Genomic DNA, 288,358 nt, shown 5'->3' on the forward strand with positions numbered 1-288,358 from the left:
GAATCAGCCTATAAAGTGGACTATTGAGGGCTACCATGGTTGTATAGCTGCTTAAAAATGAAAGCTGTCTACCATAGATGGTTTGACTATTGATGATCCTGCTTGAGTAGCTGATAAACTGAATGAGTATTTTGCATCTACATTCACATGAGGAGTTATTCAAGGAGGGGAATGCCAGAAGTTTATCAAACTCTAAGGGAGCTAAGTGATTTTGTAATGAGAACAAAGTGGAGGAGAAATTGTTGAAGTTAAACAAAAAAGGCACCTGGGGCAGACGGAATCTATCCAGTTATATTGAAGGAGGCAGCAAGGGAAGTAAGCAAACCCTTAAGCATAATTATGAGCGTATCCTTAGAATCAGGAGAGGTCTCCATGGACTGGAGATGTGCAAATGTATCCCCAATTCACAAAGGGAGTGCAGAGGGTGACAAATAATTATAGACCTGTTAGTTTAACTTCTGTTCCGGGGAAAATAATGAGTCGCTGGTTAAAGAGGTGATACAGGATCACCTAGACAAGACTGCAGTAATAGTTCAGACAGAGCATGGGTTTGTTAAGGGGAAGTCTTGTCTAACCAATTTGATTGGATACTACGATGTGGTCACAAAGGAACTGGATGCAAAAAATAATTTTGATATCATATACAGTACTTGGATTTCAAGAAAGCTTTTTATACTGTTGCATGGAAGACTGCTGTACAAATTGGAGTGGTATGGCATTAAGGGCAAGTTGCTGCAATGGATAAAGGGATGGTTGAGTGGGAGATGGCAGTGTGGTAATAAATGGACACTGCTCTATGTGAACTAATGTTGTTAGTGGAGGCCCAGGGTTCAGTGCTGGGCCCATTGTTGTTTTGTGTATTTATCAATGATATCAATGAAAGTATATCAGGCTTAATGTTTACGTTTGCAGATGATACAAAGATTGGCAGAGTTGTTAATGACAGTAAAGACTATGCTACTACAACAGGATCTAGAAAAATTAGGCAGAAGGGCTGACAAGTGGCAACTGAAGTTTAACATTGACAAATGCAAAGTACTCCATATGGGTAGCAGTAACCCAAGTCAGATATGAAGTTCTCTGAGCAGTGCAGACGGGCTGCCAGAGCAGGTCATGGAGTTTTGTCAATGATATATAGCAATTTTGCTAGCAGAGACAAGGAAGTGATTATCCCTTTGTATAAGGCAATGGTCAGGCTACACCTTGGTTGGTTACTGCGTACAAGTCTGGAAGCCTCATTTTAGGAAGGATGTAGAGTTGCTAGAACATGTACAGAGAAGGGCAACAAGATTGGTGAGAAGAACAAAGGGGTGTGCTGCTTAAGTTCTGCAAGTTGCAGCATCTGGAGACTAGGTACCTGCGAGGTGATCTGATTGAGGTGTACAAGGCCTTGTATGGTTTGAGCAGACTCAATGCTAAGGGGATACTTCCACTTGCTCAGATTAAGAACCTGAGGGGGCATAAATTCAAATTGAGGAAAGGCAGTTGTAGAATAGATGTGCAGAAGTTTGCCTTTAGCCAGTGGGTAGTTGATTGCTTTAACAGACTTCTGTTGTGGAAGTTGATAGCTTAAATAAATTTAAGGCTAACTAGACAAACATTTGGAGTGACCGGATGGGTGAAATGGGAAGTTTTTTTTCTTTCTTTTTTTTTGGCTGATGCTGTATAAGCTTGCTTTCATATGCCTATGCTAATGAGTAGGTAAATGAAGTTGGCTAGGGAAGATGGTCCATTATAATGTTGAGACCAAAGGGGGAGGGAACTGGGTTTGGGCAGGTGCTCAGGAAAATGTCAGAGGGAACAGGGGCCTCTGTGTTTGCCATGAGGCAACCATGCAAAAAGGATTCTACACTAATTAATTGCTGGAACAAACTTCCATCTGTCGTTGTGGAAGTTGATAGGTTGAATAAATTTAAGGAGGAACTGGACAGGCATTTGGAGGGAATGGTGTGATTTTTTTTTTTTTTGGCTGATGCTGCATAAGCTCATACATTTGCTTTCTTGCATCACATGCCACTACTACTACCTGTGTAGTGTCATCAGTTCATCATACTTGGACAGATCAAGGTAGAGTTGTCATTCTAATTATTCAAGTCCAGTAGTATCAAATTTCTTGGTCAATAGAAGCAACAGACCGAGTCTCTCAATTCTGTCTGCAAGTCAGCAAGATTGTGAAGTTGTCGAGAAGTTGTTTATAGAGTGAATGCAGAGATGATTTATTGGCAGTGGAAAGCAGCAAGTAATTCCTTGTAAAACTAAGCATTTTCAGCCATCCCTATATTGTTTCTGTGAGCTCGTCTATATAGGAACACATCTTTGGCGAATTTACTGAAGGTATTATTATTATTAGCTGTATGGTGCAAGGAAGCCTGAGGCTTATGCTACACCAGCCAAAAAAAAAAAAAAAAATTCCCGAGTTACCCTAAGAGAGAGAGAGAGAGAGAGAGAGAGAAGGGACTCGCCAAGAAAGAGAAGAATGATGATATCCAGCTCAGGACTCTGGGTGTGCCAAGCCCATACTCACCAGATGTGAGCCCCTGGGGTAAAATATAATGGAGTTTGTCCTGTAAGCAGAGGTACTCATGATGTTAGGGGTAATTCTGTGTTTTTGTTATCATTCTGAGTCAAAATTCCTCAAAGTCAGGGCAGGAATACGTGATAGGGTCCCAGCTTTCTGATTCACCACATACACAGAGTGGATTTTGCTCAAAATCCAAAGATGTTAATTTTTGCAAGAAGAGAACATGTCCTGAAGTGACATGAAGTCTGGTAAAAACCATGGGGAGGCTTAAGACTCCCCATGGTTTTCATATGCAACTGCCGGTATGCATTTTTTGGTGATTTCACCTTTAGTTGTTTAGTTCCACAATTTTTGCCAGTTATCTCAGAGCCTCTCAGCTATCCTTCTTTTTTCCCTCTTTAAGTCATTTACCATGTCTTGGATTCCCAAGACTTCAGTTTGGATTCCTTTTTTTAAGACAATGGTGTAGTCCTCGTTTGACGATACAAATATTTCAAGATGTAATGGCACAAAGACTGCTGATAATACTTAGAGGGTAAGCATGCTTATGGTGTGGCAAGCTCTTGTTACAGTAAGCAGCATTGTCCTCTGTGTTGAGCTTATTTCAGCTTATTTCTAACTAGGACAGCTTTGGTATGCCACTCAGCTGCACCATACATACTATAGGTAGAAAAATGGCTTTGTATATTAGAGGCAGTGTCCTCCCCTGGTCCCAGTCTACTCAACTTATCCTGACTACCATCATAATATATATTTTGATCTTAGTAGCCAAATGAAATAAATGTTGTAAAAGGTTTGTTTCGCATCAATAGTTATATCAAGAAATTTGATTTCCTGATATAACCTGACAGGCATGTTGGCAATCTTGATGGTTGGTGATCTAACTATCTGGGAAGGACCCTTTGAGGAGGATTGATTTTGTCTTTCCTCCTGAAATCAGGAGCCTTTTCATGGTGGCCCAGCTCTGGAGTGTACTGAGTGCTTAATTAGCATGGATTTCAAGTTGCCTTTTGGCGTCAGTAGATGCAACCAAAAGCAGGTCATCCACAAAAGCAAGGGACTTTGCACACTCAAGGTCCATCCCAAGAAACTGTCCAAGACAGTGGATCAGAAAGAGGTTCCAAGGATAAGGACAGAGCTTTGAGGGCAACTATAAGTGACCAGCCTAGTGACTTGCTGGTACATGGCCATAGACCAATGTGATTTACCCCTTTTCTCTACTGTTTACATAAGTAAATAAGGCTTTGCTGCTTTTCTGTGCCAAAGACTTCTCACAATCTGCCTTAGCTTGCCTAACCTCCTTTGAGACCTGATTGCAGTTAATACCTACTATAGGTGTCTATATCATGATAATTTATATGCATCCTGTGTATTTTTCTCCTCTGCCATGGGTCTCATCAGTTCATCTAGCATCCATTTGAGTACTATCTCAAATACTGGTTTAAGCCTAGACCAGTATTTGAGGTAGTACTTTTTTGTACTATCTCTTAATTAGCACAAAAAGCCTAGTAGCTTCTATGATTGCTACCCTGAATACTTCCCGTTTACAATTCACCACTGGTAACTTCATCCCACTGCACAGATTTAAAAACTCTGAGACCACTGTAGTCAACTTTCTGAAAGCTAAAGCTCTTCCCTTTGCCCTTAACAGTAGTTACATCTTTAAATAAATCCCATGTAAATACATGCACACTGTGATCAATGATACCTAGTAGTTCTCTTATCTGCAGATTCTTAATGCATGAAGAGTCACTGCTGATAATCACATCAAGAAAACTGATGTGATTATCAGCAGTGACTACAGTCATTATCCAGAAAGTTAAAATCCCACATTACAAGACAATTTGATTTACTGGCCTACTCTACTTGTATGTATGGTTGTTCATTATACTCTTTGGTCATTTATTCCTACACTCATTTTTGTTTTCCCAGTGCTTATGTCACACCAAACTGACTCAACACTGTATTGACTACTCATGTGAACTGGATTCATTTTTTTAATTAAGAAACACATTTTATGTTTCTTAATTAAAAAAAAAAGTGTGTACTTCACATAGGCTTACTTTTTGTGTTCTTTCTGACTCATCCCAAACTTAAACATATTAGTACACCTGTGCTATCGGAAAAATTAAATATGACTCTTGTATAGGATAACAGACATGTTTTTAAATCATACTAAAAATCACAGAAGCCCATATATAACTGCAGCAGTGTTTAAAAATGCATCAGGAAGAAGAAAGGAAAAACCGTATGATAAAGCAGTAAGTTTTACTTCATTTACAATTTCCATTTTATTATTACTTTCACGTGACTTTTTAACAGCTTATACACTTTAAAACAGTTACATTTAATACTGTCTTTATTAGTAGTAGTTGTTGACTTAGATCAGTCAGGCCTAAGTCAACAACCTCATTTAGTATTGATCCATTATACATATGTACATACTATAAGCATAGGTCCTCAGTCTTTGGTTTAATTACAACAGTCTTTTATACACTTGTGAATAAAGCTCCTTGCTATTTACATTGGTCTTACAGATATGGTTACAGAATCAGAATTAAGTTTCTCTAAACTCCATCTTCTCTGAAGTAGCCTACTTATCAAATATACTGTTATCCTAATATTTCTCTACTTTGAGGCAACCTGTTACGTGAGTGATTATACAAAAGTTACATTTAATATAGATATACATGTGCAAAATAAATCAAGCTTATTTACAGTATGCAAGATGATGTAGAATTTTATTTTTAAATGTATATGCAGGTAACTACTATATAATGAGCAGGTATGGATATATCACTCAAGAGTTGGAGGGGGGGGGATCCAAAATCAGAGACCACACACCAGGCTAAAGTTTACACTTTCCTTTTGAACTGTCATACATTGGTTATGTTTTTTTTAAACATTTTTTAAATTTTTTTAGGTCTCACATATTAAAAAGGTTGGTAAATCCTAGCACTTTACAATTTTTATAATGCCTTTGTCCATTTTTTTTCATTGTGCTTTTCTTTCAGACATTGTAGTCCCCATAAAACTGTAAAGATAAAATATGTAGTACGTAAAACCCTTAGAATGTATGAAACTATGTTTGTTAAAATCCCATATTCACTAAACTGAACAGCTGAAATAAAGTAATAATCTAAAACAAGGTAGAGAAAGCAGCGAACAAATTCCAGATTTTGTGCATACCATCTGAAAAAAATAAAAAGAAAAAAATTAATCAAAATAAATATATGCTCACATGTATATACACAAAAAAGCAAGATTAATAAAGTATCAAGGAATGAAAGGCATTTAAAAAAATTCATACGCATTGATATATAGGGTAATTGAAAAGTAGTTTCACAATTTATCAGCCTATAACTTTGTATATTTTGCACTTCCTAAAACATACATTGGTGACTAGTACATTTCAATGTGACTACCAACATCATGTGCCATAATGTTCTAACCACAGTCATTATCCTGCTACAACTAATCTTAACAAGTCAAATGTTAAGTGATAGTAGCAACTTTGATTCTGTTTTTCAATTCATGTATATTTGCTTACAAGATAAATGGTTGATAAAAGATTCTTTTTGTTCGTTTGCATTATTGCATTAATACACTAATGCAGAAGTTAATATTTCCTCAATGGATTTTAGTGTATTTTAGCATTTATATTATGTATAATTTTAAACTCAACCATTTTCTCAAAATTCTTAATACAATAGGTTTTGATATCACAAGTTGAAGACTTGAATACAACTTGATACATTTTTCTTTTCTTTTTTTTTTTAATGACTTCAATGAACAAAACTTTCTTTAAATTTCCACAATTTTGTCACTTACACATGGTCTTTCAGTTTCTTTTTGGCAAGTAAGAAATAATCAATTAATTAAAACTTCCTAATTATTGTTTGCTAATACTACTGTATTATTATAAGGAAGCTCCATATTACAGTATAACCTTGTTGACTGAAAAAACATAATTATAATATTGATGGGATAAAGAAACAACATTAGTTTCCATGAATTTAACAGCAAAATTATTGTCAGTTAGAAATGGATTAATTACTAAGAGTAATTTTCCATACTGTGTGTAAAACTTGTACTTTGTAAACTTTCATTGTTCGAAGAGAAAAATGCATTGTGCTTATTCTACTCACAATGAAAGTTTTGTTGCTTACATCCCAACTACTAGTCACCAATAAAAACTAGTACAAAAACAACTTGCATTCCTAGTGTTTCCACAGTACAAAATATACAGGACTGTAAGCTACAGGACTTCAACTGTTATCAAGGTGGTAGATGTATTTTTGAACTGTAAGCTCTTGCTCTTTGAAGAATAATTATCGACATTACAAGGATCTGTTTATAAGATTAAATTATTTGCATATCAGTTATAATGCATAAATTTAACCAGAGATAAGACACAAATTAAACAATTAAATACAGGACATTTTATCCCTGAGCTGGTCGAATGGGGTCAATGAGACCCCAGACAATATTTCAGCAATTCATGCTCTTCATCTGAACAGATGAAGAGCATGAATTGCTGAATCTCCATTTGAACAGATGAAATACCTAATCTGTTTTTAAAAACGATTTCTTTGATTTCTCCACTTAAAATTCCAGGAATCTCTGTTAATTATTGCACAATTAGGAAAAATTTATGGATTATGTTAAACCTAATTATATGCATATTTTGACTAACATCTGTCATGTACAGCTATTCACAGCAAGCTTACTTTACTGCTACATACTTTCCTCCAATCAGTAATGTTCTTTGGTTTTGTGACATCGAAGCACAATCCGGAATCAAACTGTTGGTGCATGTATTTTAGGTTTCATACACCAGGCTCTCCTGTTACTGACAGGCTAACATCTAATTGCATGTTTGTTGAAGTGCATGAGTTTTTCAGTTTGCATTTTGCTCACCGACAGGTCTGTAAGGGAGTTTTAATTTCAAAAAATAAACATATGTTTTTAAAATAAAAAATGAACATTTCACAGTTGTGTTCAGGAAATATTGAAAATAAAGGTGACATCAAGAAAGTGAACAATTTACAAATATTTTTTGCTGATTTTCCAAATGTAGGTAGATGGGGTCAAAGTGACCCCCCATTTGCTTAGAAAAAGAACAGTCCTCTTGCAACTGTCAATGAGTTAATAGACTTGCCACATAAGAAGAAATTAACTTTTCTCAAATGCACACTTCATTAATAGCAGCATAGAGATTTATCTAATCCATTTTCATCTCTTTTCTTGTATATTATATATTCTACCTTATTTGCATTGTACTGCATAACTTTTTTTAGCTGTGGGACATTTATAGATATGATGGCTCATATCTGAGAATCAGTCATATTTAAAATGATAAAAGATAAAGTTACATTACTGTCTATACTGGGGATGCTAATTAAGAAAGCAGCTGGTAGCATGGGAAATGCCCTGCTTTAACTCAAGGAAGTTTGGCAGCTGTTTTCTCGTTCTGTTGGATTCATTTCTAGTGTGCAGTTTGATTGTTATTTCTGAGTAATATAGGCAGTCTGATTTCTGTGATTAGCTCTTTTTTCACATCTGTTAGTTAACAAGAGCAGTCTGCTAATGTATATGTTGTGTGATAATTTCATTCATTTTAAGTTCCTAGCAGTTATGAAAATTTCATAACTTCTAGGAACTTATGAAAATTTCAAAAAACTAACAGAAAACCTTTGTCAAGCATGTGACAGCTCCAATGCCATCAACTAGAATTTTATGTGCCCATTATGTTACATGAGTTAGATATGTAAATATGAAACAACATTCTTAGAAACATTCTTTTTTGAAAATTGGAGGCATGACAAGATAATATGAATCTGTCAACAACCTGTTACCAGAACTTATTTTAAAGGAAATTTTAGAACTGCAAACTATACCCATATTTTCTGATATTAAATATGTGTAACTGCATGTTAAAAAATCCTATCTTTGTGTGGTTAGCATATGACCAATTTAATGTTCCTAGGGTAGAGAGCATCTGACAATGTTATTTATTTTTAATTTGTGTTCCACTGCTTATATTAATAACTGATTGGATATTAATTAATAATTAATATCCAATAACAATTGTTGCGAGCTTTGGTGTAGGCAGAAAATGAAACTGGAGAATTAAAAACAAGCCAATTACGATATGCAACATTCTTCTCTTGAACAGCCTTAGCACATTTATTGGAAAACAAAGGTTTAGATAAAGGACGAGAATTTAAAGTGGAGTGTTGGATAAAGGATTCCATTCCTGCAAGAATAATTTCACTGACACGATCTGAGCAAACGTTGACATCAGAAGTTTTGAAACAGTAATCCGACCAAGAAACAGAAGAAAATAAGTCTCGCAAGTAATCCCATTTTGCATTCTTGTAATGCCAAACAACACGAGGTTCGGAATGGCCATGAGATAAAGGTTCCATTGGCAAACAGACTATCACCAAGTTGTGATCTGAAGTGCCTAAAGGACCTCTCACTTCGACCATGTACTTAGAAAGGTTGTTTGTGAGAAAAAGATCAAGCATATTGGCTTTATGATTAGGATTGTCCGGTATTCTTGTAGGTAAATGAACAATCTGTGCAACGTCATTAGTAATTGCAAAAGCCTCAGCATCTTGACCAGCTGGGTCGGTGTGACTAGAAAACGGAAGCCAGCTGGAGTTGTGAACATTAAAATCACCAAGGAAAATTACTTCACTGTTAGGAAAGTTGGACTGGAGAAAGTCAAGTTGCAAAGAGAGTAAGTCAAATAGCTCCAAGTGATTAGTGGAATTGGGAGAACGGTAGAGAGACAACAGATGAATTTGACACAATGAGATAGAGAGATTTTAAGCCAGAGAAGATCAAAGAGAGGAGATTCCAAATTGCCAAGTCTCTGACAGGGAATATCAGAACAGACATATGCACAAGTACCACCTTTAAGGCGAAAGGAATCATACAGCGAATAATTTGGGCATCTGAGATGAGCATTAGTTGAATCAACCGATAACTGAGATTCTGTCAGAAAAAGTACATGGGGTTTGGCAGACTGCAAGTGGAAATGGACATCGTTAAGATTCGAATTGAGACCACGTATATTTGTGAAATGAATTAGGAAGTGCTTGGTAGGTTTAGATCTTTTCACAGATAAGCTTGCTCTATAAGTTTGACAATTCATGGTGTATTCAATAGTAAGAAAAAGTGGGTGGGACATGCTGTATGAAGTAATGAAATTTTTGGATATGGCGTACACATGGTAAGAATATACCCAGATCCTTGACATAACGTGGCCTCGACAATGCTCCCCGCATACACACTACTCGGACTCCCTCCAGTCACTATCTAGCACAGTAGAGGTAGCAAGATTATACACTAGTTGATCCAGAAGCCTCCCAGAGAGTTACCAATAGGTTCGGTCTGGCGTACTAACTAGCAGCCGGCCTGCGAACACCGTTTTAGAGCTGTACCCTCGAAATGTAAAGGATAATGGATCTCGCCACGATGTTCATCATAACCTCAAAAGTCATCAATCATACTGCATGATGGAAGAGATACGGAAGGGTTGACCGGAACTTAGCTCTATAGACTAAACGTGGGTTCCACCACTTCAAGCCTCCAATAAGCAAAGTGGTGGTATTGCACCGGTTGATGAGAGTTATCTACCACCTAGTACTGCCTGTTAACATAGAGGGGCAGCATTCCTCAATGCCGCCCCTCTATGTTAACAGGCAGTACTAACATAGAGGGGCGGCATTCCTCAATGTGGTGTGGGGGCCACATCTCGACCCCTGCTTACGTTGGTTCACACCTGGGTGGTCACCCACCATGTAGTTGTGCATGGAGGTTATACCCAGGATTACTAACAGTCCCACCATCGTGAAGGTGCGAGCAGAGGATTTGGCTGTCACAGACCGTCCGGACTTCGCCGAAATTGGGTCCACTTGCCTTGAGTGTCACCCGAATATCAGTTCCATCAGCGTTTTAGACTCCCAGGTAGCAAGTACAGCTTGTCTGGCATATCTGAGAGAATGTCTGTAACAGCCTCAAGGATCACATTAATTGTATAATCACAGCTTTGTCATCTTACTTTTTTGCAAGAGAAAAGTCTGGTCTCATCTAGTTGTGTAATCTGTAACACAATGAGAAGCATCATGGTACATCATTTAAAAAGAATTGTGTTGTGCATTAGCCATTGTTACATTGAGAAATGAAAGGTCCCCACAAGAAAAATAAAGAAGTTCTAACTCAGAGTTTTTATTTTCTCACTCATAATTGCTCACTCTTAATGCATTTTCTCCAATGAAGATTAAAAAAAAAAAAAAAAAAAAATTTCTGACAAGCTGTTTCTTTTGGCTTTTTATTATTTCAAAATTTATAGTGATATGGAATGTTACAATTAATATAAACTCTTCCTCATTTATTCCTTCTACTTCTGTTTTTTAATTTTACTTCCCTTCACATGTATTTCCTGAAATTACAATCTATAGAAATTGAAGTCTAATGTTAATGAGTGTCTTCTGAGCTTGCACACTACTAAGTACTATGGGTTCTAATAGTTTTTTTTTTTTTTTGTGATGGGATTTTGATATTTAAAAAAAACTGCCAACGTCAGAGTTTTTTAAACAAAAAGAGTGAAATTATCGTAAAAAAATCAAATGAAAATAAATTCAAAAATCCATAATGTTTTATGCAGTAACATTCTCTACATCTATTTATGATCACTTGATTAAATTTCACCAATTTCTGGATCTGAATTCCAGATAATTTTCTTTTTCTAAAATTTTTAAATTTTAAGAAATTTTAGAATATCTTAAATTTTTCCAAATTATACAATTTAAGCTAACTAGGTTCAATCCTATCTGATTTTTAAAGCAATTTTCGCTCTACCATCTTATTAAAACTGCTCCTACTATTATTGGAAACTGATAAGAGATAGCAACATGTACTAGAAAAATATTTTGAGAATTCTTACATTAATGGACACTGAAACAACTTGAAAATGAAATTTCTATGTATGTATTCCAAGGAACTATCCTTGAAAAATGTTGAGCTATGTACATATTCACAAAAGGGATAAACTAGAGAATTTTGCTATTAACTATGGAACGTAATGCGGTTTCATAATACTTAAAGTAAGAATATTTACCTGTTATCCAGCAATGCTCCATAGGCCATTAGTGAATATACAAAATACAGTTTAATGCATAATGAAGATAACTGTGAAAATCTCTGAAAAATAAAATTAAAAAGATATTAAAGATGCATTTACTTTTAATACAAGCCACTGAAACCAGTTTTTTTTTTGTAAATCTAAATTTTTGGAAAACATGTTATATCTGGTACAGATACTGATAAGGATATGGTGATTGTAAGATGTCTTACAGCACTGAAGGGTTCACTATATCTTAAAAAACATTGACCTAAAAAATTAAACCAATCTTTATCTTTCTGAATTTTTTAAAAGTATTTGGTGTCATTTAGTTTTATGGATTGACACATCCTCGATAATTTTATTTAATTTTACCATTATAGATTATTTTTTAATTTAAATTAAGCTATTATTCTTGATAAATCATCCAAAATTTGCAAAAAGTAGTCACACTCCAGTTCTAAGACAATCAATGATGCTGATGGAAGGTTAAATTTAAAAAAATTAGCAATATTAAAATTAATGTCAATATTGTGACATAAGTTTTCTAAGTGAAATAATTTAGGATTCTAAATTATACTTGTTGCATGGAATAGGGTAAGAAGCTGAACATTACTGCATATATAGTAGTTAATTGGAATATTAAGTAATCATATTTTATATGATTGTTTAATAGTTTCAAAACTACTCTAAACTGAATCAAGTGGTACAAATTGACATGGACACAAGTTTTGCATAAATTTTCCAAAATAAAAAAGCTTAAATTAAAGGAAAACACAAATTTAATTTTGAAATTATAAATATAAATAATCACAAATACCACTGCTGGAAATTATCTAATCATGTTTTTGGGAGTTGAAATAAATGGTAGTCAACAGCCATGAAATATACGCAGCATGCATGATTTACAAGACATGATCAAAAAGATCAAAGACTGAACTGAAATTTGGGAAGTGACGAAGCTTACTGCTATTCATATGAATCTCCTTCAAAGTAGTTCTGTGACACTGCATACTCCAATTCTAATGCTTCTGCAACTTCTAGCAGCATTTCTGATAGGCTTCTTTTTGAATTACTAATATTTCTTATTGCCTGTGTTGTGTACTAAATAATTTTCTCAGTCACTGTAAATTTCTGACCTTTCAAGATTTTAAGAATGAGAAAAAAAATGGAGGGCTAAATCCAGTGGGCACAGTGATGAAATGTTTTGCAAGAAATTCTTGAATGGGAAGGGCCAAGTGTGCAGGGCTACTCCATGGTACAAGCACAAATTTCCTGAAGGCCGCTTTCTCTGAGCAGCATCATGCATTCACCGTGAAACTGGTTTGTACTATTCTTGGTTCAGTGTTTGACCATGCAGGAAAAATTCATAATGAACAAGCCAGTGGGTCAAAAAATACAATAAGCATGATCTTCCATTTGATCAAGATTGTCTTGATCAAACAAAGGATTAATAGTAAATATTTTATACTGAGAATTTTTAAATCTTCCACTTCCATTCTGGAAGTTGATTACCATAGCAGACTAAACTAGTAGCATGATTTGAACTTAGTCATGGGCATTTATGCTGCCAAGGTCATGGAGAATCTAAAACAATGAGAAGATTCTGTTCTTTTGTTCAGTGAGGAAGTACTTTATTGCTGTATGTAGCTGTTTCAGTGGACACTGAAAAATGATGTTCTTATAAAGCTGAGGTAGCACGAATTTCACTGGTAGTGCATTATTTTCAAATTTGAATTTTTTGTGAAGTTGCCAGTACTTCTTGGTGTCATTAAAGAAAAAAACATAGATGAAGCAACAGATGTTTTGCAGCATCAGTTCTGTCAGTTTCAATGAGATAACTCAGTAGATTCTATTATGAAAGAAGAAAGAACTGATGTACAGTGTTCCTTGGTCAGTGAACTGACACATGCACAAGGAAACATGAAATATAAAAAATAATTTCAAGCCATTCTTGGCATTTTAATAATTCCCTATTGAAATACTGAGTGTTGGAGAATATTTAAATAGGTGACAAAAAAAAAAACAATTCATTCTTTTTCTGATGAAACTTTGGAAATGCTCTTGATAGCTGATGGCAGTGTCATTGTTCTAAACAAAACTTTGACTCATAATTTATGATGCGATGCATCATAAATTATGAGTCAAAGATAATTATGAGAAATTATCTTCCTTGAAGCAATCATAATCATTTGATGTCTTCTAACAGACAGAAAAACGCTATGTAAATTAACATTTTGCATTAACTTCTCCTAGGGTTTTAATGTAAAATGTGTATTTTTTTGTGAAAACTTTAATTTCTAGTGGAGTGTGGATTTTACAAAAAATTCCTGTTTTTCTCCTATTTTTTTGTGACAAACTCTCTTTTTTTTTTTTTGCAAAGAACATGTCTTTCCACATGTTCTAACCAAATAATTTCCTGTTTTCCTCTTGCTTACAATTGCCTAATATCCAGCTTTTTGAAAGTCAAAAATTGGTGGCTCAATAAATTAGAAATATTTGGAACTTTTTTTATTATTATTGTTTTTTAAAAAACTTTAAATATTTCTTTTTTGATAATATGACTATTCTACCTTCATAATATGACTATTACATAGACAGCATATAATGAAATGCAAGAATATGGCATCGAAATGAAAATAAGAAACAATTTAATATTAAATGTAATATTTATTAGAAATTTCAAACAAATCTTTCAAACCAGCGCCTTTGCTAACTAAAAAACTTATCCCGCCAGTGCTATCACCAGTTTCGCTAAAGTGCTGATAAAGGAGTTTTGCCTGTTCACGGATGATGAGTGAACTTAACGGAATTTTATTTTGAGTTCGGTCTTCTATCCACAGATTTAAAGCTTTTTCCATTTTTTCTAATTTAACTTCACGAGTTACAGAGCAGATTTTTGAAGCAATTAGCACGTTTTCACGGATACTACGGCGGATTTTTTCTTCCGATTTTACTCATTGATTTTATAATGTTTTGCCACTGAGGAGACTCTTTCACCAATTTTGTCTAATAACTCAATTTTATTCGCTAATGTCATGACCTTCTTTGATATTTTCACGTTTCCCTTGTTATTCGTAGCTATATTTTGTACGGGTTAGAAAGAACTTGTCCACAATAAAGTCACTTTCTTCTATTAACACACTAGAAAAAGTCTGTTCTACACTGCAAAACGGTAGATTTATCACTTTTGTAAGCATGTCAATTTATAAATTGATAAATTTATTCGATTTATAAGCATATAAATTAAAAGCAAACGACCAAACCTTCCATGACAAGCACATAATACATACTGAACAAGGATTAGCGAGAAACATCCATGCTCACGATTTTGTGACCCCTCTCCCCCACCCACTGAGCGCTGTTTTGACCGGGAAAGATAATTTTAGCCACGCCCATGTATTTATGGCGGAAAATATTCACAGCGCTTTAAAATTCACATTTTTTTAGGTTTCATTTTATATTAAATCAGCGATCGCGAATACAGATACCGCGAATAGCAGGGGTTTACTGTATTTAATATTTTGCGAAAAGTGTCTTTTGGAATTAAAAAAATTTCACATTTCTCAATGTGAAATTTCAAACAATTCAGTCATCACGACAGTTTCTACGAAATGACAATACTAATCAACTATCTTTCACACTCTTGCTAGTTTAAACCTTACACTTACCTTGGCATCTGAAAGATGTTACTTTTTAATTTTTTTTTTTTAAATTTGTAAATACAATCAAAGCATCCCTTGTATCTTTACCCATAAGTATTCCCTAACTGATTATACAGTATTTTCTATTTTTATTTCAACATGCACTGATGAGAAATAAATTTTTGTTCTGAGTTTTAACAGATGCCAGGCAAGGCAAGGAACAGCATCTATCTTTCTTAGAGGCAAATCCCATTCCCATGTAGCATCTGTGAGACACCAATGAAGTTGTCTAATCTTTCTACAGAGCTTTGGTTTTGCCAGTTAAATGTAACCAACTAAAGACAATGTTCATGTTGATCTGTGTTTTGATTTGGGGAATTGGTCACCCTTGAAAATTCTTAAAAATATGATAAAAATTTTCTTATTGTTATTGGTTTCTCTCATTTATTTTGATTCATCATTTTATAATTGAGTTTAGAAAATTGTAATTAATGGAACAACATTTTCAGTTTGCGAAAAAGGCTAAAAGCTAATACAGTTGACTGTTGAAATAACGGCACCCCAAATAATGGAACATTCGAGCTAACGGCACATTGTGATCGGATGTTTACATACAGCCCATGTCTTGCAGTGCCAAAAAAAGAGAACGGCAAGTCATGTGATTACTGTATTCGTTTATGTTCACCATTTTGAAAGCGAATTCTGTACTATCATGGATTATACTGCTGTTTTACATTTATTTTAAAGTAAAAACCCCTCACTATGGCTCCTAAAGTTACTAAATCTCATACAGAGAAGAAAAGAAGAATAACATTAAATATTAGTGACAAACTTGATATAATTGAAACTATTACATTAGGGTCACCTGGAAAGTTAATTCATATACCCATGTGTATTGTGTCTGTAAATTACATGTGTTCTCTGGTCGATTTGATGGACAAAAAACCCCAGTTTCTGGGGAAAAAACCTTGCTATCTATGCCTGAGACTGACTAACTCAGCCATAGAGTAAAAAAAGCCCATAATAGTTCCTTGAATCATTGATAGGATTCAAACCCGGGCCTTTTCCACCCAGTGGGGATGGTGACGATACCACTGTGCTACCCACACAGACTAAACTTGATATAATAAAGAAAATAGAATGAGGTTTAAGCAGGAGTGTATTAATGGCAGAATATAACATTGGATTGTCAACATGTTTGTTTTTTATGTGCAGTTAATAAAATTGTGTTCTTAATCTCTCTATTTCTTACTTAGCCTCATTACACCCCGTATAACACAGTACTTCTACAACACAGCGGGAAATCTCACAGAGCACGGTATTTTTGAGCTTTTGTGCTGGGAAAACACTGCTATTATGTTAGATGTAATTTTCAACGTTTCCATTCCTTTTTGTGAATCCCTGCTGTTGACTCAGCAGAGAGGGTAATACTCTTGATCTGGTTATCAGCAGTGATCATTTGTGTATTAAGAATTTGCAGATAAAGGAACCACTAGGTGGCAGTAATCACAATGTACTGATGTGGGATTTACTTAAAAATATAATTACCATCAGGGGTAAAGGAAAGGGTTTTTGCTTCCATAAAGGTGACTACAGTGGTCTTAGGCAGTTTTTAAATTCTGTACAATGGGAGCAACTGATCATGTTACCAACAGCAAATTCTAAGTGGGAAGCATTCAAGGAATTAATCGTGGAAGCTACTAGATGTTTCATACCTATTAAGAAATATTGTTCAAGGTTTAGGCCTAAATGGTTGTCAAATGAACTAATGAGACTCGTGGCAGAGAAGAAAATTGCATGGGATGCATATAAATTATCAGGCGACACAGAAGCCTATGGCAGATATAAGCTAGTCTGTAACCAAGTTACAAAGGAGGTTAAGCAGGCGAAGGCAGATTATGAGAAATCTTTGGCAAAGGATGCTAAGAAAAACAGCAAGCATTTCTTTACTTATATACACTAAAACAAAGGGGATGAATCAGATTGGTCTACTTGATATCGATGGTTCGACTGTTGATGATCCTGCACAGATAGCAAACAAACCGAATGAGTATTTTGCATCAACATTCACACATGAGGAGTTATTACGGAAGGAAAATTCCAGAAGGTTATCAAATTGTAGCACGTTGCTTAATGATTTTATAATAACTGAGAGCAAAGTGGAGGAGAAATTGTTGAAGTTAAATGTAAGAAAGGCACCTGGGTGGATGGGATCTCCAGTTAAATTAAAGGAGGTGGCAAAGGCACTAAGCAAACCCTTAACCATAATTATGAGAGAATCCTTGGACTCAGGGGAGGTCCCCACGGAGTGGAGATGTGAAAATGTATACCCAATTCACAAAGGGGGATCGCAGAGTGACACGAGTAATTATAGACCAGTTAGTTTAACTTCTGTTCCTGGTAAAATAATGAAGTCACTGGTTAAAGATGCATTGGAGGATCATCTAGACAAGACTGCAGCAATAATTCAGACACAGCATGGGTTTGTTAAGGGAAAATCCTGTCTGACAAATCTGATTGGATACTGTGAGGTGGTTACAAAGGAACTGGAGGGAAAAAAAAAAATTTTGATATCATATACTTGGATTTCAGGAAAGCTTTTCACACTGTTGTGCATGGAAGACTACTGTACAAATTGGAGCAGAATGGTATTAAGGGTAAGATATTAAATGTTGACAAAAGTTAAATTATGATAAAATAAATAAATAAGCTATTCCTTCTTTTCATTCGATTGTTTATTTGGGTTATTTTTATGTTAATTTTCGCTCTACAGTTACTACTGGCTTATGTTTTATTTTATTTTATTTATTAGCATTAGCATTAGTAGAGGCATTTGATGCAAGAAAGCAAGCTTATGCAGCATCAGCCAAAAAAAAACAGAAAAAAAAAAAAAAAAAACCACTTCCACTTCACCCCTCTGTTCGTTCAAAATACCTGTCCAGCTGAGCCTTAAACTTATTTAGGCTATCAACCTCCACCACAAGGGATGGAAGTCTGTTCCACCAACCAACCACCCGCTGGCTAAAGGCAAATTTCCGCACGTCTATCCTACATCCGTCTTTCCTCAATTTGAATTTATGCCCTTCAGGTGATTTTTCTGAGCTAGAGGAAGAATCCCATCAGCATTGAGCATGCTTAAACCATTCAAGGCTTTATACACCTCTATCAGATCACCTCGCTGGTGCCTAGTCTCCAGACACTGTAATTTGCAAAACTTAAGCCTTTCTTCGTAAGAGCACCCCTTTGTTCCATTCACTAATCTTGTTGCCCTTCTCTGTACTCGTTCCAGCAGCTCTACATTCTTCTTGAAATGAGGCCTCCAGACCTGTATACAGTACTCTAGGTGTGGCCTGACCATCGCCTTATACAATGGAATAATCACCTTCTTATCCCTGCTGGAAAAATTCCTGTATATCATTGACAATACTCCATGAGCTACTCTTGCAGCCCGTCTGCACTGCTCAGAGAACTTCATATCTGCCTGCACAACCACCCCGCAAGTCCCTTTCATTCTCTACCACTGTCAGTGTAGTACCACAGAGTTGATACGTTGCTCTGGGGTTGCTGTTTCCCCATGTGTAGTACTTTACATTTGTCAATGTTAAACTTCATTTGCCACCTCTCAGCCCATCTGCTCAACCTTTCCAGATCCTGTTGCAGCAGCATAGTGTCAGTAGTGTCCTTGACAACCCTGCCAACCTTTGTATCGTCTGCAAACTTAGACATTAAGCCCAATATACCATCATCAATATCATTTATAAATACAGAAAACAATAATGGACCCAACACTGAGCCCTGAGGGACTCCACTAATAACATCAGTCCACGATGAGCAGTGTCCATTGATTACCACTCTCTGTCTTCTCCCCCTCAACCACCCCTTTATCCATAGCAGCAATTTGCCTCCAATGTCACACTGCTCCAATTTGTGTAGCAGTCTTCCATGTGCAACAGTATCAAAAGCCTTTCTAAGATCCAAGTATATAATATCCATCCCTTGTTTTGGAAGTTGATAGCCTAAATAAATTTAAGGCTCAGCTGGACAGGTATTTTGAACGAACGAAGGGGTGAAGCAGAAGTTTTTTTTTTTTTCTGGCTGATGCTGCATAAGCTTGCTTTCTTGCATCATATGCCTCTACTAATGCTAATGCTAATGCTAATATCAAAGTTATTCCCTGCATCCAGTTCTTTTGTGACTGCATCATAGTATCCAATCAAGTTGGTCAGGCAAGACTTCCCCTTAACAAAACCATGCTGTGTCTGAGCTATAACTGAAGTCTTGTCTAAATGATCCTGCAGCGCTTCTTTAACCAGTGCCTCCATTAATTTTCCTGGAACAGAAGTTAAGCTCACAGGTCTATAATTACTTGTGTCAGCCTTTGATCCTCCTTTGTGAATTGGGGTCACATTTGCACATTTCCAGTCTATGGGTACCTACCCTGAGTCCAAGGAAGCTCTCATAATTATGGCTAAGGGTTTGCTTACTTCCTTTGCTGCCTCCTTTAATATAACTGGATAGATCCCATCCACCCGGGTGCCTTTCTTGTGTTTATCTTCAACAGTTTCTCCTCCACTTTACTCCCAGTTATTTCAAGATTCTGAAGCTTACTGCTAGAGTTGAATACACCTCTGGCATTCCCCTCGCTGAATAACTCCTCATGTGTGAATGTCGATGCAAAATATTCATTTAGTTTGTTAGCTACCTGAGCAGGATCATCAACACTTGACCCATCAATATCAAGTGGACCAATCTGATTCATCCCCTTCCTTCTAGAGTTTACATAAGTAAAGAACTCTTTGCTGTTTTTCTTTGCATCCCTTGCCAAGGATTTCTCGTAATCTGCCTTCGCCTGCCTAACCTCCTTTGTAACTTGGTTGCATATCAACCAAGTTACAAAGTTGGTTGTATCTATCATAGGCTTCTGTGTCATGTGTTAATTTGTATGTATCCCATGCATTTTTCTTCTCTGCCATATGCCTCATTAGTTCATCTGACATCCATTTTGGCCTAAACCTTGAACAATATTTCTTAGTTGGTATGTAAAGCCTAGTAGCTTCCAAGATAAGTTCTTTGAATGCTTCCCATTTTGAATTTGCTGTTGGTAACATCATCAGTTGGTCCCACTTATTGGATGTATTTCAGCTTCATTTAATTTATGTATTTAATTTAAGATGTATTTAATTTAACATATTGGATGTATTTCAGCTTCATATGGAGGTATTGCATGTCGCTGCCTCTAATGAATGCTTAATTATTTATTTCTTTATTTCATTATAATTTAACTTTATTTAATATAATTCAATGATAGTATGTATTTCGGCTTCATATGGAGGAATTGCAAGATGCTGCCTCTAATGAATGCTTATTTATTTATTTTATCATAATTTAACTTTTGTCAACATTTAATATAATTCAACAGTAATGGGTCGATATGCTAATATAGCAACGCCTGTGCAGCCATCTATTTTCCTTTTTTCTTCTATGTAAGCTGATTCAGCTTACAGTACGTCAGTGGTGTGGCTCTGCTCTAGAGTGCTGTCTGTTCTATATTTTCTTTTTCGCTGCATAAGGACCACCGCCGTACAAATCCTCTGCATTGGTGGATCGATCGGAGGAGGGAGGGTGAATTGGTATTCACCCTCCCTCGGATTGCCTTCTGCAAGATATAGGACATTCTCCTCATTGTCTGGTGTCCTCATTTGTTCACTCTTGATTCATGGTACCTCTCGTGAAACAACCAGTCTCACATAACCTGCACACACATGTGAAAATCATATGATGAGGAGCACGCCTGTGTGGGAAACGTTCCTGGTACAAGTGCAGAGCGGCGTGTCCGTAACAGTCCGCAGCTCCATGCACTAGGTGCATGTCGTCCAGTTCAACGTTTGAATACTCGTCCATCCTACTGCCTCGGGAACCGGTTCGCAAATGCCGACTTCCAGCAGGATTGCTGTTCATGCGACCTCCAGTTCACCGTCCTCTACCGCATGACGAAGGCATTTCGGACCCTGCAATGCTATGTGATTCCAATTCGTCTTTGTGCCCCCTACACCTCCTGCAAGTTTGTCGCACTGGTAGTGAATCACCCTGTATAAGCGATATTTTTAGTTTAATTAAGCTTTTAATTTTGCTTTAGATACGTATAATGATTTTAGGTTTAATTTAAGAATCGTTTTATAGTTTTTGGTTTGAATTTAAATTTTAAATTTTGTAAGCAACCGTAGCAGCAAACTGGGATAGGGGACACAAAGCCCAACGGGTATGTATCTGAATAAATGAGAAGGTTCTTACTTACTGCAACTTGTCCTGTGGTGGTCGTCGGTCAGAAAGTGGTAAGTTCCCGCCCTTCTTTTTGTTTTATATGTAGTAAAATTATTTCTGCACAGTCGCGCTAATTGTATATAGTGGTGTGATGTTAAATTAGCTTCAGGGCCTGATATCCTATGTTTAGGCGTGTGTGTGTGGGGGGGGGTTGGAGTCGGGAGAAACCTTCCAAAAAGAAACAGTGGTAGAAGTGATGTTTAATATACATGAAATATGTTTATGAAAATGGAAGAAAATTACTTTTACAAGTGTTTTTACAAATGTTATGCCATTCCTTGGACTGGGCTGGCTTTTTTTTTTTTTTTTTTTGATTTGGTAGTTGTTGGCGCATCGGCTTCTGTGGTCATATTGCACCTCCCAAGGTTTTTGCAGTACTTTGATTCAAGCCCGAGGCGGGAATCGAACCCACGACCTTTGGGTTGCCGGGCAGGTACTTTACCTACTCGGCTAGCCCGGTCGGCTCGACTAGGCTGGTATAGCTTTTCTAAAGTATAACAACCCATTATGATCATCCACGACAATGTCTACACGCAACACTATGATAAGAGAGACTATTTCAACTTCACAGCAATAAAACTTACCCAATGGGAGAGCAACATAGCTAAACACATCCATTGAAACACCATCAGAAATCAAACAAACAGGTTGATACACATATGCAATAATATAAAAAGTACCACGGAAGCTATTCAAAAACTCATAAAAACTGTCATCAAAAATAAAATACCCACCAACTACAGCAGGCATCATATAAAAGCGGCCATACATTCGAATCTCAAAACACACCACCCTAACGTCGACCCCTATACATTCATTGAAAACGCTATGAAACATTTTTAAGCTAAGTTGTCTAAAAATACCAATGCAATAAGTTAATTAATGCCCAGGTTTGTTACATGGGTTTACTGCGCTCAGACGAAGCTCGTCTTCTGACCGCACTACAAGCTGACTTCAAAAAAAACCCCCCTCCAGACTAAATCAAAAAATTTTGAAATTTTAAAACTGACAAACTTAGTAATGAAAAATATCACCGGAAGCTTACTCCCACAAAACAACATGACAATATCACAGTGACACGGGGTAAATATTCACTTAGAAGGAGGCTGTAAGTATGTAAATAGCCATTCTTTTGGACATATACGGGTCGTTATGCCTTAGAAAAGCTATACCAGCCCAGTCCAAGGAATGGCATAACATTTGTAAAAACACTTGTAAAAGTAATTTTCTTCCATTTTCATAAACATATTTCATGTATATTAAACATCACTTCTACCACTGTTTCTTTTCGGAAGGTTTCTCCCGATTCCAACCCCCCGCCCACACGCCTTGACATAGGATATCGGGCCCTGAAGCTAATTTAACATCACACCACTATATACAATTAGTGCGACTGCGCAGTAATAACTTTACTACATATAAAACAAAAAGAAGGGCGGGAACTTACCGCTTTCTGACCGACGACCACCACAAGACAAGTTGCAGTAAGTAAGAACCTTCTCATTTATTCAGATACATACCCGTTGGGCTTTGTGTCACCTATCCCAGTTTGCTGCTACGGTTGCTTACAAAATTTAAAATTTAAATTCAAACCAAAAGCTATAAAACGATTCTTAAATTAAACCTAAAATCATTATACGTATCTAAAGCAAAATTAAAAGCCTACTTAAACTAAAAATATTGTTTATATATATTTTAGCAAAATAATGAATGGCAAAACTGGAATGAAGACAACAGAAATGGGTAGATATGGGACACTCCTTCAGACAGGCTATCGATCTGCTCAAAGCCTCCGATGAAGTAGTGGATCGATGGCCATGTGATGGAATGTTTTTTTCAAAAATTGCAGCACATTATCATTTAGTATTGATATTTTCATAATCACTTAGTATTGATATTTTCATTATCAGTTAGTAATGACATTTTCATTATCATTTTGTATTGATTGCTTCATAGTAATTTTAATATGTTTAATTTAACGTTTATAGACCAAACAGACTTAAGATAGCCCATATATGCTAACTTGATTACCTGATCCGTATAAAGACTAATACCTATAGTAAAATACCACTTAATTGAATTAATCGACCAATATTTAATCATATACGTATCAAAATACCACTTTATTGAATTTATCAACCTATATTAAATCATGCACGTATAATGTCGAATTGCCCTATGTACAATGGCATTAACGTTGCATATATGACAAATACTATAATATACAATTCTATCATTATAAACTTTAAACATTACATATGCACTATGATATATATATATATATACTTAACTTATTTATACATTATTACTTATTAAATTATGGTACTACTTGAGAGCATCAGGTTTGTAGTGACCCCAACCAACCCACTAGTTATATATAAATCTAGCCCTAGTATGCATAGCCTTATATATAACATAGACACATAACAAATTAATTTAAATTTAAAGATGATTAGAGAAAGCTGGAAAAATTGGATAAAATCAGCAAAAATTAGTAAAAATTAACATTCTCCCTCATGGCCATACCTCTGCTACTTCGAGCAGACATATAGCCATACTTAGAGGGGCTTAGAGGGGAACAGGTATCCTGTGTGTTATCAGACACAGTCTAAAACACTGATGGATCCAATATCTTTCTATTACAGAAGATTTATTAGAAGTCCGGTTGGCCTGCCTCCCTAAAATCCACTCGTGCACACCTTCTCAATGGTAAGCCCCGTTACATCACTTAGGTGGCAACGAACGTGTAGAGTGGTTCTCTTCAAGACGCCTGGTCAGCATGAAGAGGAAAAGACCAAACCCTCCAGCATATGGCAGCACGACAAAACAAATGGCCCTCAGTCCCCAGTGGCTTTCACTCCCCCTCTTACAGCAGCGAGAGGATGCTAAGAATCTCTGGGTACGACCAGGCTGCCATGCACGGAAACTGAACTTGGCCTGTTACAAACATACATTCAAAGTACATACATTCAAAAAGATTACTCTCACTATTCCAAATTATCCACCAAGTAATTACCTAAAGTTAACCTAGCAAATCTGGTATAGAGATTACAGAAACAGGTATGTATAATACATTCCTCTACTATGGCTATCATCATCATCATCAGCCATTTTCAATCCACTGCAGGATGAAGGCCTCTCCAGCAACTTTCCAGTTCCTTCTGTTTTGAGCGCTGGCCATCCATTTACTACCCACAAACTCATGAATTTCATCTATCCATCTCCGCCTTTGTCTTCCAGGTTTTCTTCTAGCTCCTCTTCGGTACCATTCTGTTATTTTCTTAGTCCATCTATCATCATGTCTTCGAGCTATGTGTCCTGGCCAGGACCATTTTAGTTCTTTAGTTTTAATAAGAATGTCCTTTACTTTAGTTTGTTTCCTAATCCATGTGTTTCTCTTCTTATCTAACAGTCTGATTCCCAATATAATTCGTTCCAGTCTTTGCTGGGTAGTTCTCAACTTCTCTTCCGTTCTTTTGGTGAGTGCCCAAATTTCACTTCCATTAGTCATGGTGGGGAGTATACATTGGTTCATTATTTTACGTTTCAGACAAATTGGGATATTGCCCTTCAGTATGTGACTATATTTCCTGAATGCTATCCATCCAAAATTTATTCTTCTCTTGACTTCCAGCCATTTATCATTATTACAGCTAATAACTTGTCCCAGATAAGTATATGATTCCACCTTTTCAATTACTGCTCCTTCAATCATTATGTCCCTTTCTGTGGCATGTTCATCATTACTTTTGTTTTAGCCATATTCATCTTTAGTCCAAAATTAAGATTTTGGACTAAATCTTAATTTTGATTAAGATTTTCCTCTATTTTTTGGGATCGTGGCTTATGATCACAATGTCATCTGCAAATCATAAATGGTTTAGGTACTCTCCGTTCACACTGACTCCTTTCTGCGACCAGTCTAATCTTCTGAAAGCTTCCTCAAGGGCAGCAGTAAACAGTTTCGGAGATATTGTGTCTTCTTGTTGAACTCCTTTCTCAATTTTAAATTTCCTACTGTCTCTGTCTAGTCTAATAAAGGAGGTAGCATTCTCATATATTTTCTTCAAAATCATAATATATGGGGTATCTATGCCTTGTCTTTCCAGTGCCCGAAACATTGCCTTCTGCTGTATGGAGTCAAATGCCTTTTCATAATCCACAAATGCCAGGCATAATGGTGTTTTGTATTCATTTGCTTTCTCCATTAGCTGTGATATTACGTGAAGGTGATCCATAGTTGAGAATCCTGTCCTAAAGCCAGCTTGCTCTTTCGGTTGATTCTCATCAAGTATTCTTTCTAATCTGTTAGTAATGACCCTTGTGAACAACTTGTAGATGTGGGATAACAAGCTAATTGGTCTATAATTTCCAATTTCTGATTTATCTCCTTTCTTATGCAGCAAAACTATGATTGCATTATTCCACTGCTTAGGTGTCACACCTTTTCTAATGCACTTTGTGAAGAGCCTTGCCAGTTTTTGTGTTATGTCTCTTCCTCCCAATTTTAACAACTCTACAGTAACTTCAACTTCCCCTGGGGCTTTCTGATTCTTCATTTTCTTCAATGCATGTTCTACCTCATCAGGAAGAATATCGAGTATGTCATATGTGCTGCTACTTTGCAATCCATCTTCCCCACTGCTGGCATCATCCCCTCTCTCCTTGTATAATTCTCTATAGTAGTCTTCTGCTATTTGAATTATGCCTTCTCTGCTGTTTATAAGTACACCATCGCTATTCTTCAGTTTCAGCATCATTTGTCTTTCTGTATTACTGCTCATGGCTGCTGATTTAAATCCTTTGTTTTCCCTTAATGCTTGTTCTACTTTTCTTGTGTTAAATCTTCTTATGTCCTCTCTGAGTCTCTTCCTAATGGCTTTGCATCACTCAGTATACTCAATTTTTTCCTTGTCAGTATTTATCTTGCTCTTCATTTTTCGCCTTCGGTACATCATAAGTGTTTCTTGACTGATTTTTTCTTCTTTGGATTTCTTTTTCCCTATAGGTTTCTTGGGCTTTATCACTTTCAGAAAGTTGTAATATTCCTCGTCGATATTTTGGTCCTGAGCAGTCTGCAGAAGCTCAAACTTGTTCTTAAGTTCCAGTACATACTGCTTTTTCTCCTCTTCTGTTATCTCAAAGACCTTTGTATTATTTACTCAAGTCAGTTTTTTCCTTTCCTACATCTATATCAAGTGTACATCTTACCATTTTGTGATCATTTCCAACATTTACCTTATTCAGGATGGTAACACCATTCACAATATATCTTCTGTTAGTGAGGATGAAGTCGATTTCATTAGTTGTTAATCCATTTGGACTCTTCCATTCACCCTTTTCTTGAAAAAAGTGTTCATTACTGACAATCCTTGAGATTCTGCAAATTCCACAAGTCTTTCGCCTCTTTCATTTCTTTCACCAATTCCAAATTTCCTATAGTTCCCCTTTCTGCACTGTTTTGTCTTTTTCCAACCTTAGCATTGAAGTCCCCCATAATAATAGTGTACAGTAAACCCCCGCTATTCGCGGTTTCGCGATCGCCGATTTAATATAAAATGAAACCTAAAAAATGTAAATTTTAAAGCGCCGTGAATATTTTCCGCCATAAAAAACATGGGGCTGGCTAAAATTTTCTTTCCCGGTCAAAACAGCGCTCAGTGGGTGGGGGGAGAGGGGTGACAAAATCGCGAGCGTGGATGTTTCTCGCTAATCCTTGTTCGGTATGTGTTATGCGCTTGGCATGGAAGGTTTTGTCATTTGTTTTTAATTTATATGCTTTTAAAATTGAATAAATTTATAAATTGATATGCTTACAAAAATGATAAGTCTACAGTTTTGCAGTGTAAAACATACTTTTTCAAGTGTTTTAATGGAAGAAAGTGACTTTATTGTGGACAAGTTCTTTCTAACGGGTGGTTGAGGGGGAGAAGACAGAGAGTGGTAATCAATGGACACTGCTCATCGTGGACTGATGTTATTAGTGGAGTCCCTCAGGGCTCAGTGTTGGGTCCATTATTGTTTTCTGTATTTATAAATGATATTGATGATGTTATATCGGGCTTAATGTCCAAGTTTGCAGACGATACAAAGGTTGGCAGGGTTGTCAAGGACACTACTGACACTATGCTGCTGCAACAGGATCTGGAAAGGTTGAGCAGATGGGCTGAGAGGTGGCAAATGAAGTTTAACATTGACAAATGTAAAGTACTACACATGGGGAAACAGCAACCCCAGAGCAACGTATCAACTCTGTGGTACTACACTGACAGTGGTAGAGAATGAAAGGGACTTGGGGGTGGTTGTGCAGGCAGATATGAAGTTCTCTGAGCAGTGCAGACGGGCTGCAAGAGTAGCTCATGGAGTATTGTCAATGATATACAGGAATTTTTCCAGCAGGGATAAGGAGGTGATTATTCCATTGTATAAGGCGATGGTCAGGCCACACCTACAGTACTGTATACAGGTCTGGAGGCCTCATTTCAAGAAGGATGTAGAGCTGCTGGAACAAGTACAGAGAAGGGCAACAAGATTAGTGAATGGAACAAAGGGGTGCTCTTATGAAGAAAGGCTTAAGTTTTGCAAATTACAGTGTCTGGAGACTAGGCACCAGCGAGGTGATCTGATAGAGGTGTATAAAGCCTTGAACGGTTTAAGCATGCTCAATGCTGATGGGATTCTTCCTCTAGCTCAGAAAAATCACCTGAGAGGGCATAAATTCAAATTGAGGAAAGACAGATGTAGGATAGACGTGTGGAAATTTGCCTTTAGCCAGCGGGTGGTTGGTTGGTGGAACAGACTTCCATCCCTTGTGGTGGAGGTTGATAGCCTAAATAAGTTTAAGGCTCAGCTGGACAGGTATTTTGAACGAACAGAGGGGTGAAGTGGAAGTGGGTTTTTTTTGGCTGATGCTGCATAAGCTTGCTTTCTTGCATCAAATGCCTCTACTAATGCTAATGCTAATGCTAAAATATGGCTACGAATAAAAAGAGAAGTGTGAAAAAATATCAAAGAAGATGATGACATTAGCGAATAAAATTGAGTTATTAGACAAAATTTCTAATGGTGAAAGTGTCTTCTCAGTGGCAAAACATTATAAAATCAATGAGTCAACGGTACGATCAATCAAGAAATCGGAAGAAAAAATCAGCCGTAGTGTCCGTGAAAATGCGCTAATTGCTTCAAAAATTTGCTCTGTAACGTGATGTTAAATTAGAAAAAATGGAAAAAGCTTTAAATCTGTGGATAGAAGACCGAACTCAAAATAAAATTCCGTTAAGTTCACTCATCATTCGTGAACAGGCAAAACTCCTTTATCAGCACTTTAGCGAAACTGGTGATAGCACTGGCGGGATAAGTTTTTTAGCTAGCAAAGACGCTGGTTTGAAAGATTTGTTTGAAATTTCTAATAAATATTACATTTAATATTAAATTGTTTCTTATTTTCATTTCGTATATATGTAATATATGTAAACCACCCTGTTTATTTTAAATAAACAGGGTGGTTTACATATATGACAGCAAACTGTGATAGGAGATTCAAAGTCCGACGGATATGTATCGGATTGAAAGATCCGATACATACCTCACCTCCATATCCTGTGGTGGTCAGTCTGAAAATGTTAAATTTTCCCGCCTTCATTACATAAAACCTAATGAAGGCGGGAAAATTTAACATTCTCAGACTGAACATCACAGGATATGGAGGTGAGGTACTATGATATTTCAATCTGATACATACCCGTAGGACTTTGAATCTCCTATCAGAGTTTGCTTTCATATACCTAAACCACATTGTTTATTTAAAATTAAGTACAGTCAGTCCTCGTATAGCACGATAGTTGTGTTCCTTGAAACCCTCGTGCAATGCAAAATCGTGCAATATAAACAACAAGCCTATGGGAAAAATAGGGTTAGGTGCCGACCACCCAAGATTGAACACACATTTGTAACCAAACACAATAAATAATCGTAATAAAATACTTATGTATTTTATTACGACTATTATGTAATAAAATATTGCTAATGCTTTTGCTTCTATCACAAGCAAACTTGTTTTTTGTTTGATTTTCTATCCAAACAGATGACAACCGTTCCACCTCTTCCAATTCTTTGTGTCTTAATCTAATGGATTTTAATTACACTTTGAGTTGTTCCTGCTATGAAAGTTGTTTTTATTTTCTCTGCATTCTTTTAATTCCCGGTGTTACCTCATTTAGGTCTGTAGCACGTGCAATATCACATGGTCTTTCATTTCGCTCAAAGCATTTCACAATTTCATATTTTTTTTTCTATCAACAGAGGTGGACTGGCCATAAACCTTACCGGGTGAAACCCCAGTGGGCCGGAGGCTGGTGTGATTTTGGCCATAAACCATAGTATGAGACCACTATAAATTTTCCCGGGTAAGAATTTTTGACCCAATCCGCCTCTGTTTATCGATATTGCTTTTCTTTTTCTCTCTGAATCTGCAGTGTCGTCACCAGGACGCTTCCTTTTCACACCTTTTAAGTATTTTACTCATTTTTAGGGAATAAAGCACAATTAAAAAACGAGGAGGCACGCTTGATACACATAAACAAAGCTGCGCACTTGTAGCAACTGAATAAACAGCACCGTAAAGGCAGAGATACACTATTAACACCTCACATTTTACTAAAGCACATTTCTAGGGGTTACTACCATAAAACAATAAAAACAATTTCCAGTTGAGTTTCTGCTAGTGGAATCTGTTATAAACTGGTAGTAAACTCGATCTAATTGCATTTGTGATTATACCGATAGCTGGAATTGTGTTGGTTTTTACGTTAATAGGGTGAAATGTGTTTCCCCTTCACTGATATAAAACACACAAATACATTTTCAGAATCTTCTCTTCATTCCTATCGTGTTGCGTTCGGTTGGGGTAATTCTGCGTTCGACTGCCATTTCTTGTAAACACAAAGGCAAATCGTGCATAAGCGAATTCGGTTCGCGTTATATAAGATATCGTTCCCCTATTTATAAATTGTGTATGATCGAATTTGTGTAGTGTAAACACGTATTATACGAGGACTGACTGTACATACATTCAAAACGATTACTCTCATTATTCCAAATTATCCACCAAGTAATTACCTAAAGTTAACCTAGCAAAACTGGTATAGAGATTACAGAAACGGGTATGTATAATACATTCCTCTTGCATGGCTATATGTCTGCTCAAAGTCCCTGAGGAAGTAGCAGAGGTATAGCCATGAGGGAGAATGCTAATTTTCACTAACTTTTGCGGGTGCACCTCAGTAGCCAGGTGGGAAGGAGCAGCAATGTGTAGCACACGCTTCTTGATTAGACCGGGGTTCGAGCCCGTCACCACCAAATACGGAGGATGCGGAAAGGTCAGGGAATGACCACCACATATTCCTGGAGCAATATGGCCTTAGTTGCTAATGCTCCTAAAAACCAAATAACAAACTAACTTTTGCTAATTTTCTCCAATTTCTCCAGCTTTCTCTAATTTTTCTTAAATTTACATTAATTTGTTGTTTTTATATGTATCTATGCTATATATAAGGCTATCCATACCAGGGATAGTTTTATATATAACTAGCAGGTTGGTTGGGGTCACTACAAACCTGATGCTCCCAAGTAGTTTAATTTAATAAGTAATAACGTATAAATAACTTAAGTACATATATAACCCATGCATGTATAATGTATAATTTTCACAGGACAATAGCATTAATGTAGGAGCCAGTACCCTCATTTACGCTATTTAATATTTAAATCTAAATGTCATTAGATAGACATGATTCCAATATATATGTATGGAAAGAATGTAGTTAATAAACCTTGAATTCTCCCTTCCCACTCCTCCATCAAGCATACCAACTGATCTCTGTTTGTCATGGCTGCACATTTTATTGATACATTTTTAAATATAACTTTTTTTTAATTATAAAATACAATTCATAATAGTTTTTAATTATGAATATAAATAATCATACTCACAGCAGGGTTTGACACAAATACAAGGTAACCAATCAGCATAAGAAAAAAATTAACTAGGGCATAGATATTGTAGAATACAGAAACCTTAGGATGGTATTTCACTGCAGGAGCATGAACCTAAAAAAAAAAAAAATTCAATATACACAGTTATTAAAATTAAAATTGGCCTAATGATGTATATCTCATATAACCTTATTAATAATGTGGGCATTACAGTTAATATGGAAAGGGAATTTGCCATGAGAAAAAAAAAAAAAAAACATGGGCTCATCATGCACACAACCAGGAAGGAGGTGGAAAATCATTTCTTACTTAAAAGCACTAGAATATTCCTAACAAAGGGGATGGGGTATCACTTTAATGGAATTTCCTTTTCTGAAACTGGCTTTCTACTAAAATGGTAAAAACCAAGAAACAGGATGAAGTTCGTCCATATGCTCTTTAATTACAAGTTTGTGATTTTTTTTTTTTTTGCACAGCAATTACTTTGTCTGAAAGGATGGAATTGTACTTGAGATCAGCGTACAAAAGTAGATGATGTTGTAGAGCAGACATCATCTTTTAACGGCACATTGTATATTATATTATATGTGATATTGTTGTACATGTTGGCACTAATGATTTAAAGAGTAGGAGATCTGATGACTTACTTAACAAGTATATGGTAAAGTTGGCAAAAAGTTGTGAGTTAGGATTGAATTTGAATAGTCTGCACTTCTGCCCAGGCAAGATAGGTGGGAGTACCTGTTTACAGCCTTGTCAATCGATTTGGCCCTGGACAGAATGTGTGCAAGGCTAATGGAGTAAAATATTTCACAGCATGGTCTGTGCTTGCTAACAGGAGAGACTGCTTTCACACGGATGGGATACACTTCAATATAAGGGTTGCAAGAATATTTGCTGATGCTATCGAGGCAGTGATAAGTGGGTTGAAAAACTGCTAGCCTGGGGGGGGGATAGACTAATAGTTTAATTACAGGTAGAGGTGAAAGTGATTCTTGCATTGCTACTACTTGCTTTCCATGCAGCAGCCTGGAAAGCAAGGTGTCTGGGATTTTAGGTTCTGCTATGGATCATCATGGAACAAATGAATACATGGGCTGTGTTAGGGTAATTAAGGGTAAGAACACATCCATGTATACTTGCATGTACACTAATGCTAGGAGCATTGTAAATAAATTTGATGAATTTGCAGTACTAATTAAGTCATCATATGCAAACATTGCAGGAACAGTGAAGACATGGTGTCACTCAGACATAAGTGATGCTGAATTTCAATATGGCGAGTACAATGTATACAGGAAGGACAAACAACAGGAGAGGTGGATGGTTTATGCTCTTATTTAAGAATATTAAATCCAAGGCAGTGCATCCAGTTGAATTGGATTACAGGTGTAATACTGTGTCATTTTGGTGTGATAGCACTGGGAAAACAAAATTGAGAGCAGGGGGATGTTATAGGCCAAGTGACGGTGATGAGTATACTAAACAGCTATACAGGGAAATAGAGTGGGCCAGCAAATCAGAATGTCTCAAAATGGGGGATTTTAACTTTCCAGATGTTAACTGCAATTTGTGGGTTGTTCACTCACACACTAGCAAGACTTGTGAATTTCTTGGATGACTGTTTTCTACAGCAGCATGTTAGAGAGGCAACAAGAGAAAGCAGTATGCTTGATCTGGTTATCAGCAGTGATTCTTCATGCATTAAGAATCTGCAGGGGTAAAAGATAAACTGGGTGGCAGTGATCATAGTGTACTCATTTGTAGTGATGTAATTGCCCTTCCCTCTTCTCCCATTGGCTCGAATAGGTGACGTAACTGCCCCGTCCTCTTCTCCCATTGCTCAAATAAATATCACTAGGAGGAAAACTTTTTTAATGTATAAATAGATATGAAATCTGCTATGTATTCGATTATTTTATTTCCTTTGTATCATATTATCTGCCCCTAGCCATGTGCTGTGATGGGCCTTGTACAGGAGCATATGATTTAACATCTATAACTATATGTTGCATGTAAATAAACAATGGACAGACACAATTTGGCATCAGTAGCCCTTGTGTCATTAAGCCCAATATCAACAACAACAACAGCTGTGATGAGCTTGCACTGTATTTGCAATAAATGAATATTTATTTATTAATGTGGAATTTAATTAAAGACATAACTACTGTCAAGAGTAAAGGGAAAAGCTTTTGCTTTCGTAAGGGTGACTACAGAGGTCTCAGACAGTTTTTAAATTGTGTGCAATGGGACCAACTGATGATGTTACCAACAGCAAATTCTAAATGGGAAGTATTCAGGGAAGTAATCAAAGCAGCTACTAGGCTTTTCATACCAACAAAGAAATACTGTTCAAGGCCTAGACCTAAATGGATGTCAGATGAACTATTGAGACAAATGGCAGAGAAGAAAAGTGCATGGGATGTATATAAATTATCAGGTGAAATAATAAGCCTATGGGAGATATAAATTAGTCTGTAATTAAGTCACAAAGGAGGTTAGGCAAGCTAGGGCAGATTATGAGAAGTCACTGGAAAAGAATGTAAAGAAGAACAGCAAAGACTTCTATGCTTATATTAACAGTAGGAGAAAGGGATTGAATCACATTGGGCCATTTGATATATATGGATTAACTGTTGATGACCCTGCTCAGGTTGCCAATAAATTGAATAGGTATCTTGCATCTACATTCACACATGAGGAATTCTTTTGGGAAGGCGATGCCAGAAGTTTATCAAACTCTAACGAGAAGATAAATGACTTTGTGATAACTGAAAGGAAAAGTAGAAGAGAAATTGTTGAGGATGGACATATAAAAGGCACCTGGGGTGGATGGAATCTATCCAATTATCATTATTATCATCGTCATTAGCTATATGGTTCAAGGAAGCCTGAGGCTTCTGCTGCACCAGCCAAAAAAAAATCCCGAGAGAGAGAGAGAGCGAGAGCAAGAGTCAGAAATAGAAGGAAATCACCAAGAAAGAGAAGAATATTTATTTATTTATTTATTATTATTTTTTTTTTTTGTTAGTTGTTGGCGCATTGGCTTCTGTGGCCATAATGCACCTCCCAAAGTTTTAGCATTTTCTACTCTGATCCAAGCCCGAGGCGGGATTCAAAACCGCAACCTTTGGGTTGCCAGGCAGGCACTTTACTCACCCAGCTAGCCCGGTCGGTGAGAAGAATAATGATATCCAGTTCAGGACCCTGGGTATGCCAAGCCCATACTCACCAGATGTGAGCCCCTTGGATTCAGAGGAGGTCCCTATAGACTGGAGATGTGCGAAAATATCCCTAATTCATAAATTACAGACCTGTTTGCTTAACATCTGTTCCAGGGAAAATAATGGAATCACTAATTAAAGAAGTAACGCAGGATCATTTGGACAAGCATGCAATTATACTGCAATCATAGCATGGATTTGTCAGGAGCAATCTTGTCTAACCAATCTGATAGGTTACTATGATGCAGTGACCAAGAAACTGGATGCAAAAATTAATTTCACATCATATACTTAGATTTCAAGAAGGCTTTTGATACCGTTGCACATAAAAGACTGCTGTATAAATTGGAGCAATGTGTCATTAAGGGCAAGTTTCTGCTATGGATAACGGGATGCTTAAGTGGAAAAAGACAGAGTGGTTATCAGTGGGCACTGCTCTTCATGGACTGATGCTATTAGTAGAGTTTCCCCAGGTTTCAAATATTGATGAAGGTATACGAAGCTTAATGTCTAAGTTTGCAGATGATACAAAAGTTGGAAGGGTAGTTAATGACAGTCGTCAGGGTGAGCTACTGCAGCTAGATCTGGGAAAATTGGGTTGATGGGCTGAGAAATGGCAGGTGAAGTTTAACATTGACAAATGCAAGGTACTACACATGTGTAGCAGCACCCTAGATTAACTACACTAAAGGTAGTGGAGAATGAAAAGACCTGGGAGTAACTGTGCAGTCTCGCATGAAATTCTTTGAGCAGTGCAGACATGCTGTCAGCACAGCTTATGGGATTTTGTCAATGATATACAGAAACTTTACTAGGAGAGATAAGGAGTTGATTATCCCTTTGTATTAGGCCATATTTTAGGCTCATCTTGAGTAATGTATACAGGTCTGGAGGCCTCACTTTAGGAAGCATGTAAATCTGCTGGAATGGGTGCAGAGAAGGGCAACCAGATTGGTGAAGGGAACACAAGGGTGCTCTTACCCAGAAAGGCTTCAGTTCTGCAAATTGCAGCTTCTTGAGACTAGGCACCTGTGGGGAGATCCGATTGAGGTGTTTAAAGTCTTGAATGGATTGAGGAAGCTAAATGTTAATGGTATTCTTCCACTTGCTGAGACTACACATATAAGGGGACATAAATTTAAGTTTACAAAGGATTGTTCCAGGACAGATGTGCAGAAGTTTGCCTTCAGCCAGCAGGTGGTTGATTGTTGGAACAGGCTTCCATCTGTTCTTGTGAAAGTGGATGGGTTGAATAAATTCAAGGCATAGATAACTAGGTAAATTCTTGGAGGGAATGGATGGGTGAACTGTTTTTTTTTTTTTTTTTTTTTTTTGGCTTATGCTATATAAGCTTGCTTTCTTGCATCATTTGTCATTGCTACTACTACTGTATGTTAGGAGAATAGTAAGCAAAGCATGGCATGCTGCTACTCTCAGAAAATATGTTAATAAAGTTATTTAAAATCTTAGATCCCAAATAGTGAATTGTATTATATTCTTTGTATTTTTGTTGATATTTCAATCTAAAAGAAAACATAGACATTTCCTTTTTTTTTTAAATAAAATGTGTTTTTATTAACATTATTAATGAAAACCTTAAAAGGGTGACTTAGGCACCTGGATTTTTTTTTGATAAAAGGGAAACGTAATAATAAAACAAATAAGTATAACTGGGACTGATTAATAGTTGCAAATACCTTTTTCTTATTTTTAGACTTAAAAGAAGTGCAGGACAAGGAACGCTATTCTGACTGTATTGACGACTGACTGGTTTGTATGTAGTAAATGTTATTTTAAGTATGTCAATCCTATAATCATAAATAGAAAAGAGATATAATAAACTAAATAAGTAATACTGATATCATACCAGCACATACACACACTAATTCACTAACAGTAAAAATATCCATTATTTGTGCAACCACCAAAATGACATGTTGTATTTGCCAATTATCATTTGGTTTTTTGTTGCCATGAGTTTACTGACTGTAACCTGGTAGTGATATGGTTAAGAAATCCTACATAACTGGAATTATTTGATCAATTATTATTTTCTGTTTCATAAACAGTTTCATAAAAAGAAATTTTATAATCAAATAACTTCAGAGCCAAACAGCTGCATAACTTCACGTCACTGGACTGAAGCTGGAAATGGAAAAAAAATAATAATAATAAATAACAGCACTGTGTGAAGGTAACAAGTCTCTAATCCAACAAATTTCAGTTCTGATAAAACTTATCAAGGATTTTATGCATAAGGACAGAATTACATCAAACTTGGAAAAAATATTTTATAATCTTTGACTAAACTATTAGATGAAAAGATCAAAGAATATCACTAACAGTGCTCCCCGTCCCTCCAACAGCATTATAAATCTGATAACAGAAACAAATAAAATCTTTATTTTTTATTTTATTTTATTTATTTATTTATTTGGTATAATGCACAAATCATGATGACAAACACAAATTTGTGTATAGGTAGAAATATTACAAAAATTAAATAACTTAATATGAATTAAGTGAAAATTCAGCATTATGACTGGCAAATTTAAGTGCTTGAAGAAAAGGGATGATATACTCAAATGAATAGAAACAGGAGATGAAATATATCGGGGAACACATACTCCCATGGAAAAGACAGCACAGCAGGATTACCAAAGTCAGAAGGTACTGGTCCCAAAGGAAGTTAGCTTTGTTAGGGACTCTATTGTTAGTAAAACAGGAAATATAATTTGCAAAAAGGACAGGCAGAATAAGACCATGTCATAACAGCCAGAGGTAAAAGTTAATGACACTGAAATATAGTTATCATTTAGTAAGTAATATAGTTATCATCCTGTACAAGATGTTACCAATGATATTAAGACTAGGCAATATGAGGATTTTCTTAACAGATACAGAGCAATGGTGAAAAAAGCTGCAAGTTAGAATCAAATTTGAAATTATCTGGAATTTTTCCTAGACAAGGCAGCAGGAAGAAGTATATGACTACTTTTTTCTTTCTCTCTCTCTCAGGGTAACTCGGGAATTTTTTTTTTTTTTTTTTTGGCTGGTGCAGCATAAGCCTCAGGCTTTCTTGCACCCTACAGCTAATAATAATAATAATAATGAGAGACTTGTCAATCAATTTGACAAGAGGGACATTGTGCAAGGCTCATAGGGTAGAATTTTTTTTTAGCTTTTTGATGTAGTCAGAAAGGAGCTAGGTGCAAAGTAAGTTTGATATCAGCTCTTCCAATTTCAGGAAGGTTTTTGAACTGTTCCATATGAATGATTGCTGTGCAAACTAGACCAGTGTGGCACTGGGGGGAAGTCAATGCTATGAATAATGATATGCCTAAGTGACAGAAAGATAATGGTTATAAATGAGCATTACTCTTCTTGGACTAATGTTATCAGTAGAGTTCCTCTGGGTTTAGTGCTGGGCCCCTTACTGTGTTCAATATTTATTAACAATACTGATGAAGGCATATCAAACATATTGTATAATTTTACCAATGACACAAAAGTTGGCAGGATGGTTAATAACAGGTATCAGAGTATACTACTGCAAGAAGACCTAGAGAAATTAGGCAGATAGGGTGAGAAGTGGTTTAATAATGATAAATACAAAATAATGTTTATGGGTAGCATTAATTCCAAATTAACATACCAGTTGGCTCATACCACCCTGAAGATCTGGAGAATGAAAAAGACCTAAAGGTAATTGTACAATCCAACATGAAGTTCTCTGAGCAGTGCAGACAGGCTGCTAGGACAGCTCATGGGGTTCTGTTAATAATATACAGGAATTTTGTCAGCAAAGAGAAAGGAGATGATTATCCTATTATATAAGGCAAAGGTCAGGCTGAAGCTTGATTACTGCATACTGGTTCTGAAGCCTCATTTTAGAAAATAAGTGGAGCTGTTAGAATGAGTATAGGGAAGAAAAACACAAAAGGTTACTCTCCCCAAGAAAGACTTCAGTTTTGAAAATTGCATTATCTGAAATTAGGCATCTGTAAAGAAACCTGATTGAAGTGTTTAAATATTTAAATGGACTGAGTAAACTAAATGCCAATGGCAACCTTATTCTTTCTTGGGTTTTTCTTATAGCTGTTTAATATGCTGTTAACATAAGCTGTATGATCTATGTGCGCCTCCATATGGAATATTAATTAGAAGTGGTTACAAGCTTGTTTTCTATTTTAAAAAGAACAAATTGCCAAAAAACAAAATAAAAAAGGCAAGTCATTTTCAAATATGGTATTTTGAAAAGCTTCCATTCATGCTGAAGCCTGAAAATACTTACATCAGGAATATCATCCAAACTTCCATGCCAAGGTTTTCCCTCCTCCCAGCCTGGTCCTTTAAACAGTACAGAGAGTTTACTTTTTATTCCTTTAGTCTCACAAAATTGTTTCCAAATATTAGCATAATGAAAGAACTGAAACAAACAAAACACAAATTCAGTTTGCTTATTTTTATATGCACAGATTACACACTGATATAAAATATTCCTAGTCTATGGATATGTAGTCTTCGTAATATGTATACCTAATAACCAGTGCTGAGGATTCTTCCTCTTGCTCAGACTATGCACATGAGAGGGCATAAATTCAAAGTGAGAAAGGATTGTTACAGAATAGATGTGTGGAAGTTTGCCTTTAGCAAGCGGCGGTTGATTTTTGGAACAAACTTCCATCTGCTGAGTGAGAAAGAATTGTTGCAGAATAGTTGTTGTTGTTTGTTATTTGGTTTTTAGGAGCATTAGCAACTAAAGCCATATTGCTCCAGGGATATGCGGTGGTCATTCCCTGATCTTTCCGCATCCTCTGTATTTGGTGGTCAAGGGCTCGAGCCCCAGTCTAATCAAGAAGCGTGTGCTATGCACTGCTGCTCCTGCCCACCTGGCTACGGAGGCACCATTGCAGAATAGATGTGTGGAAGTTTGTCTTTAGCTAGCAGGTGGTTGATTGTTGGAACAAACTTCTGTCTGCTGTTCTGTAAATGGATAGCTTGAATAAATTCAAGGAAGAACTACACAAACTATTGGAGGGAATGGATAGGTCAAATGGAATATATATATATATATATATATATACATACACATAAGTTAACAGTCGTGAAGGGCAATGTGCTAATGTTACGGTACTAGTAACGCTAGTTATGGAGTACAAAGGGCAAACGGAACTGAAATTGCTATCACGGTGAACAAAGAAGGGAGCTAAAATAAAGGAGAAGTAATAAATTTTATTTCTCCACAGCAGTACAGATCGCTACGACCCCACGTAAGTTATCCCATTTTTTGCTTTTTATTCTTGTTATTCTTTTTATTCTTTTAATCTTTACTTCCAGCCTCTGTCGGGTCAACCATGAAATATACACGCCACATTATCAAAATTAATATTAAATTTAAACAAATTTTTTAACTGACTTTACCTACCTTAAACAAACTTTACCTACTTTTCACGCATACTAAGTGGGGTGAGTATTTCATGTCAGAAACAGAGGCTGTACCCACTTATTGCTGTTTCCTTCTTTGATTTCGGCGGCTGGCCCTTGAAAAAGGTGCTGAAATCACAGGACGAACAGCACTAAGTTATTCTTATTATTCCTTATTACTTCTCCTTTATCTTAGCTCCCTTCTCTGTTCACTGTGGTAGCGATTTCAGTTCCGTTCGCCCTTTGTTCTGCATAACTAGCATTACTAGTACTGTAACGTTAGCACATTGCCCTTCACGACTACTAACTTATGTAGAAATTATGGTCGTTGGGTACTTTCTGCATATAGCAGTGTCCCAGGTCCATAATCCATTATTATTATTATTTTTATTATTAATAATATCTTAAACTGTTGCTTCCTTTAAAACACACACATATATATATATATATATATATATATATTTATTTTTTTTTTTTTTTTTTTTTTTGGCTGATGTTGTATAAGCTTGCTTTCTTGCATCATTTGCCACTAATAACACTATAACTGATTCAGTGTTCACTATAACCGATCTAGTGTTCACAGTATTGTTTAAAGATATCAAAAAGAAGCACATCCTTATGGTCCTAAATCACTGTTACCATGATCTTCTTTGCTGATGGCATTGCTTTGAATTTTTTTTACAAAGGAATATTATGATTTTTATTGAAATGCTATATTTTGATCCTGGTAACAATGCACTGTTGGAATAGAACCTCCTTATACTGGTAATGCATTGAATGAGAGAGAGAGAGAGAGAGAGATATGGGGGGGAGAGAGAGATATGGGGGGAGGAAGTCCAATTCAAAGAATATTGTGATTATTTGTGAATTGCTTTCGCTCCTGGTAGAAACTTTTATGTAATACAGTAGGTCTTGAATGATGCTGTGCATATTACTCTGTGAGATGTTAGCTCTTTGTCAGTATCACTTAGTTTAATGCAGCTATCCTCTATGATGAAAGTGTCTGCACATCAAATACTGCTATTTATGATGGGGTGTGCTTGGGCACCCAGATCATTGTGCATCTTGAATGTCAGTCCTGACATTAGCAAAAGCATTGCTAAAGTCAAAGGCATTGCTAATAAACTAAAACTGTTTTCTGTAACACAATGTAGGCCTGTAACCATCCACCAGGTGGTACAAATTTCAACTAGTCTGTTAAAGCTGGGATGTTGGATCATGCTGCATAACTCTACATTTAATCATGATTCAAGCAGAACTACTACTAGAAATGTGGTTAATTCCACTGGTGTTCTTCCTTCTGCATGGAAATTTGCTTGCACCCAGCCAGTTCCTCAAAAAAATAACAAATCCCTCCCTTCCAATTACCACTCTATTTCATTTTCCTCTACTCTTTCTAAAGTAATAGAGAAATCCCCAATCACTCTTACACTGTCTTGAAACCTTCTCATCTGATGAATGATTGCCAATGTGAATTCCATTTGTGTTTATTCACTGGTGATATATTGGCCTATGTTACTCCTCTTTGGACAAATTCAAAGAAAAGTTTGGGAAAACACAAGAAGGTGCTCTTAACATTTCCAAGGCATTTGAATGTATTTGGCAAAAATGTCTTCTAAACAATCATTAGCATTAGCATTAGTAGAGGCATATGATGCAAGAAAGCAAGCTTATTCAGCATCAGCCAAAAAAAAAAAAAAAAAAAAAAAAAACAACCACTACTCCCATTTCACCCCTCAATTCGTTCGAATTACCTGTCCAGCTGAGCCTTAAATTTGTTTAGGCTATCAACTTCAACAACAAGCGATGGAAGTCTATTCCACAAACCAACTGCCCGCTGGCTAAAGGCGAATTTCCGCACATCTATCCGACATCCGTCCTTCCTCAATTTGAATTTATGCCCTCTCAGGTGATTATTCTGAGCAAGAGGAAGAATCCCATCGGCATTGAGCATGCTCAAGCCATTCAAAGCCTTGTACACCTCTATCAGATCACCTCGGCGATGCCTAGTCTCCAGGCTCTGTAATTTGCAAAACTTAAGCCTTTCTTCGTAAGAGCAACCCTTTGTTCCATTCACTAATCTTGTTGCCCTTCTCTGTACTCGTTCCAGCAGCTCTACATCCTTCTTGAAATGAGGCCTCCAGACCTGTATACAGTACTCAAGGTGTGGCCTGACCAATGCCTTATACAAGGGAATAATCACATCCCTGTCCCTGCTAGAAAAATTCCTGTATATCATTGACAAGACACCATGAGCTACTCTTGCAGCTCGTCTGCACTGCTCAGAGAACTTCATATCTGCCTGCACAATTACCCCCAGGTCCTTTTCATTCTCTACCACTGTCAGCGTAGTACCACAGAGTTGATACGTTGATCTGGGGTTACTGTTTCCCATATGTAGTACTTTACATTTGTCAATGTTAAACTTCATTTGCCACCTCTCAGCCCATCTGCTCAACCTTTCCAGATCCTGTTGCAGCAGCATAGTATCAGTAGTGTCCTTAACAACCCTGCCAACCTTTGTATCGTCTGCAAACTTGGACATTAAGCCTGATACACCATCATCAATATCATTTATAAATACAGAAAACAACAATGGACCCAACACTGAACCCTGAGGAACTACACTAATAACATTAGTCCACGTTGAGCAGTGTCCATTGATTACCACTCTCTGTCTTCTGCCACTCAACCATCCCTTTATCCATAGCAGCAATTTGCCTCGAATGCCACACTTCTCCAATTTGTGCAGCAGTCTTCCATGCGCAACAGTATCAAAAGCCTTTCTAAGATCCAAATATATAATATCAAAGTTATTCCCTGCATCCAGTTCTTTTGTGACTACATCATAGTATCCAATCAAATTGGTCAGACAAGACCTGCCCTTAACAAACCCATGCTGTGTCTGAGCTATAACTGAATTCTTGTCCAGATGATCCTGTAGTGCTTCTTTAACCAGTGCCTCCATTAATTTTCCTGGAACCGAAGTTAAACTAACAGGTCTATAATTACTTGTGTCAGCCTTTGATCCTCCTTTGTGTATTGGGGTTACATTTGCACATCTCCAGTCCATGGGTACCTCCCCTGAGTCCAAAGAAGCTCTCATAATTATGGCTAGGGGTTTGCTTACTTCCTTTGCTGCCTCCTTTAATATAACTGGATAGATCCCATCCACCCCGGGTGCCTTTTTTATGTTTATCCTCAACAATTTCTCCTCCACTTTCCTCTCAGTTATTAGAAAATCATCTAGCTCACTGCCAATGTTTACTTCACCTACGACATTCCCCTTCCTGAATAACTCCTCATGTGTGAATGTAGATGCAAAATACTCGTTTAGATTGTTAGCCACCTGAGCTGGATCCTCAACTGTTGAACCATCAACATCCAGTGGACCAATCTGATTCATCCCTTTCCTTCTTGAGTTTAAATAGGTAAAGAACTCTTTTCTGTTTTTCTTTGCATCCTTTGCCAAGGATTTCTCATAATCTGCCTTTGCCTGCCTAATCTCCTTTGTGACTTGGTTACAGACCAACTTATATCTATTATAGGCTTCCACGTCACCCATTAATTTGTATGTATCCCATGCATTTTTCTTCTCTGCCATATGTCTCATTAGTTCATCTGACAACCATTTAGGCCTGAACCTTGAACAATATTTCTTGGTTGGTATGTAAAGCCTGGTAGCTTCCAAGATTAGTTCCTTGAATGCTTCCCATTTTGAATTTGCTGTTGGTAACATCATCAGTTGGTCCCACTGTATAGAATTTAAATACTGTCTCAGACCAGCATAGTCGCCTTTACGAAAGCAAAAACCCTTCCCTTTACCTCTGATGGTAGTTACCTCCTTGAGTAAATCCCACTTCAGCACACTGTGATCACTGCCACCCAGTGGTTCATTTATCTGCAGATTCCTAATGCATGAAGAATCACTACTGATAATCAGATCAAGAGTATTACTCCCTCTAGTTGCCTCCCGAACATGCTGGTGTAGAAAACAATCATCCAATAAATCCACAAAAGCCTTGCTAGTGTGTGAGTGACCAACCCACAAATTCCAGTCAATATCTGGGAAATTAAAATCCCCCATTATAAGACTCTCTGATTTACTGGCCCATTCTATTTCCCTGTACAGTATCTTATTATACTCATCAGAGTCATTAGGCCTATAGCACACTCCTACTCTCAATTTTGATTTACCTATGCTTATGTCACACCAAACTGACTCAACACTGCACTGTCCAGCGATGTCAACTGGCTTCACTTCCTTGGATTTTATGTGTTTTTTAACTAATAGCATAACCCCTCCTCCCTTCCTATCCTGTCTATCCTTTCTGTAGACGTTGTACTCCCAAATTCCAGTTCTGCATTCCTTATATCTGTGTGACACCACGTCTCTGATATCCCAACAATATCTGCCTTTGATGTTTTGAGTAATACCTCAAATTCATCAAATTTATTTACTAAACTCCTAGCATTAGTGTACACGCAAGTATACATGCACCTGTTTCTATTCTTAGCTACCCTAACACAACCCATGTGTTTACTTGTACCGCAATGACTTCCAGCAGTCTCTGAAATATCCTGCATCTTGTTTTTCAGGCTTCTGCTCATTCCAATAGAAGCAGTGCAAGAATCTCTTTCACCTCTGCCCGTGGCTACTGTTAATCCATTAGTCTTTGTCTCCCCCCAAGCTAGCAGTTTTCCGACCCACCTAACACTGCCTCGATAGCATCAGCAAATATTCTTGCACCCTTTCTATTTAAGTGTATCCCATCCCTGTAGAAGCAATCTCTCCTGTTAACAAGTACAGTCCAGGCTGAAAAAAATTCTACCCCTTCAGCCTTGCACAATCTTTCCAGGGCCGATCTTTCATCTTATGGAATACCATCTGTGTTTTTCAGTTGGGTAGTCAGTTTTCTTGCTGACTGCTTGCCATGGTAATGGTAGGTGATGTATTCTAACTTCTCAACCAATGCTGTTGTTCCCCAAAGTAGATGACTTTCATCAACCGGTGAAATACCACCACTTTGCTTATTGGAGGCTTGAAGTGGTGAAACTCATGTTTAGTCTCTAGAGCAAAGTTTCCGGCATCCCCCTCCCCCCATACTTCTCCTTCAACCCATGCACGGTACTAAGTACTATAGGTTTTGATACCTTTCGTGTTTGGGGTTTTCATATAAAAAAAAAAAAGTTCTGTTCTCTCTCACACTCTTTTTCTTTTATATATTAATAACCTTTTACACTGATTGGAAATCCAATTCATAGTTTGCTGATAATATGTACATTCTGCCTTCCAGTATGAGAAACCTTGTCCTGCACAACAGCTTCAACTTCTCGAATATCCACCCATCAATTCTTTAAATGCCTATCTCCAGATAATTTTCCAATGGGGTGAAGAAAATTTAGTTAACTTCAATCCATCTAAAACTCAGTCCTATATTATTTCTCACAAATTGTGTCAATTTCTCCTGTACTCATCTTTGACGACACTCAGATATCTAGATAAGATCACATATCTCTATTGGGAATCACCATGACTTCTAATCTCTTTGGCATAAGCAAATCACAAATAGTCTTCCTATACATAAAAAAAAAAAAAAAACAACTGAGTTTTGTTTTTTGCTTTCAGCATTACTTTTCTTCTAAACAGCTGCTGACTCTGTACAAATTCTGAATTTGCCCTACCATGGAACATTGTTCCCAAAAGCTCTCTCAAGCTCTTTGAGATTGATTTTTTTTTATTTTGATTTTAATGACCTATTTCTTACGAAGTCTCTTCATTCTCTGTCTAATAGGCATTTAGTTTCTGCTGCAATGCCTTTTCTATGGATACCTTCATGGAAACTGTTCTTCTTATTTGACATCTGTTATTTCACCACTCTCTTCAAAATCAGTTCAAACACATGCCTCAACCAGTCAATGTCCGACTCCAAACTCACAGAACAATAATTGAAAAACATTTACCTCTTTCACATTTATCCTTTCTGCTTCTGTTTTCTGGAACAAAATTCCTTCATATGTATTTCTCAGAAATTCAATTATGTCAACAAATATCTTCAACTTTCTCAATATTATCCATGCACAGCATATTAGGTTTGTTTGTTTGTTATTTGGTTTTTAGGAGCATTAGCAACTAAGGCCATATTGCTCCGGGATATGCGGTGGTCATTCCCTGACCTTTCCGCATCCTCCGTATTTGGTGGTAACGGGCTCGAACCCTGGTCTAATCAAGAAGCATGTGCTACACACTGCTGCTCCTTCCCACCTGGCTACGGAGGCGCCACATATTAGGTATAGCATCAGGCATAGGTATTAGAACCTATACTGCATAGTATAGGTTCTAATACCTTTTATATGTGGGGTTTTCATTTAAAAAAAAAAAACACTTCCTAATGCTGTACAAGCATTGTTTCCTTGCATCATGTTACCAATACTAATACTAATACCAGTAAAACATACATACATATATCATAGAATTTCAAACATACATATATCATAGAATTTGATGGGTATATCATAGAATTTCAAACATATATATATCGTAGAATTTGATGGATATATCTTGATAAAAATTTAGGTGAACTATCAATCCACATATTCACACAAATTCTGAAAATTATTGCTACTAAAGTTGTCAACAATAAAAGCACACAAATAGAATTAACAAGAATAAAACAATGTTTACTTGAATATAAAAAGAGCTGAAGGAATTCACAGGATGTGTCAATCCATACACAACTTCTTCACTTTCAGCTTCAAATGTTCCAAACATCCGATCCCAAATAATAAGTACTCCTGCATAGTTTTTGTCAATGCAGTATCTGTTTCTTCCTGAAATTAGACGGAAAATAGATATAATTGAAAAACATAACTATACCATTTTGAACTCTGAGGAAGTTCAAATTTTCATACACCATAGTATAAACCTAATGTTTAAGCTAAATACCAGATACAGCCTTTTGCTGTATGATTTGGGGAGGGATAGGGGGCTGAAATAAGCACAGATACAGCTGCTCATTGTTAATTATTACCAACTGCTTAACATAATCAAATATGGAACTCCATAACTAAATATGGTACCATTTACAACATGCACTTCATGTGATCATGTCTACCATCTATTATAATCAGAAGTCTATCGTACCTAATGATAAATCCAGAAAAGCAATAAGCCATTCTTTGAAAAGTATTTAATTCCTTAACTTGGTTTAATCCATGCATTCAAGTTCAATTCTTTTTTTCAAGCTTCAGTCATGCAGCAGACATAGCTGAGTCATCAAGTGTGAGAGTAAAAAGTGCACATGCTTTGAGTGACCGAGATGCAAGCCTCGTGACTACTAAACCCTCTATAATGTTCATGCTCTCTCTCTCTTATTAACTGCTCTGACTTTACATAGTTTTCCCAGAATAGAAAAAGAGAATTTATCTTTAAGGCCACCGTAGCCTACTCAGGTGTGAGTGTGCATAAGTACACAGGCTTTGAGTGACACCGGAGTAACTGCGCTTTTTATGTACAATATGATGGGCCCAGCAAAAAAATGATTTGTAAAAAGTAAAATTCCATGCTGTTTTTGAGGTAACAAAAACCTTCTTATTGAATACAAAAAACATATAAAGGCAAGAATTCAGAAATTATTCAAAATCTTCACATAGACTAGGATAAAGAAATCATAAGCAAAAAATAGCACTCATTAATACAACTGTAATTAGCATTAGTAGAGGCATATGATGCAAGAAAGCAAGCTTATGAAGCATCAGCCAAAAAGAAAAAAAAAACACACTCCCATTTCACCCCTCCGTTCGTTCCAAGTACCTGTCCAGCTCAGCCTTAAATTTATTTAGGCTATCAACTTCCACAACAAAGGATGGAAGTCTGTTCCACCAACCAATCACCCACTGGCTAAAAGCAAACTTCTGCACATCTATCCTACATCCGTCTTTCCTCAATTTGAATTTATGCCCTCTCAAATGATTATTCTGAGCAAGAGGAAAAATTCCATTAGCATTGAGCAAGCTCAAACCATTCAAACCTTTATACACCTCAATCAGATCACCTCACAGGTGTCTAGTCTCCAGACACTGTAATTTGCAAAATTTAAGCCTTTCTTCGTAAGAGCAACCCTTTGTTCCATTCACTAATCTTGTTGCCCTTCTCTGTACTCATTCCAACAGCTCTACATCCTTCTTAAAATGAGGCCTCCAGACCTGTATACAGTACTCTAGGTGTGGCCTGACCATTTCCTTATATAAGGGGATAATCACCTTATCCCTGCTAGAAAAATTCCTGTATATATCATTGACAAGACACTATGAGCTACTCTTGCAGACCATCTGCACTGCTCAGAAAACTTCATATCTGCCTGAACAATTACCCCCAGATCCTTTTCATTCTCTACCACTGTCAGTGTAGTACCAACAGTTGATACATCACTCTAGGGTCACTGCTTCCCATATGTAGTATTTTACATTTATCAATGTTAAACTTCATTTGCCACCTCTCAGCCCATCTGCTCAACTTTTCTAGATCCTGTCGCAGCAGTGTACTGTCATTAGTGTCCTTAACAACCCTGCCAACCTTTGTATCGTCTGCAAACTTGGACATTAAGCTTGATATACCAACATCAATATCATTTATAAATACAGAAAACAACAATGGACCCAATACTGAACCCAGAGGGACTCCACTAATAACATTAGTCCACGATGAGCCATCAACCATCCCTTTATCCATAGTAGCAATTTTCCTCCAATGCCACTCTGCTCCAATTTGTGCAGCAGTTTTCCATGTGCAACAGTATCAAAAGCCTTTCTAAGATCCAAATATATGATATCAAAGTTATTCCCTGCATCCAGTTCCTTTGTGACCACATCATAGTATCCAATCAAATTGGTCAGGCAAGACTTTCCCTTAACAAAACCATGCTGTGTCTGAGCTATAACTGAAGTCTTGTCTAGATGATCCTGCAGTGCTTCTTTAACCAGTGCTTCCATTAATTTTCCTGGAACAGAAGTTAAACTCACAGGTCTACAATTACTTGTGTCAGCCTTTGATCCTCCTTGGTGAATTGGGGTCACATTTGCACATCTCCAGTCCATGGGTACCTCCCCTGAGTCCAAAGAAGCTCTCATAATTATGGCTAAGGGTTTGCTTACTTCCTTTGCTGCCTCCTTTAATATAACTGGATAGATCCCATCCACCCCGGGTGCCTTTTTTATGTTTATCTTCAACAATTTCTCCTCCACTTTTCTCTCGGTTATTACAAAATCATCCAGCTCACTGCCAGAGTTTAACTCATGTCTGGCATTCCCCTCCCTGAATAACTCGTCATGGGTGAATGTAGATGCAAAATACTTATTAGTTTGTTAGCCACCTGAGCAGGATCACCAACAGTTGAACAATCAATATCCAGTGGACCAATCTGAATCATCCCTTTCCTTCTAGATTTGCATAGGTAAAGAACTCCTTTGTTGTTTTTCTTTGCCTATTTTGCCAAAGATTTCTTATAATCTGTCTTTGCCTGCCTAATCTCCTTTGTGACTTGGTTACAGTCCAGCTTATATCTATCATAGGCTTCCATGTCGCCCATTAATTTATATGTATCTCAAGCATTTTTCTCCTCTGCCACATGTCTCATTAGTTCATCTGACATCCATTTAGGCCTAAACCTTGAACAATATTTCTTAGTTGGTATATGTAAAGCCTAGTAGCTTCCAAGATAATTTCTTTGAATGCTTCCCATTTTGAATTTGCTGTTAGTAACATCATCAGCTGGTCCCACCATATAGAATTTAAATACTGTCTGAGACCACCGTAGTCACCTTTACAAAAGCAAAAACCCTTCCCTTTTCCCCTGATGGTAGTTACCTCTTTGAGTAAATCCCACTTCAGCACACTATGATCACTGCCACCTATTGGTTCCTTTATCTGCAGATTCTTAATGCATGAAGAATCACTACTGATAATCAGATCAAGAGTATTACTCCCTCTAGTTGCCTCCCAAACATGCTGATGTAGAAAACAATCATCCAATAAATCCACAAAAGCCTTGCTAGTGTGTGAGTGACCAGCCCCCAAATTCCAGTCAATATCTGGGAAATTAAAATCCCCCATTATAAGACTCTCTGATTTACTGGCCCACTCTATTTCTCTGTACAGTTCCTTATTATACTCATCAGAGTCATTAGGCCTATAACACACTCCTACTCTCAATTTTGATCTCCCAATGCTTATGTCACACTAAACTGACTCGACACTGCACTGTCCAGCAATGTCGACTGGCTTCCCTTCCTTGGATTTTATGTGTTTCTTAACTAATAGTATAACTCCTCCTCCCTTCCTATCTTGTCTATTCTTCCTGTACACATTGTACTCCCCAGATTCCAGTTCTGCATTCCTTATATCTGTGTGACATCACGTCTCTGATATCCCAACAATATCTGCCTTTGATGTTCTGAGCAATACCTCAAATTCATCAAATCGTTCCTATTCTTAGCTACCCTAACACAACCCATGTGTTTACTTGTACTGCAATGACTCCCAGCAGTCTTTGAAATACCCTGCATCTTGTTTTCCAGGCTGCTAATCATTCCAATAGAGTAGCAGCCTGGAAATGCTGTAATCAAGTCAAAATGCTGTAATTATACAGCATTTTGACTGGAGCATTGCAAAAATCTTTAATATATCATACAGGGATGCAGTGTTACACAAAATCAATTGTACAGATTGATAATGTAAAAGTTGCACTATGACATTGCTAAAAATAATTCTCTGATTAGATGCAGTACATATGATTAATGCCTGGAATTCAGTATCTTCCTTTCAGTGTATTTTCTTCAATGAGTGAACTAATAAATTTTTTTTTTCTCAAATAAAAATGAAATCAATAAATATTTTCACAAAGCAGATTAAAATATATATATATTGCATTTAAAATTCAGGAAGGACTTACAGACGGGCTATTAGATGCGGTATATACTGCTATGTGTTGATAACGCTTAATGATTCCCCAGAATACTGTTTTTATCCCCTCCCCATTTAGAAAATTCTGGAATCACCCCTGACCCAAATGGTACATTATTTTAGGATTACTGCTACCTAAATGTGTATGGTGTTGCATTTATCAACATTAAACTTCATTTTCCACTTTTCAGCCCACTGCTTAGTTTACCTAGATTTTGGTGAAGAAGCCTATCCCAACTACTGTCATTAACCACTGTGCTTACCTTTGTATCACCAGTACACAGAGACATCAAAGCTGAAATACATATATCAATATAATTAATAAATATTAAAACCAGTAAGGAGGCCAACACTGACCCCTGCTGTATCCCACTTATCACATTAGTCCATGAAGAGCAGTGGCCATTTATAATCAGTCATTGTCTTCTAACCACTCAACCATCTCTTTATAAATTGTAACTTTCCCCGATAGTAATACTACTCCAATTTATGCAACAAACACACATGTGGTACAGTACCAAAGGCTTTAATGAAATCTAAGTATAAGATATCAATATATTCTTTTCATCCAGTTCTATTGTAACGACCTCATAGAGTGGTTAGGCATGACTTACCTTTAACAAATCCATGCACAATTGCCTTATGGCTTTACTCCTATCAAGATGATCTTGCATTACTTCTTTTCACTATTGACTCTTGTCATTTTTCCTTACACAGAAATCAAACTTACAGATCCGTAATTATCCATTTGACTTTGAACCACCCTTGTGAATAAAAGATAAATTTGTGCATTTACAAACCCCTAGGGATTTCTGCTAAATCTAATTATACTCTCATTATTATGGCCAATGATTTCACTACCTCATTTGTAGCTCCTTTTAACATAATTGGGTAGATTCCATTGGCCATACGTGCTTTCTTCACTTTTAGCTGCACAAGTTTCTTTTCTACCTTCTTTTCCATTATTGTTGTAAAAAAAACAGTAATTATTATAAAATCATTTAACTCCCAATCCACATTAGACAGACTTCTGCTAACCCTCTCATCCTTGACATTGGCCATACTAATCTTCTCTGTATCATTCCAATTTTAGTATATGTACTGCCAAAATAATTATTCAGTTTATCAGCAACCTATATAGGATTATCAGTAGTTATGCCATTTATGTCCAGTGGGCAATGTGATTCAACCCTTACCTTCTAGTGTGCAAAGAACTTTCCTATTTTATTTGCATCCCTAGCCAAAGACTTCTCATAATTTTCTTTACCTTGCCTAATGTCATGAGTAACTTGATTATAAACTAGTTAATACTTACTGTACAACTCTATATTCCCATGCAATTTATAATCATCTCATTTATTTTTCTTCTCTGTCAACTAAACGCATCAGTTCATTTAACATCTATTTTGGTCTAAACCTCAAATAATATCTCTTAGTTGGTATAAAATGCTTAGTGGAAATTCTGAAATAATCTGCAGTCCATATTTGAGAATATGGACTGCACAAGAATCATTTCAGCTTGGGAATTCTAAGTCTAAGCAAGCATGTGTGTGTGCATTCTACGGTGACAGTTAATCTTAAACAGTAATATAGCAGATTATATCAAATTAAAAGAAACAGCAGTTGAGGATAATGAATATTCTAATAGCAAAGCAACAGTATGTTCAAAGTATGTTCAAAGATCAAGTGAAATAAGAGATTCCCATCGAACACTTCAGATTACATCAGAATTTGGGAATAGCATTGGCAAGGACCACACAATTGTTTATAATTTTAAGAATCATGTAGAAAACCATATTATGGCAGATTTGATTCAGCAAAAAGCAAACACTTTTTAATCTAGCTGAATTTCTTTCAACTGCTGCAACAGGCATGCAGCTGATTCGACTTCAACAAAAAAAAATTAAATTTAAAAATGAAAATCTACACTACCTTTCAAAAAAAAAAAATATCTGCACACCCTGTTTTCACAGTCCATTGAGCCACCCTGGATAAACAAGTGATTCAGACCAATATATATAAGGTGTATAAGTCACACAAGTTAGTTGTTCTCATCAAGGCATGTAGAGTCAAACTGACTGATTTTGAGGGGATGTTATTGTTGGATGTCACATTGCTGGCTGGTCACAATTCATCAATTTGCTGATAGCCTACACCATCCAAAATCGATCATCAGTGATATTATCATGAAATGTAAGCATTATGGTACCACAGTTGTCCAGCAATGCACAGCATGACTACAGAAGCTCACTTCGCATGACAAGATAGTACTTAGAAGTGTGGTATAACAATCTCATCAGACATCCATGCAATACATCAACCACCTTAAGGCATCAACAGGAGTTGAGGTTTACATGAATACACTACACACAGACATCCACAGCTCCAGTTATCATAGGAGAGTGGGGATATGTAAGTCAAACATCACGAACTACAAGCAGCAGTCTCACTTTGATTGGTACAATGAACACTGTAACAGAAAAGTGTAAATTAATTCTATGGAGTGACGAATGAATCTTGCTATACCCTATTCTAATCATATCAGATAAAAGTCTGCTTCTACAGCACATTGTGCCAGCAACAAAATTTTTAGGCAGTGAGTTATGGTGTGCAACATCCAGCCTGTGACGATGTTGAATCTGGGCCCCCTCCATAAATGCATAAATATAGAAAATCCATACCTGACTACACTCACTGTAAACCGTAAAGTTAGGCTTAATTCGGTTCAGTCGGGAATCGTGGCCAGTGCAGCGTACAGCAGTAAGCAGTGCGCAGTTAACCAGGTGATTCTACGCAGCGTCAAAGAGTATTATTTCCTAATTATTATTGTAGCATCGATCAAACGAAGTTCCTTTGGGTTTGACTTCTTATTGAAAAAAATAATATTGGCACAAGATATTTTATAAATCAGTTTATGCCTTTTCTAATTATTACAATTTTTAATTTAATATAATTTATAGCCCATAAAATGAGCCAATTAAAAAAAAGAAATATTGATGCCAAATGCCGTATTTTCAATGATAATTGGACATTCAAATATTTAATTGCAAATATAGATGATAAAGCTGTTTGTTTGGTTTGTAACGAAAGTATTTCCGTTTTTAAAGAATATAATCTAAAAAGGCATTTTTCAACAAAACAATTCGTAAAATATAAGCTATTTTCACTGGAACAAATGAAAATCGAAGCAAAAAATTTAAAATATGGTTTACATAAGCAACAAAATACTTTGAAAATTTTGTCAATTACAGATAGAGCTCTGACAAAAAGCTAATTACATTGTTGCACATAAGGTTGCAAAACAATGTAAATCATTTTCTGACGGGGAATTTGTGAAGGAATGTTTGATAGATATTGCTGAATTATTATGCCCTGATAAAATACTGACGTTTGAAAAAATTTCTCTGTCACGAAGAACCCTTGTGAGATGAATTGATAATATTTCAAGTAATTTATGTGATCAATTAAAATTAAAATTGTAAGATTGTACTTACAATGCACTGGCTTTAGATGAGTCATGTGACATTACCGATACGAGTCAACTTTTAATCTTTATTCAAGGTATAAATCATAGATTTGAAATTACGGAGGAATTACTTTCTGCATATCCTATGAAAGACACAACGACTGGCGAAGATTTTTTTATAGCTCTTCAAGAAGCTTTGCAAAAACATAATATAAAGTAGGACAAAATTGTCAACATCACAACCGATGGGTGTCCTAGTTTGACAGGAAAAAACATTGGATTATTAAAAAGAATAAGCGACGAAATAAAGCGTATTCCAGGAAAAGAAATCATTTTCTTACATTGTATAATTCATCAAGAAACCCTTTGCAAAAGAGTTCTAAAACTGAAGCATGTTATATCGGTTGTAACGAAAGTAGTTAATTTTATTTGTGGAAGAGCTTTAAACCATTGGCAATTCATAACATTTTTGAAAGAAATTGATTGTGATTTTACTGATATTCCTTACCATACGGACATAAGATGGCTTAGCCTTGCAAAAAGTGTTAAAACAATTTCATGATTTGTTGGATGAAATTGTAAACTTCTTAAATGCTAAGGACAAGCTGAATGAATTTTGTGAATTAAAAGATGACCAATGGCTGAACGACTTTTTCTTCTCCGTTGATATGTTTTCGCATCAAAATGAATTAAATTTATTATTACAAGGGAAAGGACTATTTATTTTTGATATGTATACAAATGTCACATCGTTTATGAGAAAAGTCAAGTTATTTTCGCAACAATTCCAAAATAAACAGTTAACTCACTTTCCAATTTTACAAAAAAGAGAAAAAACTTGAAATGTGCTGATTTTAAGAAATATGAGGCTATAATAAGTGACTTATTTAATGAATTTACAAGATTTGATGATTTTCAGAAAATTTCTAAAGATCTATCTTTAGTAAGCCTACCATTTAATTTTAACATCAATGATGCACCACCTTGTATCCAGTTGGAACCGATAAATTTACAATCAAATTTAATATTAAAGAATCAATTTGCTGAAAAAACAATAACGGACTTTTATGCCTCTTTAAATCCAGAAATGTTTAAAAATATTCTGGATAATGCACAGAAATATTTGGCATTCTTTGGATCGACATACCTATGCAAAACTATTTCTTTAATGAAAAATACAAAAAGCAAAATTAGATATAGAATAATGGATGAAAATTTAGGAGCAGTTCTACGAATAGCCGCTAGTGAATTGAATCCCAATTTTGATGAAATCATAAATCAGGAACATTCCAAATGTAATCACTCACATTAAAGTTTTTGTTTTCTGCATTTACTTTGTTATCATAACAATAAAAATGTTTATTCCAAATTGTAGTTCTTATCTGTACCTATCTATAATCGACTCCTATTTAAATATTGTATTTACTTTTTTTAAAAATACATTAATAATTTGGTAATTCAAGTAATATAACATTTTTTAGGCTCTGATTTTTTTTGTTAAATCGTTTAATCTATTCCGGCCCACATCATGATAAGAAAATTTCATTTGGCCCGATGACGAAAAAAGTTGCCCACCCCTGGACTAGGACCATTGGTTGTTGTGAAGGTAACCATAAATGCTGATACCTTGGACAATTTCATGCTCCCTACATTTAGTAGTTCTTCAGTACAGAGCCATGTTTTTTCCAACAAGATAATGATCCATACCATATTGCCAGTGTGTTTGCAGACACAAATGTACAAAGGTTGATATGGCCAGTGCAAAATTCCACTTTGAACCTATGAAATACCTATGGGATGAAGTAGAATATCAGGTGAAGGCCAGATCGAGGCATGCCACATTAGTAGATCAACTAGTCACTGTTATCTAGAAGGAATGTAGGACTATACCTGCTACAGTCTATCATTCATTCATTTGTGGAAAGCTTACCCAGGAGGATGAAGTTTATCATAGCAGTAAAGGGGGGGACTGACACAACTGAAGTGACTGGCAGTAATGCCAAATGTGAAACCAACATGTGTCTAGATATTTTTTGAAGGGCAATGTATATCAGAATTAAATCAGTGTGACCTTTAGTATTCCTTCAATATGGTCTTGATTTTCATCTACATTGCTTATTATTTTAGACTTGAAATATTGCCATAAATGTTTTTCAATATTAGTTGCAGCAACTGTTGGGAATATAACAACAGCCCTTCTGTTCTCCACACTTTTATTTACAGTATTACAAAACTTTGTGGCGCCTCCATAGCCAGGTGGGCAGGAGCAGCAGTGCCTAGCACACGCTTCTTGATCAGACCGGGGTTCGAGCCCGTGACCACCAAATACAGAGGATGAAGAAAGGTCAAATGACCACCACATATCCCCAGAGCAATATGGCCCTAGTTGCTAATGCTCCTAAAAACTAAATAACAACAACAAAACATTGCCTTCCAAAATCTCAAAAAAGGAAATAGGACATACACTACTAATATATCAATCAAGCAAAACACAATAAATTACAGCAAATAACATCCATTTAATCAGAAAACAATTAAGTGACCTATATATATTTTTGTTCAGCATCTATTTGTTCATCATACATATAAATTTTTCTATTGTTTTTAAATGCTTTGAGGATTTACTGGAAAATCAATATACTAGTTCAAAAGCACACAAGGAGAAAAATAGGCAATATAATTAGCATTAGCATTAGTAGAGGCATTTGATGCAAGAAAGCAAGCTTATGCAGCATCAGCTAAAAAAAAATAAATAAATAATAAAAATAAAAAAATTAAAAATTAAAAAAAAAACAGGAACCACTTCCACTTCACCCCTCTGTTCGTTCAAAATACCTGTCCAGCTGAGCCTTAAACTTATTTAGGCTATCAACTTCCACGACAAGGGATAGAAGTCTGTTCCACCAACCAACCACCCGCTGGCTAAAGGCAAATTTCCACACGTCTACCCTACATCTTTCTTTCCTCAATTTGAATTTATGCCCTCTCAGGTGATTATTCTGAGCGAGATGAAGAATCCCATCAGCATTGAGCATGCTCAAACCATTCAAGGCTTTATACACCTCTATCAGATCACCTCGCTGGTGCCTAGTCTCCAGACACTGTAATTTGCAAAACTTAAGCCTTTCTTCGTAAGAGCACCCCTTTGTTCCATTCACTAATCTTGTTGCCCTTCTCTGTACTCGTTCCAGCAGCACTACATTCTTCTTGAAATGAGGCCTCCAGACCTGTATACAGTACTCTAGGTGTGGCCTGCCCATTGCCTTATACAAGGGAATAATCACCTCCTTATCCCTGCTAGAAAAATTCCTATATATCATTGACAATACACCATGAGCTACTCTTGCAGCCCGTCTGCACTGCTCAGAGAACTTCATATCTGCCTGCACAACCACCCCCAGGTCCCTTTCATTCTCTACTACACTGACAGTGTAGTACTTTACATTTGTCAATGTGAAACTTCATTTGCCACCTCTCAGCCCATCTGCTCAACCTTTCCAGATCCTGTTCCAGCAGCATAGTGTCAATAGTGTCTTTGACAACCCTGCCTACCTTTGTATCGTCTGCAAACTTTGACATTAAGCTTGATATACCATCATCAATATCATTTATGAATACAGAAAACAATAATGGACCCAACACTGAGCCCTGAGGGACTCCACTAATAACATTAGTCCACGACGAGCAGTGTCCATTGATTACCACTCTGTCTTCTCCCCCTCAGCCACCCCTTTATCCACACCAGCAATTTGCCTCCAATGTCACACTGCTCCAATTTGTGCAGCAGTCTTCCATGTGCAACAGTATCAAAAGCCTTTCTAAGATCCAAGTATATAATATCAAAGTTATTCCCTGCATCCAGTTCCTTTGTGACTGCATCATAGTATCCAATCAAATTGGTCAGGCAAGACTTCCCCTTAACAAAACCATGCTGTGTCCGAGCTATAACTGAAGTCTTGTCTAAATGATCCTGCAGTGCTTCTTTAACTAGTGCCTCCATTAATTTTCCTGGAAGAGAAGTTAAACTCACAGGTCTATAATTACTTGTGTCAGCCTTTGATCCTCCTTTGTGAATTGGGGTCACATTTGCACATCTCCAGTCTGTGGGTACCTCCCCTGAGTCCAAGGAAGCTCTCATAATTATGGCTAATGGTTTGCTTACTTCCTCTGCTGCCTCCTTTAATATAACTGGATAGATCCCATCCACCCCGGGTGCCTTTCTTGTGTTTATCTTCAACAATTTCTCCTCCACTTTACTCTCAGTTATTACAAGATTCCCTAGCTTACTGCTAGAGTTGAATACACCTCTTGCTTTCCCCTCGCTAAATAACTCCTCATGTGTGAATGTCGATGCAAAATATTCATTTAGTTTGTTAGCTACCTGAGCAGGATCATCAACAGTTGACCCATCGATATCAAGTGGTCCAATCTGATTCATCCCTTTCCTTCTAGAGTTTACATAAGTAAAGAACTCTTTGCTGTTTTTCTTTGCATCCCTTGCCAAAGATTTCTCGTAATCTGCCTTCACCTGCCTAACCTCCTTTGTAACTTGGTTACAGATCAACTTGTATCTATCATAGGCTTCTGTGTCATGTGTTAATTTGTATGTATCCCATGCATGTTTCTTCTCTGCCATATGCCTCATCAGTTCATCTGACATCCATTTAGGCCTAAACCTTGAACAATATTTCTTGGTTGGTATGTAAAGCCTAGTAGCTTCCAAGATAAGTTCTTTGAATGCTTCCCATTTTGCATTTGCTGTTGGTAACATCATCAGTTGACCCCACTGTATAGAATTTAAATACTGTCTCAGTCCATCGTAGTCGCCTTTACGAAAGCAATAACCCTTCCCTTTAACCCTAATGGTAGTTACCTCTTTGAGTAAATCCCACTTCAGCACACTGTGATCACTGCCATTTATCTGCAGTGGTTCATTTATCTTCACATTCTTAATGCATGAAGAATCACTGCTGATAATCAAATCAAGAGTATTCCTCCCTCTAGTTGCCTCCCGAACATGCTGATGTAGAAAACAATCATCCAATAAATCCACAAAAGCCTTGCTAGTGTGTGAGTGACCAGCCCCCAAATTCCAGTCAATATCTGGGAAATTAAAATCTCCCATTATAAGACTCTCTGATTTACTGGCCCACTCTATTTCCCTGTACAGTATCTTATTATACTCATCAGAGTCATTAGGCCTATAGCACACTCCTACTCTCAATTTTGATCTCCCAATGCTTAGGTCACACCAAACTGACTCGACACTGCACTGTCCAGCGATGTCCACTGGATTCACTTCCTTGGATTTTATGTATTTCTTAACTAATAGCATAACCCCTCCTCCCTTCCTATCCAGTCTATCCTTTCTGTAGACGTTGTTGTGCTCCCCAAATTCCAGTTCTGCATTCCTTATATCTGTGTGACACCACGTCTCTGATATCCCAACAATATCTGCCTTTGATGTTTTGAGCAATACCTCAAATTCATCAAATTTATTTACTAAACTCCTAGCATTGGTGTACACCCAAGTATACATGCACCTATTTCTATTCTTAGCTACCCTAACACAACTCATGTGTTTACTTGTACCGCAATGACTCCCAGCAGTCTCTGAAATATCCTGCATCTTGTTTTTCAGGCTTCTGCTCATTCCAATAGAAGCAAATAGAATAATGAAATAATGGAAGATAAAAGAACTTTAAAAAATATAGGCATAATTTTTGTGGCTATCTATGGTTTAAAGGTTATTTGGCTTAAATGGTTATTTTAGTATTTTTCAGAAAAATATTAAATTAACTATTTATGGAATTCTGTCTGAATATCCAGACTTTATCTGTCACCTATAACTAGTATGATAAATTAATTAAATTTAATTAATTTTTTGCCTACTCCTTCCACACAGTTATGCAGATATATAAAAACAGTGTTTCATTAATACTGTACTTTGAAATTCATAGAATGTTTATAATGAGAGAGAGAGAGAGAGAGAGAGAGAGAGAGAGAGAGAGAGAGAGAGAGAGAGAGAGAGAGAGAAGAAAGTGAGTTGGCAATAGACCTCTCTGATGGGTTCAAGCATCTATGTTTTGGCTCCATGTTTCATTGTAATTTCTCTAGGTGGTAGAAATCTGTTCACATAAATGAGAATGACAGCATAAATGAGGACAATTAGAATGACAGCGAAAAAAATAAAATTTCCATTCTATTTTAAGGCAAATATGATATTATTGTATGTTTTATGTTATTATATGTTTTTTAGAATGTATATTAACTTACAAAACTATTTAATACCTGTTCATATACTGTAATGTTTTAAACCAAGGGCTAACACCCTTTTCCATTCTATGAACTGCTTTAAAAATAAACAAGATCATGAGACCAGCCTGTCACAATTTTTTAGACATGTATCTCTATTTTAAATAAAATAATAACATATGCTAGTCTATAGAATTATTATAATTTTTTTATTATAAAAAATATATTAGATGAGTATGTACAAAAATTTCCAAAATAATCAGGCACATAATTAATGAGATTTCTGGCATTAGTGTTTCCAGAAATTTATATCTTTATTCCTGTGCCCCTTTATCAAACACTTGCAAACCCCTATTTTATATTATGGCATTGAAATGGTCTTGAACTGAAATTAGAAATCTGTTCACATAAAAGTTATCACTAAGGTCCATATAGTAATTTTTTGCTTAATAAATAACATTTAACAAAATAATTGTTAAGTTGGTAAGTGAAAAAAAAAAAAAAAAAAGGATTGGTTTTCCCCCCTCCCCTCCCCTTTAAATCATTTACAGGTCAGACATTTTGAAAAGGGTAGCAACTCTAGCTGGTAAAGCAACAGAGTTCACCTATTAAGCATTTCTTTCGACCCACAGAACTGCACTGATATATATAAATAATTAAATGATGACGGAAATATAACACAAAATGAATCACAAATTTAACAATAAAAAAGAGAATTACTTTATTATTTACCATGGTGAACACGATGGTGACTTGGAGTATTTAAAATATACTCAAGTGGACCAATACTTTTTATTACCTGAAAATTAATTTTGTATTAGAAAATATACAAAGAATAATCAAAATATATTGAAAAGCAACAATTTTAATAGTTTATTGATTTACAATTATAATTTTTTTTTCTTTGAAATACTGGTAAACTCCAAGCAGAATTTTAAAAAACCCAAAAACTCTTTTTCATAAATTAAAAACAAAGTTTATCCCTGCCGGGTGTTGAGTACCACTATTTTTGTATCTATTATATCCACTTCACCAACAATGCACAGTTAATGAAGAAGATGTTACAATTTTATTAATTTATAGATTTACAATAATAATTTTTTTCCTTTGAAATACTGCTAAACTCCAAGCAGACTGTCATTATTAGGTGTGTTCGCATATATGTTAAGCGCCTATTGTCTTCACCATGTATATCTCTGTATGTGACAGAACGACTCCCAGTGAATGGATTTTTATGATTTGTATTTGGGCTTCTTAAAAATATCTGTCAAGTTAACCCAAATTTGAATCAAATATAAATGCGGTAATTATTATTTTTGTCCATGCAATTTGTTTGGAAAAAAAAAGAAATAGTTTTAATGCATTATTGTTAGCATTAGACTGTCCATGCATACACACTTTGTGTGCATTAGTATTAGCCATATAGTGCAAGGAAGCCAGGCTTTTTCTGTGCAGCCAAAAAAAAAAAAAAAAAAAAGTGTAAAAAGTAAATAAGCAAATAGACAAATTATGCACTTCCCTTCTCATGTAGGTAACCATCCAGTTGACTTTTGAATTTCTTCAAACTGTCAGCTTCAACTACCTGAGGAGGCAGCTTATTCCAATAATCGACAACCCACTGGCTAAAAGAAAATATTCTATAATCAAACCTAAACCCTTTTATTTACAGAAGAAAAGCCCTTTACGTCAATGAGAAATTATGGGATTGAGGTTGAAAGAAATGTAATTCATGATGTTGAAATTTTACATGTTTATTCAATGAAAAAACTTTCGAGCCTACAGGCCAGTAAGGCTCCTGGGGTTGATGGCATATACCCTATAATCTTAAGGGAGGCGGCAAGTGACTGCATTGAACCATTGAGGCTAATTATGCAAGCATCACTAGACTCGGGAGTGATTCCATTGGATTGGAAAAGTGCCAGTGTGTCTCCATTACATAAGGGTGGTTCTAAGAGTGAAGTGGGAAATTACTGGCTTCAGTAGTAGAGAAAATCATGGAGACAATGATCAAAGTCGTAATTCAGGATCATTTAGATAGAAATGGAATTCTGAAGGATATTCAGCATGGTTTTGTAAAGGGAAAATCATGTTTAACTAATTTGGTTAGCTATTTTGACAGGGTCACTCAAGAGCTGGACTTTGGGAATAATTCTGACATTCTTTACTTGGATTTCAGCAAAGCATTTAACTCAGTCCCACATGACCGGTTACTTTATAAGCTGGAACAGGTTGGAACCAAAGGGAAAATCCTTAGATGGAGAGCTGGATAGCTTCAGGGCAGGAGGCAGAGGGTTGTGATAAATGGCTATTCCTAAGATTCGGTTGATGTTAGGAGTGGTGTTTCCCAAGGATCAGTATTAAGAGATCAGTATTACGGGCAAAACGAGAACGAGTGTAGCCTGTGCAGACGTTAATTTTTGCCGCTCCTGGAACAGAGAAGTTTTTTCTGATTTATTTTCTGTTTTATTAGCTTAAATTGGCATATTAACTTATTTTCTAGAGTAGCTTTATATTCCTATTTACGATACTTAGATTAAAGTAACTTAGATAGAGATTTTGTAGGTATTACTTAGTATCGGAAAGAGTATCAAATCCACATGTTTACCGTTCGTAAGTAGCCGCCATTGTTACGCGATACATAATATTAGCATTAGCATTAGTAGAGGCATATGATGCAAGAAAGCAAGCTTATTCAGCATCAGCCAAAAAAAAAAAAAAAACACAACCACTACTCCCATTTCACCCCTCCGTTCGTTCGAAATACCTGTCCAGCTGGGCCTTAAATTTGTTTAGGCTATCAACTTCAACAACAAGTGATGGAAGTCTATTCAACAAACCAACTGCCCGCTGGCTAAAGGCAAATTTCCACACATCTATCCGACATCCGTCCTTCCTCAATTTGAATTTATGCCCTCTGAGGTGATTATTCTGAGCAAGATGAAGAATCCCATTGGCACTGAGCATGCTCAAACCATTCAAAGCCTTATACACCTCTATCAGATCACCTCGCCGATGCCTAGTCTCCAGACTCTGTAATTTGCAAAACTTAAGCCTTTCTTCGTAAGAGCAACTCTTTGTTCCAGTCACTAATCTTTTTGCCCTTCTCTGTACTCGTTCCAGCAGCTCTACATCCTTCTCGAAATGAGGCCTCCAGACCTGTATACTGTACTCAAGGTGTGGCCTAACCAATGCCTTATACAAAGAAAATAATCACATCCCTATCCCTGCTAGAAAAATTCCTGTATATCATTGACAAGACACCATGAGCTACTCTTGCAGCTTGTCTGCACTGCTCCGAGAACTTCATATCTGCCTACACAATTACCCCCAGGTCCTTTTCATTCGCTACCACTGTCAGCGTAGTACCACAGAGTTGATACGTTGATCTGGGGTTACTCTTTCCCATATGTAGTACTTTACATTTGTCAATGTTAAACTTCATTTGCCACCTCTCAGCCCATCTGCTCAACCTTTCCAGATCCTGTTGCAGCAGCATAGCATCAGTAGTGTCCTTAACAACCCTGCCAACCTTTGTATCATCTGCAAACTTGGGCATTAAGCTTGATATACCATCATCAATATCATTTATAAATACAGAAAACAACAATGGACCCAACACTGAACCCTGAGGAACTCCACTAATAACATTAGCATTAGCATTAGTAGAGGCATATGATGCAAGAAAGCAAGCTTATTCAGCATCAGCCAAAAAAAAAAAAAAAAAACACACACCACTCCCATTTCACCCCTCCGTTCGTTCGAAATACCTTTCCAGTTGAGCTTTAAATTTGTTTAGGCTATCAACTTCAACAATAAGTGATGGAAGTCAGTTCCACCAACCAACCACCCACTGGCCAAAGGTAAATTTCCGCACATCTATCCGACATCCGTCCTTCCTCAATTTGAATTTATGCCCTCTGAGCAAGATGAAGAATCCCATTGGCACTGAGCATGCTCAAACCATTCAAAGCCTTATACACGTCTATCAGATCACCTCACCGGTGCCTAGTCTCCAGACTCTGTAATTTGCAAAACTTAAGCCTTTCTTCGTAAGAGCAACCCTTTATTCCATTCACTAATCTTGTTGCCCTTCTCTGTACCCGTTCCAGCAGCTCTACATCCTTCTTGAAATGAGGCCTCCAGACCTGTATATAGTACTCAAGATGTGGCCTAACCATTGCCTTAAACAAGGGAATAATCACCTCCTTATCCCTGCTAGAAAAATTCCTGTATAGGTATATGTAACATTATTCCTGTATATGTAACAATTAGTCCACGTTGAGCAGTGTCCATTGATTGCCACTCTGTCTTCTGCCACTCAACCATCCCTTTATCCATAGCAGCAATTTGCCTCCAATGCCACATTGCTCCAATTTGTGCAGCAGTCTTCCATGCACAACAGTATCAAAAGCCTTTCTAAGATCCAAATATATAATATCAAAGTTATTCCCTGCATCCAGTTCTTTTGTGACTGCATCATAGTAACCAATCAAATTGGTCAGACAAGACCTGCCCTTAACAAAACCATGCTGTGTCTGAGCTATAACTGAATTCTTTCCAGATGATCCTGCAGTGCTTCTTTAACCAGTGCCTCCATTAATTTTCCTGGAACCGAAGTTAAACTAACAGGTCTATAATTACTTGTGTCAGCCTTTGATCCTCCTTTGTGAATTGGGGTTACATTTGCACATCTCCAGTCTATGGGTACCTCCCCTGAGTCCAAAGAAGCTCTCATAATTATGGATAGGGGTTTGCTTACTTCCTTTGCTGCCTCCTTTAATATAACTGGATAGATCCCATCCCCCCCGGGTGCCTTTCTTATGTTTATCCTCAACAATTTCTCCTCCACTTTCCTCTCAGTTATTAGAAAATCATCTAGCTAACTGCCAATGTTTACATCACCTACGACATTCCCCTTCCTGAATAACTCCTCATGTGTGAATGTAGATGCAAAATACTTGTTTAGATTGTTAGCCACCTGAGCAGGATCCTCAACTGTGGAACCATCAACATCCAGCGGACCAATCTGATTCATCCTTTTCTTTCCTTCTTGAGTTTAAATAGGTAAAGAACTCTTTTCTGTTTTTCTTTGCATCCTTTGCCAAGGATTTCTCATAATCTCTCTGATTTACTGGCCCACTCTATTTCCCTGTACAGTTTCTTATTATACTCGTCAGAGCCATTAGGCCTATACCAACTCCTACTCTCAATTTTGATCTCCAAATGCTTAGGCCACACCAAACTGACTTGACACTGCACTGTCCAGCGATATCGTCTGGCTTCACTTCCTTGGATTTTGTGTGTTTCTTAACTAGTAGCATAACCCCTCCTACCTTCTTATCCTGTCTATCCTTTCTGTACACATTGCACTCTCCAAATTCCAGTTCTGCATTCCTTATATCTGTGTGACACGACGTCTCTGATATCCCAACAATATCTTTCTTTGATGTTTTGAGGAATACCTCAAATTCATCAAATTTATTTACCAAACTCCTAGTATACATGCGCCTGTTCCTATTCTTAGCTACCCTAACACAACCCATGTGTTTACTTGTACCGCAATGACTCCCAGCAGTCTCTGAAATACCCTGCATTTTGTTTTCCAGGCTGCTGCTCATTCCAATAGAAGCAGTGCAAGAATCACTTTCACCTCTGCCAGTGGCTATTGTTAATCACAGTTTAGTTAGTTATTTTATGATATAGTATAGTGGTAGTAGTTCATGGATTTTCTATATTTGTAACCTAAACAAAAATTATTTTAGAGAGTCCTATTTCAATGAAAAATATAAATGTGGTCAAACTTTTGGAACAAAAAAATTACTTTCAATAAAGAAACAACATAAAAATAAAAAGTTCAAGTAACAGAATTCTATGAATAAAAGCCAATGTACACTATGCTCTACAAATATGAGATAAATAAATTTATATAAACTATTGTATAACTACCATACAGGTAGTGCAATAGCACCTCCTTGAATATAGCAATAAATAAAACAAAGTTTGTATAAAAAAGCATCATAATACAAAATTTCATGTGAATCCCTCCACAATGAGTTTTCCTAACTATGCAACTTCAAATAAATAGCCTTTCTCAAGAAGAAATTACAGTCAGTCCTCGTATAGCATGATAGTTGTGTTTCTAGAAACCCTTGTGCAATGCAAAATCGTGCAATATAAACAACAGGCCCTATGGGAAAAATAGGGTTAGGTGCCGACCACGCAAGACTGAACACACATTTGTAACCAAAAGATTACCAAACACAATAAATTATCATAATAAAATACATAAGTATTTTATTACGACTATTACGTAATAAAATATTGCTAATGCTTTTGCTTCTATCATAAGCAAACTTGTTTTTGTTTGATTTTCTATCGAACCAGATGACAGCCATTCCATCTCTTCCAATTCTTTGTGTCTTAATCTAATGGATTTTAATTACACTTTGAGTTGTTCCTGCTATAAAAGTTGTTTTTATTTTCTTTGCATTCTTTGTAATTCTCGGCATTGCCTTATTTAGGCCTGTAGCATGTGCAATATTACATGGTCTTTCATTTCGCTCAAAGCGTTTCACAATTTCATTTTTTTTTTTTCTATCGACAGAGACGGACTGCCATAAGCCTTACCAGGGAAACCATGGTGGGTCGGAGGCATGTGTGATTTTGGCCATAAATGCTAGAATGAGGCCACTAAAAATTTTCCCGGGTAAAAATTTTTGACCCAGTCTGCCTCTGTTTATTGATATTGCTTTTCTTTTCTCTCTGAATCTGTAGTGTCTTCACCAGGATTCTTCCTTTTCACACCTTTTAAGTATTTTATTCATTTTTAGGGTATAAAGCACAATTACAAAATGAGGAGGCACGTTTGATACACATAAAGTTGCTACACACGCACAAAGCTGAGTGCGTGTAGCAACTGAATAAACAACATCGTAAAGGCAGAGACAACTCTACCTCACTAGCTCACATTTTACTAAAGCACATTTCTGGGGGTTACTACCATAAAATAATAAAAACAATTTCCAGTTGCGTTCCTGCTAATGGAATCTGTTATAAACTGGTAGTAAACTCGATCTAATTGCATTTGCGATAATACCGATAGCTGGAATTTTAGGTTATTATGGTGAAATGTGTTTCCCCTTCACTGATATAAAAAACATAAATACATTAGTATTAGTAATGGCCGCATGGTGCAAGAAAGCCTATGGCTTATGCTGCACCAGCCAAAAAAAAAAAAAAATCCGAACAAAACAATGATAAAACAAAAAAATAAAAAATAAATAATAATAATTAATTAAAAAAAAGGAAATTAAACCTATCATCCTATGCGCTTCCCTTACCCGAAAGTACTATCCAGATGACCTTTGAATTTCCCCAAACTGTCGCCTCGGCTCTACCACCCATGAAGGCAACTTATTCCAGTAATTTATAACTCGCTGGCTAAAATAAAACTTCCTGCAGTCCAATCTAAACATTTCCCCCCGTAACTTGAAGTGAATTGCCAGTGACATCATTCATGACATCCTGTGACATGTTATCTATACCTTTTCCAGTTGAAACCATAATTATCTTTAAGTAAAGCTTTAATGAAAATATCAAAATAAACTCTGATGAATTACCTTTAAAAATGTCCCACTTAAAAATTAAATTAAAATTACAAAAATTATCACAATATACTATGTATGGTTAATCTTTAGTTCTGATTAAGTTCTAACTAATTAGTTTTAACTTCAGAAAGTAACTGATGGTTGAAAGAAACTTCCACCTAGTGTTGCAAAAAGTGAGTGGGTAGTCTAAATAAATTTAAAGGATTGAACAAATTATTAGAAGAGGAGATAGACAAACAAAGTGTGACATTTTTTATTTATTTTTTTTAATGACTGATGCTTGCTTCCTTGCATTATTTTACCACTACTAATAGTAATTCAGTTCAGGCACTTTTGATACAATGATCCCACTGATAGAGTTTAAGTGATCTTATTAACAAGGTCATTCAAACGCACAAGAAACTGTAAATCAAAAATATAAAAAAATTTTAAAAATAAAAAAACAGAGTAGAAAGCATTTTAGTTCCATTTATTTTTTTCATGGAAAAAATTCTTTATATTATTCTATGGAATAATACAGATGACTGAGAGGTCAAGAAATGTACTGTGTGTAAGATTTTCACACTGACAGCAAAGCTGTTTGTTTGTTTGTTATTTGGTTTTTAGGAGCATTAGCAACTAAAGCCATATTGCTCCGAGATATGCGGTGGTCATTCCCTGACCTTTCCGCATCCTCCGTATTTGGTGGTGACGGGCTCGAACCCCGGTCTAATCAGGAAGTGTCTGCTACGCACTACTGCTCCTTCCCACCTGGCTATGGAGGCGCCTTCTGACAGCAAAGCAAAACATTACTTGAAAATTTTATAATACACAAATAAATATTATACAAGAGGGAAAATCCAAATAAGTGATGCCACCAAACATATTGGCGAGTTAGTTTTCTGTTATTTGCTCACTGGAGAGAGTTACTAGTGTTGCTATGGCCACTCATTGATAAAATCATAGTTGACTAGCAAACAATAATTTTTTCATGTGATTTTATAGGCTGATATGCTTATTCCATAAATGATGCTTCTTTTTATTTAATAAAGAATTGCTATATTCAGCAAATGTGAAAATTTCAAAAAGGAACAGAGGTTTACTGCCATTGGAACTCATTCTCCCACTGCACTGCTACGGCCGTATTTCCCTCGCTTACCTCTAGTAGAATACTGCTAGAGCTTATTGTGCAAATTCCTGTCATCAGAGCTGATTATTCTCTTCTTCTGAAAGTGTTTATGGCTGAATTTCATGGATTGTTTTTGTAGTCTGCATTGCAATAAAAAGCTATGTATCAATTTTTTACCAACAGCATAAGAGGACTTAGCTTTTTTGTTTCTGTGTAGGGGATCATTGTTAAAAAAATTTCCATGTAGCATGTGGCTTTTTCTTTTCAATCAGAGCTATTTTACATGTGAAAGTCAGGTACACTTCTTTTTTAATACTGAAGCTGATGTTTCCTCCTTACATTAGCATTAGCATTAGTAGAGGCATATGATGCAAGAAAGCAAGCTTATTCAGCATCAGCCAATAAAAAAACAAAAAAAAAAAAAAAACAACCACTACTCCCATTTCACCCCTCAATTCGTTCGAAATACCTGTCCAGCTGAGCCTTAAATTTGTTTAGGCTATCAACTTCAACAACAAGCGATGGAAGTCTATTCCACAAACCAACTGCCCGCTGGCTAAAGGCGAATTTCCGCACATCTATCCGACCTCCGTCCTTCCTCAATTTGAATTTATGCCCTCTCAGGTGATTATTCTGAGCAAGAGGAAGAATCCCATCGGCATTGAGCATGCTCAAGCCATTCAAAGCCTTGTACACCTCTATCAGATCACCTCGGCGATGCCTAGTCTCCAGGCTCTGTAATTTGCAAAACTTAAGCCTTTCTTCGTAAGAGCAACCCTTTGTTCCATTCACTAATCTTGTTGCCCTTCTCTGTACTCGTTCCAGCAGCTCTACATCCTTCTTGAAATGAGGCCTCCAGACCTGTATACAGTACTCAAGGTGTGGCCTGACCAATGCCTTATACAAGGGAATAATCACATCCCTGTCCCTGCTAGAAAAATTCCTGTATATCATTGACAAGACACCATGAGCTACTCTTGCAGCTCGTCTGCACTGCTCAGAGAACTTCATATCTGCCTGCACAATGCCTCAGGGCATGTATATTTTGGGGAACTGACATCAGCAGTAACCAAGTTATGTACCTATTTTTCACTAATAGTAAAAGAGGATACCTAGATATAACATTTCTTTCAGCATGCAGGGTTACCACCATGTTTCGCACAGCATTTTTCTGGAAACTCACATCAGCATGACCAAGTGGTGTTTCTGTTTTTACTAACAGCATAAAAGGACTAGCTTTTAACATTTGTTTCTGTATGCAGGGTCATTGTTAAAAAACTTCCAAGCAGTACATCACTTTTTATTTTCAACAGGAGCTGCTGTATGTATGAAAGTAAGACAAGCTTCTTTTTTGCTACTGGAGCTGGCTTTTCATCTGCATCTTGTTTTACAGGCTATGACTCTCAATGGTAATGGAAAACTAATGCCCATTTTTAAAATTGTGCCCATGTTTATTAAAAATGAGCACCATGTTTATTTATTAAAAATCCACACACAAGAAGTAAGTGACTTTCTAATTTCGATCAGAGCTGTTCTACATGAGAAAGTCAGGCTGATTCCCCTTCTTCACAAGCAAAGATTTTGAGCCCACTACATTTTTCAGCAATGGCAAAGTGATCACAATTACTTTGCCAGTGTCAAATTTTTACATACCATATAAGAGAAAACCTACTTTTAAACTTTTGTTCCTCTGTGTGAGATATTCCCTTGGATCGCTGTAAAAAAAGAGCTAAGTATACCCTTATGTCACTGGTAAAAATTTGAAGCTAAGGTAAAGAAAGCCAACATGAGAACCATGGAAAACTTACCAGACAAACTAGTTTGCTGCTACTGCACATTAGTGCTGCTCACTCAGTAAACAGATGGTGCATGTTGTTGGTCTGCAGGAGAAGTGGAGAAAGACGTAATGATTGACACGTAGGTATGACAGACAATGTAATGATTGGTGCATTAACATAACAGATGATAACATCATATGATCAAAATTACTGGTTTGCATGAGTTGAAATGTAAGCATGACAGGTGAGGTAATGATTGGTGTGTGAGCGTGATAGACGATAACATGAAATGAACATCACCGATGAGCCAAAACATTATGATCAGTGAGTCATTATGCAAATTGAAGCAACTGCAGGTGAACTACGGTGTGTCTGCAGGTCGGGGACATGGTATAAAAAACACCTGATACTGAGCTCCATTAATCAGTGTAACTCTTGTTCTTCAGATAGAAAAGGCAGCAGACTTAAGCGAGTTTGACAAAGGCAAAATTGTAATGGCCAGACAACTGGGTCGGATCATATCCAAATCAGCATGGCTGGTGAGATGCTCACAGTCAGCTATGGTTAGTACCTACCGAAAGTGGTCCAAGGAGGGAAACCCCAGGAACCGCCGGAGAGGTGTTGGATGACCATGGCTCATCGATGCTCGAGTTGAGCGAAGGCTCTCCCAGATGGTACGTGGCAACAGAAGGGCGACTTTAGTGCAACTCCATCGGTAATTGGAATGCTGGTGATGGGAGTAATGTGCCACAACCACAGTACATTGAACCCTGCTGAAAATGGGGCTGAGTAGCCACAGGCCGCTCTAAGTGCCCATGCTAAACACGGTTCACCGGCAACAGTGCCTACAATGGGCATGCAAGCATCAAAACTGAATCTTGAGTGACTGGAAGAAGGTCGTCTGGTCTGATGAATCACGTTTCCTGTTGCATCATGTGGATGGCCAGCTACGTGTGTGCCGTTTACCTGGAGAAGTGATGGTGCCTGGGATGCACTGTGGGATGAAAGCAAGTTGGTGGCGGTAGTGTCATGCTTTGGGCGATGTTTTGCTTGGATACTTTGGGTCCAGTCATCCATGTGCTGGGCACTCTAACGTCTACCACCTACCTAAACATCATTGCTGACCAGGTACATCCTTTCATGGCAACGGTCTTCCCCTCTGGCAGTGCCATCTTTCAGCAGGATAATGCATCATGCCACACTGCCTGGATTGTTTGAGATTGGTTCATGGAACATGAGGAAGGCTTCCAGGTATTACCCTGGCCTCCAAATTCCACAGACATCAATTCCATCGAGCATCTGTGGTTTGTGTTGGAACAGCAACTCTGATCTGCAGCATCTTAACCATGGACCTTAGAAGAGTTAAAGGATCTGCTGGTTACGTGTTGGTACCAGATACCACAAGACATATTTAGAAATCTTGTAGCGTCCATGCCTCACAGGGTACGAGCTGTTTTGGCTGCATGTGAAGGACCAACATCATATTAGGTAGGTGGTCATAATGTTTTGGTTCATTGGTGTATGCGGCAACACATTTATGAGAAAAATCACGAACATACTTTTCAGAATATTATTGGTCAAATTGCAAACAGATATTGAGTTGCAAATAGATGATTTGTATTCGTGAAATTAATTTTCTTTTTCGGAAAACGTGCTGCTCCATTCATTTTTATTTTCTTTATTATGTTTTAAGGTTAGGTTAGGAAACCTAATTGTAAAAGTTTCCTAATCTTAAAGGTTAAGTTAGCAAACCTTGTTTCTTAACCATAGAACATGAGGAAGACTTCCAGGAATTACCCTGGCCTAAGGTTAGATTAGGAAAAAAAGGAAAAGTTTTTTTTTTTATTTTTTGTTATATTTCCTAACTTTAATAAATGTTAAATGAATTGAATTTGTCCATAAATGTTACCCATTTATGGCTTTCTGTCTTCTAACTTCTCTACTAATGCTGGTGTCCCCCAAGGTTCAGTTCTTTCCCTCACTCTTTTCCTCTTGTATATTAATGACCTTCTTCCATTTACTGGAAATCCTATCCATAGTTTTGCCGATGATAGCACATTGCATTCCACTTTCTATTTTGAGAAATCTTGCCCTGCTCAATCAGCTTCTACTTCTCGAACATCCACTACCAATTCCTTAAATGTCGATCTCCAGGTAATTCTCCAGTAGGACAAAGACAACTTAGTTGATTTCAATCCTTCTAAAACTCAGTCTTGTCTTATATCTTGCAAAAAGGATTCTTCTGCTCCTATGCTTATCTTTGGTGACACTCTGATTTTTAGGCAAAATGATATATCTCTTTTGGGGATTACCCTGACTTCTAATCTCTCTTGGCACAAGCACATTACAAATATTGCTTCCTCTGCATCTAAAAAACTTGGTTTTCTCTTTCGCTCTCGGTGTTACTTTTCTTCCAAACAGCTGTTCACTCTGTATAAATCGTAAATCAGCCCTACCATGGGCAGTGCCCCCAAAATCTCTCTCAGGCTTCTAGATTCCATTCAGAAGAGGACAGTTAGGTTATTTAATGACTCCTCTCTAACAGAGTCTCTCCACTCGCTGTCTCGTAGATGTACTGTTTCTGCTGCATGTCTTTTCTACAGATACTTCCATGGGCAGTCTTCTTCTGAATTGGCTTCTTTAATTCCCACTCTCTCTTTCAAAACAGTCCGAACACGTGCCGCCACCAGCCACCATCCATTTACTGTCCAACTTCAAACTCACAGAACCAACTTTTCATTTTCCTCGTTTATTCATTCAACTGCCGTTTTCTGGAACAACCTTCCTTCATACGTATTTCCTGAAAATTACAGTCAACAGAAGTTCAAGTCTAATATCAAAAAATATCTTCTTTTGTCTTCTCAACCTCCAACCCAAGCACAGTACTAAGTACTACAGGTTCTAATACCTCTCATGTTTGGGGTTTTCATAAAAAAAATAAATAAATAAAAAAATAAAATAAATAACCCGACCTTAAATTAAATGTTAGGTTAGGAAATAATAGTAATGGTTTCCTTATCTAACTTTAAAGGCTAAGTTAGGAAATAATAGGAAAAGAAAGAAAGATTCTTTATATATACACATATCATAATGTCAATCACTTAACGCTATGATGTTATCGTCTGTTGTGTTAATGCACCAATCAGTACATTGTCTGTCATGTCTACGTGTCAATCAATATATCGTTCTCGACTTCTGCTCCAGACCAATAGCACACATCACCTGTTTACTGAGCCTGCAGCACAAAGCTGTGGTCCATGCATTGCTGCTACTGATAACATGCACTGTCTGTATACAGGGCGAGCAGCACTAAAGTGCAGTAGCAGCAAACCAGTTTGTCCAGTAAGTTCTTCATAATTTGTGGTGGTTCTCATGTTGGCATTCTTTACCTTAGCCAAATTTTACATGTCAGTTTGCCATTACCATTAAGTGCAGTGAGCTGCAAAAAATTTTGAGAAAGCTCTGCATGTGTTAATATGCAGAGCCAGCACCAACAGTATGAATGAAGTACACCTGACTTTTATATGTAAAGCAAGTTCCATTTGAAAATAAAAAGTCACATGCTGTTTGAAAAATTTTTAAAAACAATCCTGCATATAGAAACAAATATTAAAAGTTAGGTATCCTCTTATGCTGTTGGTAAAAACGTTGCTAAATTGATAAAGTAAAGTGAACAGTGAAAACAAAATGCTGACTAATAAAAGTAATGGGTAGCTGGGTGTAACAATTAAAGTTGCTGTGATAGACAAGTAGGCATAGTAGTGCTAACTAACCTTCCAATGTGTTTAAGCAGTATCACTTATTCAAATTTTACCTCTAAAAGTTGCACTTATTATATATATATATATAGTTTTCAAAAATTTACCTCAGTATGAATCCAAAATTGATACAGAAGATTGAGCTGGACATGGACCAGAAATACAGGTGGTGGGATTGCAAATGCTAGTGGCAAATTGAACATCTAATTCAAAAAAATAAAATTTTAAATTATAAAAATATTTGTAATACATATAACATTTTGGTATTGAATGTTTGACTATGCTGCTGTAAATTACATATTTCTTGATAATTATTTTTACACAGAAAAGAATACAGTCTCTCAGTGACACAAAGAATAGTATAAGTAAGTGTACTTTAGGATTTATGACAAAACTAATTACACAAAACTATTAATATTAAAAAATGATGTTTAGTTCTTTCAAATGAAGAACTCATTTTTTATGTTAGGTAAATTTTAATTGTACTTTATTTATTACTAAATATACTTTATTAGCATTTATACAAACCTGGGTTAGATCCAGACTATTTTTCAGGATTTTCTGACTATTTTATCACCCAGAAAAGGGTGAAGTGGGGATATAATGATGATGACAATATGGGATTTAGAGCCATTGAAGAAATATCATAAAAGAGAGTATTTGTTACAATTTTCTTATCTACTTGGGTTTTTTTTTTTTTTTTTTTTTGCCAATGCAGCAAAAGCCTGTGGCTTCCTTGCACTATATGGCAAATACTATTATTATTACTATAATCTGTCTTGGCATGCCTAACTTGTTTTGTAACTTGATTGCAGACTAATTTATGTCTCCCATAGGCTTCTGTATCACCTGATAATTTGTATGCATCCTGTGCACTTTTCTTCTCTGACACACATCTCATCAGTTCATCTTACATCCATTTAGGTCTAAACTTGGAACGGTATTTCTTAGTTAACATGAAAAGCCCCATAACTTCTATGATTGCTGTTGGAAACATCATCAGATGATCCTACTCTATAAAATTTAAAAACTGTCTGAGACCATTGTAGTTGCCCTTACAGAAGCAAAAGTCCTTCTCTTTATCGTTGACTATAGTTATGTCTTTAACTACAGTCACAGTGTGTTGATGTGGAACTTTAAGTAAGTTCCACATTAACACGCTGTGATCACTGCCATACAGAGGGTCTTTTTAGCTGAAGGTACTTAATGCATGATGTATCACTGCTGATAATATTTTTTTATGTTTTTTTTTTTTATGTAAACCCCAAACACGAGAGATATTAGAACCTATAGTACTTAGTACCGTGCTTGGGTTGGAGGTTGAGAAGACAAAAGAAGATATTTGTTGACATTGGACTTGAACATCTGTAGACTGTAATTTTCAGGAAATATGTATGAAGGAAGGTTGTTCCAGAAAACGGCAGTTGAATGAATAAACGAGGAAGATGAAAAGTTGGTTCTGTGAGTTTGAAGTTGGACAGTAAATGGATATTGGCTGGTGGTGGCACGTGTTCGGACTGTTTTGAATGAGACAGCGGGAATTATAGAAGCCAATTCAGAAGAACAGTGCCTATGGAAGTATCTGTAGAAGAGGCATGCAGCAGAAACAGTATGTCTATGAGACAGCGAGTGGAGAGACTCTGTTAGAGATGAATCATTAATTAACCTGACTGCCCTCTTCTGAATGGAATCAAGAAACCTGAGAGAGATTTTGGGGGCACCACCCCAGATGTGGGAACAATATTCCATGGCAGGGCAGATTTGCGATTTATGCAGAGTGAGCAGCTGTTTGAAAGAAAAGTAATACCGAGAGCAAAAGAGGAAACCAAGTTTTTTAGATGCAGAGGAAGCAATATTTGTAATGTGCTTGTGCCAAGAGAGATTAGAAGTCAGGGTAATCCCCAAAAGAGATATATCATTTTGCCTAGAAATCGGAGTGTCACTAGAGGTAAGCATAGGAGCAGAAGAATCCGTTTTGCGAGATATAAGACAAGACTGAGTTTTAGAAGGGTCGAAATCAACTAAGGTGTCTTTGCCCCACTAGAGAATTACCCGAAGATCGGCATTTAAGGAATTGGTAGCAGATTTTCAAGAAGTTGAAGCTGATTGAGCAGGCAAGGTTTCTCAAAGTGGAAAGTGGAATGCAATGTGCTATCATCGGCAAAACTATGGATAGGATTTCCAGTCAATGGAAGAAGGTCATTAACATACAAGAGGAAAAGAGTGGGGGAAAGAACTGAACCTTGGGGGACACCGGCATTAGTGGAGAAGTTAGAAGAGAGATAGCCATGTACCATCACCCTGGCGCCTCCTTAGCCAGGTGGGCAGGAGCAGCAGTGCATAGCACACGCTTCTTGATTAGACCAGGGTTCAAGCCCGTGCCCACCAAATTCGGAGGATGCGGAAAGGTCAGGGAATGACCACCGCATATCCCTAGAGCAATATGGCCTTAGTTGCTAATGCTCCTAAAAACCAAATAACAACAATGACAACAACCATCACCCTCAGTGAGTGATCAGAGAGAAAACTGGATAATCAATTACTAAAAACAGTTGGCAAACCATAAGATGGAAGCTTGTTTAGAAGACCTTTATGCCAAACATGATCGAAAGCATTTGAGATGTCAAGAGCAACTACTTGTGTTTCACTGAACCTTTCCATTGAATTAGTCCATAAATGGGTAACATTAGCCAGAACATCACCAGTGGATAAACACTGACGGAATCCATACTGGCGATCGTTGATCAGATAGAAGGTTTCTAGGTAGTTTTAAGAGTTGGGGGTTAATTGATTTTTCCATTACTTTAAAAAGAGTAGAAGTAGTTGCAATGGAACGATAATTGGATGGGAGGGATTTGCAACCCTTTTTAGGAAATGGCAGGATGTGAGCAAATATCCAAGCAGAAGGAAAAACACCTTTGGAATAAGAAAGTGAAAACAGGCGGCAAAGAATAGGAGTAAGTTCAGGAGCACAGGTTTTGAGAATAAGTGGAGAAATACCATCGGGACCTGGAGCTTTCTTAGCATCAAGATTCGTCAAAATGCTTATGACATCCTTTTGACGGAAGACCACAGGAGGCATTGAATGGAGCGTGTTGGGAATGGTGGGAGGCGTTTTACCAAGATCATTAACATATGAGTTGGAAGAAAAATGGGATGCTAGCAGGTCAGCTTTATCCATGGCTGAAGTGACAACAGAACCATCTGGTTTGGACAGAGGTGGGAGCAGAGATGGGCAAAAGTTGAGGCCAATAGCTTTGGCAAGAGACCAGAATGCTCAGCTACCATTAGGGCAAGAAGCAAGTTTTCTACTCTTAGCCTGTTCAAACTCTAGTTTGGACTGATTAATAACTGCTTTACAATTGTTGCGAGCTTTGGCGTAAGCAGAAAATGAAACTGAAGAATTAGAAACAAGCCAATTACGATATGCAGCATTCTTCTCTTGAACAGCCTTAGCAATTTTATTGGAAAACCAAGGTTTAGATAAAGGATGAGATTTTATAGTGGAGTGTGGGATAAAGGATTCCATTCCTGCAAAAATAATTTCACTGACACGATCTGAGCAAACGTAGGCATCAGAAGTTTTGAAACAATAATCCAACCAAGGAAAAGAAGAAAAGAAATCTCGCAGGTCATCCCATTTTGCATTCTTGTAATGCCAAACAACACGAGGTTGGGAACAGCCATGAGATAGAGCTCAATTGGAGAAGAGACAATCACCAAGTTGTGATCTAACGTGCCTAAAGGACCTCTCACTTCGACCGCGTACTTAGAAAGGTTGTTTGTGAGAAAAAGATCAAGCATGTTGGCTGTATGATTAGGATTGTCCGGCATTCTTGTAGGTAAATGAACAATCTGTGTGAGGTCATTAGTAATTGCAAAAGCCTCAGCATCTCGACCAGCTGGGTTGGTGTGACTAGAAAACGGAAGCCAGCTGGAGTTGTGAACATTAAAATCCCCAAGGAAAATTACCTCACTGTTAGGAAAGTTGGACTGGAGAAAGTCAAATTGCAAAGAGAGTAAGTCAAATAGCTCCAAGTGATTAGTAGAGTTGGGAGAACGGTAGAGACAACAGATGAATTTTACACAATTTTAAGCCAGAGAAGATCAAAGAGAGTAGATTCCAAATTGCCAAGTCTCTGACAGGGAATATCAGAATGGACATATGCACAAGTACCACCTTTAAGGAGAAAGGAATCATACAGCGAATAATTTGGGCATCTGAGATGAGCAGTAGTTGAATCAATCGATAACTGAGATTCTGTCAGAAAAAGTACATGGGGTTTGGCGGACTGCAAGTGGAAATGGACATCATTAAGATTAGAATTGAGACCACATATATTTGTGAAATGAATTAGGAAGCGCTTGGGAGGTTTAGATCTTTTCACAGATAAGCTTGCTCTATTTGTTTGACAATTCATGGTGTATTCACGGTAGTAAGAAAAAGTGGGTGGGACATGCTGTATGAAGTAATGAAATTTTTGGATATGGCATACACGGGGTAAGAATATACCCAGATCCTTGACATAACGTGTCCTTGACAATGCTCCCCGCATACACACTACTCGGACTCCCTCAAGTCACTATCTGGCAGACTAGAGGTAGCAAGATTATACACTAGCTGATCCGCAATCCCCCTAGAGAGTTACCAATAGGTTCGGTCCGGTGTGCTAACTAACGGCCGGCCTGCGAACACCGTTTTAGAGCTGTGCCCTCGAAATGTAAGGAATATTGGATCTCGCCACGATGTTCATCATAACCTCAAAAGTCATCGATCATACTGCATGATGGAAGAGATAGGGAAGGCTTGACCGGAACTTAGCTCTAGAGACTAACCATGGGTTCCACCACTTCAAGCCTCCAATAAACAAAGTGGTGGTATTGCACCAGTTGATGAGAGTTATCTACCATCTAGTACTGCCTGGTAACACAGAGGGGCTCCATGTAGTGTGGGCGCCACACCTCGACCCCTGCTTACGTTGGTTCACACCTGGGTGGTCACCCACCATGTGCTTGAGCATGGAGGTTATACCCAGGATTACTAACAGTCCCACCATCGTGAAGGTGCAAGCAGAGGATTTGGCTGTCACAGACCCTCCGGACTTCGCCGAAATTGGGTTCACTTGACTTGAGTGTCACCCGAATATCAGGTCCATCAGCGTTTTAGACTACCAGGTAGCAAGTGCAGCTTGTCTGGCATATTTGAGAGAATGTCTGTGACAACCTCAAGGACCAAATCTGATCTGATAATCTGATTAAGAGTAGTGCTTCCTTTTGTTGCTTATCTAACATGCTGTAGAAAACAGTCATACAATATGAAAAGTTTGTTTATGCATGGTTACTGCACTTGCATCATTTCTATTACCAGGTAGAATAAGGTAGTATGCCGACAGGGCTAGCCAGGTGGGTAATGTGCCTGCCTGGCAACCCAAAGGTCGCAGGTTCGAATCCCGCCTGTTGCTTGGATCACAGTAAAATGCAAAAACCTTGGGAGGTGCATTATGGCCACAGAAGCTGATGCACCAACAACTAATAAAAAAAATAATAATAATAAATTATTGTGAATCAGCCTTCACAATGAGTTGCCGAGATATTGCACTGATTTGAATAAGTAACACTTCACCAGTGGAGAAGGCAAATGTGACTTATTCTCAGGGGATACCACCACTCAGACGGCACCGTTTTGAAGCTTGTTGGCTTACTCACCAGTGGGTGGGCAAGTACCCTGTTTTGCAATAGTGGCAACCCAATTATGAAGTATAACTCCACAATATGAGAGATGCTTGATGGCATGCGTGGTTTAATCTAAAAATATTTCTTGGCTAAGAGTATGAAAGATTTGTTTATGCATAGTTACTGCACTTGCTTCATTTCTACTACCCAGGCAGTATGAATGCACTGTTTAATTATATCTCATATTATGAATCAACTGATGAGCAAGCCAACAAGCTTCAAAACAGTGCCATCTGGGTGATGGTATCCGCTGAGAATAAGTAACATTAGTCTTCTCCATTGGTGAAGCATTACTTATTCAAAGCAGTGCAATACCTCAGCAACTCTTTACTAGGTGGTAGATGACTCTCATCAACCGGTGCAATACCACCACTTTGCTTATTGAAGTGGTGGAACCCATGTTTAGTCTTCAGAGCTAAGCTCCGGTCAACCCTTCCCCATCTTGAAACTAAGAAAGCTCCAGGTCCTGATGGTATTTCTCCACTTGTTCTCAAAACCTGTGTTCCTGAACTTACTCCTGTTCTTGGCTGCCTTTTTTCAGTTTCTTATTCCAAAGGTGTTTATCCTTCTGTATGGGAATTTGCTCATATCCAGCCAGTTCCTAAAAAGGGTGACAAATCCCTCTCATCCAATTATCGTTCCATTGCAATTACTTCTACTTTTTCTAAAGCAATGGAGAAATCAATTAACTGCCAACTCTTAAACTACCTAGAAACCTTCCGTCTGAGCAACAATCGCTAGTATGGATTCCTTCAGTGTCAATCCACTGGTGATATTCTGGCTTATGTCACTCATTTATGGATAAATTCAATGGAAAAGTTCGGTGAAACACAAGCAGTTGCTCTTGACATCTCAAAGGCTTTTGATTGTGTTTGGCATAAAGGTTTTCTAAACAAGCTTCCATCTTATGGTTTGCCAACTGTTTTTTGTAATTGGTTATCCAGTTTTCTCTCTGATCATTCGCTGAGGGTAGATGGCTCTCTGTCTTCTAACTTCTCCACTAATGCTAGTGTCCCCCAAGGTTCGGTTCTTTCCCCCACTCTTTTCCTCTTGTATATTAATGACCTTCTTCCACTGACTGGAAATCCTATTCATAGTTTTGCCGATGATAGCACATTGCATTCCACTTTCCATTTTGAGAAACCTTGCCCTGCTCAATCAGCTTCAACTTCTTGAATATCCACTACTAATTCCTTAAATGTCGATCTCCAGGTAATTCCTCAGTGGGGCAAAGACAACTTAGTTTATTTCAATCCTTCTAAAACTCAGTCTTGTCTTATATCTCACAAAAAGGATTCTTCTGCTCCTATGCTTATCCTTGGTTTCCAGGCAAAATGATACACCTCTTTTGGGGATTACTGTGACTTCTAATCTCTCTTGGCACAAGCACATTAAAAATATTGCTTCCTCTGCATCTAAAAAACTTGGTTTTCTCTTTCACTCTTGGCGTTACTTTTTTTCCAAACAGCTGTTCACTTTGTACAAATTGCAAATCTGCCCTACCATGGAATATTGTTCCCACATCTGGGATGGGGCCCCCAAAACCTCTCTCAGGCTTCTAGATTCCATTCAGAAGAGGGCAGTTAGATTAATTAATGACTCCTCTCTAATGGTCTCTCCATTCGCTGTCTCATAGATGTACTGTCTCTCCTGCATGCCTTTTCTACAGATACTTCCACAGGCAGTCTTCTTCTGAATTGGCTTCTATAATTCCCGCTCTCTCTTTCAAAACAGTCCGAACACATGCCGCTAAGAGCCAACATCCATTTACTGTCTAACTTCAAACTCACAGAACCAACTTTTCATCATCCTTGTTTATTCATTCAACTGCCATTTTCTGGAACAACCTTCCTTCATACTGAAATACGTTAAGGCCTTTAGCCTCAGGCTGCAAGAGATTTAGACAACATACAAGTTAGTGCAAATGCATCATATTAGTACACAGCTAAACTCTGAATTAGCAAAAAATATAACTTAGTGATGCCGCCTTTGCATATCTTTTGCTAATCGGGAGTTTAGCTGCATACTAATATGATGTGTTTGCACTAACTTGTACGTTGCCTTCCTTCATACGTATTTCCTGAAAATTACAGTCTACAGAAGTTCAAGTCTAATGTCAACAAATATCTTCTTTCATCTTCTCAACCTCCAACCCAAGCATGGTACTAAGTACTATAGGTTCTAATACCTCTTGTGTTTGGGGGTTTTCCTCTTGTGAAGGTTGATTCAAAATATGAGATATAATTAAACGATACATTCATACTACCTGGGTAGTAGAAATGATGCAAGTGCAAAAACCATGAATAAACAAATCTTTTACACTCTTAAGCATTTAGCCAAGAAATATTTTTAGAGTCATACAATCAATTCAAAAAAGTTCTTGTAAGTGTATGAATGACCAACCCACAAGTTCCAGTCAATATCTGGATAGTCAAAATTTCCCATTATAATCTATTCTGATTTACTGTCCCACTCTATTACTTTATATAGTTATTTGTTATACTCATCATAGTCATTTGGCCTATAACACAGTTTTACTCTCATTTTTGTTTACCTGGTGCATATACCACACCAAACTCACTCAACATTGCACTGGCAACCCATGTCGACTGGATGCATTGTCCAAGATTTAATATGCTTTTAACTAATAGCATAATCCCTGTCCTGTTTAAATATTTAAATTTTGCATCACATATGTCTGAGTGACACCATGTCTCCAATATCCCTGCAATATCTGCAATTAATGACTTAATCACCACTTTAAGTTCATTGAATTTATTTACTATACTCCTAGTATTAGTGTACATGCAGGTAATACATACACCTGTTCTTTCTCTTATTTAACCTAATGCAACCCATATAGCATTGTGAAAGTGATTCTTTCACATGCAGAGAGAATCACTTTCTGTATGTGACTAGTTAATCTATTAGCCTGTGTATCCCCACAAGCTATCAGTTTTCCAACCCACTAACACTGCCTCACAATGAATATTTTTGCACCCCTTCTATTTAAGTGTATCCCATCCCTGAAAAAACAGTTTCTCCTGTTAACAAGCACAGACCACACTGAGAAAAATTCTACTCCATGAGCTACTACTACAGTCTCTCCAAGGTCGAATTGATTGACAAGATAAATTTCCCGTTTCCAATAGTAGTCACCAATAATTACTACCTCTTTTGGGACCAGTGCATTCTGCCTTGGGGATTGTTGCTGTATTGCCTAATGCATAAGTGAGGATTCTGGCATTGAGCTGGGTCATGGAAAGCTTGATGGGACCCCATTTTAATTCCTTTGAGGGCATCCCCCCCTGTTCTTCAAGCTCTCATAGATGCCCATCAGAACACTGACTTCACACCTAATTTCCTTATACTGTTTGCACCAAATACACACAAAGACAACCCGTCTCAGCTCCATCATGCCATTCCACAAACATCGCATAAGTAGTATATTTCATTAGGACATGATACATAGAAAAACTGCCCCTTGAGTTCTCCCACATGGCAGAGCACTCCCGCTACTTTGAGCCTGTTGCTTTGCTGTTTTATTCTGAGGTATGATTATCATTTAAATTCAATTTAACCTGAGAATAATATATTAACTGATAGATACCTAAATTATGGTAGTAGGCATGCATATTTGAGATGTTGAAAAATCCATAACTGATGGAGGTAGAGCCAATGTACTTTACTGGGCAACCTTCTTGACAATTTATGAAATAAATTATATTGTTGAGATATTGTATGTTATGTGTGCATCTACTTGGATTTTTGAAAAGGAACCTTTTTTGAATAAGATGAGAATACAACTTTAACATCCATATCTCAAAAATATTTGTTAAACTTTTTCCTGCTTAGATGGTACAGAATGGAAATGTATATGCTGGAAGGACTGAAGGGAATGTTTTGTGCAACATCGGAAAATAAATTTCTAACCTATGTTATGGTGCTATTAATCTGTTAATTAGAGTTAATATTATAAACACTTTCCTATAACAATAACTTTAAAAAAAAAATGAGCAGCACATAAACAACTCTGATGAAAGGAAATTAATCTCTGCTATTAGCAAAATTTAGTATTTTGCAGCCTTACAAAACATGAAACCTTTGTGGTTTATGTATTCCTCATCTCCTGAAGTACCCATTACTGCAGAAACCAGTTAGCATCACTGGCACAAAAAAATTATGCAGTGCTGAAAGTATAGCTAAGCCTTTACACAAAACATTACACCACTGTGGATGTATATTTTGATGGAAAGGGGTGTAGAGCTACTCAGAATTTCCTTAAAAAGTCACAGAGAGTATAGCAATACCTGAATCTTTTTATATGAAATAGATTTTTAGGAGAGCAGTAGAGAAATTCCTGGTGTGGCATGGTTTCTGATCTATAATATATTATAGACCAGAAACTAGCATTAGGCTTTTAATGACCTTATAGTTACAACTACCAGAAATATAATACTAATAGTTCATAATAAAAATGGATGATACTTTAGCTTTTAGCAGCCAGTGAAGCAACTAACTATAACAGCTGAGCATCACTGATCTGTTGTAATCAAAGTTATGCCATTATTGTTTTACTATTTACAAATATTACAGATAAATTAGTATAAATATACTTACAAAAGTTGAGCATGACTGTAGAATTGATTGCCTCAGTGCTGTTGACAGGTTATAGTCTTCCGAACTATGATGTACTTGATGAGCTGCCCACATTATGTTTATTTCTAAAATTACAATTTTAAAAATATAACTTAACAGACAGCAAAAGATAATTAGAGATTAACTTACAATTATCATATAAGGTCATTCAAAAATGTTAGCATTTGGCTACTGAGGAATTCAGATAATGGCTTTAAATTTTATATGCAATTAATATGAATCATATTACTATGTGGCAGTTTTATGTATTACCTAATATTCCTTTCTTTTATTTGTGCAAAGTAGATCAACAGAAGATTAAAAACCAAAGAAAACTAAACTATCGCAAATGGTGTAAACTCAGAAACCACTTCACTGTGGCAGTCATGTTGTCCTGGTGGAAGCAGATGCATTCCATCACAACTTGACCCATTTTATTTTTCTTTGGAAGCCTAATACAATTTTATAAATTTCCTTCAAGAAAACTGTTGCCATAACTTTAACTCCAGAAGAATGGCATAAAATTTCTTTGGAGGTGAAGAGTAGGATTAGTAAAGGCCAAAAGACCTTAACCATCTAAGAAGACTTATTCTAGTGGTCAAGAAGATGCTGACCAAAGATAAACTTCCTGAGATCTAATCTGTTGCTTTTCTCTAATAGTTTATACTTAATATTTATGTTCTTCAGTTTTCTGTATCCAGTTTCACTGTGAAAATTCCACTTTCATTCAATGTGTACTTACTCCTCCATCCCCAGAATTTTGCCAAGACATGATAGGAGGGAGTTCAGGTTGAGAAACTTATCAATCAAGTTGACCCTGTAGAAATCCTGACTATAAGGTTCATAGATGAGAATGACCCTGACTACAAGGCTCATGGATGGAATTTTTAACAGCATGGCTAATGGTTCTTAACAGAAGGGGCTGTTTTTATAGAGATGAGATAAACTTGAATAGAAGAGGTGCAAGGATATTTCTGATACTATTGAGGCAGGGTTAGATGAGCTGGAAAACTGTTTGTTTTGTGTGTGTGGGAGGGACAGGAAACATAAGTTATAATTTAATGACAGCCATAAGCAGATGTGAAATTGATTCTTGCATTGTTGCTCCCCCCTCCTGCTTTTCAAGCTCTATGTGTCACGAATAGTAACAATGCAAGAATCAGTTCCACATCTGCTTATTCCCCCCATCCTGTACATATTATGATTGCCATATTCAAATTCTGCATCTCCAGTATCACAGCGACGCTATGTTTGGCATTTGATGACTTGAAACAATACTTCAAAGTCATTAAATTTATGTGTCATTCTCCTAGCATTAGTGTATGAGCAAGTAAATATGTGCCTGTCTATGTTTTTAGTAACTTTTATACAGGTTATGTAATTACAAGTCCTGCTGGGAGTTTACAAAGGTTTTGGTTTTTTTTTTAGGAGCATTAGCAACTAAGGCCATATTGCTCCGGGGATATGTGGTGGTCCTTCTCTGACCTTGCCGTATCCTCCGTATTTTGGTGGTCATGGGCTCGAACCCCAGTCTAATCAAGAAGCGTGTGCTACGCACTGCTGCTCCTGCCCACCTGGCTATGGAGGCGCCGTTTACAAGGGACTGGTAATTACATAACCTGTATAAAAGTTACTAAAAATATAGACAGGCACATATTTACTTGCTCATACACTAATGCTAGGAGAATGACACATAAATTTAATGACTTTGAAGTATTATTTCAAGTCATCAAATGCCAAACATAGAGTCGCTCTGATACTGGAGATGCAGAATTTGAATATGGCAATCATAATATGTACAGGAAGGAGAAACACAACAGGAAGGGGGGTTATGCTTTTGGTTAAGGAGCATATAGATTCTAAAATAGTATGAGGGCTGTTCAATAAAAACTGATCATAATTTTTTTCACAACATATCTTTATTAATATCCATATTTTGATGGTTCTTTTCAAAGTAGACCCCATTTGATGAAATGCACTTACTGCAACTTTTCTTCCATTTTTCAAAAACATGGTGGAAACCATTTTTTGACATTTATTTGAGAATTGCCTCCTATGTCTTTACAACTTCTTCTGACAACTGGAAACGTTTTATTCACAGCTCCTTCTTTAAATTGGAAATAAAAAAATATATTTTTTAAATAGCAGGGTGCAAGATCAGATGTGTTCCTCATCCACCTTACAACCAGGTGAAGAACACATCTGACATTAATGCTGGCTAAGTACTTGATGACAATATGAGCAATGTGAGGTCTCACATTGTTGTGATGCAGCATCCACCCATCTGCATGCAGTTGTGGTTGTTTGCAATGAATGTGATCCCACAAAGTGTACAGTACAATTCTGTAATGAGGCTCCATAACAGTCGTAGAATGTGGCACAACATACTGGTAAACCATTCCTTGAATTTCAAAAAAAAAAAAAAAAAAAAGAGAGAGAGATGACCAAGGGCGGCTCGTTAGTAGGCACTGCAGAATTGCAGCAGCCCAGCTTTTTAAATCTAAATATATAGTCAACAGAGTTATATGAAATTTTGTGAAGAACAATGCAACACAATGAATATTGTTATTAACTGGTCCCACATATAGTATTCTCATCCTCTATTTCCAATAATCATTTCAATAATAAACAAATAAAAACACAAAATCATTTTCAACTTTGAAGTATAACCGTAGGCGGAACTGTACGTTACACAGTTCCACACATTTTGGTTGCAGTGGTTCAGTCAATGCCTAGTTGGCAGGTTGCCAATATGCATTTCTTAGAGGTGACAAAACGAGGCAAAGGAACTGCAGAGTGAGCAATGCCGATTTGAACAGTGCACCAAACTTGAATGATAAAGTTATTAATCTATTTTCAAAAAAAAAAAAAAAAAAAACGAAGAATGCATTTTATTTTTAAATAAAATTTCAAGATTACCCAAGTCTGTTAATTGTAAATGTCCAGTTAACGTTTTGTAGTATTTTTAACTTGCTTATTATTATTACTATCTATGTTTACATGTCTTATAACCAAGGCAATTTAATGTAACTTTAAGAAGCAGCACCCCAATACATCAGAGTCACGAGCCACCATTGGTGATGTTACCCATAACCTTTCCTAAAGAAGCCACAACTTTTGCTTTTTTTGGTGTTGGTGATGACATAGGCTTTCAAACTAAGCTTTGCTGCTTACTCTCTGAGTCGAAATGATGAAGCCATCATTTTCACCTGTCGTTCAGACAGGTGAAAATGATGGCTTCATCATTTCGTTTCATCATCCATTCATTTATCAAACAAATGTGTTTTCTTGAGATGGAAACAAAATCTGAGAGCAGCATACTGTTCCTCGCATGTCATGTCCACTACATAATGTAGGTGAAACTGAACAGGCATAAAACTTGGCCAAGTGCCAAGGTGACACTGTGCACATGAGTCAACTGTGCAGTTGCTATGTGATGCAGCTTGGATTGGTCTTAAATTTTGCAGCTCAGATAGAAATAGTAAAGCAGTATATGGTTGTTCATGAAAAATTATGATCATTCTTTATTGAACAGCCCTCATACAACCATTAAGCAGAGACCAGTATAATGTTTAATCAGTCTGCTGTAACCACTCTGCCAACCTTAGTGTCATCTGCAAACTTAAACATTGAGCCTGATATGTCTTTGTCAATAAAACAATAGGTCCAGCACTGAACCCTGGGGAGCTCCGCTGATAACATTTATTCAAGAACAGCTGTGCTCACTGTTAACCATTCTCTGTCTTCTCCCACTCAACCATCTCTTTATATATACAGTAGTAACTTGCTCCTGTCACATTGCTCTAATTTTTAAAGAAGTCTTTTATGTGAAACAGTATCAAAATCTTTTCTGAAATCTAAGTATATGATATCAAAATTATATTTTGCATCCGGTCCCTTTATTACTGCATTGTAATAACCAATCAGCTTGTTCGGATAGGATTGCTCCTTAAAAATTCATGCTGTGATTGCCATCCATCAGCATTCCTTTCTAGATGGTCCTGCATTTCTCCTTAAATGATGAAAATGAAAGTAAATTATCTTATTCTTAAAATATTTAAGAATGAAATATTTAGCTTATTTAACAATATTTAACATTATTAAGCTTAATATTTAACAATATTAAGTATATTTAACAATTCAGCATATATTGTACATGCAGTTATGTACAGCACACTATTTAAAATATATTTTTAGTGAAATATTCTATCAAACATACTTGATGAAGGTGCAAATTACCAATATTATCTCCTGTTAGATAAAAGTTATTTCTGTTTAGAATAATTTAATTAATTTACTACTAGAGAGAAACTGTCTACTATTCTAATCAAAGTCATTTCATTTTCTCAGCAATACATAAGCAGCTTTTGATAATTTCATTGCAGCTATAGAAGGTGCAAAGAATTTTCATTAAGTTAGTCACATCGCAATCACATTTGAAGAAGAGTCAAAGGTTAAGCAATTTTAAACTTGGGCAGAAAAAGTATTACTTCTATGATTTTTTTTATTTTATTTAAATTATCAGTAATAACCATTTCTTCTTCTTATTATTATTATTATTATTAGCTACATGGTGCAAAGAAGCCTGAGGCTAATGCTGCACCAGCCAAAAAAAAAAAAAAAAAAAAAAAATTCCCGTGTTGCTCTGAAACAGACAGAGAGAGAGAAGTAGAAGGGAATCACCAAGAAAGAGAAGAATGATGATATCCAGCTCAGGACCCTGGGTGTGCCAAGTCCATACTCACCTGATGTGAGCCCCTAAAGCTGTTGTCCTAAACTGCAGTGCTATAGTGATTTTTCATAGCAAAAGCATTCTTCTGTAATAAAAATTGTATTTATTACCTTTTAAAGTATGTCTCCTCAAAATGCAATCCACCTTTACTGCATATTGCAGTAAAGTTTTTTTTTAAAATCTTATTCTTAAAGAAAGTTTTAAATTTTTTTTGTTAGGACACATAAATTATTATCATCATTAGTAGTAGTAGTGGAAAATGATGAAAGAAAGCAAGCTTATAGAGCATCTGCAAAATAAAATTCCCTTTTCACCTATCCATCGCCTCCAATAAGTTTGTCTAGTTCTTCCTTGAATTTATTCAAATTATCCACAACAACGGATGGAGGTTTGTTCCGTTGTTGTGGATAATTTTAATAAATTCAAACCCCTGCTAGCTAAAAACGAACTCCGGCACAGCTATTCTACAACCATTCTTTTTCAATTTTAATTTATGCCTCTTGTGTACATGTTTTGAGTAAGAGGAAGAATCCCATCAACACTGAGTTTGCTCAAGCATTCAAAGCCTTAAACACCTCAATCAGATCACCTGGCAGGTGCCTAGTCTCCACATACTGCAATTTGCCTTTCTTTGTAATGGCATCCCTTTGTTCCCATTACTAATGTTGTTGTCCTTCTCTGTACCCATTCCAGCATCTCTACATCCTTTCTAAAATGAAGCCTCCAGACCTGTATGCAGTACAGGTAACCAAACTACTGTGTATAACAAAGTAGTTTGGTTCCTACAAAATCTGGTACAAGTAACTCACAAAGAATACTTGTACCCATTCCAGCATCTCTACATCCTTTCTAAAATGAAGCCTCCAGACCTGTATGCAGTACAGGTAACCAAACTACTGTGTATAACAAAGTAGTTTGGTTCCTACAAAATCTCGTGTAATGTGAACTATGTTATACGGGACTGAGCACCAGTACAAAAAAGGGGGTTATGTTCCAAAAGCTAACAAAAGTACACTTTTTTTTATAACTATCGGAAACTTAATTTTTATAATAGTAGTAACTTAAATAATAATAACTGAACAAACATCTTACCTTACAAACTGTGATACTTATATGTTAGATAATGTACGTTCATATAATTTTCTTCCTCTTCATCGCTGCTAAGCACAATCTCTTCTGCGGCATCTAGATTTTGTGTACCTTCTGCTCTCTTTAAAAGTCACGAACTGCACACATCAAAGTCACAATTTTTTATGGTCTCAAACAAGCACAAGTTCAATAGCACAGAACCTAACCCAGAGATCTCCCAACAAAATACAGTGGACTCCCGCTTTAAAGATATAAAGCACAAATTTAACTTTATTATCTTACCAATTAACAAAGTTAAATGATACATGAAAATCAGAAGAATATTTTCCAGTTAGCAAAATAAAAATAAATTTACGCTTACGTAAATAGTAGCTTAATTAATACGTACTGTAATATGTACATACTAACTGATATTTCTGTTCACTGATTTTTTTCTTTTGGTTGTAAAATTTAAAACAGTAAAAATGATAAGCAATTAAAAACAAAAAACATGACATTCACAAGTTGCACCGAACACGATACGCACAAGTGAGATATGGAGTAATAAGTTTCTGAACTTTTATTTATGTTTTTTATATGACTGAATATTTTATAGAAGGAGAAACCGATTTCACCATAATAACGTGAAAACCCAGAGAATTCTAGCTATCGGTACTATAGAAAATGCAAGAAGATCTTCAGAGTTTACTACCCATTTTTATAATTGATTGCACTAACAGAAAAGACTAATAAACCAGAAACTGTAAATTGTTTTTATTGTTTTAGCATTAGCATTAGTAGAGGCATATGTTGCAAGAAAGCAAGCTTATTCAGCATCAGCCAAAAAAAAAACCACTACTCCCATTTCACCCCTCCGTTCGTTCAAAATACCTGTCCAGCTGAGCCTTAAATTTAGGCTATCAACTTCAACAACAAATGATGGAAGTCAATTCCACAAACCAACTGCCTGCTGGCTAAAGGCAAATTTCCACACATCTATCCGACATCCGTCCTTCCTCAATTTGAATTTATGCCCTCTCATGTGATTATTCTGAGCAAGAGGAAGAATCCCATCGGCATTGAGCATGCTCAAGCCATTCAAAGCCTTATACACCTGTATCAGATCACCTCGTCGATGCCTAGTCGCCAGACTCTGTAATTTGCAAAACTTAAGCCTTTCTTCGTAAGAGCAACCCTTTGTTCCATTCACTAATCTTGTTGCCCTTCTCTGTACTCATTCCAGCAGCTCTACATCCTTCCTGAAATGAGGCCACCAGACCTGTATACAACAGTACTCAAGGTGTGGCCTGACCAATGCCTTATACAAGAAAATAATCACATCCCTATCCCTCCTAGAAAAATTCCTGTATATCATTGACAAGACACCATGAGCTACTCTTGCAGCTCGTCTGCACTGCTCAGAGAACTTCATATCTGCCTGCACAATTACCCCTAGGTCCTTTTCATTCTCTACCACTGTCAGCGTAGTACCACAGAGTTAGCATTAGCATTAGTAGACGCATTTGATGCAAGAAAGCAAGCTTATGCAGCATCAGCCAAAAAAAAAATAAGTAAAAAAAATAAATAAAAAATAACCACTTCCACTTCACCCCTCTGTTCGTTCGAAATACCTGTCCAGCTGAGCCTTAAACTTATTTAGGCTATCAACTTCCACGACAAGGGATGGAAGTCTGTTCCACCTACCAACCACCCGCTGGCTAAAGGCAAATTTCCGCACATCTATCCTACATCTGTCTTTCCTCAATTTGAACTTATGCCCTCTCAGGTGATTATTCTGAGCGAGAGGAAGAATCCCATCAGCATTGAGCATGCTCAAACCATTCAAGGCTTTGTACACCTCTATCAGATCTCCTTGCTGGTGCCTAGTCTACAGACACTGTAATTCGCAAAACTTAAGCCTTTCTTCATAAGAGCACCCCTTTGTTCCATTCACTAATCTTGTTGCTCTTCTCTGTACTCGTTCCAGCAGCTCTACATCTTTCTTGAAATGAGGCCTCCAGGCCTGTATACAGTACTCTAGGTGTGGCCTGACCATTGCCTTATACAATGGAATAATCACCTCCTTATCCCTGCTAGAAAAATTCCTATATATCATTGACAATACACCATGAGCTACTCTTGCAGCCCGTCTGCACTGCTCAGAGAACTTCATATCTGCCTGCACAACCACCCCCAGGTCCCTTTCATTCTCTACCACTGTCAGTGTAGTACCACAGAGTTGATACGTTGCTCTGGGGTTGCTGTTCCCCATATGTAATACTTTACATTTGTCAATGTTAAACTTCATTTGCCACCTCTCAGCCCATCTGCTCAACCTTTCCAGATCCTGTTTCAGCAGCATAGTGTCAGTAGTGTCCTTGACAACCCTGCCAACCTTCGTATCGTCTGCAAACTTGGACATTAAGCTTGATATACCATCATCAATATCATTTATAAATACAGAGAATAATAAAGGACCCAATACTGAACCCTGAGGGACTCCACTAATAACATTAGTCCACGATGAGCAGTGTCCATTGATTACCACTCTCTGTCTTCTCCCCCTCAACCACCCCTGTATCCATAGCAGCAATTTGCCTCCAATGCCACACTGCTCCAATTTGTGCAGCAGTCTTCCATGTGCAACAGTATCAAAAGCCTTTCTAAGATCAAAGTATATAATATCAAAATTATTCCCTGCATCCAGTTCTTTTATGACTGCATTATAGTATCCAATAAAATTAGTCAGGCAAGACTTCCCCTTAACAAAACCATGCTGTGTCCGAGCTATAACTGAAGTCTTGTCTAGATCATTCTGCAGTGCTTCTTTAACCAGTGCCTCCATTAATTTTCCGGGAACAGAAGTTAAACTCACAGGTCTATAATTACTTGTGTCAGCCTTTGATCCTCCCTTGTGAATTGGGGTCACATTTGCACATCTCCAGTCCATGGCAACCTCCCTGAGTCCAGGGAAGCTCTCATAATTATGGCTAATGGTTTGCTTACTTCCTTTGCTGCCTCCTTTAATATAACTGGATAGATCCCATCCACCCCAAGTGCCTTTCTTGTGTTCATCTTCAACAATTTCTCCTCCCCTTTACTCTCAGTTATTACAAGATTCTCTAGCTTACTGCTAGAGTTGAATACACCTCTGGCATTCCCCTCGCTGAATAACTCCTCATGCGTGAATGTCGATGCAAAATATTCATTTAGTTTGTTAGCTACCTGAGCAGGGTCATCAACAGTTGACCCATCGATATCAAGTGGACCAATCTGATTCATCCCCTTCCTTCTAGAGTTTACATAAGTAAAGAACACTTTGCTGTTTTTCTTTGCATCCCTTGCCAAGGATCTCTCGTAATCTGCCTTCGCCTGCCTAACCTGCTTTGTAACTTGGTTACAGATCAACTTGTATCTATCATAGGCTTCTGTGTCACGTGTTAATTTGTATGTATCCCATGCATTTTTCTTCTCTGCCATATGCCTCATTAGTTCATCTGACATCCATTTAGGCCTAAACCTTGAACAATATTTCTTAGTTGGTATGTAAAGCCTAGTAGCTTGCAAGATAATTTCTTTGAATGCTTCCCATTTTGAATTTGCTGTTGGTAACATCATCAGTTGACCCCACTGTATAGAATTTAAATACTGTCTCAGTCCATCGTAGTCACCTTTACGAAAGCAATACCCCTTCCCTTTACCCTTAATGGTAGTTACTTCTTTGAGTAACTCCCACTTCAGAACACTGTGATCACTGCCACCTAGTGGTTCATTTACCTGCAGATTCTTAATACATGAAGAATCACTATTGATAATCAAATCAAGAGTATTACTCCCTCTAGTTGCCTCCGGAACATGCTGATGTAGAAAACAATCATCCAATAAATCCACAAAAGCCTTGCTAGTGTGTGAGTGACCAGCCCCCAAATTCCAGTCAATATCTGGGAAATTAAAATCCCCCATTATAAGACTCTCTGATTTACTGGCCCACTCTATTTCTCTGTACAGTTTCTTATTATACTCATCAGAATCATTAGTCCTATAGCACACTCCTACTCTCAATTTTGATCTCCCAATGCTTATGTCACACCAAACTGACTCGACACTGCACTGTCCAGCGATGTCCACTGGATTCACTTCCTTGGATTTTATGTGTTTCTTAATTAATAGCATAACCCCTCCTCCCTTCCTATCCAGTCTATCCTTTCTGTAGACATTGTACTCCCCAAATTCCAGTTCTGCATTCCTTATATCTGTGTGACACCACGTCTCTGCAATCCCAACAATATCTGCATTTGATGTTTTGAGCAATAACTCAAATTCATCAAATTTATTTACTAAACTCCTAGCATTGGTGTACACGCAAGTATACATGCACCTGCTCTTCCTCTTAGCCACCCTAACACAACCCATGTGTTTACTTGTACCCCCATGATTCTCAGCAGTCTCTGTAATATCCTGCATCTTATTTTCCAGGCTGCTGCTCATTCAATAGAAGCAGTGCAAGAATCACTTTCACCTCAGTCAGTGGCTACTGTTAATCTATTAGTCCTTGTGTCCCCCCAATCTAGCAGTTTTCCGACCCACCTAACACTGCCTCGATAGCATCAGCAAACATTCTTGCACCCTTTCTATTTAAGTGTATCCCATCCCCGTAGAAGCAGTCTCTCCTGTTAACAAGTACAGACCAGGGTGAAAAAAATTCTACCCCTTGAACCCTGCACAATCTTTCCAGGGCCGAATTGATCGACAGGGCTCTCATCATATACTCCCTCCTATCGTGTCTAGGCAGAATTGCAGACACTTTCAAATTCAACCCTAATTCACGGCTTTTTTTCATAAGTGACCTGTACTTGTTAATTAATTCCGCCGGTCTCCTACTCTTAATATCATTAGTGCCAACGTGTACAACTATATCACCTTTTGTGCCCTTAAAAGATGATATCCGCTCTACAACGTCATCAACCTTTGCCCCTGGCAGACATACACTGGTATGTCTGCCAGGAGTTGATACGTTGATCTGGGATTACTGTTTCCCATATGTAGTACTTTACATTTGTCAATATTAAACTTCATTTGCCACCTCTCAGCCCATCTGCTCAACCTTTCCAGATCCTGTTGCAGCAGCATAGTGTCAGTAGTGTCCTTAACAACCCTGCCAACCTTTGTATCGTCTGCAAACTTGGACATTAAGCTTGATATACCATCTTCAATATCATTTATAAATACAGAAAACAACAATGGACCCAACACTGAACCCTGAGGAACTCCACTAATAACATTAGTCCACATTGAGTAGTGTCCATTGATTACCACTCTCTGTCTTCTGCCACTCAACCATCCCTTTATCCATAGCAGCAATTTGCCTCCAATGCCACACTGCTCCAATTTGTGCAGCAGTCTTCCATGCATAACAGTATCAAAAGCCTTTCTAAGATCCAAATATATAATATCAAAGTTATTCCCTGCATCCAGTTCTTTTGTGACTACATCATAGTATCCAATAAAATTGGTCAGACAAGACCTGCCCTTAACAAAACCATGCTCTGTCTGAGCTATAACTGAATTCTTGTCTAGATGATTCTGCAGTGCTTCTTTAACCAGTGCCTCCATTAATTTTCCTGGAACCGAAGTTAAAGTAAAAGGTCTATAATTAATTGTGTCAGCCTTTGATCCTCCTTTGTGAATTGGTGTTACATTTGCACATCTCCAGTCTATGGGTACCTCCCCTGAGTCCAAAGAAGCTCTCATAATTATGGCTAGGGGTTTGCTTACTTCCTTTGCTGCCTCCTTTAATATAACTGGATAGATCCCATCCACCCCAGGTGCCTTTTTTATGTTTATCCTCAACAATTTCTCCTCCACTTTCCTCTGTTATTAGAAAATCATCTCGCTCATTGCCAATGTTTACTTCACCTACGACATTCCCCTTCCTGAATAACTCCTCGTGTGTGAATGTAGATGCAAAATACTCGTTTAGATTGTTAGCCACCTGAGCAGGATCCTCAACTGTGGAACCATCAACATCCAGTGGACCAATCTGATTCATCCCTTTCCTTCTTGAGTTTAAATAGGTAAAGAACTCTTTTCTTTTTTTCTTTGCATCCTTTGCCAAGGATTTCTCATAATCTGCCTTTGCCTGCCTGATCTCCTTTGTGACTTCGTTACAGACCAACTTATATCTATCATAGGCTTCCATGTCACCCATTATTTTGTATGTATCCCATGCATTTTTCCTCTCTGCCATATGTCTCATTAGTTCATCTGACATCCACTTAGGCCTAAACCTTGAACAATATTTCTTAGTTGGTATGTAAAGCCTAGTAGCTTCCAAGATAAGTTCTTTGAATGCTTCCCATTTGGAATTTGCTGTTGGTAACATCATCAGTTGGTCCCACTGTATAGAATTTAAATACTGTCTCAGTCCATCGTAGTCGCCTTTACGAAAGCAATAACCCCTCCCTTTACCCCTAATGGTAGTTACCTCTTTGAGTAAATCCTACTTCAGCACACTGTGATCAGTGCCACCTAGTGGTTCCTTTATCTGCAGATTCTTAATGCATGAAGAATCGCTACTGATAATCAGATCAAGAGTATTACTTCCTCTAGTTGCCTCCCAAACATGCTGGTGTAGGAAACAATCATCCAATAAATCCACAAAAGCCTTGCTAGTGTGTGAGTGACCAACCCACAAATTCCAGTCAATATCTGGGAAATTAAAATCCCCCATTATAAGACTCTGATTTACTGGCCCATTCTATTTACCTGTACAGTATCTTATTATACTCATCAGAGTCATTAGGCCTATAGCACACTCCTACTCTCAATTTTTATGGTAGTGACTTCCAGAAATGTGATTTAGAAAAATATCACGAAGGCGATAATGACTAGCGAGTCAACAGCAGGGATTCACAAAAAGGAATTTAAATGTTTAAAATTGCAACTAACACATAATAGTAGGGTTTTCCCACACAAAAGCTCAAAAATACCGTGTTATGTGAGATTTCTTGGAATTCTCAAACGGTGTTAGAGCGAAACCGTATTGTCTTTCCCCAGGGGCTTACATCTGGTGAGTATGGGCTTGGCACACCCAGGGTCATGAGCTGAATATCATCATTCTTCTCTTTCTTGGTGATTCCTTTATACTTCTGACTTTTGTTTTCTCTCTCTCTCTCTCTCTCTCTCTCTCTCTCTCTCTCTCTCTCTCTCTCTCTCTCTCTCTCTCTCTCTCTCTCTCAGGGTAATTCAGAAATTTTTTTTTTTTTTTTTTTTGGCTGGTGCAGCATAAGCCTCAGGCTTCCTTGTACCATATGGCTAATAATAATAATAAAATAATAATAATATAAGCACTGTGTTATGCCAGGATTGCTGCAATTTATCAATTGTGTTAGAGCGAACCCAGGTTGTAGAAGTACCATGTTATATGGGGGTTGCCTGTACTCAAAATGTGGCTTCACCATTGCCTTATACAATAGGATAATCATCTCCTTATCCCAGCTGGGTGCCTTCATACCAGGTGGGCAGGAGCAGCAGTGCATAGCACACGCTTCTTGATTAGACCGGGGGTTCAAGCCTGCGGCCCCAAAATACGGAGGATCCGGAAAGGTCAAGGGAATGACCACCGCATATCCCTGGAGCAATATGGCCATAGTTACTAATGCTCCTAAAAACCAAATAACCGCAATAATTATCCCAGCTAGCAAAATTCCTGTATATCATTGACAAAACCCATTGAGCTGTCCTGGTAGACTGTCAGCACTGCTCAGAGAACTTCATATCTGACTGCACAATTACCCTGAGGTCCTTTTCATTTTCAACCACTCTGAGTGTAGTACCACACAGTTCATATGTTAATTTGGAATTACTGCTACCCACATGCAGTACTCAGTGCCGGACCAATGTATTTCCATGCCATGGGCAGAATGAATTTTCGGTGCCTTTTACTGATGATCGTGTCCGGAAAATTTATTGCCCGCAATTCACTGCCAGCAATTGATCTCCGCGTCAGTTTATCCCATAAACAATTTACCGCCGCGTCAGTTTATCGCATTTTACAGTCTAGAAGCAATGAGATGTGTTTGGTCAAATCATAAAAAGTTATTTTTTATTTAAGTTTCTGCCTTAAGCTATGATTAGCATATTTTTGGAATTCTATGAACTATGAGGGAATAGTATGGAAATAAAAAAACACATGTATGGAAATATGTAATTTAATAGGCAGATTATGTATTTTAATAGTTACATGTATCACAAAAATAGTAAAAAAATCCATTATTTGAACAATACAACAATTGGTTAATTTTAAACTAAACTAATTATAACATTAGGTATGTCATAGTACACTGCAAAAATTCAAAATGAATGTTTATGCAATCTTCAGAATCAGTCACGTTGGGATAATTAATTACTAAGAAACTGTAATATTTACAACACAGTATGTACACTGTTAATAAGAAATATTATGCGCTATACCTCTTCGATAACCAACAATATCACCCCATTCATCGTATGCACTAACAAGCCTTTTAATTCGTTCATCACAATCGTGATACTTCTTTTTTTTGTTGTCCGGATCACTTCCACTTAAATATTGTTCAATGTGCATTTCGTTGATACTTTGTTCTTTTTTAATGCAATCGATAAATTTCCAAATGTTGGGATGATAAGCAGCAACTTGTTCCTCAAATCCTCTATGCCACCCTTCAACAGAATTATTCGTTCTTGGTAATCCTTCAAGAACAAGCTGGCGTACGTTCCACATTTCATGGGAATACTTTGGTGGTCGACGAAGATATCGTCTGGTTGGGCGTCCAATACATGTATCCTCAAAATAATCTATAACTTCTTGCGATTCTGGAGGAAAAACACCATTTTCACACAAATGTTCAAAAACGACTGTCACAATTGGAGTGGGCACAAATGCAATTGCTGCCAAAATTCACATATTTAAAACAAAATTAGCATCGGTTTCATAACGTTTCAATCCATTATTCTGAATGGAAAAAAAAATACATTGTGAAAAGTGGAAAAAACAACCATGTTGTAAAGCGTCAGGAAAAACTCTTCTGCAAGCATTCATCATCACCATCTCTAAATCTACAGTTATTGATTGCGGGGACAAAGCCGGTTCCAATACTTTCAGCTGCCGTAGTAGAGATACATACGTTTCCTCAGACTTGTTAGGCAATAATGCATAAACTAATGGAAGCGATATTTTGTCCTTGAATCCATGTATCGTATACAGCTGATAAAAAAGTAAGGGAACAGTTTTGAAAGTCACATCGGCCTACCAGTGTTCACTTCGCGCTAACAACTGCAAATTTCTTTTCGTACTGAAAACTAACATACGATTGTCCTCGGGTCCAGAATCAAATTGTAGAAACAATTCTCCATTGCACAATGGATGTTTTATATTCTTCTGTAAAAACTATGTCTCTACGATACATTGGAAGAACTGGGCCATCAAAATTTCGATTTCTTATATTTCGGTCAAATCATAAAAAATAACTTTTTATGATTTGACCAAACACATCTCATTGCTTCTAGATGGTAAAATGCGATAAACTGACGCGGCAGTAAATTGCTGGAGGTAAATTGTTTATGGAATAAACTGACGCGCTGATCAATTGCTGGTGGTAAACTGCTGGCAGTGAATTGCGGGCGATAAATTTTCCTAGACTCACTGATGATATATATATTTTTTGCCTCATCGTTCTTCTGTTTTTGGCGACCTTTAAAGAATGGCGCCAAGTGCAGGAACCCTGCTAGCCCATACCTTAATTCATTCAGCACTGGCAGTACCTTGCATTTGTCAATGTTAAACTTAAATTGCCATTTCTCATTCATCTCTTTAATTTTTTTAGATCCTCTTGCAGTGACATACCTTCATTATTGTAATTTGCAACACTGCAACCTTCATATGATCTGCAAACTTAGACATTAAGCCTGATATACTTTAATCAATATCGTTAATAAATACAGAAAACAACAATGGGCCCAGCACTGAACTCTGTGTGATTCCGCTAATAACATTACTCCACGAAGAGCAGTGTCCACTGATAACCACTCTCTGCTTGTTTTCACTCAACTATTCCTTTATCAATTGCAATAACTTGCCCTTAATGCCATGTTGCTTACGCCAATTTGTATGCAGTCTTTTATGTGTAACAGTATCAAAAGCTTTCTTGAAATCCAAGTATACGATATAAAAATTATTTTTTGCATCCAGTTCTTTTGTTACTGCATCACAGTATCCAATCAAATTGGTCAGACAAGATCTACCCTTAACAAATCCATGTTGCAACTGAATTATAACTGCACTCCTGTCTAGATGGTCCTGCATTACTTCTTTAACCAGTCACTTCATTATTTTCATTGGAACAGAAGTTAAGCTAACAGGTCTGTAATTATTCACGTCACCCTTTGATCCTCCTTTGTGAATTGGGAACACATTTGCACATCTCCAGTCCACAGGGATCTCCCCCTGAATCCAAAGATGCTCTTATAATTCATGGCTAAGGGTTTGCATGCCTCCTTTGCTGCCTCCCTTAATATAACTGGATAGATCAGAGCCTGACCAAGGTATTTCAGTGCCATGGGCAGAAAGGTTTTTCGGCACCCTCTTACTAAGGATATATATGTATTTCTTTGCCTCATTGTCCTTCTGTTTTTGGCACCCCTTAAACAATGGCACCCCAGCAAGGTGCCCTACTAACCTGTGCCTTAATCTGACACTGGGATAGATTCCACCACTCCTATTTACCTTTTTTATGTTTAACTTCAACAATTTCTCTTCTACTTTCCCCACAGTTTTTTATTACAAAATTGTTTAGCTTCCTTTTATGGTTTGATAAACTTCTGGTATCCACCTCCCTAAAGAATTCCTCATGTGTGAATGTAGATGCAAAATACCTATTCAGTTTCTCAGCAACCTGAGCTGGTTTATCAACGGTTAAACCATCAATATCAAGCAGACCAATGTGATTCATCCCCTTCTTTCTAATGTTTACATAAGTAAAGAAGTCTTTTCTGTTTTTATTCACATCCTTTGCCAAAGATTTCTCATAATCTGCCTTGGCACACCTAACCTCTTTTGTGACTCAACTGCAGACTAGTTTATATCTACCACAGGCTTCTGTATCACCCGATAATTTATATGTATCCAATGCATTTTTCTTCTTTGCATATGTCTCATTATTCATCTGACATCCATTTAGTTAGACTTAAAAATCCATTTAATCATCCATTTAGTTAGACTTAAATGGATTTTTAAGTCTAACTAAATGGATGATTAAATGGATTTTTAAGTCTAACTAAATGGATGTCAGATGAATAATGAGACATATGCAAAGAAGAAAAATGCATTGGATACATATAAATTATCGGGTGATACAGAAGCCTGTGGTAGATATAAACTAGTCTACAGTTGAGTCACAGAAGAGGTTAGGTGTGCCAAGGCAGATTATGAGAAATCTTTGGCAAAGGATGTGAATAAAAACAGAAAAGACGTCTTTACTTTTTTTTTTTTTTTTTTTTATGTAAACCCCAAACACGAGAGGTATTAGAACCTATAGTACTTAGTACCGTGCTTGGGTTGGAGGGTAAGAAGATGAAAGAAGATATTTGTTGACATTGGACTTGAACTTCTGTAGACTGTAATTTTCAGGAAATACGTATGGAAGGTTGTTCCAGAAAATGGCAGTTGAATGAATAAACGAGGAAGATGAAAAGTTGGTTCTGTGAGTTTGAAGGTGGACAGTAAATGGATGTTGGCTGGTAGCGGCACATGTTCAGACTGTTTTGAAAGAGAGAGTGGGAATTATAGAAGCCAATTCAGAAGAACAGTGCCCATGGAAGTATCTGTAGAAGAGGCATGCAGCAGAAACAGTACGTCTATGAGACAGCGAGTAGATTTTTTTTTGGTAGTTGTTGGTGCATAGGCTTCTGTGGCCATAATGCACCTCCCAAGGTTTTTGCAGTACTTTGATCCAAGCCCCAGGTGGGAATCGAACCTACTACCTTTGGGTTGCCAGGCAGGCACTATACCCACCCGGCTAGCCCGGTCGGCTCAGCGAGTGGAGAGACACTGTTAGAGATGAATCATTAATTAACCTAACTGCCCTCTTCTGAATGGAATCAAGAAGCCTGAGAGAGGTTTTGGGGGCACCACCCCAGATGTGGGAACAATATTCCATGGCAGGGCGGATTTGCGATTTATACAGAGTGAGCGGCTGTTTGGAAGAAAAGTAAGGCCGAGAGCGAAAGAGGAATCCAAGTTTTTTAGATGCAGAGGAAGCAATATTTGTAATGTGCTTGTGCCAAGAGAGATTAGAAGTCAGGGTAATCCCCAAAAGAGATATATCATTTTGCCTAGAAATAGGAGTGTCACTAAAGATGAGCAGAAGGAGCAGAACTTATATAAACATTAGAAAGAAGGAGATGAATCACATTGGTCTGCTTGATATTGATGGTTTAACTGTTGATAAACAGTTAAACCATTAATATCGATACCATTTAGTTAGACTTAAATGGATTTTTTTTTTTTAATATTCTTAATTTCTATGAAAAGCCTAGTAGCTTCTATGATTATTTCCCTGAGTGCTTCCCATTTATCATTTGTTTTTGATAACATCAATAGTTGATCCAACTGTACAAAATTTAAAAACTGGCTGAGTCCACTGTAGTCTTCTCTAAAAAAGCAAAAACCCTTCCCTTTTACCCTTGATGGTAGTTACATCTTTAAGTAAATCCCACATAAATAACTGTGAATCTTATGGTTATCTTAATTGTCATGTGTTTTGGGAGTGAACTTCATCCTCTAGTTATACCATTATATTTATGGAAAACTTGGATGAACTATTTTTCAGTAATGAATGGCATTCATAAATCAGGTTACTGTATTGGTTAAGAGTCCACTCTGTGCAGCCAATGACAAATACAAAAAATCTTCAGTTTCAGAGTAAGGTAATCTAATCTATTATATCCCAATTTGAACATGAAAATTTCTGTAACGATAGAGGATATAATAATATTATTATTATTATTATTATTAGCCACATGGTGCAAGGAAGCCTGCACCATAAGCCAGCTTATGCTGCACCAGCCAAAAAAAAATTCCCGAGTTATCGAGAGAGAGAGAGAGAGAGAGAGAGAGAGAGAGAGAGGTAGAAAGGAATCACCAAGAAAGAGAAGAATGACGATATGTAGCTCAGGACCTTGGGTGTGTGCCAAGGCCATACTCACCAGATGTGAGCCCCTGGGGTGTCCTTCCTGCATATGAGGTAATGGTAATGTAGTGGGCCAAAAAGTCTGACGATGATAATGATGATGATAATGGAGAAGAATTCTGATTTTGTTAATACAGTATTTTAATTCAATTTATGATGATAATTTCTACAGTGGTGAATGCAGATTTAGTTGAGACCCAGAGGCACTGTGGGATCTACTAATATAAAACTCTGTGTATTTGGATTTACAGTGGTACTCATTATTATTATTATTATTATTATTATTAGCCATATGGTGCAAGGTAGCCTGAGGCTTATGCAGCACCAACCCAAAAGAAATTTGAGTTACCCTGAAACAGACAGAGAGAGAGAAGTAGAAGGGAATCCACCAAGAAAGAGAAGAATGATGATATCCAGCTCAGGACCCTGGGTGTGCCAAGCCCATACTCACCAGATGTGAGCCCCTGGGGTAAATTTACTTTTTTTTTTTTTTCATTACTTTTTTCATACTAGGGTGACAGGCAGAAATATAACCAAAAAACACAACAAAATGCACAGTAATATTTTGCTGGCCCATCCCTTGCTTTGATGACTGCTGTACATCTTCGTGGCATCGATTGGATAAGATTCGGAATGTATTCCTGGGAAATATTATGGTTCCAAACATGAATTAATGCCTTCTGCAGCTCTGTAAGTGTTTTTGGTTTCTTTTGCAGTACTGAAACACCCATTTTGTTCCAACAATTTTTAACTGGATTGAGGTCTGAACTGTTCCCAGTTATTGTGTGAAGTGATTTATCCTTCAACCATTTTTGCACCTGTAGATGGTAAAAGACAGCAAAACGAATTACATTTATTTAAGAAAGAGTGCAACATTTCATAAATTTAAAACTTTTGCTAATTTTATGAAATGGTACTTACGGTTTTGTCTCTATGACACGAAGCAAAGTCATCTTGAAAAATGCAACTGGCAACATCCCCATAGTGACCTCTAACTGTGGAAGTAATTTTATCTCAGGAATGTCCTTGTATACCTCTGCATTCACTGTGCTCTTCACAAATTCAAGACAGCCAACTCCTCTATGTGAAATACAGCCCCATATCATTTGAGATGCAGAATGTTTCACTGTGAAGATGATACAGTCGGGATGAAAATCTTCTCTTCTTTGTCTAACAGTCTGCTGGCCATCTAAATTATTCAATTTGAATTTTGATTCATCAGAGAAAAGAATACATATTTCTACTGATCCTCACACCAACTAGTAAGCACTTTTGTCCACTTTAGATGCTGGGCTTTCATTTTTATCCAACAAAAGTGGTTTTTTTCTTGGGTGGCATGTTATTAATTCTGATGAAAAAAGGTGTCTACGTACTGTAGCAGTAATTGCCTTTACTCCTCCTCCTCCTCCTCCTCCTCCTCCCATGCTATTTAGAGATCTGTCGATGAGGATTTTTTGTTTCAGACACACAGACAGACCAGAAATCTGTTCTGTGCTGCAGACAATATTTATGGATGTCCACTTCCTTTCTTTCTGTTTAGACTGCCAGTTTCTGATAATTTTCATAATAAACTTGCCACTGCTGACTGTTTACCCTTTTAGCTATTTCATGCTTAGAATGTCCCTCTGCATTCAATGCGGCAGCAAAACTGTTCCTATGTGATGTATTAATTGTGAAAACTTAGTCATTGCAATAGAACTGAATGCTGGGCTTGTGGCATGCATATGCTTGTGGCATATGCATGCCACATTTATTTATACTGCTGCTAGGGTGATGCAATCATGTACAGCATGAGGCATCATCTAACAGAGCTTGCTAAAGATGGATGATGCAATAGAGTAATGCTATTACAAAATATAATATGTGAATTTTGCAAGTGATTCAATTTTTTTGAGTACCACTGTATATTTCAATTTTTAGTGCCTCCACATAGTGGGGTGAGGGACCCTAGGAACACACCTAGTGCACCTATGCATAACAAACTCCCACTTGGTGTTATCGAAGTGGGCAGTTTGAATAAATTCGATGAAGAACTAAATAAACTGTTAGAGGGGATAGACAGGTAAAATGGGGAGCATTAGCTTTTTTTTTTTTTTTTTTTGGCTGATGCTGTATAAACTTGCTTCCTTGCATCATTTACCACTACTACTAATAAAAAATGTGCCAATGAATTTCTAGTTATGAATCTAATTTTGTTAATATTTCAGTAAATCAATTTTTTAAAAATAATTTACATTATGTCACAGGCATTATGTCTACTATAGCTTTTATTGGGATCTTTGATATGAAATTAGTTAGAAAGAATGGTGCACAAATCAACACTCATTTTGAAGAAATTAAAAAACAGATAAAATCTTGCTTAATAATGTAACAAAAGTTTATACCGTGAGAAGCTCTGTGTAGCCAGTAATAAGCTAAATCAACCCCAATTAAGCAAATCCACCAAGTCCAAACTGAATTCCATGGCAAAGTTACAATTCTCCAGTTTTCATATATCCAGATATATCCACCAAGTTCAATAGTACGGCTCAGAAACCTGAAAGAAATTTTTATCTTATCCACACAAAAATATTATTAGTATAAATATTACTAAATTAATCATAAAATTATAACACTTAATCTCTATGCTTAATAATCATAATCAAACTTGAGAAAAAAATTATTTAAACTCTACAACAAAGCATTTTAATTCACACAATGGCATGACATTTTAGGATTAAAACTGAAAGGGTCTACAATTTTGCCGAGACACAATAGGAGAAAGTACATGATGAGAGCCTTGTCAATCAATCTGGCACTGGAGAAACTGTGCAGGAACACATGGAATTTTTCTTAGTGTGATCTGTGCTTGTTAACAAGAAAAACTAACTTTTCTTACAAGGAAGGGATACACTTAAATAGAAAAGGTGCAACAATATTTGTTGATGTATCAGATGAGTCAGAAAACTAACAGCTTGGGAGTATACAGATTTGGTTGGTTGGTTGATTTGGATTTTATTGGCACACCAGCAACTAAGGCTATAATGCGCCAAGACCAGGGAGTATACAGACCAATGGATTATTAGCAGCGACAGACACAGGTATAAGTGATTCTTGCACTGCTTCTACTGGAACATGCAGCAACCTGGAATGCAAGATGTCAAGAATTTCAAAACCTGCTGGGGTCCTCATGGAACAAGCAAATACATGGGCAGTGTATAGGTTTAAACAAGTGCATATATATTAGAGCAGAGGTTACCAATTAGCAGACTGCAGTCCAGATGCGGACCTTGTAAAATATTTTTTGTGGACCACAAGATAAAAGAACCTAAATTATTAATTTAAATATACAGTTGAAGCTCTTACAGCAAATTTTTCTCTATAGCGAATCTTTTTGAATTTCCCTTGGTAATTACACTTACTAGGTGGTAGATGACTCTCATCAACCGGTGCAATACCACCACTTTGCTTATTGGTTTGAAGTGGTGGAATCCATGTTTAGTTTCCAGAGCTAAGTTCCCCAACTCTTCCATCATGCAGTATGACTGATGACTTTTGAGGTTATGATGAACGTCATAGCGAGATCCAATCTTCCTTACATTTCGAGGGTACAGCTCTAAAACGGTGTTTTCAGGCTGGCCACTAGTCAATACATTGGACTGAACCTATTGGTAACTCTCTAGGAGGCTTCCGGTTCAGCTAGTGTATAATCCTGCTACCTCTACTCTGTCAGATAGTGACTGGAGGGAGTCCGAGTAGTGTGTAGGCGGGGGGGGGGCATTGTCGAGGCCATTTTATGTCAAGGATCTGGGTATATTCTTCCCATGTGTATACAATATCCAAAAATTGCATTACTTCATACTGCATGTCCCATCCCATTTTTTCTTACTATTGAATATACCATGAATTGTCGAACTAATATAGTAAGCTTATCTGCAAAAAGATCTAAACCTCCCAACCACTTCCTAGTTCATTTCACAAATATACGTGGTCTCAATTCTAATCTCAACGATGTCCATTTCCACTTGCAGTCTGCCAAACCCCGTGTACTTTTTCCGACAAAATCTCAGTTATCGGTTGATTCAACTACTGCTCATCTCAGTTGTCCAAATTATTCGCTGTATGATTCCTTTTGCCTCAAAGGTGGTATTTGTGCATATGTCCATTCCAATATTCCCTGTCAGAGACTTGGTAATTTGGAATCTCCTCTTTTCGATCTTCTCTCACTTAAAATCTCTCTACCTCATTGTGTCAAATTCATCTGTTGTCTCTTTTTTTTTTTTTTTAGGAGCATTAGCAACTAAGGCCATATTGCTCCGGTGCGGTGGTCATTCCCTGACCTTTCCGCATGCTCCCTATTTGGTGGTGACGGGCTCGAACCCCGGTCTAATCAAGAAGCGTGTGCTACGCACTGCTGCTCCTTCCCACCTGGCTACGGAGGCGCCCCTCTGTTGTCTCTACCGTTCTCCCAACTCCACTAATCACTCGGAGCTCTGTGACTTCCTCTCTTTGCAACTTGACTTTCTCCAGTCCGACTTTCCTAACAGTAAGGTAATTTTCCTTGGTGATTTAATGTTCACAACTCCAGCTGGCTTCTGTATTCTAGTCACACCGACCCAGCTGGTCGAGATGCTGAAGCTTTTACAATTACTAATGACCTTGCATAGAAGTAAGAGGTCCATTAGGCACCTCAGATCACAACTTGGTGATTGTCTCTTCCAATGGAGCCTTTATCTCATGGCTATTCCCAACCTCATGTTGTTTGGCATTACAAGAATGCAAAATGGGATGACCTACGAGATTTCTTTTCTTCTTTTCCTTGGACGGATTACTGTTTCAAAACTTCTGATGTCAATGTTTTCTCAGATCGTGTCAGTGAAATTATTCTTGTAGGAATGGAATCTTTTATTCCACACTCACTTTAAAATCTCGTCCTTTATCTAAACCTTGGTTTTCCAATAAATGTGCTAAAGCTGTTCAAGAGAAGAACACTACATATCATAATTGGCTTGTTTCCAATTCTTCAGTTTCATTTTCTGCCTACACTAAAGCTCGCAACAATTGTAAAGCAGTTATTAATCAGTCCAAACTAGATTTTGAACAGGATAAGAGAAGAAAACTTGCTTCTTGCCCTAATGGTAGCTGAGCATCCTGGTCTCTTGACAGAACTATTGGCCGCAACTTTTGCCCATCTCTGCCCCCACCTCTGTAAAAATTAGATGGTTCTATTGTCACTTCAGCCAAGGATAAAGCAGACCTGCTAGCATCCCATTTTCCTTCTAACTGATATATTAAAGATCTTGGTAAAACAGCTCCCACCATTCCCAACATCCTCCATTCAATGCCTCCTGTGCTCTTCCGTCAAAAGGATGTCAGAAGGATTTTAACAAACCTTGATACTAAGAAAGCTCCAGGTCCGGATGGTATTTCTCCACTTGTTCTCAAAACCTGTGCTCCTAAACTTACTCCTGTTCTTTGTCGCCTTTTTTCACTTTCTTATTCCAAATGCGTTTTTCCTTCTGCTTGGAAATTAGCTCATATCCAGTCAGTTCCTAAAAAATGTGACAAATCCCTCCCATCCAATTATCGTCCCATTGCAATTACTTCTACTCTTTTTAAAGTAATGGAGAAATCAATTAACTGCCAACTCTTAAACTACTTAGGAACCTTCCGTCTGATCAACGATCATCAGTATGGATTCTGTCAGTGTCAATCCACACGGAAACGTTTGGTGAAACACAAGCAGTTGCTCTTGACATCTCAAAGGCTTTCAATCGTGTTTGGCATAAAGGTCTTCTAAACAAGCTTCCATCTTATGGTTTGCCAAATGTTTTTTGTAATTGGTTATCCAGTTTTCTCTCTGATTGCTCACTGAGGGTGATGATAGATGGTTCTCTGTCTTCTAACTTCTCCATTAATGCTGGTGTCACCCAAGGTTCAGTACAGTTCTTTCCCCCACTCTTTTCCTCTTGTATATTAATGACCTTCTTCCACTGACGGGAAACCCTATCCATAGTTAATAGTAGTAGTAGTAGTAGTGGCATATGATGCAAGAAGGCAAGTGTAGGAGCTTATGCAGCATCAGCCAAAAAAAAAAAAATCACACCATTCCCTCCAAATGCCTGTCCAGTTCCTCCTTAAATTTATTTAACCTATCAACTTCCACAACGACAGATGGAAGTTTGTTCCAGCAATTAACCACCCGCTGGCTAAAGGCAAATTTCCGCACATCTATTCTACATCTGTCCTTTCTTAATTTGAACTTATGTCCCCGTAGGTTGGTAATCTGAACAAGTGGAAGGATCCCATCAGAATTCAGCGTGCTCAACCCATTCAAGGCCTTATAGACCTCAATCAGATCACCGCGCAGGTGCCTAGTCTCCAGCCACTGCAATTTGCAGAACTTAAGCCTCTCTTGGTAAGAGAATCCCTTCATTCCCCTCACCAATCGTGTTGCTCTTCTCTGTACACGCTCAAGCAAATCTACATCCTTCCTAAAATGAGACCTCCAGACCTGTACGCAGTACTCAAGGCGTGGCCTGACCATTGCCTTATACAGAGGGACAATCACCTCCTTTCCCTGCTAGCAAAATTCCTATATATCATTGACAAAACCCCATGACCTGCCCTAGCAGCCTGTCTGCACTGCTCAGAAAACTTCATATCTGACTGCACAATTACTCCCAGGTCTTTTTCATTTTCTACCACCTTAAGTGTAGTACCACACAGTTGGTACGTTTCTCTGGGGTTACTTCTACCCATATGCAGTACTTTGCATTTGTCAAGGTTGAACTTCAGTTGCCACTTCTTAGCCCATCTGCCCAAATTATCTAGATCCTGTTGCAGTAGCACACTGCCATTACTGTCATTAACAACCCTGCCAACCTTTGTGTCATCTGCAAACTTCGACATTAAGCCTGATATACCTTCATCAATATCATTGATAAATACACAAAACAACAGTGGACCCAACACCGAACCCTGTCGGACTCCACTAATAACATTAGTCCACGAAGAGCAGCACCCATTGATCACCACCCTCTGTCTTCTCCCACTTAACCATCCTTTTATCCATTGTAGCAACTTACCCTTAATACCATTCTGCTCCAATTTGTACAGTAGTCTTCCATGCGCAACAGTGTCAAAAGCTTTCCTGAAATCCAAGTATATGATATCAAAATTATTTTTTGCATCCAGTTCCTTTGTGACCACATCATAATAACCAATCAAATTTGTCAGACAAGACTTTCCCTTAACAAACCCATGCTGTGTCGGAATTATTGCTGTAGTCTTGTCTAGATGATCCTGCAATGCATCTTTAACCAGCGACTCCATTATTTTACCCGGAACAGAAGTTAAACTAACTGGTCTGTAATTACTCGTGTCACCCTTCGATCCACCTTTGTGAATTAGGGACACATTTGCACATCTCCAGTCCGTGGGAACCTCCCCTGAGTCCAAGGATGCTCTCATAATTATGGCTAAGGGTTTGCTTAGTTGCTTTGCCGCCACCTTTAAAATAACTGGATAGATCCCATCCACACCAGGTGCCTTTCTTATGTTTGACTTCAACAATTTCTCTTCCACTTTGCTCTCAGTTATTACAAAATCATTAAGCACACTGCTACAATTTGATAACCTTCTTCCATTTTCAAATTGTAATAATTCCTCACGTGTGAATGTAGATGCAAAATACTCATTCAGTTTGTTTGCTATCTGAGCAGGATCATCAACAGTCGAACCATCGATGTCAAGTGGACCAATCATATTCATCCCCTTCCTTTTAGAGTTTATATAAGTAAAGAAATCCTTGCTGTTTTTCTTAGCATCTTTTGCCAAAGATTTCTCGTAATCCACCTTCGCCTGCCGAACCTCCTTTGTGACCTGATTACAGACTAGCTTATATCTGCCACAGGCTTCTGCGTCACCTGATAATTTATATGCATCCCATGCATTTTTCTTCTCTGTCACGAGTCTCATTAGTTCATTTGATAACCATTTAGGCCTAAACCTTGAACGATATTTCTTAATCGGTATATAAAGTCTAGTAGCTTCCACGATTAATTCTTTGAATGCTTCCCACTTAGAATTTACTGTTTGTAACATCGTCAGTTGATCCCACTGTACAGAATTTAAAAACTGTCTGAGACCACTGTACTCCCCTTTACAGAAGCAAAAACCCTTTCCTTTACCCCTGACGGTAGTTACCTCTTTGAGTAAATCCCACTTCAGCACACTGTGATCACTGCCACCTAGTGGTTCCTTTATCTGCAAATTCTTAATACACGAATGATCACTGCTGATAACCAGATCAAGAGTGTTACTTTCTCTGGTTGCCTCTCGAACATGCTGCTGCAGAAAACAATCATCCAATAAATCCACAAAAGTCTGACTAGTGTGTGAGTGACCAACCCACAAGTTCCAGTCAATATCTGGGAAGTTAAAATCCCCCATTATAAGACATTCTGATTTACTGGCCCACTCTATTTCTCTGTACAATTGTTCATTGTACTCATTCAAGTCATTAGGCCTATAACACACTCCTACTCTTATTTTTCCTTTCGCAGTGTTTATCTCACACCAAACTGACTCAACAAAGCACTGTTCATCTATATTAACTGGGTGCACTTCCTTTGATTTTATGTTTTTCTTAATTAACAGCATAACACCCCCTCCCTTTCTGTCCTGTTTATCCTTTCTGTACACATTGTACTCCCCAAATTCCAGTTCTGCATTCCATATATCTTTGTGACACCACGTCTCTGCTATCCCAACAATATCCGCCTTTGATGTCTTGACCAACTCATCAAATTTATTTACTATACTTCTAGCATTGGTATACATGCAAGCATACATGCTCCTATGCCTATTCCTTGTTACCCTAACACATCCCATATACCCAACTATTCCATGATGACTGCCATCCGTCCCTGAAACCCCAACACCCCTCGCTCCAGGTCGCTTCTTATTCTAATAGAAGTTGTGCAAGAATCACCTTCACCTCTGCCTGCGGTTACTGTTAAACTATTAGTCTTTGTATCCCCCCAAACTAGCAGTTTTCCGACCCACCTAACACTGCCTCGATAGCATCAGCAAATATTCTTGCACCCTTTCTATTTAAGTGTATCCCATCCCTGTAGAAGCAATCTCTCCTGTTAACAAGTACAGTCCAGGCTGAAAAAAAAATTCTACCCCTTGAGCCTTGCACAATCTTTCCAGGGCCGAATTGATCGACAAGGCTCTCATCATGTACTCCCTCCTATCGTGTCTGGGCAGAATTGCAGACACTTTCAAATTCAACCCTATTTCACGGCTTTTTTTCAACAGTGACCTGTACTTGTTGAGTAATTCCGCCGGTCTCCTACTCTTAATATCATTAGTGCCAACGTGTACAACTATATCACCTTTTGTGCCCTTGAAAGATGATATCCGCTCTACAACGTCATCAACCTTTGCCCCTGGCAGACATACCCTGGTCCTGTTCCACCTATCCTTTTTACAAAGCATGTTCCCCGTTTCCCTGACAATAGAGTCACCAACAACTACTAGTTCCTGTGGGACCAGCGCATTCTGCCTTAGGGGTTGCCGCTGTGTTGCGTGATGACCAAGTGCAAGCTCTGGCGTTGATGTGGGCAGCTGAGAGCCTGATGGGCCCCTCAATTTAGATCTTTCGAGGGCATCCACCCTGTCCTTCAAACTCTCATATAGGCCCATAACAACGCTGAGTTGTCGCCTGATTTCCTTACACTCCTTACATCGCGCACACACAAAGACATCCCCCGTGGCAATATCATGTTCCATTCCAGAGAGTTCAGCAAACATTTCACAATTTGCAAATTTTTTTAGGCTGTGATGCCCCCCTCAATTCTCCCCCGAGTCACAGCACTCCTGCCACTTTGTGCCCGTTGCTTTGCTGCTCTAGTCTGGGGCATGGTAGTTTAAATTAATAAAATCAATAAATTAAATATCAATAGTATTTGAATAGAAACTATTAAATAGAAACAGTGAAGCGTATTACTATATAATTATGCGTTAGAGCTACCTAGCTACCTCAATTAAAAAATTTGAACTCCCTACCACTATATCCAAAAACAATGGCTACAAAAATGGAATGAAATAACGGTTTTACCTATCGTAAGTAAAATCCACAAAAACTCTTTATCTAAATTAAAAATAAAAAATAACCAGCGTAACTATAACTATATGACTACGTATTAAGTACAATATAAAATAACAATCATGTAAATAAAAGGCAAACACTTATCGTTTTTGCGGAGCCTGTAACTGACAGCTGTAACTTTTAAAGAGACAATGATAGCACATTGCATTCCACTTTCCATTTTGAGAAACCTTGCCCTGCTCAATCAGCTTCAACTTCTTGAATATCCGCTACCAATTCTTTAAATGCTGATCTCCGGGTAATTCTTCAGTGGGGCAAAGACAACTTAGTTGATTTCAATCCTTCTAAAAATCAGTCTACTCTTATATCTCGCAAAAAGGATTCTTCTGCTCCTATGCTTCTCTTTGGTGACACTGATTTCTAGGCAAAATGATATATATCTTTTTTGGGTATTACCCTGACTTCTAATCTCTCTCGGCACAAGCACATTACAAATATTGCTTCCTCTGCATCTAAAAAACTTGGTTATCTCTTTCGCACTCGGCGTTACTTTTCTTCCAAACAGCTGTTCACTCCGTACAAATTGCAAATCCACCCTACCATGGAATATTGTTCCCACATCTGGGGCAGTGCTCCCAAAACCTCTCTCAGGCTTTCAGGCTTTTAGATTCCATTGAGAAGAGGGCAGTTAGGTTTTTCTATGTAACTGTCACAAAGAATGACTGATCTACAGTCATTTGATACAATCGATGGAGAGGCATGTCGACCAAATACTGAAGCCATACTTGAACCCCTCGCTTTCTTATTAACCAAATCAAATAGCTGGACTTGTGTATTTTCTTGCATTTTATATGCACAAATAAGGTGCCTGAGACATGCATATGGACAATACGGCATTCTGGGCCCAAGTGATCAATGTGCCTGTTTCAGTCAACACGATGGTCCATTTCTTGCCAAGGAAGATTGACTGAAACAGGCACATTGATCATTAGGCCAGAATCCCATATTGTTCGTATGCATGTCCTAGGCACCTTATTTGCATGAGCGGTACGCAAGGAGAAATAAGTCTCTGTCACTAATTCCAACTTCGGTAAATGCGATGGAATTTCTGGGTAGACAAAGTCATTAGATAGCACTGGAATGGCACTGTTCTTTAGTGATCCTCTGCAGCTATTACACACAAGAATTCCACTGACTTCAACATCGGGAAATGCAGTGTGTATCAATGATGCATCTTTAGCAGCTAGTTTCTTGTGTCATTTTTGAACCATAGATGATCACAAATATAGCATAGAGAACAGAAATCATTTTTCCTAAATATCCTTTCAAACTCTTGATGCGCTTTCTTATGTAAATAGTAGTCGGCATAAGGAAAAGGAGCTTGATCGTTTAAACATCTGCTCCGCAATTGGAGAAATCTTTCATTGTACGTAATTAATACTCACTTTGGCTACATTATTGTTAGATGGAGTAGCATTGCTGATTGAATGCAGTGCTAAATCAAATGCTTGATTTTCTGTTTTTCTTTTGCACAATCACGATAGTCTTTGTCATTAGCATTAGTAGAGGCATATGATGCAAGAAAGCAAGCTTATGCAGCATCAGCCAAAAAAAAAAAAAAAAAACACTTCCATTTCACCCCTCCGTTCGTTCGAAATACCTGTCCAGCTGAGCCTTAAATTTATTTAGACTATCAACTTCCACAACAAGGGATGGAAGTCTGTTCCACCAACCATTCTCACATACTGATTGCTAACTCCATCTTTATTTTCTTAGGTTGGCTCTTGCTCGATACCCTTGACAATGCTCTGCATTTGACTTTAGTATCATTGAACTTTGTGTGTACAGCAGTGTGGTATTCATTCCCTTTCACTAATCAGAAAATTATTGCCAGGAAGACATCTATTGTGGCACCTAACAATGGAATGTAATGAAAATGCAGATTGCAACAATACAAATACTTCACAATCAACAATACGAAACGTCACAATCATACTTCCTGCAGTAGTAACTGCAGGAAGAATGCTTGTGGCGTTAAACTATTCAACAAAAGGCTAAAATCAAAAAAGTAATTAGGCTATCGGCTTGGATTTTGCTAACTTCTTCCAAATGTTGATTCAGTAAAATAGCGGGTGTGAGTATAAAATGTGACATCGCTCATACTAAACATTTTGGACTGGAATATGAGGCTAATGGTGCTAATGTCACTGACATTTATTCGGTAGAGTAAGTAGTGGGCGTGAGCATAAAACTTTACATCGTTCATAACTTCAGTTCTAGCTGTTCGACTTTAAAACAGTTCTGATTTTCGTCAAAGATGTTTTCATAAAACAATCATTCATTCATACAGGGTACATGTGGTTTTTTTTACTGAACATTGCTTTCTTTCCTTTCCAAAATCCTGGGGATGCTCCTGATCCCAACTGTTTATTCCAAAAGTAAATTTCACTTGGAACAATCCATAAATGGCATATGTATGCATGAAAAATGTTATTCACATTGTATAAGCATATATTTAATTTACAGATATAGCATATAATATAGAAGATTATAATAATTTTCTTACTTTATTGACTGTTGAAACAATCCCTGAGATACAGAACAAATGGAATCATTGATACGAGCAAGTTTTTTATGTTTATAAAACAGTATCACCTGTTCAACGAAGAAGAGGCTCAAGAATAAAGGAAGCACCTATTAAAAAAATATTAGGTCAGTATGATTATGGAAATAAAAATGTTCAGAAAAATATTAGTAATTAAACATACAGTTATAAAATCATAATAAAATTTTTACTTCTTTCAATGCACTGTTTTTATTTTAACAACCTATATAAAAAATTGAATGAGCTAATCAAATGGAAATAATCAATTCAGAAGTTTCTACTTTTTTTCTACTGCCATAACTAATGTTAATACTTGCGAAGAGTTCCTAATATACAGCATCTAATTATAATACATCTCAATACAAGTTGCTGATTTACATTATAAAAATATTATGAAAACTTTGCAAAATCTGGATAATGGGAACATGTTTCAATGATAGAGTCATAAAATAACGATCTGGGAAGTCCACGGCTCTAGTAATTGGCCTGTTCTTTAATTCTTTTTTTATATGCAGTTGTCGTCATATGATTTAGTATTAGTATTAATAGTGGCATGTGATACAAGAAAACAAGCTTATAAAGCATCAGCAAAAAAAAACAAAAAAACCACTCACTTCCCCCTTTCCATACCCTCCAAGAATTTGTTTAGTTCTTCCTTGAATTTGTTCAAACCACCCACTTCCACAACAGATGGATGTTTGTTCCAACAATCAGCCACCAATACTGTCTTCATAATACTGTCTTCCTCGATAAACATTTTTAGATTAGCCAATCAGGCTTAGCTATTCCTTCTTTCATCAAATTTCATAATTTTTACTTGGATTAGGTAATTTCATCCAAGTTTACCGGATTTATGGTGCCTAATAGTAGCAAAACATCATGATTCAACCTCACAAGGAATAGGCATAGGAGCATGTATGCTTGCATGTATACCAATGCTAGAAGTATAGTAAATAAATTTGATGAATTTGAAGTGTTGGTCAAGACATCAAAGGCAGACATTGTTGGGATAGCAGAGACGTGGTGTCACAAAGATATAAGGAATGCAGAACTGGAATTTGGGGAGTACAATGTGTACAGAAAGGATAGACAGGACAGAAAGGGAGGAGGTGTTATGCTGTTAATTAAGAAAAACATAAAATCAAAAGAAGTGCATCCAGTTGATATAGATGGACAGTGCACTGTTGAGTCAGTTTGGTGTGACATAAGCACTGCAAAAGCAAAAATAAGAGTAGGAGTGTGTTATAGGCCTAATGACTCGAATGAGTACAATGAACAATTGTACAGAGAAATAGAGTGGGCCAGTAAATCAGAATGTCTTATAATGGGGGATTTTAACTTCCCAGATATTGACTGGAACTTGTGGGTTGGTCACTCACACACTAGTCAGACTTTTGTGGATTTATTGGATGATTGTTTTCTGCAGCAGCATGTTCGAGAGGCAACCAGAGAAAGTAATACTCTTGATCTGGTTATCAGCAGTGATCATTCGTGTATTAAGAATTTGCAGATAAAGGAACCACTAGGTGGCAGTGATCACAGTGTGCTGAAGTGGGATTTACTCAAAGAGGTAACTACCGTCAGGGGTAAAGGAAAGGGTTTTTGCTTCCGTAAAGGGGAGTACAGTGGTCTCAGACAGTTTTTAAATTCTGTACAGTGGGATCGACTGACGATGTTACAAACAGTAAATTCTAAGTGGGAAGCATTCAAGGAATTAATCGTGGACGCTACTAGACTTTTCATACCAATGAAGAAATATTGTTCAAGGTTTAGGCCTAAATGGTTATCAAATGAACTAATGAGACTCGTGACAGAGAAGAAAAATGCATGGGATGCATATAAATTATCAGGCGACGCAGAAGCCTGTAGCAGATATAAGCTAGTCTGTAATCAGGTCACAAAGGAGGTTCGGCAGGCAAAGGCGGATTACGAGAAATCTTTGGCAAAAGATGCTAAGAAAAACAGCAAGGATTTCTTTACTTATATAAACTCTAAAAGGAAGGGGCTGAATATGATTGGTCCACTTGACATCGATGGTTCGACTGTTGATGATCCTGCTCAGATAGCAAACAAACTGAATGAGTATTTTGCATCTACATTCACACGTGAGGAATCATTACAGTTTGAAAATGGAAGAAGGTTATCAAATTGTAGCAGTGTGCTTAATGATTTTGTAATAACTGAGAGCAAAGTGGAGGAGAAATTGTTGAAGTTAAACATAAGAAAGGCACCTGGGGCGGATGGGATCTATCCAGTTATATTAAAGGAGGCGGCAAAGCAACTAAGCAAACCCTTAACCATAATTATGAGAGCATCCTTGGATTCAGGGGAGGTTCCCACGGACTGGAGATGTGCAAATGTATCCCCAGTTCACAAAGGAGGTTCGAAGGGTGACACGAATAATTACAGACCAGTTAGTTTAACTTCTGTTCCGGGTAAAATAATGGAGTCACTGGTTAAAGATGCATTGCAGGATCATCTAGACAAGACTACAGCAATAATTCAGACACAGCATGGGTTTGTTAAGGGAAAGTCTTGTCTGACAAATTTGATTGGTTATTATGATGTGGTCACAAAGGAACTGGATGCAAAAAATAATTTTGATATCATATACTTGGATTTCAGGAAAGCTTTTGACACTGTTGCGCATGGAAGACTACTGTACAAATTGGAGCAGAATGGTATTAAGGGTAAGTTGCTACAATGGATAAAAGGATGGTTAAGTGGGAGAAGACAGAGGGTGGTAATCAATGGGTGCTGCTCTTCGTGGACTAATGTTATTAGTGGAGTCCCACAGGGTTCGGTGTTGGGTCCACTGTTGTTTTGTATATTTATCAATGATATTGATGAAGGTATATCAGGCTTAATGTCGAAGTTTGCAGATGACACGAAGGTTGGCAGGGTTGTTAATGGCAGTAATGGCAGTGTGCTACTGCAACAGGATCTAGATAATTTGGGCAGATGGGCTAAGAAGTGGCAACTGAAGTTTAACCTTGACAAATGCAAAGTACTGCATATGGGTAGAAGTAACCCCAGAGAAGCGTACCAACTGTGTGGTACTACACTTAAGGTGGTAGAAAATGAAAAAGACCTGGGAGTAATTGTGCAGTCAGATATGAAGTTTTCTGAGCAATGTAGACAGGCTGCTAGGGCAGGTCATGGGGTTTTGTCAATGATATATAGGAATTTTGCTAGCAGGGAAAAGGAGGTGATTGTCCCTCTGTATAAGGCAATGGTCAGGCCACGCCTTGAGTACTGCGTACAGGTCTGGAGGCCTCATTTTAGGAAGGATGTAGATTTGCTTGAGCGTTTACAGAGAAGAGCAACACGATTGGTGAGGGGAATGAAGGGATCCTCTTACCAAGAGAGGCTTAAGTTCTGCAAATTGCAGTGGCTGGAGACTAGGCACCTGCGCGGTGATCTGATTGAGGTCTATAAGGCCTTGAATGGGTTGAGCACGCTGAATTCTGATGGGATCCTCCCACTTGTTCAGAATACGAACCTACGGGGACATAAGTTCAAATTAAGAAAGGATAGATGTAGAATAGATGTGCGGAAATTTGCCTTTAGCCAGCGGGTGTTTAATTGCTGGAACAAACTTCCATCTGTCGTTGTGGAAGTTGATAGGTTAAATAAATTTAAGGAGGAACTGGACAGGCAATTGGAGGGTATGGTGTGATTTTTTTTTTTTTTTTTTTTGGCTGATGCTGCATAAGCTCCTACACTTGCTTTCTTGCATCAAGTGCCACTACTACTACTACTACTCACGGAAATTGCAAATAAGAAATGCAGTATCCTGAATTACATGCAACTTGTTAAAATCATTCAAGAAGTGTAATACAAAACCATGTCAGTAGCCATACAGTTTAACAGCCAGCTGAGCAAAGCTTTCAGCAGTTCATTGGGCATCTCAAATCCAGGTTACATCAACTTCATCTCATTTACTGGCATAGGCTTAACTAGGGTATGGTAACGGTAGCCCTGGCCACAGGTGTTGAATGGAGATAAAGGTTAGAACAAATGAATCTATAATGTTGTTGTTTGTTATTTGGTTTTTAGGAGCATTAGCAACTAAGGCCATATTGCTCCGGGGCTATGCGGTGGTAATTCCCTGACCTTTCCGCATCCTCCGTATTTGGTGATCAGGCTCGAACCCTGGTCTAATCAAGAAGCATGTGCTACACACTGCTGCTCCTACCCACCTGGCTACAGAGGCACTGAATCTATAATGTAATTTATTTTTAAAACATGACAATAATTATCAATATATAACCCCAGGGGCTCACGTCTGGTGAGTATGGGCTTGGCATACTCAGGGTCCTGAGCTGGATATTATCACTTCTCTTTCTTGGTGATTCCCTTCTACAGGGTAATTCAGAAATTTTTTTTTGATTGGTGCAGCATAAGCCTCAGGCTTCCTTGCACCATATGGCTAATAATAATAATAATCAATTATAAAAACTTGGCCAAAAACTGGTGAACAGAAAATGTATTGATGGAGCATCCAACCATCCTTCCACAATTCAGGTCTCTTCCTTCGAATTTTTTCATGCAGATTTGTCAGAACTTCAATGTAGTATGTTTGACTGACAGTCTGATTTGGTGGGATGTATTCAATCATAATAATTCCTTTAATATTGAAGAAAACAAGAAGCATGATTTTCATTTTTGATTTTAACATTCTTGCTTTTTTTTGTCTGTGGGATTATTTTGTCTTCCATTGCACTGACTGTCTTTTAGTTTCTGGGTTGTACTGGAACAGCCTACTTATATTACAAGTAATTAGTTCTCAGTAAGTCTCGATATTCTTAAGAAACATTTGTCAAACTGTTTCTTTGTCCATATTGAGTTCTGATGCAACCATCCTAATACTTATACGACAATCACTTCTAATCAATGTCCTTACTTGGTCTACATTTTCATTAGTTTTTCATACATACTGGACGGCCTGGTTGTTCATCATCGTTCATATTCTCTCTTCCTTCTAAAAATCTTTTATGACATTTAAACACACAAGCTCTTGATACAGTATCTTCCCCATAAAATTAATGTAACAACATAACTTTCAGTTTTGTTTTCTTTAGTTTTCTTAAAAGTTTAAGCAGAGCTGGCTTTAGGGTAAGGCCGAGCAGGCACTGGCCTAGGGGCACCAAGGTTTAGGAGTGCCAATGCCACCCTCTCTCTCTCTCTCTCCTCCCAAAAGCAAAGCCCACAAGAAAAATTTTGTGTATTTCATGTTAAAAACAAACAATATTAAATTCATAATTTACTAATTTACATAATTATAATTTATAATTACTAATTTACATAATTATAATTTATAATTTACATAATTATATTGCATATAATTCACTTTTGTAAATAAATAAAATGTAATATTAATTATTCTGAAAATCTTCCCACTGGCAGGAGGGAGGCACCATCAGTCAATGTGACCTAGGGGCACCATATACCCTTCAGCTGGCCTGAGTTTAAGGCTGTCTTTTTGTCTATCATTTTTCCAGCAACCTAAACACAAGGTGTTTAGGTTGAAACCTGTCTTACTGCAAAGCGAATGAGTATGTTGGAACATGACTTGACAGACAACTTTGGAAAGGTTTGAGGTCAACTGATGTGCCTTTGTTTCACAAGTGGTAACTTGGTGTGTAGTGTCTGTGGGTAAGTTTTCATTATTTAATAACCACATTTTGTATTTAGCTATAGGCATCAAAATTCCAAGTAGCACTTCTGTTTACTGGTGACAGCAATACTGCAGAGAATTACTGCCAGTTTTTTCAAGACAGCTATTCATGGAAGCTTTTGCAAGGATCAAACTTACTTGCAGGAACAGATTACATGATCCCACAAATCAATGGGTTACACAGAAAATTTCTTGAACAACCACTAGAGTTAAAATAAACTTTCATCTAGCTATATACAACAAAATAAATACTGTATTTTATATATACCCCAGTATGCAGTACATTCTTTTTTAACAACTAAAATCGATGAGTTGTCGTTGCAAGCCAAATATCATTGTGGATAAAATTTTAAGAAACTGTGAGTTTTTGACAACTATGACACCAAAGTATAAACAGGATTTCATTCAATTAGGAGACAAATGAAGACAAAACCATTTTATAAATAATCAGTTGGGTGACTGCCAATGGCTCAATTATTCTGTGGGATCAATAGCACACACTGATATCCCTAAGTTACTAAGAAAAAATTTGATCACATTATTGGGAATCGTGAACTTTTAAGGATCCTGTGCAGGCATACTATATTGAGAGTTTCTGGAGCAAGACAAAGTGGGGATTCAAATACATGAATTGGACTCTAAGTTTGGCAATATACCTAGTTACACAGATGAATTTACATAGCTTGAAAGGTGTATAAAAACTGTGCATTTACTCTTCAGTAAATTACTGAAGCTCATTACTGAAAGAGAGCCATACTATTTTTTTTTTTTCGCTCTTCAGTAGTTTTTTTTTTATCTATCATTTTATTTATATTTCAGATTTTAAATTTCCATATATGATGTATATTTTTGTTCTCTCTCACTTCATCTCAATAAAATATTCATATTATTTGAGTGTTTTCTGTTTTTTAATTGTTTCACTAGAAATGGAAATTATCCTGTTCTTAATTATATCAGCTGTTCCCAAACGTTTTTTTCCCAGATCACTTGAAAACAGTAAAGGCTCTTAGCAGGCCACCTAATGAATTTATGCCCGTTGTTTAACAATTGTTGTAGTATACTGTGCTGTATCTCCACCTATAGTAGTTTAAGAAAAAATTATGTGGCATTCAAATTTTAATACAAAGAAATACAATAAGAGATATTTTAGGAAACAGGCCTTGAGCTTTGGGATGCATATTGTTACATTTACTGTAACAACCAATAAAATGGTTAAATTAAACTTTATTATAAATAAAATAAAATAAAATAAAATAAAATAAATACAATATAAAATATACATAAATAAAAGCATTAAAACAGATAAAAGTATAAATAAAAGCATTAAAGTATAAATAAAAACATTAAAATAGTAGTTTTCGGGCAAGGTGTCCCTTCATCAGCTAGTTAGTGTAAGGTATACTGAGTATATGTACATTGGATAATATGACAGAAGATGACTGGGCATTATCGTGAGATCACAACTCTGGTGCCAGTAACGTAGTATTATGCATGCGTAATGAATGCCAGCTCTCATCACACTGAAGAATGGCAGACACCATAATGAGGTGTATATGAACTCTCCTATTGCAATTCATAATGTGGTTATAGCTAATTATATTGAGTGCCTCAAACCAAGAGCACTGGTAGTGATCACGTAAGTAGTTAATGGTTTCAACATAATCTTGTCATTACTATCATGTCATCACCTGATCATGTCCTCCCTGCGATGATGAGTTTTGCCTACATTCCCTACTATCCGGGCACATCTGACTGTCTTTATGCCAGAATTTTACGTTCTTATCATATACAGTATGTGTGCAACTCCCTGGAAGGAAATTACATTCAATCATTTCCAAGGTGAAAAAAAATGCCTATTCCTCCTTTTCTGCAAGATGGTTCCATTTACCGTACTACTTCTCCAGATTGTGGAATGTGTTATGTTGGTGAGACTGCCAGGAGGTTAGAAGATCGTGTCTCAGAGCATGAGGGGGCTCTCCGCACTGCCAACTATGACTGCTCTGCTGTTGCTGAGCATTATTGGGTCGAACAACATAATCTTGATTCCTGGCATGATACTGAAACCATTGACTACTTACATGATTACCGCCAGCACTTGTGGCTTGAGGCACTCCATATAGTTAGCTATAACCACACTATGAATCGCAAAAGGAGAGATGATATACACCCCATTATGGAGTCTGACATTCTTCAGTGCAATGAGCACTACACACGCATAATACCACATCACCAGAGTTGTGCTCTCATGATCATGCCATCATATTACCCAACATATATATATATATATTCAGTATACCTTACACTAACTAGCTGATGAAGGAATACCCTGCCCTAAACTGGAGTTAATGCATATGGGTAGCAGTAACTCCAGTGTAATATACAAACTGTGCGGTACTACACTCAGGATAGCAGAAAATGAAAAAGACCTGGGGGTAATTGGCAGTCAAATATGAAGTTCGCTGAGGAGTGCAGATGGGCTGCCAGGGCTGGTCATGGAGTCTTGTCAATGACATATAGGAATTCTGCTAGCAGGGACAGGGAGGTGATTGTCCCTTTGTATAAGGCAATGATAAGGCCACACTTTGAGTACTGAATACAGGTCTGGAGGCCTCAGTTTAGGAAGAATGTAGATTTGCATGTGTGTACAGAGAAGGGCAACAAGATTGGTGAGAGGAATGAAGGGATCCTCTTATCAAGAGAGGCTTAAGCTCTGCAAACTGCAGCAGCTGGAGACTAAGCACCTGCAAGGTGATCAACCAATTCAAGGCCTTATACACCTCTGATTGAGGTGTATAAGGCCTTGAATGGGTTGAGCACGCTGAATTCTGATGGGATTCTTCCACTTGTTCAGATTACGAATCGAAGAGGGAATAAATTCAAATTGAGGAAAGACATGTAGAATAGTTGTGCAGAAATTTGCCTTTAGCCAGCGGGTGGTTAATTGCTGGAACAAACTTCTATCTGTTGTTGTGGAAGTTGATAGGTTAAATAAATTTAAGGAGGAACTAGACAAGCTTTTGGAGTGAATAGATGGGTGAAATGGGAAGGGGTTTTTTTTTGGCTGATGCTAAATAAGCTTGTTCTCTTGCATCATGTGCCTCTACTAATGCTAATACTAAAATTTGCACTGTTGCAATTCTAATAGATATAATTATTTTTATAATATTTATCTATCATTGTATTATACACAAGCAGTATGCTTTTCCATGACAGACAGCTTTACTTCACTGCCTGCTGAGTTTTTTTTGTTTTTTTTGGCTGATGCTGCATAAGCTCATACGCTTGCATCACATGTCACTACTACTACTAGTACTGTTACAAAGGTAGGCTTAAGTTTTGCAAATTGCAGCATCTGGAGACTAGGCACCTACGAGGTGATTTAATTGAGGTGTATAAGGCCTTGCATAGTTTGAGCAAGCTCAATGCTGATGGGATTTTTCCTCTTGCTCCGATTCCGCATCTGAGGTGGCATAAATTCAAACTGAGGAAATATAATTGTAGAATAGATGTGCAAAATTTGCCTTTAGCCAGCGGGTGGTTAATTACTGAAACAAACCTCCATCCAGTGGCAGATTCAGAGTAGAGACACTAGACATAGGAAATATACACCAATTGTTTAAATTCCCTTTATCTACAAAAAAACATTTTCTTTCCATTTTTAACATAGGATTTTATCTATTTTTGCATTGTAGCTCAGCTATTTTCAACTGACTACAGTTGGCAACACTGATGCTAATGTGATTGCCATTCTAGTGCACAAAATGGTGCCCCCCTGTAATTTTTTTCTGGATCTGCCACTGCTTCCATCTGTCGTTGTGGAAGTTGACAGCTTAAATAAATTCAAGGCTGAACTAGACAAGCTTCTGGAGTAAATAGATGGGTGAAATGGAAAGAGTTTTGTTTGTTTTTTGGCTGATGCTAAATAAGCTTGTTTTCTTGCATCATGTGCCTCTGCTAATGCTAAAATTTGCACTGTTGTAATTCTAAGAGATATGATTATTTTTATAATATATATCTATCATTGTATTATACACAAGCAGTATGCTTTGCCCATGACAGACAGCTTTACTTCACTGCCTGCTGTAAAAAAAAAAAATTATAGTTTATATTTATATTCATTTTTTTTTTTTTACATCTCTGTGGCAGCTTAGTTGGCATGATACATTATCATCTGCCACTTGTTTGGAGCAGTGTCTCCTCTATGATTATTCTGAAATTTTCAGTCCATGAAATGCAATCTTGCCCACAGACACTCACTTATACAGACAATGCATTTATGGTTATGAGAATGCTCTTAAGAGGGGGGGGGTGATTTCAATACCAATATTAGAACCCCCAGGGGCTCACATCTGGTGAGCATGGGCTTGGCACACCCAGGATCCTGAGCTGGATATCATCATTCTTCTCTTTCTTGGTGATTCCCTTTTACTTCTATCTCTCTCTCTCAGGGTAGTTCAGATTTTTTTTTTTTTTTTTTTTTTTTTTTTGCCTAGTGCAGCATAAGCCTCAAGCTTCCATGCAAAGTTGTCAACAAAATTAATGAAAATAATAATATTAATGATTTTGTTGACAACTTTGGTTGAATTGGTTTAAAATTAAGATTAAAAGTTAAGCTAACTGAAAATGAAATAATATATTTTTTTTCTCTACTTCAATGCCTTTATTTCTAAAATAGACTTTTATAATATTTAAATGGCAGACTGCATAGATTATCCTGATCAAATCACTTGAAATAAAAGCAATTCACCTGTGTAGGGTTTACAATTTATTTATTACTAATAGAGAGTCTAACAATTGTAATTTTTGTGGATGTTTTCTCCTCTGCTTCTTCAGTGACTGAAAAATTAAAAACAAGATAGTTTATTTATTAATTTCTTAAATTATTATTTCATTTTCAGTTAGCTTAACATTTAATCTTAATTTTAAACCAATCCAACCAAAGTTGTCAACAAAATTATTAATATTATTATTTTCATTAATTTTGTTGACAACTTTGGTTGTTTATATTAATCTTCCTTCACTTGCAATTTAATCGAGATCCTCCAATTTTGTTTAAATTGGAAAATTTTGTTTAAAAAAATTAAGTTTTTTACTGAATTGAAAACGGTGATCTATTTATTATGCTTTGCTTAACACAATTAAAAATACTGAATGGAAATAAATGAGAGAAACCAAGAATCCCACCGGTGCCTGTGGCGGAGATTTTTTTTTATCCCCAGGGGCTCACATCTGGTGAGTATGGGCTTGGCACACCCAGGGTCCTGAGCTGGATATCATCATTCTTCCCTTTCTTGGTGATTCCTTTCTACTTCTCTCTCTCTCTGTCTCAGGGTAATAGGGAATTTTTTTTTTTTTTGGCCAGTGCAGCATAAGCCTCAGGCTTCCTTGCACCATATGGCTAATGCTAATAATAATAATAAGTTTTTATTGCATATTTTATAATTTTCAAGGTCACTGATTCCTCAGATCGAAACCCAGATGATTGCATACAGTCTGGCAGATGCAACATGAACATCTTTGTTTTGTTCACATTTAGCTGGCAAAATCAAAGCTGTATGGAAAAATTAGACCCCAGATGCCTATCACCAGCATCTCACGGATGCCACATGGGAATTTCCTAGAAGAAATATAGATGCTTTTGCTCACCTGCTGTCTGTTAAATGCCACACAAAAAATTAATGACTCATAATCAGGAGAGCAGTAGCACATGCTCTTTGAGTAAACAGTGGTTCAAGTCCCTGAGTGCTAAATACGGTGGATCTGCCAACCTGCACTGGACCAACGTGGCAGATTATGGTCCATTACTCTCAATATGAAGTGTTGAGGAGGCTTCCATCCTGCAGTGGATTGATAATGGCTGCAGTTTACCTCTTTAATTAGGGGATTTCCTAGGGAATATGGCACCCCCTTTAAAATTTTCTTTATATATGTATGTAAGTTTCAGGTGTCCCTTGAATGTTGTACACCCCTTGCATCCAGGGATGGCCCACCCCCTGCTCATAATTCACAGTATATCAAAATGAAGACAGAAAATACTACATAACCAGTTTAGGGAATACTAGTTGGCAAATGCACACAGGAGGATTTGATTTCATTTATAAATTTAAAAATATATATTTTTTTAAAAATGTGACATTTTTCAGATGCCATAGTACAACAGGTTAAATAATAAAAGTAAAAGTAGATAAAAAAAAAAAAAAAAAACTAAGGTAATTCAAAACCAAAAAATTAATAATTTAAGAAAATAAACAGGTGAACCATCTTATTTTTAATTTTGTAATCACTGAAGAAGGGGGAAATATGAACTAAACGTATCCTTGTGGGCACGGGCGCCGGCAGGATATTTTGCAAGGTAGTGCATGTCAGAATAAATTTTTTGTTCACCAAATTTTCGAATACATGCAATAACTTGTTTCCATAAATTAATGAAAATATTAAAAATTGTGTATTACTTCGAAATCCAAAGGTTTTCGAAGTAATACAATATTTTTAGAGCCTCACAAGCATGGGGCTCTATTAGTCATAAACAGATTCTAAACATTGTACACATAAACTGCGCTTATTTCAAGTGATTTAAAAATAGCCTTTATCCAGGAGCGGCGTTGAATTGGCCTAAGCCTAGTAGAAACCCTGGACCTTGTGGTAACAAAGCACGCTGCTGGCGTCGCTGACTTTGAGCCGCTGGTAGATTAAAAAAGAAAGAGAAAAAAAAAAAGAAATCGAATGGGCTCGTGGTATATTTTAGAGGAACTAACACATATTTATTTCTATTCTTCTCTGATTCTAATGAAATCAATGATGCATATCGAAAATAAAACCAATAATTAAGGAATGCTAAAATTCACACTGACGCCAATTTAATAATTTATTATTTTTAATTAATTGAATTTTAATAACCATTTTAAATCTACTTTCATGGCTATTTAAAACAAATAGCGATTACCCGATGTCGATTAAAAACACACCCATTTAAAGTTATTTACTTCAGATATTTATATTCTGCAAAAATTCGTTTCAATATGTGGCCGAACTACAGAATACGGTACACACCCAGTACTGTACGAGAAAGAGAAGACAGTAGTGATTGTTTTCCCCTTCTCCTCGCCCGCACGTTACAGGCGGATGTCACGTGACACACGCCATTGTAGCGGTAAATACGATATAGTTGAGAATAGCAACCTTAAGGTTGCTATTCCCAAGGCTCACCACACGTTTCACTGCTTCAACGTTATCAAAGCGAAACTTCATTTTCTTTATTTCTTTTCTGTTTTTTTTTCCAAACATTAATGGTCCATTTCAACCATTAGTCGTCCATCACAAAGATGGCAGCTCTACCAGTGGGTACTGTCCTGAGCTGGATATCATCATTCCTCTCTCTCTCTCTCTTAGGTTAACTTTAGAAAGTTTTTTGGCTGGTGCAGCATATAAGCCTCAGGTTTCCTTGCACCATACGGCTAATGGTAAATGCGAAATTATCATTTGTTTAGTTTCAGTAGCGTAGCTACACCTTTTTCGGGCCCGAAGGCAAAGAACATGTTCGGGCCCCTACTCAATTAATGAAAATTGCAAAAACAAGAGACAGCCAAAGACGTCTGGCCCTTAAAGGGCCAGGGCCAGGAGGCCATTGCCTTCCTGCCAACATGGTGGCTACACCACTGTTTAGTTTCGTCCTTGTGTGCTCGTGTTTGGTTATCGTGCCGGTATCTTTTTTGTTTTGCTACTGACGTGGTTACCGTCACAAATTCCTTTCCTTTTATATGTGGCTTCCAACAATAATAATAATTTTCCTTTAAATTAAGCATTTCCTCATTTTTCTACAGGAAAACATTTTTTTTTTTTCACTTATAGAATTCACTGACAGTAAAATGAATTCAATAAATGCTGTCATTTAACTCATTCGTTTTACTGCTTAAACGTTATCAAAGCGAAACTTCATTTTCTTTCTTTCTTTCTTTTATTTTCTTTTTTTTTTTTTTCCAACCATTAATTGTCTATTTCAACCATTAGTCGTCCATCACAAAGATGGCAGCTCTACCAATGGGTACTGTAAAAAACATCTGACAGCTTTGTTTTCTGGTTTACAGTGAGCTACAGGTAATTAGCCAACCGAAGCTGGCTAAATACGTGTAGCTCACTGCTGATACATTCACTGTGTACCACTGCAAACTGCACTGCGGCAATGTCTGTAGCATTCTGCGGTGGCTACAGTACTTGGTCAAAAGATCTAGAACAGCCTATTTAAAACTATGTAACCAATGGCAGTGCTGAGATCGTTTTTGTACTACCATGGTCGTGTGTGGGAGTTGACTAACTGTATTGTGTTTAGAGCTATCACAACAATTTTGTTGGAGGAACTAGCATGCCATGTGAATTGGTGAAGTATGGCAAAGTAATCAACGCGCCAAAAATATCGACATAACAACAGCCAACAGCTCGCTTTGCTTTATATTCTGGAAAGAACTGTTTTATTAGCTACTGTTCAATTATTAGCAAGTTAAATTTTCATTTTTATTACCCGATTCGCGTCCTATTGGGTCCAGTGGATCCAACTAGTGTTGCCAACTCTTAATAATATTTCCCGCTAGCCGCATACTCAAAATCCGCTATTTTTAGCACTTGACCCGCCAAATTTTTTAAATTTTCATTTGTTTGTACTTTGTAGTGAATAAAAACAAACAAACAAATAGTATATATAAATAGTTATTTATTTTTCTGTTTTTAATATAAAATCAATATCTAAAAATCTAAATTAATTTCGAAATTCAATACCTCCTCATCATATGCTTCTTGTGTACCTACAGTATTTTGCGAAGCACTTCTTCAGGTAAAACATAATTTTTACAACACTCTTCAACTCTTTTGAGCCCGTATCGTACTGATAAGATTGCATTAACCGTGCCAACACTCATTCTGTTGCGTGTTTTGTTTTTTACTAGATTTAAGTTGCTGAATATTCTTTCCACATCTGCATTGGATAATGGCAAAATTAAAATACCCAATGCAAATTCGCTAATTTCTTTAAATGGATTTTTACCGCTTGCATCTCGATATTTCGAAACTTCTGACCAAAACTTCATTGTATTGTTGATGTTTTCCCATTTAACGAGAGTAATGTTTATATACTGTTGCTCATTTTTTTCAATTTCTACTTCAGACAATTTTAAATTTTGTAATAAATTTATCAGTGGTTCTTTTTGTTGCTTTAGTAAATCTATAATGCTTTAATATATTGTTAACTGAGATTAATGACATTTTTTCTAATTCTTTTATGTTGTCCGGAAGCCGTTGTTTTAATTGTTGATACAAATCAATCAAGAAATTACGGCATCTCTCTCTTATTGCCTTTCATCTGTTGTTGTTGTGATAAGTTTATTCATTATTAATTCATTTATTTTTTTTTCAAATTGGTAACCAATATGGCTTAGGGTCTAAATAATTATTAATGTCCTCTTCTATCCGTTCAATATGTGTATTTGGTAAAAACATTTTATAGGCAATCATCGACAATAGCATGTTTAAATCATGTAGTAATAATGTAGGATCGGCAGTATTTGATTCAAAAGATTTGTAGTGGTAGTAGTAGTAGTGGCATGTGATGCAAGAAAGCAAGTGTATGAGCTTATGCAGCATCAGTCAAAAAAAAACAAAAAAAAAAAAAAAACACACCATTCCCTCCAAATGCCTGTCCAGTTCCTCCTTAAATTTATTCAACCTATCAACTTCCACAACGACAGATGGAAGTTTGTTCCAGCAATTAACCACCCGCTGGCTAAAGGCAAATTTCCGCACATATACATCTGTCTTTTCTTAATTTGAATTTATGCCCCCTTAGGTTCGTAATCTGAACAAGTGGAAGAATCCCATCAGAATTCAGCGTGCTGAACCCATTCAAGGCCTTATACACCTCAATCAGATCACCGCGCAGGTGCCTAGTCTCCAGCCACTGCAATTTGCAGAACTTAAGCCTCTCTTGATGAGAGGATCCCTTCATTCCCCTCACCAATCTTGTTGCCCTTCTCTGTACACGCTCAGGTAAATCTACATCCTTCCTAAAATGAGGCCTTCAGACCTGTACGCAGTACTCAAGGCGTGGCCTGACCATTGCCTTATACAGAGGGATAATCACCTCCTTTTCCCTGCTAGCAAAATTCCTACATATCATTGACAAAACCCCATGACCTGCCCTGGCAGCCTGTCTGCATTGCTCAGAAAACTTCATATCTGCCTGCACAATTACTCCAGGTCTTTTTCATTTTCTACCACCTTAAGTGTAGTACCACACAGTTGGTACTTTTCTCTGGGGTTACTTCTACCCATGTGCAGCACTTTGCATTTGTCAAGGTTAAACTTCAGTTGCCACTTCTTAGCCCAGCTGCCCAAATTATCCAGATCCTGTTGCAGTAGCACACTGCCATTACTGTCATTAACAACCCTGCTCTGTGGTTATTAGAAACGTTGAAAGAGATGTCGGTAATTCGGATCGCATTTCTTGCAAGCCAAACAAATACGACGAAGAAAAATGATCCAATGCCATTCCTTCGCTGTTTCAAAAAAAGGCGTCATTAGAATTTTTTCCACATTTTTAGATTTGATTCAACAATTTAAAGCTATGACCCAATGATCAGGTCGTTTGACCGGGAGCGTAACTACGTAAAATCGTTGGGGTTCTCCTCAGGGAAATCCAGAATAATATAAAACCGATTCTTCGCTTTATAAAAAAAAAAACTATGAAATATGATATCCCTACTATTTCAATTATGAATTATTTTTATTGTTAATTAAATAATTAATTGAACAGTTAATTTAATATTTCTTAAATGAATATTTCTTAATATAAATGTTACATTGCCAAAATACATAAAATGCTAACCATTTATACTCTTCCCGCTAAAAAATCCGCTATCCGCTATTTCATATTTTTATCCGCTAAACCTGAAGCAATTCCGCTAAATCTAGCGGGAAAACCGCTAAAATGGCAACACTGGATCCAACTAGCATTCAAAAGAAAAGGAACAGCACAAAAACTCCAAGACACTTATTATTATTATTAGCATATGGTGTAAGGAAGCCTGGGGCTTATGCTGCACCAGCCAAAAAAAAAAAAAAAAAATTGATATCCAGCTCAGGGGGTGTGCTAAACCCATACTCACCAGATATAAATAAAAGCAGAAGAGTAACTAGGAATTTTGCCACCTACGATCAGATATAACTCCATTTTTTTCACAAAAATACTTATACATATTATAATAATGAATATTTTTGAATTAATTATAATTATTTTTTATAATAAACTTTTTATTGTTAAATTATTATCCATGAGATGGCGATCTATAAAGAGACTTTTATAATAATTGCTTTAGATAATAACAGTTGTCATATTTTTAGGATAAATTCTAAGTCTTTAAATCCATTCGACATCTATGATGAATTGGTACCTGTGGCTAAGTCACGTTTGCTATACCCTAGTTATGCTTCTGAATAAAAATAGAACCAAATATTCATTATTTATATAAAAAATGATGCATCACAACCTGATCCAACAAGCAAATTCACACTCACAACCTGATCCAACAAGCAAATTCACACTCACAACATGTAACAACATGCAAATCGAGTAACAGATGAAAACAACAAATGTTCAAACCTCGGTATTGCAAATATTCCATCTGCGCAACATTTCAAGATGGCCATCAATGTGAAAAAGTTGCAAAGCCATAGTTTATGATTTTTTTGAGTTACAGAGAAGGCAGGAAAAGGTCTGGATAAAGAGATAGCTGAAGTTGTCATATCCCCCTCTTGTAAAAATTTGTTTATTACATTTTTATTTAAAAATAGCAATAAACACATTCTTTCTACTAAAGAATTATTACTGTCCTCGAGATAAATATTTTAAGTTGGAATAACAGGAAAAATCAATTTTTGTCAGTACTATGCGATGTAGCATTAAAGAATTCCAAAAAAAAAAAAAAAAAAACCCTGAGAATTTCAAACAATGGCCGAACTTCTGCGCAGTGGAGATGACAACAAACAAGCACACCACTAGCAGGTCAAAGTTATTTTATCACAAAGTACGTGCGGAGTGATGGCAATCTGCGATCACATTACAAGTAAGGAATAGGTACACTTTGGAATGAGCACGCTACAGCCTAGCCGACTCTGTTTAATATTCACATAAAAATCTAATGTTATTAGAATTTATCTGAATGTTGTTGTTAGATTCAAGGAGTCAAAAATAAAACAGAAAAATAAGGCAATTCGATAAGAAAATAAGTAATTTGTAGTCGATGACTTTGAGAATAACAGGGGTGTGAACGAAAGTCATTGCATTATCTGTATAGCAGAATGGATACACTCACTAGCCAAACTACTAGAGTGCTTCATCATTGAATATAATTCGATGACGAATGATTGAAGTATTATATCGTATTGCCAAAATCGTATGCACACACCTATGGGACTTAGAAAAAAAATTAATTGTGCCTGCCATACACGTGTCCGGAACAGCTATAGGAACAACTGCGTCCGCATCAGGGACTCACATCTGATGAGTACGGGCTTGGCACACCCAGGGTCCTGAGCTGGATATCATCATTCTTCTCTTTTTTGGTGATTCCCTTCTACTTCTTATTCTCTCTCTCTCTCTCTCTCTCTCTCTCTCTCAGGGTAACTCGGAATTTTTTTTTTTTTTTTTTTTTTTTTTTGGCAGGTGCAGCATAAGCTTCAGGCTTCCTTGCACTATGTGGCTAATAATAATAATAATAATAATAAAAGGATATCAACGAAATACAACAGACCGATTGAAGCATTTCATTTAGGCTTAGTAACTTAGAATGACGAGTCATCATACGATGCATATTAGCAATTGCAGAAAAAATGCAACACTCTAGGTCAGCGATGGCTAACGTAATCACAAATGGACACGTCATGGTACCACTACATTCGGATACGTTGAAGAACTTGACAATAAGAAAGTCAGAAAGTTACCATAGGATACTCAGAAGAGAACTTTTATGTGGCAATATGGCAGATGCGCAGAAAAGAAATGTTTCTACACATCTTCCGTATTGCTGCATAAAAGTAGTTAGTTTTGTTTTGTGTTTTTATTTGCTTCAAATCTTGAATTACTACTAGTTCCGAGGCAGGGGTTGGAATCAAACAACTGTCCCAAAACAAACTATCCCTTCACACGCTCAGTCTGAAGAAAGTCAATTGGAAAAATTTTCCCGCTGAGAAGGAATCTGACCCAGGTCTTTCCCACGCGGGGTAGGACAGCGATCGCAACTACTGTATTAGCTGCGAGAGATCACCTAAGAAACATCCTACATATTTTGCAGTGATCAATTAGCTGCATTTTAACATGTGTCAAAAATTCACCAAAGTGACGGAATTCAAACACTCGCTCTTTCCGTTTCAGCATCCAAATCTTTTGGTTTATGACATATATCGATTGTAAGGCTAAACAGTTAGAATTACTGCCTGTAGACCAGTCAAAATTCGCAATTGTAACTCGTGGATTACGCCATTTTAAATAAATTTTCTGTTTATACTCCGGGACGACTACATGGTCAGAGGAGTTCACCCGTCGCCACCGTAATAATATTATTACGGTGGCGACGGTTCAACCCACATTTAGCAGTCACGGGCTTGAACCCCGGTCACTCAAAGCACGTGTACTTATGTACTCTCTGGCTTTACCACTCGGTTACGACTACGATGACCAGGCAAGCCCGATAAGCAACACTGTTGTTGTTTTTTTCCAATAAAAAAATAAAAACAAAAAAAAAAAGAAAGAAAAAAGCCATTCGCGTTCTTGTGACATTCTGGGAGTTGCACAGTACGGGGTCAGTTTTCCACGCACTATATGTCTAGAAATAAGAGTACTTTTCTGTTGATGCTCTCGCAGGTTATAATCATCGTCCTTCAACACTGGGTGAAAAAGGCCTGAGTTTGAATCCGATAAATAACGTCAAGAATTTTTATGGGCATTTTTCACAATGTGGCTGAGTTAGTGGATCTCAAATGAAGGTTGCATAATTTTTGTTCCGAGAACTCGCGTTTTCCGTCCAGAAAAACAATAAATCGACCGAAGAATACAATTATAGACACAATACTAACGCCTCATAACCTTAGTTGCTTTGGCGCTTAACACACGCTCCTTCTGAACCCTACCATCTAACGGGAAAAAAATAAAAAAATACAAGGTGAGAAAAACACAAGCACCTCAAGGTCACTTACTCACGACCTTTTCTACCATAGCGTTAGTACAAAACGTGAAGCCAAGTGAGTGACCTCAAGGCGCCTGTGTTTCCCCCTTGCTTTCGCACTGAAGCTATGGTACGTGGATGTTTGCTTACGGATATCCAGTGTTGCCAATTTAAGGGGGTTTTTCCGCTCGTTTTAGCGGAATTGCTTCAGGTTTGGCGGATTAAAATATGTAATAGAGGATAGCGGATTTTTTAGCGGAAAGAGTATAAATGCAAAAATATAAAATATGTTAAGCATTTTATATATTTTGACAATGTAACATTTAAATGAAGAAAAACAGTATTTATTTAACAATATAAATATTTCCTAATTGAAATGTTTCATTGATATACATCGTAACATAGTAGGGATATCTTATTTCATGGGTTTTTTTTTTTTTTTATAAAGCGAAGAGTCGGTTTATATCATTCAGGGATTGCCCTGAGGGGAACCCCAACAATTTCAGTATGGAGTTACACTCGCGGTCAAACGACATGACCGTTAGGTCATAGTTTTAAATTGTTGAATCAAATCGAATTTGTACTCATATTAGTCGTCCTCTATTATATTTTATTTTGAAAAATGCTGGTTCATAAATTTAAACTTCGATAGGTATTCCATTTTCTGAAATCCCCACCCCCCCCATAGTTAACAATCTGAATCAATTATTGATATCATGTAGATCTCCCTCAGATCTTTGCCTTTTTCAATAATAGTGTTTTTAATGATATTTAAATCAAGAGCAATGCGATCTTGAGCCCAGAAGATAGAAATAATAAATTTTTAGATAACAATAATCTACTATGATCAAAAAAATGATTTATGTCTAATACTCTTTGTTTTACGGCAAGGTTTCTTACAACTCCATCTATATTTGGATCTTAGAAAGGCTTTTGATACTGTTGCACATGGAAGACTGCTGCACAAATCGGAGCAGTGTGGCATTGGAGGCAAATTGCTGCTATGGATAAAGGGATGGTTGAAGGAGAGAAGACAGAGAGTGGTAATCAATGGACACTGCTCATCGTGGACTAATGTTATTAGTGGAGTCCCTCAGGGTCAGAGGCAGATTTAACGGTGGGCGCACCAGGCGCGCGCCCTGGGCCCCGACTTCTGAAGGGCCCACGCAAAACCCCAACAAATTAGTTGAACATATTAGTTCAAAACTTTGTGATTATTATTATGCTATTATTAATTATATTATACATATATTATATTCAAATTTTATTGGAAATAAAACATTAAAAGTAAATAATATTTTTTATTTATTTAAAAAATTGGCTCTTGATTTTTTAAGGAATCCTTACGTGCTGTAATGTAATAACTAACTGAAAATTAAGCTAAGCTATACATACGATCTAGTTTAAAAAATTGGTAAACATGTATTTTTATTTTCCCTGTCTTTCTCTTTTTTTTAAGAGGCCCAATATTTTCTTCTGCGCCCGGGGCCTCAACCGATCTTAATCCGCTCCTGCTCAGAGTTCAATGTTGGGTACATTATTGTTTTCTGTATTTATAAATGATATTGATGATGGTATATCAAGCTTAATGTCCAAGTTTGCAGACGATACAAAGGTTGGGCAGGGTTGTTAAGGACACTACTGACGCTATGCTGCTGCAAGAGGATCAGGAAAGGTTGAGCAGATGGGCTGAGAGGTGGCAAATGAAGTTTAACATTGACAAATGTAAAGTACTACATATGAGAAACAGTAACCCCAGAGCAACGTATCAACTCTGCGGTACTACACTGACAGTGGTAGAAAATGAAAAGGACCTGGGGGTAATTGTACAGGCAGATATGAAGTTTTCTGAGCAGTGCAGATGGTCTGCAAGCGTAGCTCATTGTCTTGTCAATGATATACAGGAATTTTTCTAGCAGGGATAAGGTGATTATCCCCTTATATAAGGAAATGGTCAGGCCACACCTTGAGTACTGTATACAGGTCTGGAGGCCTCATTTCAAGAAGGATGTAGAGCTGCTGGAACGAGTACAGAGAAGGGCAAGAAGATTAATGAATGGAACAAAGGGTTGCTCTTACGAAGAAAGGTTTAGGTTTTGCAAATTGCAGTGTCTGGAGACTAGGCACCAAGGAGGTGACATTGAATGGTTTGAGCATGCTCAATGCTGATGGGAACCTGCCGCTTGCTCAGAATAATCACCTGAGAGGGCATAAATTCAAATTGAGGAAAGACAGACGTACGATAGATGTGCGGAAATTTGCCTTTAGCCAGCGGGTAGTTGGTTGGTGGAACAGACTTCCATCCCCTGTTGTGGAAGATGATAGCCTAAATAAATTTAAAGCTCAGCTGGACAGGTATATCGAATGAACGGAGAGGTGAAATGGAAGTGTTTTTTTTTTTTTTTTTGGCTGATGCTGCATAAGCTTGCTTTCTTGCATCATATGCCTCTACTAATGCTAATGCTAAACAGATAAACATATCAGCTTGCTTTCTTGCATCATATGCCTCTACTAATGCTAATGCTAAACATATCAGTTTTACATTAACTTTTTGTAAGCCGCATTTCAAGATTGCAAACTTCACAAAAAGCTGTATTTTGCAAAATGTGATTTTTCGCCAACCTTGAAATCAAGTGATCAATAATGACACTATAAATTCATCAATTCCGTTAAACGATAGTTGTTATTTTTGACTTCTTCCTCAGAATAAACTGCATTTGATATGCAATTTGGAAGTTTTTGTATGAACATAATGTAGGGGTCTTAAAAATTTTTATGGCACCCATTAATAGGATTTAAGCCAAATGAAAATTTAAAAAGTTGGCGGGATAAGTTTTAAAAATAGCGGATTTTGAGCATGCGGCTAGCAGGAAGTATTATTAAGAGTTGGCAACACTGCGGGGATATCAGAATAATAATAACACGGAATAATAATCCGTCAATTAATGCAGTATAAGATGATGGGAAATAGAAAGAAGGTAGTCTCCAGTATTTAATTTTCAAAAGTTAGAGAAAGGAAATTATGTGCAGTTACGAAGAGACAAGTAGTCTATTGCTCAAGATAATCGCCATGAAAATATAAACATTAATCTCAACATTTGATGAGAATTTCGAAACCCTGTCGCATGTGGCAAAACACTGGTAACACTATTATCTCACTGCAGATGTAACAATTGTTAAGGAAATGTTTTCCCGAAAGGTGTCGATATTGAGGAAACATATGTTTACTATGTTTCCTCAATAGCAAGGACATATAATGTCCATCCATTCATTCTGTTTATAATAGAATGAATGGATGGACGTATAATTTTGAACGTTTTAATTATTGGTGCATATAACAGGAATATCTGACAACACTGCATATTTCGTTAATTCAATCAGTTTTTTAAAGACATTATACTCGAAACGTTGACTTCAGTCACTAAAAACAGCACGTTATGACATTAGTTATTGCATTTGCATAATTACTACATAATTGGATTTTTTAGATAGACAAACTGAAGTTTACACTAGCATCATTTTATTGTAACATCTCATGTGAAATCCTTCACAACGAGTTGCCCTCCTTATACAGTACTTCAAAAAAAAAAAAAAAAATAAGTAACGCTGCTCCATTAGAGAAGACTGCTGTTACTTATTTTCAGTTGAGTACCACCACACAAACAGAACTGTTTCGAAGCTATTTGGCTTCTCATAAGTGAGCAGGCAGGTATTAAGAGGTGACAACACGGTTGTAATTTACACAATATGAAAAACGCCAAAAAGTGTGCTTCTTAGACTAATAATAGTTTGGGGGGAAAGCCCTAAATTTTGGCCCTACTAATATTATTTTGGGGCGGAAAGCCCTAAAATATTATTAGTCCCCTGAAAATAAGTAACAGTGGTCTTCTCTAATGGAGAATCATTACTTATTTGAAGTATAAGAGGGCAACTCGTGAAGGAATTCACAATATGAGATGTTACAATAATGATTCCAATGTACAAACTTTGCTTTGTCTATCTAAAAAATTCAACCATGGTAGTAATGATGCAAATACACTCTGACTAATTTCATAGTTTGAATTTCACATAGGCTGAGGTTTCCGCCCTAAATTATTATTAGTAAATAGCATGTTATTAGAATACATTAATAGGAAAACATGTCAGCAGCGTTTCACTTTAATTTTCGCGCTATCAATGACGAAAATCAAAAAACTTTTCAAAAGATCTATATAGCAGCTAGATTCATATATACTTTTCAGTATGTTAAATAATCCAATTTTCAAATGATTTACGATAAAAATATTCTATAAATCAAAACATACTACACCAATCTACCCCTTAAGGAAGAATAGAATTATGTTAATTCTATTTATGATGACATTCGAAAAAATCAAGATATTGGAGAAAAGTGCATCTGCATATCCGCTTGTGAAACGGCAAATACTTGTAGCCGCTATACTGCTCATTTAGTTTGTGGATTATTTGTGGATTAAGAGAACCTTCTCGTCCTCATTCTCTTGCTTTCAAAGCTCTCGAAAACGCCAATCGCTCCACAATTACAAGGTTTGTGAATGATTCTTTGCATGAACAGACCGAGAATCGATCCACAGTGAAAAAGTCTGCATTTTTGTTAATGATGCTCCTACGTTATATGATAAAAGCAACTTATGCATTATAGATTTTCATGCGGATTAGAACCTAATCCGCATTACTTTGCAAGTAATGCAAAGTAATGCGGATTAAATGCATTTTTGCAAGCCATATAAGCCCATGGCTTATATGGCTTGCAAAAACAATTTGGGAAAATTTTGGCTTTGTTAATAAGTTATTTCTTGTACAAAAACGATCTTCGCAAAATCTCTTACATGAATTAGCGATTTAGACAGATATGCAACATGGCCTATTCTGATAAGGTGGGGAATGGGAATGTGGTTATTATGTGCAGTATTGTTTTATACTAAAAATTTTGATTCTGATTTGCTTTGGGCGTTGTGGAGGCTGCAGCTATTGGCACTGCTAAGGCAATTCATTCCGATTCTTTAATTAATTGTGTACTTTAACCTGGTTTTGGCGTATTATAGCCTCAGTTGCTAATGTGCCAATAAAACCCAAAGCAAAGCAAACCAAACCAAAACCAATTCTTTAGTTATAAAACATTTGCTGTTCAACGAGACCCATTTTGTTCGGTTAAATGATTTTGATGATAAACACTACAGAATTAAAATGGATGACACTGAAAAATATATCGTTGTTTATGAAAAATATAAAGTTGTAAACTGATCATCTAAAATTTCCATTAAACGATTTTGTTACTTGTAAATGCTGGAATGCAAATGTAAAAAAAAAGTGTTATTGCATATAATAGCGTTTTGTGCATATTTTCGCATATATTATATTTTATCCGATGGTTAGTCACAACTAATCTGCTGTAATTATGCAGTAATAAAGTATGTAGTAAAAAATATAAATATAAATGGACATCAAAATTATTTAAAATAAGATTTTTTCACAAATGTACCCTTAAATAGTACTAATAAAATACAAATATAAAACACTTTATATATTAATTATATTTTTTGGAAAAAAATTCTGTATACCAAGTCATTCATTCCTATTCTAATCATCGTTTGAAATGTTATTGACTAAATATAACTTAATATAACTAAATAACTAATATAATAATATAATTTAATACTGTATAACTAAATTTAACTTTTTTAGTAAAGACATCTTTAGGAAAGGTTAAAATTAGTTCAGTTGATTGCTCTCATAATTTTATTAAAATATTGGCAGTATAAGTGCGTGCGTAAAAATTGTCATATTAAGGGTACCCATGAACAATCCATCCTTGCGTATTGTGCTCATAAACTGCATGTATCCTCTGGTCGGTTTGTCTCTTTTGCTGTATGAAAAACACCCAAGTTTCCGGGAGAAAAACATTGATGTCCTCGCCGCTAGACCAACTAACTCAGCCATGGAGGAAAAAAAAAAAAAAAAAAAAAAACCCAACTTCATAAAAGTTCAGCGCGTTACTGACGGGATTCGAACCACATATCCCACACAGTGATTGGGAGGCCCGTGATTGTAACCACTGTGGTACTTAGGGGGCCCATTTTGTGCGTGCTTAAATTGGTTAAAAAATAACTCTTGCTAGCATGTCAAAACTGAACAATAAAATATATATCAACCTGTAGGTTGCTAACTTAGATCATGCCATTTTTTAGTTTATTTAAAAAGTTAAAATCTAAGAGTATTCTAGGATCCTGTAACGATAAAATTTTGAAGAAAACATACACACAACATTTCTTGTAAGAGTTACCATGGTGCTTAAGATATTTTCTAAAGCAGAGGTATTTAATAAACGAAGTTTGCATTCTTTCAATGCAAAATTCGATTATTAAATACCTCTTTTTAATTAATCCTATGGCGCTAGGTGACCAAATGAGAAGCATACCCCAAAATTTGTTCCACGACTTTTTTGTTAAACCCTTGGTTGGTTGTGTAAGATTTTAGGCGCATCGGCGACTCAGATCATATTGCGTCATTGTGTATTATGTGTGTGTGCGTGCGTGTGAGTTCACGGGCAGATTTACATGTTATTCTGAAAAACCCAGAATAACTCACAGGGGAAAAACCTCTACTCCCTTTGTCTGAGATTGGCTACTAACAGCCTCGACTGAAGAGAACTTTAAAAATTCCTCCAACACTCGTCGACAGGACTGGACCCCAGACCTCACCAAATAAGTGATAAGTAGTGACGAGGAAGCGGTGATAATGTCACGGAACCCTCTCTACTGATCTTAAAATTCTTAAGATCAGTATGAAGAAGCTCCGTCAAGTGGGCACTCCGTAAATTCGAACTTTACTGAGTGGTTGCGTATGAAAAAAAAAAAATAATAAATAATAAAATAATAATAAAAAGGTCAATTGGCACACAATTACTTGTGTAGAAACATTCGAGTGCGTTTGGATTCCTTTCTTCATAGCTCAAGGCATCTAAGCGTCGTGCGAGTGGTGAATAATTTATCTGGGGCCAATGTCTGTGCGAATGTTTTGCCATGCGTCATTACAAACTGATAGCGTACTAGGGAATCACTAAACGAAACGTTATAAATTTTATGTCAGATAGCTCGTTTTCTATCTGACATTTGTAGTCAGTTATCTCCTATCGTTTGCAATCAGTTATCTACGAATAAAAAATCTGTTTGTGTTGATTACGTATTTTTATTATGGAATTTTTAAAAGTTTACCTAGGGTTGCTTTTTTTTTTTCGCTAACTTCTAAACTTAAAATAACACTTCTTATAAAAACATAAAGTAACATTTTTTAATAAATAAAACATAACGATTAAAAGAATTTAATAATCAGTTAAATAACCAAATGATATATACACTGATTGCACTTCCCAGAAATATACGGTTTGTTAGATACGCCTACCTAATGGCGAGTAGGTGCTCTTTAACCCTCAGAACACCCTGAATTTGAAGTAGCTTGGACTCAGCAGTGTCGACAAGGTTCCACAGGGATGCCAGCCCACGTTGACTCAATTTCTTCATGCAGCTGTTGCAAAGTGGATGGTTGCGGCTCTCTGCTCCAAAGAGCTCATTCTACTTGATTCCATAGGTGCTCAAATGGATTGAAATCTGGTGGCTGGGAAGGCTAATCCAGTGTCTGTTAAGATCGATCTGGAAGGTCAATCCAGTTTCTGTTAGTCCGAGTAAACTGAATTAACTCTGATGTTCCTAGAACCAGTTCTATACAATTCTGGCCTTGTGACATGGCACATTATCCTGCTAGAAGAACCATTCACAAATCCACTGTAGCCCTACATCGTCAGAAACAATTTTCAGATAACCTGTTGCATACAAATGTTCCACTGGTATCAAGGGGACATGCATTGTTGATATCTGGCAGAATTGGTCCATAGATATGCTGCTTTCGCCACATTCTGGTCTTCCCATCAGCGTGAAACGGCAGGAACGTGGATTCGTCGAATAACGCAACATTTTACCAATCTGCACTGTCCAGTTCCGGCTATATGTAACTGTATTTCACTCCCCCCCCCTTTTTTTTTTTTTTTGCTGAGAGGAGTGGAACTCGGCACCACCATTAGCTGCAATACCATATCCATGGAAAAGTACAATTCATTGTCCCGTGTCATGGGTCTCTACGTTCGTTCTGATATGCTTCTTTGGTTACCGCTGTTGAACTGGTTATAATTTGACTGACTGTAACCTTTCTGTTACCCTGCAGAAGTCATGTCAGTCTCCACTGTCTTCTCGCATCAACGAGCTATTTCCGATTACAGGATCATCGCTAGTGGGATGTTATTTGGTTACTGGACCAATCTCGATGCACCTGAGCCAGTCGTAAGTGAAAACTAGCTTTATAAGGCATAGTACGAACACATGATGCTGTTACTAATAGAGTTTTCATTTAATGAAAGGTTTGAGTGTGCCTAATAAAGTGACCACCCAGTGTATAGTAATGCCCTAGACGCCTAGTCAGCTAAAGTAACTTAACCTGCCACCTGATAGTCAAATATTGCTATCACTGAGAACGTATAATCCACACACAGAAGTACAACTGCACACCTGGTCCCGCTGAGCTATACATATGTCACTGGCAGCCGCTGTATCCGGTACCTTTACATTATTTTTGCAAAATCAAAAGTTACACTATAATCTTCAAATGAAAGAATTTTTAATCGAGTGTACGTGGTGCAAATAAAACATATGATGTAAATAAAATTCAGTTTGGAGACAACTTATGCTTCATTCAACTGTATTATCATAATGAACCGTGTGAACATTTTTCTGCTTGAAAAAAAATAACTTTAAAAATAAATTTTCTGTTTATACTCCGGGACGACCAAACGGTCAGAGGAGTTCACAAGATAGACAGAATACAAGAAACACACCGTATTCAGCAGTCACGGGCTTGAACCCCCGATCACTCAAGGCACGTGTACTGTACTTATGCACCCGCGCTCCTGCCCACTAGGCTACGGCAGCCTTTAAGAATTTTAATCACGTGATAAACAGTTAATTTCACTTAATGAGGCCAACATTAATCATAAAGCACTAACAAAAACAACAAACAAAAACTATTATTTTTAGGCCACCCGAATAATTAAATTCATTTGCCGTGCATTATGTCCGTAAATTGCGTGTGTTCTATGGTCGATTTGCCTGTTTTACTGGACGAAAAATCCGAGCAAGTATCTAAGCCTGAGATCGACTAACTCAGCCACGGAGTAAAAAAAGTCCATTAAAGTTCCTCGCATCATCGACAGGATTCGAACCCGGGCCTTTTCCACCCAGCGTGGGGAGGATACCACTGTGCTTGCCGCGCAGACAATCATAAAGTACTAATAACCGATTTGCAAGGCAACGTTATTTTATTTAAATTACCTGTTGCCTTTCTTAACTCTGTATCTACGGTATAATGACGCTATGCCATTATACCGTAGATACAGTACAGTAGATACGTAGTTATTATACCGTAGATAATGGCCCTATGCCATTATACCGTAGCAGTATAATGACTAAACCTTAGTAGCTACTCGTATCATTCACCATTCATGTGGAAAGGACTGGTGGGTTCGAGTCTCATCACAAAGAAATTCTTCTGTTTACAGAGAGCACATAACATGCAACAGCATGCCTTTGGAATAATCTTAGGGAATAATTATCCCAATCCCCTCCCCCGAGGTCCGGCTTTATGGAAGACATTTCTACCAGCATTTTTTGGTCGTAGTTGAATCAACTGCTTTCAGCAGAGGTATAAGGTTTTCATCCCAAAGACAGCTTAGAATACATAATATAATACACTGATATGGGCGAAAATCAACAGAAAGTTTGCATAAGCCTGCGACCCACTAAATCAGTTTGAACTGAAAAACCTATACGTTCCTTCTGTTGAGAACGACGCGAATATCGTAATGGTAATAGGTTTCACCATATAGTGCAAGGAAGCCACAGGCTTTTCTTGCACTGGTAAAAAGAAAAAAAAAAAAAAAAAAAGAAGGAATCACCAAGTAAATAAGAAAATACAAATTATATGATTCCCTCCTCATACAGGTAACTATCCAGTTGACCTTTGAATTTATTCAAACTGTCAACATCAACTACCTGCGAGGGCAACTTATTTCAGCAATCAACAACTCGCTATCTGAAAAAAAAAAAACTTCCTACAATCTGATCTAAACCTCAAACCCTGTAATTTGAATTTATGGCCCCTAGTTCTGGATTTTTTTTATAACAATGAATTTACTAATCCCTCTCAGTGCCTTTATAAACCTCAATCAGGTTGCCTCTGAGCTGCCTGGTTGCTAAGCTCTGTATCCCACACAATAGCTGTCTTTCCTCGTATGGTCGTCCTTTTGCCAATCTCATCATTCGAATTGCCCGTCTTTCAACCCTTTCAATGTCTTTTTTCAGATGAGGTCTCCATACTTGAACACAGTATTCCAAACGTGGCCTTAAACAGTGGGATTATGACCTCCCTATCTCTCTACAGGATAACGTTGGATAAATCATCGACACAATGGGCTTTCCTGGCTGTCTGTTTACTGTTCAGAAAATTTCATATCTGCCAGTATCGTAACTCCCAGACATGGGCGTCCGCAGAGGGGGACAAACGGGGCACTTGCCCCTCCCTGGGATTGAGTAAAAAATTCCACAAATTATAATCGTAAAAGCGATTGGGATATGTAACCTTACACCCTCGACCATGGGACGCTGTCTGCCTTAAAATTTTATTACTGGTGATCCGGTTTCGGCCCTCGGCGGGGTAACCATAGAACACATGTTCCATCTATTGTTAGATGGAACACGTGTTCTATGGTTTTAAATAATATAAATTATTTAAAAAATTAAATAAAAATTTATTCATGTAATTATTTGTCTCCAAGCTTCTCACCCCCCCCCCCCCCGGAAAATTTTCTGTGGACGCCCATGCTCCCAGATCCCTTTCTTCCTCTACTGTTTTTAATTCAACTCCACGAAGTGTATAATTTGTTTTGGGATTGCTCTGCTCCAAATGCGTTTTGGGAAAACCTTGTATTTTTCTGCATTAAAACTTAGATGCCACTTTGCATAACGGCCCCCCCCCCCCATTGTCTTCGTATATATGTGTGTCCACACATAAATGTGAAGGTTAAAATGCAAAAAGTCAATTTTAACATATAATAAATCAACAAGATAAAAATTAATAAAATAAAAACCTTTTTATTATTTTAAGTTTGTAGATTTTTTTGCCAATTTTATATTAAAATGAATTTAATTACTTAAATGTAATATTAAAATTGCTGCCAGGTCCGTTGAAGGACTACGTGCTCGGTACCGTAGACCCCTAATTCCTTTCCGTCAAGATAATCTTCAAAGTGTTCTTAGAAATATTACAATATATAGTACGTGGATTTATTTAATAAAATTCTCGCACGCAATAAAAAATTACCCTTCATATTGAGTCATTTCAAAATCATGATTATTAGCTTCGTTTTAACTATATTTAACAAGCTCGATATTACGAAAATATTATCGTATAACCCACCTTCAAATGACAGGAAAAATACTTAAATTTTATAAAATGTTCAATTTAAAATATGTGAGGAGTTACCCCAAATACTCGTATATAAGTGAAGTACTGTACTAAATATAATATCAATAGAGATCCCGATAGGCGACATTCGAGGAAGGGAAACTGCTAAAAAAGAGGGATAGAGAGGAAAGAAAAAAGAGGTGGGATCCTGATACGCGTTGAGACTATATATAAATGGACTTTATCCTAAGAGCACGGTAGGAAGAGAAATTGCTTTCCACGAAACATGGACTAACATAAGAATATTCACACATATATATTTACGCAATTTGTGAATGTCAATGTAGCAACGAAGATAAGCTAAACCAAAAAGATTATTTTGATGTGTAGTGGTAAAAGGATATCAGATTTCATCACGAAAAAACATATTTTTCACATGCATACGCGCGCGTGAGTTTGTGTGTCTGTCTGTGTTTTTCTGTAATTTTATTATATAATGTTGTGCCCAATATCTAATGCCATTCTATGTAAAAACGAGCTGTGAATTGGTTTTAATTCACAGTGTATGAAATACCATGCTAATACTAAATAAAAGTGTGAAATAAAACTAAATAAATAAGTACGAATTACTGCCTGTATACATTGATAGACACTCAACTTCTATTAATGTAAAAGTAAAAGTAATTAGCAACACTACATCTGTTTCTATGAACCACATGCCAGTTTTATATTATGGTAAAATATAATGGACAGCAACTAAAGAGAATATATCACATATTAAAATAAAATAATATTAACATTAGGGCCAATATATATATATATATATATACACATGTATATACAGATACACACACTGAACTGAAATATATAACTCCACTTATAAAAATAATGAAGAAGAGGTTTCTATAGCGTACAGAATTCGTTAGTAGTTAATCTCTAGTTTTTGCTACTTACTTCGTCGGGATAGTGAGGTACTTCCTCTAGCTTCTCGAAGGTCGTTTCATTTGGACTAACTATATAGAATAAGTATCCTAAACGTTTAAACAAAAGATTTAAAGAGCTCATTTTCTCTTTACGTGTAATAAAATATTAACCTTCAAAGGAACTTCTACCCGCAGTCATACAACCAGACTGCAGCAATCTAGACTGAATGACTACCGCGCGTCAGAGTGATAAGAACTGAGGGCAAACATAATTGGACGACGAACAGCAAAATGAAAGAGATTGCTAAACGGCTAACGGCCGATTATCCTTGAAACGACTTATAAGTCGAGTTGTTGATAAACGTGTAGTCCATATACATTACATACAAAATAATACAAAACCTGTTTGCATTGCCTTAACAACTGTTTATTGCCATCTGCGCATCATATGAACGGGTAACGACAGTTATTGGCAGTACAGGCGAAAGAGAAATTAGGGATTAAAATGAACGCTGTACCGGTAGTTTATCTGAATGGCAGGCGAATCAAAATAGGAAATATCTATTTTTTTTTTTTTTCATGCATTTTTTAAAGCAGATAAATTATAGCACGTTAATACATTTATCCAAAATAAAAAGAAATTAAAAAAAAAATTCTGTTAAAAACGGTGAGTGAGAAAGAGAGTTTGAAAACCGATGACACATGAATCGTTAATAAATATTTTATACTGTTTAAAATTTTTCGTTTGGAAATCTCATTTTAGGAAGAGTGCGAACTTGCTTTAAAGTGTACAAAAAAGTTCAACAACGAAGGGGTCCTCTTACCAAGAAATACTTAAGTCTGCAAATTGTAGCGTCTGGAGACTAAGCACCTGCGAGGTTATCTGATTGAGGTGTATAAGGCCTTGAAAAAAATTAGCATGCTCAATTCTGATTGGATTCTTCCTCTTGCTCAGATTAGGGGCCTCAGGGGGTATAATTCAAATTAAGGAAAGACCGTTGTAGAATAGATGTGCGGAAATTTGCCTTCAGCCAGCGAGCGGGTAGTTGATTACTGGAACAAACTTTCATCTGTTTTTGTGGAAGTTGATAGAGGGAATGGATGTGTGATTTTTTTTGGGCTGATGTTATATAAGCTTGCTTTCTTACATCACATACCTCCACCATTACTACTACAAGATTAATTATGGTTACAAAGACACAGAAGTCGATTTGGCCACCGAGAATTTTCCTAGCGGGTTCCCCCCTGTCCTTTATCCCGAAGCAGCAATATTTGTTGAATATATAATAGCACAAATTTGAAACTTCATTATCCTATGTTATTTATGAAAAAAAAAAAAATTGTAAAAAGACATAAATTTATTATGGTTGGTCTTGTTTTGTTAATTTCTAACTTATTGACTGTTCTGTTTTTAATGAGCTGGTTTAAGTGGTTTATCGGATATTATGCCAGTACAAGTGTGTGTGTTTATAGGCCGATTTGTATGATGTGGAGAGGGGGATGAAATATCCGATGTTACTGTTTTATCTTATAAAGAACTCTGCCGATTTCTAACTCCATTGTATCTAATTCTTTACATGAACAAACTGCCCCAACCATGTGCCAAGTTTTGTATTTGGTCTTTTTTTGGATACTGGTAACTTGAAAATACTTATACTTTTATACTTACAGTACAATTTAAATACGGTATAAATTTTTTCATGTTTCTGTATTTTCCAATTTTCCTGGAACGTAATACTCCCCTTTGCTAAAACTTTGGAATAGTGTACCCCACGGCGTGACCAACGAACGGTCGAAACGAATCACGTGATTACTCCTCCTGTCACGTGACAAGTCACAGAGAAAAGCCTCCCGACAAACAGAAGGAGTGTGGGTTCCGGTGTGTCACGTGACACACCGGAAAAACATCTTTCCTATAAGTGTTTTTTTTTTCCCTTCTAATTACAACTATTTATTTCTTCGTCTATCCCCGTTGGGTTTAGGATTCCATCCGTTTCCTTTTCTTTCTTTTAACTTCCTGAGTCAAAAGCTTCGATAAAATTAATGAAGTAACAGATAAATATTTAATTTTTCCCCTTTATAGTTTTGCTATCTGTAGTAAATATTTGGTCAATGGTTGCTGTTTTTCCTGAATCATGCTTGTTCCGCCTCTAAAATTTCTTCTTAAATTCCTCTTATTCTGGTCTGAAAGATGTCCATAAAGATTTTATACACTTGTCTGAGGAGGTTTACGGGTCTGCAGTTTTCATCATTAATTACATTTTATATAAAGTAACTGTCGAGTTCATATGCAACTTCAGCTATATAATCTAATACTATCCCACGTCTATTATGTAAGGGTCCAATCTGATTTGTCCTTTTGTTCTTTGCATTTATATATGTGAAGAATTCCTTAATTGCACTCTTTGTGTGAAGAATTCCTTAATTGCACTCTTTTATTCCTTATCCCCCACTCTTTGCTCTCTCCCAGACTCAGTAAAGATACTATAGTGAAAATTATACTTCGCTGAATAAAACGTCTTTCTTCTTCAGAAAATGATGAACGTAATTCAACCATGGAAGACCAACATGGAACAGAACATCAGTGTTCCGCAAATTCTTTCCAAAATAAGAAATTGCCTGTCTCCAATGAGATTTTAAAAGATGAACTTGAGTCGGAAATTAATGAAATACTTTTACCTATTTTTGCTAAAAACGTTCAAGCCTAGAAAATATGGACTGAGATCGTCTATGATTATCTCAATACAACAGTACCAGAATAGAATCCGAAAGGGCGTTTTCTGCCGTTAGTCAAATATGTACCAAAATTAGATCCATTTTAAACGACCATACTATTGATTGCTTATGTTTCTTAAGAGCTCAGTTTATTCGGACAGGTAGTGAGTGTGGATGCTTAAACATAATTAAACTTTGCAGTAACAATATGTATTTTTTTTTGTTTTTAGAATAACTGTATTTTTAATGATTTTTTTCAGAATATTTATTTAAAACTTGAATTCAAGTAACTACAGTACTTGTTTTTTCCTTACTTTATTAACTGTCATCAAAATTTATTGAGAAAAATGTTTGTTTTTGGAATACCGGTATTAATACCGGTATCTCGGTTTCATAAATTAAAAATACCGAAATACCGGTATTGTAAGCCCTAGATACGATAACGAAATGGATGGGAATCAGTGGTTTGATGTAAGAATAAAACAAGCCATTAATCAACAGAGAAATATTTCAAATACGAATTTTAAGAAAATAATCAAGTATTCGCTGAAATACTAGCTAACACTTGACGATGAACCTAACATTATAAGAAAATGCTGCATAACTAGCCGCATATTTTTTATATCTTAGATACACGATCCTCAGATGACCATATATGTCACACTCTGTTTTTAGCTAAATGAATATTGTGCAATTCCGGCATGTACTAAACCATATTTCTCCAATGTATATTGGCTGTAAATTGCGTGTGTTCTGAGGTCGAATTTCTGTTTTCTGTCTGGATGAAAAACCCCAGTTTCCGAGTTCAAAAAAATCATGCTATCATCGCTTGAGACCGACTAACTCAGCCACGTTGTGTAAAAGGCCCATAAAAATTCCTCACATCGTCGACGGGATTCGAACTCATGGCCTTTTCCACCAGGTGTGGGGAGAACGGCGATCCTACCACCTGTGCTACCCACGAGGACATGCTTTTCAGTCAAGAAACAGCATGGCAACAATATCCTCTGCTTCTAATAAATTTAATAAAACTACTGACAAATAATAGGATGGTGCATTTTATAATCAACAATTATTTACTATTATAATTAGTTAATAATAATATTATAATTACCATATTTTGAACATTACATGTTCTTGAATAATATTCTCTTTACGTAAGGTTAATAAAGTTTGTTTTAATTATTATATCTGTTAATTAATTATGTTGGAATTCTTGATGAAATTTTTACTGAACTTTGAACTTTTCCTACATCCTGTATTGGACTTGTTTTTGGACAACTTGATTTATTCATCTGATTGGACTGCCTCTTTGGACCACTGATTCTGACTTCCTGTCTTGGTCTTAACTGGACCAAGACAGAGTTAAACACATGAACTTCTTAGGACTTTGTGAATTCTCCGGATCATTTCTTCTCTAGTATCCTTTACTGCGCCCTATTTCCCTTCCACCTTTTTACACTCGTACCATTTGTTGGTAGACTTGCTTGCCTGACTAAAGATTAATAAAAACTTGTTTTATTTGTCACATCTATTGACTATTTTGGTGTTATTTTTAGAATTTTTGTTCAAATCTGAACTTTTTCTATATCCTTGATGTACCCTTATATTCTTGAATGGACCTCTTTTTGACCACTGAACCTGAATTCCTGATTGGAACACTACTTTTGACCACTGATCCTAGCTGGACTAAGACGGAGTTCGAAACAGGAACTCCTTAACAAATTGCGAATTCACCGGAGGATTTTCTTTCCTCTACCTTTACTGTATCCTACTTCCCTCCCCTCTTTTCGCTGGTTCCTTTGGTTGAGTCTCGATGGTACGGGATTGCTGGCATCCATAGATTTTGCATTGAACCTATGGATGAGGCAGTTTGTATAAATTTTCGAAGAAGACAATACGACAAGTCTACTCGTGGCTAGAAAACGGGTACCGGGAAGTAGTTTATCTGGTGATCGCTGCTTCCTGGTAACAAAATGACCAGAAACAAAACTTTCAAAATAACAATACACAGACTACACATAAATTTCACTTTATACCCTTCTGGTCCTTTTACATTACTTCTGGCTCTTAAGCATTAGTTCAACTCGCCCATTGATCTCTGTTATGATACGAGGTGTGTGAAAGAGCTCGTATCATATCTATAAAAGAGCTTGCATCATAACAGAGATCAATGGCCGATTTGAACTAACGTTTAGGAGCAGCCCAATATAAGATATAATACATGTTCGACATCCTTCATAAGAAACAAAATGTATAGTCTTTGAAACGTATGTCCACTATAACAATGTCTAAGATAAATATTGATTTACGTTTATTCTATGGTCAGGATTTTTCCGTTTTGGTGGACAGAAACCCTCATCTGAAACTGATTAGTCACCACGGTTTAAAAAAAAAAAAAAAAATCTATTCTTACCGTATCAACGGAGGTCAGGCATTCAAACCCATGTCTTTTTCACACGATAAGGAAGGGCAGCAAATGAACAAATACTGATCTGGAAAAAAAAAAAAAAAATACCGAACAATAACAATACATGTGTATATTGTTTATATACACTAAGTGGACATAAATTATGGGATACCTACCTGGTAACGGGTATGTCCACCTTTCATCTAGATAAAGGCAGTCACACAGCGAGGCATTGAGTCCACTACTTGCACCACTGTCCATAATTCCGTCGCATTCCTTTGGTGGAGGATCCAAAGTTCGAACGGACCTTTCCACAGCATCTCAAAGATGCTCCACAGGGTTCATGTCCAGTGAACGGGGAGGCCATTCCATTGTGGTAAAATCTGCGGAATGCTCTTCGAACTATGTTCTAGTCACCACGGCTGCTCGGTGAGGAGGCACATTGTTCTGCTGGAAGAGTCCATTGCCCTGTGGGTCACGATGACCATGAAGGGATGCAGATGGTCTGTAAGGATGGACACGTAACCTGGACCGTTCAGAGATGCGTCTAGATGTACCAGAGGTCCCAACGTTTGGCAGTTGAATACGCCCCAGACCATTTCCGACCGTCTACCTGCCTGAACAGTTCCTTGTTGACATAACGGGTGCATAGCCTCGTGCGGTTTCCGCCAGATACACACTCTCCTGTCCGCTCGAAATAACTGGAAACGGGACTCATCGGACCAGGAGACCCATCTCCAATTAACTTAAGGTCCAGTGCCAATGTTCTTTCGCCCAGTTGAAGCGTAGAGTCCTGTGTCGTGGCGTTAGCAATGGGATTCTGGTAGGTCGGTGGCTCCCATAACCTAATGCGGCTAATGATCGCCTGATGGTCTTGGTGGAGATGTTTCTGGCACCTCTCTCGTTGAAGTCGGCGGTAATTTTTGTGCATCTCCCCGGTTGGTTGAAACAATGCGAAACAGACGTTGACGGCCACGTTCATCCACGACCTTTCTCCGCCCACAGCGCTGTCCACCATGAGATGTTATTTTGGAAATGGCATATTCCCGATACACTCTCGATACCATGGAATGGGGACAGTGCAATTTCTGTACCACCTCCGTTATAGAATGACCCATGCGTCAGGCATTCACTATCATCCCTCTTTCAAAGTCGGTTAACTCATGACGTTTATCCATGCTGACATCGAATTACTGTCTACGTGAATACAGTGATGTAGTGTACCTATATACCTGCAAAGCGGTGGGTTCGTCCACTAGCGAGAGGGGTGACAGCGTCGTGTTGCCCAGGAATCAGGTATCACATGAATTCTGTCCTTTCAGTGTATATGTATATGTTCTGGAGGGTGAAAAGTTAGGTTTCAGTACTGTGAGACACCAGTGCACCTGCCTCAGTATAAAGAACCGTGGGATGAGGTGGGTAAAGGCCTAGGAGTACTTTTTAAGAAATTGGAAAAACAAAAGTACATCTAACACTTGGAATGGTTTTGAAATTATGCGGAATATGTAGAACTCGGCATCGCAATCCGACGAACTCTAAGCAACTATTGCCGAAAGGAGAATATAAAAAATAATTTTTTAATAAATAAATAAATGGCTTTTTTGTTTAAGGTGCTGTGAGTTAAGTAAAAATTAATGTAATAATATTATGTAATTGCATGAGATTAAATGAATTATAACTATCAGCATAAAAAATATAGAAAGAATATATAAATAAATGATCATAAACCAGAGTACATATTACACTGGTCGGGAAAAAAAAAAAAAATCGCTCCCTCTTCAGGGTGATTCTTGTACATCTGATGTTGCTGAATTCAGATTTGACGAATTGGGTAGGAGATCCAAGATAAGGGAAAAGAAAAACTGAAGCGCTAAGTACAATCTATTAATGTTTTACATTATAACTTTACAGTTCAATTATTATCACTGTGGTGGGAGCTCAGTGGTTTCAGTTGCTATCCTTCGAGAGTGTGGAGGAGTCATGTATTCCAATCCCGTCAAGAAGGGGTGATTGGTTAAGAAAAAGGAGGGAAATGAAGAAAAGCGGGAAGAGGAAGGGATGGAACGATTGAGAGAGAGAACGGAAGTGATATGAAGGAGTAACAGGAAATATTTCTTCAGGGGAGTGAGAAAAGGCTTCGGAGCAGTTCAGTGGGTAATTAGAAGTAAAAGTGGTGGTAAAGGTTAAGAAAGAAAATGTTATGAGAAGTGCAAGTGCTTAGGTGTAAAGTGCAGAGATGCGATGATAGTTGCTATAAAGTGAGAACAAAGTCTAAATGGATGGCCAGTGGAATGTTCCAGAAACAGGAGCCTTGTTTTATTGAGAGAACCAGTAAAGAATGCAGATCATAGCTTACCCGACTTCCCTAAACGAAGGATCCAAGAGCGACTCCAGAGATGTACGCCTAGTGGACCAGTAAGCAAGATCCAGGAAGGCAGCCGCGTAGAAGCGTAGGAAAGACCAAAAGCGAAGAATCGCCAACTGAAGGAAAGAGAAAGGCAGAGAAAAGTAAGTCCCCTAGTATGGAATGCTTGGAAACTGAAGAATGAAGAGGACTGGCGGAATTAACTGCATCTAGAGATTGCAGTGAGTTAGGTAACATTGTAGAAATAACTAACTAAAATAAAAGTGGAGAAACCGTGTTAATTATTAGGAAAGAGTGATGAGAGAGAATGTGTTATCCTTCTATGATTCAAAAGCATTGTGAGAAAATGTTTTGAAATTCTTTGTTTACAGAAAGGAGCAGTCAGATAGCTTGCGGGCTTTGGAAGAGTGAGGCACCAATTTTTCTCCTTTGAAAAATTATAACAACTATCTAGTCGGGTTCCAAAGTACAGGGATATATATTTATATAGTTAAATAAATAAAAATAAAATAAAACAAAACCTCAGTTCCCACACGGTTCTCCTGGAAAATTCAGTATTTTAATCCAGTAAAATAGGTAATCTTATAATAGATTCAATACACTATTTGTAGCACAATACCAAGAGTGTATTGTACAAATTGCAATACACTGAAGTGTAGCATTTCCATTACTTCGGTATTTAAATGTGCTATGTTCGAGGTCCGCATTTTGTTATCATTTTTTCAAAGTCAATGAATTGTGGGAAAAAAAATAATAAAATTTCCCTTACACTTTTAGGTATTTTTGTATGTTATTATACGCGTTTTTAGAATGCAGATAACTTAAAAACCTATTTAATACCCGTATCAGTACCACAATGTCAAACCAGGGGGCATCCCTTTTTTATTCGCGATCCATATTTTCTTTTTTTTTTTTTACGATCCAAGATATTTTTTTACGTTTTTATTTAACTCCTGACTATTTTACTGATTCTTAACACATCCTGTTTTCTTGTTAATTTTTTGAGGTCATTACAAGAATCTTTAAACATATGCATTTATTTTTTATATATCCGAAAAATAAGTGAAAAATTTAGCAAGAAACGATTTGGGTAGTAACTGATAATTTCACAGAAATCGCTATAAAGATTTCAGAGCATTTTAGAAATATTAACTTTTCACAAGTATTGTATGGAAATGTAGAGTTTGGCCAGAGAAGAAAAGAAAGAACAGTACATATTCCCTGGGCTTCTTAAGGTATGTCGTTGATACAGTCTTAAACTAGAAGTTTGAAATCTGTACAAGCAAATAGTTAGTATTAGTATTAGTAGTGGCAAATGGCGCAACGAAGTAAGCTTAAACAGAATCAGTCAATAATAATAAAAAAAAATTTAAAATCAGTTTATTCCTTATAATACTTTGTCTCATCATTCCTTAAATTTATTCAAACCACCCACTTCAACACCAGGTGATAGTTTATATCAACAATCGATGATTCGCGGCTGAAAGCAAAGTTTCCCACAAATATGCTACAGCTTTCCTTTTTCAATGTTCCTTCTCTTATGTGTGTTGTTCGAGAAAGAGTAAGTACAATATCAACATTTAGATTATCGAGTCCACTTAGAGCCTTAAATACTTCAATAAGGTCAAGGTATTTCCGCCCGGACCAAGGTATTTCAGCACCCCGGAAAGAAAGATTTTTTGGCGCCCCTTTACTAAGGATATATATATTTTTCATGATTTGTAAACTTTGTCGCACCTACTAGCTCATGCTAGCAGGACCTGCAGGTGCCAATGAGGTTTCCAGACCAGTATTCAGTACTCATAATGCAGTCTTACGATTGTCTTATAGAATGGGATAATCACCTGTTTGCCACTGCTGGCAAAATTCCTGTCTCTATCGTCGACAGAGCCCCCTCTGAGCAACCTACCAGCACTGCTCAGACAACTTCATATCAGACTGCATAATTGCCCCCCAGGTCATTTCCATTCTCCACTTCTCTGAGTGTAGTACCACACAGTTGGCACATTTATCTGGGATTACTGATACCCATATACCTTACTTTGCCCATTTATCAATGTTAAACTTCAATAGTCACTTCTCAGCCAATCTGTCTACGAGTAATTTTTCTAGATCTTTTCGAACTAGCCTACCCTGATTCCTGTCATTAACCACCCTGTCAACCTTGCATCATTTGCAAACTTAGATAATAAGTTTATATGTCTTCAACAATATCGTTATTAAATATTGAAAAGAGTATGGAATCCAGCACTGAACACCCTGTGGAACTCCATTAAAAACATTTGTCCAAGAAGATCCGTGCTCATTGATAATAATTCTCTGTTTCCTGCACTCAACCATCCTTTTATCCATATCACTCAACCATCCATTTATCCATATCAATAACGTGACTGTAATACCAAACTGCTCCAATTTGTATAGCAGTCTGTCATATGAAACAGTGTGAAATGTTTTATTAAAATATAAGTATATGATGTGAAGCTTATTTTTTGCATCCAGTTCCTTAGTTACTGCTTTTTGCCAGCCAATAAGATTTGTCAGACAAGATCTTCCTTTAACAAAGCCATTATGCGTTTCCTGTATAATTCCATTCCTGCTAAAATGATGCTGCAATACATCTTTAACTACTGACTCCATTATTTTACTTGTACAGTTATTATTTATGTTGTCATTTGATTCCCCCTTTGTAGAGAGGAGAGACATTCGAACATCTCCAGTCTATAGGACCTTCCCTGAATCCAAGCATATTCTTGGCAATTATGGCGAAAAGTTTGCTTACTTCTTTTAATACAATTGGATAGATTTTATGAGACCCAGGTGTCTTCTTTATTTTAACTTGAACAATTTCTCTTCCACTTTCAAATCATTTAACTCACAGATATAACTTGGTATACATCTGATATTCTCAGCCCTGAGGCGCCTCCGTAGCCAGGAGCATCAGTGCGTAGCACACGCTTTTTGATTAGACCGGTGTTCGAGCCCGTGACCACCAAATACGGAGGATGTGGAAAGGTCAGGGAATGACCACCGCATATCTCCGGAGCAATATGGCCTTAGTTGCTAATGCTCCTAAAAAAAAAAAACCAAATTACAAAATAACCCACCCCTGAAAACTCCTTCGCGCATAAATGCAGATGCAAAATATTTATTTACTTTGTCAGCAACCTAAACAGGATCAAGAATAGTTGTTCCACACATATCTAGTGGACCAATGTGGATCATCCCGTTCCTTTTAGTGTTAACATAAGCAAATATTGTTACTTTTCTATGCATTCTTAGCCAAGGGCTTCTCATAACTTGTTTTAGCTTTCCCCTAGTGACCTGATTGCAGTGATTACAGACTAGTTTGTACTTGCTGTCGAATTATATGTTCTCTGCTAATTTATAAATATCCTAAGCATTTTTTTACTCTGTCGCAAGTCTCATCAATTCATCGTGGCATCGAGTTAGGTCTAAACCTTGAACTATCACTTAATTGGTATAAAAGCCTAGTACCTTCTACGATTACTTCCCTGAACATTTCCATAATTATTGTTATTTTATTATTGCTATTATTATTATTATATTGTATCTCTTTTCTACACCCCTAAAAACCTTTGAATAATGTGTTTTCCCTCCCTCTTTTTATTATCCCCAAACAAGTGTAACAAAAAAGACAGACTATGCTATTATTTCTCCCTGATGGCTGGAGGGAGGGGGTTCCACCACGTGACGGGTACTGCTACCAAGTGCACAGGGTGGTTGTTATGTCCAATTGTTACTACTGTTGATTGAGGAACTCTCTGACTATCCTACAGGTGTTCAGGATTGCGACGTTCTGGAATTCCTTGTAGGTGTTCTCTGGGAGACCTGTTACTGCTAGGCTCTTGTGTAGGGTATTTGGCACCATGCCAGTGGTTGACATAGTGATTGGGATGATTGTTACTTGTTCCATATGCCACATCTCTTTGACCTCCTGTATTAGGTCTATATACCTCCTGATTTTTTCCTCATAGGTTTTCTGGAGGTTGCCAGTGCCTGGCGACCTGGTCATGTCTATGAGTATATTCCGTCTTGATGATCACCCTGCATCTGCGGTGATGTGTTGGATCGTTTCTGACATCAGGTGGCATCGTCGACATGTGTCATCTGTCACTCCAGGTTCCTTTGCGCTGTATTTTCTATAGTTCCTGGAGTTGATTACCTGGTCTTGGGTGGCGAGCATGAATTCTTCAGTCTCAGGAAATTATTATAACCACCCTGTGCACTTGGTACCAGTACCCGTCATAGGGTGGAACACCCCATTGGGGAGTTTCCACCCCGTGACGTGAATTATTATTATATGAAAGGGTTGTTTATGCATGGGTACTGAATGCATCGTTTAACTATATCTCATATTGTGGATACCTTCACGAGTGGCAGAAGTATTGCATTGCTTTGAATAAGTAACGCTTCGCCAGTGGAGAAGATAATTGTTACTTATTCTCGGCAGATACCACCACCCAGACGGCACCATTTCCTCATATTGCCAGACGGCAATATGAGGAAAATATTGTACAAATACGGCAAACTCTTAAATATCACAGCACTTATGTAAAACAAATAAATGTTGCAAAATCATAAAACTTTCAGTTGTGTTCCGCAGGCTCTTTCTGTTATAGCGTGTGAGCTTACGCATGTGCTGCTGGTTCTATCTTGCCGTCAATCGAAGCTCTTTGTGAATTGTACAACTGCCGGTAAGAACGCACGCTACCAGAAAACCTGGGTTTCACATGATAATCCAGTAGTTTGGATTAGGACAAAAAATCTTGTGCCCTCAAGACTCACTCAGATTGACACTGAGAGCAAGCTCACAGCATCGAAGATTGCGTTGTGATTTCACTCAAAAATCTTTCTTTGTAATTGGATCTTTGAGCGCTGCTTAACTATGGTTCATAATCAATGATCTACTCAGTGAGTTATGTGTAGCAGAGAATTGTCACCAGGCAAAATGATCAACAAAACAAGATTTATTACACATATAAGTCCTACAAATAGTTACAAACGAACCGGTCAAAGTTTTAGCATAATTGGCAATTGATTGTTTGGAAACTAACTGAATAGCAGGTATAATCTTGCTGCTACTAGTATTACAATTTTACAGTGTTCTTCGTGTTGGCATTTCCACCATTACTCTCAAGAGTATTCACAATGGCTGGTGTCAGTCATACCATACAACAGTTCTACTGCTAGAATAAGGTTATATGTCAACTTAACAGTTATAATTAGTATTTTTGACAACTAGGTCATTAAGTCTCATTACCTGTTAAATTATAATTACTAAAAGTAGAAAAACAATTGTCAGAATGTGTTTATGAGAAGAGAGGTCAGTGGGTGCAGATAAATTAAAGGAGGGGGAGTAGGATTAACTTTGAGTAGTCGGGTTTGGTTTGTTCTAAAAAAGGCTAGTCAACTTACCAACAAATTTTCGTTCTTCTTCGACACTTCTGGCTTCGACTCTTCGTTCGATAAGTATGGTTTTGGGGATATCTGCTCAATGAACAAGATCTGCGATCTTCCTCGGTTTTCTTTATCTGGCAGTCTTCAAGACTCTGCTGACTTCACTGGACTCTAGAAAATCTCTTCATACTCTGTAAACTCTTGAATCTAACCAGCAACTTCCAAATCTCTTTTCACAACTCGAACGCTTCAAAATCTACCCAAAGACTTTTCGTTTTCTATCCCCTTTTCATATATATACCCCTGCATCCCTCTTCCCAAGTTTCCCCTGACCTGTTCTGATTTCATGGGTTAATTATGTGGGGCAAAGAATTACACTTGGGGACTGTCAACTTTTGGGATTTGACACTACTAAAAATGATATGTTATATGTAGAAGGGAAATCTCATATTTGTGTAGGGCAGTTTCTTTTGTTTTACAATCGCACATAAATCAATACACTTTTACGTATGGAATTTTGAAATGACAGTCAATGTTTATTGGACCTGATTGAGTAAGGAATCATGTCTCTTGTTCTGCTTACTCACCCTTTTCTGACAAAAGTCGCATTATCCCCTCGTCGTTCTTGGGGCTATACGTGTTCGCTGCCTGCCTGCTACTATCGGGAGGACCTGACGTCACTAATTGACTGGACACTTAACGGAGGTATAATGTTTCATTGACCGCATCCCCTGGGGCGGTGCTGGTTGCACATGCGAAAATGAAAGTGAAACGCAACTAATTCAGATGGAGTGCGCTACTTTAGTTATACAGGCCGCGGAAAAAGTATAGGGCACCTTGACGAATAAATGTTTCTTAAAAGCGAGCGAAAGGGATAAAAATGATAGCATTTTTATATTCCTCCCCTCTACGGCCATAAATTTTCAGCAAGGGGGAAAGAAAATTTCACACACTCAAAATTTATTTTTTTTTTTTAAAATTTACCATGGAAACATGAAATCTTACGATGTAGGGGGGGTAGACACAAACATCTCTTCTCTTACATGACTAAGTTGATCTTAACTAGACAAATAGTATCAAAAGAAAATAATAGGTGTTCACCTAATAAAATTTTTGTATCTCCTGAGTCATCTGGTAACAAACAATGATAATTTTGGTTGAACAGACAAACTGGTCTCACACAGACCTTCAACAAAATCACACACAAGAAAGTATATTTTAACATAAGTAAAGAAGTGCAATATTCTGTTTATCACGTGTCCAATGTTCATAGTGTAGCAATATTTTTTTTTTTCAATGGATTGACACATGTTGTTTTGGTAACAGTTGCACTGAATGTTCTCTTGGCTGGAAACGTCGAGACTGGAAATTTGAAGCACTGGAATACTGATGAGACTGTCCACTGTTGGTCCGGGGAAATACTGGAACTTTCTTCTCAAAGAATTCTCTGGACACATCTCCTTTATCGTACTTTTGACTCAACACAGCAGCATTACGTGAAACAGAATAATCAAAGAATCAATATCTGTTCTTGTTTTAACATAATCAGTATAACATAACACTAGACATACTTTTCATTGTGACAGTTAACATCTGAGGCAACAGAAGTATACAATACACATGACATTCTTTTATGGTGAATATATTTATGTATGTATCTAGTAAACAGTAAAGATAGTTTTTACAACACATGACCAGTCCTTTTTTTTTTTTTTCTTTTAAAGGAAAACCTAGCAAGCAACTAACTCAAAGTGGTTAAACAATATGAATGCTCAAATTTAATTAAATCCAATTGATGTTGTGCACCAACATCAATTGGATGCAATTCCTTAGATTTTATATGTTTCTTAACTAACAGCATAACACCTCTTCCCTTACCGTCTTGTCTATCCTTTCTGTACACATTGTACTCCCTTAATTCCAATTTTGCACTGCTTATGTCTGTGTGACACCACGTCTCTGACTTTATCTGCCTTTCATGTCTTGACTAGCACTTGGCGCCTCCGTAGCCAGGTGGGAAGGAGCAGCAGTGCGTAGCACACGCTTCTTGATTAGACCGGGGTTCGAGCCCGTCACCACCAAATACGGAGGATGCGGAAAGGTCAGGGAATAACCACCGCATATTCCCGGAGCAATATGGCCTTAGTTGCTAATGCTCCTAAAAACCAAAAAACAAACAAACAAACTAGCACTTCAAGCTGATCAAATTTATTTACTATACTCCTAGCATTGGTGTACATGCAAGTATACATGCACCTGTTTCTACGGCGCCTCCGTAGCCAGGTGGGAAGGAGCAGCAGTGCATAGCATACGCTTCTTGATTAGACCGGCGTTCGAGCCCGTCACCGCCAAATATGGAGAATGCGGAAAGGTCAGAGAATGACCACCGCATATTCCTGGAGCAATATGGACTTAGTTTGTAATGCTCCTAAAAACCAAATAACAACAACAATCTGTTTCTACTCTTAATTACCCTAACACAGCCCATGTATTTATTTGTTCCAATATGACTCCCAGCAGTCCTGGAAATCTCCATTGCCTTGCTTTCCCAGCTGCTGCTTATTCTAATAGCAGTGCAAGAATCACTTTTGCCTCTGTCTGCGGCCACTGTTAACCTTTTAGTCTCTGTTTCCCCCGAAGGCAGCAGGTTTCCGACCCACCTTCACTGCCTTGATAACGTCAGCAAATATTCTTGCACCATTTCTATTTAAATGTGTACCCCATCCCTGTAGAAGCAGCCTCTCCTGTCAACAAGCACAGATCAGGCTGAAAAAAAATCTACCCCTTGAGCCTTGCATAATCTCTCCAGTGCCGAATTGATCGACAAGGCTCTCACCCAGGGGCTCACATCTAGTGAGTATGGGCTTGGCAAACCCAGGGTCCTGAGCTGGATATCATCATTCTTCTCTTTCTTGGTGATTCATCTCTCTTTCTCTCAGGGTAGCTCGTGAATTTTTTTTTTGGCTGGTTCAGCATAAGCCCCAGGCTTCCTTGCTTAAGGCTAATAATAATAATAATAATAATAATAACCTTCACCCACCTGATGTATATGGATGACATCAAGCTCTACACGGGAACCGAGAAGTGCCTTCAGCAACTACTCCAGATCACCAACTAATTCAGCAAGGATATTAGGATGGAATTTGGTCTAGACAAATGCAAGACCCACAGATTGTGTCACGAAAAATTATTCAACCGAAACTACCAGTTGCAGAGTAGTAAAGAGATCGAAGCCATGGCAGATGGAGAGGCCTACAAATACTTGGGGATGATGCAGGCTCAGCAGTTACAGCACAAGGAAATTAAGGCCTGCCTGACTGAAAAATACCAACAGAGACTCAGAAGCCTGCTGAAAGCAAAACTGAATGGAGGGAAAGCAGTTACAGCCATAAACACCTTTGCAGTCCCAGTGCTAACATACTCCTTTGGGGTCATAGATTGGACTAACACCGAGCTGGGGAATATCATGAGAAAGACAAGGACAATGATGACCAAGAGCCGCCAGCACCATACAAGAGCTGCCGTGGAGAGAGTGACAATTGCCCGGGAAGGAGGAAGGGTTCTGGTAGACCTCATTGAGCAAGAGAAGACAGCAATAGTTAACCTGAAGGATTACTTCCAGAAACACACAGCAGCCCTTCACCAGGCCATAAGGGAGATAGACAAGCGGTATACCCCACTCAACCTAAGCGAGGAGTCCCCCCCCCACCTCAACCAGAAGGTACAAACGGAGCTAGAAAGATGGGCAGAGAAGACACTCCATGGCAGACACTACAATGATCTCCATCAGGGTCACATAGATAAAATTGCTTCCAATGCATGGCTCACGAGCAGGACACTCTTCTCCGAGACTGAAGGATTCATGCTCGCCACCATCCAAGACCAGGTAATCAACACCAGGGACTATAGAAAATACATCGCCAAGGAGCGCGGAGTGTTAGATGACACATGTCGACGATGCCACCTGCTGGCCTCAGAAATGATCCAACATATCACCGCGGGATGCAAGGTGATCACCCAGACTGAGTACACTCATAGACACAACCAGGTAGCCAGGATAATACATCAGAAGCTAGCAAGGAAATACCAGTTGATCGAAGAAAGTGTACTGTACTATAAGTATGAACCCCAGGCAGTACTAGAGACCCCAACCCACAAGCTGTACTGGGACTGTGCCATAATAATGGATTATTTTGTTTATTTCTTTATTTTTGTGTTTTTTATACAAGCTTATAAGCTAGAGGTGATGAGGTGAGTTTTATTTGTATTTCTGTGTTGTTTTCACATATCATTAACCTAGTATTGTGTTGGTTGAGTGTTATGTCAATCTACACATTGACAACACTCAACCAACGTTTCTTTTTTTTTAAAAAAATTCTATATTGTCGTTTTGTGCTTATGCCAAAGAGCAATTTTATTGTTCATTGACTTTCGTTTCTGTTTAGCGAAAAAGGTTAGATTTTTAATGCAACTTCGGGAGGGATTCAAGCAAAATCCAATCATTGGACGAAAAAAAAAAATAAATAAATAACAGGAGTCATGTTTTTAATCGACTTTCATTTGTGTTTAGTGAAAAATTATTATATTTTTAGGTTACCTTTTTACGCGACTTCGGGAGATATTGAGCAAAAAATCGGTCGTTTGCTTCATGTCATGTTATTTCTTGTTTCTCTTTTTGAAAAAAAAAATTAGTTATTGTGAATTTTCTTAATTTTAACTCTGAAGTGTTGTTATGTTGCGTGACATTTTGTCTTCCTGGAATAAATTGCATTTATTTTAGTTGTTGCTACGAAAAAATTGCCGTTAATTTCGTTGTTTTTCAGCTCCGACATACTGTTTTGGCACGTGACATCCGCCACGTGTAGTCGTCGAGAAGAGGAATGCAGTGAGTGGGCAGTTACGAACTGTACGTCACTGTTTTCCCCCTCTTCTTCTCGTCGACATTTCGTAAGGGGTTTCGTTATCTAAAGAATTGCCGGTACCCCTTATGCTATCAGTTCGCGATATATATACGTTACGCTATTTCTTATCGACCACAATATGGCGGCTAGTTCAACAATATTGGCGCCAACAGCGGCAGTCGTAACTTCCAAAAAATCGCTAGTCAAATTCAAAATAAGAAGCTAACGAATGCTACTAAACCTATTTAATATCTCTGTAAAACACAATGTAGTATGTTAATTGACGAAGAATACGGTAAAAATTCAAAATACTCATTCCTTTACAGCAGCCAAAAATCCACCTACTGTTCTCTTCCACGACTAGAGCGCCCTCCGAATCTATCAGAATTCCAAACAAGAAAAAAAAAAAAAAAAAAAATGTTTTAAATATTTCTCGAAAGTGGTATTTTTTTTCTTTTTACATTTAATATCGAGGTCATTTTTTTGAAATTAGCTTCACTGCTTTTTAAATAAATTTTAGTTGCTTAAAGCTATTAGCAAGGATTCGAAGAATAAACTTCATTGGGATTTTTAATTTACTTTTCCTTTTACTAATAATAGCTGAAGGGTAATTTGCATTTTGTTGTTTTTCCCTGCCAGAAACAAGTTGACCTTAATGGTTTATCAGGAAAACATGAAATGGAATTGTAATAACGAACCAAGGACATCACTGCGATTTACTGATAAATATATGCCTGAATGACGAGTGTATGAATGCCTGCCAGTAATCCATTATTTATATTTTTACAAAGCCTTAAAATGGTTAATACTTACTAGGCCGCCGTAGCCTAGTGGTTAGGCGCGCGGGTGCATAAGTACACGTGCCTTGAGTGACCGGCGTTCAAGCTCGTGACTGCTGAATACGGTGCTGTTTCTTGTATTCTGTCTATCTTGTGAACTCCTCTGACCGTTTGGTCGTCCCGCAGTATAAATAGAAAATTTATTTATTTATAATGCCCCTAATTGTTCATTTAAAAGATTACAGGAAAATTTTGCAATCATTCTTAGAAGCGTTATCCGCTGCTAAACCATTACCTATATTACTTAATTACGTGGTTTTGCGGAAAGGTTCATCTCATCCTTTGTATTCTAAATAGGGAGGGAGGCGATGATTATTTCATTAAATGCCCATCAGTTGAACGTGAAGGTTGCATATTTTTCAAGGCTACCTTTTTCATTAAAGCGATCAGCAAAGGTTTAGTATCCCGAACTGTTATAGTCATCAAGATAAGTTCTACATTAATAAACCGAATAAATATGACCTTATGCTATCAGTGGCGGTCCTAAGATTTTCTGAAGGGAGAGGGGCTAAAGAGGCTAATGTGACAGTGGTTTTTCAATCTTTCTGCTTTGGCGACGTAATTTTTAAAGCTACAGCGGTAAAACATGAAATAAAAAGTCAAATTTTTTAAAGTTAAAACAAAACCAGAATACTTAAGATTCTTTATCTACACTGGTCTACAAAATTAACAGAAAACGTAAGGTAACTCGTGCACGTGCGATGAAGCGAGACAAAATTGGGTACAGTTCTGTTGTCTGCTGAGTCCCGTTATAGCCTACAAACAAATTCTAGGCGTTATTTCATCTGGAGAAAACGAGAACTAGATGATAAAACGCCGTTTATCATCTTGATGATGAACGGCGGCACTCCTCTTTAACCCCAGGGGCTCACATCTTATGAGTATGGGCTTGGTAAACCCAGGCTCGGTAAACTGAGCGGGATATCATCATTATTTTCTTTCTTGCTTTCTTGTTGATTTCCTTCTACTTCTCTCTCTCTCTGTCTCACTCTCAGAGTAACATGGGATTTTTTTTTTTTTTTTTGCTGGTGCTGCAGCATGAGCCTCAGGCTTCCTTGCACCATATGGCTAATAATAATAACTGAGCAGTGGTACCGAGAACAGATCCTGGAATTCTATGTGCCACTTTTTAGAGGTATGGATGGCCCAGATTTTCTCTCACGCACGACAATGCCACTGCACATAGAGCTCAAGTGGTGGACGAATATCTTGAAACTGCAGATATCCAACTACTGCCGTGGGCAGCGATCACAGACTTAAATCCGATCGAACATGTGCCCTTGGTGCTACATTGAACGCCGACAGCCAACTCCTCGGTCTCTTAGTGGGCTGATGTCTGTGCTAGTAGAAGAATGGGATTTGCTGCCACAGAATCTTAATAGACAGCCTTATATCGAGCATGGTCCACCGCTGTCAGGCTTGTTTATATCCCTTTTTATCCCTTTAGATCCGGCTTATTGATCCCTTCCAACGATAAAACAATTATCGTTGGAAAGGATCAATACGCCGTGCTGATGTCATGGGACCATATTTTCGAGCGTCTTGTATCGACTTCTGTAATGTGACCTTTTTGGTAATATTTATACAAGGTAAACGTGTAAGTTGTTGGTGGCCCCCAGGGTTTCCCCTATTACCACCGTGTTTCAGGCATAGCGCCAAAGGCCACAAGGAGAAAAAAAAAATGTTTAAAAGAATTTTAAGAAAATTTCATAAAGGATAGCAAAGCAATGTAGTTAGTGTTGAGTTAAATGTTGTTAGTGTTGTGTGTATTGCCGCCACCTGGCATATAGCAGCAGGAGGCCGAGGACAAGCGAACGCCCCAACCTCCCACTCCCATCCCTAGCCACGAGGAGGCAGCCAGGAACTACTTAACGAAATCACGTAGGAGAAATCCGAAATCTGATTTCCTGGAAGAAAAGAAAGTAAGTACTTGACTACCCAGAACAAACTAGGAAGACAAAAGAAAATCCTTGCAAACATCAAGGAAAATTTTAAGCTCCCCTAGGTGAGAGGTAGCCCAACCACAACACCAAAGAGAAAAAATAAAATATACAAGAGTTAAATACAATTTTCCAATTTAGGAAATACAAGATATTTATAAACACTATAATAAATCAGCAAGTTATAGACAATTTCCCAAAAACATGGGAAAAACAAGGATTATTTAAAATAAATATACGTACATAAAACAGAAAGTAAAAACCAATTCCTCAAGGCATGAGGTAGCCCGAACCACCACAAGGAACAAGAAAAGAAAATTTAACAAGAATAGCTATAAACTTTTATCAGATTAAAAGATCACAAACTTGTGTGAAAAACCACCAATTCAAAATAGAGAAAAAGGGAGAGTTTCCTAGAATAATAAAACATTTTATCAGAATGAAAAAAGTAAGGATAGACAGGAGTAAATTCAATACAATTACAATCGTATAACGTGAACAAGAGAAACAAATGTTAAAAACTGAAAATGATATTTACAGATAGCTCAAAAGTAAAATTACTCAGTTAAATACATCAATATTAACAAGAACTTAGAATGGCGAAAACAACTATTATATCTACAGCACATCACATAATACAGATAAATATAACATAAATAAGAGAGTATTCAGCCAAGAGACAAAATCAAAATTACAATTATTTAAAGCTTTAAAATAAGCGCTCAAGCTTTGAGTGCTGGAAAGTAATATAGACACTTAAATCATAACTTAACTAACTATAGTCAAGTAGAAATGAATAGAAGGTTTGCCAGGAGGAGGAAAGGTCCATCTCAACCCAGCAAACAAGAAAAGAGGGGCGAGGAGAAATTAATCTCACCTCCTAAGAACCAACAGCTGTGAACAAATAAACAATTAAATAAACAATTTAAGACAATATCATGGCTGAACACAAAAACAATTATCAAGAAAATAATACATTAATTAGGAAATTCAATTTACAACAACCAAAACAAAATTAGTATTGGCAAAATAAATTATACATACTAGAGATGTACAGAAAGATTTAAAATCAAGGTAAGTTTGCAAGTAGAGGAGAGGTCCATCTCTACAAGCAAAATACTGTTAAAATGTGGAACTGAGAAGGCAAGGAAATGTCTATCCCACCACTCAGAACACACTACGATTAAACTACGGTCAATTAATTGTCATTTAAAACTGTAAACCAATTAATCACAAAAAGCCAGGATCACCAAACAACATTTGAGGCCGCGAAATTAAATTATAACAATTTAGTGAAACTAGCGAAGAAAAACTAAATAGATTTAAGTTAAAACACTGCAGTTAAGTTAAGCCACTCGACTAGACATGAAGAACAGAATATACATAAAACCCATTTACTACAATTACTTAGACACAACTATTATACGTATATACATTTCCATCATCCAGGGCACACGCGCTCGCGCGCGTGTGTGTCATGGTGGCTCCAAGGCAGTAGTCCATCTCCACGTTTGTTCTCTGTGTTGGTGTAGAAACTCTAGGCCACTTCGCCACCAGGAAGCAGCGCACACCTTCGTGTGGACATGTTCGTGTCAGACGGCACCTGGGATTTCTCCCATCTCCGCTCTTTCATGTGGACAGTACAAGTGCAAAGTGTGATAATTGTCTGACCGCACCAGGGGTTCCCCCATCTCCGCATTGTGTACTCTGTTTGTGTAGCACAGAACTCTGTGAAGGCCAGAGATTTAAAAATGGGTAGTGTTGTGTACCGTTATTCTTCTGACCATTTAGCCGTTAGGCCCCTGTTGGAACCCACCGTTACCGCACTTGGCCCCGGGGAGGCAGGTCAGGTACCCAGTAGATTTTTGTACTCTGGTAGGCCTAGTTTCCAAAGATTTCAGCGGCAAGGGCCTATGTAAAAAAAAAAAAATCAATAAATAAAAAGAAATAAAAAGGGGTTAACGCTAGAATATAAAAGGCCAAGAGTAATGTAAGCATGGTTTAAATTTGGACATTATTAATTGATAACTTGTGTGGGGTGTACACTGCAAGTGAGACAGAGTAGGGGGAGCTGAAGGCTGGGGGGAAAGACAGAGGTATGGGGACGATAGAGAAGGCGACCCCAGAGAGCCAGGCCCAGGCCTCACCAGGTGGAAGAAGGGGGTACAAGGGGGAAGGAGACAGGAACCAATCTCCTGCCCCTGGCCCGGGAGGAGAGTAAAAGAAAACCAGGCTAGAGTGCTCGGTTCTTCGCCAATGTGGCTTGTGGCAGAAAAGCTGCTGGTGTCTCCAATGTCTGGGTTTTGGAGTCTTCAGTGGGATCAGGTACTGGTTGATCTTGCCTGGAGATTCAATTGCAGATATCAGCCCGATGGAACTTGGATGAAGGAAGTAAATTTCAGTTCAACTGAGCTTCGATGAGGTCGGCGGTTGATGCTACTGGAGAGGGGTGCCCAGAATCTATCTCAAGTTATTGCTCTTGGTGGTTTAGGCTCCTTAATATTCTTCGTCTGTTGAAGACATCCTGTGCAAAAGTGGTGAAGTGTTTACAATTGTCATGATTATGAATTAGTATATGTTCTTGGTCCTTTGGCAAATTAATAATCTTCGTGATCAGAATACATCTCAAGTCTTCATAGTCAGGGGAGTCATACATTATATGGTGCCAAGATTCGTCAGTGCCGCAGTGGCAGCGTGGATCATCTGTAATGCCCAGAGACCTTAATTTTTCTTGAATCTACCTGTGGCCTGTGAGGAGGTATGTTATGTACAGGCTAGGGGAAAACCAGCTTGGGGCTTTTGGGAACGTGAACGTTACTTCAGGAATGAATTTCTTTGTAATTGCTCCCTTAGTGGATGTCGTCTATGTGTCCTGCCAGGCCTGCTGCAAGTGTGCGAGAAAGCACCTTTTTTCTATCTTGCGATTGATTACTGGGTCGGTGGTGAATCCAATGGTAGTAGTGGAGATTCCTTTGGATAGATGATACAACATGCCACATCTAGATATTTCAAGATCTAGAGGGAGGACTCCAGCAAGGACGTGGAGAGCGGAAGTGCTCACCGTGCAGCAGGCTCTTTGATGGTGAGTAGTATTACTCTTTGAATGGTAGCTAATTTCTTCTGATTTGTGACAATAGTTGCCCGATGATACCAGATCCCTGCAGCATATGAGATGGCTGGAATAAAGACTGCTTTGTAAAACAGGGCTAGGGTACGTCAGTTTAGACCCCAGTCCCTGCGGGTGACCCTTGCCACCCAGTGCTGTGTAATTTTTTATTTTCTTTTGGATATACCAGAAGAAGGACAATTTTGAGTCCAGGATTACACCAAGGTGCTTAAGCTGGGTTTGGTGCTTGGTGGTTGTGGCATTGATCTTAATCTGCGGTGGTCTGGTTGAGCTTAGGTTCCCTTTTAGGAGGATGCTGGAGGTTTTCTCAACCGAGATTGTCACTTTCTTTCATGTGGACATTCCATTCCCATTTTCCATTTATTTACAGACACACGATTTTATGTACATTCTCATGATATAAACAATTTATATACAAGATCACATACAGTTTTATAGACATTATCATATATATATATACTGTATAATTGTATATAAATCTATGTAGGTTTTGCATAAATATGAATGTATGTAAACTGTGTGTATTAATAAATGAAAAAAAAAATGGAATGGAATGTCCACATGAAGGTTTCTTCATGTGGACAGCATCGTTTTCTGTTGTAGACTACTTGTCCAGTTCGTTGTGATGACCAGTCTCTAGGATGTGATGCTTGTCTCATCTGTGGACAGTGTTTCTTCATCGGTATCTGCTGTAGCCTACTCGCCAGGTTGTCGTGCTGTAGCTGAGGGGATGACCATTGCACAGTATATTGTGCTATACTATTTCTATGTGTATGGTGGATTTGCCAGATTTTTTTTTTTTTTTTTGGCTAGAGGCTGCTTTACTCAATAAATTAAAAAAAAAATGTCCACATGAAGGAGATATGTATGTTTGGTATGGTTATTTATTGGCGCATTAGCTGCTATGGCTATAGTGCGTCTTGAAGGAGATATATGAGAATATGAAATTAATTCTGGAAGCAATGAAGTACAAAGACCACCAATGGCAGATCTGTGGAGACCTGAAGGTGATTGCAGTACTAGTGGGCATGCAGTTGGGATACACGAAGTACTGCTGTTTCCTGCGTGAGTGGGACATTCGAGCTAGTTCCTCACACTACAAGAGAAAAGTCTGACCTCTAATGGAAAATCTGCGCCCCGGGGAAAAAATGTCCAGCACAATCCTCTGGTTGATCGAAACAAAATTCTTCTGCCCCCTTTATACATCAAATTGGGGCTCATGAAGAACTTTGTTAAGGGGATGAAGCAGGATGGAGAAGCTTTCAAGTACTGAGAGGACAATTTCCACTGTTGAGTGATGCTAAGGTTAAGGAAGGAATCTTTCTTGGTCCGCAAATTCGTGAACTTTTAAAGGATGAAAACATTGAGCGGGTCCTCCAGGGTAATGAGAATGCAGCTTGGGAAGCCTTTAAAAGTGTGCATGACTTTCTGGGAAACCGAAGAGCTGGAAACTATATTGGGACTGTGAACAACCTTATATAAAAGTATCATCAATTAGGTTGCAACATATCACTGAAAATCCACTTTCTCGACTGTCATCTGAACTTGTTCCCTGACAACTGTGGTGCAGTGAGTGACGAGCACGGTGATCGATTTCACCAAAACATTTCAGCAATGGAAAGAAGATATCAGGGTAAGTGTAAAGTGTATTTAGGGTCAAACGGCACCAGGGGTTTCCCCCACCTCCGAAAATACAACGATAGTAGTGTGGGAGGCATCATTTCCTCTGTATCTCATATTGTGCTCGATGATAGGACAATAGCTTTGAAACGGTGCCATTTCATTTCCACGAAACAACAGATGACCACTTTTCCGGATAAAGGAAAACCACTCTCTTCTAAATCTCTAACAGGGCCTTGGTTGACCAGAGCCTTAGTCTGCCCACTGGCTATGGATACACAGAAAGTAGTTGACCAGCTCGACTTCTCGGTATGTGGGACAGGTAGTCGGATAGGTTTTACAGGTCCCACTGAGTTGCAGATGGTAATCTCTTTATCTTTTAATTCGAGCGTAACAACAGCACTATTGCTTGTTTGAAGGCCATGGGTGTGAACGATGTGTACCCAGTTAAGTCTCGTAATGCAGTCGTTATATGGAAAATTTTCGTTTCTATAAAACGAAGAAATAAAAAAATTCTAAAAAATTTCGGTAAAAAGAAAACATTTATCTCTAAATAGAAAAATTCGCTATAAAGAAGTTTGTTAAACAGAGGTCTCACTGTACTTGTTATTTATTATGATCTTACCAATTGCCGAAAAAAGGCGCGTAGCCACGAATTTGCCAAGGGTGCCGAAAACTTAGCTACGCCTCTGCCTAGTAGTTATGTGGAACGCTTCTATGCTTGCTGACTACTTTTGGACAGTAACATGAGGTGCCCCGGAATACAAGCGAAAAGAAGGCGCTGTCGTGATTGGCCAAATTTTTAGAAAGTACTTTCGGTTCGTGTGCAGTTTTCTTGTGTTCTTAATTTTTTACGTTTTAATTAAAAACAACTGTGATTTATGTTCTATCAAGAAAATGTATACATAATTATTTTAAGAAAGGAAACAAATTCAAAGATTTTTTTTGTTGAACAGTGTTATGTGTTGAGCAAGGTAACAATAACACATCATAAGTAGGACCAATAAGCAACAAATTAGCATCACAGTACAAGTACGACCTAGGTCATTTCAGAGTAAGTACAATAACGAATACTATGTATACATAATTCGTTACTTAACAAAATAAGCTAAATGAAATTTAGTCAGTCTATCAAGCAATATTTAAAAAACAACAAACAAACACATTAATGTGAAATTTGGGGGTCTGATATTGACTGCGTAGCTTTGTAATTTGCAGAAAAATTTTGATAGAACCACCCTGAGCTCTCCAGAGAGAAACTTTCTCTTTTTATTTCAAGTGCCGAAAATGCCAACTCTCAGACTTAGAAAAAGAAAAGGCATTATTATTGTCATAACTTGTTTTGACAAAGCTGGAAACTCTTTATATATGATTATCCAAAAATTGATTAATTCTACCGCATTATTTAACTTATTTTGAAAAGGGAAGATAAACTTACTTTGAGGATAAACATAAAAAAGGTACCTGGGATGGATGAGATCTATCCAGTTATATTAAAGGAGGCGGCAAAGGAAGTAACCAAACCCTTAGCCATAATTATGAGAGCTTCCTTAGGTTGGAGATGTGCAAATGTGACCCCGATTCACAAAGGAGGATCAAAGAGGGAAACAAGTAATTACAGACCTGTTAGTTTAACTTCTGTTCCGGGGAAATTAATGGGATCACTGGTTAAAGAAGCACTGTAGGATCATTAGACAACACTTCTGTTATAGTTCAGACACAGAATGGGTTTGTTAAGGGGAAGCTTTGTCTGACCAATTTGAATGGATATTATGATTTGGTTACAAAGGAACTGGATGTAAAAAATAATTTTGATATCATATACAGTACTTAGATTCCAGGAAAGCTTTTGGAAGAATACTGTACAAATTGGGGCAGTATGACATTAATGGAAAAGTGCTGCTATGGATAAAGGGATGGTTGAGTGGGAGAAGACGGAGAGTGGTAATCAATGGACACCGCTCTTCGTGGACTAATGTTATTAGTGGAGTCCCCCAGGGTTCAGTGTTGGGCCCATTGTTGTTTTCTGTATTTATTAATGACATTGATGAAGGTATATCAGGTTTAATGTCTAAGTTTGCAGACGATACGAAGGTTGGCATGGTTGTTAATGACAGTACGCTACTGCAAGAGGATATAGAACGTTGAGCACATGGGCTGAGAGGTGGCAACTGAAGTTTAACATTGACAAATGTAAAGTACTGCATATGGGTAGCAGTAACCTCAGAGTAACATATCAACTGTGTAGTACTACACTCAAGGTAGTAGAGAATGAAAAGGACCTGGGAGTAATTGTGCAGTCAGATATGAAGTTTTCTGAGCAGTGCAGACAATTCTGCAAGAGTAGCTCATAGTGTCTTGTCAATGATATACAGGAATTTTTCTATCAGGGATAAGGAGGTGATTATCCCCTTGTATAAGGCAATGGTCAGGCAACACCTTGAGTACTGTATACGGGTATGGAGGCCTCATTACGCTGAAACGAGTACAGAGAAGAGCAACAGATTAGTGAATGGAACGAAGGGTTGCTCTTACGAAGAAAGGCTTAAGATTTGCAAATTACAGTGTCTGGAGACTAGGCACTTGCGATGTGATCTGATTGAGGTGTATAAGGCTCTGAATGGTTTGAGCAAGCTCAATGCTGATGGGATTTTTTTATTGTCCGTGTTAATCGCCTGAGGGGACATAAATTTAAATTGAGGAAAAACAATTGTAGAATAGATGTGTGGAAATTTTCCTTTAGCCAGCGTGTGGTTGATTGCTGGAACAAACTTCCACCTGTCGTTGTAGAAGTTGACGGCTTAAATAAATTCAAGGCAGAACTAGTTAAACATTTGGAGGGATTGGTTGAGTGAAATGGGAAGGTTTTTTTTTTTTTTTTGGCTGATGCTGTATAAGCTTGCGTTCTTCTATCATATTCCTCTACTAATGCTAACTGTAAAGTGTGTTCGTGTCAAACGGCACCAGGGGTTTCCCCATTTCCGCGTTGTTTTCATTGTGGGTGTAGTAGAGTTTTCTGCGAAGGCCAGAGGTTTAAAAGTGTATGGATATTGTATATGTGCAGTGTTGGGTATCGTTGTTCATCTGGCCATTTAGCCGCTTTACCCCTGCTGGGACTCAACGTTGCCCACACTTGGCCCCGGTGAGGCAGAACAGGTACCCAGCAGTTTCAAGTATTACTATTCTGGCAGGTCCTGCCACCTAATTCCTGAGATTTCAGTGGCTTGGACCTTAAAAAAAAAATCTTGCTCGGTGGGGATTAAGACAATTCGGTAAAAAAGCCAAGTGAGGTTATTATGAACGCAATTAAATTTAGTCGTTATTAAATTTTACAACTTATGTTTGTTATGTTATTTGGTTTTTTAGGAGCATTAGCAACTAAGGCCCTATTGCTCCGGGGATATGCGGTGGTCATTCCCTGACCTTTCCGCATCCTCCGTATTTGGTGGTCACGGGCTCCAACCCCGGTCTAATCAAGAAACGTGTGCTTCGCACTGCTGCTCCTGCCTACCTGGCTACGGAGGCGCCTGCAATTTATGTGGGGTATATGCTAGCCTATTAGGTAGAATGGGGGGAGGAGACGGAAGGCTGGGGGGAAAAGACAGAAATATGGGGACGATAGAGAAGGCGACCCCCGGATAATCAGCTGGGCAAGCCCATTCCTCACCAGGCGAAGAGAGGGGCGGAGGGGAGGGGATGGTAAAGACCGTACTTTGAAAAGTGCGATTATTCCTCAATTCGGTGAAATCTTCCTCTTCTTTCAAAGACAGTTATAACGTTTCTGATAGATTTTAGAAAAAGGATCGCTCAGTCATTTAAAATATTTTACATTTGATTGATGACATTGTTAGATTTTTTATATGTAAACATCTTTGCCGGCACCTACTAAATTTCGGACGGTAGTAAAATCAATTTGTCACGATTTTTCGACACGGAAATGACGTCAAATCGACGTCATTTCCGTTTCGTAACAATGTAGCGGAGTCGAGAGAGGAGGTCGCGCAGAGGATCATGGGAGCTGATCTTGGATGTGTGCAGAGCTGGCATAAACCACTGGTTGCGGAAAAACTTTTATGATTCGTGTATTAGGTAGCTTTGGGCGTGTATTAGGTAGCTTAGGTAGCTTTGGGCTAACCTTTGCCACCCGTGCCAGAAACCTTTTAGTAACCGGAGAAATGAATATCTTTCAAAATTTTAAGTAAAACATTGAAAGCAAAAGATCATGGGAGGTGATCTTGGATGTGCTCAGAGCTGGCATGGACCAACTGGTTGCGGAAAACGTTTATGATTCGGGGCATACCACTTAGGTGGCTTTGCGCTAACCATTGCCACCCGTGGCAGAAACCTTTTTGTAACCAGAGAAATGGATATCTTGAAGGCAGTGATCGTGAATGTGCTCAGAGCTGTCATAAACCAGCTCTGAGCACATCCAAGATTATTACATGCGCTTCAGCCTTAACAGTTGAAGCGCATGTAATGTGGGAATTATAGTACCCGTCTGTATTACTGAAGCGGTTGTATATTTCCATCAAGAGGTGAATCATAAACGTTCAACCAGCTAGGCCAGTTGCAGAAAATATTTGAATCGGTTCACGATTGGGAGATAACAGACTCCAACTTACATGTATGAGTAGAATCTTTTGCTTGTCATTGGTCATTCTCATTAAGTTGCAGACGTCCTCGTTGTTCATCAAGTTTTCGCGTTTCTTTGCAATTGCGCTGAGTCGGTTGAGCGTGGCGAGCTTTAGATCATGTCCCTGTTTGGATGATGGTAAAATGATGGATGATCATTCATCTCGCTGTTTGGATGATTGTAAAAGTTTCGAAAGGGGTCTTCTTTTCGCAGTCGCGTTACAAGGCTATGCGGGTCATTACCGCATGCTTCGTCAGGGTCAACGTCGTCGTTGTCTCGACACATCGTCTTACATATTTTAATCGTTTTGCCAAAACTTGAAAACGTACAGGGTACACGCGCGATTTTTTTTTTTTTTTTTTATAATCGATACATTGAAACTTTGCAGTTAAAGGGAATATATATAAATTGTTTTCAATGATTCATCTTTTCCACATATTGATTTTGTCCTTAAGTGTACACAATTTATTAGTTGAACTCAAAATATTTTCTTGCTCGCCTTGCATGCTCAAATTTAAATGATTGAAATGTTCCCCAATACATCGGCCAGAAATGTTAATTTTCAGCATCAAATGTGGCCATGATAATAGAAAATTCCATTTCTTCCACTGAAAAATGCGCAAGAAACTCTTCCTGAAATACGAAAAAAAACGTGATAGTACTTGTCCTTATGAGAGTTGTCATATTATTATTATTATTAGTCACACGGTGCGAGGAGGCCGGGCTTTTGCTGCACCAGACAAAAAAAAAAAAAAAAAAAAAATTCTGAGTACCCTGAGAGAGAGAGAGAGAGAGAGAGAGAGAGAGAGAGAGAGAGAGAGAGAGAGAGAGAGAGAGAGAAGTATGATGATATCCAGCTGAGGACCCTGGGTTTGCCAAGCCCATACTCACCAGATGTGAGCCCCTGGGGATAAATATCGGTGTGAATTATCAATGAAAAATGAACAAAAACCATGCCTTACATAATTTAGAAAACAAACGATTTTTCAAAAGTCTGCTTTTGAAAAATCGTTTACCACTTGATCAAGCACTATTGTGTAACTCACTGAGAATACACTTCTCAACTAGAGTTTCCCTGTGAAAAAGGAGCGTTGGACGATAATGCTTGGGTTATGCCGCCTGACAAGGGCGATTAACTCTTTTACTCACCCTGTCACTGATGGTGCTCCATCTGTACAGATACTCATACACGACACCCATGATATTTTATATTTTTCCATATAATTATTGATGACGTTAAAGATATCACGATTAGTTGTTGTTTCGGACAGTTCCTCACAACAAAAAAAAAAAAAAAAAAAAAAAAATTACTATAAATCTGCTGAATGCTATTAGCTGAGCTTTCTCATTAATGTCTTTGTCACAACTACTTGTAACGCAGCAACTGGTCCAGATGTGCTATTATCTATAACCTGTTTTTCGAAATCCTCGGACATATATAGAATTCGCCTATTAGTTGTACTGTTAGAAAGTAGTACTCTTCCTGCTTAGTCTTCCAACATGGCCTTCACAATTATTTGGCATGCTGGAAAACTAAACCTTTCGGCAATAAGATACAGACAGGTCAATGCTGAAAAAACGTCACGAGTTAGGGTTAAATTTGAAAGTGTCTGCAATTCTGCCCAGACACGATAGGAGGGAGTATATGATGAGAACCTTGTCGATCAATTCGGCCCTGGAGAGATTGTGCAAGGCTCAAGGGGTAAAAATTTTCTCAGCCTGTTCTATGCTTGTTAACTGGAGGGACTGCTTCTACAGGGATGGGATACACTTAAATAGTAAGAGTGCAAGAATATTTGCTATCGAGGCAGTGTTAGATGGTCGGAAAATTGATAGTTGAGGGGGGGGGGATTCACAGACTAAAAGATTACCAGCAGCCGCAGGCAGAGGCGAAAGTGATTCTTGCACTGCTTCTATGGTAATGAGCAGCAGCCTAGAGAGCAAGTTGCTGGGGATTTCAAGAGCTGCTGGGAGTCATCATGGAACAAGTAAATACATGGGCTGTGTTAGGTAACTAAGAGTAAGAACAGGTACATGTATACTTGCATGTACACCAATGCTAGAAGTATAGTATATACATTTGACAAATTTGAAGTGCTGATCAAGACATCAGAAGCAGTTATTGTTGGGATATCAGAGACATGGTGTCACACATTTATAAGCAGTGCAAAATTGGAATCTGGAAAGTACAATATGTATAGACAGGGTAGGAAGGGAGGAGGGGCTATGCTGTTGGTTGAGAAACACATAAAATCTAAGGAAGTGCATCCAGTTGACAGAGGTGGACACTGCAATGTTGAGTCAATTTGGTGTGACATAAACACTGGCAAAGGGAAAACGAGAGTGGGAGTGTATTATAGGCCTAATGACTCAGATGAGTAAAACGAACAGTTGTGCAAAGAAATAGAGTGGACTAGTAAATCAGAATGTCTCGTAATGGGGGTTTTAACTTTTTAAATATTGAGTGGACCTTGTGGATTGATCACTCGCACGCTAGCAAAACTTTTGTGGATTTATTGGAGGATTGTTTTCTACAGCAACATGTTCGAGGGGCAACCAGAGGGAGAGTAATACTTTTGATGTAATTATCAGCAGTGATTATTCATGCATTAAGAATTTGCAGATAAAGGAACCACTAAGTGACAGTGATCACAGTTTACTGATGTGGGATTTACTTAAAGATATAACTACCATCAAGGGTAAAGGGAAGGGTTTGTGCAGTCATATATGAAGTTCTCTGAGCAGTGTAGATGGGCTGCCAGAGCAGGTCATCGAAGTTTGTCAGTGATAAATCGGAATTTTGCAAGCTGAGACAAGGATGTGATTATCCCTTTGTTTTAGGCAATGGTCAGGGCACACCTTGAGTACTGTGTACTGGTTTGGAGGTCTCATTTTAGGAAGGATGTAGAGTTATTAGATGAGAACAGAGCAGGGCAACAAGGTTGGTGAGAGGAACAAAGGGGGTGCGCTTACGAAGAAAGGCTTAAGTTCTGCAAATTGCAGCGTCTGGAGACTAGGCACCTGCGAGGTGATCTGATTGAGGTGTATAAGTCCTTGAATAGTTTGAGCAGGCTCAATGCTGACGGTATACTTCCGCTTCCTGAAATTAAGAACCTAAGGGGGGCATAGATTGAAATTGAGAAAAGACAGTTATAGAATAGACGTGCGGAAGTTTGCCTTTATCCAGCGAGTAGTTGATTGCTGGAACAGACTTCCATCTGTTGTTGTGGAAGTTGATAGCTTAAAAAAATTTAAGGCTGAACTAACCAAACATTTTGAGTGACCGGATGGGTGAAATCGGTTGGTTTTGTTTTGGCGGATGCTGTATAATTGCTTTCTTGCATCATATGCCTCAACTAATGCTAATGCTAATGCTAACGTGGCCTTTACAATTATTTGGCATACTGTCAACAGACAGTATGCCAAATGAATGAACTTTCGTTCAGGTGCCGTCCTACATAAGATACTATACATGTCTACATGTCTACATACTGTCAACAGAAGAAAACTGGACACCACGCAACGGTATATATTACTTATAATAACAAGAGCCTGCAATACTGTAAGTACACACGCCCTCCAGGCCCTGACAGGGACTCTTCCCTAGACCTTGAAATAGTCTTCCGCGGCCTAATATATCAACTCTCCAAGGGACGTGAGGCTAACCATCTGAACTTCACTTTGGACCCTGAAACTGACCACAAATTGGAACGCAAACGTCTCCTCGCACATCTCAACCAGAGCTGGCAAACCCGCTGGCAGACATCAACCAAAGGTGAAATAACTAAAAAATTTATTCCTGATTTACAACTGGTGTAACCCAAACTATCCACCTTGGCTTTGTCCTGGACTTCTCACCACCTACCTGATGACCGGCCATGGCGCCATAAGAGGAAAACTCCATGGATTCGGATTGAGTGACACCCCCCTTTGCCACTGCGGTCTCCGCGAGACATGGGGGCACTTGATGTACGACTGCCCACTGTACGAGGATCTCCGCTGCCGATTTATAACCACCACCCAAATAATGCTAAGAGACCAGGAATATCTGATACTAACTGAAAAAGATACTTATAGTGCCTTCACTCAATATGCGCAAGACCTCTTCACAAGAAGGCGGACTCTCCCGTATCCACCACCACAACAGCAACAACCATGAAATGAATAACCTATGAGAGCAAACAGTACAAACCAACAACTAACTGGCTCAGGAAAGAAAGGAAAAGGAAGAAAGAAGGAGGAAGAAGGGAAAAGGAGGGAAAAAGAAAAAAAAAAAAAAAAAAAACATGATAAGATGATCACACGAACCGGACATAACCCACGAAAAGTGCACACCGGATATGTGGACCTCCTCCGGACGGGACACAGCCTCATGAGTGACTTTCTATTCAGCTAAATTCCAACCAGCCCAATGAGACCGCAGAGCTTTCTGCATATGCCAGCCATAGTGGCAATCGGTGCCGGCGCTCTTGCTGGACCCATCTTTCTTTCCCCCTCCCTCGGCGGTAGGGGAGGCGACAGGAGGTTACTCCTCCTGCCTCCTCCCCTACTCGCCAACCCAGATTTCCTCCTGGTGGGCATGGGCATGCCCCACTGACTTATAATGGGGTCGCCTCCTCTATTGACCCCCATTTCTTCTGTCTTTCTCCCCCCAGTCTTCAGTCTCCTCTCCCCCTCTACCTGCTCGCCAGCGTATATCCCACAGGTCAAAATTTAATAGCTCCAAATTAATTTCGCTCACATTTCGGTCTTTCAATCTAGCGATCAACCCATGCAAACATTTTTTTTTTTTTTTTTAAGGTCCTTGCCACTGAAATCTCAGGAAACTAGGTGGCAGGGCCTGCCAGAGTAAATAACTGTAATACTAGTGTACCTGGTCTGCCTCCACGGGGCGAAGTGTGGGCAACGTCGGGCCTCAGCTGGGGTCTGGCGGCTAAATGGCCAGAAGAACAACGGTACACAACATCACACACCTCAAGATCCATATACTTTTAAATCTCTGGCCTTTACAGTGAACTGTATCACACCACAATGTAAACTACGCGGAGATGGGGGAAACCCCTGGTGCCGTTTGACCCTAAACACACTTTACACTTTACACACTTTACTTACTGGCAAAATAAGCTTTTCGGCAATAAGATAAGATTTCCTCTTCCTTGATATTATATCAGAAACACGATAATTGTGTTCTTGGGCTTTATCCGGAAAATTTTACTGAATCAAATTTTTTTAAAAGCTGAAAGTCTTTTAAAGTAATCGAGTTTTATTTGAAATACTTTGTCGAAAAATGGCGCTCTAGATAAGTTGTTTATTTGGCGCCAATGACGCATTTGAGGAAATTTAATCACACCCATTGAATTCGATCACACCCTGTACAAATTGGTACCGGCCAGTCGTCCTCGCCAACCCAAGAAAAGCGTATTGTTAAATAATTTTTATTACTTAACGGCAAGTAAGTTTTGCTTTCTCAGGAACCTATTCTAAAAATAGTTTTGGCGCTATTGTTAAAGGCTACCTCTGTAGGAACAGCACCTGAAGCTCCTTTACTTATCACTGATTCTGCTGCACTGTTTTCTTCTTCTTTATTTGCGCCATCGTGGGTAGCACATTTGGTAGTTTTTCCCCGTCCTCCCCAAACCGGGTGGAAAAGACCTGAATTCGAATTTTTATGGGTCTTTTTCACAAAATACCTGAGTTCGGTCTCAGACGAGGGTAGCATCGTTTTTAATTATGGAAATTCGGGTTTTCGGTCAATAAAACAGAAAACGACCTCAGAACACACGCAATTTACAGACAACATACATGGAGCAACATGGCCGATGCGCCTAAAAAAAAACCCAACAACAACAACAACTAAGCCTTTATTTGCTTCTCTTTTTATAGTTATACATGCATGGTTATTTTTATTGTTATTCTCTGAAATGAAATTAGATTTTTATTGTTCATTCGAGAAAATGAATAAGAATTACAATTTGTTGAAAATAGTCATATCAAGCAAAATTAAGTACAAAATAATTATTCCATAGGAGTTTCTACATTAAATATATAATAGTCAGTGGTGGTTTCATTACAAGAGCACGTCGCGTGAACACCCAAAGTTAAATGTCACAGCAATAGAAGAGAATGTTTCAGTTGTTCCCCGTCTGCAAGAGAATGCCATTCTATTGAGATTCTACAGTTGCTAGCCATTTCGCTTCCACTCGACGAAGAACACTTAAATATGGTACCGTGACAGGAACGCAGCGTTCTATGTGCTCATTTTGGGTCTCTTTGGGCATGTTGAGTTTAGAATGACACATCCTTAAGCTTGGCAAATAGTGAAAGACAAAGATCACTCACTCGACACACTTGGACTTCTTCCGCGACGTACTACTGTGTATTCTCGTGGGTAGCACAGTTGGTAGAATCGTTATCCTCTCCACACCGGGTGGAAAAGACCTGAGTTCGAGTCCCGTCGATGACGTGAGGAATTTTCATGGTCCTTTTCGCAACATTGCTGAGTTAGTCGATTTCAGACTAGGGTGGCATGTGTTTTTTTTTTCCGGGAAACTCGGGTTTTTCGTCTAGCAAATAGAAAATCGACCACAGAACACACAATTTACAGACAGCATATAAGGATCGATATGGCCTTATTAGTCGCTGATGCTCCTTAAACACTACAACAACAACAACAACAACAACAAACTACTGTGTCGCGACACACCGGTTGAAAACCATTGCTATAAGGCATTTGAAACGTTGCCGGAGGTATGTTGTACTAAGTCTCCAGGAGATTGTGTCCCACAGATCTGCAATAGTCCATGGTGGAGGATCCAAAAGCCAGATCAGGCGATCCATGTAATCACAAAGATGTCCTATGTCATTGATATCCGGCGAATTCGCTGGCCTTAGAAGTCACTTTTGTGTTCAGCAAACCACTCTTGAACAATACCGGCAACATGGCAGGGCGCATTATTCTGCTGGAATAGTCCTGTGCCATTCTTGAAGACAGTAACCATAATGGTGTATCTAATCAGCCACAATGGATGAAAAAACTGTCATATTAGGGCCACCCGACAGTTATTTCATCTTCCCGTATGTCTAAAAATTGCGTGTGTTCACTGGTCGGTTTGCCTCTTTTGATGGATGTTTTCAGAGCGCCTTGCTATGCTCTCCTGAGACCGACTAACTCAGCCACTCTGTGAAAAAAGTTCATAAATTCCTCGCGTCATTGATAAGATGCGAACCCAGTGTGGGGAGGACGGTGATTATAACCATTTTCTGCTACTGCACAGACAGCCACCCACAATGGATAGGTAGTTTTTAGCATTCAGAGTGCGGTCTAGAGATATGAGGGACCCAAGAGATTCCCAGAAAAACATCCTCTATGACAAAACACTGTCGCCACGCGTCTCGTTATGTTGGACCAGGTCGTCAGTGATTCCCTCAATTTGTCGCCATACCCTCCATCTACCGTTCCACCGTTTTCCGTCTATCGGCTCGCACAACACAGAACAAACTGTGTTCACTTCGACCGTCGATAAGGCGTGGGCGCTCGCCATTGATCCAATGACTGCTGCTGTGTCCACTATCTGTGGCCGGCGGCTGAGGTTGAAGAACTCAGACGAAGATATAGGGAAGTCAGGAACACTTATACAGACAAATTAAGGAATAGTAAACAGGAATCCTGGGAATGTTTGGTGTCAGTCGCTGGGAACGCTAACCCCTGGGGGATGGTGTACAAAGTCACCAGAAACAAGCTCCCCAGGAGAGAAGTAACAACAACAACGAGAACCAACCTCGCAGGGAACACTGACATCCTGGGAGGAATCCATATCTAACATCCTGAACACTGCTTTTCACCCACATGTGAACCAAAGCACTGCTCAGTAACTGCACATCTGTAAAGAAAATCAAGACTACCAAAACCAACGGACCGAGACACATTTTACAGTAGAGGAACTACAAGTGGCTGTCGCCCAAATACGGGGAAAGAAGTGCCTGGGACCCGACCTTCTCGAGCCAGAGATCATCAAGAAGGTTGCACAGTTTACTCCGGATCTGTTATTACAACTGTTTAACCTCTGTCTGTGCACAGGAATATATCAAAATGTCAAACTTATAATAAAAAACCTGACCAAGTCTCCTGAACTCCCGGACTATAAGGCCAGGCTGGAAAAATGTCCGAGAAAGAAAAAATGTTCTAATGTCTACAATTCTGCGCTGACATGGACAGAATATATGATGAAAGCCTTGTGAATTATCCTTAGACTTGAGGAATTGCAAAGCTTATGGGAGTTATTTTTCTCAGCGTGGCATGCTTTAGTTAATAGAAGGATTTGAAGTATTTGTTTTGTAAAGATAGAATTAATTTGAACACAGGGAGAGAAGGGCTTTGCTGATGTCATTGAAGATGCCTTAAAGTTTCAGGGCAATTGATAATTCAGTGGATTAGGGAGCCATTGAAAACCATGTAGTGACATTAACCAAAATCATATTTGCATCCTACTTCTAAGTACTTATGTGCCATCTGTAATTGCCTTATGAGAGAGAGAGAGAGAGAGAGAGAGAGAGAGAGAGAGAGAGAGAGAGAGAGAGAGAGAGAGAGAGAGAGAGAGAGAGAGAGAGAAGGGAATCAGCAAGAAAAAGAAGAATGATGATGTCCAGCTCAGGACCCTGGGTGTGTCAAGCCCATACTCGCCAGATGTGAGCCATAGGTACAAAAACCATCAGTCCTATACGACGGAAAAGACATTTGTAAACAACTATAAGGTATAAATACATCAAGGTTGTCAAAATACAAAAGATACAAATTTAATTTGTCTGTATATCAATGTCAGGAGTATTGTAAACAAATCAACGAATTTGAAATTTTGATTAGGTCAGCCAATTTGGATATAACAGGACCAACGGAGACATGAAATCACCAGTGAAAAGGGATGAAGAATTTCGCTGTAGTGGGTACAGCTTTGTCAGGAGGGCCGAAGGAGTGGGAGTCATGCTTCGCATCAAAAACTCTCTGTAAACGATCAGATTGCACATAGAGTCAGATCAAGTTCGTATGGACGTTGAGTCTGTGTGGTGCAAGATGATTTACTGTAAAGGATAGATGATAATCGGGATATGTTACAGACCAAACGATTCTGTAGTAGGATAGAAATCTCTGTGGACAACTTGAACAGTCAGTCAAGTGTCATTTTCTTATTATGAGAGACTTTAACCGACCTCTTATAGATAGGAATGGACGGACAATACACTATGGGGAAGCGATTTTTGATCCATTTGGATGATTTCTATTTATTCCAACGTGTCAGAGAAAGTACAAGGGACTACAATATCTTCGACTGGGGTCTCTCCAGGGAACCAAACTGCATCCAAAATTTTACAATACAGGAATCAATAGCGAGTAGTAACCACAATTTCATAAAATGGGTAGGGTCCCAAAAAGAATTCTGTGCTCAAGGGAAAGGAGAGAGCGTCAATTTCAAGTGAGGTGGTCATAATAGACTGAGGTATTTCTTGGATTCTACTAACTGGAGTGACAGCTGTAAGCTGCTAGATACGAGTTCATTATGAAAAGTATTCAATGGATTTATTATTATTATTATTAGCCATACGGTGCAAGGAAGCCAAAAAATACCGTGAGAGAGAGAAAGATATCTGATTCCTGGGCAACGCGACGCTGTCACCCCTCTCGCTAGTGGCGAACCCACCGCTTGGCAGGTATATAGGTACACTGCATCACTGCATTCACGTAGACGGTAATTCGATGTCACTATGGAAAAACGTCATGAGTTAACCCACTTTGAAAGAGGGACGACAGTGGGTGCCCGACGCATGGATCATTCTATCGCGGAGTTGGTACAGAAATTGCACTGTCCCCGTTTCACGTTATCAAAAGTGCATCGGGAATACGCCATTTTCGGAATAACATCTCATTGTGGACAGCGCTGTGGGCGGATAAAGGTGATGGATGAATGTGGCCATCGACGTCTGTCTCGTATTGTTTCAGCCAACCGAAGAGTGACAGTGCCACAAATCACTGCCAGCTTCAACGAGGGAGGTACCAGAAATGTCTCCACCAAGACCGTCAGGCGATCATTAGCAGCAATGGGTTATGGGAGCCGCCGACCCACCAGAGTCCCATTGCTAACACCACGACACAGGACTCTACGCCTCAGCTGGGTGAAAGAACATCGGCACTGGATATTGGATGAGTGGAGACAGGTCTCCTGGTCCGATGAGTCTCGTTTCGTTATTTCGAGCTGACGGCAGGTTGCGTATCTGGCGGAAACCGCACGAAGCTATGCACCCGCCATGTCAATAAGGGTGCATAGTTGTCCACCTGTTCAGGCAGGTGGACGGTCGGTAATGGTCTGTGGCGCGTTCACTTGGCATAAGTTTGGACCACTGGTACGTCTAAACGCATCGCCGAATAATCCACGTTGAGTGTCATCCTTAGAGACCATCTGCATCCCTTCATGGCCATCGTGTACCCACAGGGAAATGGACTCTTCCAGCAGGACAATGCTCCTCCTCTCCTCGCAGAGCCGTGGTGACTAGAACATGGTTCGAAGAGCATTCTGCAGATTTTACCACCATGCCCCATTCATAGGACATGAACCGTGTGGAGCATCTTTGTGATGCTCTGGAAAGGTCCATTCGACCTTTGGATCCTCCACCCAGAACTGCGACGTAATTATGGACAGCGGTGCAGCAAGCATGGATGGAAATACCTGTGGAACGCTTTCGTAAACTAGTGGACTCAATGCTTCGCCGTGTGACTGCCCTTATCCGGACGAAAGGTGGGCCTACCCGTTACTAGGGTATCCTATGATTTCTGCCCTCAGTGTATGTAGCAAAACTACTATCGGAATAAGACAAGTGAAAAGCTGACTACGAAAAATCAATAGCAAAGAGAGCTGAAATAGAGACAAGAAATTGTTCTTGTATGTGAACACAAAAAAGGACGAAAGCGAATCAAATTTTCGCCTTACTTGATTGAAATTAAAAGTCATAGAAATTGTTAAAACAGTGCTTCAATTTTCGATCAAATTTTAAACCTGAAGGAGTGGGAAGAGCACACATTTACATCTACTACGATTTAAGTTTCCAAAAAATGTCGAGTCTTTCACTCTGAGGCACTTGGCAAAAACAGTTTTTCTCTTTTTTCTACTGTAGTCGGGTATACGTAGTATCATAATATGGAGAGGGGTACAAGTAACCGTTTTTTCGATTAAAAGCTGATCCTCTGAATGCTTTTTACAACGTTTGGAGGACATTAGTTGTAATAAATATCGATTAGAGGCAACAGACAGTTATCTCCGATCGATCTTCACTGGCCAGATACAAAATAAAGTGCCATCCCTGTATTTATTTTCAGTTTTGTACAATATACTATTGTACTGAGAGAGTTCTACATCTTTGAAAGGTTTCTATCTTAAAAGAAATCTTCACTGGTGATAATTAATGTGCTGGTTAGTGATAGTTTTTTTTTTTTTTGTTTTTTTTCAGAACCATGACTTATGATGACAAGAATACCATTTATATATCCCACAGTTGATACTGTCATCCATAATTTTGGTTTAATGGGAAAGTTATCATTTACCTCTTCCTTTCCTCCTTGTAATGAAGATTTTTCTAAGTGGGAAAGCAGATGTACATGATAGGGCTTCGTGGATTTAAGTAGATTTAATCCGGGAATTAAAGGTACGATGACTGTCGAAGAGTAGTTCGATAATTTGAAAATACAGTACATATCTTATGTTTAAAAGGAACATCACAGGTTCTAGGGCTGAAGAGAATCACAATTTATGGTGTTGAAGGGGGAACATTTGTAAACATAAAGATAGTGTATGATTTTAATTATCTGCGTATTATCAACGAAAAGAACACTTTTAAGTTTGCATTACGAGTACAGTTTTCTTGATTTCTTATGAACTCTAAATGTTATTGGCAGAAAAGCAATAATCGTCCAGTATACCGATGTTGCAAAAAATATTCCTCTATAGACAGCCATGGTAACAATGCGCATTTGGCCAAGCTTGGAGAGTTCTTCATAGGTGCACAGATCCACAACGAAGTACAAGGGACAACGAATCACTTCCATTAAGACTGCATATGCACTAATAGGAAGAAATGCATTAGGTTAGCATTTTTAAAATATTAAGGAAAGCAAAATTACTGAAAAGTAATTCACTATCCATTTACAAATTAGTGTAGGTCAATGATTTAAACCTTAACTTAAAACGTAGTAAATTTCAAAATAAAACCCTGTAATTGATGTATATGTTAATCTTCGCTTGCCCTCTAATTTATTTATTTATTATTTTATTTTATTATATATTTATTATTATTTTTTTGAAGTCACTCGTCATTGACAGACTGTATGCTAGCGCCATTGCAGTATGTTGTGTGTAGAATCATGATTGTGAAAAACGATTTTGATGAATCATGTTAACTGAACACATTTGAAGCTGATTTTTACTGTCATCTTGGCAAAAAATTCCGTTATATTTATTTCGAAAATTTTGGTATTTATAGAAATAGCCAGACCAGTTTGAAAACACGAAATAGAAACACTTCTATTCATTATACGCAGTTCACTTTACTGGTATCGCTTGTATTATAGAATATCAAAAATTCCTGTAAAATTGTCGCATAAAAAAACTATAAGAAAACCGTAAAGTTATTGTATTAATTTAATTTTATTTCATTGGCAGAGCTGTAATGCTAGCGCCATTGCGATATGTCGTGATTGAAATCATTATTGGAAAAAAACATTTTGATAAATTTTGTTACCTGAACACATTTGAGCCAGATTTTATGCTATCATTTTGGCAAATATTCCATTATATTTTATGAACATTTTGGCATTAAAAAAAAATAAAAATAAAAATAAAGCTGAGACCCGTTTGAAAACATGATTAAGAAACATTCTTATTCATTACACGCAGTTCACTTTACTGGTCTTGTTTATATTACAGAATATCAAAAAAGTCCTGTAAAATTATCACACATTAAAAACCTATAATTTTAATTTCAGTTGTTGGTGGTGATGAAAGGCTCACTTCAGATTCATCACTTGTTGGCTTGCCCGACAAGTCGTGAACCATCAAAATCACATTAATTTTGAATTTTAACAATTATTATTATTATCAGTATCAATACAGGGTTGTCCTCGTGGATAGCACAGTTGGTAGAATCGCCGTCCTCCTCTCCACACAGGGTGGAAAAAACCCAAGTTCGAGTCCTATCGATGACGTGAGAAATTTTTATGGGTCTTTTTCACAATGTGGCTGAGTTAGTTGGTCTCGGGCGAGGTTAGCATGGTTTTCTCTCCCGGAAAATCGGGTTTTATTGTCCAGCAAACAGAAATTTACAGACATTATATAACGAGCAACACGGCCTTAGTCACTGATGCTCCTACAACAACAACAATTCAGAATTGTAACTGAACTTGGTTTTTCCGCAGGTAATTTATAAATGTTTGCAATTTCATGTATCAAAGAAAACAATGGTTTTAAGTATAGAGAAAGCGAACAAAAAACTTCAATGCAGTTCCACAAGACAACAGTGTGAATGCTACTGAGCAATTTACAGTGTGATTTGAAGGCTTAATGATAAGAAATAGTATTACCTGTTTTCCAGATGCAGTCCTATGGTAATCAGCGACAGAGCAATATAACAACTACACCAAGCAATCACCCAAGAAGAGAGCATCTGAAAGATAGTTTTATAAATAGAAAGAGTAATTTTATTTTGACAACAACGGCAGCGAATCTATGAAAGCAATCTTTAATGAATTTATTAGCAAATTTTGAAATTTAAACTTCGAATTAAAACACAGTAAATTTCAATGAAACGCTGTAATTGCAATTATATTCGAAATTAATAAGTTTAATCACTTTAAATATTAGATGTTTACTATTTAGCGTACATATATTACTACAATGAAAAAGCTATATAATTCATATGATGGATATTCAGAAAGTAGTACGTATAAAATAAACAGGAGAATGGCCAAAATATCAATTTCATAAGTGTATGCGAATAGTAAAATTTTCACCAGTCTTCATCTAGGAGACGAAGAATGCAAGGAAATGTAATCCATGTTTAAGGATTGTTTCGAATAAATGTTTTGAAGAAGAAGATGAGGTGGTCGAAGCTATACTTTGAAGAAGATGAGGTGGTAGAGGGTATATTATGCGGCTACTAAATTATGACATCTTGAAAATGGATAAGTTTTTCGATATTCTGATGTTTATTGATTAATTAGCATAATAAATTCTCTTTAATGAAAGTTTCAATTGTTTCGTTAGCTTATTTTTGAATTTAGCTACGGATTTATATGAAGGACGTTTGAAAAGTTAGTGGCCTGAGCATGAAGGGTTTATTAGAGTCTGGTAACATGTATCTTTCAATATAGTCCCCTTTGGAATGAATACACTTTTGCCACCGATGCTGCAAGGCGTTGATTCCATCTGAGAAGAAAGTTTTCTTTTGGGCCCCAGGAATGTGTATCCATTGCAGTAATGACGTCACTGTTTGTGGGGAAATGATGCCAAACAGGTTTTTTTTTTTTTTTTTTTTCATTTAGGAAATAGGTAGAGGTCGATGGTGCTAAATTTGGTGAATAATGGGGGATGGTCCAAGATTTCAAAGCCACATTCCTGCAGTGCAGCCATGGCTATGACAAACTTGTGAGCAAGCACGTTGTCCCGATGGAATTTGCTGAGTTTTCCTCGGTGTTTGTTTTTGATATTTACACGCAAATATCTCACAAGGTCTGTGTATTATATCTCTGTGCCTGTCTGACCTTTCTGAAGCTAATCCAATAGCACTACTCCATCAGCATCCCAAAAAAACCCCGATAATATCACCTTGCCAGCACAAGGAATCGACTTAGCTTTCTTTGGAGGGGGAGAAGAGCTGTGTTTCCGCTGCTTGGCCTGTTCCTGCTGTCTCTGGCTGAAAGTGATGGACCCATGTCTCATCCATGGTCCCAAATCTTGCCAGAAATTTGTTGGATCTGCTTGAAAACGACGCAAATGTTCACTTGACTTTACAACTTTTGTGTGTTTTTGATCTTCTGTCAATGGATCACAGCAACAGATACAGTAACTTTGAGACCCATCGTGCTGCTGACTCCGTTTTTTCATAGCGAGAACCTCTGTTATTATATGGTATACACATTCAGATGAGATGACCCAAGACGCTGGCAATGTTCCGAACTGTCACTCGTCGATCATTCATCACCATGTCAGCACACCAGGTTATGCACACTGTCAATAACTTCTAGAATGATGGAATGCAGAGCCTCCACACCATGGGTTGTCTTCTATGCTCCCTCCCGCATTTAAATTCTGCTGCCCATTTCTTAACCATAGGATACAAAGAAGCATCCTGCCCCAGTGTTGTAAACATATCCTCTTGAATTTCCTTTGGCGGTATTCCCTTTTTACTCAAATATTAGATGACGGCTCAGTAACTGATTTTGTCCATCTTTCCTCATTCACACAACTTTGTTGACTTTAGAATCTGCAGACTCGAAAACAACCCAATGTGTGCATGTGGCTCTGTGGAGACCTGGGGACACCAAATGTATGACTGCGAATTTTATGAAGATCTTCGTGTTGAATTAATCATCCAAGTGCGCCTTAATCCCAAAAACCGGGAACACTACTTACTGGAAGCTGAAGCCTCATATATAGCGTTCACCAAGTTTGCCCAGAACCTGTATGCTAGACGCTTGACCATTCCTCTGCCTGCAAACTTCAAATAGATGTGTCAAACAAAGCTTCTCAGAGACCCCCAACCAGATGTCAGGTTTGACTGCTTGATCCTTCATGCAAGACAAAACTGGAACTCTTATGAGAAGTGAGAAAACTCCACTTCCCAGAACATTGACTACCGGACGGGACAACAGTCCCATGAATGACTCCCAACTGTGACATTTTGCACAACCTGTTCAGTCAAACCAACATTGGATCGCCTCTGCTGGGCCTCAAGTTTTTCTGGATGGTGCGGACCTGACCCTGCGGTCTGGTTTGCTCCCACCCATGCACACAGGCCACATTGGCAACCTGAGCCAGCTCTCTTGTCTGGCTCACTGTCTCACCTCTTCCTGGCAGGTGGGGGGAGGGGACAGTAAACTGTCCCCTCCCCACCCTGCCACCCTATTTCTTCCCTCTGGTGGGGCATGGGCATGCCCCACTGTAAACTGGAGTTGCCTTCCCTTTCAGCTCCATATTTCTGTCTATTTGCCCCCCAGTCTTCAGCCTTCACCCCGCTCTATCTGATAGCAACGTGAACACGCCCCACACAATCTAAAATCACCAATCTAAATTAATTTTGCCCAACATTTTGGACTTCTAGCGCTCCCCGCGACGCGTACGCTATTTTTTTTTTTTTTTTTTTTTTTTAAGGTCCTAGCCACTGAAATCTTAGGAAATTAGGTGGCAGGACCTGCCAGAGTGAACTATATACTAGTGGGTACCTGGTCTGCCTCCACGGGGCTAAAGTGGGACAACGTCGGGCCTCAGTAGGGGTCTGGCGGCTAAATGACCAGATGAACAACGGTACAAGGCATCAAATATATACAAAGTCCATACACTTTTAAATCTCTGGCTTTTCCAGTCGACTGGTTCACCCACAATGTAAACTACGCGGAGATGGGGGAAACCCCTGGTGCCGCTTGACCCTAAACACACTTTACACTTTAGAATCTGCAATTAAAAAAATATGTTATTGAAACTGCATGAAACTTAGTGCATTATTATTTGAAGCGTTATATATTATAGTAATAGTAACAGTAATTGTATTTGCCATATAGTGCAAGGAAGCCACAGGCTTTTGCTGCACTGGAAAAAAAATTATATGCTTCCTTTGAATTTATTTAAACTATCAACCTTAACTACCTGTGAGGGCAGCTTGTTCCAGAAATCAACGACTCGCTGGCTAAAAGAAAAATTCTTAAATATAATCTAAACCTCAAGCCCTGTAATTTTGAATTTATGATCCCTAGTTCTGGAATTGTTTAGAACAGTGACAATTCCACCTTCATTCATTTTATGATCTCTTTCAGAGACATAAACCTCAATCAGGTCACCTCTGAGGTGTCTGGTTGCCAAGCTCTGTAGCCCACATAATCGGAGTCTACTCATACGGTCTTATTTCTGCTGATCTCACCATTCGAGTTGCCCGTCTTTGGACTCTTTCAAGAAGCTCGATGTCTTGTTTTCAGATGAGGTCTCCGTACTTGAACACAGTATTTCAAACGTGGTCTTACAATTGCCTCATACAGTGGGATTATGATTTCCCTATCTCTACAGGATAGCGTTCGATAAATCATTGATAGGACACCATGGGCTTTCCTGGCTGCCTGTTTACACTCTTCGTAAAAATTCACATCTGCCCGTATTGTAACTCCCAGATCCCTTTCCTCCTTCACACGCTGTTTTCAAAGCCCTCTCGTAAATTACAACTTAATATTCATAGCGCCTTCATTATCGCTAATGTAGGTATGAACAAAAAGATGTCCCTGCTGACAAGAACAGGAAATGGTGTAATAATTATAGGTGGGTAAAGAACGCAAATAATTATTGTTAAGAAAGATTGAAGAAGTAAAATTTCCTAATTACTTTCCTGTTTTTGAATTTCAGTTGTGCAGAACACACCAAATGGTTGGAACTATGGCTCACTCAGAGGGAGAAATACGCATCTATGAACTCGCTTTTTTTTCTCGGTCGGTTGAGAAAAAACAATGTGGCGTCACAGGAGAGTGCACTTTATTCATTCACAACCCCTTTGTAAAGTATGTAACTTCAATTTATTCAACAATTTATTTTATAAATTATACACTCATTTCACTTAATGATATATTGCAGCAAGCATGTCTTTTATCCCATTACGCTATTAATTGGCTGAAACAACCCTCAAAGGAAAAAGAATTTTTTTAACCTATTTACATTAGAACTTTAGAATATTCCTACAGGACCAATCAAAACGCTAAGTTATGAAAGAGTAAAAATTAAGTATTTCCTGAAAATCAAAACAGTTGGAGTAGAATATTCACTAAACAACACTGGTTCTAATGATTGAAAATGACCATAAAAACGGTATACAACTAAACAAGCTAAAAGAAAAACTAATTCGAACATAGTTTTTATTTAAAGAGAAATTATACAGATTTCAAACGAAAAAAATAGTCACTTTTTTAACCATACTAGTCGCAACTCAGAAAAGGGTGAAAATTTGTGCTAATTTCTTCTCATTCAGAATAACAAAATCGTTGTGGATGGCTTAGCGAATATAATCATCATTCTCGGAAGGGAGCAGAAAAGGTTTGGGTTTGAATCTCGTCAATGGTGCTAGGACATCTTTTCCTCCTCACACTGGCTGGAAAAGACCCGAGTTCGAGTCCCATCAACGACTTGAGGAATTCTTATGCTCCTTTTTCACAACGTGGCTGAGTTAGTCGGTCTCAGGGGGGGAGCATGGTTTTCCTCCCGGAAACTAGGGTTTTTCGTCCAGAAAACAGAAAATGGGCCTCAGAACACACGCAATTTACAGAAAATACAGACGGAGTATTATGGCCTTAGTTGCCGATGCTCCTAAAAAACAGCGCACGCACACATGCTTTGTCGTCTGCTGTGAGGATAGCTATTTGTTAAACTAATAACATCATGGGAAGTTCGGAGTTTTAATTCGGAGAAACAATTCAAATGTGGGAGAACCTCAGTGCGTGATTAAGAAATCCCAGGATGCCCCATAGCTGCTATAACAGAAGAGTGTTGCAAAAGTTGAGGCATTAATCCTGAAATATCGCCGTATTAGCGTAAAAGAACTAGATATAGACCTTCAAACTAGTGTAGGGTCTTTGCAGATATAATCCATCAGCAGTTGCATATGAGTAAGGTGAGGTGCTAGATGGGTTCCCAGACTTCTGACCCATTACCAGAAGAAGGAAAGGGCACAACGTGCACATGACATGTCGATGTGCTTAATCCTGCTTAATCCATCCCCCGACCTTGGATTTCCTCTTCTTATTTCCTGCTTTGAAGTCCTTTTTCGTGGAAAACACTTTGCTGCTGATGATGAGGTGATTTCTGCTGCCGAGTCTTGGTTTGAAGAGGACTTCTACAAAACTGACTTGCGGTAGTGTACTGAGAGGCGGAAAAATGTGTCATTTTTTCTGGTGATTATGTTAAAAAGGTGTAATACATGGTGTTTGTTTCAGCACTCTATCACAACTACTTCTGGGTGAATACAAATTTTTTTGAATACCCCTCGTATATTGTGATTTTCATATATTATGATGATCTGGCAATTTCTTTCTTTTTTTTCCCCTCATTTCTAAAAGACGTACAGTAAACGCGTTTTCTTTTGTTTTTTTATTATTAAAAACTTGAATTAAAATTTCAATTGATTCAGAATTCAGTCGATTTAAGTTAAGTTGAAATTTAAAAGTAAAACCACAAAGGAAACAAATTAAATTTAAAAATAAAAATAGAAAGAAAATAAATGGACAGAAACAAAGACGAAATTTAAACTCTAGGACAACCCCCCCCCCCCATTTTTTTTCAGTGTAAGAAAGAGAAAGCACTCAACTCTGAAATCAATTTTTTTAAGGTTAATCCAAGAAATAAAAATAAATGGAAAAAACTTAAGAGCAAAGGCGTCACACAAAATCACGCTTCTCATTTTCCAGAAAAATTATGAAATAATATTACAGTCAGAATGAATGTTTCAGCGTAATTTTTGAATGAAATTAAAACCAACTCACTCAGTCAAAATAAAAGATGACATAAAGAAAATAAAGATTACAGAAAATCAACAGAGTTCAGTTCAAAAAGCACATACGAATAATTATAGTTTCAGAGGTATGTATGCATTAGTATGCAGTCTGTATGTATACTGTATATGTAGTCTTGGGAAATTATGGCAAGAGATCGTCGTTTGACCCTCAGAAAGATGGTTGATGAGTTGGAAATGAATAAGGAGGCGATCCGTCAAATTGAAGATTTGGGGAAAAGGAAGGTCTGTGCAAAATTTGGGCTGCACAACTTCGCGGATGAGCAAAAGCAACGAAGAGTGTCATCATGTGAAGATTTCATCTAGACTTGTCAAGACAATTCTAATTTCCTCGGCTGTGTTGTCACTGGAGATGATTATTGGTTGTTTCAGTACGACTGAAACAACCAACAATCATCTCCAGGTCGGAGCGGGCAGTGGACTTCAGAATCATCTCCAAGACCCAAAACGCTTCGTTTACTGAAGTCCAAGATGATGTTGATCGTGCTTTTGACAAACAGGGTATATTCACAAAGAATTTGTACTGGAAGGGGAGAGAGTCAGTACTGCTCTATGTACAGCTGCTTCAAAGACTACTAAAACACATTTCTCGGGTGAGCCGCAATTTCGAGAGAAAGGCAGTTGGTTCCTGCTGCACGGCAGTGCTCCCGCCCATTCCACACTAGTGAAGGAATTTCTGGCGAAACATCAACCATCCACCTTATTCTCCCAATCAGACTTCTTCCTCTTTTCCAAGGGGAAAATTGCCCTCAAAGGAAAAAGATTTCAGGATTTTGAGGATATAAAGAAAAACTCAACCGTCGAACGGAACATCATTTTTTTGAAAGCCTTTGCTGACGCTTTTCAGAAACTTTTTGAACGATGTAATAAGTGCATTCAGTCAGGCGGCGATTATTTTAAATAAAAATAAAATCGTTTTTGAGCTCCTTGTGTTCTTTATATTGTACCAGTCCAGTAACTTTATTGCCACATCTCGTATGTAAATGATAACACAAACACATAACTTTACATCTGTGGTAAGTTCGAATACTATATCCCTACAGTCCAGTTCATTGTGGGAGTGTAAGATTCTTAACTGAAATGCTTTGTATCAGCATTAACGAAGCTCTGTAACGTAATCGGAGATGAAACCAAGCTAGTCCGAAATTCTTAAATATCGTTTTTATTTTTCAGTTAACACTTAAAATGTGCCTTAAAGATGATAAATCAGAAAGTAATGTTTACCTGAAAGTTGAAGATCATCTCAAAGTATCCAGGAAGAAGAACAAAAAAATTTATGAGGATGTAAATTTTTCGCCACTGTGGAATTGTCGGATCGTACTTTTTTTCTCCTGGTTCAGGCTGTAAAAGATTATACACAGATCGTACATCATTCATTTGATTAATGATCATTAATAATTTGTATATTCTGATAAATATCTCATGACTCTGATGAGTATAATAAGGAACTGTACAGGGAAATAGAGTGGGCCAGTAAATCAGAGAGTCTTATAATGGGGGGGGGGTTTAATTTCCCAGATATTGACTGGAATTTGGGGGCTGGTTACTCACACACTAGCAGGGCTTTTGTGGATTTATTGGATGATTGTTTTCTACATCAGCATGTTCGGGAGGCAACTAGAGGGAGTAATACTCTTGATTTGATTATCAGTAGTGATTCTTCATGCATTAAGAATCTGCAGATAAATGAACCACTAGGTGGCAGTGATCACAGTGTGCTGAAGTGGGATTTACTCAAAGAGGTTTACCTGAAAGATGGTAAATTCTTTCAAGGTTTAGGCCAAAATGGATGTCAGATCAACTAATGAGGCATATGCCAGAGAAGAAAAATGCATGGGATACTTACAAATTAACACATGACACAGAAGCCTATGATAGATACAAGTTGATATGCAACCAAGTTACAAAGGAGGTTAGGCAGGCGAAGGCAGATTACGAGAAATCCTTGGCAAGGGATGCAAAGAAAAACAGCAAAGAGTTCTTTACTTATGTAAAATCTAGAAGAAAGGGGATGAATCAGATTGGTCCACTTGATATTGATGGATCAACTGTTGATGATCCTGCTCAGGTAGCTAACAAACTAAATGAATATTTTGCCTCGACATTCACACATGAGGAGTTATTCAGCGAGGGGAATGCCAGAGGTGTATTCAACTCTGGCAGTAAGCTACAGAATCTTGTAATAACTGAGAGTAAAGTGGAGGAGAAATTGTTGAAGATAAATACAAGAAAGGCACCTGGAGTGGATGGGATCTATCCAGTTATATTAAAGGAGGCAGCAAAGGAATTAAGCAAACCCTTAGCTATAATTATGAGAGCTTCCTTGGACTCAGGGGAGGTACCCATGGACTGGAAATGTGCAAATGTGACCCCAATTCACAAAGGAGGATCAAAGGCTGACACAAGTAATTATAGACCTGTGAGCTTAACTTCTGTTCCAGGAAAATTAATGGAGGCACTTGTTAAAGAAGCACTGCAGGATCATTTAGACAAGACTTCAGTTATAGCTCAGACACAGCATGGTTTTGTTAAGGGGAAGTCTTGCCTGACCAACTTGATTGGATACTATGATGCAGTCACAAAAGAACTGGATGCAGGGAATAACTTTGATATTATATACTTGGATCTTAGAAAGGCTTTTGATACTGTTGCACATGGAAGACTGCTGCACAAATTAGAGCAGTGTGGCATTGGAGGCAAATTGCTGCTATGGATAAAGGGGTGGTTGAGGGGGAGAAGACAGAGAGTGGTAATCAATGGACACTGCTCATCGTGGACTAATGTTATTAGTGGAGTCCCTCAGGGCTCAGTGTTGGGTCCATTATTGTTTTCTGTATTTATAAATGATATTGATGATGGTATATCAAGCTTAATGTCCAAGTTTGCAGATGATACAAAGGTTGGCAGGGTTGTCAAGGACACTACTGACACTATGCTGCTGCAACAGGATCTGGAAAGGTTGAGCAGATGGGCTGAGAGGTGGCAAATGAAGTTTAACATTGACAAATGTAAAGTACTACACATGGGAAACAGCAACCCCAGAGCAACGTATCAACTCTGTGATACTACACTGACAGTGGTAGAGAATGAAAGAGACTTGGGGGTGGTTGTGCAGGCAGATATGAAGTTCTCTGAGCAGTGCAGACGGGCTGCAAGAGTAGCTCATGGAGTATTGTCAATGATATACAGGAATTTTTCCAGCAGGGATTTAGCATTTTTTTTTTAGCATTAGTAGAGGCATTTGATGCAAGAAAGCAAGCTTATGCAGCATCAGCCAAAAAAAAAAAAAAAAAACCGACTTCCACTTCACCCCTCTGTTCGTTCAAAATACCTGTCCAGCTGAGCCTTAAACTTATTTAGGCTATCAACCTCCACCACAAGGGATGGCAGTCTGTTCCACCACCCAACCACCCGCTGGCTAAAGGCAAATTTCCGCACGTCTATCCTACATCTGTCTTTCCTCAATTTGAATTTATGCCCTCTCAGGTGATTTTTCTGAGCTAGAGGAAGAATCCCATCAGCATTGAGCATGCTTAAACCATTCAAGGCTTTATACACCTCTATCAGATCACCTCGCTGGTGCCTAGTCTCCAGACGCTGTAATTTGCAAAACTTAAGCCTTTCTTCGTAAGAGCACCCCTTTGTTCCATTCACTAATCTTGTTGCCCTTCTCTGTACTCGTTCCAGCAGCTCTACATCCTTCTTGAAATGAGGCCTCCAGACCTGTATACAGTACTCTAGGTGTGGCCTGACCATTGCCTTATACAATGGAATAATCACCTCCTTATCCCTACTGGAAAAATTCCTGTATATCATTGACAATACTCCATGAGCTACTCTTGCAGCCCGTCTGCACTGCTCAGAGAACTTTATATCTGCCTGCACAATCACCCCCAAGTCCCTTTCATTCTCTACCACTGTCAGTGTAGTACCACAGAGTTGATACGTTGCTCTGGGGTTGCTTTTTCCCATGTGTAGTACTTTACATTTGTCAATGTTAAACTTCATTTGCCACCTCTCAGCCCATCTGCTCAACCTTTCCAGATCCTGTTGCAGCAGCATAGTGTCAGTAGTGTCCTTGACAACCCTGCCAACCTTTGTATCATCTGCAAACTTGGACATTAAGCTTGATATACCATCATCAATATCATTTATAAATACAGAAAACAATAATGGACCCAACACTGAGCCCTGAGGGACTCCACTAATAACATTAGTCCACGATGAGCAGTGTCCATTGATTACCACTCTCTGTCTTCTCCCCCTCAACCACCCCTTCATCCATAGCAGCAATTTGCCTCCAATGTCACACTGCTCCAATTTGTGTAGCAGTCTTCCATGTGCAACAGTATCAAAAGCCTTTCTAAGATCCAAGTATATAATATCAAAGTTATTCCCTGCATCCAGTTCTTTTGTGACTGCATCATAGTATCCAATCATGTTGGTCAGGCAAGACTTCCCCTTAACAAAACCATGCTGTGTCTGAGCTATAACTGAAGTCTTGTCTAAATGATCCTGCAGTGCTTCTTTAACCAGTGCCTCCATTAATTTTCCTGGAACAGAAGTTAAGCTCACAGGTCTATAATTACTTGTGTCAGCCTTTGATCCTCCTTTGTGAATTGGGGTCATATTTGCACATTTCCAGTCTATGGATACCTCCCCTGAGTCCAAGGAAGCTCTCATAATTATGACTAAGGGTTTGCTTACTTCCTTTGCTGCCTCCTTTAATATAACTGGATAGATCCCATCCACTCCAGGTGCCTTTCTTGTATTTATCTTCAACAATTTCTCCTCCACTTTACTCTCAGTTATTACAAGATTCTGTAGCTTACTGCCAGAGTTGAATACACCTCTGGCATTCCCCTCGCTGAATAACTCCTCATGTGTGAATGTCGAGGCAAAATATTCATTTAGTTTGTTAGCTACCTGAGCAGGATCATCAACAGTTGACCCATCAATATCAAGTGGACCAATCTGATTCATCCCCTTCCTTCTAGAGTTTACATAAGTAAAGAACTCTTTGCTGTTTTTCTTTGCATCCCTTGCCAAAGATTTCTCATAATCTGCCTTCGCCTGCCTAACCTCCTTTGTAACTTGGTTGCATATCAACTTGTATCTATCATAGGCTTCTGTGTCATGTGTTAATCTGTATGTATCCCATGCATTTTTCTTCTCTGCCATATGCCTCATTAGTTCATCTGACATCCATTTTGGCCTAAACCTTGAACAATATTTCTTAGTTGATATGTAAAGCCTAGTAGCTTCCAAGATAAGTTCTTTGAATGCTTCCCATTTTGAATTTGCTGTTGGTAACATCATCAGTTGGTCCCACTGTATAGAATTTAAATACTGTCTCAGTCCATCGTAGTCGCCTTTACAGAAGCAATAACCCTTCCCTTTACCCCTAATGGTAGTTACCTCTTTCAGTAAATCCTACTTCAGCACACTGTGATCACTGCCACCTAGTGGTTCATTTATCTGCAGATTCTTAATGCATGAAGAATCACTGCTGATAATCAAATCAAGAGTATTACTCCCTCTAGTTGCCTCCCGAACATGCTGATGTAGAAAACAATCATCCAATAAATCCACAAAAGCCCTGCTAGTGTGTGAGTAACCAGCCCCCAAATTCCAGTCAATATCTGGGAAATTAAAATCTCCCATTATAAGACACTCTGATTTACTGACCCACTCTATTTCCCTGTACAGTTCCTTATTATACTCATCAAAGTCATTAGGCCTATAGCACACTCCTACTCTCAATTTTGATCTCCCAATGCTTATGTCACACCAAACTGACTCAACACTGCACTGTCCAGCGATGTCGACTGGCTTCACTTTCTTGGTTTTTATGTGTTTCTTAACTAATAGCATAACCCCTCCCCCCTTCCTATCCTGTCTATCCTTTCTGTAGACGTTGTACTCCCCAAATTGCAGTTCTGCATCCCTTATATCTGTGTGACACCACGTCTCTGATATCCCAACAATATCTGCCTTTGATGTTTTGAGCAATACCTCAAATTCATCAAATTTATTTACTAAACTCCTAGCATTGGTGTACACGCAAGTATACCTGCACCTGTTTCTATTCTTAGCTACCCTAACACAACCCATGTGTTTACTTGTACCACAATGGCTCCCAGCAGTCTCTGAAATACCATGCATCTTGTTTTTCAGGCTTCTGCTCATTCTAATAGAAGCAGTGCAAGAATCTCTTTCACCTCTGCCAGTGGCTACTGTCAATCTATTGGCCTTTGTCTCCCCCCTAGAGTACTGTATACAGGTCTGGAGGCCTCATTTCAAGAAGGATGTAGAGCTGCTGGAACGAGTACAGAGAAGGGCAACAAGATTAGTGAATGGAACAAAGGGGTGCTCTTACGAAGAAAGGCTTAAAGTTTGCAAATTACAGTGTCTGGAGACTAGGCACCATTGAGGTGATCTGATAGAGGTGTATAAAGCCTTGAATGGTTTAAGCATGCTCAATGCTGATGGGATTCTTCCTCTAGCTCAGAAAAATCACCTGAGAGGGCATAAATTCAAATTGAGGAAAGACAGATGTAGGATAGATGTGCGGAAATTTGCCTTTAGCCAGCGGGTGGTTGGTTGGTGGAACAGACTTCCATCCCTTGTAGTGGAGGTTGATAGCCTAAATAAGTTTAAGGCTCAGCTGGACAGGTATTTTGAACGAACAGAGGGGTGAAGTGGAAGTGGGTTTTTTTTTTTTTTTTTGGCTGATGCTGCATAAGCTTGCTTTCTTGCATCAAATGCCTCTACTAATGCTAATGCTAATATAATAGCACACTATAAGTGAATATGTCAGGTGATTTAAAAATAGAGGTAAGAGTTCATGTGGATGTTCCAGAAGTTTTTTGTAGTAAAGCGCCGAGACATACAGTAACCGAGAAATATAACTTAAAGATAATAAATGAGAAACTGAGTAAAATATGATTTGTTATTTAGACAAAAACAAAGGGCGAGTCCCTTTACTAGAATAAATCAAGCTTGGTTCGATCCAGCGCAGTTTCCTCCTAGTACTAGTTAGGGCATGTAGAACCGTCTCTACCTCTGCCCTACAAATTCTATCTGGTTTAGTATCTTTAGACATATCTAATTTACGGTGGACTTTCTTACTTCATTTGTAAGGGCCTTCCTGCAGAATTGAGTGGAATACAAATTGACGTGTCCTCCAGTCCTAAACAAGTAAACCAACGAATTTTAAATATTCTTTATGACAGTTGGCAACTTCGCTGGTCTGATTCCCAAAACGGTTAAATTACAAAATTATTTATTCCAGAAGTTGCATTTGTTAATATGGTTTACTCTCAGCATGTTTTCTAGCTTTCTTTTAACAGGACACGATTCCTTAAATTTTAAGCTTGCCTATTTCCACCCTTTCAACTCCAAACTTTGTCTTTGCGATTCTGTCGAGGATTCTACCCACGTTCTTTTATTTTGCCATATTTACAATGAATTTCGTTCACATTTACTGTCTGTCACTGGTCCTGTCACACCTGGTCAGGAATCTGTTTTCATTTCATCTCCTACTTTCTTTCAGTCCTTTCAGAATTTCTCACTCTCTGTCTGTCTGTCTTAAAAGGCGACAGTTATTATCTGAATTATAAACTTGTTTTATATTATCGATCAATACTTAACTTAAATTCATTCATAATTCCCAAATTCTTTCAAAACTTTACCAAGCTTCTCCCCTAAATTCGTTAAATTTTAAATTTTAAGGAATGTATTGAAACATTTTATTGTTCCTATTAGCCTGGTAGCACAAATTATATAAGCTGTAACATATTGTATTAATTTAACATTTCGTAAATATACTATGCTGCCACTTTATTAGGTACACCCCTGCTGTACACACAAATGGTTTGTCCCACAATGATGCAGGTCACATGACCACAGTTGTGGATATAAATGTAGCAGAACAACCTTTCTAGTATCAGTCAAGCGTAAAAAATCGTAGCAAGAATGGAGAAAAGGAGTGATCTAACGGACTTCTAACGTGGCATGGTAGTAGGTGCAAGAAGTGCTGGACAAATCATCTCTGAAACGGCAGTTCTCCTGAACTTTTCACGCACCACAGTTTCAAGGGTGTATCGAGAATGGTGCAACGAACAGAAAACATCCTCTCAACGGCACTCCTGTGGAAGAAAATCGCTTGTTGATGAGAGAGGTCAGAGGAGGATGTCTAGAATTGTGCAAGCAAACAGACGGGCCAAATGTCGCACATCACGTCAGAATACAACCTTGGTGCGCAGAAAAAAATATCGGAACGGACCACTAGTCGCACTTTGTCGCGAATGGGCTACAACAGCGACGGCCACATCGCGTACCTTTGTTATCAATGAAGAACAAGAGAGCATGCCTCCTGTGGGCACAGCAACACCAGCACTGGACTATCGAGGATTGGAAAACAGTTGCTTGGTCTGACAACATAATGCACCAGGAACTTCGACTCGTCAGAGTCGAAGTTCCTGGTGCATCATTTTGATGGAAGGCTCAGAATTTGGCGAAAACAACATGAATCCGTGTACCTGTCATGTGCAAGGTGGTGGGGGCATTGTTATGGCGTGGGGAATATTTTCTTGGCACATGTTGGGTCCATTGATACCCATATATTCACATCTGAATGCCACATCGTACCTAAACATCGTTGCTGACGAAGTGCATCCGTTCATGTTGACAGTTTATCCTCAGTCAGATGATTACTTCCAGCAGGATAATGCGCCGGTGTACAAAGCCCGAATCACTATGGAATGGTTCCAGGAACATGACAATGGCTTTTCTTTGCTGCAGTGGCCCGCTCAGTCTCTGGATCTCAATGGTACTCCATTCCTGCACAACCTTTTCAGCATCTTGTTCAATCCATGCCTAGACGAATTCAGGCTGTTTTGAAGGCTAAAGGAGGCTGAACACGCTACTAGGTAGATGTACGTAATAAAGTGGCAGCACAGTGTATGTTCATATTGTGTAAATAGCGTTTAAGTTTATATTTAAATAGCAACTTCTGTCCTTGAATTTTGTGGTAAAGTATGACAATAATATAATTTATGTCATTGTCTTGAAAAAATTATTGCGCTGAACACCTGTTCATGTCTTGAACTGATTGGACATTAATTGCTGGACTAGGACATTTATCAACTGTGATGGTTGCCTTCCCCCCCCCCCTGTTATTTCCTGAATATGTAAATTTTTTTTATTTTTGTATAATTATTTGTATATTTGTTTAATTCCATACATCTTTGTATATTTTGTATCTGTATAATTTTACATATTCTGCATTTGTATAACTCTGTAAATTTTCTGTATAATTTGTTTCAAACAATTTGTATAACTATTTGTTTAAAGATGTATAACTTTCTGTATAATTCCTTCTCTTGCCAACAGTTGAGTCGTTAACTATTTCAGTTATCTATCCATAATTGGTTCCCTTCATTTTTAAAGAAAGTCTAACTCTAAACAAAATTTCATTCAATTTACAGACACAATACGCATGGGTAGTTGAAATTACATTTTCAGGTGACCCTAATAAAATAGTTTAAAAAAAAAAACATACTAGAATAAATATCCTTGCAGGCAGTACAATGGTTATAATATCAATCCTACATCAGGTGGAAAAGACCCGGGTTCGAATTCTGTCAATAATGAGGCGAGGAACTTCTATGGGTTTTTTTTTTTTTTTTCATTCCACGGTTGAGTTAGTTGGTTTCAGACCAGGCCAAAAAGGTTTTGATTCCGAAAACTCATGTTTTTCGTCTAGAAAAATGGGCAAACCGACCAGAGGACACACGCAATTTGTGCAAAGTGGATGAAATTATTCGCGGGTAACCCTAATATGACAATTTTTTTTTATACTAGACTACATTTTTCAAGAGAGAAAAACATCCCCCTTTCTTTCCCATTTATATCAAATAAAATAAATTACAGTAGATCAAATTCATTATTATATTTAAATATTTACATAACGAATTAGATGTTCTTAGATGTTCTTACTCTGTTTTTAAATTTAAATAAATTTTATTCCTGATAAAATGCGAAGGTACATGAAGTTTTAAGCAGGGCTGTAAAATGAACGTAGATTGTGCGATCAACACGCAGGCGTTAAGCCTGAAGGGGCAGCAAAATTTACCTTCGTAATAGCAAGGTTTGACAATAAAATGGCTCATTTTTATGGGCGAATAAAAACCAGGGGCGAAAAAATATAGGATTTAAAAATAATACCTTTCTTTTATATTTATTTATTATCATTTTTGAAACTTTGAAACTGTTAACCGGTGTCACTATAACCTCACCCACTTCGAATTCTGATATCAGAATCGTAGTCAGATTGAAAATTCTAATTCCGGGTTCCTGGGTTCCTGCTTCAGATTTTTAGTCTGATATCACTTGTGCAAGTGAGACTACTGAGGAATACACTCACACACCCCACTATTACTTCACAAAATACTAGCATTTTAAAGGAACACATATCTTTTCATGTTTGAGGAGGATGTGGCCACATTTTCCTTGTTTACATCCCGCCTCTCAAAGTTCGATCACGGACTTGTGAATGCCCATGCACAATAAGAACTAAGAATTTAGGACAACATAAAAACGCCAGCAGTAAAGCACAATTTATTGTAGAAATTGTATGAATGATCTTGACCAACATTCAAGGAATGTTGGTCAAGATCATTCAGTTGACTTGTTCTCTTTTGATTCAGAGGTGTATAGGCCAGCAAACGGTTCTAGCTAAATTAGCATAAAAAATAACATTAATTCACTATTGTAATTTTTAATATAACTCTTCTCAAAGAACCCTATTTTATTTATTTATTTATTTGTGTTAGCCACAGCTTAAATGTTTTTAAATATTAGGAAAGTCAACCAATGGGGTTCATTTGTAAAGGCACGAAATTTGTTCAGTTAACGCTAAATATAAAAATTAATAAATATAATATTTTTAGAGTTAAATTTTTACCTCTGGAATTTCATGAAGATATCCAAGTCGGGGCTTTCCAGGAGACCAACCAGGTCCTTTAAATAGAGAAGATAATTTATTTTCGATGCCTTCTACTTTCCAGAACATTTTCCATACGCGATAGAGTTGTCTAAACTGGAACGTAAAATGATCAGCATATTAATAAGAAAACTTGAACCGTCTTGATGATACAACCAACGAATAAATGATAAAATTTACCTCAATATTCACTTTCAAACACATTAAAAACTACTTATACGTCATTAGCCCATTTTCTCTTACACACTTATACATCAAGGAATGCTAATTTATCTGTGTTAGCCACAGCTGAAATATTTAAAAATATTTTAGCTGTGGTGCTCATATTATGTTAGTTTTTACTCAACTCTTATGTTTACTGACAGATCTGCTGGCGAATTGCATTTTTTCCACTGTGGTTTCAAGCTGCATCTTGAGGACCATCCTCCTGGCGTAAGAATGCTTCGTTTTCTCTCTCTCTGTCTCTCTCTCTCTGCAGCCCATTATATTTTCAAATCTTCAGTTCCCATCCCAACTTTTTCCTACTAATAACACTGCTACACTCGATTCCAGCCGTCGACTGCTTCCTGTTATTTTGTTTTTCATCTGCACCTTTTCCCCATTTTCCCGATTGCGTAATTTCAAATTTGGTGATCCATAATTCAACAATAATTCAGTATTAACCCAAACTACATAAATTCAAATCTAATGTCAACAAGTATCTTCTTTCATCTTCTTAACCTTCAACCCATGCACGGTACTAAGTACTACAGGCAGAGGCGGATTTAACGGCGGGCGCACCGGGCGCGCGCCCTGGGCCCCGACTTCTGAAGGGCCCACACAAAACCCCAACAAATTAGTTGAACATATTAGTTCAAAACTTTGTGATTATTATTATGCTATTATTAATTATATTATACATATATTATATTCAAATTTTATTGGAAATAAAATATTAATAGTACATAATATTTTTTATTTATTTAAAAAAATGGTTAACATGTATTTTTATTTTCCCTGTCTCTCTTTTTTTTTTTTTAAGGGGCCCAATATTTTCTTCTGCGCCCGGGGCCTCAACCGACCTTAATCCGCTCCTGACTACAGGTTGTAATGCCTCTTGTGTTTGGGATTCTCATAAAAAAAAAAAAAAAAAAATTTCCCAACTCTATTCCACATGTTTACAAGATTCCATACTTATCAACTACTTCTTTCTCCTTTTTGACTGAAAATTCTGCATCCCGATAACCTTGTAAAAATTCACATATACAGTATTATTCGTTCGAATAACTCCTCCTTATTCATCAGCAATTGCCCAATGAAAAACTGTTATTACTGAGTGGCTGCCCTTTCCTATTGGTCTAAGCCTTCAATTTTATGTATTCAAATTTATTTGTTTACTGCGCAATTTTTTTTTTTTTTTTTGCCAAAACGAACAAAAACTTGATTCCAATCCGTTTGATTAACGCTTCTAAACCGCTATGTGTGATTTACCTATCTATGTTTGATGCATGCCTCTAATGTAGGTGTTCAAAAGCAACTCCCTCAAGGCGACTTAGTTTTAAGTACATACTGCTTCTATATACCTGTCCTAGTAAATTTAGTGATTCTATAAAGTTGTTTTGTCTTCTGCTTTATGTTCCTGTTTTAACATTTAAATTCGCTGCTTTCGTTCATTGCCTGGACGTTTATTTTTACTTACTGTACTTGTAAGACGACTCTTAGAAGGCTTGACCTTGGGGTAGACAGCGAATGATGAATAGCCCCTGTCCCCTGCTACAAAAAACACCATATAAAAATTTTCCTCTTACAGTGTCGTTCACTCAGAATATCGTTATCACTGTAGCGCGCACTTTTACACAAATTTTACACAAATTTATACTCCTTATAACACTAGTTTCGGTCAGTCTCCCATATGATTTGATAATTTTAATTGAAACAATTTTACTACCCTGATGAATTCTGAATTAATATTGTGGGATTATTTTAATTTTTTAGAAGCGATTGCATTCTAGAGGTGGTGGCACAGCCTCTGTACTTGGCCCATAAACCTAAAGATTTTGGAGGTCGACACATTTCAATATTTTTTAAGGCCTGGTCTGTATACTGTATACAGACCAGGCCTTAATGAAAACTTGCTGCTCCGGTCTACTCGCTGAAACAAAAACCTGCTTTTGGGAACTCTCTCTTACTTTTCGTTCAATGGCAGCAGTTATAATTATAGATAGGTTAGAACTATAGAGTGTTGGATAAATAAGATGGATGAATGATGGTGTATTCCAAAATTCCATAAAATTTCATTTGAGTTAGTAGCGATGGTTATCGCTAGTTATAAACGCAGAAAAAATTAATAATAAAACCGTAACTACAGTATAAAAATCTAAAAAAATATAAATGCAATGGAGTATGAAAATTTGCAGCGTATAGATAATTATAATATAAAAATCTGCTAGAGAAATATTGCTGTTATAACTTAAGACATTATTTCTTATATTAATTGATTTTTTTCTTTTTATGTGATTACCAGAGGAGAAAAGTAGAAATACAAATTATATTTTTTATTAAAAAAATTATCAAATTTACATAAGAGTTACCTCAATCAACCTTTATCGATGGGATTACTTCTCTTCGAAACTCTCCAACTCCGACATTTTATTACGCACGGATTTAAAACGATTAAAATGATATATTCTTCATTAAAATTCAATTAAATACATTCAATAAATTCTCTAAACTCATGAATGACTAGACACCTCCAGGATCACAGTTGAAGACCCCAAACCCATCCAATTCACCACACAACCTCGAGAAATTGAAGACATTGTGTCAAAATTAAAATAAACCTTTTAAAATCCACAAATATTCTAAAATGCGATGATAAATATTAGTTTAAAAATTATTTTCCTTCCTTAAGGCCAAAACTTTTCGACATACTGTCTTGATCATAGGTAGGAATTCGAAGAGAAGTAATCCTATGGATAAAGATTGAGTAACTGTTATGTCAATTTGATAATCTGATTTAAACATAGGACATATTGAGCCATTGTTGCTCTTGGTTTTATAGCATTAAAAAATTAATAAATGTAATATATACAGTGTGTCTTAAAAATACACGGCATAACTTCAGGAATGAGTTCCTCATATGTAGACAATAAAAATATTTCATATCAAGAGTTCCAGAAATGCTTGCTTCTCGAGTTATTAACTGGAATGTCTTATCTCCCTCAGGTGATTTCCTTCTCACAAGGTACTGACAGAATCTGGTGGTTTTCCATTCCGACCATGTACTCAAATCAAGAGCAAGCGGATATGCACTTTATGTACAGTTTGGCAGAGGCAATGATCTGGAGGCTCGTCGTTTGTACCACGAAAGGTTCCCAGAACGAAGATGTCCAGACAGGAAAACGTTTGTAGGTATCCATCGCTGCCTTTGTGACCATGGGACCTTTGCACCTCGTGCTGCCGACAGAGTACGACCAAGATCAAAGACCCCTGAAGTAGAGGGGTGGACCAACTGCCTGGTCTCCACGCTCACTGATTTAAACCCATTAGTTTTCTTCTTGTGGGGCCATTTAAAGTCACACATCAGCTACCGGACTCGGTAGCTGATGTGGAAACTCTCCGCAATTGAATTGTGGCAGTTGAGACAATACGAAACATGCCAGGAATTTGGCATCGTCTTCGCGAGTCCATGAGACGTCGATGTGAGGCTTGTATTCAGGCAGAAGGTGGACATTTTGAACAATTAGTATAAGGGGATAGAACAGTTAAGTGTCATAGACAGATCTTCAAAACTCGGAAACCAAGCATTTCCGGAACTATGTTGATATAAAATATTTTTATTGTCTACATATATAAACTCATTCTTGAAGTTATGCCGTGTATTTTTGAGACACCCTGTATAATTATATTAATTATATATGCCATCCAAGATATTCTATACTCTTTTAATAATATTTCAATAACTAGTAGATAAATGCGATTATACAGTTGTTATACTAGACAAGCAGATTACACAAAAAAATTAATCATTGCTTTACTATGTTTCAACTAAAGGATTTAAAAGCAAGAACCTACAACATCTCTACAATTTTTGGCCAAATTAAATCACACAAGGCAGGTTACCCTATAACGTCACATTGTTTCCTATTAGAATTCTGCCCCTTTTCGTCTTTAGCCACACATTTGTATAATATCGTAAAAACATTTAAACAACCCATCAAATTTGGTATTAAAAACTCGAATGAATTATTTAATAGCTTAAAAGACAAAAAACTTAATGATATGTTATTTTCGCTCGATGTAACTTCGTTATTTACCAACGTCAATGTTGACTACACTTTAGATACCTTTTCTGCCCCGTTTCAGGTATTATAGAAGATACCTTGATGACGTACTGTGTATTTCAGGTTACAGTACCATCCAAGGTATTCTATACTCTTTTAATAACACACATTCCAGATTGCATTTCACGTTAGAAACTGAAGACATTGAAAAAAATCGTTAAATTTTTAAAATTTTACCCTCACATGTGATATGGATTATATTCAGTTTAAAATTTACAGAAAACCAACTAATACTGGTATACACTGGTTTTGGCATTACAAAAGTTACCACCCACTTCACATAAAAGATTGGTAATCCTAAACCAGTTTCTTAATACATATAAATAGTTTATTTCCAAATCTGCATTGAACACAAATACAAATATTAATAAATAGATTCCAAATCCGTGGCTACCCTTTATAAATAATAAGTCCAAGTGAAAAACCGTTCACATAATCCTACACCTACAAACAATAACAATTTAATAAAAAAAAATATTTTATTTCCCCTCCAGTACATAGAGCAATGGTATTTTTAACTGAACAAACTTTTCAAAAATATATAATTTAAATTAGCATGAAAACCAACGAGAAAACTACATGCAGTTTTAAAGTTACTCTATTCAATCTTCCTTTGCATCCCAAACTAACGATTTGGTTTATAATACGAGTATATCCAGTAAAACTGTAATTCTTCATAGCAAGGTTCAACACGGTGCACATTAGAAACGAGAGTTAAGCAACATATCGTATCAGTCTTTGCTTCTCGTTCTTCTGCCTCAGAATTGGCATTCCACGCAGCAAATGAAGGACATGCTTTTTTGTTTAATGAAGCAAAGATTCTTAATATTCAACATAATTGTACAAAACTGCTAATAGCGGAAACTCTCGAAATAAATTTAGACCAAAGCTTGATTAACGTTCTTCGCGTCTCAGTTCAGATTTTTGGTGATTCACACGCATGCTCCAGGAAAGTGACTAATCACTTGTCTTTAAATTCCGTCCAGCATACCACTTTGTACTAACCTGTAATCACGACCTTTTTGTCGAAGTACTGGTTGGTGATTTACTGTATTCCTCTGTGTCAAGTTTGGACCTCTTAAACTATTGGTACCGGATATGTTTGATCATCGATTCTCCTTCGTGTGTAAAAAATACATTTAAGTAATTTTACTAAATTCATCACATAAAAATTTTTATAATAGAGCAGTTGACATTGAAGCTTTTTACAATAGTCCTTGAGGTTGTCACAGACATTCTCTCAGATATGCCAGACAAGCTGTACTTGCTACCTGGGAGTCTAAAACGCTGATGGAACTGATATTCGGGTGACACACAAGTCAAGTGGGCCCAATTTCGGCGAAGTCCAGACGGTCTGTGACAGCCAAATCCTCTGCTTGCACCTTCACGATGGTGGAACTGTTAGTAATCCTGGGTATAATCTCCATGCACAAGTACATGGTGGATGACCACACAGGTGTGAACCAACGTAAGCATGGGTAGGGGTGTGGCGCCCACACCACATGGAGGACCGCCGCCCCTCTATGTTACCAGGCAGTACTAGGTGGTAGATGACTCTCATCAACCGGTGCAATACCACCACTTTGCTTATTGGAGGCTTGAAATGGTGGAACCCATGTTTAGTCTCTAGAGCTAAGTTCTGGTCAACCCTTCCCCATCTCTTCCATCATGCAGTGATTGATGACTTTTGAGGTTATGATGAACGTCGTGGCGAGATCCACTATTCCTTACATTTCGAGGGTACAGCTCTAAAACGGTGTTCGCACGCCAAACGCTAGTTAGTACACCGGACCGAACCTATTGGTAACTCTCTAGGAGGCTTCCGGATCAGCTAGTGTATAATCTTGCTACCTCTACTCTGCCAGATAGTGACTGGAGGGAGTCCGAGTAGTGTGTATGCGGGGAGCATTGTCGAGGCCATGTTATGTCAAGGATCTGGGTATATTCTTACCATGTGTACGCCATATCCAAAAATTTCATTACTTCATACAGCATGTCCCTCCCACTTTTTCTTACTATTGAATACACCATGAATTGTCAAACTAATAGAGCAAGCTTATCTGCGAAAAGATCTACACCTCCCAAGGACTTCCTAATTCATTTCACAAATGTACGTGGTCTCAATTCTAATCTTAACGATGTCCATTTCCACTTGCAGTCTGCCAAACCCCATGTACTTTTTCTGACAGAATCTCAGTTATCGGTTGATTCAACTACTGCTCATCTCAGATGCCCAAATTATTCGCTGTAGATTCCGTTCGCCTCAAAGGTGGTACTTGTGCATATGTCCGTTCTGATATTCCCTGTCAGAGACTTGGCAATTTGGAATCTCCTCTCTTTGATCTTCTCTGGCTTAAAATCTCTTTACCTCATTGTGTCAAATTCATCTGTTGTCTCTACCGTTCTCCCAACTCTACCCATTGTGCAGGGCTCAAGGGGTAGAATTTTTTTCAGCCTGGACTGTACTTGTTAACAGGAGAGACTGCTTCTACAGGGATGGGATACACTTAAATAGAAAGGGTGCAAGAATATTTGCTGATGCTATTGAGGCAGTGTTGGGTGGGTCGGAAAACTGATAGCTTGGGGGGATACAAGGACTAATAGTTTAACAGCAGCCGTAGGCAGAGGTGAAGGTGATTCTTGCACAACTTCTATTAGAATAAGTAGCGACCTGGAGCGAGGGGTGTTGGGGGTTTCAGGGACGGATGTCAGTCATCGTGAAACAGGTGGGTATATGGGATGTGTTAGAGTGGCTGGGAATAGGAATAGGTGCATGTATACTTGCATGTATACCAATGCTAGAAGTATAGTAAATAAATTTGATGAATTTGAAGTGTTGGTCAAGACATCAAAGGCGGATATTGTTGGGATATCAGAGACATGGTGTCACACTGATATAAGGAATGCCGAACTGGAATTTGGGGAGTACAATGTGTACAGAAAGGATAGACAGGATAGGAAGGGAGGAGTTGTTATGCTGTTAATAAAGAAAAACATAAAATCAAAAGAAGTGCGTCCAGTTGATATAGATGAACAGTGCACGGTTGAGTCAGTTTGGTGTGAGATAAGCACTGCGAAAGGAAAAATAAGAGTAGGAGTGTGTTATAGGCCTAATGACTCGAATGAGTACAATGAACAATTGTACAGAGAAATAGAGTGGGCCAGTAAATCAGAATGTCTTATAATGGGGGATTTTAACTTCCCAGATATTGACTGGAACTTGTGAGTTGGGCACCCACACAATAGTCAGACTTTTGTGGATTTATTGGATGATTGTTTTCTGCAGCAGCATGTTCGAGAGGCAACCAGAGAAAGTAACACTCTTGATCTGGTTATCAGCAGTGATCATTCGTGTATTAAGAATTTGCAGATAAAGGAACCACTAGGTGGCAGTGATCACAGTGTACTGACGTAGGATTTACTTAAAGATTTAATTACCATCAGGGGTAAAGGAAAGGGTTTTTGCTTCCGTAAAGGCGAGTACGGTGGTCTCCGACAGTTTTTAAATTCTGTGCAGTGGGATCAACTGACGATGTTACCAACAGTAAATTCTAAGTGGGAAGCATTCAAGGATTAATCGTGGATGCTACTAAAAGTTTCATACCTATTAAGAAATATTGTTCAAGGTTTAGGCCTAAATGGTTGTCAAATGAACTAATGAGACTCGTAACAGAAAAGAAAAATGCATGGGATGCATATAAATTATCAGGCGACATAGAAGCCTATGGCAGATATAAGTTAATCTGTAATCAGGTCACAAAGGAGGTTCGGCAGGTGAAGGCAGATTACGAGAAATCCTTGGTAAAAGAGGCTAAGAAAAACAGCAAGGATTTCTTTACTTATATAAACTCTAAAAGGAAAGGGATGAATCTGATTGGTCCACTTGACATCGATGGTTCGACTGTTGATGATCCTGCTCAGATAGCAAACAAACTGAATGAGTATTTTGCATCTACATTCACACATGAGGAATTATTAAGGTTTGAAAATGGCAGAAGGCTATCAAATTGTAGCAGGGTGCTTAATGATCTTGTAATAACTGAGAGCAAAATGGAAGAGAAATTGTTGAAGTTAAACCTAAGAAAAGCACCTGGGGTGGATGGGATCTATCCAGTTATATTAAAGGAGCCGGCAAAGCAACTAAGCAAACCCTTAGCCATAAATATGAGAGCATCCTTGGACTCAGGGGAGGTTCCCACGGACTGGAGATGTGCAAATGTATCCCCCATTCACAAAGGGGGATCGAAGGGTGACACGAGTAATTGCAGACCAGTTTAACTTCTGTTCCGGGTAAAATAATGGAGTCGCTGGTTAAAGATGTATTGCAGGATCATCTAGACAAGACTGCAGCAATAATTCAGACATGGCATGGGTTTGTTAAGGGAAAGTCTTGTATGACAAATTTGATAGGATATTATGATGTGGTTACAAAGGAACTGGATGCAAAAAATAATATTGATATCATATATTTGGATTTCAGGAAAGCTTTTGACACTGTTGCGCATGGAAGACTATTGTACAAATTAGAGCAGAATGGTATTAAGGGTAAGTTGCTGCAATGGATAAAAGGATGGTTAAGTGGGAGAAGGCAGAGGGTGGTAATCAATGGGTGCTGCTCTTCTTGGACTAATGTTATTAGTGGAGTCCCACAGGGTTCGGTGTTAGGTCCACTGTTGTTTTGTATATTTATCAATGATATTGATGAAGGTATATCAGGCTTAATGTCGAAGTTTGCAGATGATACAAAGGTTGGCATGGTTGTTAATGACAGTAATGGCAGTGTGCTACTGCAACAGGATCTAGATAATTTGGGCACATGGGCTAAGAAGGGGCAACTGAAGTTTAACCTTGACAAATGCAAAGTACTGCATATGGATAGAAGTAACGCCAGAGAAACGTACCAACTGTGTGGTATTACACTTAAGGTGGTAGAAAATGAAAAAGACCTGGGAGTAATTGTGCAGTCAAATATGAAGTTCTCTGAGCAATGTAGCCAGGCTGCCAGGGCAGGTCATGGGGTTTTGTCAATGATATATAGGAATTTTGCTAGCAGGGAGAAGGAGGTGATTGTCCCTCTGTATAAGGCAATGGTCAGGCCACGCCTTGAGTACTGCGTACAGGTCTGGAGGCCTCATTTTAGGAAGGATGTAAATTTACTAAGCGTGTACAGAGAAGGGCAACAACATTGGTGAGGGGAATGAAGGGATCCTCTTACCAAGAGAGGCTTAAGTTCTGCAAATTGCAGTGGCTGGAGACTAGGCACCTGCGCGGTGATCTGATTGAGGTGTATAAGGCCTTGAATGGGTTGAGCACGCTGAATTCTGATGGGATCCTTCAACTTGTTCAGATTACGAACCTAAGGGGCATAAATTCAAATTAAAAAAAGACAGATGTATAATAGATGTGCGGAAATTTGCCTTTAGCCAGCGGGTGGTTAATTGCTGGAACAAACTGCCATCTGTCGTTGTGGAAGTTGATAGGTTGAATAAATTTAAGAAGGAACTGAACAGGCATTTGGAGGGAATGGTGCGATTTTTTTTTTTTTTTTTTGGCTGATGCTGCATAAGCTCATACATTTGCTTTCTTGCATCACATGCCACTACTGCTACTACTACTAACTCCATTAATCACTTGGAACTCTTTGACTTCCTCTCTTTGCAACTTGACTTTCCTAACAGTGAGGTAATTTTCCTCGCAGATTTTAATGTTCACAACTCCAGCTGGCTTCCGTTTTCTAGTCACACCGAACCAACTGGTCGAGATGTTGAGGCTTTTGCAATTACTAATGATCTTGGACACATTGTTCATTCACCTACAAGAATGCCGGACAATCCTAATCATACAGCCAATACTCTTGATCTTTTTCTCACAAACTACCCTTCTAAGTACACGGTCGAAGTGAGAGGTCCTTTAGGCACTTCAGATCACAACTTGGTGATTGTCTCTTCTCCAATCGAACCTTTATCTCATGGCTATTCCCAACCTCGAATTGTCACGCATTACAGGAATGCAAAATGGGATGACCTGCGAGATTTCTTTTCTTCTTTTCCTTGGTCGGATTACTGTTTCAAAAGTTCTGATGTCAACGTTTGCTCAGATCGTGTCAGTGAAATTATTCTTGCAGGAATGGAATCCTTTATCCCACACTCCACTTTAAAATCTCGTCCTTTATCTAAACCTTGGTTTTCCAATAAATGTGCTAAGGCTGTTCAAGAGAAGAATATTGCATATCGTAATTGGCTTGTTTCCAATTCTTCAGTTTCATTTTCTGCTTACACCAAAGCTCGCAACAATTGTAAAGCAGTTATTAATCAGTCCAAACTAGAGTTTGAACAGGCTAAGAGTCGAAAACGTGCTTCTTGCCCTAATGGTAGCCGAGCATTCTGGTCTCTTGCCAAAGCTATTGGCCGCAACTTTTGCCCATCTCTGCTCCCACCTCTGTCCAAACCAGATGGTTCTATTGTCACTTCAGCCAAGGATAAAGCTGACCTGCTAGCATCCCATTTTATTTCCAACTGATGTATTGATTATCTTGGTAAAACACCTCCCACCATTCCCAACACGCTCCATTCAATGCCTCCTGTGGTCTTCCGTCAAAAGGATATCAGAAGGATTTTGATGAATCTTGATGCTAAGAAAGCTCCAGGTCCTGATGGTATTTCTCCACTTGTTCTCAAAAACTGTGCTCCTGATCTTACCTCTATTCTTTGCCGCATTTTTTCACTCTCTTATTCCTAAGGTGTTTTTCCTTCTGCTTGGAAATTTGCTGATATCCAGCCAGTTCCTAAAAAGGGAGATAAATCCCTCCCATCCAATTATCGTCCCATTGCAATTACTTCTACTCTTTCTAAAGTAATGGAGAAATCAATTAACCGCCAACTCTTAAACTACCTAGAGACCTTCCGTCTGATCAACGATCGCCAGTATGGATTCCGTCAGTATCGATCCACTGGTGATATTCTGGCTTATGTTACACATTTATGGACTAATTCAATGGAAAGGTTCGGTGAAACACAAGTAGTTGCTCTTGACATCTCAAAGGCTTTTGATCGTGTTTGGCATAAAGGTCTTCTAAACAAGCTTCCATCTTATGGTTCGCCAACTGTTTTTAGTAATTGGCTATCCAGGTTTCTCTCTAATCGCTCACTGAGGGTGATGGCAGATGGCTCTCTGTCTTCTAACTTCTCCACTAATGCCGGTGTCCCCCAAGGTTCAGTTCTTTCCCCCACTCTTTTCCTCTTGTATATTAATGACTTTCTTCCATTGACTGGAAATCCTATCCATAGTTTTGCTGATGATGGCACATTGCATTCCACTTTCCATTTTGAGAAACCTTGTCCTGCTCAATGAGCATCAATTTCTCGAAAATCTGCCACCAATTTCTTAAATGCCAATCTTCAGGTAATTCTCCAGTGGGGCAAAGACAACTTAGTTGATTTCAACCCTTCTAAAACTCAGTCTTGTCTTATAACTCGCAAAAAGGATTCTCCTGCTCCTATGCTTATCTTTGGTGAAATTCGATTTCTAGGCAAAATGATATATCTCTTTTGGGGATTACCCTGACTTCTAATCTCTCTTGGCACAAGCACATTACAAATATTGCTACCTCTGCATCTAAAAAACTTGGTTTTCTCTTTCGCTCTCGGCGTTACTTTTCTTCCAAACAGCTGCTCACTCTGTATAAATCGCAAATCCGCCCTGCCAGGGAATATTGTTCCCACATCTGGGGTGGTGCCCCCAAAACCTCTCTCAAGCTTCTTGATTCCATTCACAAGAATGCAGTTAGGTTAATTAATGATTCATCTCTAACAGTGTCTCCACTCGCTTTCTCATAGATGTACTGTTTCTGCTGCATGCCTCTTCTACAAATACTGCCATGGGCACTGTTCTACTGAATTGGCTTCTATAATTCCTGCTCTCTCTTTCAAAACCGTCCGAACACGTGTCGCCACCAGCCAACATCCATTTACTGTCCAACTTCAAACGCACAGAACCAACTTTTCATCTTCCTCATTTATTCATTCAACTGCCATTTTCTGGAACAACCTTCCTTCATACGTATTTCCTGAAAATTACAGTCTACAGAAGTTCAAGTCCAATGTCAGCAAATATCTGCTTTCGTCTTATCAACCTCCAACCTAAGCACGGTACTAAGTACTAATACGTCTCGTGTTTGGGGTTCACATAAAAAAAAAAAAAATAATAAAAAATAAATTATTGAGGTAAATCTCTTATGTACTGTTTAATTAAAAAGATGTATAAATATAAAGTAAAAATCTAAAGTAACTGTTTTAACTTTACTGCACGTATCTAACATGTATTCACGCTTTGAGATTTAATAAATTGAACAATCTTAATATATTGTAAACACTGTCGTAATGCAGTTTACTAATTTCTACATGTATTTTAATAAAAACTGATTTATGACATATTTAACGATTCTGCTGTGATTAATATAATAAAGCAAAAGTAATAATTCATGATTTATTTGTTTATTTAGTAAATTTAAAAAAAAAAGCTCTTAAAGCAAGAATTCTATGCGTGAGAACATTTCGTTTCTGTCTTCTGCTATATTGCTCATTCATTTCGCCAATCAACAAACGGAAAAATTTAAAAAAATAATAAAAAAAATAATAATAACATCCCATGCTTCAGCTGCTGTTGTTGTAGTAGTAGGGTTTTGGGAGCATATTAATCCCATAGAACCTCTGTGATTAGGTGAATATCCTGATCCGGCGTTTGGACCCTTCACCACAAACTATTGCAGATCTAGGGTACAAAACACTTCCTGCAATGTTTTAAAGGCCTTATAGCGATGGTTTTCAATCGGTTATAGTAGGGGTATAGGAGCACCAGCGACTAAGGCCATATTGCTCATATATACTGACTAAATTGCGGTTGTTCTGTGGTCGATTTTCTGTTTGCTGGACGAAAAACCGAGTTTCCTTGAAAAAAAACCATGTTCCCCTCGCTTGAGATCAACTAACTCAGTCACATTGTGAAAAATGCCCATAAAAATTCCTCACGCCAACGATGGAACTCGAACGCGAGTCTTTTCCACTCCATGTGGAGATTCTACCAACTGTGCCATCCACGAGGGCAGTGTACCCGCTAAAATATACGAATATCTATAGCCTATGTCAGTGTTTCCCAACCTAGGGTCCGTGAAGGGTTTCTAAAAAAATTAGTTTTTTGGACCTCACCGCATATTTCGATGGAATTTTATAGTTATGTATATTACTTTTATTAATATGTTTGAAAGTGACAAATTGAACTAGGATAACCAATTGCTTTGTTAACTATAAATAAAGAGATTTGTTAGCCATAGATAAAGTAAGTAGGTAAGCGTAAGTAAATGAGATGGTCCCCAGGGCTGGGTAGTGGTCTGCAGAGTTCAAGGAGTTGGGAAATGTTGTGCCAATGTGTTGTGTGTGGCAATTATTATTGCCACACAACAAATCTTACGTAATATCACATTTTATAAATCGCTGCATTATAAGATTAAATTAGGTGGTGTTTAGTTCTAGGTTCCAGAAAATGGCATTTTATTCATTATTAAAATATTCTGTTTCTGCAGTTAGTTATACACTGTATATTCCCTAAATGAGCAGCATGCTCAATTACGGAGTAGATGTATCTTCCTATACTATTTTAGCAAAAATGAAAAAAAAAAATATATATATAGTTATTTACCTGAATAATTATGGGGTTAAAAGTGTTGAGAGGACTTGTAACTCCATAGGCAATTTCTCGTTCATCTTCTTCTTCAAAGGTTCCAAATATACGATCCCAGATGATCAAGAATCCACCAAAATTCTTATCGATGCACCTTCGATTTCTTCCTAATAAAAAATAATATAAATACATAATGTTTCGTCTAAAATATAAAATTTACCAATTCTAAAATTGGTAAATAGTAAATATAGTTATTCTTCTCCATGGAATGCAATAAAATTGAAATAATAATAGTAGTGAAAGGGGGTGATTAGCCCAGTGGTTACGACGCCGGACAACCCATATGATATACCCAGATTCGAATCTCATTAGCATTAGTAGAGACATACGATGCAAGAAAGCAAGCTTATGCAGCATCAGCCAAAAAAAAAAAAAAAAAAAACCCTCCCATTTCACCCCTCCATTCGTTCCAAATGCCTGTCCAGCTCAGCCTTAAATTTATTTAGGCTATTAGCTTCCACAACAAAAGATGGAAGCCTGTTCCACCAATCAACTACCCGCTGGCTAAAGGCAAATTTCCGCACATCTATTCTACAACTATCTTTCCTCAATTTGAAACTGTGCTCCCTCAGGTTCTTGGTCTGAGAAAGAGGAAGAATCTCATCAGCATTCAGCTTGCTCAATCCATTCAAGGCCTTATACACTTCAATCAGATCACCTCGCAGGTGCCTACTCTCCAGGCGCTGCAATTTGCAGAACGTAAGCCTTTCTTCGTAAGAGCACTCCTTTGTTTCCCTCACCAATCTGGTTGCCCTTCTTTGTACTCATTCTAGCAACTCTACATCCTTCCTAAAATGAGGCCTCCAGACTTGAACACAGTACTTTAGATGTGGCCTGACTGCCTTGTATAACGGGACAATCACCTTCCTGTCCCTGCTAGCTGCTCAGCGAACTTCATATTTGACTGCACAATTACCTCCAGGTCTTTTTCACTTGCCACTTCTCTGAGTGTAGTACTACACAGTTCGTATGTTTCTCTTCGGTTATTGCTACCCATATGCAGTACTTTGCATTTGTCAATGTTAAACCTCAGTTGCCATTTCTCAGTCCATTTTCTCAAGTTATCTATATCCAGTTGGACTAGCATACTGTCTTTACTGTCGTTAACAACCCCGCCAACCTTTGTATCATCTGCAAACTTGGACATTAAACCCGATATACCTTCATCTATATCACTGATAAATATACAAAACTAAAATGGGCCCAACACCGAACCCTGGGGAACTCCAATAATAACATTTGTCCACGAAGAGCAGTGTCCATTGATTACCACTCTCTGTTGTCTAGTTAGAATCTAGTTTTGCCCTAGATTCTAATACATCAGAAGCTAGGGCAAAAATACCAGTTGATCAAAAAAGTGTACCGTATTACAAATACAACCCCAGGCCGTACTAGAGACCATAACCGTCATCGAGAAAAAAGAAATAGCTAGCTACCTGATCGACATAGCGGTGTCCAACACCAGCAACTTCTGAGGACATACTAGAGTTCAATATACGAAGAAAACCAGGAAGTGCACAGACCTAAGACAGGAAGTCAAAGAAATGTGGCATATGGAACAAGTAATGACCATCCCACCAGCATGGTACCAAACAGTCTCCATAAGAAGCTAGCAACAATAAGTTTCCCTGAGAACACTTACATGAAACTCCAGAAACCCGCGCTCCTGAACCAGGAAGTTCCTCGACCAATAATAGAGAGAGAGAGAGAGAGAGAGAGAGAGAGATAATCTTTTATTACCCTTCACGGCCATAAAGCCAGGGGCTTACAGTTTCCCAAACTTGGGAAAATTGAACAATAATTTACAAAAAGGTAATTTTACAAAGAAAACATATTATAATACAAAGGAGAGAACTCCTTACGAGAGTTAAATCTGCTTGAGCTGGCTTAACATCGAGATAAGAGCACCAGCTCAATCAGACAGGAACAGGTGCAAGGTATACATCAGTCATTGCTGATTAGTCGTACTCGTCATAATTTTTTTCCGGTAAGTCCGGTCAGCAGCGAATTTGTTCAGGTCGGCGTCCAGTGCCTGGGTTTGCTTGAGCATCTGCTGAGGAAGGAACCTGTCCGAGAGATGGAGTCGTGCTGAATGCGAGTAGAGCTCGGGATTGGCCCTAAGGGCAGCAGGGGGGATCCTCCAGCCACAGGTATCCCAGAATGAAGGTGTTGCCATTATGCCTGTTATCATCTTGACTGTTGCTAGGAGGCGTTGGTCATCGATTAAGGTGGGAAGCCGTGGAATTCCGAGAGAGTTGGCAAGCTGTGTGGTACGAATCAGAGCTGGAAGGTTGTGCTTCCTGTTGGCCCACTTTAGGAGCCAGAATTCTGTGGCAAAGAGTGGTTTCTTTATTGACGGTGCCGCTGACGCCCAAATTTCAGCAGCATAGAGTAAAGGTGGAAAGATAACTGTTCTTATGTACCTCACGGTTATCTTTTTGTCTGTGATATGAAGGAGATGCTGTTTTGCTATCCACCGGAGTCTTGAAGCACGTGTGAGGAGCATATCCATGTGGGCGTTGAATCGAAGTTTTGGGTCGAATACAACGCCCAGATCACGATGGCTGGACACAATTGGGATGAGGGTGTTGCCGACCGAAGGCTGGAGAGAAGAAGGAGTTTGCTTCAATGAATACACCATGAATTCGGACTTAGCAGGATTTATCTTGAGCCCAAACTGGCAGAGGTAAGATGTGACTGTGGTGAGAGTGTTGTTAATTTCCACTTTTACCAGATCTAGGCCTTGACCGGGAATGATGGGAGTGAGTATCTTGATATCGTCCGCATAGCTCAGTAGACATCGAGAATGTGCAACCAGTGGGAAGATAATGGATGAAAACAGAAGGCCCGAAAGGACCCCTCCTTGTGGGACTCCTGCGGTGACGGATCTAGTAAGGGTGCGATCTCCTGTATGAAGCTTTATAACTCTGTTATTCAGAAGAGAGGAGAGAAAGCATAATATGTTCCCTGTGATCTGGAAGTGGCATTCCAGGAGAGTGAGAAGTTGGTTTACTTGGACGGCATCAAATGCAGCCTCAATGTCTAAGTAAGTCACAGCTAGTTCCTGCCTATTCTCCAATGCTGACAAGATAGTATTCGTGGTGGCTAGCAGATTGGTGATCGTTGATCTGTTTGGAAGGGAGTAGTGAATTTGGACTGGATTACTGGGCAAGATCTGCTTAGTGAGGATGGGGAGTAAGGCCTTCTCCAGGAGCTTCAGCAGGCTGGAGGAGTTAGAGATGGGTCGGAAGTGTTTAGGTTTCGATGGCGACTGAACTTTGGCTAAAGGTTTGATGAGATAGTTTTTCCACTGCTGTGGGAAAATTTTGTTCGAGAGTAACTGGTTGAAGATAATTAAAAGTGGCTGAATAATGTACGGACTTAGGCATTTGAGCATGAATTGGGGAACTCCATCATCACCGGTGGTAGACGAGGCAGGTAGAGAATTGATGGCTACGATCAGATATAGTAACCAGACATAACACCACCTCGCGCACATGATTTTATTCTTCTCAGACCACTGTTGTATTGACCGTGCTTTGTGAACGGAACGTTATTATGCTGATACAAATACAGCCCTTCTCCACAAAATTCCCACAATTCAGGTTTAGAAGAATTGCTCGGATGTCACAATTCAGCCTAATAGGAATTGTGATATCCTGAATCATTTACTTTCTTAAATGAAGTAAATGAACTGTTTGTAGCTGTTAGTCTTGAAGAATCCAGTCGGCCGCTAGATCCCGCTACTGATTTATATAGTTACGCCTGTTTTACCTAGTTCCATATGAGGAAAAGCACCTTTTATCGATCAGACAAATTCAATATTCTATGCAAATATTCCATCTAATAAGGGATTATTTTAACAACTGTTCTATCACTGTGTCTTCTAAATATCAGTTTGTCCACAGGTCGGTTTCCCTTGGTAGCACCCATGAATCCATCCTTGTTAGATGGTCTGAAACCATGTTTCTGATAATTGGCTATCAAACACAAACGAGGTCAGTAACATTCAGCGAACTGAATATGCCGACGACCTCACTAACGATAACTTTCCTTCTGAAATTGATTTTAGCCAACAACGTCATCTGTGAACTTTCGTCTTGGATTGCACCGAATAAATTGAAACTTTCATCTGTTAAATCGAAATGATTTTCTTTCGAGCGCAAATTAGAGAATAACCAACCTCCAACTTGAGAATAAATCTTTTCCTCAGGTTGGAGGAAACAATCTAGCACAAGATGTTGGAGGAAAAATTTCGGCCAAGAATTCAGACTTGTAGTACAGTGTCTGTCCCTACTCTTACAACTCTTATGGTGCTCTCCCCCTTAGAACTCCAGTCTGTGCCACTCATCAGAAGAGGCATTCCAACAGATTGTCAGGAAATCATTATAAATACAAAATGCTGATCCGAAATCAGAGAAAGCTAGGCGCGGGATATTTTTCTTCTTCTTCGCTAGCGAGAGGGAAATTACCCTCCACTGAAAAATGTCTTATAAAAAATTGTTTCCTAAGGTCATTTTTGCCACAACGAAGCACAAACGAAAAGTATTTTGATATTTTAGATGGCTACTGCCACCTACTGTGTAAAATACCAACAAAAATATATATAAAAAAAAAAAGATTAGTGAAAAATTGGCAATTTTCCGGCATCCATTTTTACCGCTCACACCTCCCTTGATATTCGAAACACTTTACTCTGTAAGAACGATGCCAAACAACCAACCGTTGGGCCTCTTCGCGTGGTGGCGAACCAGGTGCATATACTTGAATATCCAGTATAATGGACTGAAAAAGACCAAAAAGGCTTGAGTTTGGTCAATGACGCGAATAATTTTTATGGATATTTTTCATGGCTGAGTTACGCCCATTTCTTTATCCTGATTAAATTTTAATAGAACTGTGACGTATCTAAAGGCTTCAATACATCCTAGCTCAAGTGAGAACAAGTGTTAATTCTTATCTTACACGAGGAAATATACTGAAGACAATAATTACATTGATTTGAAATATTTAGAAGGTGAAAAAAATTACCGTGATGAATGCGGTGGTGGCTTGGCGTTACAAATATGTATTCCAAGAATCCCATCTTTCCAATGAGCTATTCAAGAGAAGGGAAAGTAAACAAAAATTTAATATACGAACTGGTTAACTCCAAAGTTAACTGATAATTATAAAAGGATGCAAGTAAATATTTTATGTTTAATATTTAAAGTATTCAGTGAAGGACGAAAACAAGCTACTTAAGATTAGTATTTGAATCAGTTAAATTATAACCAATTTTATATTATGGATGGCCCAGAACAAATACCACACTTTGACCTGTTTTTATGAATGAAATGATTCGTCTACTGTACTCACCTGAAATTTGTGTCTCCGTATTTCTATAATATCCAGAATGAGCCACACAGATGACTATTAGATGCTTAGATGAAGACCCCACAAACGTCGACATCCATTGGAGATCCACTCCTCCCTAATTGTTAGCATGCGTGATAGCACCAAAGTGAAAACCAGAATTAGCACCAGGCATCTCAACACTATAAAATTGTTCCTTTTTTTATGCTGGTACAAATATCCACTGGTAACTATACCAGTTAACAACTTCCTTGTAATTATTCTTACGACAGCTAATATCGCTGCGCCCAGTTAGTTACGGACGGTGATTTTTTGAGGCTATATGTGTACCAATGATTACGTATGCTACTCGAGAACTACAGCCAGCTTTTTGAAATAACGTTTCTAACTTTTTCTTCAAAAAATGAAGTAGAAGGTTATGCAATAATACCAAGTCAAGAATTACCACAAGAGAGAGAGAGAGAGAGAGAGAGAGAGAGAGAGAGAGAGAGAGAGAGAGAGAGATCATTCTTACGTTAATTAGCATTAATAGAGGCATTTGATGCAAGAAAGCAAGCTTATGCAGCATCAGCCAAAAAAAAAAAAAAAAAAAACCAACTTCACCCCTCTGTTCGTTCAAAATACCTGTCCAGCTGAGCCTTAAACTTATTTAGGCTATCAACCTCCACTACAAGGGATGGAAGTCTGTTCCACCAACCAACCACCCGCTGGCTAAAGGCAAATTTCCACACGTCTATCCTACATCTGTCTTTCCTCAATTTGAATTTATGCCCTCTCAGGTGATTATTCTGAGCTAGAGGAAGAATCCCATCAGTATTGAGCATGCTCAAACCATTCAAGGCTTTCTACACCTCTATCAGATCACCTCGCTGGTGCCTAGTCTCCAGACACTGTAATTTGCAAAACTTAAGCCTTTCTTCGTAAGAGCACCCCTTTGTTCCATTCACTAATCTTGTTGCCCTTCTCTGTACTCGTTCCAGCAGCTCTACATCCTTCTTGAAACGAGGCCTCCAGACCTGTATACAGTACTCTAGGTGTGGCCTGACCATTGCCTTATACAATGGAATAATCACCTCCTTATCCCTGCTGGAAAAATTCCTGTATATCATTGACAATACTCCATGAGCTACTCTTGCAGCCCGTCTGCACTGCTCAGAAAACTTCATATCTGCCTGCACAACCACCCCCAAGTCCCTTTCATTCTCTACCACTGTCAGTGTAGTACCACAGAATTGATACGTTGCTCTGGGGTTGCTGTTTCCCATGTGTAGTACTTTACATTTGTCAATGTTAAACTTCATTTGCCACCTCTCAGCCCATGTGCTCAACCTTTCCAGATCCTGTTGCAGCAGCATGGTGTCAGTAGTGTCCTTGACAACCCTGCCAACCTTTGTATCGTCTGCAAACTTGGACATTAAGCTTGATATACCATCATCAATATCATTTATAAATACAGAAAACAATAATGGACCCAACACTGAGCCCTGAGGGACTCCACTAATAACATTAGTCCACGATGAGCAGTGTCCATTGATTACCACTCTCTGTCTTCTCCCCCTCAACCACCCCTTTATCCATAGCAACAATTTGCCTCCAATGTCACACTGCTCCAATTTGTGTAGCAGTCTTCCATGTGCAACAGTATCAAAAGCCTTTCTAAGATCCAAGTATATAATATCAAAGCTATTCCCTGCATCCAGTTCTTTTGTGACTGCATCATAGTATCCAATCAAATTGGTCAGGCAAGACTTTCTCTTAACAAAGCCATGCTGTGTCCGAGCTATAACTGAAGACTTGTCTAAATGATCCTGCAGTGCTTCTTTAACCAGTGCCTCCATTAATTTTCCTGGCACAGAAGTTAAGCTCACAGGTTTATAATCACTTGTGTCAGCCTTTGATCCTCCTTTGTGAATTGGGGTCACATTTGCACCTTTCCAGTTTATGGGTACCTCCCCTGAGTCCAAGGAAGCTCTCATAATTATGGCTAAGGGTTTGCTTACTTCCTTTGCTGCTCCTTTAATATAACTGGATAGATCCCATCCACCCCGGGTGCCTTTCTTGTGTTTATCTTCAACAGTTTCTCCTCCACTTTACTCCCAGTTATTTCAAGATTCTGTAGCTTACTGCTAGAGTTGAATACACCTCTGGCATTCCCCTCGCTGAATAACTCCTCATGTGTGAATGTCGAGGCAAAATATTCATTTAGTTTGTTAGCTACCTGAGCAGGATCATCAACAGTTGACCCATCAATATCAAGTGGACCAATCTGATTCATCCCCTTTCTTCTAGAGTTTACATAAGTAAAGAACTCTTTGCTGTTTTTCTTTGTATCCCTTGTCCCTTGCCAAGGATTTCTCGTAATCTGCCTTCGCCTGCCTAACCTCCTTGGTAACTTGGTTGCATATCAACTTGTATCTATCATAGGCTTCTGTGTCATGTGTTAATTTGTAAGTATCCCATGCATTTTTCTTCTTTGCCATATGTCTCATTAGGTCATCTGACATCCATTCAGGCCTAAACCTTGAACAATATTTCTTAGTTGGTATGTAAAGCCTAGTAGCTTCCAAGATAAGTTCTTTGAATGCTTCTCATTTTGAATTTGCTGTTGATGATGTTGGTAACATCATCAGTTGGTCCCACTGTATAGAATTTAAATACTGTCTCAGTCCATCGTAGGCGCCTTTACGAAAGCAATAACCGTTCCCTTTACCCCTAATGGTAGTTACCTCTTTGAGTAAATCCCACTTCAGCACACTGTGATCACTGCCACCTAGTGGTTCATTTATCTGCAGATTCTTAATGCATGAAGAATCACTACTGATAATCAAATCAAGAGTATTACTCCCTCTAGTTGCCTCCCGAACATGCTGATGTAGAAAATAATCATCCAATAAATCCACAAAAGCCCTGCTAGTGTGTGAGTAACCAGCCCCCAAATTCCAGTCAATATCTGGGAAATTAAAATCTCCCATTATAAGACTCTCTGATTTACTGGCCCACTCTATTTCCCTGTACAGTTTCTTATTATACTCATCAGAGTCATTAGGCCTATAGCACACTCCTACTCTCAATTTTGATCTCCCAATGCTTATGTCACACCAAACTGACTCGACACTGCCCTGTCCAGCGATGTCGACTGGCTTCACTTCCTTGGTTTTTATGTGTTTCTTAACTAATAGCATAACCCCTCCCCCCTTCCTATCCTGTCTATCCTTTCTGTAGACGTTGTACTCCCCAAATTGCAGTTCTGCATCCCTTATATCTGTGTGACACCACGTCTCTGAAATCCCAACAATATCTGCCTTTGATGTTTTGAGCAATACCTCAAATTCATCAAATTTATTTACTAAACTCCCAGCATTGGTGTACACGCAAGTATACCTGCACCTGTTTCTATTCTTAGCTACCCTAACACAACTCATGTGTTTACTTGTACCGCAATGGCTCCCAGCAGTCTCTGAAATACCATGCATCTTGTTTTCCAGGCTTCTGCTCATTCTAATAGAAGCAGTGCAAGAATCTCTTTCACCTCTGCCAGTGGCTACTGTCAATCTATTGGTCTTTGTCTCCCCGCAAGCTAGCAGTTTTCCGACCCACCTAACATGTAACATTGCCATGAATCTGTCAGAAATTTAAAAACCCTGTGAGTAGTTGATCCCCATCGCATTCTTATGATCCTCATGCCTCTCTCGCTAGGTCATATTAAGCAAAAGCCCATTTAATGAACGAATTCCTGTAATATAGATGTCTTCATATGCTCAAAACCTTGATGCAGACTTCCACTAGTTTATAAAAACAAACTGCAGCATCGGGTCCTCAGATATGAGTCTGGAAACTCTTCAGACAGCTTATTGTATAGCTATCGGCAACCCAACGTGATAAGCTTCCACAGTGTAGGATCCGAGGCATCACTGAAGGTGCCTAATTACCCATCTATTTAGGAACAGTAATCCATAACTCCATTTTTTTTTTTTTTTTTTGGAAATGCCACTCATTGAAAATAAGTGACAACAGGCCTGCAGAGAAATACTATTTATTTGGAGTGCGCGGGCGAAGCAACTCATGATTTATTCTCAATAAGTGTACGAGGCATATGCGCGCTCACAGAGGATGGTTGATGGGGCCAAAGTTCCCAAAATATTTTGTATTATGTTATATAATTGTACTGTCAAGTATTGACTCTTATAAAAGCTACCTACATAAGAGTGGCCTCACAAACAAAATTTCTGAATGCTCCACTGGACTACGAGGTATGGCTCAATGAATGGCCACAGTAAGGTGCTGCTGTCTCGACCAACGACAGAGCTCTCCCACCACATGTTATACTGTGTTTTTTAATCATTCAGTTACCGTGATCAGAAGTTGTAGTGTGTTTGCTGTGCATCAAACAATATTAAATTAAGTTCAAGTGGGTTTGCTTGAAAAACGACTGAAGGAACCGAAAACAGCTATGGAAGTTCTTTATCAAGTTGGAGACGAGAGCGAAAACTGATGGAAATGTTGAAAAAGCGTGGAACTTGAGTGTGGGAAAAGTGCGTACCTATCGAAAAATGACACTTAGAACAACAGCAGAACAATTAGAGATGGATAAAGAGAGCTTCAAATTTTAACCATTAACCATTAATCTTAAAATTAAGGTCTGTACGAAAATTGTGATAAAAATACGGATCCTCCGTACTTCCCTTTTCATCTCCATTTGACTTATTTCTATTTTTAGGTATCAAACTTTAGCTGAAAGGACACATTTTAGATCTTTGGAGAAAGTCGAGTACCCTACCTTGAGCTATTTGGAATCAGCATCAGCAAACGAGTTCAAAAATTCTTCCAGTAGTGAAAGAAGAGAGCGGTTCGTGTAGAGCTTTCAGGGACTTATTTTGAAGGTAACAAAAGAAAATAATTGGTAATTTCTTTTGCTTACTTATAAAGTCATTCCTGAAACTTTCTACCCACTCCTCATTTGTGGTGTGGCTTCAAAAGTTTCTTCCTTGTAACTGCGATAAATATTTATTGACGTACTCAACTTCAAGTCTGGAAAAATGTTCTCCAGGTTAACGTTTTCATTCGAGAAAAATTTTTATAACAATGTTCTGCACAACTGAACTTGGCACTTCTGTTTCAGAAATAATGATGATTCTTGCAGTCCCACTCCCAACTAGCTCTCCACCCGATGATGTCATCCTTCTTTTGTGTATAATTATTTTTAATGTCACTTGTCGTTAATACTTTTTAAAGTATTAACGAAATTTTACAGTCCTTGAAGAAATTTTAGAAAATAACCGATCCATGGTAGATTTTCAGTTGAAAACCATTTCAATTTGATCCAGTTTCCAGCAGTATTCATTCCTAAGTGTACTTGTATTCGTTGTGTTACAGCACATAAAAAGATTATTAAAATATTAATTCAAATATCTAAAATTTAAATTTGCATTAGAATTAAAGTCTATAAATTTAATGAATGAAACAATTGAAATTTAAATGAAATGAAATAATTTTAATAAGACGAAAATTGATTACCTCGCTGTGCAGATAAATCTGATAAACCAGGTTTAACTGGTAGTGCACCAAATATACAGATGGTGGGAATGCCAATGCCATAGGTAAATAAGTAAGCTGAAAATAGATGCAAGTTTATTTTTAAATGTATTTAAATGATTTCAATTGATGTTTCGATTTTATTATATAAAATAAAGATCCTCCATTTAAAAAAAAAAACAAGTACTTAGCCTTTTCCAATCGGTTCCTACAAACTTTAAATTCTGTCTCGTAATAAATACCTTGCTAAATTTTTTGCTGAATTTTTTCCGTTAATTCCTTCAAAATTAAGGAACTGAGAATAAAGAACAAAGTAATTTAAGTTAAAGTTAAATTTCATTGAAATACAAACAAAATACAAACACAAGTTTGTATTTTTCAATCAAGTTTTCAATCAAAAGTTTCAGTTTTCTTTAAAAAACTGTACGCTTCAATAATTTTGTAAAATTTTCCAAATAATAAATAGTTTTCATAAATAAACAAATGTGTGTGTGTGTTGTTTCTGGTCACTTTGTCACCAGGTCGACGATCACCTGGAAAACCTGCCTAGTGTCCATTTAGCCACGAGGAGGAGGACCACAACTTCGCATGTACTGTGGTGGACCTTGACTAACTCATACTGAATGCCCAAAACGAGTTTGGGATCATTCAAACAGGGTAAAAAAATAATAATAATAAATAAAAAATCCCATTAAATGAAAAGTGAATCTTGACATCCACTAGTCTTGCACTTCAGTGCAAGACTAGAGGATGCCAAGATACCGTACCTGTACATGTCTACATCACTTGGCTTGAAGCAAAATCAAACAACTTAGTGGATTTTGTTTTTTCAGAGGTACATTTTTGACAGGATAAAACAAGAAAATAGGATAAGCGTTGATGAATTTAGATTTGCCATTATGATCACACCAAGTATGAATCTCTAACTTATTCGGTTGAGAATTCTTGGGTTTCCAAAGACGCACCTCCGTAAAAGTGTAAAGTTACTCACGATCCACTGTATATGGCCTCCTCTGCTACCTTTTTAAAAGTAGTCAAGTTCACCTTTCACGCTCGTAACACTGCCCAAAAAAACACGAACCGTTGCATTAAGACAATCACAGACAGAAGAAATTAGAATAGATGCAAAGAAAACTGTGACGTGGGACGATGACGTGTTCCCTCGTTGAGTATAAAGACTATACAGACTGTTACTGCAGTAATCTGAGGCCAGAGTAGGGAAAACACGTGATCTGTCAGACTTTTAAAAAGGTCTTTATCTTGGGTGCACTTTTAGCAAGAGCCACAATTCAAAAACGAAACACGTAACTGGTTGCTCAAAACCATACATCTCAAAGGGTTTCAATAATTGGTTGTTGTTGTCATTGGGTTCTAGGATCATCACCGACTAAGACCATATTACTCTGTATATACTGTCCGTAAACTGCGTGTGTTCTGTGGTCAATTTTCTGTTTGCTTTGCTAGACCAAAAACTCGCGTTTCCGGGCGAAAAAACCATACAACCTTCGCCTGAGACAAACTCAGCCACGTTGTAAAAAAGACCCATAAAAATTCTTGACATCATCGGCGGGACTCGGACTTGATATTTTCTGCTCAATGTGGGGTGGTAGGACGACGATTCTACCAACTGTGCTACCCACGAGGGCTCTCAATAATTGGAAAGAAAGCATTTCTTCCACATCTCAAAGGCGTAAATTTGACAGAAAAACCAAAACTTCAAGAGCGAAGCTGTCGTACTCTAAGGAGAGCTGAACGTAAAAACAGGACATCTAGTGTGTGCAGAAAATAACATCTAAATTCAATTAAGCCTAGAACTGCCTTAGTTCAACCATACCATGCGCAGGAAGTGAAGAAATTGGGTACGAACGTCGTGACTGGACAGTGGACAATGGAAGAAAGTCAAGTGGTCAGACAAATCACGATACAATTTGTTTTGCACTGATGGTAGACAGAGTGTGGCGAGAACCTCACGAAGCGATAGAACCTGCTTGCCTTGTTAAAATAACCCAAGCAGATAAAATAACCCAACCCGAGGTGGCATGGTATGGGGAGTGTTGTGTTGGCGCGGACTGGGTCCGTTGATACCGGTAAAAGGTCGCATGTCATCCGGGGAGTACCTAAATTTTGTATCAGATCTACTGCATCCTTCAATGTCACACTTTTATCCCGAAGGTGATGGCGACTTTATGGATGACAATCCAATAGCGCATCATATCAGAAACGTGCAAGAATGGTTCCGAGAACATGACACGGATTTCCATCATCTTTTCTAACTCCTCACATTCACCTCATCTTAGTCCTGTTGAGAATGTGGAATATGCTGGACAGAGCTATTCGGCAATGAGGTTCTCTTCCTTCAACTTTTTCGCAGCCACGCGATATTTTGCTGGAAGAATGGCTACAGTTAAACCAAAATGCACTATGTCGCGCCGCACACATGCTGCTATTCGAAACAAAGACGGTCCTTTGAATAAATCAGGTGAGCATGGGGCCAGGCAACGGGCCCACCACGGCCAGTCCATCGACGCCCAAAACGCCTGTTCAAATGGTCATTAACACACCTTCCATAATGGGCAGGCGCCCCGTCATGATAAAATTTTGGCGGCCTACTGAATAAAATTCGTATTTTTTTTGGCCAGTGTATGTATTTTTACGAGTTTTAGAAATTCATACATGTAGTTAAATACATTACCCTACCATTAATATCCGGACACCCCTCCATGGATGGGGAAACAAGTCCTATGCATGCAACACGTCACAGAACCTGCTATAAATATGCACAATGGACTTCGAACAGACAATTGCAAAAGTGGGCATGCAAAATGACACGTTCAACAGAATTACCTCAACAGTTCAACAGAAATGATCACCTCAACAAATTCTAGACGCCGGGTGTAAGGAGCGCGAATCCTGGACTGTAGAGCAATGGAGAACAGTCCCATGGACAAACGAGTCGAGATTCGCACTCTACCAGACTGATGCCCGTTCCTGGGTTTGGCAAATGCCAGGGGAACAGTTCCTTCCTGATTGTATCCTCCCAACAACGAAGTCTGGTGGAGGTAATGTCATGGTATGGGGTGCTTTTCATCGTTTGGCTTGGGCCCATTAGTCGTTATTCACAAAACTATTACTACTGTGCAATACCAGGATAGCCTGGACAATTATGCAATTCAACATTATGGCAATACTTCGGGGATGGCCCATACCTGTATCAGCAAGACAATGCGGCATGCCATACTGCTCGGGTCGTAACAGAGTGGTTTGAAGACAGGTGTGGAAAAGTTGGATTGGCCAGCCCAGAGTGTTGATCTGAACCCTATCGAGCATCTTTGGGATGTATTGGATCGTCGAGTAAGTGCACGTCGAGATCGTCCAAAGAACAAGGCCGAACTGGTGGCTGCATTAAAGTTCGAGTGGAGGAAATTATCATTTGACATTTATTAAAAGCTGGTGGAGAGTATGCCGCGAAGATTGAAGGCCGTCATAAAAGCAAAAGGTTTCAGCACAAAATATTAAATGACACAATAAAAGCTCTTTTTTTTTTGTTGTTTAAAGGCAAGTGTCCGGATATTAATGGTAGGGCAGTGTAGTCATGCTTTCCTCCTACAACCTTAAGATAGGCCCTTTCCACGAAAAATAGAACTATGCATTCGAGCCATTTCCTTGACTAGTGACAGCAATGTTCTGTGTAATGTGAATCGCTACACTCGAAACGCTCCTTTAATTTCTTCCCTGTTTTGTTCCCTTCCAAAATATAAAATGATTAATAAAATAATTGCTTCAATTAGAGTCCACGACTAGCCGTTTCAATGGAACAAGCAGCTGCAGATAACGAACGGCACTGAATAAATTTATAATGGCCACAAAGAAACCCAAAGAGCGTTCCATTCGGTCTAGGAAAATTTGTATCCGCTCGCATACCAACTGGAAATCTTTTCTTTCGTATGCGTGTAATTTGAATTGTCACACAGGAACAGATTTTTTTTATTTCCCCTCTCTATTGTTCCCTTCTACAAATATGAAATAATTAAAACGAAATTTACGAGGTTAAAAAGAACCCCTGACCTTTCTTCGTGTCAAGGAGAAAATCCATCATTATTATGAATAATGATGGATTTTTTTATAAACACAATGGGGAAATAATTATTAAATGTGCTATATTGCGGTTACATTGCATACACAAGGACTTACTATTTCCAGAGGGTGTGATTTTTAACTTGAATAAAGGTATAATGATTTTATTTTTCCCTCGATAACGTTACAATACCGATAATGAATAAAAAACTTAAGATTGACCTTATTTGGAAACAATGGTGGAGTAGTGGTCGTACAATAATGTAAACATAATTTTCTTTTATTTTGCTAATTGAGAACATGAAAAAAAAGCGAAAAAACCTTGACCTGAGAATCAAAATGTGCACTTTAATAACAAAAAAATAAAAGTAGGGGACGCAACTACTAATTACAGTTGCAACTCAATAACTTGGGCATAGTGAATATCTTTATTGCAAACCGATGAAATTTATTTAAAGTTATGCAAACTGAATGACCTTGCGAAAGCCCTTCACGGCCATAACGCCAGGGGATTACAAATATTGTTTTCAGGTTGTACTAAAATAATATATACTCAATCATGGATTACAAAATTGAATAATTAACATAAGACATTTAAAATGAGCGAGGGGTTTAAATTTGTAAACAAAACATTTTCGAAATTACATATTTGCGAAATTGAAAAAAATACTGATAATGGATACAGAAAGCTAACAGATCAGGAGATAAGCGTCGGAGGCATTTTTGGAGTTGATGGCTCATTGCTGACCGAAGCTGCAATAAAATAATAATAAACTAAAACCAAATATTCGTCATTTATGAAATAAAATAATCTCTGTCGGTTCTTATAGTAACTTAACCTAAAAAGTAACCTAACAGAGCAGCGTCGCATCAAGTGGGGATGTTTGCAGGCTTCAGCAGCTGCCCGAAAGAGACTCCATCTAAATGAATAAACGAAACAACTGAGTAATTTTTACCAGGTAAAAATAGTGATTCTGATCCTCTACTGCCACCCGCCCCACTATTCAAAAAAGAAAACTGTTGGGTACTCTGTCTTGGATCATTAAGTTTTATGGATTGCATAACTTTTCACAGTTATTTTATTTATTATTATTTTTTTATGGTAACGAATAAAGTAGGACTGAAATCAAAAATGAAAAGACCCTAGAGAAAAATAATAGTATTTCTCTTGAAATCTATAACTCTGATCGCACAGAGAATTTTAATGAGATCCCAGAAAAGGATAAATCATTCCCCTATCCCCGAAATTTTTCTTTATATCATTCAAGTTTATTCCGACCCTATTAAGAAACTTATAACAAAAGCATTATATTTTTTTATATAACTATAACGTATAATTCAATGCATATTAATGAAATCTGTGTACGTACTTACCCAGTGTGAACTGATGAGAAATATTTGGTTTCTCATTGCAATAGTTAGATTCATATCTTCGGAACTGTGATGAACTTCGTGAATTGCCCACAAGATGCTGACTTCTGCAATCAAACATTATAACATTAATCCACAGTGAAGCAATTAAAAAGTAATTGACAATGGTAATATTTGTAGGAGGAAAGAGTTGTTTATTACATCATGTATTAGGCATTTATAATAATAAAATGGCATCCATAAGAACTTTCTTACGAGAGAGAGAGAGAGAGAGAGAGAGAGAGAGAGAGAGAGAGTTAGCACGATACTTGCGTCTCAGGCGAGGGTAGCATGGTTTTTTCTCCCGGAAATTCGGGTTTTTTGTCCAGCAAACAGAAAATCGACCTTAGAACGCAGGCAGTTTGCAGCCAAAATATACGTAGCAACATGGTCCTAGTCGCCGATGCTCTTAAAACCCAACAACAACCAACCAACCTCGTTTTTCATCCAACAACCAGGAAATTGACCACAGCACACACACACACACGCAATTTATGGACATATTATATACGGTGCAATATGTCCTAAGTTGCAGATGAGCTTAAAACTCTACAATAACAACTATACTTACGATGAGTTATCCTGTGCATCCAGTAGAAACAGAAATCAGTAACGAAAATACAAGTTATCCAAGTCCACAACGAATTCCAGGGAAGTTCCATAATTCTATAGTGATTATACACCCAAGAATAGAGAAACACTTCAAATCCGCGAAGAGGTATTCTAAAAAGAAATAAGACGTGATGATCATATCAGACTTTGTTTTTTTTTTCTTTGGAAAACTGCTTAACTAATTATAAAAAGGGGAACTTTGCAAAAGGTATTGATATTTTTTTGTTGTTACTAAACATTTGGAAAACCATGACAGGAACTTTTATGCGTCATACAAAACTGTAAATATCTTCACTTATATCGTCAGAGTTTGACGCACTTCATGTGATAAATAAAAAGTTTATTCCTTGTGTTTTTATAAAAAGATATAAGGTATACAACAGCTAATCGGTACTTAATAAAAAAGTTTTCATCTACACTGCACATTATACAGGGTGTCTCAAAAATACACGGCATAACTTCAGGAATGAGTTTCTCATATGTAGACAATAAAAATATTTTACATCAACATAGTTCCGGAAATGCTTGGTTCCCGAGTTATTAACCGGAATGTCTTATCCTCCCGCAGGTGATTTCCTTCATCACAAGGTACTGACAGAATCTGGTGGTTTTCCATTCCGATCATGTACTCAAATCAGGAGCAAGCGGATATGCACTTTATGTACGGTTTGGCGGACGGAAATGCTCTGGAGGTTCGTCGTTTGTACTACGAAAGGTTCCCAGAACGAAGATGTCCAGACAGGAAAACGTTTGAAGGTATCCATCGCCGCCTTTGTGAACATGGGACCTTTACGCCTTGTGCTGAGGACAGAGGACGACCAAGATCAACGACTCCTGAAGTAGAGGAGGAGATTTTGGATGTTGTGCATGCCACTCCTGGAATCAGCACACGCAGAATAGCAATGCAACTGGCTGTTCAACGTTCGACTACTTGGAGAGTGTTGCGAGAACACCAACTGTATCCTTACCATCTGCACCGGTGTAAGAGTGGATCTTACATGATCTGGTGTATTTGGGTCTAGGCGAGTGAAAGAGTAAGTAAAGAAGGTTTAGTATTAGTATTAGTAACGGCCGTATGGTGCAAGAAAGCCTATGGCTTATGCTGCACCAGCCAAAAAAAAAAAAAAAATCCGAACAAAACAATGATAAAAACAAAAATTAAATAAATAAATAAATAATAATAATTAATAAATAAATAAAAATAATAAAATGAAATTAAAAATTAAATAAAAAGGAAATTAATCCTATCATCCTATGCGCTTCCCTTACCCGAAAGTACTATCCAGATGACCTTTGAATTTCCCCAAACTGTCGGCCTCTACCACCCATGAAGGCAACTTATTCCAGTAATTTATAACTCGCTGGCTAAAATAAAACTTCCTGCAGTCCAATCTAAACATTTCCCCGCGTAACTTGAATTTATGTCCCCTAGTTCTAGCATCATTTATAATCTTGAAAATTTTGTCCTCATTCATTTTACTGATGCCTCTCAGAGCCTTAAACACCTCAATCAAATCTCCCCTAAGGTGTCTAGTTTCCAAACTCTGCAACCCACATATTCGAAGTCTTTCTTCATACGGACGCCCTTTTGCCGATCTCACCAGGCGAGTTACCCTTCTTTGCACCCTTTCAAGAAGCTCGATGTCTTTCTTTAGGTGCGGTCTCCATACTTGAACACAGTATTCCAAGTGTGGTCTAACATAAGCCTTATATAATGGGATTATCACGTCCCTATCTCTACTTGCAAAAGTTCGATAGATCATCGATAGGACACCATGGGCCTTCCTTGCAACCTGTTTACAATGCTCAGAGAATTTCATGTCTGACCGTATCGTAACACCCAAGTCCCTTTCCTCCAGTACTGGGTTTAGTTGAACTCCACCAAGTGAATAAGTTATTTTGGGATTACTGTTTCCCAGGTGTAATACCTTACACTTTGTTGGATTAAAGCACAGCTGCCATTTTTCTGACCATTCTTGAAGTCTATCTAGGTCTCTCTGAAGAAGCTCAGCTTGACAGTGATCATTAACTACTCTACCAATTTTAACATCATCTGCAAATTTAGACATCACGCCCTCTATCCCTTCATCAATGTCGTTTATGAAAATTAAAAACAACAGTGGTCCTAATACTGATCCTTGGGGAACCCCACTTCTTACATCAACCCAATCTGAGGAATAGCCATTTATCACAACCCTCTGCCTCCTGCCCTGAAGCCATCCTTCTATCCATCTAAGGATTTTTCCAGTGATTCCAACCTGTTCCAGCTTATAAAGCAACCGCTCATGTGGGACTGAGTCAAAAGCTTTGCTGAAATCTAAATAAACAATGTCGAAATTATTCCCTAAATCCAGCTCGTGAGTGACCCTTTCGAAATAGCGAACCAGATTTGTTAAACATGATTTTCCCTTTACAAAACCATGCTGAGAATCCTTGAGAATTTCAATTCGATCCAAATGATCCTGAATTCCACCCTTGATCAATGCCTCCATGATTTTCCCTACTACTGAAGTCAGACTGACAGGTCGATAATTTCCCACTTCACTTTTAGAGCCACCCTTATGTATGGGAGATACATTTGCACTTTTCCAATCCAAGGGAATCTCCCCAGAGTCTAGTGATGCTCGCATAACCAGCCTCAGTGGTTCAATGCACTCGCTTGCCGCCTCTCTCAAGATTATAGGGTATATTCCATCAACTCCAGGAGCCTTACTAGTCTGTAGGCTTGAAAGTTTTTTCATTAAATAATCTTGCGAAATTTCAATATCATTAATTACATATTTTTTAACTTCGCTCCCACAATTTTTTAATTTAGCATCAACTAAAATTTAGTATAAATTTAAGTGTTCTAAGTGATAATGTCACTTAGAACAACTCAAAGTTTGACAAAAGGGGCGATTAAGAGCTCAGGCATAGATAATGGTGACTAAAAGGTTCACTTAAAATTGACAAAGGGGCACCACACCAGAAATAAGGGCAAGTAAAGAGCCTGGCATAAACCAAGCAACAGGAAAGGATTAGTGATCACGACGAATCAGTGAAGGCCCGTGACAATTTGTGGAAGAGGGCTGCTGTAAGCGATTCTCTGGGAGGGCTGTAGGGAAGAAATTTTAAAGACAATAAGAAATAGCAATAAAGAATACGCTATTCTTAGTAAGAAAATAGGCGGGAAATAAAAGTTAAGAGAAAGGAATTCGACACGATTGGTGGAAGAGATCAGGCGATGAAGAACGAACGAATAGATGAGAGAGAAATTAACATGTCATTTTGGGAGAAAAAGATAGGGGATGAGACATAGAGAAGTCGGAGCAGAATCGAAGTGGTAGTCGGAGTGTAGGCCGGAACAAGATCGGTGATGCGAGAGAAGTAAAAGAAATTAACGATAATGAATGAAAAGTTAAGATAATTATGTGCCTTACAGTGAGAAAGAATCCCCAAGTAAAGTGATGTCCTTACGGAGAGATGGAAACCATACGAGAAGTGAGAAGATGGTCCTTATTCGTCTACCACAATCCGCCAGCAGTACAGCCTACTAAACTGGAATGAAGGCCATCTCTTAGATGTAATAATCGCCGATCACCAGAGGACCTTCAGAAATGTGGAAGCAGCAGCAGTAAATACCCAGAGGAAACACCAACTTAGGACAAGGCAAGGGCAAGATAGAAATAAAGTAAGTGGACTGTTACGTTCATGCTATATAAGCCACAAAGTAAATTCAAAGGCATAAATATATACATGTGTGTGGGCTTGAAAATGGGCAGTATAGAAAAAAGGAGTGTGGCAGCGAAAATGGAAATTGTAAGAAAGCATAAGTGGATGTGCTAAGACTAAAGTACTTGTATATATGCATATATTAAGGCTCTTGTATCCCTGAGTAATAGATTGAGTGCTTTAGGTAAATGAAATGTTTAGAGAAACGATTAAGGCCAGAATTACACAAAAGGAGATGGTTATGTCAGGCATCTGAGCATAACCCGATGAATTTATGTTAATTTAAAGGATAAGGTAAAGTCGCGACAAACTTTAGGGAGAGCAGAGTCAGTTAATGCTTTATAGAAGGGAACATTTTCGTAAATTAAGAAACCTGACTCTTATAGGATGTTTTTCGTACCGAAGGTAGAAATTAAAATAGATCACAGCTTGTTACACACATCTAGTCAATATCTTAAGGGCATTTAGAAATAGGATAAATGGATTTTGTGTTAAAACTGAATTGGAATGGCTTCAAGAGTAGAAGATTCCCATAATGTTAGAAGGAATTATATATATATTAAGTAAGATAGCCTAACCTGTTATGGGGCAAGAATAACTAGTAGAATTGATATAGTATGCCTATGTTGTTCATCAAGAGAAGGTAAACCCAATGATATAACCAGATTTAAATCTGCTGGTATAATGTTTGACCTGTCTTCACTCTGAGAAGTATTTGTAGATATTGTACTTATGGAATTTATAATATGTATTATATGTACTTATATATATATTATATATATATTATGACATGTATTAAAGCTGTTTCAAAGGTATTATGGTTGTTTGCAATTATTCATAGACTCAGAAATTGGCTTGCCGACATAATTAGGTTCTATCAGGACCGAAGAAAATCACAACGCCCTCTGGACCGGGAAAATTCTGATTTAGATACATGCAGTCAGATAGCGTAAGTGGGGTATCAGAGGTTTGAGGGCACTTCTCTTTGTTACTGATCATCTCATGTAATTGAGTTAGCAAACCAATAGAGAATACAATAATAAAGAAAGAAATAAGACCTCCTTCCTCCCCACAACGGGTACAGGCCTTGTCACCAGCAGATTATCCTGCGCGAGTAATGTTATGCCAGTGGTTCTTGCAGCAGTGTGATACAACTCCTCACATTCCTGCCTTAGTGATATTCACAGATGAAGCACAGTTCACACGAGACGGAAGCCAAAACTTTTTTCCTCAGCCCATACAATCAGCACGTATGGGCTGAGGAAAACCCACATGCAATCCTTCCATCACATCACCAACGTATGGGCGGGTGTTTTTGGTGATAAGTTATTTGGGCCCCATTTGCTTTCAAACAAAAAACTCACAGGGCAGGTGTACAGAAACTTTCTGGAAAACAACATACCTGATTTCTTGGACGACACGCCACTGATCATTCGTCCACAAGCACATTTCATGCACGATGGCGCTCCCGCACATTTCAGCCACCTATCCCGCAATAACCTGAATCGAAGGTTTCCTGGTAGGTGGATAGGTAGAGATGGACCAACTGCCTGGCCTCCACGCTCACTGATTTAAACCCACTAGATTTCTTCTTGTGGGGCCATTTAAAGTCATTGGTGTATTCTACTCCGGTAGCTGATGTGGAAACTCTTCGCAATCGAATTGTGGCAGGTTGTGAGACAATTCGAAACATGCCAGGAATTTGGCATCGTTTTCGCGAGTCCATGAGACGTCGATATGAGGCCTGTAGGTTCAGGCAGAAGGTGGACATTTTGAACAATTATTATAAGGTGATGTGAACAGTTATGTGTCATAGACAGACCTTCAAAACTCGGAAACCAAGCATTTCCGGAACTATGTTGATATAAAATATTTTTATTTTCAATGTCTGGAATATTTATGGATATCGCAGTAACATTGCTTGTGGACCAATGAGACGCCTACGGAAGATAGATGCACTTTTAGGAGAGGAGTCACTTCGATTACCTTTTTTCACACCATGGTCGACTCAAATAAGAGTTTCATGGTTATTTTTGCTGGAAATCGTGTTTTTCATCCCACAAAACAGAAACAGTGATCACATTGTGTTCTTGATATGTAAATATCATGAACTGGAGAAGTGCCGATGTATTACGAAACCATGAAGTTGGTAGTTCTAAGAACGAACTGAATAAATACAGACCAGTCACACTGATTTTAGTGTTAGGGAAAGTCATCGAGGCAATGATTAAAAGTGCGATACAGGGTCTTCTAGTTATAAATAAAAATTTTAAAGGGAACACAGCATGGTTTTGCAAAGGGGAAATCTTGTTTAACTAACCTAATAAGCTATTATAACTACTCATGATTTGGATACAGGAAATAACGTTGTTTATGGATTTTAGCGAAGCATTTGACTTTGAAAGGGACAGTAAAATCAATGCAGGTGAAATTTTCATCATAATAATGGTACCAGGAGAAGTGAGGAGCATAAATTCAAACTAAGGGAGAGGAATTATAGACTGGATTATAAGATGTTCCCTTCAGCCAGCTAGTTGTTAATCACTGGAATAAATTGCCTCCGTGGATACATGGAGGCATATTGCTTGGAAAAATTCAAAGGTCAGTTGGATCAATATCTATGAGAGGAGGGATTACTTTCCTGGTGTAGCAATAATTTCCTGACTTGCGTATGGGCAATACTAATATTAAATCGGTACTGAGCAACCCGCAGTCTATTCCTATATTTTTTATGTTCACTGTTTATGGTCACTGCATATACTATACACTAGGTATGAGCAAAAAGTTTGGTAACTGAATTAATACTTGGAACATGAAGCTTATTGTTTTCCGGATGGATTTTCTTCGAAGTAGTCCCCTTGACGCTGTATACACCGTTTCCAACTGTTCTGAAACTTCTTGAAGCATTTCTGAAAGGCTTCTATTCGAATTGCTAATAGTTATTGTGTCTAGTTCTAAATAACTTCTTCAGTCATTGCAAATTTGTAACTTTTCAAGGGGCATATAAGCTCGGGAAACAAAAATCACAGGGAACTAAATTCTTTCAATAACTATTACTGAAAGAATTTAGCTCTCTGTGATTTTCTGTTTTTTTTTTTAGATGGGGGACCACCCTGATGAAGTGCTTCGCAAGAAATTCTTGAAAGAGCTGAGAGTATGTAGGGACATTTTCATGAGGAATCACCAATTCCCGAAGCCCACTTCTCCAGCTTTTTTCCCCAATTAACATCTTGCAATCGCCGTAAAATTGTTTCTTAATATTCATGGTTCACTTTTTACCATGTGGGGCAAATTCATCATGAACAATAATCAATGAGTCAAAACTAGCGATAAGCATGATATTCACATTTCAATGAATGTCTTGTTTTCTTGAGTCTTGGAGAAGACGGAATCTCCCAATGAAAATCCGTCTTTTTATTTCCTGACAAGCGAGAACTCGTCGCTCCTGTAATAGTCAGCGATGATGCTAGTTACAAATGACGTCTTGACCGAAAAGCATCGCATTCCCAAATCTTGTGTTGAAATCTATTGACATGTCCCATAAGAAATATTAGTTTCACTAGCAACTTCGCGAATAGTCAATGTCGAAAACTCCTGATCAGATCACGAACACGAGTGATTGAATCATCGGTTGTTAAGCTGAAGGGCAGCTAGAGCGAGGATAACCTTCAGCCGACAACCGGCCCTCTTTAAACTTTGTGAACCACTGAAAAGTTTCGAACGACAAATAGCATCTTCTCCAAAAGCTCTTTTTAATATTTCTTGGGTTTCTGTTGCACTCTTCCCTAATTTGAACAATTAGGGAAACGTGCAACAGAAAAGCGAATTTTTGAAACAAAAATCGATGCAAATTGGCTGTTCAGCTCATTTTTTAATAAGACGACATAAAGCTGCTTTATTCAGCATTCGCTAATTCAGATTGACTACAGATAAACGGATGGGCTATGAGTTACACTGTCTAGATGAGTTACCGAACTTGCCCCAAATCACAACAACGCTACAATTTCAAGATGGAAAGATAGAAAGTCAGTCCCCGAACTTATTGAACACACCTGTATATTTCACAATTTACCTTGTTAATTCTACTTTCACTTACACTTACTTACCTTGTTAATTCCATAAGCATTCCTTGAGAGATATTAGAAAGGGTGCTATTCATTCTGAAGCCTTCTTTACCTTTCCATCTTAAAATCACATGCTCTAAACAAATTAACGCCACTAAAAGGGGATTTACCTGAAAATAAATTGATAAACGTTAAAAGAAACCACCTCATGTTTATGCCAAGATACTACTCAGTAATAGACGAAGTAACGATTGAACAATTTACCCTCTTGAAAGAACTGTACTTATAATAGTATTTTATTTTAATTCTATTGGAATTTTGTTAAAATAACAACTTGCTTGGTATTTCTTCGACAAACATAGAAGGATATTTTCATCGTTGTAACTGTAACACTTGGAGATTTAGATTTCTGTAGTTTGATGTTTTTGGAAAGGATGAAATTAAAATAACGTGAAATTTAAAGACAATTAAAAAACAACTTGGAATTCCTAAAAAGTTCACTTTATTCTGAAAGTTCTTACAAAGAATCTTAATGGTGGACTTTCGTGAATCATCTACAGATGGTTGAAATGTCAGAAATGAAAATAGAGATGCATTTATTAAGAGAGAAATTTAGGTCCCACGATTTCCAATGTAACCCACAAATTTGAAAATTTTATGTGATTTGACTGTCATATCTGTGTAAAGTCGATAGGCAACCGAATATATAAAGACATTGATGGGTGTATTTCGCCGGAACCAAATGATGGCCAAAGCTTCATAATTAATTATTTGAAGCTGGAATTCACTAACAGTTGTTCCGAGTCTATTAAGGGAAGGTGAGGTGTACATGTTGGCTGAATTCTATCCTGCATTAAGTAGTATGGAAACTTGATATGCTCTAATGTTAGATTTTGGAGAATTTTATGGTTGTAAAACAACTTTACGTTTATAAAATACATTTCATACAGTTTAACAAATTAAGGTTCATCCTCCCAAACTTGATGTAGTGAGAAGCTCACTACCGTAGCTACTTACCTGCCCTAAATTAACTCTAAAAGGCAGTAAATATATATATAACACGCATATATATGCAGTAACGCATCTAGCAGCGCCTATTTTAGGCGGACTTCCTGAGGACTTACTTAAAAAGCCTGCTTGTTAAATAAGTCCTCAGTCATTAGTGCCAACAATATCAACAATAATACCACCAACAACAGACAACGACAATATCACCTTTTGTGCCCAGATGATATCTGCTCTACACTGTCATCTACTTTTGCTCCTGGAAGATATACCCTGTTCTATTCCACCTATCCTTCTTGCACCACATTTTCCCGTTTCCTTGACAAGAGAGTCACCTACAGTAACTTCATGTGGGACCAGCGTGTTCTGCCTTGGAGATTGCAGCTGTGTTGTCTGATACACAAGTGTGATCTCTGGCGTTGAGTTGGCAGTTGAAAGCTCGATGGGCCCCATTTTAATTCCTTCGAGAGCCTTTACCCTACTCTTCAAACTCTCATAAACGCCCATCAGAATGCTGAGTTGGTGCCTAATTTCTTCACACTCTCTGCACTGAACACACACACAATATTGGCTGTATCATGTCCTGTTCCAGAAAGCCCGACAAACATTGCACAAGTTGTACATTTTGTTAGGCCGTGATTCGTAGGAAAACTGCCCCCTTCGGTTCTCCCCCGAGCCACAGCACTTCCCCTACTTTGTGGCTGTTGTTTTGCTGCTCTAGTCGAGGAATGATTTCCATTTAAATACAATTTAATTGATCAACAATGAAAATTAATACGTATAATTAATAGATTTGCCGACAATATACACGGACTTAGTCGCTGATGTTTCTAAAACCCAACAACAACAATAACCTTACGGTATCAAGTTCATGATATACGTTACGATCGCAGTTTTGAATTAGTTGTGTCCTTACTAAAAAATAAAATTTCTTACAAAAACAAAAAAAATAAAAAATAAATAAATAAAAATTGCCTAACAAGTGATTAGAACCTTCGAGCCACTTATCACAATTGAACCCTACTGTTCCACTGCAGTACTAGTTACATGTTACGATATTCGCGCCAGAACAGCGATTCAACAGCGGTAGAAATAATAAGTTCTAATTTACAAAATCACTAGCTAAATTTTAAAATAAGCTAACAAAGGCGACTAAGGCTATTAAACTGTTTGTCAAACACGATTTGATATCTTAATTAATCAGAAAGACAGTAAAAATTTCCCAAGATCTTATCTGTTCCCACAAGCTCCAGATTCTTACGTGTGTGCCAAAACATAATTCGACACCTCACCAAGGCTTTTGTAGCTATTCGACAGTTCAATGTTTTCTCTTCTTTATCTTTAAGTTGATCATAACGATAACTGTGCTCAACTTCCTTGTTTTTGGACAAAAAACATATGAATAAAAATAATGTATTTGAAATAGACTAGGCTACGGGCGCCCTGTATTGTAGCTAGAGCTTTTGCCGTCCGGGGTGGTCCCTGAGTTTGCCGCCCCTCTCAATACACGACAAAAACACTACAAAAAGTCAAAACGACGTATAGGGAAATAAATTAAAACAGTATGTTTATTTTTGAAGTAAAACTTTAATTCCAACATTCTAAAATGTTATTTTTCTTGCTCTTCTGTTAATTAAGTAATAAAAATGACTAAGTTAACGTAAATAAAAGAATCGTCGAAAAATAAAATCGTGTCTCACGTGAAAAGTGCTATCCCCAAAAAGTTCCGCCCGGGGCGGACTACCCCCTCCGCCCTCACCTAGTTACGCCACTGCGGGCGTCACATCCACTTTCAAAGAGACAAGGACGTGTCCAGACCTAATTGACCTCCAAGTATTAAGCAATCCAACCCGATGCTTTAACTGGAACCAGTGGCGTCACTGGTTCCAGCTAATGGATAATTGCAGCAACAACGTGGTCGTGTTTTACACCACCATGTTGTTTATGTTTTGGCGGGATTGTCGAATGGAGAATCAAATGAAAATCAAGTTACAGGAACGAGGAAGATTTTAATATCGAGCTGTTTCACAAGAATTCTTGCGAAACAGTTCCAATACTTTGTATTAAATAAATATTACTTATCACTGGAACATAAACAGGATTATACTTTAAGATTAAAAAATATATATTGCGATATCTTTCAAATCTGTTTAAATAATTGAGTAATCTTCAGTTAAATTTGGGGATGAACTCAAAGGTAACAATTCTAATCAATGCGATTCCTGAAACTTTTGGTGTATGGTTTTTTGACGAGGGTGGTACAAAGTTGTATGGATTAATCAAAATGGAAGCAGTACGATATGAAAGCCATAATAAGGTATATTGATTCTTTAATTTTTTTTTTCTTTTAGGCTTTCTACATAAAATAACGCAAATCATACAAAATATAAGAACGAATATCTTCAGAAACAATAGATTATGAGGACATGGGCAAGTTATTACTGAAGAGTTTCAAACAGCTGATAAGGAATATATTTAAAGATAACACATTTAATTTCAAAAGACGTTCAAATGTACACCAAAATCTATTAGCTAGGTTAGAAATTAAATATCTTCACTTCGCATTTATTTCGAATAGCTAAATGCTAATTTTTAAGGAAAGAAAGAAATACTCAACAAGTAAAGATTTATCTGTTACCCACCTCGTTTATGTAGTTCGGTACATCTTCTGCTTTCTCGTATTGCGTTTCGGAGGGACTCGCCAAATAGAAGAAAAAGCGAAATCGTGAAACGATGTAATTTAAAGCATCCATTAAAAGTTCGTTAATGAGGTTTCACTAATTCTGAAAATCCTGCTTCTTGCTGGGAAAAGAATGTTTTCATAAGGTGTCGAATGACTGTAACGTCCTCACCTTGACTGTGAAGCTTTTATTTTATTTAGAAGAGGGTTTCCCCCTTGGGTCCTAAAAATTCAAGGTTATTCCCATTAAACGGTCGAGATGCCGCACTAAACAAGACAGCACAAGGCGTGTTAGCCAATGTCTGTCTGCTCTGTGGACATCGCCTTTAGCAGATCGCCCACAGAATAACTGATGTAAAAAGGAGGAAGGCGGGGCGAAAAATGATCTTGAAGAACGAGAATGAGGGGGAGAGCGAGAATGAAAATATTAGGAAAGAAGCTATAAATTTACGTTCCCACGAGATGCTCAGTTTACTGTAGGCGCCAACCACAGTGATGCGCAAAATCGTAAATATATGAAGGCGTTCACGGTGACAGGAACGTATAGTATTAGCTCAGCGCACTACAAAGTTTCTCAATTCAGGGACAGACTGACCATGGGTCAAGATAAAACCTCTCCAGGACAAAACCGCCCTAGGGCAAAACCTCGTGTGCCAAGAAACCCTTTAATGCCATTATTTAATATGTGAAGATTTTTAGTGATCAAAATGTGACTGGGGCAGAAAGAAGGTTAGTAAAATATGATTCAGCAAATCCCTTGGCTCTTGATTTGTTTTATAGCAGTACGCGGCTTGATTTTTCCCGAACTTTATGGAGCAGAGAGACTGAGGGTAATTAGACAAGTATACAGAGGCTGCTCAGAGGATTCGGTCCTGGGTACCTTCCTTTGGAACCTCGTTATGGATAGCTTTCTCCACATTGACATGGGGGAGGTCTCCTCCCAGGCCTTTGCGGATCACCTCATCCTCACTGTGGCTACTGGCTGTAGAGCCCGACTGGAGCCCATTGCTAATGACGTACTCGGCAAACTACAGGCCTGGGCGAATCATCATCAACTCAAGATCTCCCAAACCAAGACAGATTCCATCCTACTAAAAGGAAAGTTGAATGCTTCCCGACCACCGCAGATCAAAATCGATAACAAAACAATCAAATTCTCAACAGAGAACCAACACCCAGGAGTGATCCTCGACACCAAACTGAATTTACAACCGCATCTCAAGTACCTTAAAATCAAGCTCAGGAACTACGTTGCACTCGTTGCCATGGTCTCCAGGCGCGACTGGGGAAGGAATAAACGATCACTCTCGCTCCTCTACAAAGCGGTGTTCATCTCGATCATCGCATACGCCCCTGGAATTTGGTACCGGAAAGCTGCCACCGTGACAGGCAGGAAAATGCTTCCAGAGGTTGATTCTGCTCATCAGAGGTTGAGCCTGCTGTACCGTCAGCACGCAGGCCTTCCAGATCTTTTCTGGGGCCCTGCCGCTTGATTTAGAAGTCTTCCAATGCAGACTGTCGTACCATCTCCCTAAGGGTGCATCCCAAACCATCCTAGACTTCATAACAGACCCAAGTAACAACAAAATAGTGGAAAAGAAACGACTCCATGGCCACCTACAGCAGTATAGCAGACGAGATGGAACAACTCCACTAAAGGGGAAATTAACCACAAATTCTTTCCCAGTATCGACAAGGTACTGGGAAAGACCGAAACCTCCCCCATGGTTTTCACCCGGACTTTTCACCACTTACCTTCTAACGGGCCGCGGCTCAATCAAGAACAAACACATCCTTGGGAACAGTGGATGATCCCCTGTGTGCCTGCGGGGAGCAGGAGATCTGGTCTCATTTCCATGATTGTCCACTTTATGAGGTCCTTTGCGGAACCATTATCTCTACCACCTACCTGGTAATCAGAATTCCACCTCTTTGATATCCAAGAAGAATACCTTGCCCTCACCTGTTTTTCTTAGGATCTCTTCACTAGAAGAAGAACACTCCTGCAAGTTGCTCCTGTACTGGTGCCCCCTGAAAACATTGCCACAACTATTAACTGAGAGGAACCACCTACTTCGGCTTCTCTGCCTAGGAAACTCTCCACAGGGACACAGATAATGTTGACATCGAACAAGACAATTTTCACTGCACTGAACTGACTATCAATGGACTGGTCTTTATGAACAAACTTAACCGACAGTCACTAGACTGACAAGCGGAAGATGGTGCCAAATGGCGATCTTACCTGTGCACCCTCACACAATCACTTTTATTTCTATTCCAACCCCTCTCCTTTTGCTTGATGGGTTATTTTTGGTTTTTAGGAGCATTAGCAACTAAGGCCATATTGTTCCAGGGATATGCGGTGGTCATTCCCTGACCTTTCCGCATCCTCCGTATTTGGTGGTCACGGGCTCGAAACCCGGTCTAATCAGGAAGCGTGTGATTCGCACTACTGCTCCTGCCCACCTGGATACGGAGGCGCCGCTTGATGAGTATTACTACCCATTGCCCCACATCAGAACCAACCCAGTTTGTATGGACCTACCCCTTCGGGAATTGACTGGGCGTCAACGGAACAGAACTCCAGAGACAACGCCTGAATTCTACCCCTAATTGGGCGGCAGTTATTACCTGCCCTTCGAATGATTATCTCTGGGAAATGGGAATTGGACTAAACTGAGTGCGACAACCAAATCTGGGCGGGACTGTGTCCCATGTTTGACAACCCTTGGAAGATACTGATGCTAGTGTTCAGGGATGCCTCCCTGAACCATGACTAAGCACGACTCTAGTGCAGCTTGCTGCCTTTACGTCCTTTGGCGATCTGTGCCGAGCGCTTTGGTCTGACCCACTTTGCTTCCTTATCCCCGGGGACACAGATTTTCTGTCCCCTCCCCACCCACCCCCTTTCCTTCTGGTGGGGGGCGCTGTTGTCTGCCTACTTGGTTAGTCGCACATGTTTACTGCTCCAGATTTTTGCTTTTAAAAATTAATGTTAACAATGAGTTTTGTTTTAAAACATATACCAACGGATTCCTCGTCGTGTGGACTATCGTGGGAGTAAGTTTATTTTTGATTTTTGGGTTCTCCGCTGGGATATTTTCGTTATTTATCCGGCGCTATTGTCTGTGGGCCGGGTCACCACGCCTCCATAGACATAGCATTGGAGAGTGCGGTCACTCTATCTTGGCCGCCACGAAAGTATCTAGGCGACCTTGACTGGGGGTGGGTTTCCCCCTTGTGTGCTGACAGTGGATAGATTTGCTTGTGACTTAAGTGCGCTTGAACATTCCGGCAGCTCTGCTGACCTTGAAATTCTCAGCACGTTTTCTCTCACTGACCTTTCTCCTTTGCTGACCGACGGCAAAAAGAAGATCTGTATTGTCTTCCTCGGAGCGTCTACTGTGCTACAACTGATTCTATCATGTTTTCTGTATTCCCTCCCCCCCCACTTATTCAAAATTTCCGCGACTGACTTTCAACTCCTCCCGTTTCTTGCCCCAAATTGACGCACGAACTTGTGCTTCATCGCATGCATCCTGCAGCTGTTGTGGAGGACTTTACACCGTATAGCTTGCATCCCGCTAAACCAGAGAGCCCCGCAAATCCGAAATCGTAGGGAAATGGAGAATGGAATGGAAGAGACAGAGCTTGGTGCTCCAAGCACAATTGAGGTCACGCCACCAATACAGGGGACACAACCAAACTCAACCGAAAGAACAGAGGAGACCAAGGATCCAAAATCGGTCACGAAGAGGAAAAATACAAAATCGACGTTACCGAAATTTGATCGGGAAACCCGGAGTAAAAGTGAGGCCAAGCAACCAAGCGATCAGGTGGGAGGACTTGAAGAACAGCATAAAATGCCAGAGGGAACCATCCTAGACCCGACACTCCCACAGGGAACTGTGCCAGAGCAGACACTCCTACTGCGTATGGCCCTCGAAAATATAATGAAGGAGAATAGTAGTAGGATCTCTTCATCCATCCGTGCAGAAATAATCCTGCAATGGAATAAGCTGGAGACCATATTAATGAATACACATACAAATTACCAGAGAACAATGGCAACCCTGGAAACCCTACGTGCAGATGGCGGCAATCAAATGCCACAGCGCACCCCATCATATGCTCAAGCGCTGAGGAACACACCCACAGAAACACTGAGAATGGGCAAGGCCACAGAAGTTAAAAAGAAAACACTTCTCACAACGCCCAATATAGTCATTTTAAGACCAACAGGGGAAGAAACCAGTACAAGTGAGGAAATCAAGAAAAAAGTAATCCAAAACCTCAGAGAAGAATTCGGAGCAACCAGAATAAAAGCCATAAGAAAGACCAGAAATCCAGGGATAGTAACAGAAACGGAGAGTAAGGAAGAAGCAGAAGGAATTATAACAAACCCCAAGATCACTACACTGGGCCTCACAGCGGAGGCCCGGAAGAGAAAAAGGCCCTCAGTGGTTATCTTCAACATAGACCAGGATTTTACCCCTGAACTTCTGGCGGAGGAGATCTACAGAAAGAATATAAAAAGTGCACTCCCAGACCGGGATGGGAAAGTGCTGGTTTCCCCAAAATACAAAACCAGAGTAAATAACAGTGGCAACTGTAATTGGGTCATAGAACTTGCCCCTGAGGCTTGGCGAATCCTACGAACACAGAGTACCATCTATGTGGAGTGGAGCAGTCATAAGTATAGGGAGCATGTGGCAGTAATAAAGTGCTATAGGTGCTGCAAGTATGGCCACACCTCCCATACCTGCAACCAGAGAGAAGCTACGTGCGGCCACTGCTCAGAGAAAGGGCATGAATTTAAAAACTGCCCAAACAAGGAGAAAGATCCCATATGCGTCAATTGCAAATCCCTGAGGCTGGACCACACACACTCCATACGGGATGCAAAATGCCCAACGTACCAAAAAGTAAAGAGTGTATTCCAACAACGAATTGATTATGGGGACACACCATAAGAAATATAACTACGGAGTTCTGAAGATACACCAGATCAATGGGCAGCGTGCCAGGGCAGTGGTTGACCAGGTGCGCCACAAAGCCGATGAAGAAAATGCCGACATCATCCTTATCCAGGAGCCCTATACACACACAAAGCAGATCAGGGGATTCCCAATGAGTTATAAAATTATCCAGAGTGACGAGGATACCCCATGGGCAGCAGTAGTAGTGAGGAATCCGGAAATAGCGGCAACAAAATTACCACAGCTCTGTACGCCCTGGGCTGCCTGTGCTTATATAATCAGCTCAATTGGGAGCTTCTACGCAATTTCATTGTACTGCAGACCTGGTGTGGAAATCGACTTTGCTATCACATATCTCCAATCCGTCCAGACAACCCTAGCAGGACAAAGAATAATTGTAGGAGCAGATGTAAACTGCCGCTCCCCTGTTTGGCACAGTGCCACGCCGGACCGCCGCGGAACCAGAAATGGACAAAGACTGGACGAATTCCTGGCAAATTCAATCCTCACAGTCAAAAACCAACCCTTTAACCTGCCAACATTCTGCAATACCTTGTGGGAAGCCACGATTGATATCACCCTGACCACGAGGAATATTGAAGCCCACGTGACCGATTGGACAGTGCAAAATGCCTGGACCACATCGGATCACCGTACAATAACCTACCAAATCAGAAGATCAATGACAAAAATAACTACAAACAGACAATTGGCAAACAGATTCGCAATCCAAAAGGCAGACTGGGAACTCTTCAGAGTACAACTGATCATCAAGGCGCAAAAAACGCTGGAGGAACTGGACAGACAGGCGGTGGACAGTGAGATTAAAAACCCAGATACACTCCAAGAGAAAATCACCAGTATCATAACTGAAGCAGCAGAGACAGCGATGAAGAGGAAAACCCCCTCAGTCGGGGACATGCCCTGGTGGACTCCAGAATTGCAAAGATTGAGAAAACAGGTCCAGACAAAACGGAAAGAATTCCAAAGAGCACGGAGAACATGGCCACCAACAGAGGTAGCAGTACTACGGCAACAATACAAAGAGGAGCGAAACACCTATACAGAAAAAATTAAAAAGAACAAGCGAGCCTCTTGGGAAAACCTGGTCTCCAAGACAGGGAACGAGAACCCCTATGGCGTAGTGTATAAAATCACCACAAACAAGCTCCCCAGGGGAGATGCATCCACTGTAACGAGGATGCCCAATGGAAGCCTGACCAAAACGTGGGAGGAATCGATTACCAATATCCTTAGTGCTATCATCCATGAACCACCAGATATCCTTAATGAACAACAAAAGGTAATATGCCAGGCAAACCAAACGTATAGAACCCAAGAAATAGAACCGCCCTTCACAGTCGATGAATTACAGGGTGCGGCCTTGTAAATGCGCAACAGGAAATGTCCCGGCCCGGATCTCATAGAACCAGAGATGGCCAAAAAAGCCGTGGAATATATATCGAACCTGATACTTAATCTCCTCAACCGATGCGTGGAAACTAGGAACTTCCCGACAAGTTGGAAGACTGCACACCTAAAACTTATCTTAAAAAAACCCAACAAAACTCTTCGAAGACAGACTGCCGATCAGAACTGCGGCACACATCAGGGTAATGAATCAAAGTTGATATTTTCCACAAAATATATTAAATCCGAGGTCATCTTGCAATGCTTAGCGCGATACAACTTTCAAAGTCTACATAAGATGTCCACTGAAGAAGCCATAGACGAGATTTCGCGGTTACTCTTGAATATCGCCCGTCTAGGAGCAGCGAAAATATTAAAGATCTCAGACAGAGCGAGCTCTTGGTTCACTCCACAAGTTAAAGTTATGTTTAAAAAGAAGCAAAAGCTATACCGAAAGTGGAAAAGAACTGGACACCCGACTGATCGGACAACGTATAAATGCGAAAGGGCAAAGTTCTTTCGACTGAAAAGACAAGCATATTTTGAGGTTATTAAGGAAAAATTAAAAAAAAGGAAAGAGAATAGTTAGCAAGAAAAAGAACAAAAAAGAAATGACGGACCAGCTGTTTAGAGAGTGGACAGAAGTCATATTCGGAAAACCTTTGAATGAAAAGCAGAAAAATTGTGAGGAAAACATCAGCGAGATGCAGAAAATGATTGAAAAACTGATGGATCCCACTGGCACTAACCGAACTAGAGATAGAAACATATTACGTGAAATTAATATCAGCAGGGAAAACTTAAAGGAAGCTATTAACTCGCTCCCCAATAAAGCAACGATCGGGCCGGACCAGTTCCCGCTATTCATGATAAAAATATGTAGTGCTTACATAATCGACCAGCTCCACCACCTCTTCCAAAGAATACTAACTGAGGGGGTTATCCCGAAAACATGGAAGAGATATTACGTAAAACCAGTTCCAAAAATAAACAATCCTAAAACCAGTAAAGATTTCAGGCCCATCGCAATCGGATGCTCTCTGCAAAAAGTTTTTGAGAAAGCAATCCTCAACACCGTCAATCAGCACTGCTTTGGGGACAGGCCAGAATACTTACATTCTGTGCTTCCTCGAAGGTCGACTATAACAAATTTAATGGAGACTCTACTCCGAATACAGCTAGCTTTAAACAATAAACAACAGTTGGACATCGTTTTCCTGGATGTAGCAGCAGCCTTCGACAACGTCTCAATCCCAGCTATAACAGTAATCCTCAAGGAGTATTTCCTCATTTCAGGAAGCACTTTAAACATTCTCACTAACACCCTTCAAGAAAGACAAATTATCGCAATAAACGGGAAACAAACAGCAACTTACTGTATCTCTAGGGGAGTACCTCAAGGGGGCGTATTGTCCGCCACCTTCTTCGCAATAGCACTAACCCCATTTTTAGCTCAAAACTGTGAGCAATTTATTACATATGCTGACGATTTGAAATTTTTTGTAATCTCCAAAGAACAAGAAACTGCACCCCACCTATCAGAGGAAGCAAACAAGGCAATCAGGAAACTAGAAGAATATCTGCACTACATTGGCCTGAAAGTTAATGAAAAGAAAACTGCCCAAATGACCTTCACAATAAAAAGAAGAAAAATGAAATTACGATTTTCGTGAACAATACCAGAGTCCAAAAATCTCCCGCACATGTTGACCTCGGCCTTAAGTGGGATGAAGGATTAAACTTCATACCTCACTTCGAATACATTACTAAAAAGACATACGCAGCACTCTGGAGCACTAGACAAGAACTCACCGGTCTCCGAAGCCCTCATCTCATGATCCAATACATCCTTAAATGCGTTACACCGATTCCGTTGTACGCATCGACTATCTGGTCATCGGCCCCTGAGAGCAACATCAAGGCCTTCTTAGGAGTAGAATACTGGCTCCTGAGATGGCTAAACAAGATTGCCGGGAAACCGTTTACCATCTCAAGAGCGGTCTTGTCTGCCAATCTGGACATCACACCCTGGAAGTATATCATCACAACCAGAAACATCTTAACTCTGGCAAAGCTACTAACGGAGAGAATAGATTCGCCGAAAGTGGGAAACGTGATCACTCGCCCCCGGATGACACGACCGAGAATAAACAGAGAAGAACCAAGTCTCAAGTGCCAACTGACTCAATTGGACTCTCTGGGGAGATTTTTCCCAGCAAATACTGTGAATTATTTTAATAATTTAAATATAGATGCAGAGAAACTATGTACAGACAAAATGTATAGGACAGAAATATTTGGTAATGTGTACCGGCAGGTACAAATATAATAAGAAGACTAATTTAATAATTTATATAATAATATTTAGCATTTAACAACCATTCGCAATTAATCCATTAACACATATTCTGTGTTTTGTCATCTTCAAATATTGTAAATAAGTTCATGTAAATATGCTTGTAAATACTGATATAATGTAACCACACCCTCTAGCCACGTGCTGTCCATGGGTGTCTCGTAAGAGAAATAAACAGATAATAATAATAATAATAATAATAAAAAACCTCCGGACCAACCAGCCTCATATCGCCCCATAGCCCTACTCTCTACTCTAAGCAAACTCTATGAAAGGTTGCTCCACAAAAGGATCATGAACCATTACAAAACCGCCAACCTGGAATCACCCAGGCAATATGGATTCAAACCGGCTTCTCGACCATTGAAGCAGTCCAAAACCTCATAACCAAGGCAACCCAAAGTAACAAGAAGTATTTTCTGGTAATAGCAGTGGATTTTGCTGGGGCCTTCGACACCGTCTGGTGGCCCAGTGTCCTTGGCAGACTCCGGAAAGCAGCACTCCCAGAAAACTTGTATAACAGTGTCCGGGCATATCTGTCGGATAGGAAAATTGAGGTCGTCACAACTTTCCGAAGAGTTGTTAAAAGCGTCGAAGGGGCTGCCCACAGGGATCTGTCCTGGGGCCACTAATGTGGAACATGGTTTTTGATGACTTCTTGGCTCTGGACCTGGGAAATGTGGCCAGTCAGGCCTTTGCTGATGATTTCATTTTAATGGTGGAAGCGGACTCCAGAACGGGACTTGAAACACAGGCAAACCAAGCGCTACAAACCTTACAGAATTTGGCAAAAACACATATGTTAATGATTTCACCAACCAAGACAAACTCAGTATTACTAAAAGGCTCTCTAAATATCAGACGACCGCCGCAAATAAAGATAGTGGGATCCACCATTAAACTAGCAAAGCAAATAAAGTATCTAGGTATTATCCTGGATGGAAACCTGTCCTTTACACCTCACCTCACCTACTTGAGAGAGAAACTAAGGAACTATGCAGCACTTGTAGCAAGAGTATCTAGCAGGGACTGGGGACTCAACAGGAAGACCCTGTCCCTGTATTATAAAACAATATTCATCCCAGCGATCACCTACGGATCACCAATCTGGTTCAAGAAGGCCGGAACCGCGGTCAACAGAAGACTGCTGGACACTATCCAAAGAAACATACTTCTAACTATAACTAGGGCATGCAAAACGGTGAGCACCCACGCTCTGCAGGTCCTGGCAGGAGCTCTTCCGCTGGACCTCGAGGTGACTAGATGTGGACTCATGTATTTACTGTCCAAGGATATACCTGCCTCCATCTATGACTTTACCTTGGACCCAACCAACAGCCGGACGGCAGAGAAACAACGAATAGTGGCTCACATGGTGAAGATTTGGCAGCACAGATGGGAGATGTCGCCAAAGGGTCAAGTTACAAGAAGCTTCATACCGATAGTCGCAAAAATGTACCCAAAAGCCCCCTCATGGTTCTATCCTGGGCTAAATACAACCTTCCTCCTGACGGGCCACGGCCCATTTAAAGCAAAACTGAACGCACTCGGAATAATAGAAGGGTCCACATGCACCTGTGGAGAACCTGAAACCTGGCAGCACATTATGCACGACTGTGAATGCTACGAAGAACACAGAAGTAAACTTATAACTGAGATTCAATACTTGCCGAAAAATCAAGAGTACCATCTACTGGATTCAGAAGATGAATACAAAGCCCTCAGCCGATTTACACTTGACGTCTTCAATAGACGACGAACAGAAATAGCCATCCACAACGAATAGATGACCACAAATAATAAATAAAGGCAAACTGATAAAACATCAACACAGAGGAAAGGACCGCAAAATACTAAGGACAAACGGCTTAATATGCAGCAGAATAAATGAAACAGCATCGACTTAGGAACCAATGGGAGTGGCTCCAGCCAGGATGTCGTCGCTCCCAGGATGAACCTACACACCTAGAAAAGGACCAAGCCCCACCGAGTCATCATCAGACTGCACTTGCTGGAGGGCACTGCAAACTGCCGCTATGGCGAACTGGGCAGGGCTCCCTTGCCCAGCCCACTTTCTCTCCCTATCCCTGGTGGGGTGAGGGGAAGGACTTCCTTCCCCCTCCCCACCCACCACCCCCTCATTTCCCTCTGGTGGGGCAAGTGCATGCCCCACTGATATACCTGGGGTCGCCTTCCCTATTGACCACATACTTCTGTCTTTTCCCCCAGCCTTCCGTCTCTCCCCCTACTCTATCTATATCACCAGCGAAAAGCGAATGCCCCACACAACGTAAAAATTTTAAATGCCAAATTCGACACACTTGCAACCTCTTTCGGCCTAATTAAATTCAAGCGTTTATTCCCCCCCCCCTTTTTTTTTTTTTATAGGTTCTAGCCACTGAAATCTCAGGAAATTAGGTGGCAGGACCTGCCAGAGTACTTATCTAAAAATACTGGTGTACCTGGTCTGCCTCCATGGGGCTAAGTGTGGGCAACGTTGGGCCTCAGTAGGGGTCCAGTGGCTAAACGGCCAGATGAACAACAGAACACAACACTACACATGTACAATATCCATACACTTTTAAATCTCTGGCCTTCCCAGTGAACTGGTACACCCACAATGAAAGCAACGCGGAGATGGGGGAAACCCCTGGTGCCGTTAGACACTAAATACACTTTTTTCCTTCTGGTGGGCTTGTCCCCACTGCCTTTTCTGGGTCATCTTTCCTATTGGCTCTATGTTTCTATCTGTTTCCCCCAGCATTCTTTCTCCCCATTCTAACTAAAATGCCAGCGTACGCCCTGCATTCAACCTAGCTAAATTCTTCTACAACTTCAAATTCACCATCATCAATCTCATTTCGGCCTTAACTTCTAGCGTCTACCCCACATTTAATTAACAAATATAATTTTTTTTTAAACCATAGACCCTAGCCATTTAAATCTTCGGAAACTAGGTGACAGGGTCTGTCAGAGTAGTCAAAAATCTACTGGGTACCTGACCTTCCTCCTCGTGGCAAAGTGTGGTAAAGGTGGGTCCCAATAGGGGCCCAACGGCTAAAAGGTCAGAAGAACAACGGTATACAGCACTACACATCAACCACTTCCTGTACACTTTTTAAAATCTCTGGCCTTGACAGTGAACTGTGACACAAAAAATGTGTAAAACCCTAAGATGGGGAAAACCCCTGGTGCCGTTATACAGCAAACACACTTTACACCTTTAGCTCCTTGGACAAAACCCCCCTCAATTAAAGTGCAAAGTAGGACAACCCCCCCCCCTTAAATTAAAACATGAAAAAGCCTCCATTTTTTCCCACTGTGGTGGCACAGTTATGGAATGTCCACCAGGCAACCACTGATGAGGAGGATTGCACCAACAACCTATGCGAGAGTTGTAATTTTGCTTTCCATGGGCTTGTGGGGCATGACTACCCAACCATCTAGAAGGCCATTGAAGTATTAGAAAGGATCAGGCTATTGTGTCAACAGTCCCGATTGACGATACAAGTGGTGAGCCTCCAAGAAAACGAATCAAAAGTGCCGCAAAGGAGAATCAACAGCGTTTGAAGAAAATGTCTGGACTATGTGAATGAGAGGAAGACCTTGGAGGAATTTCTGAATGGCGTAGATAACAGCATCAGGTGGAAGTAAAATGAATTTTAAAATGAATCTTAATGCTTAATGAGGTTTTCCATATTGCCCTTTATTTGTTTGATTTATCATAGATACGGTATGATGTTCCTTTTATTATGTAATTTTTTACGATTGTGGAAATAATTTCGTTCTTCTGTAAAACAGTGAGCCATAAATTTATAATGCAAGTGTTAATTTATAATGCTTTTGCAATTGTCTGTTCGAAGCCCAGTGTGCATATTTATAGCAGGTTCTGTGACGTTGCAGGCATACGATCTGTTTTTCCATTCGTGGAGAGGTGTCCGGATATTAATGGTAGGACAGTGTATAAAATATATATATATTTTTTTTCTATATCTTTCTATACATTAAAATAATTTTCCTCCTAATGATATTTATTCGGCCAATGGGAGAAGAGGGATGCGGGTTAGTTTAATACGTAACAAATACGTAACAGAAGCTTGTTTTACTGTGGTAAAACAAGCTTCTCTTTAAGCGTGGTCACGCGCTGTTTATCTAACACGACCACGCGGTACCATTCTTGATTTCCATATGTAACGTAATTATTTAAATAAACTAAATGCAATAAGGCACAATATTTTAAGATTATATATCTATATAATATCGGTGCAGATACACCAGAGACAACTCTTAAAGAAAAACCACGATCGTAGTGCGAAAGGCACCCACCGACGAAAATCCAACTAGCTTTGAAACGGTCCGTCTGGGTAGTGGGGCACACTGAGAATAAATAACAATAGTCTTCTCTAGTAGTGAAGCGTTACTTATTCTGGGTAGTGCAAACTTGGTAACTCGTTGTGAAGGATGACCACAATATGAGATATAGATGAAATTATGCCTTTCACACCACGATCGTAAGTTTTTCTTTAAGAGTTGTCTATGGTGTTTCTACACCAATATTATATAGATATAGTAACGTATTTATGTATTCGTAGCTGAGGAAGAGGCACACACAGAGTCGAAAGCTTCTGTAAGTATTTAATTTTATCAAAAGAAGCGAGCGCAGCGAGCAGGGCGCGAAGCCCCCTAGTGTATTTATTATTATTTTTTTGTCTCTTATGAAGGGGTCAGGATGCTTTGGTGTTATCATCGGTTGGAGTACGGAATTTGGTTTACTAAGGACAGTACGTGTACATTGTAGCCCGCCTGCTCGTGGCTTGGACGGGTAAGGGGAAGCATTCTTCCTGGTAATAAAGCAACCTGAAACAATTAAACAAATAAAATGGACTGATTTTCACGAAATTTAATTTTTGAGCCTTATAGAAAGATATGAAGTGTCCCCCAAATTTCATTAAAATCGGACTAATAGAAATCCGGCAATTATTTATTATTATTATTTTTTATTTATTTATTTTTCATACGTATTATAGAGGCTATCCATATACAGTACTGTATATTGCAGCACTTAAAGCACTAGATATTATTTTGTTGGCATGCACTGATTGGAGGAATGAGTGGACAATGGCAGATGCGCAGAAACCAAATTTTCTCTGTTTGCACATAAAAGTTATGAAATAAGGAAAGAACTAGATAAGTATAAGGGATTTTTAATTCACCTTTCCTTTTACTATCAATAGCTGAAGGGCGAGTTGCATTGTAATTAAACAAATCTCGTCAATTTGCGCTGCCAGAAACAGAATTTGATGTTATTATGTCAGGCAAATCAGGAAAACATGAAATGGAATTCTGATAATGGGGCAAGGTCATCATACGATTATTGATTCCTGAATGACAAAAACTCCTCTGACCGTCTGGTCGCCCTGGAGTATAAACAGGAAACTTATTTATTTTATTTAAATAGATGAATGCCTGCCAGCAGGCACATAATTTTACAATGCCTTAAAATCGTTGATACTCACAATGTTTCTAATTGTCCAGTTCAGAAATTTGGCAAACATTCTTAAAAGTGTTATCCTTCACCTTAATGGTTTATCAGGGAAACAGAAAATGGAATTCTGATAATGAAGCAAGTTCATCACTGTGATATACTGATAAATACTGATACGCCTGAATGAAAAATGTATTCATTGTAATGGATTGCTGGAAGGATTAAGGTGAAGGATAGATTCATTCAGGCGTTCTTAAGGGAGAGGGGAGAATAAAGCAATGGGTTTTCAACCTTTCTGCTTTGGCGACACACTTTTTAAATCATCCAGCTACTGTGGCACACCATGTTTTTTTAGTTAAACTTTTTTTAGTCAAATTTTTTAGTTAAAACGCAACAAAAATACTTAAGATTCTTTATCTAAGAATAATTCATCATAAGTATGGCAAAATCCATAGTACAGGTACGACCTGGACTACGGTCATTTCAGAGTAAGTTCAATACAACGAATTCTATGTATACTGTACATAATTAATTATTTAACATATTTTGGGGCCTGGTATTAATTGCCCAGCTTTGTAATTTGCAGGAATGTTTTTGATAGAGCCACCCTGAGCTCCACTTCTACAGAAAGAAGCTTTCTCTTTTTATTTCGTTGAGTGTCGAAAATGCCACCTCGCAGTCGTGGAAAAAAGGTAGGTATATTATTAAAAAATGCAAAGATGGAAACTATTTGGATACGGTTATCCAAAAATTGGTTAACTCGACCGAATTATTTAACTTAGATTGAAAAGTACGCTTATTCCTTAATTCGATGAGTTCTTTCTCCTCTTCCAAAGAGGAGGAAGAACTCATTTCTAATTGACTTTTAGAAAATGGATCGCTCACCCAGTTAAAACATTTAACATTTGATTGATGGAAAAATATTGTTAGAGTTTTTTGATAATCGATACATTGACCAAACCTGTGGCACACCGTATATAGCATCCAGTACTGCCACTTTTTACAGAATGATATCAAGTAAACATCTTCATTAGCAAGAGTTCCGTGTATGAGTTGAATTATAAATGTAACATTCCGAGGAAAAACTTTACTCCCGAATTACATCCCAGATGTGACGGAGCATGGTAATATCGAACGCTGTTTTTTGTGCAATCCAGAAGTACCTCCAACTCTTCAAGCAAAAACTATTGTTATTATGTTATTTTATATAGTGCCATCTGGAAAGTAACTTTCAACTACCCATGTGCATCTACGCCTGAGACCGACTAATTCAGCCAAGGAATGAAAAAAGCCCATAAAAGTTACTCGCGTCATCAACAGGATTCAATCCCAGGCCTTTTTCAGCCTGTGTGGGGAGGCCGGTGACGATACTAGCGTGCTAACCGCGTAGACTCTTCAAGCAGTTCAGTTCAGTTCAGTTTATGTATAACTGTCTCTGGTGTCTCCCAGACTGATGTCCATCTAAACCTATATTCGTGTATCCAAGTGGAACATCCAAAAACTAGTAGGTAGACTTGGCCACCAAGGAGCAGGCACCACCCGGGCAACAGTCATACTAAAAACCTAACTATACTAATCAAAATAGATAGTTGCTTACTTTTAAGGAATACGCTCCTACAAAATTCCTGTAATAGCTTAAAACGTTTTTCATCAATCAACCATTGTGTTTCAGTTCCCCTATTCAATGTAAGCAAGCTAGCTCTTAATTTACTTCTAAATTCTTCATAAATTGGGCAATCATACAAAACACGATCCCAAGTCTCGTTGAACCTACAGGAGCACAAGGGATCTGTTTCCAGACCTAGATCACATAGCTTAGATTTTAATGAGCCATGTCCCGTTAGCAAATAAGACACTTCCATAGTTGAGTAAAACCACTTAGTCTTCTTACCCGTATTAAAACTTACTTCTGGAATAAACAGCCTGTTAACATATCCAGTATTACTTGTGTTACCAGTGTTACCAGTATTACTCAATCCAGTGTTACCAGTATTACTCAATTCAGAGATCCATTTTGGATCTCTGAATTGAGTTAATCTTATTCCTAAATTTAATTACATTAATTCTCTTAAACCAGACAGAAGCAGCATATGATACTAGTTAAGAATGTAACCTTATAATATAATCCAAGGACCCTCTTACTGAGCCCCCAGTCCTTTCTAGTAATGCTTATAATAGAGGCAGTAAATTTTTTAACCTTGCCACTCAGATATTCAAGATATGCCACAAAAGGCATATTATCATCTACAGTATTATTGTAACTTCATTTCCGGCTTGGAAAGCGTTCAGTATCGCAGTTTGCACTGTAAGGAGGTTGGTAATTGCTGATCTATTGCATAATAAATTTGTTGAGGCTGACTGGCCAGGATCTGATCCGTCAACTTTGGCAGTAGAGCTTTCTTCAGTATGTTCAAGGGTGTAGATGCAGTGCATATAGGCCTATGGCGCTCCATGAGGTTAGAGTTTATAATTTTTGGCATAGGGATTACAGCATATTTATTCCAGTTTTCAGGGAAAACTCTATTAGTAAGGATAGAGTTATAAATAGCTTGCAGTGGTTCAGTTAGATAGGGGCTGAGACACTTTACCATGAAGTGAGTTACCCGATCCACTCCAGCTGTCTTAGTGGCCCTGAGGGAGTTAATACTCTGTATCAGCACTTCTTTTGTGATGATAATAGACTCCAGCTCGTAATCAACCAACAGAACCCACTCAAACTCCATGACTTGTGACTGGTGGTGTAAGTTGGAGAATCTACTGATGTGATCCATCCAAGCTTCACGCCTTCGCCGTCAATTTGCTGATATGTGTCATTCCTATGCCCGCATCGGGGTAGCTTTCCCTTGTCAATTGTATTTGTTTCATGTAGCGGTTGATTGCTTTAGATTTTTCCTATGAAATGATGCTCTGGCCAATGAGTAGTTAATTCTGTCTTGTGTATCATTTAACAGTTTACATTTTCTGTGCATAGTTTGCTTTGGTTTAAACAACACAGTTAGGCTCGAGTTCCACCAGGCTCTCGATCTTGATGAGATCCTTACAAGTTTGGAGGCCGCAAATTCTGCAACAGAGTTGATCCAACCGGTCAAGAGATGTTGCGAGTAAGGTGCCACATGTGAGTAGACAATCACAGGGAATCCAGCTAGTAGCATAAAAGCATTTATTCGGGTCCAGAAAGGCTGGCGAAGTCACAAGCTGTCTCTTGCATTTGTCCTTGGCATTGAAGTCAATATAGGGTGGCATCCGTTATTATGGTTTTCTCTCTGAAGAAGCGTCCCACATTCATAGAACCCTCCCTGGAGGGTGTAATTATTCCAAGTGTAATTAAACACAAAGATCTCGGTGTAACCTTCGACCTAAACCTTAGGTTCAACTGTCACATTGAATGTGTTCTATGCAAGACCAGCCGAATGCGCTGGATTGCCCGTCAGCATCTTTTTTATAACACAGACGCAAGAACTACAATCAGTTATCTGTAAACCGTTGTGTATCCTACCTTTCTGTATGCCTCTGAAATATGGGCCTCCGCTGTACCCTCTCTCATGAAGCCCTTCTTCGCCAGCGAATACTGGATACAGAAGTGGGCAATTCGCAAACATCGCCCTCCCCCCAACAACAGAGGACTACCAGCACGGCCGACCAACTTCAAATCCCATGGCTGCCTCAAATAATCCACATGAGGAGAACTGTGACCACTTTCAAAATGCTGGTTGGCAAGATCAACTCCCCTGACTTCTGATATATTATGTCAGTGGCAAGTTCCACTACCTTCCCTAAGATTGATATTGATATTTATTACTTAAAGCGGTCCCAGCCAACCAATGGCAACCCCGCTGTCAGTTACACATAATTTAGCAGTACTCTCATATACTCCCTCTCTTGTTTGCCCAAGTACATGGAGGGAAAAAACCTGCCATCACCAAAAAAGATTGATATGAACCAACTGAAAATAATCAGCTTACGTAAAAAATAAATATACATATAATTAAATTCAGAGAAAGTCCAAACTTCATTGGAAAGAGCTACATCTGTTCGTAGTCTGTTGGAAAGTCAGCAGCGCCAGGAACTGCCGAGAATAGAAATGCCAGCACAAGGAGCTGGAGTTGCAGTGGATATAGCAGATTCAAGCCTCCACGATTTCACAGAACTTTAGGTAATTCGGCATACACTGTACCGAATTACCTAAATTACCATTACAAATCCAAGACTTTCAGATGCAGAAGAGTCTTCCGCCTAAGAAACACTGCAGTTGCAAAGGCTTGGAAAGCCAAGAAGTTCTCCTGTTTATCAACTAGAATTGTCTCTCAGCCTTCTGCCATAAGATTGAGATTACTAACCCGAGATACCAATTCAATTCGTAGATCGCAGTACTCCTCACAGTTGTACATAATATGTTCCCATGATTCTCTTTCGCCACAAGGGCAACTAGATCTGTCATTAATTCCTAAATCATGCAACTTTGCATTAATCGAACCATAACCAGTTAATAAGAACATAGCTTGTAAGTTTGGGGAAACCATTTGAATTTTATCGAGACTGCATTTCTTAAATCTGGGAAAAAATCTTGTGTAATCTGCCCTTTATCACAAACACTCCAACGCTCTAGCTACCCCTCTTCTTCAGCTATAGTGGAACAGGCTGAAGATCAATGACAGATTTCTACCTGGCCAAGTACTTCCTACAATGCAAACCCTGCTGATGATCGGAGTAAACCTCCAGAAATTCGCTTCGGATTGCAATTACAGGCGCTCGTTGGCCGAACTTGTTCCTCTTTTGTTTGACCCCTGGTGTCGACTCATACCGATATCTCCACCTGTTATCTGCTATGAGGCGCAGAACGGCACGTCGCAGGTACACCGACGAACTGTTTCACAAGAACGACTTATGCACGCCTGTGAAATATTCTGAGTTTTAAGCATATACAGTACTGTATGTGCTTTGTACATTTGAACGTGTATATATCTTGGTGTACTGTCTTCCTCAGAACTATGTATATACTCATATCTATAGCATGGTTAATGCCACGTTTTTAAGTTAATTTCATGTTATGTTATCTTTTTGTTATACTGTACGTGTTTTTATATTACCCTATAACCATGTGAAGCCCCTGGCCTCCTGGCTGTGGCGGGCACATTATTGTATTTTTACTGTACAATAAAGATTTCTTCTTATTATGAGGACAACGACTGGAATGTGATCGGATAGAAACAACGATTCTGGCGGTACATCAATTAGACATTTACCAGAAGACAGAATCAGGTCTAGTCTGTTTTAACCTCTTGTGGGTTGGTCATTGATAAGAGAGATGGAGCATGGCTGCAGCCTATTTAACATAGTGTCCAGCAGGTTATTGAGCTGTGGTGGAAGGTTGAAATCTCCACATATTATATGGGTGGCTGACACATGTAATTTGTTGAGAAGCCAGTCTACTACGTTTTCTGTCAATTCTAGATTAGGGACAGGAGGAATGTAGATCTGCTACATCCAAGAGTGCAGTGTGGCCTTTTAATGTGACAAGTATTTCGTCATAAAGCTCTGAATCCGAGTAGGAGGCCGAGATAATCTGAAATCCGTTATCACGCACAAACAGGGCTACTCCTCCACTCCTCATACTAATTCTTGATTTGAAGTAGGCCTTGTATCGAGCAATGTCAACACCGTCTAGAGACTCTTGACGTGGCTATAGCCAGGTCTCCGTGAGACTGACAATATCCACAGAGCACGACAAGAGCATTTGTTATAACGTGTCTAACTTGTTCCATACGCTTCTAATATTCCGATAAAATATCTTCTCCATGGCTGCTGGTTTTATGTGTACCCTCGTAGGTCTTCTAAGAGGTGTAGTCCTGCGATATGTGATGTGTGGTGTCGTGATTATAGTAGGAATTTTATTGACATTTGACTGACAATCTGACAGAGGTTCATCATCCTTCATAACTGACATGGCATGGATCTATATAACTTATTATCTAGTTGTTAAAAATAATAGCGACAATTATCGAATGCATAGAGGTTGTTGATACTTTTAATTTTCCATCCAAAAAGTTGTCATGTGACTTTCGTTCTCCTGTGCACAAAATTAAATATTTTCTTTTCAATGTATGTAAATCAAGGCAAGCTAATTATCACTACTGAACTGCTAGTTAATGCACCTTCTTCAAGATGTACATGTTCCATAACTCAGAACCCATGAATTTGTATAAACGGTTTTATAAGACCCACATCGTTTGTAACAACCTTGGGTTCTAGTTTAACTCTTGCCAGTTTAACGAAATAACCCTTGGGCAGCCGTTAACAGCACGTCTCCGTATTCAAGGTAAGATTTTTCTCCTAATTTTCAAATGAATTGCTAAAATAAAAAAAACAACAACAACAAAGCGCAGTATTTATCTTAACTAGCTCTCAGAGACACAAAGTTGTTCTTTAACCACTTTGTAACTTCTTTTAGACTCGACAAAGGAACTCCTCAAGAATTTCGAAATGTCGTTAAAATTGGCATAAAAAATGATTTGGGTTTATTGAGATGTTTTATATGAAATCTTCTTTCATTTATTTCAATAAACTTCGTCATTTGCCTGAACTCTACGTGGAGCACACGTTTTAACTTAATACTTGGAATTACTTCAGCAAATTAAGTTCAAGATGGCTGTTAAACCTCCAAAACGTTTTCCAAAATTTTAAGATGGTCATTGCCGAGTACAGTTCGAGGGAATCTACAATTAATCGTTTCATCCAGATCACAGAACCAATAAGAACTGATGTATAACGTTACATGTATTTGATAAACTTTTCATAAAAATGCTTTATTTTTATTAGCGACCATTAGTGATTGACTACGTTGTTAATAATTTACAATTTGGGCAGTAAAGGGAAGTACATTGAAGGTGGACCACACTTACCAAACATTAGTGATTTTTTTTTTCTTTTTCGCAGAATTAGTCTGCTTAACTTTGTTTTCGGTCCTCGTGTATGGTTTATTAACCTTTCATCTTTCTACTCATATAATACAATTCACACATTACATTCTAACGGATTATTCAAAGTGCGAATTCTATTCTCAGATTGCAAACCGGTGAACAGAATATTATTCGAACATGGCGTCCCTATGCTGCATAGGGACGCCATGTATTCTGCAGGCTTTACCAAATCGTTGATTAATTCTGCCTTTTCCTTGGCCTATCTCATTAATCAACGATAGCAAATATACTAAAACTCCACCCTTACAAATTGAAGACTGCTAAGCAGCTTCTGTTAAGTGCTGCTTAATTTCTAATAGGCAGCACCTTCAGGATATCTTACATTTAATTGCGTAACTTCATTATGTGCCAGAAAGAAATGAAAAGCAGTCGATAAACAAATGCAAGCTGGTGTCTATCGACTTTTATATAATCCATAAGTTTTCATCAGTTGTTACAATTAAATAAAAAATTATTTGTAACATAAATAGGAATTCAGTTTGCTCCTTTTTTATTATTCTCTAATATCCTTAAAAAGGTTTACAGTTATACCCAAAATAAGTAGATTATTTGTTTCTCATCCAAATCTAGAAAAGGAGCGTATATTGCGGGACCAATGGGGCGGCATTTCATCCTGTTGGAATATGCCATTTAACTGGATGGAGAAATTCCGTCTAGTTTGTTGACTGTCCTCCAGCAGCAGCATCACATCTAGGTGTACAAAGGCTATCAAAGATTTCCTCGAAAAAGAGAAATGATACATCAGATTGCACCGAACGTTAACTTTCTATTTGTCCTTTGCGGAATGTCGCTTCGCAGTGAAAATGACCTTGTTCTTGCTCCATCAGGAATGTTGTCTGGACTGGGGACCAATGAGTAGCGTAATTTCCCCGTTTCGTGTGAAACTTCACTTCGAGCTGATGAACCAGTCGAAGCTTGTGCGCATGCAGCTGTAGCCGCGTGCTCGTGACTCTATGCGCAGTTTAACCGGGAATTTAGAATTCCGTGCTGGTTTGGCAGTTGATTGGTTGTTGTAGAGTTTTAGGAGCATCAGTGGATCATATTGAACCGTATATGTTATGTCTGTAAACTGCTCGTGTTCTGTGGTCCATGTTCTTTGTTGAATGAAAAACCCGAGTTTCCGGGCAAAATAATGCTACCCTACTAACTCAGCTATGTTTTGAAGAAGGCGTATAAAAATTCCTCGCGTCATTGACCGGATTCGAACTCGGGTCTTTTTCACTCAGTGTGGGGAGGACGATGATTATACCAACTGTGCTACTCACGACAGTCTGGTAAGGCATATGGATTTTCTTGGGTTTCTTTGGCAGAAAACATGCTCACCCACGTTCGACGTCTTCCTCTTCCTCCTCCTCCTCTGAAGTTCATGAATTTTCACTACCATGTTGTTTTGTCTTCGCAGGTGTCACAGTGGTTGTAATCACAGTCCTCCTCATACTGGCAGAGGGTTTTTATGGGCCGTGGAAAAGGCATGGGTTTGAATCCCGTCAATGACGCGAACTTTTTGGACTTTTTTCACTCCGTGGCTGAGTTAGTAGGGCTCAGGCAAGGAGAGTAAGGATTTTCCTCTCCCGAGAACTCTGTTTTTTCGTCCAGAAAAACAAGTAAATCGACCAGAGAAAACATGCAATTTATAGACATAATACACATGGGTGAATGAGGTTGTTCTTCAGTGATCCAAATATGATAGGTTCTTCTTCTTCTTCTCCTTCTTCTCCTCATTATTATTATTATTATTATTATTATTATTTCTCCCTGATTGGGGGATTCCACCTCGTAACGAGTATTGCTACCAAGTACACAGGGTGGTTGTTGTTGTTGCATCTGGTGTTACTGTTGGTCGAGGAACTCTCTCGCTATCCTACAGGTGTTCGGGATTGCGACTTTCTGGAGTTCCTTGTAGGTGTTCTCTGAGAGACCTATTGCTGCTAGGCTGCTACGTAGGGTCTTTGGCACCATACCTGTGGCTGACACGATGATCGAGATGGTCGTTACTTCTTGCATATTTTTTTTTTTTTTTAGTAACGGCCGCATGGTGCAAGAAAGCCTATGGCTTATGCTGCACCAGCCAAAAAAAAAAAAAAAAATCCGAACAAAACAATGATAAAAACAATAAATAAATAAATAAATAAAATAAATAACTAAATAATAATAATTAATATATAAAAAAATATATATATAAATAAAATAAAATTTAAATAAAAAGGAAATTAAACCTATCATCCTATGCGCTTCCCTTACCCGAAAGTACTATCCAGATGACCTTTGAATTTCCCCAAACTGTCGGCCTCTACCACCCACGAAGGCAACTTATTCCAGTAATTTATAACTCGCTGGCTAAAATAAAACTTCCTGCAGTCCAATCTAAACATTTCCCCCCGTAACTTGAATTTATGTCCCCTAGTTCTAGCATCATTTATAATCTTGAAAATTTTGTCCTCATTCATTTTACTGATGCCTCTCAGAGCCTTAAACACCTCAATCAAATCTCCTCTAAGGTGTCTAGTTTCCAAACTCTGCAACCCACATATTCGAAGTCTTTCTTCATAAGGACGCCCTTTGGCCGATCTCACCAGGCGAGTTACCCTTCTTTGCACCCTTTCAAGAAGCTCGATGTCTTTCTTTAGGTGCGGCTTCCATATTTGAACACAGTATTCCAAGTGTGGTCTAACATAAGCCTTATATAATGGGATTATCACGTCCCTATCTCTACTTGCAAAAGTTCGATAGATCATCGATAGGACACCATGGGCCTTCCTTGCAACCTGTTTACAATGCTCAGAGAATTTCATGTCTGACCGTATCGTAACACCCAAGTCCCTTTCTTCCAGTATTGGGTTTAGTTGAACTCCACCAAGTGAATAAGTTATTTTGGGATTACTGTTTCCCAGGTGTAATATCTTACACTTTGTTGGATTAAAGCACAGCTGCCATTTTTCTGACCATTCTTGAAGTCTATCTAGGTCTCTCTGAAGAAGCTCAGCTTGACAGTGATCATTAACTACTCTACCAATTTTAACGTCATCTGCAAATTTAGACATCACGCCCTCTATCCCTTCATCAATGTCGTTTATGAAAATTAAAAACAACAGTGGTCCTAATACTGATCCTTGGGGAACCCCACTTCTTACATCAACCCAATCTGAGGAATAGCCATTTATCACAACCCTCTGCCTCCTGCCCTGAAGCCATCCTTCTATCCATCTAAGGATTTTCCCAGTGATTCCAACCTGTTCCAACTTATAAAGCAACTGCTCATGTGGGACTGAGTCAAAAGCTTTGCTGAAATCTAAATAAACAATGTCGAAATTATTCCCTAAATCCAGCTCGTGAGTGACCCTTTCGAAATAGCGAACCAGATTTGTTAAACATGATTTTCCCTTTACAAAACCATGCTGAGTATCCTTGAGAATTTCAATTCGATCCAAATGATCCTGAATTCCACCCTTGATCATTGCCTCCATGATTTTCCCTACTACTGAAGTCAGACTGACAGGTCGATAATTTCCAACTTCACTTTTAGAGCCACCCTTATGTATGGGAGATACATTTGCACTTTTCCAATCCAAGGGAATCTCCCCAGAGTCTAGTGATGCTCGCATAATTAGCCTCAATGGTTCAATGCACTCGCTTGGCGCCTCCCTTAAGATTATAGGGTATATTCCATCAACTCCAGGAGCCTTACTGGCCTGTAGGCTCGAAAGTTTTTGCATTAAATAATGTTGCGAAATTTCAATATCATTAATTACATATTTTTTAACTTCGCTCCCACAATTTCCCATTGTCACAAGAGGCTTTTCATTTGTAAATATCGATGCAAAATAACTGTTGAGTTCATCTGCAACGGCAGCTGGTGTATTTATTACTATCCCCTTTCCCTTACGTAAAGGTCCGATCTGGTTTGTCCTGCTCTTCTTGGCATTTATATATGTGAAGAATTCTTTATCCCCCCTCTTTGCTCTGTTTGCTAGTGATTTCTCATAAACTGCCTTTGCCTGTCGAACCTTTTCTGTGGCTCTATTACAGATCACCTTGTAGCTGTTATAGGCTTCAGTACTTTTTTTGCTCTGTAACCTTTCCATGCCACCTTTTTCTGCTCAAGTAATGTGGCAACTTCACTATTCATCCAACTTGGAACCCTTCTCGTGGAGTATTTTTTTAATGGTATATACGCATTCAAGACATCTGTGATTAATGTTTTAAAAGCGTACCATCGGAAAAGCGTACCATTTAAAAGCTATCGGAAAAACACTTCACAGAGAGGTTCCATGATCGCAGAACTGCTCGTAAGTTGAAGCTTACTCCAGTAATGCACATCATCTATCCGGGAAACGAACGGAAGAGCTGAGAATTACAACACGATGCGGAGTGATGAAACACGTGACAAAGTTGAAGCATGAGTTGAATGTACCTGCGTATGAAATATGCCCACAAACAAATTGTATTGCACCAATGAATTTCAGTGGTGGTAATATGATGGTTGGGCATGCTTTACGCAGTTTAAACTTAGTTCACTGTCTACCATCGATGAAACCAAGAATGCTGCTGTCGATTATGATATTCTAAAACAATTCTTCCTTATCTGCATTGGGGCAATTCTATGGCGACGGTCGGAATTGTATCAAAAGTACAATGCCCCGTGTTACAAAGTAAGGTTTGAGGAGAAAATGACTGGCCATTTTCGTTGTCTCTCTCTCTCTCTCTCTCTCTCCGAATACCAGTGAACACCTTTGAAAGGTTTAGGAACAATAATTGAGAACCGTTAACGAGATTTCTAGGTCAAGCAGAAGGTATCATTAGCATAGATTCGGATTGCCATTGACCAAGGAAATATGTTTATCATAAACATATAACTATTAATATAAACATATAAAGATAAATATAACTATTTATCTTTCATTACTGAACAAGCCACCATTAATAACTAACTGTCCGCCGGCCACCAGTGGTCTGTGGACCACACGTCAAGAAACACGGTTCTACAAGACCACAAAGAAAACATGGAAACCATGGGTAATTCTTGCTTTATTAGGTCAGAGAGGAGTGATAAGAGACGTAATTATACAGCAAATTCTGAGCCCTTGCGAGATCGGACAATCTCAGTTAAATAAACCAGCTAGCCGGCTGGCTCTGATTCTCGGGGACTCCCTCCTTCCTCAGCAATAACGGACCTGACTGTAGGGTGCTTTTGGCACTTCGAGTGACGGTGATTTCTTAGCTGTGTTTTTTGCTTTTGCTTTTGTGTTACCATTATAATAAAAACACAAGTTGTGAAGAATAAATAAATATCGGAAATATTCTTGTTCCCAATAATTAGTTATTGTGTATAATACCAATTATACAATACTTGATCAATTCTTGTGTATAATACCAATTTATCTGGAAAGCTAATACTTATCCTATTCAGTTTGTAATCGTCATTTAAAGCTGTTTAAAAATTCAAAGTTAATTTAAAATTGCTTCAATTCTTTTAATTATTCACGAAAAAACTTTAAAGTACAACTTACCTCATTAAAGTAATTTGGTACATCTTCAGCTTTCTCATATTGGGCATCATGGGGATTCACCATATACAGAAACATTCCAAAACGTTGAATGGTACTTTGGTAGACGTCCATCTCTGGTAAACAAAATGTTACGGTTGCTAAATTTCTTCTTTTGTGATGTCCTTTTGCAAATGACAATGAGGCTACCACTAGCTTTCAGTTTTATGAAGTTTACGTAGTTAAGGGTGCTGTGTCATTACGTTTCTCAGTCATGTGATTCTAAGTGTTTCACGTGCTTCTTTCATCAGGGCTACTTGCGAGATTGTCAAATATTTACTTTTGCTGTGACCAAATTTACAAACTGGTTTTTGTTGATGTGAGAAATAGCGAGAACAATGCAACCAACCTCACAGATAGACTTACTCTTACATCGTGTGAACAAAAAAAAGTCCGAGACGTTTCTTCCATCCCTACAGGAAGTATTTCTCGGCGTCAGTAGGCAAAAGAGAGCGAAGTGTTTGCAGCAGCATCTGCGACTTAGGCTATATTGCGCTGTATATAATATGTCTGCAAATTGCGCATGTTCTTTGGTCGATTTGCTGTTTGCTGAAAGAAAAATGAAGTTTCCGGACCAAAAACCATGCTACCCTCGCCCGAGACTGACTAACTCAGCCGTATTGTGAAAAATACCCATAAAAATTCCTCACGTCATGGACGAGATTCTGACTCAGGTCTTTTCCACCCGGTGTGGGGAGGATGGTGATTAATAACCCTAATATGAGAATTCTACTGTGTTAATAATCTAATATTAAAAATAGCAAGAGCTTCTTTTTGAAAAAAAGAAAAAAAATCACACCAGGGCCACCCGAAATAAATATACTTTCATCTGTCCAAGTGTATTGCATGTGTTCTTTGGTCACTTTGGCTGTTTGCTGGACGAAAGACTCGAGTTTCCGGGTGGGGGGAATCTTGCTATCTACACCTGAGACGGACTGACTTTAATATAAACTAGTTTCATATCAAAGTCCAGCGCGTCATGCAACCAGATCAGATCTGACCTCTTTGGCAGTTAAGTTTCGTTTAGCTTGATAACATCATCCGCAAAGAAGTTATAATGGACGACCATGGCTGTGATCGCCGCTGTAAATATTTAACTTACGTTTTAATTGTATATTTAATTTGTAATAATGAAGTATATAAATTCATTTTAGCTGTACAAACTATTAACTATGTAGTGCTATTTTTTTTTAGTTTTTCGTGGAATTTTTCTCCCATTCTGTACAAAACTCCTTACCGACATAGTTTGACAATTAACCTCCATTAAGCTGTGATACAACATCCCGTGGCAGGTGATCTACATGATTACTTTCTTCTACAAAGTCATTTGCGTGCCGTAAGTCGGTCACACGCAGTTGTAGTTGAGACGTTGCTTTGCTCAAGTCATTATCATTGTGCTAAGTGTCGAAACAAAGAGCACGCGTTAAATTTTGTTCCACGTTGGAGGAGAGTGCGGCTCAAACCTATGAAAGTTTGCCAGGAATGAGAAAGTGGTAAATTATCCCATTGTATAAGTCAATAGTGAGGCTACAACTGGAATACTGCACACAGGTTTAGAAAATTCATTTTAGGAAGGATGTAGATCTGTTGGAATGGATGCAGAGAAGAGTCACAAGATTAGATGGGGCACGAGATCTGTAAATTGCAGTCTCTGGAGACTGGATATCTCCATGGTGAAGTGCATATGGGTATGTACACCGTTGAACTCAGACTGCGTCGTGAACATGCGTTAATCTGCTAACTGGTTATGGACACAGAAAGCAGGTTGACCAACGTGAGAGTTCTCGGCATTGGGTAGGTTTTAATTATGAAATGTAGTATAGCCAGAAAATAAGCCAGTCTTTATTCGAAAATTAAAAAATATAATTTTTCATTTATGTCTTCAAGTTTCATTTCATCAGATGAGAAATTAATCCTCGTAAAAAAAAAAAAAAAAAAAATTAAGAATGAAAAAAAAATGGTAATTTATGGGGGCAAGGATTAGTTCCTTAACTAAAATATAAGGTTTATTGCAAATTGTGAATCATAATCCAAATAAATGTAAGGGATTTGAGAGAGAGAGAAAGAGAAACTTGATTGAAACAGAAAAAAAGTATATACAAAACTGATACTGCAAATTCTCAGCCTTCTTGAGCAGCACAGTTGGTATAATCACTGTCCTCTCCACACCGGGTAGAAAAGGAGCGGGTTCGAATCCCGTCGACGACGCAAGGAACTTTAATGGGCTTTTTTTTCACTCCGTGGCTGAGGTAGTTGCTCTCAGGCGTAGATAGCAAGATTTTTCCCCCAGAAAAGGAGGAATTTCGTCAAGCAAAACAGGCAAAATCGATCAGAGAACATGCAATTTACAAACACATTACATAAATGGGTATACAGAAGAAATTCTGGGTGATTCTAATAAAATAATTTGAATTTGATCTCCACTGCATATTTCCTTGGTGGGTACATTATCGTTCCGATGTATCTTCTGACTTTGATGGATGTGTAAGAGGTTTTGCTTGACCATCCACCTGTCGCACGTGATGTGAGGTTTTCAAGTTGCTGATAAACATTTCTCTAGATCCGTATAAATTGGGGCAGTGAGGACAAAGGTGTTGTCTGTGATTGGAGCAACCACTGAATGGGATGATCTGAGAGGAGAGACGACTTTCGGTTTCATCAGGTTGACGCGAAGGTCAAATTGTTCGAGGAGAAAGAAACAACTTTTACAAGATTGACATTTATTATAGCAGTTCTGTGGGTGAGATCCATGTTTACAGTGATTGGATTTAGAGTGAGCGGTTGAAGAATCTTTAAATCGTTAGCATAACTGAGGACATCCTGGCTATTAACGTTGTGTTGCTGGGTTTTAGGCACATCGGCGACTTAGGCCGTATTGTGCCATGTATAATTGTGTGTTCTGTGGTCGATTTGCTGTTTTCTGGACGAAAAACCCGAGTTTCCAGGAGAAAAAATCATGTTCGTTCGGATCCAAGTCTCCTGATCGTGCTGGCCACGGCAGTCATTAGAAATCTTCAGTTTCAAGATATTCCCTCACCACTTCAGCTCTATGTGCAGTGGCATTGTCGTGCACGAAAAGAAAATCTGAGCCAACTGCACCCCCTAAGAAGTCGCACATAGGGTTCTAGGATATGTTCTCACTAACACTGCGCAGTTACGTACCCCTATCAAAAAAAAAAAAAAAAAAAACATGAAGAGGGGTGCGGCCGTTGATCATTATTCCGCCCCACACGAGAATACTGGCTCCACCATAAGTGTCCCTTACTCTGATGTTGGAAGGATGGTGGTGGTTTCATGTCTCCGTTAGTCCTATTATATCCATTGGTTGACCTAATCAAAATTTCAAATTCGTTTAATCTGTTTACAATACTCCTGACATTGCTATACAGACAAATTAAAATTGCATCTTTTGTATTTTCACAATCCTGATGTATCCCTTATACAGTGGCGGACAAAAAATCTGCATCACTTGTGAATTTTGCAAATGTGTTTTGCGCTGCATTGTGGGTTGCAGAAATGCATTCGTTAGGGTGGGATATACTGTCTATTTCTGTGAATGAAATCCAATAAAAAGACTCCACTTGATATACCTCATTGCCATAAATATCTTCCCAAAGGATAAAATGCGTAATTAATGGAAATATGAGAAATTATGCAAATGACAATCATGACAACCAAACATACATTTTATTGCATTTACGTGTACAAACTGAAATGGCAATCCCGTCAATGATACCAGGTACTTTTATGGGCTTTTTTCACTCCGTGGCTGAGTTATTCGTCACAGGCGTGACGAATAACGTAATAATATTATGTACTGTAAATCAGCAAAATAAGTCCTCAATATTTCTGTCTTCTGGCCTTGAATGGGTTGAACACGCTGAATTCTGATGGGATCCTTCCACTTGTTCAGATTACGAACCTAAGGGGGCATAAATTCAAATTAAGAAAAGACAGATGTAGAATAGATGTGCGGAAATTTGCCTTTAGCCAGCGGGTGGTTAATTGCTGGAACAAACTTCCATCTGTCGTTGTGGAAGTTGAAAGGTTAAATAAATTTAAGGAGGAACTGGACAGGCATGTGAAGGAAATGGTGTTTTTTTTTTTTTTTTTGGCTGATGCTGCATAAGCTCATACTTGATTTCTTGCATCACATGTCACTACTACTACTACTACTACTATTTTATTGTTCCTCCTCGAGCTTCAATTACAGCCTTGCAACGACCTGGCGTAGAGTTAATCAACTTCTGGATATATGGTTGTCCAATTTCGTGGTACCACACCCTTATAATGCTCTCATGCAGTTCAATCTTACTGGTTGGCTTCTTCTGTGTCTGCGTGGGTAGCACAGTGGTATCGTCACCGTCCTCCCCACACCGGGTGGAAAAGGCCCGGGTTCGAATCCCGTCGATGACGCGAGGAACTTTAGTGGGCTTTTTTCGCTCCGTGGCTGAGTTAGTCGGTCTCAGGCGTAGATAGCAAGGTTTTTTCCCTCAGAAACTGAGGTTTTTTCGTCCAACAAAACAGGCAAATCGACCAGAGAACACACGCAATTTACAGACACGAATACGGGTTAATGTAATCATTAACCCGTATTCGTGTACAAGATGAAAATCGAATTTATGCTTGTCCAACAGAACGAGACAGGGGGCTGCAGTTTTATTATGGTAGATGTTTTCCTGGGGATCTCTTGGATCCCTTATACCTCTAGACCGCACTCTGAAAACTGCCAACTGCCTATCATTGTGGCTGTCCGCGCAGTTAGACACAGTGGTTATAATCACCATCCTTCCCCAACAGCGGGTGGAAAAGGCGCGGGTTAGAATCGTTATTTCTTACCGGCAGGTTAGAAAATCAGAAAAAGTTTGAAATACAAAAGATATGAAAATGTTTTTTCCGGCTACTCATTAGTTGTCTTTGTTTCGGAAGAGCAGTGGCAGCGCTAGCAGATAGAATACGTCCATTGTGAAAACATCAGACGAGTGATCATTGTCTTTCACTGTTTTCAAAGTTTAAGAATGTAGCATTATAAATTGCGCATGAGCAAGGAGACTTCCAAAACGAGCACATAGAACTGTGCTCCTGTTACGGGTACCATATTTAAGCGTTCTTCGTTCAGTGGAAGCGAAATGATTTGCAACAGTGTCCTCAATGGAATGCAGTGTCTTACCAGTGGAATAGTATTTAGGGTCGGGCGCCACAATTGCTTTCCCACATCTGCGCTGTATGTACTCTGTGACGGAATGCAGAACTACTGCAAAAGCCAGGAAAAAGTGTAGTGTCTGGTTTAGTAGTGTTGTTGCTTGTTTGTTATTGGGTTTTTAGAAGCATTAGCAACTAAGGCCATATTGCTCCAGGGATATGCAGTGGTCATTTCCTGACCTTTCCGCATCCTCCGTGTTTGGTGGTCACGGGCTCTAGCCCCGGTCTAATCAAGAAGCGTGTGCTACGCACTGCTGCTCCTGCCCACCTGGCTAAGGAGGCACCAGTAGTGTTGTATTTTGCTCTGTTGTTGTTCCTCTGGGTGCTTGAATGCAGGGTCCCCTAGTGTGACCCTACGTTACCCGTTACCACTACTGAGAGGTGAGCCAGGCTGCCCATCATACTCTGGCTGGCCTTCGCCAGGGTCGCCTGAGCTTATTGACAGAGGCCAAAATAAAAATAAAATAAAATAATAATAATAATAAATAAATAAATAAAACCGCATAAAGTTAGAGCGTGAGAGAAAGTGTGAAGAAGGGGAGGGTAAGTCAGAGTGCTGAGGATGTAGTGGAAGGCGTCCTCAGAAGAATAAAGATGCTAGCACCGCCAGACGAAGAAGTGGAAGGGGCTATGGGGGGGTGTAGTAACTAAGCAAGGAAGCTTAGTTTGATGCGTACAATGTCTTCATGGAGGCGGGATGGTCTATGGCTAGAGGAGAGGAGAGGAGTACTAGGATGGAGAACAGTTATTCTTCAGTTGATGAAGCGTCTTGATCCGCGGACTGTCTCTACTTAAGTTAATGAAATCTGTTGAGATTCCTGGAGTTGTTGAATTTTGACCTGGTGGGGTCCTATGGCGGGGTGCCCATAGCAAATAAGCTGATCAATAGTAGATTTCAGTGGTTTTGAAGCCTTCTAACAGTTCCTGAAGGAGAATATGTTCCTGTTGCTGAGGTAAATTTGCGATTCGCGTGAAAAGTTTGGAACGCTTCATATTCGGGACATTCAAACATTACGTGCTGCCATGTTTGAACAATGCCACGGTGGCTGAGCGGATCTGTCTGCGCGTGTAGCGCAGTGGTATCGTCACCGTCCTCCCCACATCGGCTGGAAAAGGTCCGGGTTCGAATTCCGTCGATAACGCGAGGAACGTTAATAGGCTTTTTTCACTCCGTTAGTCGAGTAAGTCGGTCTCAGGAGTAGATGGCAAGGTTTTCCCCCCCCCCCCCCAGAAACTGAGTTTTTTCGTCTAGCAAACAGGCAAATCGACCAGAGAACACACTCAATTTACTGACACAAAATACAGGTTTATGTACTCGATTACGGATGACCCTAATATAATAATTTGAAAAATAATAATTTGGCTGAGCGGATCGTCGGAGATGCCCAATGATGTCAGCTTTTCTTGTATAGAACCCTATCCAGTAAGTAAAATGGTGGTGTGCAGGCCTGGGGAGAGCGAGCATGGAGATTTGGGGAATGTAAAGGTATGAATGAATTTCTTCCTTATTATTCCTTTTGTTGAGGCATCTCATCCGTTCTGCCAGACCGGATGCAGATGAGAAAGAAGTCGTCTTTTCTCTGTTTTCCGGTTGTTGGCTGGGTTAGATGTGAAGCCAATGATGATGGTGGTGGCAATGCCTTTAGAGAGGCGTTATAAGATACCTATTCTTATTATGTCAAGATCAAGTGGAAGAGCCCTTGCGAGGACCTGGAGAGAAGGGGTGCTCACCTAAAGCAGGCCCTAGTGATGTTTAAGAAGATATTCCTTTGTATTGGAAAGAGTTTTTTCTGGATATTGACGATGGTTGCCCTGTGGTACCAGACCCCCCCGTGGTATAGGAGACAGCTGGAAGGAATATGGTTTTATAGAATAGCTCCAGGGTGTGGCAGTTTAATCCCCAATGTCGGTGGGTGACTCTAGTTACCAGAGCTGTATAATTCCTGATTTTTGTTTGGAGGAAATTTAGATGTGGCAGGAAAGACAACCTGGAGTCAAGGACGACCCCTACAGTTTGGAATCTAATAGTGGTGCCATTTATTTTGATTTTCGGGGGTTTCGCCGGATGGAGGTGGCCATTTAGAAGGATACTATTGGTTTCCGTTGCCGAGATTGTCAAATTGCGAAGCTCTGCCCAATCAAGGAGTAGTCGGAATGCTCGATTTGCCATGGCTTCAAGTTGATCATTTGAGTTGGCTTTTACTGTGATAATCAGATCATCCGCTCAAGCTTGGGATTTTGCCTCACCGAGATCCAAGTTTTGGAACTCATCTAGAACCGTATTCCTCAGAGTATTCCTTGGACCGAGCCCTGCGGGCAGTCCCTATAGATCTTTCTAGTGATTTTGGATTAAGAGGAGACTATGTTTACTGACCTCTTATAATAAAACCGCCACTGTACACTGTCCATTTAAAGAAGAAACATCTGTGGACTAATAATTACTTTATATTTAATTTTGTTTGATATGCCTGATAATAATGACTATTTTCGAGGCAAATTGTAATTTTTATTGATTTTCTGGAATTAACAATAAAAATTAATTTAATTTTAGAGAACAGTAATAAAAATAGTTATGGATAAGTTTATAATTATAAAAAGACAGCAAGCAAAGGAAGAGAAGACAACAGTAGAGCAGAATCAATGATAAGTAAAGGGGTTTCAGGTGCTGTAAAAATTTCCGGACAAAGTTCAAGAAGCCAGTTATTGTGTTGCTGATATAATATCAAGGAAAACGAAGAGGAAATCTCATATTATTGCTGAAAGGCTTATTTTGACAGCATGCCAAACAGTTGAAGGTCATGTTAGGAGAAGAAACAGGAAAGGAAATTATTAAATACAGTACCACTTAACAATACACCTAGCAGCTAATCAATTGTACATATGTCAGAGAACACATATGTAGAATTACAATACGTTATAGATAACATCACATCTGGAGCAGTTGTTGCATTTCAAGTGATTGTGTCAAAGACATTAATGAAAAAGCTCAGCTAATAGTATTCATCAGATTTATTGCGAATTGAAATATGATTAGTCATTTTTTTTTTTTTCCCTGCAAAGAACTGCCCAAAACAATGACTAGTCAGGATATTTTTAACGACATCAATAATTATATGAAAAAAAATAAAATAAGATATAATGGGTGCCGTATATCAGTCAGTATCTGTACAGATGGAGCACCGCCAGTGACAGTAAAAGAGTTAATCGCCCTTGTCAGGCAGCACGACCCAAGAATTATTGTCCAACACTCCTTTTTGCACGGGGAAGCTCTAGTTCCGAAGTGTATTCTCAATGATTTACAAATAGTGCTTGATCGAGTGGTAAAAATCGTAATTTAAATCAAAAATAGACCTTTGTAGCCTTTTTGTATGTGTTCCCTGTATTTTGTAGCCTTTTGTATTTGTACGCTGTACTTATTCTGATTTTCTCTAACTGCTATATGTGAACCCCTGGCGCTCGTGGCCGTGATGGGATATTGTGCTGTGACTTTACTTCACA

The 288,358-nt window shown here is 38.4% G+C and overlaps 2 protein-coding genes and 1 pseudogene across 2 annotated transcripts; all 3 read right to left on the minus strand.

The window, feature by feature from the left end:
• Nucleotides 1-5,490: 5,490 nt before the first annotated feature.
• On the minus strand, nucleotides 5,491-149,998 carry LOC150080510 (alkylglycerol monooxygenase-like). Its single transcript, XM_090380719.1, has 11 exons — nucleotides 149,667-149,998; nucleotides 117,264-117,391; nucleotides 106,983-107,134; nucleotides 85,555-85,658; nucleotides 75,309-75,404; nucleotides 61,683-61,749; nucleotides 46,955-47,100; nucleotides 39,137-39,271; nucleotides 31,613-31,729; nucleotides 11,655-11,737; nucleotides 5,491-5,713 (listed from the first exon to the last, which is right to left on the minus strand). Exons 1-11 carry the CDS (start codon nucleotides 149,775-149,777, stop codon nucleotides 5,491-5,493), a joined length of 1,362 nt encoding a protein of 453 aa, XP_090236845.1. The 5' UTR covers nucleotides 149,778-149,998.
• Nucleotides 52,243-52,342, minus strand: LOC150080511 (U6 spliceosomal RNA; annotated as a pseudogene).
• Nucleotides 149,999-191,429: 41,431 nt separating the features above from the next.
• On the minus strand, nucleotides 191,430-253,051 carry LOC150080512 (alkylglycerol monooxygenase-like). The gene is made up of 11 exons (XM_090381478.1): nucleotides 252,868-253,051; nucleotides 249,263-249,390; nucleotides 241,405-241,556; nucleotides 240,798-240,901; nucleotides 235,332-235,427; nucleotides 229,494-229,560; nucleotides 224,421-224,569; nucleotides 210,367-210,501; nucleotides 200,622-200,738; nucleotides 193,222-193,304; nucleotides 191,430-191,707 (listed from the first exon to the last, which is right to left on the minus strand). Exons 1-11 carry the CDS (start codon nucleotides 252,976-252,978, stop codon nucleotides 191,491-191,493), a joined length of 1,359 nt encoding a protein of 452 aa, XP_090237604.1. The 5' UTR covers nucleotides 252,979-253,051; the 3' UTR covers nucleotides 191,430-191,490.
• Between the last annotated feature and the right edge of the window lie 35,307 nt (nucleotides 253,052-288,358).

This window comes from Mastigoproctus giganteus, chromosome 9 (assembly GCF_048544385.1).
Source record: "Mastigoproctus giganteus isolate SK-2022 chromosome 9, ASM4854438v1, whole genome shotgun sequence".
Taxonomy (NCBI): Eukaryota; Metazoa; Arthropoda; class Arachnida; order Uropygi; family Thelyphonidae; genus Mastigoproctus; species Mastigoproctus giganteus.

Excerpts from the sequence above, each read along its gene's own strand:
- LOC150080512 (XM_090381478.1), bottom strand. The coding sequence starts at position 252,978 with ATGGATGCTTTAAATTACATCGTTTCACGATTTCGCTTTTTCTTCTAT. Across the intron at positions 235,428-240,797 it reads TTCTCATCAGTTCACACTGG|CTTACTTATTTACCTATGGC; the intron begins GTAAGTACGTAC and ends ATCTATTTTCAG. Across the intron at positions 193,305-200,621 it reads AGATGATCTTCAACTTTCAG|ATGCTCTCTTCTTGGGTGAT; the intron begins GTAAACATTACT and ends ACTATCTTTCAG.
- LOC150080510 (XM_090380719.1), bottom strand. The coding sequence starts at position 149,777 with ATGAGCTCTTTAAATCTTTTGTTTAAACGTTTAGGATACTTATTCTAT. Across the intron at positions 107,135-117,263 it reads TTGTTTCAACAGTCAATAAA|GTTTCTGAGCCGTACTATTG; the intron begins GTAAGAAAATTA and ends AATTTCTTTCAG. Across the intron at positions 85,659-106,982 it reads GCTACACAGAGCTTCTCACG|AAATAAACATAATGTGGGCA; the intron begins GTATAAACTTTT and ends TTGTAATTTTAG.